At 38.9% G+C, this 280409-nt stretch overlaps 3 protein-coding genes and 1 long non-coding RNA gene across 27 annotated transcripts; 2 read left to right on the top strand and 2 right to left on the bottom strand.

The window, feature by feature from the left end:
• The first annotated feature begins 11268 nt into the window (after window positions 1-11268).
• Window positions 11269-39619, top strand: ZCCHC9 (zinc finger CCHC-type containing 9). 4 transcript variants are annotated; one of them, XM_072992603.2, is made up of 7 exons: window positions 11269-11407; window positions 13148-13524; window positions 17776-17926; window positions 18129-18221; window positions 18911-18979; window positions 20726-20829; window positions 38342-39619. In XM_072992603.2, exons 2-7 carry the CDS (start codon window positions 13174-13176, stop codon window positions 38402-38404), a joined length of 831 nt encoding a protein of 276 aa, XP_072848704.2. In that variant the 5' UTR covers window positions 11269-11407; window positions 13148-13173; the 3' UTR covers window positions 38405-39619. The 4 variants fall into 4 exon arrangements, with proteins under 4 accessions (XP_072848704.2, XP_078242531.1, XP_078242530.1 ...); XM_078386405.1 differs by lacking the exon at window positions 38342-39619 and adding an exon at window positions 21103-21347; XM_078386404.1 differs by lacking the exon at window positions 38342-39619 and adding an exon at window positions 21103-21347 and having other exon boundaries at window positions 20726-20958.
• Window positions 22574-60502, bottom strand: ACOT12 (acyl-CoA thioesterase 12). 3 transcript variants are annotated; one of them, XM_020790267.3, is made up of 15 exons: window positions 60259-60501; window positions 56790-56859; window positions 45503-45563; window positions 43864-43965; window positions 39984-40119; window positions 38142-38298; window positions 34403-34522; window positions 31851-32001; window positions 31276-31331; window positions 29896-29959; window positions 29256-29339; window positions 27160-27293; window positions 26226-26354; window positions 25300-25426; window positions 22574-24528 (listed from the first exon to the last, which is right to left on the bottom strand). In XM_020790267.3, exons 1-15 carry the CDS (start codon window positions 60374-60376, stop codon window positions 24394-24396), a joined length of 1644 nt encoding a protein of 547 aa, XP_020645926.3. In that variant the 5' UTR covers window positions 60377-60501; the 3' UTR covers window positions 22574-24393. The 3 variants fall into 3 exon arrangements, with proteins under 3 accessions (XP_020645926.3, XP_020645927.3, XP_072848702.2); XM_020790268.3 differs by lacking the exon at window positions 29256-29339 and having other exon boundaries at window positions 60259-60502; XM_072992601.2 differs by lacking the exon at window positions 56790-56859 and having other exon boundaries at window positions 60259-60353.
• A 1967-nt stretch (window positions 60503-62469) lies between these two features.
• LOC144587059 (uncharacterized) lies at window positions 62470-66748 on the top strand. The gene is made up of 2 exons (XR_013542225.1): window positions 62470-62592; window positions 66574-66748. It is a non-coding gene; the product is annotated as an uncharacterized LOC144587059 (long non-coding RNA).
• Window positions 66749-77437: 10689 nt separating this feature from the next.
• Window positions 77438-242120, bottom strand: SSBP2 (single stranded DNA binding protein 2). 19 transcript variants are annotated; one of them, XM_072992595.2, is made up of 17 exons: window positions 241928-242120; window positions 182278-182350; window positions 177353-177414; window positions 174780-174864; window positions 130895-130984; window positions 109077-109136; window positions 107716-107782; window positions 105031-105101; window positions 102725-102792; window positions 100338-100386; window positions 99394-99429; window positions 95407-95461; window positions 93183-93253; window positions 92398-92476; window positions 90872-90900; window positions 89230-89328; window positions 77438-84174 (listed from the first exon to the last, which is right to left on the bottom strand). In XM_072992595.2, exons 1-17 carry the CDS (start codon window positions 242002-242004, stop codon window positions 84145-84147), a joined length of 1101 nt encoding a protein of 366 aa, XP_072848696.2. In that variant the 5' UTR covers window positions 242005-242120; the 3' UTR covers window positions 77438-84144. The 19 variants fall into 19 exon arrangements, with proteins under 19 accessions (XP_072848696.2, XP_020645923.3, XP_078242523.1 ...); XM_020790264.3 differs by lacking the exon at window positions 241928-242120 and adding an exon at window positions 241029-241200; XM_078386397.1 differs by lacking the exon at window positions 241928-242120 and adding an exon at window positions 240724-240752.
• Window positions 242121-280409: the final 38289 nt, after the last annotated feature.

Genomic DNA, 280409 nt, shown 5'->3' with positions numbered 1-280409 from the left:
CATTCCCATTACAACAAAGCATGCACTCATGAAAGGCTTATTTCAGATTTTAAAGATTTGAATGGAAATGTGTATAACTAATAAGCATGACTGTATTTCAAGGGAAATCTACAATCAACAGGAAGAATGTAACAAAAACAAATTGGTCGGCAAAAAGTCAAATTATTTCTGGAGGAATTCCATGTATTCCATCTGTTTCAGAGCCCACTAAAAGACATGAACATAACAGAAAATCTTCAAGTTAGGACAAAGGTTAATAACAAGACATTAGCAGAAAAGGTAAAGGAAGAAAGCGGCGGTTAGGGGAAGCTCATCTAAAATGAGGGCATTTGTAAAAAGGAAGACCAAAGGAAAAATCAAGAGGGTCATCTGTTGGAAAAGTGCCTCCGGATTACTCATATAATGGAGGCTCAGCTAGATTATATATCACAAGTCAAGAAGGCCAGTTCAAGCTACAAGAAATCAGTATCATGGCTACCCCAAGTAGAGTGGAGGGAGATATAGAAGGTAAAAAGGAGCTTCCTTCAGAAAAGGGCCTTCATGGATAGGGGTGACTCCCCAAACGCAGGAATACCACTAGATTTTTTTCAAAGTACTTTGGGGTGCCTGCCGCAATCTGCAGTCAAGAAAAAAATAAGGAATTGTTATGAAGCAGTTGGACCACTGGATAACAATGAAGTTAAAGGAGCCCCACAGGATAAACGGAGACTGCAGAGAAGCTCAGACTAATTGTTTCCATCTGTATTTCATCTTAATTCTTTTCATTATCTTTTCACAAGTCACATACCCATGTCTGAACTAATATTTCCAAGGCTGGGAAGAATAAAAAGTTGAGATAAAGAGTGGTAACAAGAGAAGAAGTTCTGTACCTTACTGACTAACCAAAAGAGGATATAATAAGATCCAGATGGTATCCATCCGAGAGTACCTAAACAAATCTAATGTGAAATGCAGGTGTTCTACTAAAATGTGTAAAATGTCCCTATAATTAGCCTCTGTATTAGACAACTTAGCTAATAAAACTAGGAATTGCCCAATAATTACCCAACATCAATCCAGCAAATTACAAGCTAGATAATTTTGTGGTAACTCTATGGTAATTAATTGAGAAGCATGATTAAAGATAAGATTGTCATAAATCCAAAAATGGTAGGCCCCATTGAAAATATACATTCTGAAAAGTTAAGTCTAATCTCTTCCAGAGTTCTACTAAACATGTGGGCAGGAATAATTTTTTAGACATTTACTTGGAATTCCAAAAGTCTTTTGGCAAACATTCCTCAAGAAAGGTCCCTGAGCAAAGATTCCTTAGTAGTCATGGGATAAGAGGAAACATTTTCTTATGAATTGAAAACTCCTGTTCTCATAAAGAACGGGAAGCAAAGAGCAGGAATAAAGGAGTCAGATTTTGCAACAGAGGGAAGAGAACAGTGAGTCCCACTGGAATCTGTATGGGGCTCACTAGTTTTTTTTTTTTTAACTTGCTCATAAATTGTGGAGTTAGGGTAGTGAGGTGGCCAGTAGTAGAGATAAATTCTGTTGCTTAGCACAGTAAATCACCCATTAATCAATTGGGATTTGGTGGATCAACTCCTCTATTAGTTTCATTGATCTAAATGGGCATACTCTAGTTGCTACATACTTTATTATAGTAATTCACAACTAGACTAGGGCTATTTGAATTAATGGAACTTACTGAGAAGTTGATGCACCAAACGACTGACACTATGGGCCTAGTGCAACTTATAGACTAAAAAACAGCCAGGATGCCTCTAGAGTTCTAGATCACTTGTTGGGTTGCATGAGATGTAAGTTGCTGTTACACTCATGTTCTGATGCAGGCTTCCTCTAAGATAGTATTTCCCAAGCTTTTTCATGACCCCCTGCTACCCCCTCCCACAGGTAATGAAAAGGCATTTTAATAGGGCAAAGAAAACACATTAGTGGTTGTTGTGGGTTTTTTGGGCTGTTTGGCCATGTTCTGAAGGTTGTTCTTCCTAACGTTTTGCCAGTCTCTGTGGCCGGCATCTTCAGTCAAATGGCTGATTTAACATACTTTTTTTTCCTGGAAAAGTAATTGTTGACCTTTTATTGGTATTCCACTATCATAAAACACCATAAAGAATTCTGGGAGGTATTATCCGAAAACTAACTTTTCCGGATTCTGCCCAGAATTAACAAAGACATCTGTGAAAACACATTTTCTGTTGCAGGGATGGACAAAGTATGTTTGTGCTTTTTCAACACCACAGTACAAAAACGAGACATAAAGAAACAACTTTTTTTGCTTTAAACATGTTGGGGGCTGTCCATCAAAGCTCAAAAAGAAAGGGGGGGATGTTCAACTATTAGTAGTATGTACCCACTCTATCTTTCTCTCTTTCTTTCTTTGTATTTTTTTTAAAACACTGAATGACATCTCCAGGCCTGGTACAATCTGCAGTGGGCGCTGGAAGGACCAGTAAAGTTGTGGGCCTCTCCTCGGCTGATTGAGGGTTAAGCACCTGAAACAGTAGCAGCTGCCAGCGTCACAGCTGACATTACCAAAGTCACAGTTCTTCTAATGAACTGCCATTTAAAGCTTCTGTAAAGGAGGCACACAAGTAACCTCTACCTCCAACCATTAAAGATATTATTTCATTTACGCAATTGTTCTCACTGCCCTTCCATGTTCCACAGTTTGTTCTACATTCCTGATACATCAGAGCAAAAACACCAAACAGGAAATTGATTTGAGAGCTCTGATTTTAAAAACAAATATTCTTTAGCAGATGGAATTTTTAATTTTGAGCTAACTTAAATAATCAATCAGAGATTTTCCATTAGGAGAAGCACCTCTGTGAAAAACAAACACAAAACCAAGATAAACACATTGTTTAGTTTGACTCCGTCTTTGTGATTACCTAATACAATGGAATTTGTTTTTGCTGTCATGAGGTTAATTTTGGGGAAAAGAACATTTTTGTTTTAGGTAAGGAAAATATATTTTACAGCAAAAAGCACACAAACCCAAGAATCTCTAGTCATTTATATACAGCATATATAGCCATACCTTCACCTCTGGAATCAACAGAACATTTTCCAGAGAAGGTACATGTGTTTGAAGATCTATTTTAGAGATACTTTTAGCATGTAAATAAAAAATATGAGGTACATGAGGTAAACATCATTCAGTTGGATGTAGTGAATAAAGTGACAGACTAGGACTCACAAGACCGGAGTCTGAATCCATGCTCTGCCATGGAAACTCATGGAAAACCCTGTTGGTTTACTGTACCTCAGATCCCATGTAACGGCACATGAGATGTTGCCTGTAGGCTTTAATACGTTTTGCTGCCTGAAGTAGAGAAGCAAATGGCAGCCCCTTCCTCAGTCACCTAATTCTGGGTGGACAAGAGTCAAAAAATTTTTTAATCTCGGCTAATTGTACCAAATGATCCTTCTGCAGCCTGGTATTGGTCTGCAATCACTGAACATGATACTATTTGGAAATTCTAGCGGAGGATGATGGGGATTGTAGTTGGTGGATATCAGGCTGAGGACAGCCTGTACTATATTAAACCAAACCAAAAGAACTCTGACAAAGTGTAACTGAAAGGGATACCGTAGACATACCTCAATATCTACAGCATATTCTCCAGTGGCAGTCATCACTGGATGATCCATCACAGGCCATGGGGTGCCCTCTCAAACAGTTAGGGCGAAGTGCCTTTCTATCCTGCTCCATAAGCTGCACACGTTACGGGTCAGGATGTGGACTCACTTCTCTCTGTTACCATCTCTACACAAGAATTGGAGGTTGTTCATGATTTCGTGTACCTTGGCTCAACGATCTCAGACTCCTAAATGTCGAGCTAGATAAATGCATTGGCAAAGCAGCTACTACGTTCTCTAGACTCACAAAGAGAGAATGGCTTAACAAAAAGCTGACGGCATATACCAAGATCCAGGTCTATAGAGCCTGTGTCCTGAGTACACTCCTGTACTGCAGTGAGTCCCGGACACTTTGTGCACGGCAGGAGAGGAAGTTGAACACATTCCGTAAGTATTGTCTCCAACGCATTTTTGGCATCACCTGGGAAGACAAAGTTCCAAATAGTGTAGTCCTGGAATGAGCTGGAATTAGCATGCATACATTACTGAAACAGCGACGTCTACGTTGGTTTGGGCATGTCGTGAGAATGGCTGACGGCATGATTCCAAAAGATCTCCTGTATGGACAATTAGTGCAGGGAAATTGCCCCAGAGGAAGACCACAGCTGCGATACAAGGATATCTGCAAGCGGGACCTGAAGGCCTTATGAATGGACCTCAACAGATGGGAAACCTTGACGTCTGAGCGTTCAGCCTGGAGGTAGGCAGTGCAGCATAGCCTCTCACAATTTGAAGAGACACTTGTTCAGGAGGCAGAGGCAGAGGCACTCCCAAAACCAGCAAAATCAGAGAGCTGGACAGAGGACAGATTGTATTTGTCTTCAGTGTGGAAGGGATTGTCACTCTTGAATTGGCCTTCTCAGCCACACTAGACACTGTTCCAAGACCTCTACTCAGAGCACATTACCATGGTCTCTTGAGACTGAAGGATGCCTGCTACAAGCTGCCCATGACCTGTGTGAAATATAGATGTCTAAGATGAAGGTGCTGATCAGAACACTCCAAAATATTTTAAGAAGACAAAGTAGCCCTTCAGTAGGCTTTAGAATTTTGAGCTAAAAAGCATTGTTTTACAGTTAAAATACAAACAACGCCAAAAAGTCAGCAATAGCCATCATAAAATAATAATTTTATCAAAGCTCTCAGACTTCTGTCTATAGGAAAGTACTAATGCAAGCAGACGTACCTTTTGCACTGCCTATTATATTCATTGCCATGGGGCTTGAAAGACTAACGCTTGTTAGATTGTGCACTGTGACTACACAGTATTTTAATGCTACAGATAAAATGAAGTAGAATGAAAACTAATCATTTCCCTGAACTCACAAGTATTGTAGTTAAATATGCCAGCATTCATTTTGCAGCTTCTTAAAATCCATTTCAAAATGTCATTCATTGATTTTTTTTTTCTTGCCTATAGTGAATGCATTCTAATTGTGTCAAAATCAAGGCCAATTCTTTTCAGGCAGAAAGGAAGAAATAGCAAAATAAACTGATTCTTTGTGGATATCTCCATCTACTGGTAAAATTCTGTATAGTAGAAAAATAGCATTTTCAGTAAGACAACTAGATGCCATTCATAAGATAATAATAAATTATGTTAGATTAAATCTTTAGATTTTCACTAGACAACAAGTGTCTTTCAGGATATGTTGTATCACATAATGAACAGTGACCAGTGATCCCCAGCCAAGTTTCAAATAGTGCTTTATTGGCCACAAGTGTGTGCTTTGTTATATATAAACAGAGCCCATGTGTCTGTACTTGCAAAGTACTGGGTAAAAGTAAAGTGTTCTTTTCAGGTTCAGACTTGTTCAAAAGGCTTACGCTACTCACTGTTGAGGTCTTGGGACTTGCCTTAGCACAAAGGTGATATGGAAAGTGGCCTGTCGAACTCTCTGACTGAATGCTAGACACTCCTTAGGGAGGCTTGGGCATCACAAATATTAACATGCATAGGGGCACAGAGTGCAGAGGAAATGAACTCTATTGCAATGACAAATCAGTGCTCCAAAACCTCTGCTGCATCATCTCTCAAGTGCTTGAAAAGGGTGATTACAAAGAAAAGAAGCATACCGAGTGTACCAGATGTCTGAAATGAGAGCAAGCCACAGTAGCGATGACAAGGGAAAGGTTGGAATTACCAATTTCAAATGCCTTACATTGGATTCTTGTTTAAGGCAGGCAGGCAGGCAGGCAATATACTTGCATACTGCCCAATTAGTGCCGTACATGACTGGGTAGTTTATAGTCAATAAGAAATTCAAACAAGACAATAACAAATGATCAGTAATGGGATCATCGGATCCAGCCCCTGTCAAGTAGGCACAGTGAGGAATCCAAGTCCCAACCTCTGCCTCTACAGCCAGAGACCTAAACCAGCTAATCTAATTTAGACCCTGAAATCAAAACCTAAACGGTGGTGGGACAGGCGTCATAAATGCAACTTGGCTCAACAGCGGATGCTCTTGAGAGCTTCTGTAAACAGCCTTGTCTTGAGCATCTTGAAAGATGGGAAGCGGGAGCCTGGTGCAGCTCTACTGGGAACCCATTCCATTTGGATGGTGCCACAAGTAGACTCTATTTCTTATGAATGTCTTCTTCAGAAGAAGATAAGGCGACATCCATAAGAGCATGACATGCGAGGATCATTACATGTATTGGAGCCTCAGCTTCACGATCTGTCCTTCCAGTGAGCACTCAGGGTTGATTTCCTTTAGAATGGATAGGTTTGATCTCCTTGCAGTCCAGGGGACTCTCAAGAGTCTCTTCCAGCACCACAATTCAAATCATCAGTTCTTTGGCGGTCAGCTTTCTTTATGTTCCAGGTCTCGCTTCCATACCTCACTACAGGAAAAACCATAGCTTTGACTATGCGGACTTTTGTTGGCAAGGTGATGTCTCTGCTGTTTAAGATGCTGTCGAGGTTTCTCATCGCTTTCATCCCAAGAAGCAGGCATCTTTTAATTTCGTGGCTGCTGTCACCATCTGCAGTGATCATGGAGCCCAAGAAAATAAAGTCTGTCACTTGTACACAGTAAAACCTTGTACACAGAAGTGTACAAGGAAGCTAAGAGCTGTGGATAGTAGTACACATAGTGAACTCAGTGAGTCTAAATCATCCTGAAGGTCAATGGTGTTCCATTATATTGAACTTCACCTCAGAGCTACACTTGACAACATTTTGAACTTCAGACAAAGAGAGGGAATAACTAAACTTAGATGTATATGCATGGAAACTGCAGTTTTGACACGAAGGCAGTTTTGACACAAAGATGTCCTCTCAACATACTGTAAGTGTACTATTATAAAGACTTGTAAAGATTTTCTTTTTCAGGCATGGAATAAAAATAAAACAAAGCACATTGCCAGCACAGAAAGAGCAAAAGAAAAGAAACCCTTTATACTTCTGATTTAATTTAAATGATGGGGAGAGAATACTAACCATAGCCAAACTGATTAGAATATGTCAATTGATACAAAAGGATGAATATTTACTGGACTTTAAACTAATCTGATTGGGAATCTCATGACAGTTCAGAAAAGGTGACAGATGATAAATGAGGCTAAGGCACTACAGTAATGCAAAACATCCTGGCCCTGATCTAATTAGGCATATCTGCTGGATTTCTCGCTTCTGCCAGCATAGGAAACATGCACTTTACAAACCTGCTCCAGATTACGAAACCCTCTGCATCAGTTTCCTGTCACCATGGAGAGTTGCAGAGGAAGAACAGGGAAAGAAAGTCATAATTTTCATAGCATTCAGTGCTTAAGTATACCATTAGAGCTACTGACGTTGTATCTTTTTATGTCAACTACACTAAGCTGGGACTCCTGATCTTTAAGAACCTAGGCTCCAACAACATGATTACTTCTGGCCAACATCTCAGACTATGGCCAGAATCCTGCCAATTTACACCTGAGTAAGGGAAATCATGTAAGCTTTGTTTATAAAAATGCTGCTCATTATCCAGCTGCTGGTTGTTTTCCTGTGCAGTCTGAACCATCTAAATTCACTGAAATCAATAAGTATGGGAATAAGCTGGGTTAGAATGACTAGTAGTTTTTGTGGATGGAATCTGTTACTTAACGTAGTAGTCACTGAGCTTCAAATTAATTACAATGGATTATCAGTGTTCTGCATGAATATATATTCCTGAAACTAAATATATATATATATCTACAGGACTAAATACAAATGTAAAATTCATAAAATACTTTTAAGTGATATCTCTAAAGCTCTTGAAAAAACAGATTTAAATTACATTTTTAGAGATTATCTTTAAAAATGATTTTGCATAATGGAATAAAATGACTCGATCATGTTTAGGCAGAATAGCTTTAATTAAAATGAAGATATTTCCAAAGCTAATCTTTTTATTGCAAACTGCTCCTGCTGTTCTCCTGCTAAAACTGCACTAAGTTGACAAAAGCTGATAAATACATTTATTTTTCAAAGTAAATTACCTGAAATCATACCTAGAAAACCAGTTGAAATGTCGTTCCTACAAAACAATTACAATCCGTCCCACTCACTCTTCACAGTCCAAGATGTTAAAAATGGCAACATCAGAGGCCAAAGGAGTGAACATCAGGAACTGGGCTCTGGAATAAACTTCCTATAGAGATTCGCCAGGCTCCTTCTCTCTGTTTTGAAAAAGTTACTTAAAACCCAGTTGTTTCAAGATGCTTTTTATTAGTGCTAGTTACCTGTGATGTCCCAATGCCATGTTTATTTTTCTAAAAATAGCTTTAGCTAGTGTAGTGGTTAGGTTTGATTTTATTGCTGATAACATGTACCAGCATATTGCACTGTACTGCTTATTATTGTTTGTACGCTTATGTTGTGAACTGCCCAGAGAGCGTTTCGCACTATGGGGTGACATAAATTGAATGAATGAGTGAACAGGCACTTAAATTCAGTCCATTGCTAGCTGGCAAACAATGTGTTTCTGCTGTGATTCTTGGGGTGCATGCACATGCAAATAGTAAGCATGTGTCTGCATGCCACTATGAGTCCCCATCATAGTGGGGACTTGCTCTTTGCCAGCTAGGAACAGGCTGAATGTTACATATTTTCTTATGCTAAGCAACAGTATTTCAGCTGGCATATGCCAGCTTTCCATGTCCACCTCTTTAACAAGGCCTGATTCCCTTGGGGGAGTTGTGGGGAATGGGGTTACTAAACATATAGGTTCAGCTACGAGGCTGTTTCTGTCTTTTGCAAGGAACTGTTACAGCTCATCACTATCATTACTGGACGATATATAAAACATGGCCGAGCACTGCCTACGTTATCAATCTTTGTGGGAGAAAAAGAGATGCTGCCATGTAAGGCCATAATCAGATTATTGCTCTCAGCAGCTCAGTTTGAGGTGGCTAACTTACTGTGTATGTAAATAGGAACTGCATACACAATTATCACATGACCCTACCTCTCACACAACTGTAATTGGGGGGGCATTTTTATCACCTGGCTAGACATAAATGTCCTGGTCAAATTCTTCATACAATACATGAATCTGTATGACAGCACTGTCTGTGGATGTATATGTCACCTCTTTCCACCCTGGCACTGTTTGTACTTCTGCTTGTAGCTTTTGTAGCTCTTGTGTGTTGTTGCATATTGTTGCAAAAGGAGAAACAGAAATTGATAAATTAAAGCACATCTAGTTTTTCATAGGATCAGGGTACAAAACTCAGAAAACAAGTTGTAGAGATTTTTAAAATGCAGAATATTCACATTATGTATAACAAAAAAATACAAAAACATACTCCCTCTAGTGGCAAATTTGCTCTAGGAACATATTTTGAGTTTTCAGCAAGTAGCATACTGGTCCTAAAAATTTGCTTCCATGCCTAAAAGACTGCTGTGTGCTGAATTTTTAACATTATGACATATTTTGTGATGTTTCATGTCACATCACATGAACCATAATTTCTACATTGACAATATGTTTACTAGGAAATAAAACCCCACTGACTAGAGAATAACCCTAAATAAATCTGCACAGTATTAGGTCAGATTCAGACATTTAGAAGACTTACCTTTAAGTAGGCATGCATAGGATCACATTTTTAGTTTTAAATTACTATGCTCCAGGAAGACTGAAGTTTGTGTGATCCCACCTTTAATTTTAACTTCCATAATGTTGCTAAGTAAATCTGTTTCCCAATCTGGAAACAGCCATTTTTGGTTGTACCTATTGTCTCATTAAAACATTTTATCTTGGCTTGATTTTAATCCTGCTGTGACCTATCTATCTCTGGACCTAGTTTTTTGGGCGAAAGTGGCATATGAAGTAAAGAAAAATGAAATAAGTAAATCTATACCATGGTCTGTATCTGAAAAAGCTTCTGGAGAGGTTTTCAGATAAAACAAGTTCAAAAAAGATACAAAAGGAAAAGGAGATTGGGGGAAGAAAAGGAGACAAGACATGATTTATTTAAATATAAAATGAATTAAACCTCGCTATTCCAAAATTTTCAAAATCATTAGTCAGGCCATATCTTTAAGAGGGGCAACACATACTTTTTTGTTTGCTACCTTGTGACCATTTTAAAGAGTGGAGGCCCTTTGCTTCTGCTTTTAAGGCTCCCATTCATCCTTGCTCACACTCATTTTTGTACAGATTTAACAAATAACAGCTGGCTGGATAGCTCAGCAGTTTAGGTAGAGGTTGGGAGTTTGATTCCTCACTGTGCCTCCTGTGAGTACAGCCAGCCTGTGTAGCCTTGGGAAAGGTGCACAGACCAAGGATGGCCCCAGCAGAAGGGAATGCTAAACCACTTCTAAGTACTCTCTACCTGGAAAACTCCAAAAAGGGTCACCCTAAGTCAGATTTGACTTGATGGCACATGATTACTATTTATTAACAAAGGCACACCACACAGATCTTCATTAACCAAAAGAGAGCAAGCTGATTTAGGCAAGGCAAGGCAAAAGGCTCGTGTCATCGTGTGTAGAATACTGTAACTTGCTAGTGACCTTGTTCTACACACACGTGACAGGCCCAGTTAGGGTCTAGAAGCGGGACTTTCCTTTTTGACCAGTGCTTGCCCTGCTGATTTGGGGAATAAAGAAACTATTTCCAGAATGAGAACCTGTTGCCTTCCAAATATTTCGGAAAAGTGGGCTGTAATCCATTCGCTCTGGAGAAACAGGCATAAAAGCCTATGTCACTCCAAACTTCCTTGACCGTCTCTACCACAAGCCTCTTCGTTAGTGTTGCTACAAAAAGCAAACACAGCTTCTTGTTATGTGTCATTAAGTCATTTCTCTCTTACAGAGACCCTGACAGGGTTTTCAATGATAGTTTCCATAGCCATGCAAGAATTTGAACCCAGGTCTTCTAAATCCTATTCTAGCCATTGCACCACTCTGGTTCTCACGACAACATGTACTCTTCTTGACCTTACTTCATGCCTACCCTGGCACTCAAAGGCAATTGAGTTTTCTTTCATTACGACCCAGCTCGCTCGTTTACCGCTGACTCAGGGTAAAGGTAACCTTCTACGCTCGCCCAGGGAGCGGCTAAACCGGCCTGGAAAAACCATAGAGTTTTCGCAGGGCTGCAGCCGGAACGTCTCCTAGAAGACGCTCTGGTATTTGGACTCAGAGAGCGGAAGTAGGTCCTGTTTCCGTTAGTTAGTGATCGGAGAAGGTGGTTCGTCGTCAAGAAGCCGGTAGTAGTAATAGCCGAGGTGCGCGTGTCGGTTTCAGCGCTGGAGGAAAGTTTAGCTTTTGTCGGTAAGAAATAATGGCAGGGAAGTGTCGGAGGGGTAGCCAGGCGGGCTGTGAGAGGGACCGTGGGTTGCCCACGTGTGATCCAGTGGAACAGAGTTGCAGTTGTTACACATCTAGACGCACGGAGTGCTGCTTGCTGTCATAATTAAAACATTTCTTCTCTCTCCAGTCCCCCGTCCCTGGCAAGAGTGAGGGTGGGACGTAACTCTGAGAAAGCAATCGGTGTCTGTGATGGGGAATCGTAGAGAGGCTTCCGGGTACTGCTCGCGTCTAAAGACTACAGCCAAAAATAACACAAGCGGGGTGTGGGGGGGGTGTGCGCCTAAAAATCAATGATTAAAAAAATTAAATTGATTTATATAACGATTTAAATAAAAACCCAATTTTATTTCATAAAAATCTATTTTTATTTAAATTGTCAAAAGATACTATTTTAAAAAAATTAAACCGTTGTTTAAATCAAATCCACACGGAACACAGGTGTTCCTGCATTATCTGAGTTTTATTTTCCTTGGGTGGGAAAATTCGGTGAAAATGTGTTTTATAGGACTTCTACTAATGTGATGGACCTGTGACTGAGTCAGGTGAAGGCCTGGAACAGGGTAATTAAACGATGTTGGTCTTTACTCAAATTGATATATGTGGAGAAATGCAAACCAGTCTTGGGTAGTATTTTCAGTAAACTGTATGCGTGTGATATATTTATAGGCTAACTAGAAATGTCTAAAAAGCATACAGAGACATGCAGAAGTGTGCAAGTTTTCCAAAATACTACTTTTCATCAAGCGAGATGTGAAAAATAAGGGATGAGAGGGAAGAGGAAAGCTGACCCTCTAGTTGCTTCTCTGTTCTTTCAGGATGTAATGGAGGAGGGATGTTGCACCTCATCAGCAGTGTTAGTTTTCACAGAGTTAGTCCATAGTCTCACACATTAGATCCTCTGGTTTGAAGTCTAGAATTTTTCATGCTAACATGGCTGCTGCTGCTTCAGAGGATGTTGTTTAGTTTTTTGGCCTAAACCTCACTCTGACCTGCAATAACATATAATAACAGTGAACTCTGTCCTGCAGCATTTTAGTAAACTAGCCTCAGTTGGCCCCACTCACAGTGTTGGGCCGGTAAACTACTGAGTTAAGAGTTTCTCAATCACTATTTTAGAAAACAGGATTTTCAGTTTTAAAGGGCAACTTTCCAGGGCAAAGACTAGCTTGGTTGGGACTGAATACGTGAAGAGAAAGCATAGCAAGGATAGACATCTAGTAAGGTTAGGCTGAGCTGATTCATCGTGGTTAAATTAATATAACAGCCCTGCAGTCTGTACTGAGCTCAAACAGGTATGGGCTGCATTTCCAATTACTTTCCAGGTTGGTTGGCTTACAAGATGAAGATTAGGAGCACCCAGGATGATGAAGATGATTTTAACTGCTGTTTGTTTTGAAAAATAAGACATAATCAAGTGCAAAAGTGGGAGGGGGTTTGTTATTTTCTCTCATAATATTTTCTCTTACATAAGAAAAAGGCACAAGTTGCCACGAAAATGCTGCTCAGAGTTTTGGCATAGGACAGAAAATCCTAGGTGACATGACTTAATTGAGACACCTATTCCACTTCAGGCCCTTGGTAATTGGGCAAAATGCTCTGATGTTAATCTGAGTGGTCTCATAGTTCCTTGTTTTTTATGCACACACTGCATTAATCAATGTTGAACACGGAAATGGCAGTAACAGAGTAATTGTTTTAAAGTCTTCTAGGACCATTTGGATGAAGTCATGACAAGATGGGCTCGATCTAACGTCACACACAACAAAAAGGCTCTAGATGCAACACCATGGGAAAATATGAAAAAAGAGGCTAGTGGAAGCAATGCAAACCAGAGTTCTTCAAATCGGCTTTCTTTAAAAGTCACCCAAGGGAAGAAAAAAAATAAGAAGAAAAAAGACTATTTGAATGAAGATGTTAATGGTTTTATGGAATATTTGAAACAGAACTCCCAAGTGTTGCATAATGGGCAGGTGACCAACAGCTATGAAGCAAAGGAAGAAATAGCAACGGCCTTGAAAAAAGACAAGCGGCGAGAGGGAAGAAGATTGAAAAGACAGGAAAGAAAGAAGAACATCATGGTAAGATGTTCTGTTGCTTTCCTTTCCTTTATTGTTTTATCATAGAACAAGTCGAGCACTGCTTATGCACAGATTTAAACCAAGTTGAATACGCATATTTCCTTTCATTTTTTATTGGCTTTAAAATCATACAGCAGGTACCATTTACCCAAATGTTTTCTTTCAATATTGTGTTCTCTTACATATAGGGAATGTTTTTTTCCTTGATTTTTTAAAAACAAGTTTGTCTTTTCTGGATTGGGAGTGGTGGTAGTTTATTGCTAACAAAGTCTGTAAAGTATACTAGACAATATTTTGCTTTAAATACTTATTTAATATTAAATTTGTACACCGCCCCATTAGTACAATGCACTACTCTGGGTGGTTTACAGTCAGCTAAAAACAAAATAATTGTAAGTCAAATAAAACATCATAAACAGCTCTCAGACAACAATGCCAAGAGGCAGAAATTGCAAAATAGAATGTGGCACGGGCCTACAAACAAGCAGAGCAGCAGAGGAACACATTAAATAGGGTTGCAAAAAAGGTCTCTCTATACAGCAGTGTTTTCAAGAATCTTTTAAAGGTGGTTCTAGGTTTTTTGGGTCCTTTGGCCGTGTTCCAAAGGCTTTTTCCCCCCTAATATTTCGCCAGTCTCTGTGGGTGGCATCTTCAGAGGACAGGAGTTAGAACTCTGTCTTTGTTCTGGTGTAGGATAGTTGAGTTTTTGTAGCTGTGGGATCAGCTTTTTGTCCTTTTCAGGAGATTGGAGGTGGCGTTCACCCTCGTGCCCCTTGCTTGACCGTCAAGCCTCAGAGCACACGAAGGCAAACACTCCCCTCTTTTATACTGATGCCACCAGGTGATCACTAAATCACCAATACTTCAAGAAGATTCAGGTCCACACTTCAAGGTCTTTTAAATAGAACTTTTGTCTATTGATTACAGAGATTGAAATTGATTCATGAATATCTTCTGTAGGTAAAGGTATTATTAACAGGAACCTTCTAATTGATAGTACACTCCTAAATCTAATCCCACCTCAGAATTCCCCAAACTCCACACTCTAACTACTTCTCCCTCACTCTTCACTCTTACTGACTGTGTTACTCTTACTGACTCCACCTCTTATAGCATCTCTCTCGGCTCCGCCTCTCAGCAACATTAATATGCATGGACCATTACACTACATAACAAAACATGAACCATTGACCTAATAAATGGGGAACATTACATTGGGTGATTGTGGTGATCTGGGTGTTTTTTGTTATGGGTGCATTGTTGTGATTAGGGGGAGAGATGTGATTGTTACTTTGATTGGTGGATGTTGTTAGCTAGTCTTTTGTGTGCAGTGATCACCGGTCCTTGTGGCTGGGTAGAGTTCGTTGACCTTTTGCAGGCTGTATTTTTCAGTGCTGGGTGCCAGGATTTGTTGACTTTTAGACTTCTTTTTGTTGAAGCTCTGCTGGTGTTTGTGGATTTCAGTGGCTTCCCTGTGTAGTCTAATATAATGATTGCTGGTGCTGTCCAGTACTTCTGTGTTTTGAAATAGGATTTCATGTCCAGCTTTTTTCAGGGCATGTTCAGCTACTGCCGATTTTTCCGGTTGTTTTTGTCTGCAGTGCCTTTCATGTTCTTTGATTCTGGTGTGGATGCTGTGTTTTGTGGTCCCAATATATACCTGGCCACAACTGTAACGTATCCAGTATACTCCTGCAGTGGTGAGGGGGTCCCTTTTGTCCTTTGCTGACCATAACATTTGTTGTATTTTTGTGGTGGGCTTGAATACTGTTTGTATGTTGCATTTTTTTTCAAAAGTTTCAAAAGTCTTTTTAATATTGGGAGGGAGGGACCAGGCATAGCTCTACTGGCAGTTGGTTCCAAAGTGTTGGTGCCACAGCAAAGAAGGCTGTATTTTTACTGAATTTTCTTCCAAGGGAGGCCAGGAAATAATTCAGTAAAAATACAAAAGGGACATGATTGAGATGTATACAATTATGCAGGGGATGGATAAAGTGGATAGAAGGAAGCTCTTTTCCCTCTCACACAATACTAGAACCAGGGGATATCCCCCAAATTGTTGGGAGAATGAGAACAGATAAAAGAAAAGATTTATTTACCCAGTGTGTTGTCAGTCTGTGGAACTCCTTGCCACAGGATGTGGTGATGGCATCTGGCCTAGATGCCTTTAAAAGGGGATTGGACAGATTCCTGAAGAAAAAGTCCATCACATGTTGCAAGCCACAATGGGGATGTATAATATCCAGGCTTCAAAGGAAGGTACCTCAAAATGCCAGATGCAGGGGAGGGGTATTAGGTGAGCAGTATCTGGTAATCTTTTGTGCTCACAGATGCATTTGGTGGGGCCCTGTGAGATACAGGAAGCTGGTCTAGATGGACTCTTGGCCTGATCCAGCAGGGCTCTTCTTATGTTCCAAATCATGAGGACTTTATAAGTGATCATCAAAACCCGGAATCTGATGCAACAGGTAACCAGTTTAAGGTGAGCCAAGACTGGAAATGTGGTCAGACTTGCGCATCAGCCACCAGTCTGGCTGCAGCATCCTGGATCCGCTGCAGTCAGGTCAGACTCACATAGAGAGCATTGCAGTACAGTAGTCAATACAGGAGATGACCAGTATATGCACCAAAGTCCTGAGAAATTCCTTGTCCAGAATGGGGCAGAGTTGGGCAGTACGCCTCAGCTGATTAATGACAGCTCTTGACATGGCCACAATCTTGGATTCCCACAATAGAGCTGGGTCCAAAAGCATGCCCAGATTATGAACTTGATACTTGACTGGAAGGACAACGCCATCCAACCTGGAGGTAATTCCCCTCCCCAGCCTGTCAGAGAAGCTCCCCAGGAGCAAAATCTGTGGGGGGGAGTTGGTTCAGATTGAGCCTGTTTAGCCCTGGTCCATTCCAAGACCAATTCCAGAATCTTCTTGAGTATTTGGACAGCATCCACTGCTGAGGTGAAAAGGGAGAGATAAGAGTTGCGTATCATCAACGTACTGATACCTTACTCCAAATCTCCTGATGACCTCCCCCAACATAGATGTTGAACAGCATTGGGGATATTGAAGACCTCTGGGACACCTCACAATTGACAGTTCATCCCCAAGCTGGACTCCCTGAACACAGCTCTCCAGGAAGGACTAGAGCCAGCTCAATGCCAACCCTCTGATCCTCACCTCTGAGAGCCCGTTCAGGTGGATACTGTGGTCAATATCAAAAGCCGCAGAGAGATCAAGGAAGCACCAGCAGGGAGGGTCCTCTATCAGTATCCCTTAAAAGGTCATCATGCAATATGACCAGTGTCATCACAGTACCTTCCTATGGTAAATAGCTATATACAGTATTGCAGAACTCCAAACAAAGAGATCTACCTGAATCACTTGTTCTAGCCAGGAAGGGCAGCAGAGGGGCCGAACACCAAGGGAGGCCTGGAGAGAAAGAACAAGAAACTGGGCCTTCTCGGCAGTGGCCCTCCACCTTTGGAACAGTCTGCCCTCGAGAGATCTGTCTGGCTCCCTCACTGGATGTTTTTAAGAGCCAACTTAATACCTGGCTCTTTAGGCAGGCTTTCCCTCCTGTCACCACTTGATTATTTTTATTTTTTCCCATCTTGAACCATATTACTATTGTTGCTTTCTATTTTATTATACTGTTTTTATTCTATTTTTATTGTTAGGTGCCCAGAGTAGACTTGTGTCTAGATGGGCGGGGTATAAATTTAATAAATAAATAAATTTTGTATTTTGCCATGCTTGGCAGCTGCCATTGTTAATGTCTGTAAGCTGTATAAGTGTGTATTTGCACAACTCTGAACAACATATTTTTCCCTGATCCTATGTGTTAAAAGTGGAGTGATAATTCAGTCAACTTGCAGGTTGTAAGGATTGGCATATGTTATCAGTACATGCAAATAATGTTTGTCGTGTGGTACAGTGGTTAGAACACCAGACAGGAACTTCAGAAATCTGTGTTCATGTCACTGCTGAGTCATATATCTCACTAGGACAGTCACTCTCATTCTAATTCTGACATACCTTAGAGGGTTATTGCTAGGAGAAAATGGAGAAAGGGAACCATGAGTTCAGTGGTGGGGATAAATGTAATGAGTAATCACTGGTCCTAAATCACTGATACTACATTCTGAATACAGTATTCAGCATAGTTAATTTGTGAGTAAAATTAAAGTAGAAATATTGTGTTGAATTCTTCTCTCCCTCTGCTCATTTCATAATTCTCTTTGTATTTCTAAAGGTATGCTTCCACTGCAGAAGGCCAGGACATGGGGTTGCAGACTGTCCAGCTGTACTTAAAAGCCAGGATATGGGAACTGGAATTTGTTACCGTTGTGGCTCTACAGAACATGACATCAGCAAATGCAAAGCAAAAATAGACCCAGCTGTTGGTATGTGTAGTAACTACAACGCTTTGTAGGGAGTACTTGGCAAAAAGGGTTTCATTTTCCTTAACATATTCTAACAGTTCTTGGGTATTAAATATTAAAGCATTTTAGATTACAACAGTGCTGGATATTGTAGCATTTCATGGAATTTTCATTTGGCTCTTTCTATCCTAATGTGAATATTCCATTTGCTCCATACTTTCAGGAGAATTTCCATATGCAAAATGCTTTATTTGTGGTGAGATGGGACATCTCTCAAGGTCATGTCCAGATAACCCTAAAGGACTCTATGCTGATGGTAAGTACAACGGTTCATTAGAAATACTATGATTTTTTAAAAACAATTTCCTAATTGATTTATTTGGGAACACTTTTTTCTCAGGTCACGAATCGCAAAGGAGCATGCTGTGCTATTTATATCACGTGACATTTTGCCTCATCTTTAGATGCTTTCTTAATCTTAGTAGGCACCATTTCCCACAAAATTCCTGACATTTCAGTGGGATCACTATAAAAGCCTTTCAGAACATTTATATTGAATTTTAAGAATGCACAGGTGCAGAAATATACTGCTCAACATTGTTTGTAATGATGGCCACACAAGTTTTATACCATAATTGGAAATTATCTTGTCCTGTCATGATCACGCACAATTTTCACTCTGTATCTCTCTCTGTGTCTCTCTCTCTTTCTCTCTCTCTCTCTCTGAGCCTGTAAAAAACACAGCTGCCAACATATTCAGTATCTGACACAGACTGTAGGCCATGAAAATGTATGACAGTAAATCTATTAGTCTGCTATAGCAAAAGCAACAAAAAACCTTAATCTTACAAAGCTTGTGTTAAGTTATGAAATTCCCATTTGATAGTATTTTTAAAAAAAAAAACACTCCAAGCTGCAAACAAGAATACGTGTTTAACATCAAAGGTACATGCGTAGAATTTGTGTATTCCAAATGCATTAATTCTACATTTTACTCTTTTATAGGAGGTTCTTGTAGGATTTGTGGTTCTGTGGAGCACTTTAAAAAAGATTGTCCTGAAAATCAAAATTCAGGTGAGAGATCCTCATACTTGTCTAGTTATGTACATAACAACCATTGTTTAATAAACAAGCTTTATCAAGTACATGTGAATTATAAACCCAATTAAGCAATCCTTGATTTGCCTCATTGACATTCTTATGTAGTACTTGGTGATATTACACTTTTTTACATAGGTGACTTGTTGGGCATGAGATATTAAATTTACAGATGGCCCAAGTGCAGCTACTGTTGTGTATTGCAGTTGGAGACTATATCTTGTGCAAATTGTATATTGCTGTTTTTGCTAGTGGCAGACTTCAGGATTATTAGCTCTGTAGAAATACCGACTTGAAATTTGCTACCAGCTCACTTTTAACTTAGGCCAAGATCACATGGTGTGCTTTGGTGTTCAATACCAATGCAAATGGGACTTCCTTCTTGTCCCCTGTAGCTCTCTCTGGCATCAAGAGCCATGCCTTAGAGGGATTCTCAGCTCTCTGGAGCAGGTTTCTAGGGTGCACAGAGTGCTCTATGTTGGTGCAAAATTGCTGTGTTTGGTGAAGTATTGGGATCCAGTCGAAGCACACCATTGTATCCAGGCCTCAAGTTCTAATTCATAGTATTTTGTTGGAGATTCAGTTAGATACATTTCTATCAAATCATGAGTGAAATTTTGACAACACAAATACCCTGGCCTAGATCAGCCATTCTCAACAGGGGCCCTGGCACATTTGAAGGGAGCCGCTGACAATTGGAAACAATTATTCACACACAATTATTATATGGTTTGTTATACAATATACAATCTTGATTTGGCCTATATTTCTTTCATGTGTATATGACTGTGGCTATGACCAAAAAAAGGTTGAGAATAGCTGGACTAAATCATGCTAAGCAGTTGGTTTGGGGTATAGTACGTCATTTGGTGCAAGCCTTGCTTTCACATGCAAGGACTGGCCACACCACCCGTCAAGTGATCCTCTTTAGCATCATCCAATCCAGGCTAGGCAGTTCCCAACCTTGGGTCCCCAGATGTTCTTGGACTACAACTCCCAGAGATCCTGGCCAGCACAGCTAGTGATGAAGGCTTCTGGGACATTTAGTTAAAGAATATATAGGGATCCAAGCTTGGGAACTGCTAACCTAGACTGCCCTTCTTTCCATTTAAAGGGGGGAAATCCACCTCTTGTCTTCTCCTACATGCTTTGCCTAAGCTACTTAATAATCTTGAGAAATGGGAAGCTTCCTTGTTACTTGCATTCACCCACAGAGGGGTAGGAAAATAAAATGTTGCCTTGAAGTTTTTTTAAAAAGCCCTCTCAAAGCATTGTTGATGCATTAGCAACAGTTACAAAGAAATGCAAGTCTTCCTTTCCCTCCTTCAGCAACTGAGTAACAAAGAAGCTTTCTCAAGATTGTTCAGTGACTTAGTCAGAGGAACAGCGAGGTAGCCATTTTGGTTCAGTTCACTGATCACACATGCGGGAGTTGAACTAAAGCAGAGCGATCCTGCCTGCACAAACAAACAAAGAAAAAAGCAGTAGCTCTTGGCATGGATCTCAAAAAGGTGCAAGTAGGCATTGATCAGGGCCATATGTGATGCCGTATATGCCATGTGATTGCCAGGAAAGGGGGTGAGCCAGCCTGTCCCCAAAACAGACCAAATGCCCATCTGAGGACAAAGTAAATTTAATTGCTGGATTATGTGGTGTAATTCCTCACTGTTTAGATTTTTATCTGGGACAAAAGAACTTCTATAATTTTCTTTTCTTTCACAGATCGAGTAGTAACTGTTGGCCGATGGTTCAAAGGAATGAGTGCAGATTATCAAGAAATTCCAGTGAGCTCTGAACAAAAAAAATCAAAACCAAAAACACCTAAGGTTGTTAACTTTTGATAATACCTTTCTGGTGTCCTTTATAACAATAATTTTCAACATTTGGTGGAAAAAATATAGTACTAACCTGCAGTACCAAAAATGCCATAGCTTACCTTTTATCTCTTCACCTAGGTCAGTGGTGTCAAACTGTGGCCCTCCAGATGTTCTTGGACTTCAACTCCCAGAAATCCTGGCCAGCAGAGGTGGTGCTGAAGGCTTCTGGGAGCTGTAGGCTAAGAACATCTGGAGGGCCACAGTTTGACACCACTGACCTAGGTGATGATCAGGTAATCATACTCTAACCTTAATGGAAAATGAATTGCAGGAAGACACGTAGCAATAAGTGGCTGTTTGGCAGGATCTCACTAGAAAGCTTTTCTATACAATTACTGGCTTACCAAAAAGCCTGTCTCAGCAACATGTTCTAATGTTGCATGATGATGTACACATATATAAAATGGTGTTACTTACTAAATCAGCTCTTTTTAAAATAAATAAATGCAATGTGTTAACAAGTGAAACCTCAGACTGGGTCTTCTTTTGGCATGACTGTTATGCTTGCAAGTCCACACCACACAAATAGGACCAAGGCAGCCAAACCAAGAATACATACATATGTAGATGAGTATTCAAACAGCAAGTTTGAAAGTTACTGGCCTTTCAACGTGGCAAATATAGTACAAAGGAAATTATTATCAATGGCTTGATTGATATGTCACCTCCATTAATCAATGTAATAAACAATATACATTGTTTTTCAGTTTTTTCATATATATACTGTATTGCGGTGTTATAGTTTGCAGTCTCATTTGCATTGGCTTACATCTCTTACTACGATAGCTGGACGATAACAATTTTACTATTTAAATTACCATTCTTAGAAACTGTACTGCTACAGGTTACAAAACCTATTTTCTATTTCTAATGATTCACTGAATTGCTGCTGTTGTTTCTGGAAGAAGCTTTCTCAGCAATAACAGTTTTTTCTTCTTTTCGGAACAAGAGTGGCAGAAAAGAAGGGCTGATAGTTAGCAAGATATACACCACAGCTTGGGAAAAGGGAAGGGCTGTAGCATTGCTTTCTACACAGATGCTTCCAGGGGCTAGAGGCTAGAGAAACTTTTGTCAGTTAATGCAGAAGGCAAGCTCACAGTACGCGGGTTCAGTATAATGGCTTTGAAGGAACATGCTGCTGTCACCCTTGGTTCTTCTCATCAATTGTGTATAATTGTTTAATGTTCAATTTCATTAAAACTTTATTTCAGTATACTCTGGTTTACTAGATTATGTACACATGTTGTATGAGAGACGGATTTTTTTGTGTCTTTTCTGATTTCCTTTACACCTCTAGAAATACTGTCACAAGTTTTCTCTAATTTTTATATGTTCTAGGATTCATAAACTATTCACTTCTGACCACAAATAATAATACTAATACACTGTAGAAATAGGAGGGATAGCATAGGGTAACCTAGTACCATTGGTGACAATGCATGAAGAAACCTTTTAGCAGACTGTGTTAGTCGGTGTCATTTGCAGTGTCCTGGAAACAGTCTGAAAAAAGGTAAAAAGCACTGGAAGCTATCGGCAAGAAATTCCAACTACTGTTGTGAGATCAAAGTGTTGTTTCTCTGGCTGCAGCAAAATGCAAAATAAGGACTACTGACATCAGAGTACTCTATACTGGCACATTCTTTCCAAACGACCCAAGATTTAATGGAAGAATTGCACAGGAAGGAAAACTGCATCACCGTTTTGTGTTAGATTTATTTAAATTGTTATATTGCTTTTCCCAGATGTTGAATAGCAAAAATGTAATCTTCAAAACAAAAAATAACGTGGATTGTTTTCTGAATTTTAAAACAGGAGAAATTGACCTCAGCTCATATCTATTTCTTTTTTGTAACACAAACATGTCCAATGATGAAGTCAGTTTGAAAACTCTATTAAACTCTCTGTAAAAACAGAATGAACAGGTTTAAAACAAAGAACTATATTAACAATTCTAAAATCATTTTGAATTAATATATTTTGTCCCTATTATGGGCTATGATTTATAATAACAAATGTCTTAAATTTAGCATGTGCATGGTTTCAGGTTAAAGAGTACCATAAAACTAAAGATGGACTCAGTGACTGTACATTAATATTTAGAATACAAGCAGTTAAGCAGAATCATTGGCTGAGATACGAAATGCACCTGCAACGTCCTCTATGGTCCTTGTTTGTCTTGCTTTTTATATTTCAACAGGACTATAAAATACTGTAAAGTGTAAAGGTTCACCAAAAAGGCCTGCCAGATATGTAAGAGGAAAAGTAGGGTGCATAATATTAGAACAAACCTATACATAGACATTTGTACTATGGGTTTGTTATTGCTGCTGAAATGTCTTATTTACAGAATTAAATCCCCAAAATCCTGTTTTAGAAATGATGCCTTCACCAGCATAGAGAGACTGATGGTAATTAAATCACTTCTCCTTCAGTCCCAGGGTTCGCCCAGCTAGACCACAATGAGATTGAGTTGTGGGTGAGCCCCAGAATGGGAGATGGAAATTCTTTATTGAGCAGCAGTCTTCCCTGCAACTGATGTCATCACTTTGATAGGGTGTGTAATTTATGCTACAAGATTTTGGCCTGCATTTTTAAAAACTGTGTGCCAGTGTAAATCTAAATTCTCCATTTAAAAAACTGGATTCTAAGACATTTATAAACACAGATGTGCTTATAAAAAAGTGCAATCCAATGGGAGGGTGCCTCTGGGGAAAACTGAACTCAGATGCTCCCTGCCAGTAGTTGTGAAAGCGCCCATAGGCCATATTGGCCCAACTTGAGGGAGGGTGAAAGTGGGTGCCTAGTAGACGTGTTTTGACCCCCAGACCTACTCCAAATCAGTTTAAGAAGAGGTAGCCAAGCATGTATTTTGGGGATAGGCCATTCCACAGAGAGGTGTCACCAGCAAGCAGCCCGTCTCTTGTTCCTCTTTTACTATTGGACACATGAGGTTTACCCCACTGACTGATCTAAGTGTCTGGGCAAATTCATATGAGTTTGGGCAAGCCATTATTGCCAGTATGCAGTATTTTTCCAGCAACAGGTACTAGAAATCATTTTGGAAAGGAGGCAATCTTGATATACTGGAATCTCTGCTATATATCATCTACCATGTACAGTATGGACAATACAGTTCTAAAATCGTGGAATACCTGCAGCCCTGTACATATTCTGTTCTTACAGACATACTTTTGGCTGCTGAAATGGACCACAAAACAGGCACTTTCTTTATAAAAGAAATGTGTACTTATATCAAGTGATCTTTTTTAAAAAAAAACCTAAACACTTCCATTATGTTAAGACATAATAAGCTGTCTGAGAGCTCTAAAAGAACTTGAAGACATTTTAAAGACTAAACAACCAGGATTCAAAAGAGGCTTGGATGATGTGGCCCACTTTAACAATATTGAGCAGATTCAGATGATAAAAATAAGTCTGCAGTGGATTCACCAGGTTAGTTACATTAGTATTAAAGAACTGTTGGTCATTTTGAAATGTTAAAATGAAGTATTACTAAAGTTGCAGTTCCATCTTCTTGCTCCTGGATTCTAAGAACTTGATGCACTCAGAAGCTGTTTCTTCAGTTGATTTTAATAAGTGAGCAAGATTTGTAGCAAAAGGAGGCACACTTTGGATGAAGTAAGATACCTTTGAAACAGATAAAAGTTGGTTTGAGTCTTTTCCTGAAATAACAAGCATTTAAATCACTGCTGTCTGCCTTATACTGAATATCTTCCTCACATATTACTGTATTTTATCTGGCTTGTCAGAGTCTTGCAAGGTGCTATCGCCTGCTTGCTGAAATCCAGGAATAAGTCATTACTAGAGTACACACACTGAATCAGTGGGGATTTGGTGAGGCAACTTCTCTGTAAGTGTAATTGATTCAAATGGGCCTACTCTAGTTGTGACTTAGTACTGGATTTCAGCCTCTGTACCAGTCTGGCACACTGAGGGAAAATCTCAGGCTAGTGCTTCAGGCACCTAGGTAATGATGTGGCATAGCTCTGAGATCTGATGGATTCTTGCGGGAAATATTTTAATATTTCAACACCCAAATAGCACATGACTGGATAATAACTAATTACAGTACTAGATAAACAAAATGTGACTCATGGTGAGATGGTTGATAGTGCTGTCTTCTCCTATCCAATAGAACATGTACAGTATGAAGCCATTTACAAAAAGTGGATCAGGTTTTTTGTGAAAACCAGCAGGAATTAAAACTAGTCTTCCACTCCATCCCATTTCCTTAAAAGCTGATCACTGAGATACAGCATTATTTTAAAGGGCTGGACGCGGGTATAATTTTACACGCAGTTGTCATAAATCAAGGTTTTCTTTGCATATCACTTTAAGAGGAACAGAAAGAGAGACAAAGCATAAGAAATAATTGTGTTTAATTATAAAGCTGCTTACCAAAGATGAACTGCTGTTGCCATAGACCATGAATCCTGTACAATGGATTTTACTTCTGTAATCATTCCGGTTAGAAGGTGGAACAGCTGTCAAGGCTACTGGCGTCGCTGCTATTCTGTAAGGTTCTCTAGATTTAGTAAGTATAATATTAGCGCCCTTTAACAAAAATTTAAGCTTTATGTTGGTCATAAAACAGTAAATTGTTCAGTGTTTTTGTATAGTCAGAGGGCTTGTTCAAATGGAAATCTCATTTTGATTTAATTTAATCCCTTAATTGTACACTGAGTTAGAGACGGTTGCTACATTTCTTTGCCTAGGAAGTGTTATAGTAAATGGAAGCTACATAGGAAGAAAAGTGGAGACATGCCATTTTTGAGGAGTGGAAGTATTAGGAGAAAAAGTAAAGACATTGTTTGTATCCCACTCTTGCTTTATTTCTCTTTTCTCTGCCCTTGTATGCCTTCTCCAGTAGGACATTCATGCGAGCCAGCTCCCAGAAGCATCCAATTTTCCCTGCCTCTACAAAGGATATGTCTTTAGACTTAACATCCTTCAAGATGGGCAGCAGTGAATTCCTGTTTGGATTCCTCTTTGGAAATAGTTCATAGAGTCTGTGGGCAAGTCAACATTTGCCACAGTTTTGGTGGTTGTGGGATTTTTCTTAGCTAATTGTTTTTTTAGCTGAATTTGTTCACTAGAAAGTGGAACAAAAGAAAAAAGAAGTGTCTTACTATTTCATCAGGATCTATAAAGCTAATACTCTGCTGTGGAGCAAAGAAGTAGGGGAGTTAAGGAGACTCTTAGAAAATTAACCTAGTCACACAACTTGGATTCAACCCGTGCAGCTTTTTAATACAATTTAAGGAGGGTTTTTTTTAATTGTTTGCTATGTAATCAATAATCCTGTTTTACATTTCCATACTTACCCAATCTTGCAAGGTTTTCTCTGGGATACAAGAATTAAAAAATCATCAGGCTTATTTCCATTAACTGATGGGGATGTAATGTGGTATATTTTGTCCTCCTCAGACACACGCTCTAGGACCCTACAGGTTCTGCAAGTAGGTGAGGCAAATATACAAATGAGGTTTAGTACTTGAGGCATCATCGAAAACACCACCAGCTAAAGGATATGTTCTTTGTCATCTGACTTGTGACTGACATGTGCAATTTCTTTCCAAATTACTGCATTTGTGGGGTTTGTTTTCCCTTCTCATGCACATTTCATCCCTGTGCAGCTCCCTTGGTTACTCCCATTTCCCAATCTGAAAAAGATCTGTGGAAGGAGTTACCTTATGACATTTCCAGTGGCCTTTTGCTGACATGTGAGAAGGTGAGGGAGATGCTGCCAGCTGTCACCAAGGTGACTGTAAAAAGACCAGCCACCTAATGGCTATGGTGAGCACAAAAATCCTGAGCTTTTTACCTGTGAGAATTTCTCTAATTTCCCCCCCCCCCCAAAGGGAATGTCTTTGCCATCAGATTGCTTCAGAATTGTTAGAATTCTCATGGGAAAAAAATTTCACACAGTTCCATTACAAATCTAACTTAACTAATCCTGCTTCTCTTAAACTCTGCCTAGCCAGCTGTGTGTCAAAGTCTTTCCACTATATCCCTCATTCTAGTTGCAAATAGATTCCTGCTATTATTTTCAAAGGAGGCAATAATATATTTTATTAACAAAGTTATGTAAGGCTTGTACTATAATCATAACTGTCCCTATGTATGATTTTCCTGCCTTACTGACTATAATCCTTTCTTTGTTTACTGGAGTAGAAACAAACAATACACATAGCTGTGACAACAAGAAGAAAATTCCTGAAAACCAGCAAAGTTTTAAAAATATAAAATTATGCTTACAGATACTGTTTAGCCCAGTGCACATGAAGTGTGAAGTCTGATAAAAGGAAGAAGGCTATTTTTGAAGGTATCCATACTTGCATTTCAGCTTTGATGGAAATAACATCTGTCTCTTTTAAAATGTACATTTTTATCTGGAAAAAAAGGTATTTAAAAACACAAAATCAGGAATTCAGATAAACAAAATTTCAAAGTTCTTTGGTTTTTCAAAAGGAATTCTCAGAAAAATATGGGTTCTTGCCTTTAAAAAAGCACAGGCTACAAAATATTGCAACTGATTCCATTGCTCCCAGCACAAATTTAGTTAATTTTAACGGAGTATAATTTTGTGCTCAGTTTTAGCTACTATAACTTTGTAATTGAGTGATAAAGGAAGTGAGTATAGCAGGGGAATGTTATAGACTAGAAGGGAAACATGAGTATCAATAGAATGCAGTAGATACAGACCAGAGTCCCACTGGTGTTTTGGCAAGATTTCCAAACTTTTCCTTAGCTAACTGACGAGGTACAGGAGCACATGTGTCCAGCCACATAAAGAAGACACACCTCTGGACCTCATCAATTAATTACAATTAGTAGCAGCAAGTTAGGCAAACCTTACACAAACACTAATATGATTGCGGCCATCAACAAAAACACTAAATTTTCATATAGCAATTGTGCCCTGGCTGGAGAGAATATGACTGTAGTAGGAATACTTCTATTAGTGGTAAAAAATTTATATGTTCCTTAAAAATCATCTCCAGTCATAGGACTCTAATGAACCCTTTGAGATTATCTATTGCTTTGTGTTACTCAGCCATCTGGACGATGCGGGTGGGCATGACTGCCACCCTGCCACAGGAAGCCTTCCTGGCCCTGACTTTGTTGTCTTTTGACAAATGTCCTTTCTTTATGTTTATTCTTAAGATAATTTTCTCTTGACTGCTGCTGTTTCCCCCTATTTTTGATCCCTTCTACTTCCATTTATGAATTTACAGAAGTTTGGTTTTAGTTTCTTATACTATTTACTATTTTGATCATATTGCTAATAGAAAAATGTTGAAAATAAACAATTACATTTATTATGTAATTTAAAAAATGTGTATTATGAATTAAAGGCATTCATTTAATGGGGAAAATGTCTTATATAAATACTGCAAACTAACCTATTCATTTTATTGTTTCATTTATGCTCCACACTAGCATTTCTCAATGGAGACTTTGGCAAGTATCCATTGAGAGCTTATCTTCTTGTATAATTCAGTTTACAAGGATGGGAATGTATTTCATGCAGATTCCTTTTTGTGTCGCTTTAATAATCTGGTGAAATAGTTCTCATATTCTGAGCAAATAGGTTGTTCTTTCCATTTACGTCAAATGAAATTGATCAACACTGTGCGTATAAACAATGTACAGCATATCTATGTGTCACATCAGAAAACAAAGTATTTGGATAAATGCATGGATAATTTTAAGGATGGTTCTACTGAAAATGTATCACAACTGAAAATAGAAAGCATGTTTGTATCCAGTGCTAGTACAGCAAGATTTTATTCACTCCAGAGTACTTACTTGCTATTAAGTCTATCTCAAATGACATCCTGTATATAAAAATATTTCAGAAATCTAAAAACTGCCTGAGAACTTTTAAAAACTTGTTGGAATTGCTAGATGGGCTTTGAATGTCAAATTATTAGTACATATCATGTGACTGTATGATGTCATTTTGTTCCTGCAGATTTTGCACTGTATTGCTAGTGGAGTAAAAGAGAAATACACACCCACGTTTATTCTTGTAGAATTATATGGAGGAGTGTACCTATTCATAAAATTCCAGAAGCCTCATAGTACTGTGCTCATGACCCAGGGTTCAATCCAGGTAGTCGGCTCAAGGTAGTTTACTCAGCCTTCTGTCCTTCTGATGTCAATAAAATGAGTATCCAGCTTGCCGGGGGGGGGGGGGGCAATGTGTAGCCTGCATAATTAACCTGTAAACCACCCAGAGAGTGCTTGAAGTGCTATGGGGTGGTATATAAGCAGGTGGCTTTTGATTTCCTTTTGTGTTTTTTTTTTGGGGGGGGGATACGTGCAACTCTTGCACACTCAATACCTACACAGTTTAGAGTGTTGGTTATTTCCCATCCAGGCTTTTCTGTGAGTATGGTCAGTGCTGTAACATTGCTTTTTATTATGTTTGCCTGAAATGTAAATCAAAAGAATAACCAACAAAGGAAAATGTAAGAGTTAAAGTGCAGTAAATCAGAGTTCCAAATATACATTATTTTCTCTATATAAAGAGAATTAAACTATTTCAACAATAAGAGGATTGACTACACCCCTCAGTGATCAAACACATGCTGATTAAAACCAAATGCATCTATGTTTCAGTGACGAATTAAACAAAATCTCTGCACATAAATGAACAATGTAGAAACAGTGGTTTGTGTGTAGAAATGAGGGGGGACTTAGGGAAAAAACCCACAGTAACCTAATGATATGACTGTTGCAGTCCCCTCCTGCATTCTACATACCCTTGTATATTTCTGAGATCTTCACCAGAGGATCATCAACTAGCTAGAGCAAATGTAGGGTATGTGCAGGATTTCAGTTCACCAGCAGAGTCTGTTCCCCAGCAGAAAACTATTGTTGGGTGTAACTTAACATTTTATACTAGGTTTTAGAAATCTGGAGAGCATACTATAAATATTCAAGTGCAGGTTATGTCTGTATCCTTGAAAAGAATGTAAATATTACCTGGTTGCTTTGGTCCCAGAAGTCAGCTGTGTAATTGCCTTCCTTCCTCGAGAAAATGTGTTTTCTGCAATTGATTTTATGTTGAAAAAGACCAAAAGTAAACCAAGGAAACTCTTGGACATAAAAAAAGTCTGTTTGCATATAAATGACCAATGTGTGTGACATTCAGCCTGTTCCACGTAAGTTTGGGGAAATGTTTCTATGAGTTTGGGGGGAGGTGTTCTAGGCAATCAAGTTGGAGGCCATGTGCCAGCAGTGGGCTAGCCATGCCTGCTTTGCGATATGGGCCCCAAGTCTTGCATGCAATAATTCCTATCCTTGCCTAAAATCACATCACCCTTGAGCCCGTATGTTTCCTCCTTGACTTCTCTGTTGATTGGCTCATTTGTACATACAAACTACCTGGTTTTCCCGAAAATAAGACCTAACCTGAAAATAAGCCCCAGTATGATCTTTCAGGGTGCTCATAATATAAGCCTTTCCCCCAAAATATGCCCCAGTTAAGTGTAACCCTGCCATCCACCACTGTGCACCATTGTGCAGCAACCAGAAGATGACATGACTGTATTTGAATAAATATAGATTGTTGTACATGGAAAAAAAATAAAACATCCCCTGAAAATAAGCCCTAAGGTCTTTTTTGGAGCAAAAATTAATACAAGACCCTGTCTTATTTTCGGGGAAACACAGTAAATGCATACATAGGTGCTATAAATGCAATTCATGTAATGCATTATCTCAAACATTTTTATGCAACTTTATGTGTATTTAGAAGTCCTGTTGTCCTGTGAGATTTACTGATAGATAAGCATTACATCATAAGGCAATGAAGCAGGACTTTGGTGTCGTACCTTTTCCCCTGCCAAACCCTTTGTTACATTTCTGCCCCATCCACTGTGAAGCAAAAGAAGAATCCTAATGGTCACAGCAGTTATTGGGAGGCATTGACAAGGGTCTGGAAGAAGGAAAAAGCTGAGTAATATAACAACTGCTCCTTGCTGCAGTGTTATGGAGTAAAACATTCAAATCTAGGCAAGGATCTGGTGGTAACCCTAAATCAAACATTTTTTTTTCTTACAATATTTCTTTAGTAAAGTTGATAAAAATGGAGACAACACAGAGCACAAATATTTGGAAATGGAAAGTTCTGCTACGAAGTCCAGAGACAACCCCAAACCCCTTTCCTAGCAATTCTAATTCCACATGTAGTAGGTTTCTGCACTGGCTAAATCAATGTTGTACTGATTCTGCTTGCAGTCCAAGAGGGCTAAATGTTCTCATGGGCTAAATGTTTTCTGCTGAAGGTTCACAAACCAAACTCAAAAGCTGAGAAATAATGTGGAATTGTAAACATCTCTTGTCTTTGAGGATTATTTCTACCTGGCTAATCGAATCTTCTTGCGCATAATGGCTCCATCGTATCTCCTTAAACCATCCTTCATTGGGAGCAAAGAAAAAAAATTAGCTATCATTTCTGCCCTCTTTTTCTGACAACTTTATTTAAATTAAACCTTTTTAGATTAATATATCTCATTTGCAGAATAACTGACAGATGTGTCCAATTGTTGAACACTATAATGCAAACTTTGATGACAGCAATAATAATATTGGATGCATCTAAGCCATTAAATAAATTGGGTATATTTACAAAGCTGTTTGAAAAGCATAACTTGTGCTGGGATCCCATAGCTGTCACAGGACATTTCAGCTAGAAATGACATGTTCGTTCAGACCTTGTTGGACATGATTTAAATAATCATCTTCGAGATAAAAATTGGATCCAAAATATTTTAAAACCACTGCCTCAGGTAGGAAGAAAATCAAGAATGGGTTGCTAAAATTTTCACTTCCTGTGTTAGTCTCTTTTCCAGCAGTTATACAATTGATGGGTGACAGTATTGCTTAGTTTGCCTCAATGTACAACTATGCCCCTCTAGTTTTGAAAGAAAACTCACCTTTGTTGTGGCTCTCACTCTGGGGACAGTATAAAGCTCACCATGATTATTTATAATATTGAAGATGAGAAAGGCACTGTTAATATGTCGGGCTTGGCCTCTGCCCCATTCCTCACAATTGTAAGCCTCAACACGAACACCAACCTCAATACTGAAAGAAAAGCATTCAATGAATTCAATAGCCATAGTGTCACATATGCAGTACAGAATAAGTACATAGTGGGAAAGCAGACTTGTGAAGAAAGGCTGAGGCAGGTGGAAGAGAAGAAAAGAGTGAGGACAACTTTCACTGTTTATTAGCAGAACACACATATACTGTACACTATAGAGAGATAGAGGGAGAATGAAGACATCTTGAAGACTAGCAGATTCATTTCAATGTGAGTTTTCATGGATTATGATCCACTTTCTCAGACAAAAGAAGTGTAGCATGTAGGCTGCAGGTTTATACACCCAGAAGTTACAGTACAGGCCAAAATCCAACTCCATAGTTATTCCTGCAAAAGGCAAATAGCATAAAGCACAGTAGCTCCTACTGACAACTAATGAGTCCCCACTTGGATTTTTGGGCATACATTTGACTATACAGTATGGTTTTGGGCACAGTCATATAGAACAGTGGTCCCCAACCTTTTTAGCCCTGCAGACCAGCTGAGGAAGGCGGGGCAACCCCCTGAGCATGTGTGAAGGAGCGCTCTCTCACACGCACATGCTCAAAGGGGTGGGGGGCGCTCATACAGGCAGAGGTCTGTCTCCGTGGCCTGGTCCGGCTCAGGCCATGGATCAGCAGCGGGCCACGAATGGGGGGTGGGGTGGGGACCTGTGATATAGATAGAACATGGACATATAGAGAAACTATAAGACTCTGGAAAAACATGGAAACAAATAATTGTGGCTGAAATCTTGTACATCTACTTGGCAGGAAGTCAACATAAATTTGGTGGGAGTTGCTTAAGTGTAGATCTGTTTAGGGGTACATTGTAAGTCTGTAATTTTAATACTATTACTCTTTAATACACATATAACACATCTCTTGAAAAATTGTGTTCAACATTATGGAATGTGATTTAACCTGAGTCTAGAAAGTCGTAAGACCTCACATTGATTTTTCTAACAAATAAATTGCCAAACCAAATGGATCATTTACAATTGGAGGACACAGTCTTGCACTTCCTCCGACTATGGGGAAAGGCCACTTTGCATGAATCCAGACAGACCTTAAACCCACAATTGTACCAAGCAAATATTCTAAATGCATACAAAAGACAGAATTAGGTGCAAATTTCAGTTCCTTCTGAGATTTTTAAAAATACAGGTTGAAATCCAGTAGTAAACTGCAACTAGAGTAACCCAACTGAATCAATATAAATTACAGAGGAGTTCACTTACTAAGTCCCCACTGATTCAATGGCCCACTGTAGTTATTATCATTAGTTTTATCTGTATGCCGCATTTCTCCCAGTGAGGGGCCCAAGGCAGCTCACAGCACAAAACCACAATAAGTTAAATATTAAAAGACAAATTAAATAATATATGAATTAAAACAAAATTAAAAGGTTAAAACATGAAAACATGGAAAAGATTAAAATTAGTTATGTTTTTACCACTGGATTTCAACCAGAAGATTCAAATTAGTTTTCATTAAGTAAGTGTAAAAATACACAGGCAAAGCCTAGCGAATTCTCCGACTTATTTGCCAGAGTTCCCAGAAAGCTAAGATCTCCCCTGGAGAGATGGCACGAGTGATCGACATAGCTTTCCCCCATTTTCTATGCTCATGAGACACAAAGTAAAATTAAAGAAAAAGAAAAGCAAAATGTGCAGATTTCCTAAAGGTTAGCAGAAATTAGGGCTGGTTTTTGTTCTTCAGACTGTACAATACATAATGTTGAAGAATGTACCCAAGGACTAAATCCCATGGGGCACTGAAAGAACTTCCAGAACTTTCTTCCCATCCACTCTCTCCTGCAGACCTCTCTGCTGCCTGAGGATCAGCACAAGATGGTTTCTTCCCACCACTGGACACTGCAGTTCTTTTAACCTTCCAATAGCCATCATTAAATCCTTCCTGAAATATCTAATCACAGCTACCTCTATTGTAGTGTTAATGATTCTAAAATTAGTGTATGTGGTTACAAGCAAAATACTAGTGGTGATGGTAAGATGAACAGACATAAAGACACAACAGAAATGCCAATCAAAATATAATTCGTACAATGTACGCTGATCTAGAAATCCTCCTGTTTTCTGTTATATAGAATGCAATGCATCAAATGTGTCTCAGGATCTCAGACCAAATATATTCTGAATTTTACTTCTTGTATCGCACACCTACCATAAATCTACTAGGTGACTACAATCTATACTTCTGTTATGCCATAAAATAGGGATACATCTGATTTGAAAACTGAATGTTTAACAGTACAGTCATTTTAAAATATACTGTGTTCTTTACATTCTAACTGCAATCTTAGAAGAATAAAATTATAAAATCCAAACATTTTGAACAGCACAGCACAAAGTTGGATATATATCAGAGAAGAGATGTTCACCTTTTCTCAAAAGTATTGTTAACTATAGCATTGAAAACTAGGCGGTCACCAACAGTTGAAGGTCCCCGGAATTTGAACATATCTACGGATTTCAAAGTAGGATGCAGACCACACAGGCGACTGAATTGAAAGAGGAAAAGGGAAAATAAAATAAATTACCATCATGAATTCTCTTTTGCTGTTGTTATTGTTCATATAAATTTGTCTCTGCAGTATTCCTATAAAATAAACATCCTCTATACAAAATAGAAATCCCAAATGTAAAGCTAATTCTGGTTTTAACAACAATTTAGTACTCATTACAGCATCTCTGATAGGAAGCTGAAGTGAAGAGTTTTCACATTGACATCTGCACAGTAACAACAGAAGACAGCCCCTATTCCTTCATTACATAAAACATCATCTTGTTCTATACATTCTATTTTAAACTAGAATTTGTCAATATTACTTTCCTAATAATTTGATGAGGCATATTTATAAAGGGTTCATGAGAACTTCCTAAAGACTGAGACACAGGCATCTTCTAGAGATGTTGACCATACATTGTTATGACTTGGTGATGGTGGAAACAGCTTTCCTGCTGCCTTTGGACTGTCACTGGTAAATGTACAAAATGAGCAAAGAATGGAAGCCTTCCCAGATGTTATACCTTTGCAAGACCATACACAATCACTAAGAGTCTTGTTTGAAGAAAATATTAATATTTTCTATGTTTTTACAGGCTGAAAACATTTCACTCATTGAAGGAAAAACAACATGGGAGTAATGTCTGTTTAATTTACGAAACATAATTAAATAGGAATGGGGGTGTGTGAGGGAATAGCCTTGTGCCAGCTATTTCATTTCTTGTTTCTTTTATTTTATTCTGCTGTATAACTCAGTGGTTTAGGTCTCTGGCCACAAAGCCAGAGGTTGGGAGTTTGACTCTCCACGGTTCATCCCTGGCAGGGAACTGGACTTGATGATACCTAGGGTCCCTTCCAACTCTGCAGTTCTAAGGTGATGATGATGATTTTGCAATAATTCCTTTACTCTTTCCAGTGGAAGAGAGAACAACTATGTCAGGCTACAAGGCTCATATAGTACCTCCCTGTGATGCTCAGTTATGTTTAAATGTATTATTTATAAGGTAATAGCACACGTAAGGTTTTGGAATTCATTGGTTAGGTAAATATGTGATGGGAGGGAGAGAGGTAGGAGCGTGGGCTGTTGGACAGAATAGCTGTGATTGGCTGGAATAAATTAGAGGACTTGAGGGTTGGTTAGGATTTGGAGGAGTTCTGTTGGCCAGAAGGATTGCGGGGTGGTAGCTTTAAAAATAAAAGCGCTGGGAGTTTGATGGGAAGAGAAGGGAAACCAAGAATTAAGAACTGTGCTGAATGAATTTAAAGCCTAGGAGAAAATAACATCCTTTGGACACTTATTTTAATAATCTTATTAAATTAATTCTAACTGAGTGATGTGGAGTTCAATTTCTGGTGGCTGGCAATATGGACAGTGTTATAATGGCCTGAGTGAAGGAGTAAATACACAGACATAGAGACAACTAAAGTTCGGTGAGTGAGGAAGCAGGGAAATCACTGAAGATTATAAAAGAAAACATTTACTCTTGTGGTTATTTACCTAAATAGTCAGGTACGTAGTAAGATGAAGGAAATTTTGACGGTGCCTCTGTGCCTTATTAATTTAGGAAGACAGTTAATTGTAGTTACATCCAAAATCTGCACACTGGAACTGGGATTGGAGTAGAGGACTGACACTGGCATTTTCTTTATATTTATATTTTTCTCTTTATATTATATCACATATATGGTCAGACTCTGCATGGAATGCCACTATGAATAATCCATGGTGTTCTCTTTGTACACGAACCAAGCTTTTTGTGTTTTTTTTTTTGTATAATAACCTCAATAGTCTTTGGCTGAGCTCCTTGAAATAAGATGGATCTTTTGTCCCATGACAGAATTCAGGGGAAATTATACCAACCAGGAGGTTAATGGCATCTGCATAATCACATAATTAAGTCACAAGCTCTTTATTCTTAAAAACAGACATAAAGTATATGCCTTTATTTGAAGAAGAAAAAATCTACATCCTTCTGTCATTATGTTACATGTCATCAAGTCACACCAGAATTATAGCAACCCTAACAGAGATTTTAGGATATGTGAGATACTTAAGGATTGGTTTTATCAGTCCCACCCCACCCCACCCCTAATGAATTTTCAGGCCCAAGTAGGGATTTGAACCCACAGCTGCTGAATCCTATTTCATTGCTCTATTCACTACACCACACTGGTTCTCATTGCTTCTGTAGATTTATTTTAATAGTAAAAAGATTTTGCAAACTTCTCCTGAGAGCTAAGTATTTTTACTCTGGTATTGCAGACCTAAAATTTCTTTCTCATCTTTTTTTAGTTAAGAGATGATAGTGTTTTGGAACATTCTTTATCCTTAGTCCTTAACTCAATTACCCTTTATGATGTACCAGAATTGTTAAGTGTGCACAATTATCTGTTTCTAATTAATTGAATTGTGCATCTTTATAATGCATTCAAATTACTTTGGTTTTTCATTAGGAATAATTTGCTCCTCCTATTTAAATTGCTAAATATCTCATTTGCAATACCCACAATAAAGATACAAGGAGATTAATGTCAAGAAAGGGAGGAGGCAGATGAAGTTTTCAGCCCTTCTACACTACTATGGTTAGCTTTTAAAATAAATACAATTTAATACAAATGTTAAGCCTTACATACTTTCATAAATGTTATTGTGTATCTGAAAGAAGAAATCCCATGCTAGTAGGTTTCTGTGGATGCTAGGACTGATGCTTCTTTATTAGCATTACAAGGTTTTGAAGAAAATACAAATTTGAGGGGGAAAACTATCAAATTCTTCCATTTGTCTTTTGTGCACTGCTTTTTTTATTTTATTTTGCTTCCTTTCTTTTCTTTCTTTTTCTTTTTCTTTTGCAAACCTCATTTTCATTCCTTGCAAGCCTGTGGCCATAGCAACTCTAACTGGTACCTTCAAAGGTCAAATCTAATTGTGAGTTGTTTTACAAAAGCTTCATAGCAAGGTCAGCTACTTGTCAAGCAGAACAGATAGGTCTCTGTCATGGTCTAAACACTGTTTCAACTATATTTTGGTAATTTTAACCTGGAGATTATATTCATCACTTTTATGGGAGAAAAGGAAATATTTGCAGTTTGATGTGTTATTTTCTTGAACTCACCCACACTCCCGTCCCCATTTTGTTGGGCTTGATTTATGAGAGGACTATTTTGGAGCCATTAGATACTGACAAAGAGTGGGTATGCTTACACATAAATGCTGCTCGCTCAGGGTCATGACTGTGTAAAACCTGTGGCAGATTTGCAATTTTAATAAAATGAGCTGTTTATCCAGCAAGAAAGCAAAACCAGTTACTACTGGTATAACGTCAGGTTACAAATCAGAGTTACATGAATAATAAATGGGAATGACAGATCCAGCATCCTGGCCATGAATCAGGTCTACTGGTGTGTGAAGGGAATTCTAATAGAAATGCATGTCTCACACACACTGAGAAAGAGAGATACATGTACCAAGCAACAGGGGGATGATGGAATTCTCTGCGTGATTAAATGACATTAAAGGAGTAGAGAAAAATAAATATCTTACATTCCTCACTAGACCTGTCCAGTAATATGTAACAGTGATGAATGCTGAACAACAACAACAACAATAATAGTACCTGGCTGAAATAGCAGCCACTGTCTCCATCCAAGCCATAATTTGACCACCAAATGTATTTCCTTGATGATTGGCATGAGGAGGCAAGACAAGTTCAATACTCTGCACACGGGTGAGATCTGTGGAAATTGGATCTTTTTCTTGATGACAAACATGATCTAAAATGCATAAATTAAATTATGTTGCCAATGATCTTTGCAGAATCAACAACCCATTCAAAATTACCAACCAGGCTGCAGTTCGTCATCATCTTACCTCTCCTGAAAAAAGGAGGCCTTATCTAGCCTAGTTTGGGAGGGCTGGCTGCTGCAAAGACGATCCTATCATTCCAAGGAGGTGCAGGCAGCACAGGATGTTTCTCATCTGGAGCTAACTGATGGATCCTCCTCCCTGACTATGGCACGCTATAATTCAGGCTATGGAGGTGAGTTGGAATTATTGTGGTATTCATGTAAAAGCTGACTTTCAGAATGTCATTTTGTTTAAATACAACTTCCAGATGTTACAGTCCAAAAATAACTTTTCTAAACTCTGTTTCAAAGTCCATAAAACAACAGCAGAAGGAAAAGAGATGTTTGCAGGAAAGAACAGTTGACCTGAATTAAGTGTTTGGCTTTTGCCCCAGTTACATCTCTTTTATAATCCTAGTGTTCTAGCCTGGACCCATCTGACCGCCTTGTACTTTGAACCTACTTTATCGGCTTGGACAATTTTTATTTAGAAGACAAATTCCACCTTCTCACTTCTTCATGAACTTTGTAGATATTTTGTAGGAAGCAATCTTAGCACAAACTGATTGCATCCTTGCTTTCTTGCAATTTTTCTTTGTTAAGAGCAACTTAGTGCTAGCTGTAGTAGTATATTTTAAAGAGAGGAACACAGAGTTCATAAATTGCATTTCCATGTCATAACATGACATGTATAAGGAACAGGTGCCAATGCCGCAGGTAAAAATGGACTGTTGGATATCACCTGCCTTGATTTCAGCTGGTTCAAGAAAAGTGCTAGAACACACATCTGTTCAGAAGTATTTTTTAAAGAATATGAGTTCAAAACATTTTTCAGTGTAGAAAGGTTAGAGATATATAAAGATAGAGATCTCTCTCTGTATAGAGAGATTAAAAACATACAAAGCTATGCTGATACACTAAAGGAAGGAAGCAAACTAGCATAATACCAGAGAGAGCTAGAGAGAGGGAGACAGTAAGAGAATGCTGACAAGATACAGCCCAAAACTAGCCCAAGACATTTTGCTCTTTGAGACAAAGACATCTCTTCAATTTTACATGCAGAAGTTCAGCAGTCAAACACTGTGATGGGACAGTGTCTTCCACCACAGTCAGTAACAGAACAAGTAATTTTCTTGGACTACAACTCCCAGAACTTCCTAGCTAGCATGTCAGTGGCAGCATGACGTGATAGCAGCAGCATGACTTAGGGAACACAGAGAAGGCTACACAATACTCCCACAGCTCTCCCAATGTATTCCTGCCATGGTGGCCATGTGCTTCTACTTCCTTAGATGACTGCCACAGCTAGTATCAGAGTAGGCCTGATACAAACACAGAAGTACGTGGAAAAGCATACTGAAGTTACTTGGTACACTTAGAGGTATTGTTTTTTTAGGATTTGGTGTGGGATAGCAAACATGTTGCCTGGTAGACATGCACATTGCTTGTCTCCATTTATGATGTACTTCTATAAGGCAATAAACCAAATATTGCAAGTGCCTTAAGTCTCTAGCACTTCCTCTTCTGAAGGAATTTAACCTAGCTAGCACAGTCTCTGGAACTGCTCATCGCGTGGAGAAGTGGAGAGCATGCAGACATATAAATGGTTTTACCATCATCCGTGCCACATGCTTCCATCAGGTTCTTAAGGATGTCTTTGTGATCCAGTCGAACTTTTCTTCTCTCAGCAGCCAGAGTATGTTCTATGAAATCTTGTATGGTAAGAAGTTCTACTGGTTTTAAGTCAACCTAAATAAATTAAGATTTTAAACAATGCTTTTAAAGTGAGACAGAAATTCAACTTTGAAGACTGTGGCAACTTTACAAGGTAAATAAATTTTGTATATAGGCTTCTATTTGCAGTCATAGTAGGTGACCGGTGATGACAGACAGTTGTACATTGGAGGTGTACCAGGAATGGCAGGTAAAAAAAAAAACTGAGAGATGCAGAAGAATGATCATGAATAGAACTGTGAACTCATTGGTTGCTATGATTCCTGACTGGATATATGCTCTTTTGTATATAGATTGTGTGTGTGACGGAGGGGAAAGTTTGAGTTGAATACAGTAAGTGCTGTGCATTAATTAGAGTTAATGCTTTTAGTTAGAACTGATTGTGGCCCATTTTGTGAAAAAGTTGTAAAAGTGTGGTTTGTTGGAATATGTGTCAAAGCAAGCATTAATCTACATGGCGGCGGACAACACTGCCAATTATAGGCCCGTCGCCAACATTTCTTTTCTCAGCAAGGTAGTTGAGAGGGTGGTGGTTGACCAGCTTCAGGCTCTCTTGGATGAAACCGATGCCCTGGATCAGTTTCAGTCAGGTTTCAGGCCACGGCACGGAAACGGCATTGGTCACCCTGCTGGATGACCTACTTAGGGAGGCCGATAGGGGCAAAATGTCCTTGCTCGTCCTCCTTGATATCTCAGCCGCCTTTGATACCGTCAACCACGGTATCCTCCTGGGGAGGCTCTCCAAGTTGGGGATTGGTGGCCTTGCTCTCGCTTGGTTCCGGTCCTTCTTGGAGGGCCGTCCTCAAAGAGTGCAGCTTGGGGAGAATGTATTGGCCCCGTGGTCCCTCAGTTGTGGGGTTCTGCAGGGTTCGATCATCTCCCCAATGCTGTTTAACATCTATATGAGGCCCTTTGGAGGGGTCATCCAGGGATGTAGAACTGGGTTTCATCAGCGTATTAATAACATGAAGCTCCACATCTCCTTTTTTCCCTCTGCAGTGGATGCTGTTCGATGCCTGGGTGTTGCCTGGAGGCCGTTCTGCAATGGATGCAGTCAAATGGACTAAGGTTAAACCCAGACAAGACGGAGGTCCTGCGGGTGGGGGCCTCTGATGTCAGTTGTTTGGGGAACTTGTCTTTTGGGGGAAGGGTGACTCTCACTGCAAAGAATTTGGTTCGTAGTCTGGGGGTCCATCTTGACCGGGTGCTTACCATGGAGACCCAAGTAGCATCCGTGGTTCGGTCTGCCCACTTACATCTTCAGCAGATGTATCCCTATCTAGACATGGGGGCGCTTACCACACTGGTCCATGTGCTCGTAGTATCAAGAATAGACTACTGTAATGCTCTCTACGTGGGGCTTCCTTTGAGACTGATGTGGAAGCTTCAGATGGTCCAGAATAATGCGGCCAGGCTATTAACAGGGGTGAAAAGATTTCACCATATCTCCCCCACTCTGGCGGCCTTACACTGGCTACCTATTCGCTTCCGCATTGATTTCAAGATGTTAACAATTACATATAAAGCCCTTAATGGTTTAGGACCTCAATACCTGGCAGAGCACCTTCTTCCATCCAGTTCTACCCGTATCACCTGCTCCAGGCAGGCCTTCCCTACAACCATTACCTAGCCCATCTCCCCTTTTCTTCTTTTTCTTTTCTCTCCTTCTTCTTCCTCTTCTTCTTCCTCCTCTTTCTTTTTTCCTTTCCCATCTTGGATTAATCTGGATTTTATCTTAGTTTATTTTTTATATTATATGTAAACTGCCCAGAGTAGACCCGTTCTAGGTGGGCAGTATATAAATCTAATAAACAAACAAACAAACAAACAAATATACATACATGTAAAGATCTGACATATTTTAAAAGTTAGAAATAATGAAAACAAAGACTTACAATTACATGATATAGAACCAAGAGCTTGAATGTTATTATTGTATTCTTGAAGGATATTATTGTTTAATTTCTACTTGTCAAGTAACCCTTCCTATTCTTTTGTATTTCTTTAAATAAACCCCTTTTAACTATTTTTAGAAACAGCAACCACAAGACATTATGCCCACACATACTGCTGGTCACTGCTGGGACATATAGTTTATATAGGAACCCCAAAGTAATTAAGGCTGTGTTTTTCATTAAGAGAATTTTTGCCTTTTTAAAAGGAGAGCATAAGATTCCCCCCCCCCCTTAGCTGTGGTAGTGCTTCAGCAGCAGGGTAACAGGAGAAAGTGGCTATTTGCCTAGACTGGTGATGGGGATAATTTATAAAGAGGAGCCCCTGTTCACAGGTTAGATGGCAGCCTCAAACAGAATGCAAGTGCCCCAAAAGTTTGCCATATTCATCATTTGGATGGCAGCACTCACAGTTAGAGAAAGTGGGTGATGGGCACAAACAGGCTTAACAACAGCAGTGTCCAAAATTATTTCCGCATTTTTACATTAATCTACATTAATATGGAATAGAAACAGGTAATTTCCCCGGTAATATATTGGCATATATTTTCTTGAACATTTATATTTATATCAAGCAGTTCAAGAAATGCTGGGAGGCATCTGCAGGGCAGGAAAGGGTTAAATGCCACTCTCCCACCTGCTAGTTCTGACCAACAAATCCCTGCCCTTACACACACTTTACAAGGATAACATGGAGTTGGGAAACTTCTGGATTTGTCTAAAGGGGGGAAATCCAGTATTACATAAGCAGATTTAAGATCATGGAATGGGGCTGAAACTAGTAAATAATGATGATAATGTGCTGTCAAATAAGTTCTGATTTATAGCGACCCTTTTTTCAGGATTTTTCAGGTAGAGAGTATTGAGAAGTGGTTTACCATTCCATTCTTCTGGGGACACCCTGCAGGTTGCCCAAGGCAACACAGACGGGCTCTTCTCCCTGGAACCACAAGTGGGGAATTGAACTCCTAACCTCAGACTGTACAGCCAGATATCTAAACCACTGAGCTATCCAGGCAGCTAAACCACTTCTTAAATATCTCACCTTGAAATCCCTGTTGTTGTTGTTGTTTAGTCGTTAAGTCGTGTCAGACTCTTCGTGACCCCATGGACCAGAGCACACCAGGCCTTCCTGTCTTCCACTGCCTCCTGGAGTTTGGTCAAATTCATGTTGGTAGCTTTGATGACAGAAATCCCTATTATGTCCCTATACGTTGGTTCCAACCTGAAGGCATGTAACAACAACAATAGCTCTTTCTCTTCTTCACCCTCCACTCACTGCCCACAGCTCCCCCCTCCACTCTGGATGTTTCCCCAAGGGTAATTCTGACCCTGTTTTGCTGATAGAAGCTGTCCTGATTTTTTTGGGGGGGGGTTAAAATGAAGAGTATCCTTAGTAATTTATTTTAACAAGATTACAATTTCTGCTGTTCATCTGCAGCAATGGAGAGTCTGAAATGACACTGCTAGTTTTATGCTTATATAACAGAGGCAAAGGTTAACTTGCTAACCGTGAACAATGCTAATAATTATCTGCACGCAAACTGTATGTTTGATGCTGAATAAAGTATTAAGAAAACCCATATTTTTAGCAAGAAATAACCATCAGTGCAGCTAAGTCAGAACCAGGAGGAGTTGTTCTTCCACATTAATCAATCTGGATGCTATAGAAAAAGAGTTTAATACTGAATGTTACAATCTTTTTATTGCCAACAAACAAAATAAAGATACAGGTATTGTAAGCTTTCTGGTAATTTAATAAAACTTAAGAACGTAGCCTCATAAGTTTTTGAATGAATTATTTTACCTTGTTATTCCCAGATGGTTTTGCCACATAGGTAGAGAAAGCCACACTGATCAGTTTTTGAAGCTGAGTAAGAGGATCCTGTGATGTAACCTTCACACCGACCTATGTGTGCAGGTAACAATAACAAGCAGTCACATCATTGAGAACACATTTTTGAAATGATAGCTGTTCCTTCTCTCTACCACGGGGATGGGCAACTTCTGAGGGACTGGATACCATTTTTGCCTTACCCTCTGACCTGTTCCAGACTAGAAAAATGTCTGCCTCTATTAATCCTCTCTTTTCAGGGGCTCTCTCTGGGTCTTTTTCTGTATGTTTCAGATAAATCATCATTAGAAGAGGCAATTCTTTAAGTGTTGATCGTGTATGATTGTCACAGCTACAGATTTTCTCATCTCCTGGAGCTTGCAATTTAGCTTGCTTAGTTTTGCAGCTGATATTCACAGCAGAAAGTCTGATTTTTTTAGTCTTCCTCCTCATGATTCTAGAAAACTACCCGATTTCTGGTCTAATGGGTTTTCTGTGACATATGATTTTAACCCCCCCCCCCCATGTACTGGAATGCTAGAGAGCACTGTATCTATTTTGACAGCATAGGTCATCATGGTTTTTATATGTGCTGTGCCCCCTTTAACTGAGATGTATATGCCTAATCCTCACAAAGCAGGTGTATTTTAAACTGATTTTCTAGACAAGGCTGAAAATGTTTTCATTTTACATATATACTGCTCAAAATATTTTGATGAACTACATAAGACAAAAAACTATGCATTTAAAGCTGAGTTTTTTAAATTGATAAGACGCCTAATGGTCCTAGCATAAGCTTTTCTCATCTATGCAGTTTGCAAATTAGTTTATGATTGTTCATTGGGAGATAAATATAGGCTTCATTTTGTAGCATGGTAAGCGTCCTCTCTCTGGAGGACTGTACTTCCTTCTGAGAAGTAACTATCTCATGTACCTTGATGGTAATGAGATGTGACGAAAGGGATAAAAACTAGTGTGAGAGATTTCACTCCCTATTGGTTATAGTCTCCTATAGTGGAATGGGTTCACACTAGCTTCCAGTGTGTCAATTTCATAGTGTTAGTCCTTGTATACAAAGGCATAAACGGTTCAGGACCCAAACACCAAGAGGACTGCTTTTCTACACAGGATTTAAGCTTAGCTGGGAAGGCTCTGTTTGCTGTGTTCCAAAGCAGAAGCATCTGTAGGGCCTACATATGTGCACAGTCTTCTCAATAGTGGCACCTTGCCTGTAGAACTCCCTTCTATAAGATATTCATTCAGTTGTCTCTTGCGCTTTTTTCACTCAAACACCAAAAGCATATTTATTGGTCTGAAGTTTGGGTATATACTAATGTATATACTAATTTATTGGCAGAGTGGTGGTGCTGCACATTTGTCATCTGTGATTTTAGTTTTTTCCAATTTGTTAAGATACATACAATTTGCTATTTTACTGTGGTTTTTAAAATGTAGGTTATTGGTGGCCTTGGGCTCCTGTGAGGAAGAAGAGGATATGAATCAAATAAATAAATGACAGCAATTATCATAATCATCTACATTTGCTTCATTTGGTGTAGATAACACATACAAGCTTAAAACAAATTAAATCAAACAAAATACAGTTTATTACCTCCATACTTGTAGTGAATGCCCGGTTTACCTTTGCATTAATGCTGATAATCTGTCCAACTCTATTCACAAAACAAACAAACAACAAAGTATTATAATCTTGTTACATAATTCAGAATGTTACAATTTCCAATGTTTTACTGTGCATGATCCAACAACTGGAACATTTACTTTGCTGGCTACTACAGTTTAGTTGGCCATCGAAGCCACAAAGGGAGACTATACCATTGGTAGCATTCTGACTCAATGGAGGAAATGCAAAGTAAGTATGGAAGGGTGTTAGGCACTGTCATGCTACTGAGCAACTATCAGACTGCTTTGGATTTAAAACGCTGGTGAACACAAGGGCGTTTTTTTTCACAGTATAACGTCCACTGCAGCACCAGTACCTGCAAGGCTGTCCATAAGCCTGTCTTATATTGTTTTTTATTTAATTAATTTTGTTTCATGAGACAGCTAGGTGCTAGGCTCTACCCGTGCCTCTCATCCCCCAAATGTGTGGGGAGCCCATGTGAACCCCAAAGCATTCCCAGGAGATAAAGATGGACACCCGCATTTTGCTCTGCAGGAAACTTAGTCATTTGTGTAAAATGGAAGAAAGGACCACCACTACTTTTGTCTCAAAATCTGAGAAGGGTTCAGGAAACGTGCAAAAACTGGGGGGGGGGTGTTAGGCAGATGTAGCCCATTGGCTCAAGGATGTGTGTCACTCCTCAATGATGGAGGGAGGCACAGGACAGATTGACACATTGACAGAGGTTGGGATGCAGAGGAAGAATGGAGAGTAACTATAGGGATGGAAACACTGGCACAGGGGTCAGGAGAGAAGCACAAGGCCAGAGGTGGTAGAGCAGACAGAGAGAGGGGAGAAGAGAGAACAGGGTGTCAATGAGAGAGGCATAGGGAGAGAGAAGTCACGTGTGCACAGGTGCGAGCACACACACACACACACAAACATATATCACCTAAATCATGGAAATATGTAATCTAGTCCCCTGGTGTACATAGCCTGGGTAGGTGGGACTCGTTAGCCTGGGAAGGCAGCCCATCTAGAAGAAGGAAAACTCCGATTCCAAACCTCCACTGCCTTGTGGCTATATCCACTGATGGAAAAGGCTTCAGGAGTTAACCCTGAGGCAAAATCCAGAGGCGGAGTCCCTGAGGCATTTTGTGTCATTCTGGCAACTCCTGCGACATCGCTGGAACCAGTTGTATTAGCTCTTGCCTTTTCATTGGACTATTTCAGTGATGTGGGGGGGGGGGGGGTTGCTGCTTGGGTAACAGCCTATCCTCCATATTATTCTACCCAGGCTTTGTGATCTGGTGAGGACACTCCAGCTTCGCATACAGCGTCAAAGTGCTCCAAATAGAGCATGTTACCATAGTCTCTTGAGACTGAAAGATGCCTATGAAATGGTATACATAATGTTACCATTCACCTTGCAAACTGTCATAACATTACAGAAAACATCTGTCTCCATGAAATGTTAATAGAAGTAGGTTGGCACCTTTTATTACTACTGCATTATGAATTGACATAATTTTCAGAGTATATCTTTTTCAAACGATAGGTCAGCTACATCTACATATATTCTCGGTAGTCTGACAAGTTTTGTTGGTATCCCATTCATAAATCTTGAAGATTCATGCAGATTTATGCTGACAGATGCCAGATCTTTGATTTTTATTGTGCAGTCTACAAACAAGCCCAATTTAATTTGATGGTACCATGGTAAGGATCATGCCAATCTCAAATTACCTTGTTAATTCAGTGGGATCCAACTTCTACAAAGTCCCTTTGAAAAGTGGAGGAAGGTAGAGAGAACTTTCCTGTCCTTGTAAACCAAGGGGCAAGCAGTGGAGGAATCACTCAAAAGGACTGTGCCAATGTATTTTCCCAAGAACCTATATCAGGCCAAAAAAACTAGGAATCCCTGTTCTACTTCTTTAGAAGCCCCTGCTGGGAATACTGAATAGACTGATTGTTTCCCTCATTAATAGGACTTGAAGGACAGAGTGAGTGCCAGGGAGAGATGCAGAGAAGGTAGCAGGTTTGTGTTTAAGCTTAGGAGGGTTTAGTTTTGGATCTTGTTCCCATATTTTGGAACTAAGAGTCACATTTAAGATTAGGAACCTAATTTAGGAATATAACTAGGAACATAATAAGATGCATTGTCAGGTCAGATCAGGATTTTTCCATGCTCGAAGGTGTTAGGGAAAATGGTTTGATTTCACTTGATTCCTGGAGAGATGCTAGAGTTTGAGTGGGAAACCATGCATGCTTTCAAAGCTATTATGTGGCCCTTCCTATATAGGAAGCTTCCACTAGTGATCATTGGTCCTTGTAGCTCATTATTTTTGACACTTGCCCATAGTGGTTCTACAATTCAAGATTTTAAATAGGCATCAATCCAGGCCTACGAGAAAGTGGAAAATGAATCTAGGATCTGCTGTGAGTGAAGTGTGTATTCTATAGCAAGTTATATTCTTTCTCCAAGCCTTGATTATTCTAACCAAGCCAAGAAAACAGTTCTGTTTTTATTTCCCTGGTGTGGTTCAAATCAGATGAATGAGCTCCTCCCATTCTCCAGAACCACAAGCCCCTGAAATCTCACGTAGGCATGTTATCAAGGTATGTCAAAAGTCACTGTGAAATCAGTGATGTCATTTCCATAGTTAACAATATGTTTACATATAGAAAGATTCCATTGCCACTACTGAAGAGTGCTATGAATGCCACCTGGGAATTGGAATTCAAGGAACATAGCTGTGTCACAGACCATTACATTTCCATTTGTAACTGCAGCACTTTAAAAGACTTTTTAAAGTGCAGCAGACTGAGATCTCAGTACAGGTACATGAAGAAAATGCAGATAGAGAGAAAAGAATTTATAGCACAAATACATGCAAAACAGAGAGTGCTCCTGAATTTATACAATGAATGGTTTGTTCTTCAATGTGGACAAAAAAAGTGTTTCTGCCAGACCGCCTGTGGAAATTTCATTATCAGAAGAATCAAAATAGGGACAGATGTACATGTCAGAAAAATGCCACATCAATGTGGATTAAAAGGGTTCTGAACTGACACTTCACAACACACAGCTTTTTCTTTGCTCTAGCGTTAATATTTGATAATATGTATTAAAACAGAAGCCGACACTGCAACTGACACACCAACTCACATTGGTTGCCACTTTAATCCAGTGGAGGCAGTAGTGTAGTGGAGTCCTGGCTCACAGGGTCAAAGACACAAGAATTTATGAATGACAGGGACTATGACAGTGGTTCCAAACCTTGGGTCCCTAGATGTTCTTGGACTAGAATTCCCAGGAATCCTGGACAGCACAGCTAGTGGTGAAGGCTTCTGGGAGTTTTAATCCAATAACATCTGGGAACCCATGGTTGGGAGCCACTAGACTATGCCAGCATCTGTCACATCCCTCAGTTTTTCTCCTGTTTAGCTGCAATTCTCATAGTATCCGGGAGAGAAATGGATTTTCTAGGACAAGTACATTGTATCCAAAGGTAGCTTGCTACTGAATTGGCTATTAAGAGCCATTAACTTTATAAAATTCCTGGTCCTCAATTGCTGATATAGAGCAATCTAGCTGCCTAGATCACACCTGACTAATTACAGATACTATAATGAGAATCTGAATTTCAAAATGTACAATAACACCAGTGGTTGGTGGTGACATCATGCAGAAAAAAACGAGTGGCTGCAGACTTAGGAACAATTAAAAGGGACGTGCCACTTGGTGTTTTTTTTTTTTTTTGCATAATAATAAGTTTTTATTCATACTGTATGTGTTAGAGTTAAAAGCACTGAATTTATGTTGCCCTAAAAAGGAAAACTGTCTTTTAAAATATGCCTCAGGGAAGTGCATTAAAAGTGAAAGGACAATCGGAAAGTGCTCTGTGAAGATTGTTTATGTTATAAAACCAAAACAACTTGCCTGTTTTGGTACAAATGGAACTGATAAGATAGTAGAAATAGTTCATTGAGTTTCGTGCCAGTTTTCATGATGAAAAAAGTAAACAATAAAATGCTTACGTTATGTGAACTGAGACAACAACAGAAAAAACAATGGAAATGCATTTTATGTTGCTGCTTTTTTTATGTTTACAGTGGTGCCCTGAGTTAGGAACATCTCAGTTTATGACCATTTTGAGTTACGATCAGCTCCAGCCACAAAATTTTGCTTCAACTTGTGGTTGGAGCTTCGAGTTACAACCAAAAAAGGCAGGGGGAAAAAGGCAGGGAATTCAAATTGCTAACTGTTGATAGGCAAAGAGGCTGCTTCTTTGTAGCTCTTTTGCCCCAACAGTAAGAGTGAGTGTGATCGGAGGAGGCTTCAGACTGCCTAGTAAGTTAAAGTGCTGCTTTCTGCTTCTTAAAAATTGTTCTGGGTGGGTTTTGCAATGTGCTTTTGGGTTGGGTGGTGGGATTATGTTTCTATGCTGTGATGGGTCTTGGGGGGGGTTGTTTGTCTTTTTGGTTTTTTCCCCCCATTTCCGATGGGTCTTGAGGGATTTGTTTGCTTTTTGGGTTTCTTTTCCCCCATTTCCAATGGGTCTTGGGGGTTTTGCTTGCTTTATGGGGTTTTTCCCCATTCCCGATGGGTCTTGGGGGGTTGCTTGCTTTTTGGGTCCCCCCTCAATTTCCAATGAGTCTTGCGTGGTTTGGTTGCTTTTTGTTTTGCTTTTTTTGCATTTCCAATGGGTCTTGCATGCTTTGCTCACTTTCTGCTTTGCTTTTTTTGCATTTCTGATGGGTCTTGCACGCCTTGCTTGTTTTTTGCTTGGCTTTTTTGCATTTCCAATGGGTCTTGCACGGTTTGTTTACTTTCTGCTTTGCTTTTTTTGCATTTCCAATGGGTCTTGCACGCTTTGCTTGTTTTTCTCCCCCCCCCTTCAGTCAGAACAGATTAATTGCGGTTCCGATGGATCTTGCAGTGGTGTGGTGGGGGTTTTTTTGGTGATTTTTTTTCTTCGGCCAGAACAGATTAATTGCATTTCAATGCATTCCTATAGGAAATGGTGCTTCAATGTATGACCATTTCAAGTTACGAGCCGAGTTCCAGAACCAATTAAGTTCATAAGTCGAGGCACCACTGTACTTGCTAATTAACAAAACAGATGTGGAAACCTGCGCTAACAAATAAGAATAATCATATATTGTACAGAAGAAGCTTTTACAAAAAAGTGTAAAAGAGGGAAAATATGAATGTTATTTTCAATAGTTTGCTTCTTGATAAGCCATTATAAAATAAAAACAAAAGTGCCATTCATTTTCTAAGGCTTTAGCCTCATAATAAATAATTAATAATTCCCTAATTCAGTGTGGTAACAATGAGGAGTATGAACTCATATAATATTCTGCAGTATTTATGAATGAAACATGTAAATGTATTGTACTGCCCAAATGTTTATTTCTTATTTCAAAATATTTCTCTCCTCCCCAAATGCCTTTCTCCTTGAAAAGGACCCAATCTGACTGGGCCTGCTGGAGTTTCCTGACACGTGGATCGGCTGAAGTTTCATGACACTTTCCATCAGTGTGTTACCGTAATCCAGCCGGGAAGTAACTAGGGCATGAGTCATAGTGGTCAGATCAAATCTCTTAAGAAAGGGATGTAGCTGGCACACTAGTTTTAATTGTGCAAATGCACTCCTAGCTATTACTAAAACCTGGGCATCCACGCTCAGGAATGAATCCAGGAGCACCACCGCGCTGTGCACCTGTTTTTTCAATGGGAGTGTAATCCCATCCAGTACTGGCTGCATCCCTATTTCTTGATTTGCCATTCAACCAACCAGGAGCACCTCTGGTGGTTACTCCAAAGGTGGAGGCAACTTTACAGCTCAGCTGACCTAGCTGGATTGTACCCTAGCTGGCTGGTACCCCCAGCTAATAGCTTAGCTAGGGATCTGGACAAGCTGGCATTGCTTATCCATGGGAAAGCTAAAGTTCCACATCATCATGTTTTGGCTAAGTGTAACATCAAAAGGTATATAAATAAGAGATTTCTATCATGTAAAAAGAACATCTCAAAAGATACAGAAGGAAGTGAAAAAGAGACAAGTTTTGTTCTCATGTAGTGAGACAGAGAATGGGACTCACGCCTACCATATGGACTGAATGTGGCAAAGAGATTTCATTGCATCAGATTATGAAGTTTCCTCCCTAGACTTGGCCTGGAAAGGCTGGGTGAGCCTGTGGCATTCACGCCTCGTGGCCCCTGCCTGACTCCCCAAACACAGAGCACATGAAGGCAAACCAATACTCCTTTTCACACGCTGCCACCAGTTGATCACTAAATCAACTTACTTTACTTATGGAAGGATGAAGATGAAGGTCCAAACCTCACTGTTTTTTAAATAAAACAAGTTCATTGATTACAGATGTTTGACAGTTAATCATAAGTATCTTCTTCAGGTTTATTTATCATCAATCACAATCTTCTATTTGATCTTACAGTTACTATTCACTCTTCTGACTAAACACACCTCAGATCTCCCAAATACCACACTCTATCTCCCTCTCCACTCTCTTCTCCCTCTTGACTCTGACTCCCCCACTCTCTGACTCCGCCTCTTTTACATATCTCTCGACTCCGCCTCTCAGTAGCATTAGCCTGCAACATGAATATACATGACTACTTAACATAATAAGGGCGAACCCTACAGAGCCTTTTAGAGAAAATGTTTTCATCTGTGTCAATTACATGCTTTTCACTTTTTATTTTCTTACCATAAGCACTCTGATGCTTTTAAATCTATTTTTAAGAAAGCTTTTGAAGCTTTAAAAGTTATATTGTTTTTTAACTTTTAAATGAATTATAAAGATATATTCTCTGCCTATATAGGCTATGAGCTTGTGTGTTTTAATGTTATTGCATTTTTTATTCAAGCATGACTAAAATTCTTCTCTGTACTCTGCATAGCTATAACAACAAGCTTTGAACCTTTGGACTGCACAGCTGGAAGGAACCCTATGGATCACTGAGTCCAGCTCCTCTCATGAAGGCACAGTGGGAAATTGAACCCCCAACCTCTGTTTCTAACCAGAGACTTAAGCCACCGAGCTATCCAGCAGTAAGCTTACAACTGAGATGCATTTTCTGACTTAAGTATTTGTTCAAAGTTTAAGTTAAGTTTTTATGGATTTTAAAGTATTTTAAGCCTATTATTTTGTACATCTCTATTACTTTTGGATTTAAGCATATGTACCTTCATTTTTCCCTCATAATTGTAAAACTATCTTTGATAATTTTTGGATTTGCTACTTTTAAGCATGGAACCTAGAAATTCTGTAAATAAATGGAACTTGTATAGAATTAACAAGATCTGGAGTGCCTGGAATTCCTGCAACAATGAAGACACAATGGTCCACCCAGAGGAGTTTTACAAACAGTTACTGATTATTTGGTTTCATTCTGGTATTCTAGGCTAATTTGTCAGCTATGACAAATCATACAGTCTGTTCTCTTTGCTCAGGAGGTCTGTAAATCTCTGTAGGACTCCTGTAGGAATCAGTTATTTACATCAGGATCCGTTCACCATCTGCAATTATCTTACAGCCAAAGAATACATCACTTTCAATATGCTGCAATGAATTTTTTTCTACAGTCCAAAGTAAATGTTTGAAAAATGACATACTGTAGTTTGGAAAAGTTACTTTTTTGCCATGTTGGCTATGCAGAGGAGAGATTCTGGGATTTGTAACTGAAAATCAGCTTTTCCAAGCCATGTGATCAGATCTAGGCTAGTTGAGTAGTTAGATTAGGCATCCTTCAGTCTCAAGAGACTATGGTAACATGCTCTGAATAGAGGACTTGGAACAGCATCTAGTGTGGCTGAGAAGGTCAATTCAAGAGTGACAATCCCTTCCACACTGAAGACAAGTACAATCTGTACCCTGTCCAGCTCCCTAATTTTGCTGGTTTCAGGACTGCCTCTTTGTCTCGGCCTACTGGACAAGTACCTTTTCAAAATGGGAGAGGCCATGATTCACTGCCTGCCTCCAGGGTGAATGCTCAGATGTCAAGGTTTCCCATCTGTTGAGGTCCATTCCTAAGGCCTTCAGATCCCGCTTGCAGATGTCCTTGTATTGCAGCTGTGGTCTCCATCTAGGGCGCTTTCCCTGCACTAATTCTCCGTACAGGAGATGTTTTGGAATCTGACCATCAGCCATTCTCATGACATGCTCAAACCAATGTAGACATCGCTGCTTCAGTAATGTACACATGCTAAAAATTCCAGCTCGTTCTAGGACTACTCTGTTTGGAACCTCATCTTGCCAGGTGATACCAAAGAAGCAACACATATAGAATGTGTTCAGCTTCCTCTCCTGCCGTGCGCAAAGGGTCCAGGACTCACTGCAGTACAGGAGTGAACTCAGGACACAGGCTCTATAGACTTGGATCTTGGTATATGCCGTCAACTTCTTATTAAGCCCTATTTTCTTTGTGAGTCTAGAGAACATGGTAGCTGCTTTGCCAATGCATTTATTCAGCTCGACATCGAGGGAGAGAGTGTCAGAGATTGTTGAGCCAAGGTACACAAAGTCATGAACAACCTCCAATTCTTGTATGGAGATGGTAACAGAGGGAGGTGAGTCTGCACCCTGGCCCATGACTTGTGTTTTCTTAAGGCTGATTGTTAATCCAAAGTCTTGGAAGCCCTTGTTAAAATGATTCATGAGTTTTTGGAGGTCTTCAGCAGAGTGGGCAACAACAGCTGCATCACTGGCGAAGAGGAACTCCTGCATGCATTTCAGCTGGACTTTGGTCTTTGCTCTCAATCTAGAGAGATTAAAGAGCTTTCCATTTGATCTAGTCCAGAGATAGGCACCTTCTGTTGCAGTTCCAAAGGCATGATTCAGCATGACAGCAAAAAAGTTCCCGAACAGGGTCGGCATGAGGACACAGCCTTGTTTTACTCCGCTTCAGATGTCAAAGGGATCTGATGTTGAGCCATCAAAAACTACAGTGCCCTTCATTTTCTCATGAAAGGACCTGATGATGTTAAGGAGTTGAGGTGGACGTTCAATCTTTGGAAGTATTTTACAAAGGGTGTCCCTGCTAACCAAATCAAAGGCCTTTGGAAGATCGATGAAGGCCACAAAGAGTGGCTGTTGTTATTCCCTACATTTTTCCTGCAACTATCTGAGGGAAAATACTGTGTCAATGGTGGATCTATTCGCTCAGTATCCACACTGTGATTCTGGATAGAGGGTGAGTAGTAGAGGAGGTTGTTTATGAACAGCTTTAACTCTCTGGCTCTTATCTAGATTGGAGGGCAGTGCTTCTAATGGAGTCCCCTCATCAGGACAAAGGTGGCCTACAAATGACACTAAATATATAAACAAAACAAATTCACAGGAGATTAGCCCCAATTCCCATCAGTAAGGTTGTTTTTTCTTTATAAACATTGCAGGTGCAAAATGGTGCTAAGGTCCTGATCCACTGGATTATATACACATCATATATTAAATGTTACTTGTAATCAGGATTTTGGAGGCAAGCAGGGAACTTATTTTTTTATGAATATTAATATTATATTTGTATGTCATTATAATTATGAAACTGCCCCTGTTCGATTAAGGATGGTGCCAGAGAGACACTATGGATTTATGTACAACAGACCAGCATGACACAAAGTTTATGGACTGAAGCTCATCCCTGGCTCCTTGTATCTGGGAGAAATCCCAGTGTTGGCAGATCCTTCCCATGTCTTTGTGGAAACATCAGTCTGCCAGACATGCATCATGCTGCTTGTGGGCATTGGCGACTCTCTCAGCCCATGAATTGTTGGTAGACAAGAACTGCTTCTACTCTTCAGCTCAGCGAGGAGCAGACAAAAGAATGAGGAAAGATGGAAACAGAGAGGGGGAAAAAAGATACAGAGGGAAGGATAATAATAAGAATGAGAGTGCAAAGAAACCAGTTGGGTGGGAAGAGGGCAAAAGGGAGTAGTAGAGATAAAGATAAGGATGTGGAGAGACCTGTTATGGAGCTGGGGGAAAAAACAGGTATTTTATTGGGTACCAAGAGAAGAAAGGGATATAAATTATCTGGAACCATGAATTAGTTCAGGGATATGGCCTGGTTTATGGAAAACACCCAGGTACCTGGAATAAGGATAGTGAATATATCTAAACGACATCACCGAGCAACAAAATGGCAGATCAAATGTTGTGTCAGCAAGGTTCCCTCTAAGATGCGCAGCTGTGCATGACTCTGCCCCCCCCCGCATAGCATTCCTGCTCCCTCCACACACCCTTACAAGGGCTTGAACTGATAATCTGCAGGGTCCTTTCCAGCTCTACAGTTCAAAGACTACTACTACTACTACTACTACTACTACTACTACTACTACTATCATCATCATCATCATCATCATCATCATCATCATCATCATCATCATCATCATCATCATAGCGCCTAACTGGAAAAAAGCCCAGCTGCATGTAGCTTTAGGTAAATAAATGTTTAGGTAAGTAACCTGAACTCCAGTACACATACTTTCTCCTGTAAATGTTGCCCCAGACCAGTTTTTCACTAACCAATTTACTTCTGGTTTTGCAGCCTATGTGGGAGGAAATGGCCTGAGAACATTTACAAGGGGAAATCTGTAGGACAGGAAGAACTAAGTTTTTGGCTCTCCCATCTATCGTGCAAGAGCAGGGAAGATTAACTTCATAAAACTGTTTGATCTTCCCTGTATTAATAATCAAGACAAACAGTTGAGTGGTTTGCGGGGGGGAGTTAGGGTACATCTCTTTTTTCTGGGAAGTTAAAAGCAAGATCTGTGTCTTGAACTTCTTGCAGATCTCTGAATTCAAATGTATAGTCTTCAAAAGTTGAAGAAATGCAGTATATGACTGTCTAATGGATGAAGACTTTTTAAAGTCAGATCAAACAAGAAAGTGGTAAGAAATGAAACAGCCTAAGTTGCAATGATCAAATGCTCAGAGCAAATGCTTTATTCCATTCTCGAAGTGGCAAAGTTCACTAGGCCTACATAATCTTCTGAAACATTTCCTAGTTTATCCGATCAAACGTAACTACATCTTACTGTAGACTTTATCAAAAATATCTGTGTCTTTTTTGCAGCAAGGTGGATTTATATCAAAACAGATACATTTCAGCAAATGCTATGCTCCAAGAGAAATAACGGCACCATTATTTTCAACATAGTAAGTTCTGGTTAATCACTATTAATTGAAATGCATGAAAAAGAAATCTGAGATTAGGCTTGACAAAATCTGTCAGAAGGAGTACCTGGCAGTTTCTTCAAACTGTATGTCATCCACCGATGCCGTCACACATGGAAGGCCAGCATGTTTTTCAGCTTCAAAATGACAGTTTGCGGGGGGTGGGGGAGGGAGAGAGGACAGTTACAAACATCACACCATTTTCCTTCCCACTTGGCCTTCAACCATGATGGGTTGACTATCTTCTCAAGTCTACTTTTCATACAAAGATTTCCTTGAAGGTGCACAGAATCTTAGTATGTTTTGCTATGTTGTAAACCACTCATGGCAAGTTGAGCTTGTGGGTCTCATGCAGATCCCCCATGTTCTCAACTCGTCTGCCATGCCTGATGCATAGGGAGTACATGATATGGCAAATTGTACCCCCAAATATTGATCAGGAATATCAATGGGGCAATATTAATGTGGGCCGGGGATTTAGAAATAACAATATAACTATTGTGAACAAAGTAGTTGAAAGAGCTTAAATGTAACGTTACAAACAATGTAATGCATAAAAAGAACCCCCCCTTAGGGGGCAGAGGGTAACAAAGGCATAATAATGCTAGGAAAAGCTGAAGGCAACAGGAAAGCAGGAAGATCAAATAAGAGGTGGGTTGACAACAAAGGAAGCTACAACTTTGAATTTCCAACAGTTGAACATGGCTATTGAGGGACATCGCTCATTCATAGGGCTACAGAAGTCAGAGACAACTTGATGGTATATAACAAGAATGGCAGGAACAACAAGTGCATAACAAAGTCACATTTCAAAGATAATATAACAAGAGAGAACTAAGTTACTTTAGTTGGTGTAACAAGTACTTTCATCTAGTTAATTTAAAACATTATTTTTAAAAAGCATTTATAGGAATGTTTCAAGTTTGTGCTAGTTTCTTAACAACTGGATGTTTGTTTCAGAAAAAAATTAACAAAATTAATTTAAAAGCACAGAGTAATATTTTAAACATTGTAGTGATTCGCAACAAGTAATTCCTTTTCAAATACTTTAAGGAATAATGGAAATGTGTTAATTTTTAAAAGTAACTTTCCAAATCCAGGACCTTGACAACTGGTAAACTAACGGTGACTGCAGCTATTCAATTATATACAATAAAACAGAACATCATTGGAATAATTCAATTCTTTTAAAAGAGGGAGGTCTGTTTGCTAGCCATTACTGCTGAAAAAAAGCATTTCTGTTTAACTCTTTGTGCTGAGATGAAATCTGCCAACTTTTCAGGACAAAACTAGTCAGGAAAGGGCACATCTAGATAGGCATATAGCTCACTATTTGGATCGCTTTTTGTGTGATAAACCCTGCTCCTTTTTAGATATACCCTGCTCCTTTTTTGCACCATGCTGGAGCTATAAGTTTTGTGTGTGTGTGTGTTTGTGTGATTTGGACTACTCCTACTTACTATTTTAATTTTTAAATATTTTTGTATAAATGCCGTGCTATTCTAGACAAACAAGACACATTGGCAATGTGTTATGTGTACCATGCTAGGTAGATGCGTTGCTGTTGTGCTATTTAACTTCCTTTATTTAACAACAACAAAGGAAAGTCAACACGGCCCGGCTCAGTGAATGACAGCCATGGGAAAACGCTGGGAAGGGGGCAGGAAGGAGGCATGTCATCAATTTAAAGGGGGACAAATCGGAGCAATCCAAAGACCAGCCTGGGCTCTTCTCGTGGGAGAAAAAAAAATCCATGTGAATGGAAGGATTGATCAACTGAGAGATAAATAGATGGCACTGAAGATAAGACTCTCTTAAGCATGAACCAGATCACTCCAACATCTCCTGTCTGGACCTGGCAAAAATTAATCTATCCCAGGTCTTTGCTTGTGTGCAGAGCAAAAATGCAAGAAGAGAGGTCCTGTAGCCCTGGCCCTCTCCAACTCCCTCTCGGTTTGCTGTCTGATGCATGGAGGGTGGCAGCTTGAAGTAGGAAGCCTCTGTTACCCATGGGGACCCTTCATATGTATTGCAAAAAATTATTTTAAAAAAAGGATTCTAACACTCATGGAGATCCCCCATGGATAAAAGAGACCCTAACTACATCTACAGATTGTTGTCTTCTATGGATCAGGGGGCAACTGGAGATGGGGCGGGGGGGCAGCCCTTCTGGTCTACCTGTTTACATTCTATTAACCTTTTTTTTGTTGATGCTGCAAAGAAACAACTGGGATTCAGAAAATCACTACTTATTTATTGCAAATTGCTCAGAAATCTGCCCCTTTCTCTTGGCTCGCCACTTGAAAACAAAGAAAAGGAAAGCCTTCACGAATACAAAAGGAACACCCTTCTATCCTCAAATGCCCCACTTTCTGCCCACTGGTAAAGAGACCAACAGTGGTGGTATATGGTTCGTACCCCTCTGGAAAGGAGAAAGCACCTGCGGTCCTATATATTGTGCCGCCAAGAGTCCACCCCCAAGTTCAGCGACCTACTGCCAAAGCTGGCCTGAAGCTTCAGCCTTCTGTTATCCTTAAATTAAGTTCTATGACCCACTGAAGGTAGCAATTATGAGATAAACTAATAACTAAATCTTGCAGTGACTGAATGACTTTGTAATCATTGCTGGACTTCAGTTTACAAGTGGACGTTATAATCAAAAGGTGCCCGAGTTTGCTTTTCCCCCTTCCTCCCTCCCAAGTTTTTTTTCCTTTTGTGTCATGTCTTTTAGACAGCTGCAAGAAAGGACTGTTTTATTTCTGATGCTCATAAACCATCCTGGGAGACTTTTTTTTGCAAGAACAGTGGGGTGGGTAAAAAAATAATAATGACAAAGCATTGGAGGTGTGTGAAGGAATAGTAAACTTACCACCTGTTGCCAACCTGTAAATGTTGGTAACAGGTGCTAAGTTTACTATTCCTTCACTGGGTATCTAAGCAGAGTCAAGCGGAGCACATTGATGATGCTGTTTTAACAGCAACATCCAGCTGAAAACTGGTCTACTGCCTGTGTCCTAGATTCAAATCAGTTTTGATCTCCTAAGGGAAGTCCTCTGGGTGACTCATGAAACAAATCTAATACCAGATAAAGCATTGACAATGATTAAAACCAAAACACAAATAAAACATAAAGGCTGGGGGTGCAAAGGACCAAGGAGCTGGATGCTACCCTATGGGTGGCCTGCCTTGCTGCTTGTCGTTAGCAGACAGACTGAAAATCCCACCGACTCTAGCAAAAGTAGGAGGTAGGTGTCGTAAATCCACAAAAGCTTATGCCGAGTCCAACTGGTTTGACTTGAAGACGCCCGGTGGGTGATCTGCACTCTCCTTCCAGACAGCAGAGTCTCAAGTTGTTACTTTCTGGAGTACCAAAGAGGCTACGCTGGCTTGCGAGAGTCGGGTGGTTATCGTTCAAAAAAGTAACTTCGGTGCGCTCCACCTGATGAACTGATACTTGTGTGTGTGGGGGGGGGAGAGGTGTTCCCAGTCAGCCCTACCCACTGGACCCAGTAGAGAGGGAAGGGGCTCGCGCTTACCAGCCAAGCAGGCCGTGGTGTCGATCCATTTGAGGAGCTGCCCGGGGCTCAGCTCCCCGCGATGGTTCGCGTGAGAGGGACAGACGGTCTGGCACATGTGCACCTGCGCGCCCGCCATGGCCTCCGCCCGGAGCGTCGGCGCCCTCCTGCTCGCCGGCTCGCCTGCACTTGCTTGCCACGGCGGCCGGGGAGCCCCCGCCCCTTTCGCCGGGCGAGTCCGCGAGGAGGGTCACGGTCCGCTCGCCGAAGAAGGGCCGCCGGCGCGGAGCCGCCTCCCGCCTTTCCCCCGCCCGGCCCGGCCCAGTGCCGGGCCCGGGGCTGGCTTGGCGCCTCTTTGGGACCCCCGGCGCTGAGCCGGCGGGGCGCGTTCACTTGGGGAGGTGAGGGGAGCGAGGACCGGCTCTCCTGTTCGGCCTCTTTTCTTCCTCTTCTCAAAACTATCTCCGTCTAGTTTTTAAACCTTTCAGGTAGAAAGGCGGCAGCAACCAAAAGCGCAATCATATCGCAAGGTGGAGCCTTCGCTTGCTTCAGTCATACTGAGCAATAAGAACAAACACACCAAACAAACAAACAAGTGCCTAGCCATTTAATTAAAAAGCTTCTTTGTCGCCAAAGATGAGCCCCAGGGAAAATCGATTTTGTGAGCTCGCTATGCTGGTGAGTTCTGTGTCCCAGATTCTTACACAGGGATTCATGAAAAACCAGTGTTTGGATTGCTGAGGTCAGTTGGCAAAAGCTGAATGGGAATGGCTCACCAAGTTGTGTAACAAGACAGTTGTCTCCTCAAAAGGCTGGGTCTGACCTTATTCAGTTTGGACTTTCTGTGTCCCAGCTCAATAAGGGAGTCCTTATCAAATGTTCAATTGTAGAGATAAGATAGGAACAAACTTTTTCAGTGTAGCTTAAGCTGCAGCCTTGTAATACTTTTTCCTGGGAGTGAGTAAATTCTATAGAAAGCTTACTGTTAAGTAGGCATACACAAGGATTCTGCTTTTAAGGGTGCCATCCTGTGTATGATTATACAGCAGTAAGTCCAACTATTGTATAGACCTTATTTTGGGGCAAGTATTTTAGGACTGCAGCTTCAAGGTACCATCAGTTAACCATGGATGCAGCTCCTTAATCTGACATAGATGGCATTTGCTTTGGGGGGAAAAGAAACATAAGCAAAAAACACAGCCAGTTATTTAAGGGAATTTGGGGCAGGGGAGACCCACCAGGAAGCCCCTAGGCAGCAGCTGTTGTTTGCTGGATAGCTTACTTCTGGGTTTATCTAAAATATGAGAGCTGTCAAACAAGGAAGCCATACAAATCAATACTACCAGTTTGTGCGTAGTAAACTGTAATGTAAATAAACACTTTTGAGGAGCAGTCCAGATGGTGTGACTGTCCCTGGAAGAGAAGTACAAGACATATTGTAGTCAAACATACACAGAACACAGTAGCAGAGCAGAATACAGAGAGAGTTAACATTAACTGTGAAACGGATGATAGTTCAGAATGAAATGAAAGATTGTTTCATGAGTAGAATAGTAGTATCCACCATATGTTGTTTTCAAAGTATAATGACCCTATAGATAAACTGGCTATATAATTATTATTCCAAAATTATATCATTCCTTAAGGAAATCCTTCCTTACTAGAGGTACTGCAGATTCTTTAGAATGGTAATCTAATGATATTCCTTTGTGTCTGTCTTAAATATTAAAAGGCACTCCTCAGACAATAATATTATTTCTGTTGGTGGAGTTTCACTTGTGTTCTGCTTATCCACAGTGTCTGGTTCACACTGACCTCTCAAATTAGATTTCCGTACGTGACAATGTCAGCCACAGCAAGTTGCCTATAGGTATATACAGTACAGGTATGTCTCTATGTAATGCATTAGTGGGTCTCAGTTTTTGGACTTCAACTCCAAGAGTTCCAGGGGGCAAGACCAGGGGCTGAGGAGTCTAGAAACTGATGCCACAAGCTATGTTGACAAAAGGTCTGATTCACTATAAGATGGGTTTCTCCATCCTTTTGTTATCCTATGTGATCTACATGAGAGACAGGTGTATATCTTGTATACGATAGAGAACCTTAAAATGTATATGAAATTGCATCGTTCTACTGTGAGTCAACAAATAATGAAAAGTGAGAGGTGATTGTAATGTGGCCCTTTGAAGTGTGATATATTAATATGATATACTGTACATATATTTGACCTACAGGCTTATGCTTAAAAGAAAATAAGAAAGGAAAAGAAAAGGATGGACTGGATGCAATTTGCATTCTGCTGATAGTTCAGTGGGATCCCAGGTACCAGATCTCTCCTCAAGATAAAATGAAGAGGTATGTTTAACAGAGGAGCATTTTCAGAGTCAAAAAAGTTGAGGTGAATAAGCTGACAGGTGGTTTATCCAGAGGTTCCTAATATGACATCTGGTGGTATTAGCCAGGAAGTACAACCTTTTAAATACTAGAGAGGGAAATGGCAACATTCTCATTGTTCAAGTCTAGCAGTTTTAGATTTCAACCTAACAGGAATTTCCATTCCAGATAAAACTGAATTGCACAGCTTCTTCTTCTTCATTTATATCAAAGGGGGGGGGGGAGGCTTATGACCTACCAGAATGTATGGGATGGGTCTAATCTGCCCCCATTTTTTCTGTATATAGTCTCTAAACTCTCTCTAGTGTTCAGATCCCTCATGTAAACAGAACACCTATTGTCTTCGAGATTTTCCCCCCCAAGTCTCTTTTTCTTAACTTTTTTCCTATTCTATGTCTCAGGTACCCTCACTGTTCCTCAAGGCCCTTCTTTCCACCCTCTGTCTCATTTCCTTCAGCTCCTCTTTCATGCGTTAATACTGTCTTTCTCAAAAAAAGAAGAAAAGAAAAAAAGACAAAAGACAAAAGGAAAAAAAGGAAAAAAGGAAAAAAAGGAAAAAGGAAAGGAAAAACAAAAACATCAGGTTCTTCTCTACTTAAATTATTATACATCCTCTTCTCTGGATTCTTGGCCTTTTATAATGTCTCTTACTGTTATCTTAGATTCTAGTTTCTCAGCCCCCTGCCTAGCTTGTATGGTTCCCCTCAGCTTCACTTTTCTTTTATGGCATCTTGATGTACAACTTTCTCATCCACCATCCCTGCACAGACTGTGTACCCAGCAATGGCTAGTGTGATCCTAGTTTAAACTGACTTTCCAATTCTATGTGGATAGCTGAATGCGGTAAAACATTATTATGTTAACAGTGTGATCCCTGAAGCAAGGGGAGTTGGCCTTCTGGTGAGAAGTCTGGAAACCCATGTTCGTGAAAGCTGGCCTAAATAGCTCTAGCTATTGTTTTATCATGATGTACATAAATTATGTGTAGTGGTCGTTATTTTCCCCCCTGCTTTCTTCAGAGTCAACACTTTCTTTCATAGGACTGTTAATAATTCAGCAAGAAACTATCAAATTAAAAAGTTGATATTGTAGCTCTTAAACATTCTATAATTAATCTTCAGTCACCAAATTACGATCCTAATATGGAGTTATGTATGAATTATGTACCTTTTTATCTAGCATGTCCCTTATTATAAATTCTACTTCCGTGGTGAAAGCTCCTCTAAGCTGAGTTTGACTCAGCTTGTGCCCATAGTGTATCTGTTGTTTTCTGGAAGATGAGGAACTGTAAAGCTTTTGGCATCCCAGAGCAATGGAAAAATCTAAATCTGCTCACGTATAAGCCTTCTTGAATTCCCTGGAGCAGTATGTGCTCGGCCTGGATAATGAGATCTTTTAGGCAGCCAAGAAGGATTCTGAATTAGAGACAGAGAGAGCATAGCCTTTCTAGTTACTACTTCAGTTGCTATTTTAAACTTCTCTGCAGTGTATAGTTTCCAGGAAGAAGTCTGTGCACTTGTATTGCAAGGGAAAACTGAGGGGCTATGTCAAGGTTATGGTTATAAATCACAAGGTCTGTGCTTCTTGGTATACGGCTTCTATTTTGGTATATTGGTACAAACAATATATAGATATCAAGGGAAAGGCCATCCAAATGTGATAACATTTTTCCCACTATTAAAACTATTGTTATCATTGTTATCAGGAACCCTTCTCTATTGGAAAAACCTTGAAGTGACAAATATGTAAAATGTGTTATGTGTAAGTTTTGCATTTATAATGTGTGTGCTTTAGCACAGAGGTTGAGAACACCCTCCAGGCATTCTGGTCCACAGCTCATACAAATCCTTTCAATTTGGCTGAGGGGGATAGAAGTGCAAAATACCTGGAGGACAAATATTCCCCACCTTCAGAAATGAAGATTTCTGTCCACCCATTGAAACAGTATATAGTTCTTAAGGAAAATATTAATTTGGTTTCACAGGACAATACTGATTATGTGCTGTCCAATCATTTCCAAACTATAGTGACCCTTTCCAGGGTTTTCTAGGTACAGACTACACAGAAGTGGTTTACGATTCCCTTCATATTCAAATAGTTTTAGAGGTCACCCGGCAAAGGATTATATTATAGGGATGGAAAATTAAGAACATGTAAATTAGCTCACAACCATTTCCTTCACAGAACCAATGAGAAATGCTATCCAACCTGTGCTTGTTTATTCAAGTAAGTCTCATTGAGTAGACAACGGGCATCAAACCCAAGTTATGTAAAGAATTCTTTCAAAGATCCAGACTCTTACAAAATACAGCTGCAGTCCAATCTCTTTCAGTCTGGATTGAGACTGTGGTGCCGATGGCTAGGCAGAGGTGGGTGGGTAACCATTCCATCATGCTCGCTTTATTTACCCAAAAGCATACATAACATGTTCCCCCTTCTCCAGTGCTATTTAAAGTAAATATTTGTTGGGTGTAGAGGCACCATTTTTCTGTAGTAGGTGACCTTTTGGTTTTCCCAAGAGCCTTTTGAAAGAGGTATTATGGACAAACAAAATGGCAGCTACCAGCTTAATTGAGTTTCCATGCCCTGAAATTAGTTCCTGCTCCCAGAACAACAGACAGGACTCCTTCTTGTAACCTGATGGGATCACAGGTTATTAAAATAAACTAAATGCATTAAACCTGAGCAGAATCTTGAAGCTAACCCAATATGTGAAATAATAATATTTTCCACCATCTTTGTACTCTTTTCCATTAATAACAGGGAGCAAGTCTTGTTTCTTGTTCTTCTCTATGCACTCCCTTGCCTGCTTACCCACCTCCTGATCCAATGGCACTTTTATTTGGTGACTAATAAGACTTAGAATCATAGAACAGGAAGGGGCATATCAGGCCACTGAGTCTGACCCCCTGCTCAATGCAGGAATCCAAGTTAAAGTATATGTGCGGAAGGCTTACTTTCTCTTGAATGACTCCAGTGCTGGAGCACTTACTAGCTTCTGAAGTAATTCATTACATTGCCTTATTGTTCTAACAGTTAGAAATTTCACACAGTACTATAAGCAGTTGCAGATCCCAGACATCCCACCATCAGAGCTTGTGTCTGTTCTAGCTGTTGAAAATTGTAAGCTTTTCTTTATATGATATTGTTTTTATCTACATTGTGGTATTTTTTGGTTGTAAGCCATCTAGAGTGGTCCTAACCGACTAGATAGGTGGGACATAAATCAAATAAATAAATAAATAAATAAATAAATAAATAAATAAATAAATAAATAAATAAATAAATAAATAAATAAATAAATAAATAAATAAATAAATAAATAAATAAATAAATGGCAATATTAGGAACAGCATACATATTGTGTCAATATTTAACAGATCCTTAGGTTTTTGGTTAAAACTTATATCTGTTATATAATGGCAGTAAATGTTTTTATAATTTTGACTGTGCCTGGAGTTTTTTTAATTGCCTGGCTTTTAGTGCAGCTTTAGTGAAGGCTTTACAATGCCTGCAGGATTTAGCGAGGTGGGATTCGCCTAAGCAGAAAAGGCAACAATCATGATCGTCTTGGTGGGGGATCTTCCTAGAGCACACAACACAATGGCTAAATGGTCCTGAAGGGGACATAAAAGCTGAAAAACCTTACTGGTAGTCGTTAATAAGGCGGGGGGAAAAGGCGGGAAAGTCCGAGGCAGCCAAACTGAAGGGAAATTGAAAACGGAGTGGAGCCAGTGAACGGTCCGCGTCAGGGAAGGAGAAAGTTCGTAAAGTCCAATCGATCCAAGGTCAAAAGTCCAGAAAAATCAGTCAAAAAGCGAAAATATAAAGAGCTTGAAGCAAGAGGTTCCAAATTGCTAGGCGGAAAAATGGAACTGAGGTTGGGGCGGGTGGAGCATGCGTGGTATAGGCAGCCTTAAACTTGTTACTTTTCTTTTAAAGCTCAAGAATGTTTCGAGAGGACCAACGCTGGTGCTGGGTTAACCCTTTTGTGTGCATTCACAGAAGACCATGATGAAGAACTATAAATATCTTGGAATAACAGAAACAGATAACATCCTGTACACAAAAGTTAAGGAAATTACAGAAAGGGAATATATAAAAATATTGTGGAAAATCTTAAAATTAAAATTAAATGGTAGAAGTACAGTACAATCAAGGCCATAAACACATCAGTAGTTCCAGAAATTAGATACCCAGCTGGAATAAATAGATTGGACCCAAAACAAATTAGAAGAATTGGATTGAAAAATATGAAAATTAATGAACATACATCTCACACTACATCCAAAAAGTGATGTGGACAGATTATATTTACCACCAAAAACAAAACAAACAAAAAAAACCAGAGGCTGTGAATTACTGCAAATACAGCAGGTAGTAGAGGAGGAAAAAAAGAAGTCTGGATGATTATATCAGTAGAAGCAGAGAAAAATTTCTTAAGGTGGTGAAAATTGCAAATATTTTGAAAACAGCAGAAACAATGGGTAGAGGATTGCAAAGGTGGGATTTTCACTCACCTGCCCATCCTTTCTCCATCTAATGAGCCTATTCAGACCAGGGGAAATTGAAACCAACATGGAGCTTATATCAGGGAACTCCAACCAATTCTCCTCACACTGAAGAAGCTACTTGGATGAGTAGTGAAACATTTCAAGCTAATAAGAAAGAAGTCCAGCTGCCATGATTCTACTTCCAAATAACCTCACCTGGATGACTGAGAATCTTCACAGATAAACAGAAACAAAAGTTCAATATAAGAAACAATAATTTGAAAATAAATTAAACAGCTGAAAAAATAAACCACTAAATGGACAACACCTGAGAAATATTGATAGAAAACATGATAATATTTAAATATGGCCATGGCTAAAACTGCGGACCCTTAAGAAAGAAACCAAAGTCTTTATTTTTATTGCACAAGAACAACTCCAAACCAATTTGATGAAAGGTAAGATTCAAGGAATTAGTGCTAATAGCAAATGTCGACTCTGTCAAGAAAAAGATGAAACTGTGTCACACCTCATCTGCAAATGTCCAAAGATTGCACAAACAGATTACAAAATTAGACATGGTAGAGTGGCAAAATTAATGCACTGGTCATTATGCAAAAAATCTGACTTGCCAGCCTCCAAAAACTCGGGAACATCAGGTAGAAAAGGTGTCAGAAAATGTCAAGATCTTGTGGGATTTCTGGATCCAAATTGATAGACACCTTGAACGTAACACACCATACATAGTAATAATGGAACAAATAAATATCTGGATCATTGACACTGCAATTCCAGGGGATGACAGAGTCAAAAATAAAGAACTGGAAAAACTAACAAAGTACAAAGTCCTGGCAATTGAAACATCTTGCTTGTGGATGAAACACACTTCAGTGGTTTCATCATAGTCAATGGGGCTTTGGGAACACTATCAAGAAATTTCACACAGTTGCATATCTCAAAATATCACCATAAAAGCTACAAAAATGGCAATATTAAACAGCATACATACTGTGCTGATATTGAACAGATAATTGTTTTTGGTTAAAACTTGTATGTTATATGATACCAGTGAATGTTTTTATAATTTTGATTGACTGTGCCTGGTGTTTTTGAATAATAATAATAAAAAATAAAAATAAAAAAACACGGTTCTGAGTTTTCTTCATTCAGTTCCTTGTCCTGGGGTTATTTCAGGTCACTTCCTTGTGTTAATCTAGGTCAGAGGTTTCCAACCTTGAGTAACCCAAGTGTTCTTGAACTGCAATTCCCAGAAGCCTTCTCCACTAGCTGTGCTGGCCAAGGTTTTCTGGGAGTTGCAACAAGGGTGGGAAGCATCAATCAAGGTAACTTTTCTTCTGTCTCTTTATTTTCTAGACTCTTTCTTCACTATCAAACTACTGTTAGCTCTGTTAGGAGTCAGCATGAATACTTCCATGAAAACTTACCTTTTCTTCCTAAGTCAGTGTTGCAAATACAGTGATGCCTCGCTTGATGACATTAATTTGTTCCAGTGAAATCACTGCAGAGCGAAAATGTCATAAAGTGAAATAAAAAAGCCCATTGAAATGCATTGAAAACCATTCAATGCATTCCAAAGGGCTGAATACCTGCTCGTCCAGCGAAGATCCTCCATACGACGGCCATTTTCGGGTGCCTGTTTTGCGAAAAATGCCTCCTAAAACCAGCAGGGAGCCATTTTGAGCCACCGGTGGCCATTTTGAAAACCCAACAATCAGCTGTTTTGATCATCGTAATGCGAAGAATCGGGTCCCGAAGCAGGGAACTGATCGTCGCAAAGCAAAAAAACCCAAACCATTAAAACATTGTTTTGCGATCGCAAAAACATCGTCATGAAGTGAATTCGTCGTTATACGGGATAATCGTTAAGCGGGGCACGACTGTATTGTATGGGTAAAAGCATTGAAATATATGTTGATTAGACTATAATATGTAAAAATGTTACAATGTAGACCAATGTGTTACAATATCCCATACATGGCACTCTGCTTCCCTAGTTACCTCCTAAATCGGTTTTCCCAGACTTGGGTACCTCAGCTGTTCTTAGACTGCAACTCCCAAAAACCCTGGGCAGTGCAGCTGGTGGTGAAAGCATCTGGGAATTGCAGTCCAAGAATAGCTGGGTTACCCAAGGTTGGGAACTGCTATCCTAGATCATTAGAACACTCCACAAGCAGTCTGCAGACCCACTGATCTGATGATGTAGAAAAGCCTTACTGATGAAACTGATACGGAAGCAGCTTGCCCCACTGCAACAATTAATAAATTTCAGTTGCATAATGTGCAAATAATGTACAGATTTGGGAAACTGGAATACAGTAACCTTACCTAGATTATGTCTTTGGATCCGTGGCCAGAATGCTTACACTACTCATCCCTGTAATAATGCTCAATAGCCGCACATACTGGTTACTATTTGAGCAGCTTCTGAACCATGGTAAGGATATAGCTTTTAAAGTACAACGTATTTTTGTAAAATGAAACTTTATTCTAAAATGTATCCAAAATTGCAAGACACAACACCATTAAAACAGATAAATACATATTTATGTACAGAGAGCATCAAAACACAAAACAATTGTTAATATAATTTTATACCATTTTAATGAGTTTCCATCAACAAAACTTTACAATTTAAAGAAGACTTTTCAGTTGCAAAACAGTTTTAAAATCATATGTATAAATTATGTCTACTACAACTCCAATATAGGTAAAGTAAAATACAAAAATAACCAATACTGAAATTCAAATACAAAACCCCAAATAATGTTGCACAGGTACATATGTACACTTGATGAATTCATGCAGTTAACATAGTGCAACAAAATTAACTGCTTTAGTTTCGACCTATCACAAAATGGAACAACCATATCTGCAAGCAGAAGAAAATATACTTTTGTAATAAATCATAGTGCATTTAGAAGTTAAACTTTATAAAATGATTGCTGAGTGATTTATTTCTAAAACTCTCCAGTTTGTTCAAACATTCCACTTAATTCTAAATTATACTTCCACTAAATAAAAATTTAGAATAATTCAGAAAGATTTGATGCCAAAACATCTCTGCCTGATCACTTCCTGGTCTTTAGTTTTGATATCAAATCCACTAGCAAGGTATTTTATTAATCACTCCCTTGTTTTCAAAGAAAATGTTTATGATTTTTAAAAAGAGTACAGTAGGTGGAATTCAAAGTTACCTCGCTTCAAAAAAGGACACCAGACTTACGGTTATTATGTGCATGTGAGCTCCCCACAGCACCCACATACATAAACTATATATGGAGAACCATCTTTACACTTAAGGCCTCAAACCCAACTGCCTTGATTGCACAAACACAAGTTATCTGAAAGAAATTTATGGCTTGAATGACATTTCAGACAATTAGGTGGGCAGGTGCAAAGCAGGTTTTTTTTTTTTTTTTTGCTTGTTTGGTAATTTTGCACAAAGTGCAGGTCATATTGTAGAAAATTAATGTTCAAGGAAAATATTTAATATGTTCTAAAATTGTGAAACAGCCATATCTCAGTAAACCAGCAGTATGCATGGTGGTTTTCTTCCCTCGGCTGCCATCTTTCATGTCAGCTGCTGTTTGGGTTCACCGCAATCCAAGTGTGCAGGTTCCACTGGAATTCATGTTTTGTCAAACATCAGAGGAGACTTTGATAAGTGGCATCTAACACAGACTGATATTTCTTTCTTGCAATTATGTTGAAGTACCAAGCATATTCTCAGTGCAATCCTATATTGGTTTACCCCCAAAAACAGTAAACCTCATTTTAGAATAGTGAGATTCATTCCCAAGCAACTGTGCACAGATTGGAGCCTTGGTGTTTCCATTTAAAGACAGTGAAACTCTACATAGATACATAAATAAATAGGATGCATTGATAAACAGTGACAAGATAGGAACCTCCTTAGCAATTGCCATCAATGGATGAACCAGAGGATCAAAAGGGTGAACATGTGTATTAATGGATATATTTAACATATAATGAAATACACAGTGATCCAAAGAGTGTTCTGTATTTTTCTGTACATGAGGTCACTTGGACAAAAACTACTGGGAAAATAGGCCAATTTTTGTATGTACATTTTAATTTTATGGCACTGATAAAAAGAACTGATGGCTATGATGTGAAGCAGAATGAGAAGCTAGCTATCCCCACATTCAATAAAGTAGAAAACTACTACAAAATGGAGGAGGATTTTTGTTGTTGTTACTGAACATATATTAAGAAGCATATGGAAATAAGAATTATAGGTTAGTGCAGTGAAAATTACAAATAATTTTTACTCCATTTACAATACTACTTGTTCTAAATTCTTTTAAACAAGCCATACATAATATATAGGAGCACAAAAACATAATTATAAAAATCAATGAGATTTTAAGCCAGTCTAAGGTAAACAGTGTAATTTTTAAAGGCAATATATTATCTCAAGTTAGAAAGCACCATACACATTTCTGTTGTTTCCTGAATCTCTCAGCTCAATCAGTACACAACAGCGATTTGTCTATGGCAATTTCTTAACTTGAGGGAATATATTTCCAAAAGCTACACTGTTTGTGTTATGACTGTGGAGATAACTAAATGTAAACACTGGGTGCTAAATAATTTGCTCATATGCTTCAGCGTTGCTTGGTGAACTACCATCCACAGTCTAGTCATAAAAACAGGGAAGTGAAGAAATCTCATATGCCTTGTCTGGGACACCTATGGTTCATTTTCCACAGGGCATTTTCCATTTTTAAAAGAAAATACTGATATCTATATATACCAAATGAGTAAAAGAAAGCTATATCCATCTGTTGAAAAGATAATGGAAATTAAAAATTGTGACTTACTGGTGCAGAGATGTTAAAGGTATGTGTAACAAACATGCCATGACAAAATAACTACATTTGTTATTAGTTAGGCTCAGCGTTCACACTATTCTAGTAGTATAGGAGCTGCAGCAAAGATGCCTTCCATGCTACTGGTGAATCTGAAAGGTCTTACACTTTATGAATCTCCTTGTTTTGTACTTCTCACGTAATGTCAGGATGTGGGAAGGACGTGCACCACTGCCTAAGTACTAAGCCCAAGTGCACAGATAAAGAGTTTCATCAGATACTAACAAGTGACAAATGAAAGGCAGCTGTCTGAGTATATTAAGAGAGTAGGAGTGGACACAGATGTAGTTTTAAAGATACAGTTAGAAACAATCTGACAAAATTAGCTCTTTCACCACTAACCTCTTTCAAAGATGTTATTCTTTTTTTAAAGAGTCACCCTTGCTTCTGTTTGTCAGTGATAAAGGTCATTTTGCTAAAGTAAGAGCCTGCAAGCATTTGTATTTGGAAACAAATGCCACAAAAATCATGAGACTTGTTTTTAAATACAGCTTTTTTTAAAGGATCATGCTACATATTGTTTATGTTCAGGTAATAAACATCTGTACTTGTCAGTAATGTATTACCTACAGAACATGATTAAAATCCTTTTATGGAATTAGCCAATTAGCAAGGATCTAAGTTACTTTGCAAGCAGACAACAGTATTTACTACAGGACAGATGAACAGTAGAATGTCTAAGGATTTCATACAACACAGTCAAATTTTTGTGGTAGGAAAACCTTAGGTCATGAAAGAATCTCAATTCAGTTGTGTTCACGTATTGGTGCAAACACAATATTCATCCAGCATATGTGGTACCTGGTTTGGAAGAAGTTCTGGGTGACCATGATTATGTATGAACCCACCAGAGCTCATTTGTGGTTAGTTATCTGGTACAGTAGAGCAGTGGTCTCCAACCTTGGGCCTCCAGATGTTCTTGGACTGCAACTCCCAGAAGCCTTCACCACCACCTCTACTGGCCAGGATTTCTGGGAGCTGAAGTCCAAGAACATCTGGAGGCCCAAGGTTGGGGACCACTGCAGTAGAGGAGCAAGGGTGTTGAAGTTTCAGGCCTGTTAGCCTGGGAACATAATAAAAGAGAGATGCACATATATAATCAAATCTTTATAATTTAAATCTGACTTTGTAAATGAAAAGATGATACCCACTGGAAGTGAGAAATAGCATCTTGATAAGTATGCACATAGCTGCTGGATTTCTGGTAACAGCAGATTGCCTTGCTTCTGAAATTACTCAAGAGATTACTCTTAAGTGATTCTCATTAACAATTCACCATAACAAAGCTTGTGCCAAAACCAGATTCTAATGTGGTTTTGTAGACACATTTAAGAGATTAAATTTTTTAAATGTTTTGTATTCTGAAAAGGACACTTAAAAAAAAATCCCCCTTCCATTGTAACAGAGTATTTGGAGTCAAATACATTACTGTTGTTCTAGGGCTATTAATGCCGTTGTTACCTTTTAACAATTATTTTTACATCAATTTATTATGTTCACTATACTGCTTTCTACTCCACTGTCACTTTTTGATATTTTGACGATGTTTTAATATGCAGTGCAGTTTTCTATTTCTGAGTTCAATGTCACTTACAGTAGTTTTAGGTAAGTGTTAGGCAGGATTGCAACTGTAAGCATTATAGTGTCCCTCAACTTATGATGGCCCAAAGTGTGACCCTTTAAATAGTAGCTAGTGTTCCCTACTAGCATCCGAAACATGCTTTTACAATGACTGCAAATAGAACATATTTATGTCACATGTGACAGCAGCATATTTACAAAAGCAAACAAGACTACGGAGACTGGATAAAGAGAGAGGAGAATGAATATCACAGGGGACAGGAAAGTGGAAATTGGGGAGAAAGAAGAAGGGAGATCCGAGCATAGGTTGGAGGTGGAAAGCTAGAGAAGATTAGAAGGAAGAAATGAAAAAAGTTTATAAAAGCATATACATGTTTAATTTAAATTTATTTTCCTTTATTTTTCACTATTTGCTAATTTTGAGGTATACAGTTTTTCTAGAAGGAAATCCCAGTTTCCACATAGAGCCTCTAGGGCAAATAAGGTTTGACTTACATTGGCTAACTTTCCAATAATCAGGAAATTATTTGTAAATGTCATGGACTGCTGTATTGCGATTTGCTGTATGGAACAATATAAGTAATAAAGATAAATGTTTATTTTTTAAAAGTGACCTGGAAGCAGCTTTCGATAATGTTTTAGTTCTTCCAACATTGTTGTCAAAAATCTAAAAGCACTGTTGTCTCAAAAGGTTTCTGTAGAGTTTTTTTCCTACTTGAAAAGTAATCTTTGTCTAGGTTTGCTGTTTCTTAAATTGCACCAGTTAACTCTGCACTAGCTTCATAAATAGTTAAAATAAAACCGTTAGAAATTGCTTCTATACACACTTAAATAGGAATAAGTCCTATTGAACTAAATGGAACTTACTTCTAAGTTGACCAGCACAGGGTTACTCTGTAATCAGTTGCAAAGCAGCTGATCAGGATCTCTTAATATCAGCAATATCTAATAAATTTAATGGGCTGAAGTGGTATAAGGAATAGTACATCAAAATCTGTTTTATCAATGATTGCTGAAATGGAGAATAGAGAATAAAATGTGAAAACCTTATGCATTCTTCAGAGTTTAACCATGCTAGATGAAAGAACAGGTACTGTACTCTATGTACAAGCCATTACAGCTATATAAAACCACCCATGTTTTGAAACAAAAATTTGACAGTAGTAATATGTGAATATCTTCTTCAAATATTGGGTTGATCATAATTTGTTGATGTATTAGAAACAGACAGAACCTCATTAGATTTCATTGTCTACTTACCTTAAAAAGAAACACTTTCAAGGAAGAAAAGAACAATAGAATAACAATGTTTTTTTTCTTAACAGCAGGCACTATTAAAAGAAGATGCCACAATAAATTACTTTCAAGGGAATATCTGTCACAATAAAAAATAGAACTAATGAAAATTTACCTTATTATCCCTTTTAAGAATTTTTTTTCTAAAGACGTGTTTTCTGAAATAAAGTCTACAGAGAACAATGTGTTATGCCTTACAAAGTATATACCATTATTTAAGGCTATGTTCTGTTTCCGATTTCCAATCTCCTGATAAATATACTAACACATAATAAATTGGGAAGATAATTTTTATGAATAGCTTTTGAGGAGAAAAGATGTCATTTTTTTGCTCTTCAAAAATGTAACTATAATTATAACTACTTTATATCTGGATTTCTATACACATTTTAAATTTAACATATTTTATGCATTTCTAAGTCCATCTGTAGCACCAATTTTTTCTTTGACAATAAACATGCGAAGAAGTATTCCAGAATACACAATAGATAGATTCCTGGGTGATAGCTCTGTTGGATTCTGGGATAATGGATTTTAGCAGCATCATGCTAAAATTGTGTTGAGGCATCTCATACATGAAAAAAAAATTCTGTATGTGGATAATCTTAACAAAGTCAGAGATGTGTCAGAGACAAAAATTTGGGTAGTCAACATGTGGCAGTCCAATGAGGGCAATTCCCATCAACACCAGCCGATGCCAATGGATGGTAGAAGTGCCACCCCAAAAACATATGGAGAACTTCAAGTTGCCCATTTCAGTCTTAAATCCAGAACAGTCAAATGTTTTACTCATACATATCAGGTATTATGTATCTACATAAATGCATTATTTTGATTATCAGCTTCTTACTATCTCTTTCAGTGAGAATCAACTTCCCTATTGACTCTTGTTGATCTCCTCCATAATTCCTAAGCATAGTTTAACTTCAAGATACTCCTAATTTCTCTCTTTCACCCTCTTTGCTATACAAACAATCAAATTTCAAGTCACTGTCTGTTTTGCAAGCACACTGCCATTAGCTCAGCTTTACACTACATAAGATGAAACCCTAGCAGGGTGGTAAATTAATAATATCCATACACGGAAACAATATATTTAATGTATTTTGTAGCACCTGCTTGCAGGTGAGTATAAACCTATTCTATATGCTACAAGGGAAAAGTGTGCACGGTATCAAAAAGAAAAAAACATACCCTTTCGTCACTAGATCACACTCTGACACAGTAATGTGCAAAATGCACAACCATCTTCAACTTTAACACTTCTGCATGGATACTCTCAGGAAAATTGCATACTTCATTCAATAAGCACATTATTGCACAAAACAGTGTGAGATATGAACATAATTTAACTCCAGACTTGAGATGTATATGAATCAAACATCCTATCCATGTTTACTGTGGTAACAGGTATGCAGACTTTACTGCACAAGAAGTAGTGCCCCTGTTGGATTTTAGCCCTTGTGCCATAGTCATATATGTTTCTTTTCAGTGGTAATTGCATTTTTCACTTGTAAATTAATGGGCAATAGACCATGATAAATTTCTTGCAGATAGCTAAATTCCACCTCCATTTTTAAAATGTCTAGCTAGCTACATGTTCTGGGGGATGTCAGGAGAATGCACCCTCTGCACAGAATTTAAACAAAAATATGGCACTGAAATCCTAAAATAGAAACTTCCCAAAAGGTTCAAATATTAAGAAAACGTATATACTATCTCACGAATCTGTTCTTAGACTATCTCTGAGACTCACACCAGCATAATTTCCCCACAACAATTGTGAATGTGTTGAGATCCAACAACTTTCCTCAGTTATAAAATATCATGCCTCCAAATCCTAGATACAGCCATCTTAAGGTAAGATATACCGAATGGTGTATCTTTAATAAATGAAAAGCACATCTGCACACTGTACTAGTACACTGATAAATGAGATATTAAAATGTCAGAAATGAAGATTTGTCAAAATAATAGACTTTCCAGTACTATGCTAACCCTTGGCGTAAAATTGAAAATATTATTCTGATAAACAGAAGGAGGCTGCTAACATGTGTTTTTGAGCCTTCGCTAACCATTATAAATACAACTGAAATTACCAGGGTGTAGAAGTATTACTCGATTGCTGCAAAAACAGCATTGAGTCTCCTGGCACCCTTTAAAGTCTAGCAAATTTTATTTGGTATAAGTTTTGGTGGACTGTAACACACATCAGATGAAAATTAATCTTTAAGGTGCCAGAAGACTCCTTGTTATAGAAGCATTGCATGCTTTGAGAAAGGACTGAATATAGGATAGACTTTTAAAGAATTAAAAGTGCTGGACCAAAAGCTTCACATTTAAAGAAAAGGGTGTAAGAAGAAAGTATGGTCGAGAAGAAGTAGAGAAACCAGAATGGAGGAAAGGATGAGCTAAGAGGGCTGCTGCAGAGGAGAGCTGAGAATGGTCTAGGAATAAAGCAGCCTGAAGAGGTGAGGCATCTGTAAATCCATTTTACTAGGTAGGTTCCACATAGACAATAGCTGATAGTATTATAGCATTTTATTTTTGCATTGAATAGATATAGCAATGGCCATTGATTCAGATACTTTTAAAAGTTTAGACAACTTCATAAAGGATGCCTATCTGCAGCTACTCAACAATGGTATATGAATGGAATATTTTCTACTCAGAAGCTGCATAGTACACATTGAGTTCATCAAAGTTGGCTCTTCTTGCTTGCATGCCTGCAAACAACACAATAGCCCAAGGCAACAATATTAGAAACAGTTCTTTTCTTTCACCTCTCTGGGCTCTTATGTTCTTAGGTTTAAAGAATGTTACAGAATGAGTAACCTGCATGGCCAGTATTAAGGAACTGCACATCCACAACAGTGGATCCTAACTCAAACATACACTTTCTGTTTATAACACCTTGTGGAATGGGACCCTTATGCATGTGAATACTGACTTACATGTCTGATGTGCAGAGAGAGAATTTTCAAAAGTAATGCCCAATTTAATAACCCATTTAGCAAGATTGGCCATGCCTAGTAAGGGCTGGTAGGAGATAATCCAACAAGTTCTTTCCACATGTCACCGCTGTAAAATATCTGATGTCTGTGATTTTAACTTTCAAAGCAAAACATTTACTTTCTGTACTTTTTCCTCACAGAAATGAAGAATAATAACAGACTACAGACATGTATGTGGCCAGAAAGTCTACCAATTTACAAAACATAATCTAAATCTTTATAAAAATGTATATTAAAGGAATTATGCATCTTTACATTTGTCTATGGCAAACTTTTGTTATTATGTGAGAAGATTTCTTACATGTAAATGATAGAGCAAATGCAGATAGTAATTGCTAAGCTTATTACTTATTTTAGTAATTAGAACAAATACAAGGTAAACCAACAAGATGACTTGTACTGCTGAAATGAAAAAACAATTCTGTCTCAGTAGTTATAGTTATATACAGATATACTCTTTAAAAATAAACATAAGATGGCTTAGTTGTGGGAAGACTCCAAGTGCCAAGTCTACAAGCAGTTATGTGCTTTCATGACAACCTGAGTTTTTTGCTTGATGTTGAAGAGATTGCGAATTAGCAAGCATAGCCTAGAATTGAAGCATATTATCAGAAGCCCCTTAGCCCCAGTCTGTGTGGAGGAACTGTAGTGAGCACTAGTTTTTATGTGAACAAAGCTTGGCTAATCTCTACAGAAGGACTCAAAAGTGTTTCATGTGCAGCAGCATGAAAGTGTCCTTTAGTAGTGAAAAGAATGTGACAGTTTGCAGTGGTGCCTCGCTTGACGATTACTTTGTTAGACGAGGAAATCGCTTGATGAAGTTTTTGTGATCACAATGTTTTAATAGGCAAAAATCGCTTAACGACGATCGGTTCCCTGCTTCGGGAACCGATTTTTTGCTTAACGACAATCTTTACAGCTGATTGCTGGGTCTTCAAAATGGCCACCTGCTGTTTAAAATGGCTCCCCGCTGTGTTTTAGGACGGATTCGTCGCTTTACAGGCACCGAAATGGCCGCCCTTCGCTGGACGCTGAGGTATTTCGCCCATTGGAACGCACTGAACCGGCTTTCAATGCATTTCAATGGGCTGTTTCGTTTCACTTGACAAGGATTTCGCTTAGCAGTGATTTGAACAGAACAAATTATCCTCATGAAGCGAGGCACCACTGTATGTTTATGCCGATCTCTATGCACACCTATGTTATCCAGGTTTGCAGTTGCAGTGCCCTGAACTATGACAAAGTGGAAACTGCATTCTATTTATGCTCAAAACACCTGCTTTCTGATATTAAACAAAGGCAAATTGCAGGTTTCTTTTTTAAAAAAGAGAGGTGCTAGTGTACTAAAAATACAATTCATTATTTAACAAGCTCTTGACATTCAAGTCAGACTAGTTTTAAACAGAAGCAGAAATAATGTAATGACTTTTTGTAAATTAATTCAAGATAGTACACTGTTCTGGAAGACTTTACAGCATTAATTCCTATCAAATTGGTATTCTTCCTGTTTAAGTGTTGCATGTCAAACTCCATTGTAAAAACATCTAAGCATTTCTATAAAATAGCAATAAGGAAACAAATTTAAAGGATTTGGAAAAAATCAGTGCAATATTTATTGGCTACATGTGATACCAAAGCAAAAGGAGAAAAATCCCCAACAAAACATAACTTAGCAATTGGTCCCTCTTCAAATTCATAATCTAATTCCTCACTACATCCAATGTACCAGGATATAAATATAGTGGTAACAAACATATTAATGACTTCTAGTCAAAAAGGTTTTATGAAACATGGATTCTATATTGTTATCCATAAGGACACAAAAACACCGAGTTTGATTATAGCCTGATCGAACTAAAGTCATGGCTAAATTAAGACTCATTAATTTCAGCAGGATTTAGAGCAATTTCATGCAACATCATGTCATGGATTGATGCTGGATGAACAAGTCCTGTTGTGCTCAACTACAACTCAGGAGGGCTGGGCTCCCATATCCACTTTGCAGTGTAACTCACTGAATCACCTTGGAGCAGTCACAATATCTCAGCCTGCCTCACATTATTCTTGAGAGGGAGGATAAAGTGGACATAGGAAAAGTAATGCTTGCCATTCTGGGCTCACTGGCAGAAAAGCTGAGATATACATGGAACTATCACAAAGAACTAAATAATAATAATAATAATGTTTTATATAAGTCAATCCTTCACAACTGATTGTAGCCAGAGTGAAACACATACATTTAAACTAGTGTTATTTTAATTTTGTTTTAATAAATTCATTTAGGAAGATTGTTTTCACTATGAATATTCATATTAATAAAGTATCTTCATTCTGTTCATGTTCACTTAGACATTCCTTTTACTGTGATCCAATGGATAAATGTAAAGCAGTGGTTCCCACTGCAACCCCCAGAAACCTCGGCCAGAACAGCTGGTGTTGAAGGCTACTGGAAATGTCCTGGGTTACATCTGGGAATACCTGGGTTACACAAAAGTTGAGAAAACTACTGATATAAAGGAATTTTTAATACGCATGAAGCTAGGTTAGGATAACGGCAGCCAAATGTTTATCTGATAACCTGGGATGAAGAAGGCAAAAATAACAGACCCTCAAATATAAATTTGGCAGTTGCAACCACAAGAAGCAGATGTTTGAAGAAAGTATGTGAAACGTCTGCTGTTGCACAGATCTCTCTTGACTGAGGCATATTATTTAGCAATAATCTTTTAGGAATACAAAAAATATGTCAAAAGAAAATAAGAATAAAATAAAGCAGAGAGCTCACAACATTACGCAACTCTCATTCAGATTACAAAGAACAGTTTTAAGTTCATTTCCGTAGTTTACACAGAGCACACAAAAAGTGATTCTTTCCTCTACCTCTCTATCACTCAGTACCTCAGTATGTACCAGGAAGCTAAAAAAATCTTTATGAAATCATGTTCCAGATTAGAAAACCTAGTTTTATTTAAATATTTATTAATATATTCAAAAGCTAGAATTCACCAAAATTCTAACTAGTTCTCTTTTTGGAGGATTCCTACAGAGGCACAGGCATGGATTCAAGGATTGGTCAGAAGGAAGATGCTATTCTAATCCCTAACCATCCTTTGAAAAAAAAATCCACAAGTCATCAGTTACTGTGTGAATGATTTCTGTATGTTTACATACAGAATACTTTTATCAATGCTTGCAGAAAGGAAAAGAGTTACAACTTAATTGGCCCTAAGCACACATTTCTTTGTCCAGGAACATTGGGGAGGACTTGGCATTAAGGCTTGTATATGACTTTAAGACATCATGTATACATGGGTGTTTTAGAAAGCTAGTAGTAAATCAGTCCTTGGAAATCAATGTCCTATTTTAACTTTGTTTTTTATATTACCAGCCTCTACAAACAACTCATGAGAAAGTACAAAACATCCTAAACAAAAATGTAATTTAGAATGAGTACTGTCTTTAAGTGTTAAGCATACGGCACTCAGTTTTTCTATGTGGCATATTTAATCACAAAAGTGGAAAAATGAGGCACAAAAACAGGCTTTTCACATGCATGAAATGAATTATTTTTAAAAATCAGATTAACAAGTTGTATCCAGTCCTATTTATGGAAGGCTCGTTGAATCAGCAAGCACTCCTGTGAACCAAAGGGAAAAGGAACTGATTTTTTGCAAATTCCAATTTCTCTAGCCTGTTTCAACTCCCACACTGTTCAAGAGGATTACCAGCAGTCTGAAACAGATTTGTTGGGTTAGGTGTATGGGGCTTCTATGAGAACAGAAGCCAGAAGAAATCTCCTTATCTTCCATTCAATTCTGCCCAACTAAACAGCCTTCAGTGACTGAAAGAACAGTACTGGATACAACCAAGTATTACTCACCTGGCTTCAAGTACTCAATTGGGAGAAGTGCATTTCTATTTTACATTTCTAAGAGTCATGGATTTGACTATGCAAAAATATAAGCATATGTGGTTTTGCATATTCTAGCTCCTTTACTTAGTGCTACATAAGTAACAGAATTTTTAAAATTGGTTCTTCTGGTTAAATCTCCGCAAGTAAGATTTCTGCACTACCAACACAATTCAATGAAGATGAATGTTTCTTTTTCTGTTAAAATGAGTGACAAAGAGTGAACATCATTATGCGCTGCTCCTTGTATTCAAATACTCAGTGCTTCTTCAGTCAGAAGCAGACTAGATAGATAACCAAATTTCTCAGTGACCTCAGGTAGACACAGCTCTGTCATCAAAGGCAGCAGTTCCCCAGAATGAAGTATTTGAAAGCCGAATAGTTAATGAAGGCTAATATTACTTCGGAAATACCAGAAAATCATGTTTTGTTTTCAGAAGATACTGCAAAATTAGAAATTAAGCAGGAGCCAATATAAAGTTGTTTACACTTCTCTTCTTGAATCATTACTTGCCATTAAGGAAGTCGCTGTCATACTCTTTCCCCATGAATAGCACCTTTAAATTCCACAGTTGTTTTTGACCACAAGGGATGTGATGCTGCAAGAAATGTAGCTATTATCTCTACATATTTTAGATGAATTTGCAGGAATAGTTGTGGGTGTTTTTTTTTTCCTGCTGCAATAAATTAAACACCTTGCAGTACTTTAAAGACTGACACTTAGTGTGGTGTAAGTTTTCCTAGTCACAATAACTTATGCCACAGTAAGATGTATTGGTCTTTAAGGTGTCATAAAACGATGTGTTTAAATTTAAATGAAGCAATCCTGTCTAACAGAATTACAGATAAGGTGAAATTACAGATTGTGGGGTAAAAGGGGGAGTAATTGTTTAGTAGGGCCAGTGAAGGGAAAATGTTTGCCAGTCTTTAACTTTTCACAGATAGTTGGGTCTTAGGGTGTTAGTGAATCTGGGAGACAATGGCGGACTGTTAGGAAAAGCATGTCTGAGTAGAAGACCCTATAGCTTTTATTAATTACTGTCTGAAATCCTGTATGTTCTGCTGTAATGTAAAGTTATATAAGTAAGTGTCATGGGTATTATGTCCAAGCAACCACCATTGCCCAATTGGACTGTGCAACTGATTTGATGGCTTCCATTGCAGCCATTACGCAGCATGCATAGAGAAGTACTTTGTGAACAGCACTTCGGCCCTGCTGCGCTTTTCACTAATGTTGCCACAGTTTCATGTTCTGCATGCAGAGCTGTGAAACAGGATTTCAGCCACTATACTTATGGAAGATCATATTAAATAAAATTATTTTTTTCCAAAGGCAGAAAGACAAAAACTGCCAATTTTATTGCTGGATGCTACAGCAATCAAACCAGAGCCCAACACAGTAATGTTGTATTTCTCTGCATAGATTAAGAAGTTAAGATGAACCCAGACTTCTCTTGAAAACAAATATTAAAAGATGTGCACTCCAATCCTCAACACATTACCTACTGAATTATAGCTGAACTTACCACCATGCAAGTTTGTTTAGGACTGCAGTATTATGCATCTATGAAGAAAAAAGGGCAAGCAACTCCTCAAAGTTGTTTTATCTCGCTTTTTAAAAAGGCAAAGGACAAGTCTAACTTGCCCAATAAAATTAATGCATTTCTTCTGTTTCTTTAGATAGTGTATTTCAGAATTCACATAGTTACTGGTATTGAACATAACTTTATGAAAGCCCTCTTATAAGCCATTTTATTCCTATCCATTATGGCAGACAATGACAAAAAACAGAATTTATCTGAGATCTTCTTAAAAAAATAACTTACAAAGCAGTGATATACACAGCACAAAACAGTTTAGATGGGGGAAGGAAAGCAGTTCTTTTATAGTTAAAATGTAAACGTGAAAAAAGATGGAATAGAAGTCCCTATTTCTTGTTTCTACTTAAGATGTCATGTGATAATATTTTACAATGTCCTGAAGGTCTATATATGTATGTGCGCATATCTATGTCTCCGTAACACACACATACATACACCTATCCCTACATATACATACACAGATAACTTTGCAGTTCAGACTTGGACAGCTCTGATAACGCCACATAATATAGATGCTGAGATCAGATGAGGACCCATTTTCTTCACAAAACTGGAAAGACGGTTGGAAAAAATGCTGGATCCAGTTGTGGCAGAGATCTTTTCTGTTAAACTGTACACAGGGATGAGTAATTTTTTCTTCTTCTTTAGTAGCTCTCTGGAGAGGGCCAACTCAGTGCAGCCTTCATGAAGAGACTTGGTAAGGGATCACACACTCATTGTCATGCTGGGAGAGTACTGTAAAATAGGAACACGTATTTTAAGAGCAATTTAATCGTTACACTAAGAGCAACTGTAATGGCATGATAGTAACACCCATAGATATTAACCTCTTGAAGGTGATTTAGAGAAAGCCTTAATGGGACTATCTTTAATCTCAGGATAACATCTTAACACTCAGATTTGGTAAAGATGAAAAAAAATTAGGTGTAAATCAATCTGTGGAATGAAACAAACTGTTTTTAAAACACTTTTCCTTTCTAGCTTAATTTGCAAGCAACCCCCTTTCCAGGAAAAATATCCACAGAATAAGAAAAGTAGAAAATTAGTTGACAGCAGTATCAAGACATACAATTCAAATAGTTTTTTCAATATGATTAAATTATCATACTTTTCAAAAAAAATAATATTGTCTATCCCATTTCTAAGTGAACTGTGCTTAATTGTGAGATAAGAAAAGAGTGCTCTTTTAAACACAGAGGATCATATCCAAATTTTAAAATTCTGTCCAGTTTTACCGATTTTTGAATCACCACTTTTAACTGATATGAGTGAAAATATGTGGCAAAAGACTAATACATATATACATTCGCTTTTGTGAATATTTTGATTTTTGGGAAATGAAACTTCAAAGTTTGTCCTGAATTAGGAAAAAACTATTTCTCTGTTCAAAGTAGTAAGTAGGCCAAATTGATTTATGACTTAATAGGTTTCATTAGCTTTTGATTCTAACTGGAATGAAACAATTGACAGAGTGACTGGTAGATCAGCATCTCTTTATTTAGAATATTAAATGGAAATCAAAACATCTAATCCTAACCACTCAAGTCAAAGGATATTGAAGAACATTACTTTGTTCACTTCTGCATAATGTTTATTTGTGATCAAACATGAGAGGACTTTTTTATTTTCATGACTAACATGAAAAAATGTCCTGGGAAGTACTTTCTTTCTATAGATTTAGGTAGCCAATAGCCCTAACATCAGTGGGCGAAAACTGTGGTTTATTGCCATATTGCAAAAACAGCTTAAGCTCATTTTTATATGTCAATTTAACTTGTCGGGATGATGGCCTTCATACTTATGCCATATTTGTGGCCAAGAGAGCAGAAAACAATTGTGATAGATTACACAATATGACTGATTAAATACAGAAAATTATCACATAAGCAATGTGAAACATGTATGAAAATGTAAAAATAATTTTTTTGCTCTTCAGACAAAATCTATAGATTTTATTTTTATGAATCCCCATATTTTGGCCACATAATGGGATATTTCCTTCTCTACCTGTTGTACAATATTTCTCAGCAGGCTAGAACGCCACATCTCTATAAAAGCAATATTTCCAGGGCAAAAAATCACCCATCTCTATTGCATATCGTTATCAGCATTCATGATTTTTTCATATCCCATTTTCAAGTTATAGAAAGTTGCTAGAGAATAAATGTCTACTTAAAAATTATTCTAAAATGTTTTGATGAGAAAATGGCATTACTATTACGTAACAGCAATATTACACAAATAACAAAGATACAACACATACATAGCTAGCATGTACAAAAGCAGCAAATACAACAAGGTTGTTGTGGTGTCTTAAAATAATTTTATTTTAATTTGCAATTAAATGAGGACAGGAAGAAACATGAAAAAGCTAATTATCCAAAGTGATTATTATAGCATCCTACTGAAGTATAACTATTAAATAGTTAAAGAAAAGAATATATACACATTTTAATTAGACCATTTTATTATATTAAACTACTTTGGGAGAAAGGTTTGCTGAAAAGTGGAATAAAAGTGAAGAAATAATATTAATGCACTTATTGTAGTTAAATTCTATTATAAACCACATTTTTATATTTAGTTTTCGCCATGGAACTCAAGCATTACAACAATTATGTATTGCCGAGTGAATTCTGACATATGGCAAACCTTCCAAGTATAATGTACTCAGAAATGGTTTACCAGATGCCCCTTCCTTGTCATTCTGGGATTGTGCAGCTCATCCTGCACAGGGGGGCAGGACACATAATCCCTCAACCATACACACACTGGGTAATCTTGGCTGACCCTTCATAGGCCAGTATCCAATGTAATGCTAGCAGAAGGAAAATTCCTAATCATGCAGTTGGCCTGGATTAAAATATTGCACACCAGGTTACTGAATTGCTTGCTTACTCATTTGGTACAATAAAATTGTTATCCAATATTAATTTTGATTGTGAGTAAAAGTTTTTTTCTAGCAGAATGATATCACTAGATATAGGCCATAAGGATCCTAGATAATTTCTCGTCCAATGCAACAGTTATAGTGATGTGGCTGTAGTGGTGGATAAAAACTGAACTGAGGGTTTGAGTACCAGTGTGTGCGCTATAGTTCAGAGGTGTGGGACTAACACTGAAACTTTCTTACCATCTGGCATATTCTGAAGGGTGTTTTAAATGCATAGCAACTACAACAAAGAGGCTACATGATGCAAAGCTAGGTCTCCAATCAAGGCATCACCTAAAAAACCACTAGTGGGGACCCTTACTTGCTTCATATATTCCTTCACCAGAAACACAAAGCAGTGAACTTTGTGAAGGTAGTTTTGCTTACTTCTGTCTTCCTTTATCAGGATGCTGCATAGAAAAAGTTGGTAATACTGTGTTACCTCTGACCACGATCTCTTTGCAGCACCAGTTCACTTCACTGGTGCATGATGAAAGGGGGTGAGCCTAAAGAGGGGGCAGCAGTGGAGGTTTTGCTATGTGGATTTGGCCTGACATAGCTAGTGGTTTCCCTATCTCTTATACAGAAGATTAGCCTGAACTTGAAAGAAGATTTCATAATATTTTATTTCTATACTGGTGATGGTTTAGTTACTAGCAAATTTTGAAGAATATACTGTAATGAAAATTTGCTCATCCAGGTAATGTGCCCAAGCCACCACTGGTCAGAGCTAGGGAAAACCCATACTGGATCAGAACCGCCTGCAGTTTAGGGGACATAAATGATCTAATTATTCTTATTTTGTTGCAAATGTAAATAAAATATATTGAAATTACATCATCAAATATCTTATTGCTAGTCTCAATCACAGCAGAACCATTGACTTGGTGGGCTTTATTGAATTGTTGATTTATCATTCAACAATTGATTTAATGGGTGTTTTCACTAATTAATACTAGAAATAGGATACTTGCCAACACAGTTGGCTTAAGTACTGTATTATGGCTGAGGAAGAAGTCAAAATACGGTTGATTATTTCATACAACATGGTGGTGGGCTTATGGGATGCATTCTATAGATTTAAAACATATGCTCTTTAAAAGTCTGAAAACATTATAAATACAGAAAAGTGATTACACTGAATGAAGGTGGAATTTGCTGAGAAGACATACAGACAATAATCAGAAAAGTGATACATTTGTTTTACCAGTTACATATACAAACATGTATTTGGAGCCTTGCAAGTGGAAAACTTTTCTGGGAAAGATGATTCATAACAGGTGTGTTATAAATAAGGAAAGGGTTCCCTCCTTTTCTTTTCCGGTTTCAATCATCCCTATACAAGCAGGTCTTTAAAAGCCATCACATGCATAACTGCATTCAAGTTTGCAAGTACAGTGGGATCTTGACTTGCGAACTTAATCCGTATTGGAAGGCGGTTCTCAAGTCAAAAGGTTTGCAGGTCAAATCCGCATTTCCCATAGGAATGCATTGAAAACCATTTGATCCATATCTGCTCTTTTCCATCCATAGAAACTAATGGGAAGCTGCTATTCCGCCTTCGACCACTAGAGGGAGATATTTTGTTTCTTTTTTTCTTAGGTCAAGAAAGGTTCAGGGAAGGCAGGGAAAATACAGTCCAGGCAGTACCAGGCAGTCTGAAGACTGTCTCCCAATCCACTCTCTAAATGCTGGGAGGAGTGAGGAAGCAGACAGGCACCCTTTTCACTGGGCAACAGTTAACTGAAAGTTCAAATTTCGCACTTTCCCTGCCTCCCACGTGGGTTTTTTTCAGTTCGTAACTCAAATCAAAGTACGCAAGTCAAGTCAATATTTTCCTATGAGAGCGGTTCGTAAGTCAAAATGTTCGTAACTTGGGCCGTTCGTAAGTCAAGCCCCCACTGTAATAACTAGTTTGATCTGTAAGCACAAATCGTGGGGCACTCATAAGCCTTAATCAAGCATGAAGAGAATCCTGGACTATGAACTCTCAACGGGCCTAGCCCACCCCCATTGTCATTTCACACATGAAATCACCAGAAGGTCTGAAAAGGAGAATTTTCTGGTCATGTGGAGGCACTCCATGTGAGCAAAAACCTTGGAAAAACAGGATTCTTGCTTGCCTGGAGAACGTCCACATGAGTAGGAACCTCTGCTCTTCAGATTCATTGGTAAATTCATGTGTAAATTGATGACATTTGTGCAGTGGAAAAAAGAATGATTTTCAGCTCAATCTTATGCATGGCTATTCAGAAGCAATTCCCACTATGTTTATTGGGGTTACATATGCAAGCACATATGATATGTCTTCTATAATTACAAATACAGACAATATTATGAAGCATACTGAAGTGCTGCAAAGATGGCAACTGTCAATTGTATTATGATAAATAACAATGGGAAAATCCAGATGAGGTCAAAAATATCAAAATTAATGCATATATCTTAAGTTCCTTTCAGAAACGAGAACATAAGAACGTAAGAACAGCCTGGCTAGATCAGGCCAAGGGCCATCTAGTCCAGCTTCCTGTATGTCACAGTGACCCCACCAGGTGCCTCTGGAAACACACGGGACAACTAGATACCTGTCTCCTGATACCCCTCCCCTACATCTGGCATTTTGAAGTACCTTCCTTTTAAGCCCGGAGATTATACATTCCCATCATGGCTTGCAACCTGCAATGGACTTTTCCTCCAGAAATCTGGAATCCCGAACTTATTAGGTATTATGTAGATAGAATTTAACAATATTGTATACTGTATGTGATATAGTACAGTATTAGGTTGGGAATTGTACTTTTGAATGGAACTTTGTTCATATCTTGCAGCAACCAAAAATTAAAACATGCTGTACTTACACTTTCACTCTGAAAAGGATTTAGAAAGTTTCCCCCCATTTCACCATCATCTCGAGGGGTCCCCGGCTGATTACTCATGCTCATATTACTGGGAGAGTTCTACAGTATTTGAAGAGAACAGGAGAGAGTCACTACTGTGTGCTTAAATTAATCTGTAAATGTTTCAGAACAATCTGTAACTTGTAAATCGGAAATGATGGTATGCAGCATTGCCTGAGCAATTCACTGGGATCCAACTACTCAAGTACAAATCTACATCTCAGTTACTACGCATAAAGAATTCTAATCTTGAAGGGGGTTTCTTTTCCTCGCTGTTTTAAAATAATTGGGAAGAACAGAGTCAGAAATTGTTGCCAGTACAAAGCCAATCATCAAGTGCTTGCCAGCATCTCTTAGTCTATCTGATTACCCTACTGTATAATCTGTTTTCCTGGACATCTCTTACATGAGAAGAGAGGCTGACCAAAGGAGCATTTACGTTGAAGTGTGGGTCTTCCTGCAGTGCTGACACTGCAAACTCTAGCGACTCATTGAACAAACTGCTTCTGTAACTTTGGAAAATTTCAGTAATAGTTTGTGAAATGATGGCCAAAATCCTGTTGCTATTCTGTGTGCACATGGGGAAAATAAGCTAAAGTCTTAGAGGCAATTTGCTGTTCATTAATGAAATACTTGCTGCATTTGTGGGCAGGTACTTAGGAATGAGCAATAGGAATCTGGCCAGTATACTGACGGTAATAGAGGAGGTATACAAGATAACAAGGAAAGATAACTTTTCAGATATTACAAGCCCTTAGACATATAGTGTGTGACAGCCTCTCTTTGAATTGCCAACACTTAATAGATATAGTTTAAACCAGTTAGATAATGGTACATCAACCACAAAATAGAACTAAGGATTAGCATCATACTATATTTGTGGCTATCAATAAACAAATGTCTTCAACAGACGTTAAGAATTATCAAGATTTTGTTTAAACTCTAATATAGGGGTTGGAAGCATGAAACCTGTGAACTGAATGAGAACCACCCCCCAACATTTTTGCAATATTCTTAGATTCCCCCAGTCCCCCAAGTTTGTTATCCCCCCCCCCCACCGAAGAATCCATTTTACTCAAAAGGTCCCCTTGTGGGTATAGAGGCAATTTTTCCATGTTACAAGGGACCTTCAGCATCCCTGGGCACCTCCATACACCTTAAAAACATATAAAAATTAAAAATGCTGGTCACTAAAGGGTTCAAGGTTTTATTCCCCACTTATGCTATTTTTTAAAGCTAAGCCCGTTTTTCAGTTAACAAAAGTCCTTTGTGGCCACTTTTACAGTACACAGCTACTGCATATATTTTTAATATGCTATTAAAAATTGAACATGAAAACTACCCCCTTTTGTCCCAAAGGGACAAAACTACCCCCTTTTGTCCCAAACCCTTGCTTTTGGCAAATCTGAAAATTGTTCTTGGCTTCACTGAGGTCACCTACCTCTGCTCTAATAATTTGATGATTTGCTTGCACAATGCCCTCAAGGTGTTATTACCCTAATAGTAACTACTTGATTTATTTGTAATAACTTTTTTTAAAACTTAAAAATAATAAATTTGCTTACAGAAAAAATACTGGGCTTGAAATAAAATGGATACTTACTTTGGAGATACTATCCATGTCTCCTGAGCCTTAAATGAAAAATGAATATTTAGGTTAATTTTTAATTCCATCAGTTTGGGATCAAGATTTTCAAAAACCTAGAACAGGAACTATTATCCTAGTTTTACAGGTTTTTACTTGCTTATATTACTGTTTTCAATTGTATCTGATGTATCTTCTGACAGCTACCTGGAAAATGAAATCTAAAATAAATGTTATTTTTATTAATGATAATTAATGTAAAATAAACCAATATGCCTATACCAGTCCAGAACAATTCCTGGAATTACTTGCACTGGACAGAATATGTCAACTAAAACTGGATGCTTCAATTTCTTCAGACTCTAGTGTCACAATAAAGCTTACTAATTCTTTAATTTGAACAATCTATATTCATGTTTCTGCCGTTAGCCCTGCTGTTTGTATTCATATTGCACTGATACTCTACAAACCACAATGGTTTGAACCTTGATTCGTTTTGGAATTCTGTTGAAATGTATCTTCCTAGTTGTTAAATTTTTGGCTTCTGGATGCCATATTTTGCTGGCATGTATGACTTTTGTGCTCCCGTGTTTTATCAGAACAAAAAGTACTGTATGACCTCCTCATCTTTCATTCTGTAGACTTCTTACTCCACAGACACACAGAATTACTCTGCTGGTGGTGCCTCTTTTTAAAATCCCATTCAAGGAAAACATATTTTTACTTTGTAATTTTACAGAGGGTTTTTTTTTTTTTTTTGGCCTTTTTTGGGCTTGTTACAGCTTTTCTCTGTGGCAAATTATTCATACATTTAGATTTGAAAAATTGGAAAAAGGGGCTTCCACAAATGAAAAATTCAACATGTTCTCTGATAGCAAAACGAGGGTGGAAAACCCTTCGAGTTTTCCTATCATATCAGCTTTCAGGTGTATGTATTTTTAAAAAGTCCCAATCCTCTAATTTTCTACACTGAAGAATAAACCATGCTTGATTCTTCTAAAATTATTCATGATCATATATCTCAGAGGCAGGTGATGTCAGTATTCATTACTTCAAAGAGAGGTACTAGAGCTTCTACAAACTTCCAAAGTACAAATTTCTTGCTTGTAAAGAATCCACAGAACCTCTGCGTGTTCTGTCCTGACACTCCACAGAGCCTTGTTCTTTCCTGTAAAGCAAATGAAGCTTCATAGTCAAAGTCTTATTGTTTATCGTAGCAAACTGCACTGGAACAGGACCACTGAATCAATGGACCTTATGGAGGAGTTGAGTCATCACTCAATGCACCTGCTCTAGTGTAATTTACTACAATAAGCAATAGGATTTTGGCCCATATATAAAACAGTTATCTGAATAAACAAAATATATTCTTCTTACATCCTTCAGAATTTTGCTAGCAACCTGTGAATCCAAGTTTGAAGTTAACTCTTTGGACTGCAGAGTACAATTTGAAAATGCAATGGTAACAATTCAAACTAGGTTTTCTGAACTTCACAAGTTCCTCAGCCCATGATTAAACAAATGACAAAGTACAGTATCCTTACCTAATGATCCATTCATATGATGTGAATCCATTCCACCCAATCCACCCATAGGACCATCAGATCCTGGCCCCATTGGAAACTGCAAGAAGTGAAAATGCATCATACTACAAGCATACCAGTAAGTAGTTTACAACATGTAATAAAATATATTAAAATAAACTGTACTTTAGAATTTGTAAAATCAGAACAGGAACAATAATATTGTTTTAGAATACTGTTGCCAAAATTACTATTGTTACAATAATTATCTTAGGAAATGTGAGAAAGGGCTAGAAAATTGCCTAAATAATACCTGCTGATATTTTTGTTACAATCATTGTATCAAAAGATAGCCACTGTGAACACTTCTATGCTAGTAAAAATTTAGGGACTTAATGAAATATGCAGCATTAGTTGTATAATTCTTGTTCTTTTACATGAAGAACGATGAGGAGAGAGCAGAATTTGAAACACTACTTTTAAAAAAAAGTTCTATACTGCTGGTTGCTTTCCCCTCCTTTAGAAACAGAGTAACTTGTTATTGTTACTCATTGAAAGAGTGACTCTTAATTACTTGCTACATTTGGCCTAAATAGCTAACAATTTTGCAAAACGACTCTCCAAAAGCAATGTTTTAGGAGTCAAAATATAAGCAGCATGTAATCATTATGAAAAATCCCCTACAACCTGTATTCCCATTAAGGTAACTATTTTATCCTAAAATAATGTGTTAAGATACATGTTGTCTTAGTGATTAGGTACAAGCTATACAGTTTAAATATATATTACTTATTTAAGATATTTACATTAGGTCTGTTGGGTCCAGGAGGTACTGCATTCATTAATGTGTACATGTTGTCTCCAGAGTTGGTTGAATCTGAAACAAGTATTTTTCAAAGATGAAGTATTTTCAGTGGAAAAAAAATCAATGAATACACTGAAATTTTATTCAAAGACACTTTCAGACATTGCCAATAATACAATAGAAGGACTAATTCTACAACTGCTTTCAGAAGAGACTTGTACATTATTGTTAACATTCAGTAAATCAATCGTAAGAGGTTTTGTTTATAATCATCTCTTGGCCAAAGTGTGAATGACAACAAGAATTTGTCTGGGGATTTGATGCCACAGTTAAAAGGAAAACTGGAGAACTACTGCACAGGCACCAGCAACATTTTATCACAGAAGGTAACTGAACAGAGTAAAATCAAGATTTCATACTGATTTCATAAATGGTTGTGGTTAAGCTCTTCCCTTACATTTGTGCAAGACGTAATAAAAAGATGAAGAATGATTTGGGCTTCAAAACAGAAAAATTCAAGAGGCGTTATTAGTTAAAAAGAATTTGGTAGTGGACCACAGAAAATAGGTTTGGCCTTCTAGTGTGCTCTAATTATTTGTATCTCTTGCTCTCTTTTAGTAGAGGTTTTAGAACTTTCAAGTGTAGATACAGTGACAAAAGATAGGGTGCAACCAGATGGCTTAAAGATTCTCATCTTATTGCATTGGAAAGGATCGCTATGGGGGCCGTGATCTTAAAATGACACTTCAATCTACCAGGAAATTGCTCCAGCATGGCCCCCAAAAGTAGAAGTCCTACAGCTGAATCAAAATGGTCTGCCTTGGGCACAGATCAGAGTCAGGCTGGAACATATTGCCATGTGTGGTCAACCAGGATACAGATCACATTGGGCCACTCTACAACTGGTGTGAATTGCAATCTATTTTCCATGTGATGACAGCCTTAGTTGACAACACTGAAATCCTGGATTACTCCTTTGAATTAATGACAACATCGATCATGGTCAAAACACAAGCATGTGGCCTCCCTTCAGATATTCTGAAAATGTAAGAACAAGAGTATAATGGAGGAGAGATCAAAATCAACTGCATGAGGTACAATCCCCTCCTTTATTCTTGTCTCAACATGGTGTGCATTACTCTTTAGTGGAAAAGGAGATGTGTTTAATTTTCTCTGGCCTGAATCATGTTGGTTATTTACATATGCATAAATAGTTCATTGCCACTAAATAACAAGGCATCAGTTGCATCACTCAATGTGTGACTGTTGCATGACTGCTGCATGACTTATATTACACATCAATACCTCATTAGTTAGCAGCAATTTGCCACCCTGATTTATGCAATCAGACTTACACATGTGTAAATCACCAAGAAGATTCTGGCCTATTATTTTCAGTTATTCAAAAAGTTGTTCTGACCAATTTTCATATCAACTTGTAGCCATTTAAATGTCTGTAGAAAACTCCAACTGCATGCATTTCTGTGTGCCATTTCCCTCACCATATACATTCTTTTTTTTTTTTGCAAGCAATATTTTCATAATTTATCCTATTCCATATGATTTTTTTAACATTTAAGAATTTGGAGAAGCACAAAAATGGGAACTGCATTTTGGTTAATGCGTTTATACTGGAAGTACCGTACAAATCAGGTTAATTTGTATTTAAAAAGGAAATCAGATTATCCAGACTATTACCTATTTCTAACTAAAGGTTGTAAATTCTGATCTCCCTTGTCTTCAAATGATAAATGAGAAAACACCAAATCAATTTTTTGCCTCTCCAAATAGTTGAGCTTTTATTTGATAATTTCCAAGATGCTTTGAGCATTTTTCTTCTTGGCTTATATTAAATGAGATTTTCTGTGGCAGTAAAGTGACAGCCAAGTAACCTTTGTGAAGTTACTAGAAAACAGATACCCAGGTTGAGAGAATAGTTAATCAAACTGTAACATGCTGCCATAATTAACAAAATACATGCAATATCCATGTAAAGACAGGACATCCCAAAGCTAATATCTTAGATAAAAATGGAAATTATTCAAAACACTGAAATGATTGTTAAAATACTAAGTAAATCAAATTCATCTTATTAGGAAAATATGTTTATTTTGTCTATCTTTTTGTGCATTTGCATTTTTGTTGTGTAACAATGTTTAGTGAAGTCAGGTGTTTCAGCATTACTACTTCATATTGCTTTTTCACCTCTACTTAAAATTGGCTACCTGCTGGACTAGGCATGATGGGTGTTCCTGGTGGCCCCCCACCTCCCGGTGGACCCTAAAAAAAGAGAAGAGAACCAATAATTCATACAAACACAATGCAAAATGCAGAATAAAATAAATTCAAAAGACAGAAGTTATACAAAAATAGGATGCTCCTTGCAACATTTGTTCTTTGTATGGTCTTCTATGCATTTATGTTGATAGATCTGTACCTGTGCAAAGCTAACCCTTTTGGATACTCAAAACTGAGAGATTTTGACTGTTGGTTCTCTTTCCCCTCTATAGTGAACACTCCAGTGCCTCTTCCCTCAGTTTATATAGGTCACTGTCATTTCACTCCAGGTGCCAAAGAGGTGAGGAGGCTGGGTCATGTGAATGCACAGAGTACCAGCCAAACAACAAACATTACAAGAAACAACTCATTTTTTTTCATCATGGTTTCTATGCATCCACACTGATGGATGAAGACTAGTGAGCTTAATAACGGCACAAAGTGAACCTGGCAGGTGGGCAGGCACCTCGTACTATAGCAGCATAGCGGTCAGGCAGCCTTGCTGAAGGAAGTGTCCTTCTGGAGCTTAGTGTCCAAACAGTAGCACTGTAAAAAGGTTGATGACTGTAACCCTGTGGCAGCTATGCATGATTCCAGTATGGAGACCCCTGGCAAAAATAGCATTGAGTGGCAACAGCCCTTGTGGAATAGCTTCTAAGATTTTCAAAAATTGTAGAGTCCTTTGAAACTCAGCGGACCTTTGCATGTAAAAGATCAACTCCTTTTGTACACTGACCATGCAAAGAGTCTTCGGCAATAGTGTCAAAAGACATAAACAAAACAAACCCATAGGCAGCATGATGCCATGCACCAAAGCAGGGAACCGATCGTCATAAAGCGGAAAACCCCATAGGAATCATCGTTTTGCGATCGCAATAGCGATAGCAAAAAACTCATCATAAAGTGGACTCGTCGTCAAGGGGGTAATCATCAAGCGGGGCACCACTATACTGGGAATTGATGGCTGCTTTTATCCTTCCAAGATTGCATCAAGACATCTCCTTCCTAATTCTGCTATGATACAGCACAGTGGAGGTTTCCTACTAATCCTAGAAGTGAATGCAATGATGCTTTATTGACCCCACATTCAAAATACTGTATCCTGTTGAGAAGAGGAGGGTAGAGTAGCTCATGTACATCCTATCAACCCTACTCAGCAGCTTCACCAACTGGTTCAATTACCCTGGCACATGAACTGCAATAAGGAAGGAGCTGTGATAGATCTGCTAATGGCAGACACAGTGCCAGATTTACTAGCTTTCTGGATCTGCTGCCCCCTCTTTGTTTATATACCACACATGGTAGAATTGTTGGAGCTGACTTGCACTATGGAACCAGTAAATATTGTATGGTAAGTTTTGCAAGTCATTAATACTACCGTAAGTTCTAGGAAGTTTGTGATGTTTTGCCTTTCTCTAAGACCAGTGACACTGGATGTGGTGTTGCCTTCATTGTACTGACTGAGTCCATCAGCACAGCAGGACCCCTAACAGTACTAAGTAGCATTCATTTAGAACTGAAGGTCAAGTTGAGACGAGATCTTATAAGTAATCTGGCAAAGCAAAGCACCATGGATGCTGTGAGACTGAGTAATTTTAGAACATGGAGCATTTTCCCCATAGAATGGTCTATAACATCCTTCAACAGAGCTACTATAGTCTGAACTCGGGTCTTGGTGGACTGCAGCCTCCCCCCTAGGAAAGTCTTGAGTAGGGCACAGATGTGATTTTTCCTGAGGCACAAATCATTGAAACATCTGAGCCATTGGCCACAATCAGATGATCTTCTTTAAAAGCAAAGTTGACTATTCCATGTCTTCTGAGAAATGTCATGACTAGCACCATAGTCTTGATGAAGACCTTCAAGGCTGCTGAGAGGCTAAATGGTATTGAAAACAGTCCTCTACTAGAGAAAACCTAAGGTATTTCCAATGGGATTTGTTGTTGTTTAGTCATTAAGTCGTGTCTGACTCTTCGTGACCCCATGGACCAGAGCAGTGGAAGACAGGCCCTCCTGTCTTCCACTGCCTCCCAGAGTTTGATCAAATTCATGTTGGTAGCTTCAATGACACTGTCCAACCATCTTGTCCTCTGTCATCCCCTTCTCCTCTTGCCTTCACACTTTCCCAACATCAGGGTTTTTTCCAGGGAGTCTTCTCATGAGATGGCCAAAGTATTGGAGCCTCAGCTTCAGGATCTGTCCTTCCAGTGAGCACTCAGGGTTGATTTCCTTCAAAATGGATAGATTTGTTCTCCTTGCAGTCCAGGGGACTCTCAAGAGTCTCCTCCAGCACCACAATTCAAAAGCATCAATTCTTCAGTGGTCAGCCCACTTCCCTACATTGCTACTGGAAAAACCATAGCTTTGACTATGTGGAGCTTTGTTGGCAAGGTGATGTCTCTGCTTTTTAAGATGCTGTCTGGGCTTGTCATCACTTTCCTCCCAAGAAATAGGAGTCTTTTGATTTCGTGGCTGCTGTCACCATCTGCAGTGTTCATAGAGCTCAAGAAAGTAAAATCTGTCACTGCCTCAATATCTTCCCCTTCTGTTTGCCAGGAGGTGATGGGACCAGTGGCCATGATCGTTTTTTTGATGTTGAGCTTCAGACAATTTTTTTGCGCTTTCCTCTTTCACCCTCACTAAGAGGTTCTATAATTCCTCCTCACTTTCTGCCATCAGAGTGGTATCATCTACATATTGGAGGTTGTTGATATTTCTTCCGGCAATCTTAATTCCGGTTTGGGATTCACCCAGTCCAGCCTTTTGCATGATGTATTCTGCATATAAGTTAAATAAGCAGGGAGACAATATACAGCCTTCTCGTATTCCTTTCCCAATGTTGAACCAATCAGTTGTTCCATATCCAGTTCTAACTGTTGCGTCCTGTTCCCCATATAGATTTCTCGATAGACAGATAAGGTGTTCCAATGGGATACTTCCAATGGGATGGACGTATGGAAATGTGAAACTAGCCATTTTTCAAGTCTATTGTCATGAACCAATCATCTTTCCTCAGGAGGGGAAGAAGATCACTCACAGCCGTGTAAAGATTGGCAGTAGAGTAGCAGAAGACAAAATAAAAGGTAATATTGATGGTAAACTGGGGATCCTGTGTGGCACATGCAAATTCAACCATATGAGAAACTGTAGCGATCTATACTGATACTATGATGTACAGTATGATGTGAACAGCAAAGGTATTAAGTCAGAAGCAGGCAAAGCAGATTCAGAACTGAGGTAAATTTGCTGAGGCCTGCTTAGGCATGTGCAGTGGAGCTACAGGGTATGCTGCAAAGTGCTCTGCACAGGTACAAGACGTCTACATGGGACCCACAGGGACCACAAAATACAAGAATTATTCTGTTGATTACAAAGGAGATTCTATCACTAATGTGCTTTGAGATTAAACTTATTTTGTCTAATTCATGCGAAGTTTTTTTGTCTAATTCATTCTAAGTGGGGAAAATAAAGAGTTCTAAAGGGGAGGAAAAGGGAAGAAAGTGTAGCAAATAGGTAATTAACTCAAAAGTAAAATATTCCACAGCACTGTATTTGTGATTGTGCTGTTACATGCTTTTTGAGCCTTTCAGTGCGGTTTCTAAAATTCAAGGCAATTATTTTGCCTCTTGAAACAGCTGATTTTACTTCTTCGTAATTGAGGACTATGCATTGTATCAGTTAGACAGCATATGCTAAAGTAAAATCCAGCATTCAGGGCAATTTTGGCCAGACTGTTAAGTATTCTACTAATGAACATCAACATACGTAGTACAGATATATGGCAGACACAAAGGAGATCAAATGCTCACTTTTCAATTAATACACATGGGTTTTCGTCAACATCTGGACAACTAGTTCTTTGCCTAAATAAAATCCAACACTTGTGCTAATGAGTTTGCACACACATATGTGCATACACAAACTGGCATACTCACGACATAATTCCCAGGTGACGCAGAAGAATATGGTATCTAAAGGGGAAAAAAGAACAAACTAAGCTTTTTTAAAAAAGGAAGCACTGATTTTCACCTTAACTTTTAATTTTTAAACCAGTTTCCAAAAAGAAGAGAACAATGAAATCAATGAACCATGAAATCCATGGCTGAAATCCAATAGAGTAGGCTCACTGAATCAGTAGGGAGCTGGTGAGTAAACAGCTGTGTGAATTCCATTGATTTAACAGACCTACTCTGGTCAGAAGTTACTACTGGATATCACCCAATAAACATCATTTAACTGTACTCATAATTCCCACTAATTAAATCATGTTATAAGAAGTCTGAAGAGTAGCTCATTATTGATTTTCCATGTTAGCAGTTGTCTTCTGGCAACAACATTTTCAATTATGAATACTATATATGGTAAATTAGCACAATTAAGAATGAAACAATATTAAAACACTATTAAGTGTTCACAATAATAGAAAGTATTTTAGTCCACATTTATAAATAAAACAACAAAGGCAGAGCACTGAATCAAGAGCAACCCAACAACTGGGTATCAAAAAAGTTAATACAATGGACACGGCAGCATGACAACTGGGAAAAAACAACAACCATTCCTAGATAATTTCAGCTAAAAGACAATAGGCAATTATATTACCTCAGTAGCCAACTCTCTGAAACATGAAGGACTTTATTGGATGTCCCAGGGCAAGGAAGTTAAAAAAAAATTGAACCCTTAGTTATTGTAATGAGAGGAACAAAGAACTATGGGCATCCTCTGAAAAGGTTCTAGATTGTAACCACCTTCAAGAACTTTGGAAGGCAGAAAACACAGCATTCCTGAACCAGAAGGCATTCATGTTGATAAAGTTATAAAGTGAGGAATGCATTATGTGCTTTTATTATTCTTGTTTTACACTATAACATATACTCACGGAATTGGCATTTGTCGGGTTTGGCCAAGGTCTACCACCTCCTGGTCCCCTAAAATGTAGAAAATCACACAATAACTGAGTCTGAGTCAGCTTTGACTTTTGACTGAATATTTTTCTCTCTCTAAGTAAGAAGAGAAGAGTACTTGATTTCAGGTAACTGTTTTGTATGATAATACCAATTAATAATGAAATTATTTAAAATATAATATTTTGTATAGCACAGGAGCAATACCATCATCAGTGGCAGATTGCCACTCATTAAAGACTTCTTTTTTGAACTTCAAAGTATGACAGCTTACACATAATGAGATGAAACTGTGTGAACCCTGGAATTTAAAATATAAGTCTTTAAGCAGCTGAAATCCCTCTGTGATAATGACATCATTCCTGATGGGCAGGCAGAAATGGCCAATGGGATTTTGGGTGATGTCTTACTGCACCTGATGTAAAAAGACTTGTCTTTCCAAAACTACACACAACAAGCTTGTTAGTTGCTAATATGTCACAAGACCATGCCTTTTCACTACTGTATACTGGCTGTCCTTACTAGTTTCCTGTCAGCAGAACTGGTTAGAATCACAGAATCATAGAATAGCAGAGCTAGAAGGGACTCAGAGGGTCATGTAGTCCAAACCCCTACCAAAGCAAGAGATCCACAGCTAAAGCATCCCTGTCAGATAGCTATTGGACTTCTGTTTTAAAACTTTCAGTGAATTTAACCCCCACTCCCCAATCTTCCAAGACAGTTTATTCCACTGTCAGATAGCTGCTCTTACTGCCAGGAAGTTTTTTTTTCCTTCCATGTTTAGACAATATCTCATTTCTTGTAATATGAATCCATTGTTTCCAACCCTTTTGGAAATGCAGAATATAAGCTTGCTCCACCTTTCACATGACAGCCCTTCAAATAGTGAAAGATGGCTATGGCATCAACTCTTCGCTTCCTCATTTCCAAACTAACAGCTCTTTCAAATATTCTTCACAGGGCTTGGTTTCCAAATCTTTTACTATCTGGACCACTCTGATTTGAACACATTCCATCTTATTGATATTTTTCTTAAACTGTAATGCCCAGGTTTGGTAAAGTGAAAATGAAAGGCAAATAATTTATTTCAATTGTTTATTAAGGAGTAACTGATGACCTTGGGTAGCTAAGTTGCTTAGGTTCCTTCAGTGGCATTCTACACAGAGATATCTGGCTCCACAAGAAACCTTTTAATAACTGACATCTACGCACAGAGTTGTGAAATGCTTATCTTTCTCTGCCATAGGCTAATGAAACTATGTACAGAAAGGGGAGAGACTGTACCTCCTCACATCATCATCTTTTTTTTAAACAACTGCATCTCTAGTAGTGAGACCAATTTTCTTCTTGAAAAACATTTAGATAATGGAAAATCAAGCAAGAAGAATTTCTAAGGGGATGGGGAATAAAAGCACTTTAATACCTACCTACATGAGGATAGAAAAGGTCTTCTTAGTGGTTGCCACAACACTCTGAAATACTCTGCACAGAGTATCTCCCTTTCAATTTTCAGAAAGCTAGTCAAAACAGAGCTCTATAAACAAACCTTTAAGAACACCCTTCCCCTGCTGTAGATACTGTATTGTTTCAACCAAATTTAATTTTAAAACTTGAAATTCTGCTCAGCAGTTGCCATTTTTAAAAAAATAGTTATTTGCTATATGTGTTTTTTATTACTCCTTTCTTGAGGTGGGGTTTTTTGGGAGATTTTCTATGTGGATGTGAACCACACAAAGTAGTGGATTTGCATTAGATGGATGTGGCGTCCACCCTCGTGCCCCTTTGCTTGACCTTCAAGCCTCTGAGCACACAAAGGCCAACACTCTCTTCTTTTACACTTGCTGCCACCAGGTGATCTCTAAATCACCATTACTTCATAAAGGTTCAGGTCCACACTTCAATTTCTTTTAAATAAAACTTCAGTTTATTAATTACTGTACATAGATTGATTCATGAATATCTTCAGTAGTTAATCATTCCTCAGAATTTCCCCAGACTACATACTCTATTACTCTGTCTGGCTTTTCTCTCCTGCCTGACTCTTACATTTCTCTAACTGACTTTAACTAAATCTGACTCTGATTCTCTGACTCCACTTCTTATAGCATCTCTCTTGGCTCCGCCTCTCAGCAACATGAATATTCATAAACCATTACATCATACAACAAGAACCATAGATCTAATAAATGGAGAACGCTACAAGGGACAGTATAGAAATGCAATAAACAAATAAATAAATTTGATCAAAGACATCTACCACACATGTACACATTGATACATCTTACTGCAATTAGATTTTAACAACAACAAAAAGATAACTATCCTTACTATAAATCTTCTAGTGGCATACCATATTACTTACATGTTCATTCCAGGCATCCCAGGACCACCTAAAGCATTCAGTGGCGGCCTCATTGCACCTCCATAGTTCTGCAATGATAACCAAGGGTCAGACTACCACAAAACAAAAAAACAAAACCAAAGAGGAGGGGGGAAAGAAAGGACAGCAGGTTAATGACTTCCCTAACACATCTGCTGATTGGATAGGCCAGTGCTATACTGTACATCTTCAGGATTTTAGTGGCTTTGATTTGGAAAATAATTATTATTCCTATACTATCATTAATTTAAAGAAAACTATTTAGTATTTCCTAATACTTGTGTTATTTTATCAATGGAAGTGTAGTAAGCATTCTTAACAAATACTCACTCCACTTATTTCATTTAGGCTAGTACCGTTGTCAGGAAGGACCAGATTTAATGTCCATCAGATAAAAGCTGATTCGATATTCTAAAAACATTTAAGAACTTTCAGTTCGTTTGTTTTTTTAAGATGTCTTACTCAGCATTAACTTTTAGTAATGTTTACAGCATGTGGTTATATTAGTTATTATGATTGCTATGTCTATTTAAGAAGCCGATTACAGAAATTAACAGGAAAAGTATTCAGGAGATAGAATCTTCTAAAAGATGTCCCCCAATGAATCTACTCAACAAACCTGTATTCTATAGTTTATGCTCCAACTACACAAGCACACAAACAATTTGACAGTATGATATGGTCCTGGGGCCTGTTATATAATACTGAGATCTCCCAGAAATATATAAAATTAATTTGCTTCTGTAATTTTCAGGTTGAAATTAATCTTTATCAACAATAGCCACAAAACCCCACGGCACTATAATGTTAAACTGTAGTCAAAACTACATAAAACTGTTTAAAAGTATTGTTCTAAAGAACTTTACTGTAACAACGTATGAAGCATTTTAAAGTGCTATCTGTCTAGCAATGCTGTTCTATAGCTTCTGTCTCAAAAAGGCTTGTATTCTGAGGGGCCCACCCAGGTTCCTTTGAATGGAATTTATGATCATTCAGTAATGGAGCTTTGTGGATTATTTTCTCGGTGTAAGAACACCATGTTTTTACTAATGATAACCAAGTGACAAAGTTCATGACTACTGCCATTTATAAATAGTGGTTGAATAGTGTATGAGAGAGCGAGCAATTCATCAAAAGCTACTCAATGCACCTGTAGTTAATTCAAGGATAAATTTAGTTAGTTATTTTTGACAGACTATCGCTAAAATTATTTTTTCTGCATAAAGGTCATTTTATTATCCATTTCTTTACTACAGTTTAACAGTTTCAAAAACAAGAGGCTAAATCCAGTATTAGTCCCAACAAGACATATTAAAATCAGTTTATTTGTGGAACTTGAAAGTAGAGCATTTAAAAAATAATTGATTCTTTCACATATGTTTAATAAAGCCAAATGTATAAAAGGTAAAGGCCATCTGAAAAAGTTTCCTACTAAAATGATTCAGGACGACAAGGCAGCTAAGAACATAAAATTTGAAAAGGCCCTGAAAAATGGTGAACAAACAGCCAGGAATAATCCAACTGTTTCTTCTTTCTAAAATATATTTTGCATTTGTTTCCGAAATAGCTAATACAGTTCAACTCAATGTTAGGTTAAAACGAAATGCTCTTTCCATGTGTAACTTTAGTTAGTGTGCAACTTTACTTGACATTTTATAATGCTTTCTTTGTTTTACAAAGAAATAATGTTTCACACTGCTGTTTCTTAAACTGTGTTCTGGAAACACTGCAGCTTGTCCCAAGTTCTTTGTACTCCACAATATTGGCTCCTATATATGGCAATTCACTTACAGAATTGGTGAAGTCCTATTGCTTAGTATAATAAAGTACAACTACAGTAAGCCACATTGAATCAATGGGGTCTGGTGAGTAAATGCCTCCTTAACTTCAATTGATTCATTGGATCTAGTTGCATCTTATACTAAACAACGGGATTTCAATCATTATGGAATCAAAGATCCATGTACAGAAGCAGTATTACTTCCATATAGTTGATGTGGATAACTGTAAAAAAAGGTCATCTTCATATCCTATTTCTAAGTGTCTAGACTAGAGGCATCTTTCTGGCCACTGCTGAAAACAGAATACTGAACAATATAGACCTTGGTCTAATCAACCGAAGGGTAATTCCAGGACATGGCAAGCACATTCTGTGTGAAGTAATACCTTTATATGCAACAATTACAATGGTGCGTAACTTTACCATATGACTATACATTCTTATATACTTAAGAAAAATGAAAATTCCACTAAATGTGAACATGTGAATTGCCAAACAAGCATTATACCTGAGGTCCTAACGGAACCATTCCTCTGGGAGGAGTCATTCTCTGCATTGGTCCACCCATATTTGGATGACCTGAAAAGACACAAGGCATTTTAGGGCCACCACTCTGAATCAATTGATCAGATGAACTTACTGAAGTTTGGTTGTTCTGGGTTTTTTGGGCTCTTTGACCGTGTTCTGAAGGTTGTTCTTCCTGATGTTTCGCTAGTCTCTGTGGCTGGAGTTCCTATTCCAGAACAACCTTCAGAACACGGCCAAAGAGCCCGAAAAACCCACAACAACCATTAGATCCCGGTCGTGAAAGCCTTCGCGAATTACTGAAGTTTGTTTATGAGCAGAGTGATAATTTCAATCAGATAGGACAGTGGTTCTTAACCTTTTTGAAAGAAACGCCCCCTTGAGCCATTGAGGAAGTTATCATCGCCCCCCCTCCCCACGGTGATTATATCTTATTTATTTATTTATTTATTTATTTATTTATTTATTTATTTATTTATTTATTTATTTATTTATTTATTTAAGACACTTAAATCCAATGACCCCTGAAAACAAAATTAAATTCCAAGAAAATGAAATGCCCCCCCCAAAAGTAACATGTAATGATTTAGTTGCAAGTGAATTTTAAGACGCAAAAAGAAATATAAAAAGGGCATGAAAACAAATGCAGGAACTAAAAATTTCAAGACAAAAAGTCTGAAACTAAATTAAGATTGGAGGAAAATATATATCCATGCACATTGTAAAAAGGTTGCAGCCATCTTCACAGGTTTGGCTTGCTCCAGCGCCCCCCTACCGCCCCCCTTCTGCTCCAGCGCCCCCATGCTGCCCCTTTTCATTCTACCGCCCCCCTGAAAAATGAAATCGCCCCCTGGGGGGCATTATCGCCCACATTAAGAACCACTGAGATAGGAGACTGCTCACAGCTATTAATTTTTAACGATATTTTAAAAAAGAAATACATGGCAGGTGAGGTGCTATTATAGATAAGTTATTTCTTTATTCTTACACAGATGAGAATACTTCTAAGATTGTGATTGCCACAACGACACTTGCAAGCATTACTGAAAAAGAATGCCCCTCTTATTTAGAACATTAGCTTAATAAATATGTAAAAGAAATAAACAAATTAATAAAATTCATCCTGAGCAACCTATTTATTGTACACAAATCAGGAAGTGTATCCTTCTTTTTGCATCTGAGTAAACAATAAAGTAAGATTCTAAGCCACTTCTTTGGGAGATAACAGTGCTACACAATATTCACTCATTATACAATAAGTCTGCAAATATTTCTTTAACTTGGTGACAGTGCTATATAATACATTAAACTATAGGATATGCTTACGTTTATTCAGAATGATTACAGAAAAGTAACTAATAAACTCTAATGACTGCTGAACACAGCACTACATTCTCTGTATGTTATGGTTCTCAAGATGCACCCCAAGTAACACTAACTTACAAAAGGAACATGATGTGAAGTATGCAAGGCAGGCTTATCCAACCTGCGGCCCGAGGGCCGCATGCGGCCCAGGTCAGCTCATAATGCGGCCCAGTGCAATTTTTTATTTTTAAAGAAATTCCAAGTTTCAAGATACACTGCCGGCACTTGCGGCCGGAGCATGTCACAACAGTAGAGGGAGAGAGAGGGAAGGAAGGAAGGAAGGAAGGAGTGGGGGGGAGGGGACAGGGGGGCTGTGTGACTGAACTGCACCATCCCCGTTAATAGGTGGACCCCCTCCCGGCCCCATAAAGCTGCCGGAGTCGAAGCTGGCAGCCTCTTCTGTCTGAGATCGCAGCTGCCGGTAAGCATGCTTGGAGCGAGGCTGCGGAGGACGGCTAGGGCTGCCCCCCCATGCGGCCCAAACCAAATGTATGTGCGGCCCAAACCAAATTTTCATCTTCTAATGTGGCCCAGGGAAGGTGAAAGGTTGGACACCACTGATGTAAGGAATCTGAAACACCAAGGCCTTGCAAACAAAGGCCAATACCCGATTACAGTAATGTGGAACAGGTGGGTAATCACACAAATCTCACCCCCATTCTGTCAGCTCCCCATTGTGAGATTAACTGCATGGCCCATCTCCCAGCCAGTGCAAGAACAGGTACCCAAAGAGACCCTAATGGAGGACATGGACTGCCTTTCCACTGCAGGTTTCTACAATAGGATACTGCCTAAAATTTTTAATTCCGCTCAGTTTTGATAAGATACATATAACTGTCTGCAAACAGTTGTCATGATGCAAATTAGACAACAAACCAAATTATCAAAACTCAAGAGTAAGTCACAGTAGTTGCCTATTTTATATTGAGATGTGATTGCGTTAAACAGTTTCTCTCTTTCATCATCTGCTCATATAACATGCATAAGAAAAATTGCAGAAACGTCCCACCTGCTGTCCCATAGAGACACCCAATACACCCTCTAATTTTCAGCTCTGTTGGGCAGGGCTCTACCTCTCTCTCATGAGACTTCACCCCTGCGTTCCATTGAACCTAACATGATCGCTGTGCGGGGGAGGAAGAGAGCTATGCACAGGGAGGCACAGATTCAAACATGCATGCGGGGCATACAGGCAACTTTGGTGACATCCATTTTTTCCCATTCATCCAAAGACCTGACTGCACTGACAAGTCAAAGCATTATATCTGAAGTGGCATCTTTCATCTACTGACAATACTGTTACCTTGTTGCCGTGTTGGATCCATTCCACTAGGCAATAATGGCTGACTTCCTGGGACACCTCCAAGTGCCTAGAAAGAAAAACACCAACAGGAAAAGTCATATTTTTTTTTGCTGAGAAAAATGTCAACAGCATTTTAACTGAATAAGAAAGGATGTTTATTTTGCAATATATGCTACCAACTGTAAAATAAAAACAGCAAATGCAATCCCATGAAAAGTTTCACAGCGAAGCGTATGCAGTCTGAATTGATAAATCTCTAAATTCTTTTCCTTACATTTTTAGGGAGATGGGCTCAGATTTTCCTTAGATATTCAAAGAATCGATAATGACTTCAAAGTATGCCTGACTTTTGGATTAACATTGCCCACACAATTATTTGATGTTAATAAATACACATTACTACAAAAGTCCTATACGAAGTTGAGTGGATATACAGAACTGCTGGATACTTCAGTGGTTTAGGTATCTGGACACACAGCCAGAGGCTGGGAGTTCAATTCCCCACTGTATCTGCCACCGGGTCCTTTCCAGCTCTGCAGGTCACATATATATGTATTTAACCATGATGTTTTTAAAAAAAACTTACATAAAATAATGTAATAAATACAATAAATGTACCTGTATTAATCAATTATTTTAAACTGACCAAATATTTTTAGTTTTTAAAATACCATACACCACCTCTATTTGAAAAATGCTTCATACATTTGCTTCATGACAAGACAAAACAAGTGTCAGGGACCATTATATGAGATTACTAAGGGCAAAGGTGCTAAAGCTCCCTGATAACAATTGTGTAGCTTTTCGAATGCTAAGGGAGGCTTATTATATTTGGTCCCTGCAAACTGATAAACTATAAAGCATGGACGCTGTATGACTCTAACCCTTACAGATGGCACTGCAGCTAAAGGATGGCATTACTGATGTTGTCTGTTTACAATACATTTATTGGTTGTTGTGGGTTTTTCGGGCTCTTTGGCCATGTTCTGAAGGTTGTTCTTCCTGACGTTTTGCCAGTCTCTGTGGCCGGCATCTTCAGAGGACAGCACGGAGTGTGAAACGTCAGGAAGAACAACCTTCAGATCCTGGCCGTGAAAGCCTTCGCGAATACAATACATTTATTATTTATTTATTTTATCCTTCCTTTCTGCTTGAAAAGGACCCAAGGCAGCTTGCAACAATGAAAGACAATATTTGAAGCGGAAAACAGAGTTTGTAATAGAGTTTATTTCACATCAAACAGCTGCATTATTTTAATAGTTTGTATAAATTATTGCACCCAAAATAAACTTCTGCTTTCAATGCTGAGTGTTCTTTTGCTTGCCATTTAATCTGCATTTCACTAGGGAAAACATTGTTACCTGGTTGGGTATCCTTAAAGGTGGCCGTGGGCCTCCGGGATATCGGGGGGACATGAAAGGCTAACAAAAGAGATAACAGCATTAAGAATGTGCATACAAGCATTTTTAATAAACTGTTTGTAAGACTTGTGTGTTAACACTTCCACTAACAAAAATAGCACATTGTCTGAGCTGCACCAAATGTCCTTATACAGTACTTCTGTTTAACTTATAAAGACTGGTTACTATTGAAAACCAGAGACATTCTGCGGCCACTAAGCACCAGCATATCCTACCCCAGAAAAATAAGACACTCCCCACTTCAGTGATGTGTAACTATCTCCCAATTAAAATTAGAAATCAAAGAACGGCAACATTCCAGATGTTATGCTCAGCCATTCACTCTAGCTTAATAAAACACAATATGAATATGCAGTGTGCTAGGCCATCACATGGAAAGGGAACTTTGTGCATGTGCTCGCAGGAATTGGGAATGAGCTTACAACTGGTGTTGCAATATATAACACAGTCGCTATGCACAGTGGGCTGCATTCTTTTAAAATGAAGGGGGTTGGTTGGTATAAAACCTCAGGGTAACAAGCACCAAGGTATGTGGGTACAAATCTAGGGTACAAAGCAGTACAAAGCAGTGAAAATTGGTCTATTAGGGAAGCCTTGCTCTTTATGAGTGAATGAGTGTGAGGGTGGAGTGGGGAAATCAAGTATCAGAGTGAATGATTGCCTGCTTCTTTGTATATGAATTTCTGAGAGAGAAGGCCTGTGTAGCGATACCAATTTTTGCCCCGGCATTCCTCATTATTGACTGTCATGCGTTCTGTCTCTTTAGTCAAGGATCATCAACAGCTACCATCAGATAAATTTGAGATAAAATTTATCAAGAATATATAAAAGATTTGTGACTTGCTCCTCATGCTCCCCACTGCTTAGCACATAATTGAGAATATCAGCAGAGATTGATTAGTTGCCAACTAGAAGTGACTAAGTGTTATAGCTTTTGCCTTCCACATACGTAACAAAGCAACAAGATTTCAGCCATGATCTAAAACACTACGTTATCAAAAGAACTAAATCACTAATGTAACCAATTTCAAAGGTTTAAATAGAGTCTCACTGTTGTCAGACTCTCATCTTTGTACAGTAGACCTTCACTGACAGATTACAGTGGTGCCTCGCTGTAATCTTTTTGCCATCGCAAGAGCGATCGCTTTGCGATGGCCCCTATGGGGAAAATTCACTTTGCGATGATCGCGGGGGAGCGCTCCCCCACGATCATCGCAAAGGCCTCGCCGGTCAGCTGTTCCAAAAAAACAGGCTTTGGGCTGCTCATGGGGAAGCACTTCTTTGGGAGCAGCCCAAAGGCTCGCTTTTTGGAACAGCTGACCGGCGGGGCCTTTGCGATGATCGTGGGGGAGCGCTTCTCCGTGAGCAGCCCAGAGGCCCGCCCATCAGCTGTTCCAAAAGGCGGGTGTTTGGGCTGCTCCTGGAGAAGTGCTTCTCAGAAGCAGCCCAAACGCCCGCCCGTCAGCTGTTCCAAAAGGCGGGCATTTCGGCTGCTCCCGGAGAAGCGCTTCTCCGGAGCAGCCCAAACGCCCGCCCGTCAGCTGTTCCCAAACACCCGCCTGGAACAGCTGACAGGCGGGTGTTTGGGCTGCTCAATAACAAGTAAGCAAGTCCAAAGAGGCCATGGCTAACAGTTTGCACATGCTTCATTAACTGAGGGAACAGTTTCTTCAGGATATATCTAACTAGTTCCCCAAATCAATTCTGTTGCCTCTACATTGAGACTTGTCAGACTACAGTGGTGCCTCGCATTACGACGTTAATTCATTCCAGCGAAATGGCTGTAGAAAAATGTCGTAATGAGAAATTAAAAAGCCCATAGAAATGCATTAAAACCCGATTAATGCATTCCTAGGGGCTTGAAACTCACCATCCAGCAAAGATCCTCCATAGGGTGGCCATTTTTGCTGCCTGTGCAGTGAGGAATCTGTCCCAGGAAAGAGTGGGGAGCCATTTTGTTTACTCGGTGGTCATTTTGAAACCGCCGATCAGCTGTTTTAAAATCGTCGTTTTGCGAGAATCGGTTCCTGAAGCAGGGAACCGATCATCACAAAGCAAAATTCCCCCACTGAAACAATCGTAAAGTGATTACTTTTGCGATCACAAAAAGTTTGTTATAATGCAGTTTCGTCGTTAAACAGGGCGCCTGTCTTGCGAGGCACCACTGTACATAGTAGTTATGGAAATTTAGAGTGCCCTGTATTTTGGCAGGATGACCAAAAGTTCTTGAGATTCCTAATTTCTCCATATAATTCAGCCAAACCACTACAGACCTGAAAACATAAACATCCCATTCTTTTACTATCTTTTACCCCCATGTCAGCACATGCTGTCTCGGAAACAGTTTTAAAAAATCCAATGCAGTCCCTTTGTTGTATTTTGGGTATCTCTTCATATCCAACAAAAGGACCATCTCATTTAGAGGGACTGGTAGTTACCAAACTAGCCTTTAATTCTGTTTCATTTAATTTCACATTATTCATTAGGGCACACAATCTCATGAATTCTTTTTCTCTCACCTGGAATTCCATTTTTCCCTCTGTTTCTGGTTTACCTAGTTTGAGTCATTACTTTACTTCCCACATTTCCATTTTAACTGCTGGTTCTGGTGTGGTGTCTACCCACATTGTTTGATTATCTACCCCTTTACCTCTTACTTTTGGGTTTTCCAGTCCAGCCTGAGAGCTGTAACTGCTGTTGCATTTCCCTACTTCCTTCCTTTTCCCATATATTTGAGGAAAAACTCAGAAATTACAGACATTTATTATCATTTCTTTTTCTTCCACATTTTCAGCGACGCCCAAATCTTTCACTTCACAGGATTATTCTGAATTTAGAGTTACTATTATCCAGTGCCTGTAAATTATCACTTTTCCCTTTTAACTATATTCTACAGTAAAATAATTCATCCACACATTTGCAACAGATATTATGGAGTTCACTCTTCATTTGTTTCTCTTTCAGCATAACACCCTCTTCCAGCTATGTGCCTTCCCTCTTCCCAAATACCAGCCCCTGGCCCACCCCAAAACAAGTCCAAGAGAAAACAGCATCTCATTTTGGACATTTTGGCAAAATAGAAGAGTGCCAATCATCCAAAACGAGATGCTGTTTTCTCTTGGACCTTCACTACTCAAATAGGTCACTGAAGATGGCAAGAAGTACTGCTCTACTGAAGGAAGCATTCTTCCAAAATCTACTGCCAGATCAACAGCAGTGAGTATGTGTTGGTGGCTGTGATCAATGGGATGGAAGTATCTACCTAGTTAAGTGAAACCCCACCCTCCACCACTGTGCAGCAACCAGAAAATGACATGGCTGTATTTGAATAGATGTACAGTTGTGTTCAAAATTATTCAACCCCCACTGAAATTGAATGTTTTGGCCATTTTGACATTGATTTTGATCATTCAGTCATCTTGCTTACATTTACATGAAAGAGGCACTTGTAGGTCAGAGAAATATAACCTTAAGTTTATAATGAAATAACCACAAATGTCTTTTCTGTGCTCACATCATTATTAGTTTTTATTCAACCCCCAAGTGACATTCAATCTTAGTACTTAGTACAACATCCTTTTACAGTTATAACAGCTTTTAAACGTGAAGCATAGCTTGACACAAGTGTCTTGCAGCGATCTACGGGTATCTTCGCCCATTCTTCATGGGCAAAAGCCTCCAGTTCAGTCAAATTCTTAGGCTTGCGCACTGCAACTGCTTTCTTTAAGTCCCACCAGAGGTTCTCAATCGGATTTAAGTCTGGTGACTGCGATGGCCACTCCAAAATGTTCCAGCCTTTCCTCTGCAACCATGCTCTAGTGGACTTGGAGGTATGCTTGGGATCATTGTCCTGTTGAAAGGTCCAATGTCTCCCAAGCCTCAGGTGTGTGACGGACTGCATCACATTTTCATCCAATATCTCCTGGTACTGAAGAAAATTCATGGTACCTTGTACACGCTGAAGCTTCCTTGTACCTGCAGAAGCAAAACAGCCCCAAAGCATTATTGACCCTCCGCCATGCTTCACAGTAGGCAAGGTGTTCTTTTCGTCATATGCCTTGTTCTTCCTTCTCCAAACATAGCGTTGATCCATGGGCCCAAACAGTTCTAATTTTGTTTCATCAGTCCACAGAACACTATTCCACAACTTTTGTGGTTTGCCCACATGACTTTTGGCATACTGCAGTCGACTCTTCTTATTCTTGGGGGTTCTGGCATGGAGACCTTCATTACGCAGTGTGCGCCTTATTGTCTGAGCTGAAACTTCTATACCCACATCTGACAAATCTTTTTTCAGTTCCTCAGCAGTCACACAGGGACTTTTCACCACTCTACGCTTTAGGTAGCGCACGGCAGTCGAAGTCAGCATCTTCTTTCTTCCACGACCAGGTAGCATTTCAATAGTGCCCTTTGCCTGGAATTTGTGAATGATGCTTCCGATGGTGTCTCTTGGTATGTTTAACTTCTTTGCAATCTTCTTATAGCCATTGCCCTTCCTGTGAAGACAAATCACCTCTTCTCTTGTCTTCCTGGACCATTCTCTTGACTTCACCATGTTTGTAACCACACCAGTAAATGTCTAGAAGGAGCTGAGTATCACAGTCATTTTAAAGCTGCCTAATTGGTGCTTATTATGCTTGATTGGTGCTCGGTGACATCCACAGGTGTTTTCAATACCTGATCGAAAACACCTGAATGAACCTCTCTTCTTCAGAGTGGTAGTCTTTAAGGGGTTGAATAATTGTGGCAATGAAGAAACCACAAAAGAAACATTTACTACTGTATTACATAAACAATTGATGTTATTTTAGTTGCATTTGGTTCTTTAAAACGTCCTTGTAGGATTTCATTCTGAATACAATTCCAAATGTACACTATAGTCCCTAAACCCCTTTACAGCATTGGGGGTTGAATAATTTTGAACACAACTGTAGATTGTTGTACATGAAAGAAATAAAATATCCCCTGAAAATAAGACCTAATGTGTTTTTTGGAGCAAAAATTACTATAAGACCCTGTCTTGTTTTCGGGGAAACATGGTACAAGAGGTTAAAACAAAATCCAGATTAAATCCAACTGTTAGTTCCAAATAGAGTGAATCCACTAAATGAATAGTAATTATGTCAACACTTATATAAGCCCAATTGCTTCAGTGGGTCTACTCCCACTGGGGCTCACAATTGGACTGAGTCCTAAATCTAGAATGTGAACTATATTAGATATCAGTAAGAGCTGCAGTAGGAAGGCAAGGAAGATTAAAGAAATTTGAACCTGTTTTATTTAAAAATTAGTTGTTAACCACATATAAACAAATTAATACACTGACAGAGAAAAAATGTTTCAGAGTATTTACTGTATGAATTTATATTCCTATAGAAATCATAATATAGTCTTATTTGTAAATTACAGTTTCACTTTGGTGTCCATTTTAGAAAAAAAATACATAAAAAAAGAATAATATGCTGATTTCATGTTCTTGAATCTTGTTTCCCTTCCAGTGAAAATGAAAGCAGGAGAGGGGTTACCAATCTCACATTTTGCTCAAATGTCTTGGGGAGAATATCTATGCTATACATCATCATAAAACAAAATGTTATGATACCATTGTTTTGGATAGAGCAACATAAAACATTCTAGATCACAGCCTAAGCACACATGTTAAACAATTATCTCTCCTAAGAAAACAAATTATCAGGTTTCGTCTTGGAACAAGAAGCACTGCAGTTTGTGCAGGCATACAGACATTCCAAGAACATTATTAAAAATCATTTGATTAGTAAAATAATGACAAGACAGCAGGAAGTGAGAAATGCTATGAGGGCAATCAAGCGGTAAAAAGCAACAGGATTCTGAAAATTGTGAGCCATGAAGGAAATAAATCACTACATAGCTCCATAAGAAATGTATCAATTTTCAGTCATGGGATAAAACCAGGACTGTCGAAAGCATGGTTTCCCAGATGGTATTGGTCTGCAGCTCCCATTAGTCCTAGTTAGAAAACTGATGGAAAGAGCTGACAGGAGTTTGACTTCTGGAAACAGTGGTATAGGAAGACCAGGGCTTGCAGGGTTAAATCCTTGGAACTTTCTGAGCAACAGACGTTATGACATCATCCACAGCCACTTTGTTTTTGTCTTTCCTCTGAGTGTAACTTAAATGCACACTGTAACTTAAATGCACAGAGGGATTTTCCTAAGAGCCATGCATTACTGCAACCTGTTCCTGTTGTAATCTGAAATATATGAGAGTCAGCTATGGAGGCTGTTATGGGGAGCACTTGCTCTTTCAAATACACCATTATACTACTACAACTCCACCATTATCTGAAAAGGCACATACTCTGCACTTTTGGAACAGACTAATGAAAAGGAAATCGAACGACAATATATGAGACTCATGTTTTAAAAATAGGGAAATCAGATAGAGAAACTGAATTTGTAAATATGAAGAATAAGATAGCAATAATCATGGATCAGGGAATTAAAGTATTCTGTTAAATACAGTGGTAACTCGCTTGACAATTACCTTGTTAGACGAGGCAATCGCTTGACGATGAAGTTTTTGCCTATTAAAACAATGTTTTAGTAGGCAAAAATCACTTAACGATGATTGGTTCCCTGCTTCGGGAACCAATTTTTCGCTAAACGATGATTTTAAAACAGATGATTTGCGGCTCTCAAAATGGCCACCCACTGTTTAAAATGGCTCCCCGTTGTGTTTTAGGATGGATTCCTCGCTTTACAGACACCGAAAATGGCCGCCCTATGGAGGATCTTCGCTGGACACTGAGGTATTTAGCCCATTGGAACATACTGAACTGGTTTTCAATGCATTTCAATGGGCTTTTTCATTTCATTTGACAAGGATTTTTGACAAGGAATTGCTTAACAGCGATTTGAACGGAACGAATTTTCCTCGTCAGCCAAGGCACCACTGTATACACTTGAGCTTTCAATTACTCATTAAACCGGGAATAAGAAAATGTATTCTCGAAGGCTGGTTGTTGTAGTTTTTTTGGGCTGTTTGGCCGTGTTCTGCAGGTTTTTTTCTTCGTAATGTTCCACCAGTCTCTGTGGCTGCCATCTTCAGAGGACAGGAGTTAGAACTCTGTCCATAAGAAAATTGTTTTATTCATAATGCTCTTCTACTAAAAATAGCACTCCAACAATGTGTCATGAACAGGGCTTGAAAATTTTTTATGTCTCACTAGTCAGTCAAAAATTTTAGTCAGCATGACCGGACTATAACCTTGCAATTTATGTTTAAACTTAAATTTAAATTCAAACTAGGCACTTTCTACTTTCTAACAATGCGCACAAACCCAAAAGAAATATACCCTCAGACTTGAGTTGCTTTATTACCTGCGTGCCTGTGGGGTCATGAAGCTTGTACAGTGGTGCCTCACTTAGCGATGTTAATCGGTGCAGCGAAAATTGCTGCACGATTTTAAAATGCCCATAGAAACGCATTAAAACTATAAGCTTAAAAACTAACCTTATGCGAAAATCCTCCATTGTGGTGGCCATTTTCGGTGCCTTTAAAGCAACGCAAAACAGCGGGCGGCCATTTTGTTTACCCGGCAGCCATTTTGGAACCGGCAATCAGCTAGCCAAAAATGGGGGCTTTGCGATGATCGCAGGGAAGCGATCATCGCAAAGCGAAAATTCCCCATAGGGGCCATCACAAAGCGATCGCTCTTGCGATGGCAAAAAGTCCATCGCAAAGCGATTTCATCGCTATACGGAGCGATTGCTATGCGAGGCACCACTGTATTTTGAATGCCTTTCTTTTGAATGTCTCCAGCAAAAATAAAACTGAAAGCAAAAGCACTCGGCCTCTTAAGTAGGCAGGTCTTTCGGTTGAAATTGGGAGCAGGGAATCTCCATAGTTTCCAGCATGTACTCTACATTCTTCTGCAGAGCTATAGCTCTATGTGCCGCTCAAACTCTCTTCTCACGAGAAGAGGGCTGTTTTTTCTTTTGCAATGGGAAGGGGGAGGGGAGGACCGCAGGATCAGAGAGAGAGAGAGAGAGAGAGACGGACTGAGGGTAAGGAGGCAAGGACGGAGGGAGCTGTAGCTCGTCAAGCAGCATTTTTCACTCGTCATAGACGAGTGGATTTTTCAAGCCCTGGTCATGAAAATATTCCCAAGATCATACTAAAGGATACAAATACTAGTTTTAGTTTAGTGATTCCACAACCTTAGGGGCTTAATGGTTGATTTTTGACTAACTGTTGGAAGAAATCTTATTATAAAGTGAACTTTATATTCCTAAAATGGAAAAACTAAGTATCACAGTAACAAAACAAAAGGGGGGAAAAGAGAAGAGAATAATGTACTAGAAAAGCATTAAAAGTATACACCATTACTGCTATACCTCAGCATTGCTGATACATATGGTTGGATCAAAGGGCCAAAATTTGTGAACTCATGTATCTGCTGCCTGAAAATATTAAATAAAAATTGGTGTATTCACCAGAACTGGCCACTAGAGGGAGCGAGAAACCATGCTATGTATCTGTGTGCATTGTCTGCAGTTAAGTCAAACCAACTTATAGTGACCCTAACAGGGCTTTCAAGGTAAGTGAGTTATTTAAGGTTTTATCAGTTTCTCTCCTCCAGTAAGTTTTCATGGCTACGTAGGGAGAACCCAGTTCTCCAGAGTCCTAGTCCATGACTACACCACACTGGGAATCCCATGCTATGCATAGAGTTCACTATAATCCACGGTTTTCAGCATCCACGGGGGGAAGGGCTTGGAATTGATCACTGCAGATACCATGGTCCCATTACATTAGGAGTCAAGCCCTACAAATTTGAAAGTGAGACAACATGTTTGCAAAATCACTGGTTTTTGAACTTCATTAGTAATTGTTTCAAATTAGAAACCACAGAATTTGGAATTGCTCCAATTGCTGAAATTATTATGGGGGAGAGGATGACCTAAACTCACGTGCATAGCTTTTAATCTGTACTTTGCCATTTTTGTACTTTCTGTACTTTTGAGGTTGCTTCTTGATAGAAAACCAACTTCATTAAGGTATGTTTTTCTTTGCTACTTATCCAGAAGTGGAATATCTAGCTTATTAAACAACCGTTTTATCTATGACAATTTGCTTGCCCCACAATAATACTGCAGTCTTATTCCCTAAAATTAGAAGCGGATGGAATATATACTATGGAGGAAAAGATGTGAGTAATTCATAAGATTCAGCCAACTGCTGAAAAATAGTATTTGCAAGCTTGGTTATACATGCACATATGATCCATTGAGTGAGACTTTTCACTCAAAGGAATTTTGGTTTAAATATCTCTGCACAAAGAAAATGAGCAGGTCTAATAGGAATTATATCTCAGTACAAAAATAACTATTATTGTCTGTATTTTGCTTTGGTATGAGTGGGTATGCAGTAAAAACAAGACGTTACAAATTGGGAGGCATTTAACTTCTCCATACTCTATCAGAATTCTGTTCTGGATACCACACTTTAAGAAGGATGCCAACAAACTGAAGCAAGTTCAGAGGAGAGCAACAAGGATGATCAGGGGAATGGAAACCAAGCCCTAATGGAAAAGACTGAAAGAACTGGGCATGTTTAGCTTTGAGAAAAGAAGACTGAAGAGAGATATGAAAGTACAGTACTTTTCAAGTACTTGAAAGATAGCCATACAGAGGAGGGGCAGGATCTGTTCTTCAATCATCCCTGAACTCAAGACACAGGAAGCCAGTTTTAGGCTGAATATGAGAGAAAACTTTTTAACTGTTAGAGCAGTATGCCAATCAAACTAATTGCCTCGAGAAGTGGTGAGTGCTCCAATACTGGAAGCATTAAAAAGAAAACTGGGCAATCATCTTTCAGATTTGCTTTGATGTGGATTCCTGCACTGAGCAAGGAGTAGGACTCGATGGCCTCATAGGCCTCTTCCAATTCAATTAATTATGTGATTCTAATAGTAACACTAACAGACCGAGATCTCTGACACAAATCTTCTAAAACTGCTGTCTTCTTTACAAAGAAAATCTTTTCAGTCTCAGCATGCATGAATTGCTTTTCATTTCTTCTGCTACACAACTCCCTATTGCTTGACCTAATCCACCTTTCAGGCACCTTTTGAGTTAATTCCATATATATCATCCACTGAGCTGTCTTGTCGAATTAAATTATAAAGATACTTTCTGCATGATCTGTTTTATAAAACTCCATGAAATAGCAATTAATGAAGTTTGTACTGTTTTTCTCTGAGAGCAGAAAGTTGTTGTGAATTTGCTGATTTAGACAAGACAATACAAAACCTGGAGTTAGATCTGCCCAGATTTCTTTGACATTTTCCTAATAGAAGCGCTCATGTTGAAATTGGCAAGGGTCTGCAGTGAAACTGCTAATGTAAGATAGAAAATTGTATAGGTAAAACAATCCAAGAATTTAGTTGATCTTTCTTCCTTATTATTGCTGCATGAGAGTGCAGGAATACCCTGTTTCCCTGAAAATAAGACCTAACCTGAAAATAAGCCCTAGTATGATTTTTCAGGATATTTGTAATATAAGCCCTACCCCAAAAATAAGCCCTAGTTAAGTGAAACCCCATCTCCACCATTGTGCATCATTGTGCAGCAACCAGAAGATGTCAAGGCTGTATTTGAATAAATATAGACTGTTGTATATGAAAAAAATAAAAAATTCCCTGAAAATAAACCCTACTGCATTTTTGGAGCAAAAATTAATATAAGACCCTGTCTTATTTTCGGGGAAACACGGTAGATATTGTGCAACAAATCAAATCAGCATTCAATAAGACAAGTCAAAAGTGGAGGCACTCCAAACAAACCAACAATGTAATTTTAAAACTGTACCTGTCTTTCTCCACTGTTTTTCTTTCACATAATATGGATGATTTTGACCTTGGTTTCTAGTGACACTCTATGCTAACTCCAACCTCTCCCTTTTTTAAAAAAAAAACTGCAAAAGGGCATCTCGTAGAGCTTTTGGTCTGATATAGCTTTTCTTCCTCACTCTGCCTAACTGAAGGAAAGGATTTGGAAATTGGAACACAGCTTTCTAGTCTGCATTCTGCAGAGCTGGCATGGCAACATTAGTTCACCCAAGAGGTTAACAGGTGTATATGCTTCTCCGTTGTACATTTTGTACCTATTTACACTTTTGCTTCACAATTTCATGAAGTCCAAAAGAGCTCAAAATATTTTTACAGAGGGACTGCAGTCACATCCAACCTGTTCTGTCTTTTCCTAGTATCCACACTACAGAGCATGTGCTCATCTTCTGGAATTCTGCAGCACTGGGTAATTCTACATGATGGAAGTTTCTGTTGGAATTTGTATGTAAAATATGTATATTTAAACTCCAGTTTTATAAAGCCAGGAAATTAAATTCTTCAAAATTCCTCCAGTTTCTGTACTCACAATTTAAAACACCCCACAAGAAATGGCCTGATACCGCTGGATAATATTGTGCCCGTGTTGCCAGTACGAAAAAAGGATGCCAAGCTTTACCTAGTAAAGGGCAGCCTGAATGTTGACGACACCCATGGCAGCCGTCAGAATGGTCTGCAGGATACCCTCTTCTGTTCACTACCATTTACACTGGTTGAAAAACAATCTTGACAATTGTTTGGTGTTTGGTTAGAAGTGGTAAACTGATGAAAAAGGAATCAGCTTCTGGGATTTTTCTTTGCATGGTGTCATTTTGTGAATGGGTATGAGCAGAAGAGGGTTTTTTTTTTAAAAGAACTGAATTAGCAAAAAACCTGAATATGTAATTTCAAAAAATGCTGGAATATGGCTGAGTTCATAATGAGCATAGTTCTTATATTTACTACATATTTTTTCCCCAGCTACAGTTGCTGTTTTGGTGTTTCAACATATAATAGAAATGCCTACAATTCTCTCACACTGCCTCTCCACACAGCTTGTTTAAAAATAAACTCTCTCTGCCAAAACACGTCTCATAACTAAAAACTGGAATAATTTCATACAGCAATAACATTCAACACTACTTCCAAAATACTTTGGGCCATTGTTTTTATCTCCATCAAATCATCTCACACTATACTACTATTACTACCAACCCACAGAAATCCACAGAACAAACAAATGGAAATCCATTAGCCTTCTAATACAAACTTGTCAATTACATTACTTTTTAATTTTTGATTAAAATTACTACAACATACAAACACAAAAGAAAATTACACATAAATATAATTCAAAATAACATATCCAAAATTAGTGCACCCATCACCCAGACTAGTAGAGATATAAGTATTTCCTCCAAAGTTTTGATTATGATGGCCCATAACCTTTCCAAATAATATTATCTCTTGTTTGGGTAGTTGGTCTTCACTTTTTAATAATTTCAACAAACTTATACTCTTTTAACAATCCCTTTTAAATTTTTATATCCCATGTCAACTTATCATTAACTACTATTTCCCAAAATTTATTATGCCATTCAGTTAATTGAAACATATACTTCTAATATAAAATTGTGAATTGCATTACTAAGCAGCTATATATTTGTCTTTTCTAGTTCTCCATTATCATTTCCTTTCTGATGACTAAAATACTTCTTTTCCCCTTCTCCTTCTCCAATAGAATAGAATATGAAATCTGGGCTTTACACCATTCATTATAATCCCCCACAACAACAAAAAGAATAAAAATAGACCCCGCATTGGACCACCAAAAGGACATATTCTTAAGTAGTATAGAAAATACATACTGCATTTCCAGAAAAAAAGTGTTCTTAGAATTATACTCATGCTAGCCACAATCCAATATCAGGTTAGTGATATCCTGTCTCTGTGCAATCTGAGTGTCTGTTTGCATGACAATTATTCAATAAACCACAGCAAACAGGAACAACATTTGTAAACTGTTTAATGTTGTTTTCTGCAAATGTTGGGTTCCATAATATTAGGATATTTCATTCTATTAGCAAAATTACTTCAGAGTCACATTGCACATTAGTTATCTTCTTTACATTTCAATGTTGTTTTCTAAATTTTCTGAGTGTGGGGTTAAAAGAAAGCTCTCTAATTAAGTAAGATGAGTTAGGATGATACAGTATGCACACCTGAGGAAAAATAAAATGACCTTGCTAATTCTGAAATGACAATGGCCTAGTCAAACAAATACCTCTCTTCTAAAATGTCTCCATCTTGTAAGAAAGGTAGCTACTAGTACCATCCGCCTAAGGTAAATTAAAGTAAAACATTTAAGGAGAGGTTTAAACCAAAAAATCTGTCATTGAAATCTGTGGTAAAATTATTAATATACATTGTTGCAACTTGCCTTTTCATGAAATCACCCACACCCACAAAATTGTACTATTTCAGTAATAATAATATTGCAATAGTGTTTTTATGTTCAATATGCTTCAGGTTAAAAAAAAATCCAGATTGCCTTATGATGTGTTTATTCCTCCTTTAACATGTAACGAATAGATCCATATATGGATGGCTGCTGAGTAGCAGGTCTTCTTTAATGAATTTACAGCACATTAAGAGCAGTCCTATAAGTTCAGCAAGGTCAGATCTGTTCCAATGGAACCACATCAAATAAATGGTTAAGAGAACGTGAAGACAATGCTGTGACCACTAGATGGCACAATAATCTTAACATACTTCATGTATCTTCCCATATAAGCCTTTTACATAAGAACAGAGTATCAAATCTGGCTTTGAAAGTCATTGTCAACATATATCTCTTATAAGTACCGTACACTACTATAATAGTAACTATAGCTAGTCAATATATCACAGTAACCATTGCTGGTAATTATCACTGATAATTTGTCAAATTATAATTTTTAAATAAGCATTCACAGCAAGGCATCAAGACACTGGTAAGCAAAACAGATAAGCCAACGCTGATACTTTCTAATCCCCATCCCCCAACTTATATATTAATGTTCACTAATCACAAACATCTGTTTAGCCAACAGGCAGTTATGCTTAAAGATGAACTTCCATTCAAGAACAATATTTTCCTCTCAGAACATAAACTGTTTTGTAGCAAGAGAGAAATACTTATGAACTGGATCTAAAGCATGCTGCCCAGGAACTTTCCAGTTCCCTCTCCTACTAGCAGGATCACTACAGTATTCCATTTCATGGCCCTCTAGAATATCACTACAAAAGCCGTATGGATTATCACCATTAATAAATAACAGTAAATATTAGTAAATATCGTCTTCTCTCTTCCACATGTGTGCACAGCCACAAACATGCATGCAGCAAACAAAGGGAATGAACAATAACTTTAACAGATTTGGGCATTAAGAAAGACAAAAAGCAACCATCAACCTAGGAATACTCTTTCTGCATTCTTATGAATTATCGATCCATTTTAAACACAACCTTAAACTTGTTACTTTTCTATTCAAAGCTCGAGAATATTCCAAGAGGTCCAGCGCAGGCGCTGACTTAACCCTTTTGTGTGCATTCACAGAGGCCACGCTGAAGAATATACATTTCTGTAAACACAAAAAGAATGAACACCACAAAGCAGGGAAGTGTTACTCAGAAGCATTTTCCAATCAGTATTGATTTGGCTATATTCAATTTCTACTGTAACTGTTTCCAGGTGCTACACATAATTTTATGTTCTTCTTCACCAACACTAAGTATCAGTTTTTGCAAGAAGGATCTTTAAGTATATACAGTATTTTGTTCAAAAGAAACTCCTCTTTCAGCAGTTCCTCAACGCAAGATGTTGATAATTCACCCAAGCACAAGATATTGCTACATCCAAAGTCTCTACTCCTTGGAATTACTTCTGTTAATATGGTCATGTGCTACCGTGCAGTAGCTGCCAATAAGGTTCCATACTAGAAGCACTGAAACAGCCCCTGTGACACCCGATACAATTATATCTGTAATAGACAAAAGCACATGTACCCGTCAGGGAACAGTGCATCCACTATGCAAGTAAGTAGGTGGTGAATCATGCAGCATCTCACTCCTGGAGAGAAATGGAGAGAGGGCTCTTCACAGGGAGATTTTTCTATGCAAGATTTTTTCCCCCCAAAGAGATCACAGAGGAAGTATCAAGGGATTTCTCAGAAGCCTTGCGGGCATTTTTTTAAAAGAAGAAATAACAAGCTGCGTTGGTTTATCATAGTTTCTGCCCAGAACAGCATCTCTTCTGTGTAAGGTTCGCCTGGAAAGGATGGAAGAAACACTGAGCTATGTGGAATTGCCATAGTTCCTGTGCAGAATAGCATTCTTCTTGTTCAGGATTTAGCTGGGAAGGGCAGAAGACATGCCAAACTTTGCAAGATTGTTGCAATTCCCTAAAAAAAAATAGCTTATTTCATGGACAAGATTTAGCTGGAAAGGACAGAAGAATACTTATACCGTAATTCTTATACAGAGAATGGCATCTTTCCTGTTCAGAAGTCACTGAAAAGAGCACTAAGTTGTGCAGAATTTGGCTGTTTCCTGTGCAAAACAACTGGTGGGGAAGAAAGTAAAAAGCAAAACAAGACTGGGATCTTGTTTATATGGGAAGCTGGAAAATCTTAATTGGAAGTCTCAGTGGGGAACCTTGGCATGGAGGGACTTGGAAAATTATGGAGAAAGAGAAATTTTGTGAGTACAGTACTCATCATACTGCTACAACTAAGTACTCAGAACCAAATGTTACTGTTTCATTGCAAGGTCCCACAAGAACAGTGAACACTAACTGATGAATACTTTTAAAATTGATTGTCATAAGAGCCAAATGATGAGTTTTCTTTTATATCTGAGCAAAGCTAAACAAAAATACATAAGTAGTTTACCCTAATTCTGCCTTATGCTAGTGACCTCTGTCATATTTTCTACTTATTCTTCTTCTTAATAAAACCATCTTACACTGTCATGTATGCTTATTCTGAAGTAATTTCCACTGTTTTAATGGAGCTTTCTGGCTCTTATGTCTAGGACTGCATTTTTAAAAGTCCAGCTCCTTTAGAAAAACAGTGAATACGCATGTGCTCATTATATTACTATCGATACAAGCTGATAGGTGCACACATGAAGTTTCCTTTTCCAAATCAAATCATTTCAATTTGTATCACTTCATACCAATATAGAAAATACCAGTACTCCCTGCCAGCTGCATACATCTCACAAACAGCAGGTTCCAAACGCCAGTGAACTGCCAAATCCAGGAGATAGTGCAGCCACGTGGCAAAATCATGCACTGGTACATTGGTTAAACAGATTACTTATTGAGAACCACCGTAAAACCTCCATGTGCATCTGCAGGGGATAACTATAGTGGTTCCATTGGAAGAATGGGGCTCAGCATTTCCACCTCAATACTAGCTGTTCACAGGAGTATGCCACACAAATGGTGAAGTTACTGAAGTGATATTCATCTACTCTGTTGACTGTAGGAACAAGAAGTGGCTTTTAGGTGACAGAGGAAGTAAAGAAATGTGGAAACCAGTTCCAATACCTTTTTCTGTGTGAATCCCTCAGCTGTTCACATACCAATATACAGCACTGTGGACTAGAGGTGAGGGTGTTCGTATATGAATATGACTACCCCCCCCACAGGTGGAAATAACGATGGTCCGGCCCAAACAACACATGCATCTAGTTCCTAATTCTTGAGAACACTAGCTACCAACATTCTTACTGCTTCATGTCCAGTGCTTCTTATTGCATGAACATCTGAACTATGGCAACAACTACTTATTCTAAAGTATACTTGTGAAAACAAACCCTTTCTCCAAAGACAATGAATGCATAGTTGTATGGCCTAACAGGCATCCAGATCAATATAGTGAGAGCAGTAGAAGGGAACATATTTGGGTAAAAAATCTTTGTATATTACAAGATGACAAGTTTCTACTAGATTCAGTCTTTTCCAGAACATTAAATGTCTTGCAATACTTAATTTGAAATTGTCAGTAGGAAAAAATTGTAGAATTGAACTTGGAGATTGAATCAGAACTAGTGTGAAAAAAAGATTGTTCAAGAAGAGAATCTGAAGTCTTATTTTCACACAAAATAACCATTTTTTAAAACAGCAGGAAACAAATTAGACACTGAAACAAATATGGCACTGATAGCTACAAAGAGTGTAGGGAGAAGAAACTGATAATCATAAACAGATTTTAGAAGTAGTTCCACTGCTACATGAGCTTCTTCAAAATTTAAGAAATGAGTTACAGGGGCACTGGAAAAAAGCACTAAACTAACAGACCTAAAATCAATCAAATTCTCAACATCAATGGCTAAAATAGAAAGGATAGCAAATACAGCAACACAAGTGGGCTGAAAACATGAAATAACAAAATTTGTCTAAGTAAGGAAGGAAGCAAATGGCAGAAGGAGAAGGTTAGAATAAGATTTCATGGGATCCCAGAAAAAGAAGAGTGATCTAATATCTCTGTTTTTCTGGTGCAATGGATAAATAATTGGTACACAGACTTGAAACTTACTAATAAAACACCAAAAGAGTGCACAGAACATAAGGATGTCTGTGCAAATCCAACATGCTTTTGAAAGAGAATAGAGATAAACAAATTGACACAAAAAGAAAAGTAATTATTTTGAAATGCGCTGCTTTGGAAAAGTTTAATAAATGAAAAAATTAAGCCCCTTTACTGAATCCCTACAAGGAGAAGGCTTAAAATATAAATGGGGCTTTCTATTCAAGCTGCAATGGAAAAAATATACATAACATAGAAAAGGAACCCCAGGAAAAGACATAGCTGAAAATGCACAATGAACATTAATAGACACTCTAAACTAATCTGAAATCATTTTATATGTATATTCTAAGATGTGAAATGTGTTCTACAATAAAGTTCCCTTGTTAAACGAGTAGCAACAATAATTTAAAAAGTGGCTAAGAAGTGAGGGCGTGATACAATGTATTCAGAATATAACATACCTCCTACAATTTCCCCTACTGGATGGAAATCTAAAATGGCAAACCGCAGGGTAGTCAATATAAGACAACCTGCTCTGAAGGGTGGTTTTCGGTTATCAACATTACTGTTATTACTGTTACTTGATTTTTCTGAGAATATCTGGATAATTTATAAGCTTTAACACTGAGGTGAAAAATAAGGTGAAATACAAAAATGAGACAGAAAAATGAAAAAGAGAGAGTAATCGAAATAACATGTTGGTAAAAACTAAATGAGAAATGCAATCTGAATTATTTCATACAATGTAAATGGATTAGGAACACTGGTCAAATGAAGCAGGGTATTTGAGCCTTATGCAAGAATAAATATAAGGGAGATCTAGAGTTGCTGACCAATATAAACAACATATACCACAGCATCATAGCTGATATTGTGTTGGGCGATTATCCAGAGCAAAGGAGTGGCCGTACCAGTATTAACAAATAAAATTAAATAAATACCCAGTTCAATCTGAGGAAATATTAGAAGATAATCAATGCCAATTCATACTCACAAACGGAAGCACAGAAGATATACATGTAACTGTAAACTCATATTATGCCCCTAATAAAAATCTGAAAGAATTTATGGACAAATTACTGTGCAAAACTCAATTGTTTGCAAAAGGAATGATAATTCTAGGAGAAGACACAAATGCAATGTTTGACAGAAATAAAGATAAAACTTCACAAAAAATGACTAAGATAATTGCTTAAAAACATACTTTCATAAATATATGGCGTCAGCAATATCAAACATTAAAAGATTTTGCATTCTTTTCACAATGGCACACAACATACTCTATTTCTAGCTCATTCAAATATCCAGAAACATAAACTTAACATAGAAATTGGATCCTGATCAGTTTCAGTCCACATGCCAATTTGTATGGAATGGTCCTGAGGACCACCAACACTGAAAACATTTATATCGAGGCTTAATTCAACTATGTTGTTTAGACAAGAATTCAGGGAAAATATCAAAGCCACAATTCAAAATTTCTATAAGGAAAATGCAACTCCCACCACCATCAGCTTTGTTATGGGGTACATTAACAACTATCTTTAGAAACACACGTCTTCAAGAATGATGACTGAAGAAATTAAAAGATCAATACAATAATGTTCTATTAGAGAGCACTGTCCAGACGCCAGCACAGCATAAACAAAAAGAAAACCTAAAGATATGGGAACTAGTCCAGAAAAAAAAACACTGGATTTAGAGTGTTAGAAATTGATAACCAGGCATGGTTTATTTTAAAAAAATATTATGAATATGGCAACAAAAATTGAACATTACTAGCCAGAGCCCTGTCAAAAAAAAAAATAAAATAAAGCAAGACGTGTAATATCTGTAATAATTATCAAAGGAGGCAACACAGAGACACTTTGTCAAATTCTAAGCATGGAATTTCATAAATTCTATACTAAGCTATGCATTTCAGGCATCAATGCCAAGGGTGATGTTATACAGTTTATTAATTCCCTACCAACTCAACAAATTAAATAGAGTTGTAAGGCAGTCCTAGAAGCTCCAATAATAGAGAAGGAAATCAATCAGGCCATAAGGAACATTAAGGAAAATCACCGGGCTATGTGTGTCCCAGAATAATTTTACAAGAAATTATAAGAAATTATAATATTATTATAATTATCTGATTAACCTGTTTGATATATTATTAGGAGGAGATATTTCAGATAACTGGAACCAAACAAGAATAATAGCAATACCCAAACTGGGGGGGGGGTGTCCCATAAAATTGGAATCATATTGCCCACCTGCACTCTTTAACCAGGACAAGAAACTATTCATCATGGCCTCAAGAACAAATGCATACATAACAGCTATATTAATGGAAATCAAGCAGGCTTTATACCAGGAAGAAATATAGCATACTCTCCTAGGTGTACGTTAAATGTAATATATGGTGAGGAATACATAAGCAAAAGAAAATATGAGTATCACTTGAAGGCATTTGACAAACTGGAATGGACATATTTATTCCAGTTACTAAATGGGGGGAAGGGGAAGGATCCAGCTTGCAATTCATAAGCATTTTGAAACAACAACAACTATATATAAATTCACAGCGTGATCACAATTGGTCCAAGTGCTCACCTTCACCTACTTGCCATTTCCTCTATCATCTGGTATTCATTTGCAGAGGTGCATTTGACATGCAGGACTCTGAGTCAATACAGCATGCCCCCCTGATTACATCCCTGTAGAGCCTTTTTATAAACAACAGGGATACTGACTAGCTTTGTGATCTCAAATTTTATTTTTCCTTTTCTCCACCTTTTATAAACTTAGTGACATTGTTGCGATTTAGTCTGTATATTTGCAGTTGAATGCCGACATTTGTGTATGGACTTTGAGTGGTTTTCTTTCTCCTGTTCATTTTGGTTTCTTTTTACTTGTTTGGTGCATTCACATCACTGCCAAAGTTCATGAAAGCTTCCACCTATTTCTCTTTTGCTTGCATACTCTGGGCTTGAAGTGGGTAGATAATTCTGATGGCACTGTGTACCCCCTCAAAGTCACAACTATCAGGAATGGCTCTACTTATATTTATTTATATAATGGATACCCTTCCCCCCCCCCAACAATAAATTCCGTGCAGCAGGGTGAGGGAATGATACATTCAGAACATGGATCTAAATTATTGAAGGCTTTGTAAATTTATGTAAAAACTTATATGAATCTATAGGTTTCATCATACATAGATTTAAAATTGTCTGCATTTCAAACATACTTATCACTGAAGTTATTGAAATTGATATATTCAACAATGCATCCTAACAACATTGTTGCTAAATGCTTGTTGCACATAGTAAATCGTATGTTTTAGTGGAATTTTTCTGAGGAACATGTAATAAAATCTGAAAAAAAAATCCAGTGTATTCAAATTTAAATACAAATAGAAAATTCATTTCTAACCATGTTGGAAAAAGCACATACTGTAATACCAATTCCACAACTTCATAATCTTTTGCTCAAAAACCAGCAACAACATAAAGCATAACAGTAATTCTCCCTTCTAGCCATCAAGAAGATTCACTAAATGAAATGCTTCCTTTACCCTGCATGTATTTAGAACATGCCAGTACCTTTAACCAGAAAAGGTAACACTTCCCCACTAAATTCTCCTTCTGTCTCACCTTCCAGCAAATAAAAGTATACCATGACAATTCTATCCCTAGTTTATAGATTTTAACTTAGCAGGATTAGAATTTCACCTTCGCTTTTCGATTAGGGAAGGAAACCCTTGCACAAAGGAGTACTGCTTCTACAACTGTTTTTATGCCTATGTTTTACAACTGAGAAAAACGAACTGAGATGAACAATCAAATTCACATAGCTTCCTCCTTAAGCATCCTGAAGTGGCTTCTTTTGCTCTTTCTTGCACAATACATTTATTCTACTGGTTTTCCACAACACTGCTAATCCACGAGGTACTAGGATAATAATGCAGTATCAGGAAGATCAAATGTATTGAGAAGTCAAAGCTCCCTGTATTACAGGAGAAAACGTAACCTTAGTGATGACAGTCTTAGTCTGAGTGTTAGATGCGCACCTAAAATTCTGTGACAGATCATTTCAAACATTCACCAATTCACAATTTTCAACTGCTGACACAAAACAGCATTAGTTTGTTTTTTACTTACCAAGAGTCCCCTAATCTACTTCCCCACACCCATCATGTTTAAACACTATGAATTTTGTACAATATAGAATCTGATGTGGTAGCCTTCTGTGGCAGTGCCAAATAATGCTACTGTCCCAATTCTAAGTCCTAAAATTCCTATAATCATAATTTTTCTGAATACCTGAAAAAAACCCGGTGGTACAGGACCTACTGGCATGCCATCTCCTGGGGGAATGTTTCCTAGCACTGGACTGGGAGCTGCTGCAGCGCTCTGAAAAGAACAAAGGAAAAATAAACCTTTGTCATTGCACAATAGGCATAAAACCAAAGACTACTTTGACCACAGTGTGGCATGGCAGAAAGTAACACTCTTCTCTAGCACATGTTCCATAATTTCCTCCATTTTAAATCATCAATGCTTATTTTAAAAACTACGCACGCACATATGCATCAGTGAAATAGCTGAATTAAGTATATCTTGGCTGTGTTAAGATTTTGGAAGGCAAAACTATGGATCAAGAATCTTAATATTCATTTAGTTTAAGTGAAGACAACTTCAGTTATGTGTTTATAAATGGTTCTACAACAGCTAAGGCTAAATGTATCTTATGCTCAGGAAAAGAACATGAGTCAGTCAAAGGAACAAATATTCAAGGAGATACATTATGGGAAAGTACCACAGTTAAGTACACTTAAAGACTAAGCTAGACATAATGTGCAAGATCATAGTTGGATCTCTTATATCCCTTTCTATCTTTGCCTTATGGGACTAATGCCCACACAATGTCTTTCTCCTGTTCTGTGACTAACAGGAGCTTTGGGGGATGGGGAGGTTAGTCAGAGGAGGGTTAAGCACATCTTTGCAGCACTATCTCTACACCATCTCAGAAGCCAATAGGCTGGTTTTAGATAAGGGGAAAGGGACGAGACTGTGAAAGATCCAGATATAAATCACATCACACATCACATCTAGTTTGACTCTAAACCCTTCAGACACAGAGGCAAGCAAGAAGATATAATAATCTTTCTGAACTGATTTCATGCTGAATTCCTGTAAAATAGGGACTGGGGAGGAGTTAATGTAACATTTTGCAAGGGTGGCCAGACAGAAAGGGAAAACAGACCCCCTTCCATTTTCAGGTTGTTTTGCTATGTTTTAAGATAAGAACACCATGCTTGCCATGCAGAGTAAGCATGGCTCCTTTATTCTTAGCAAAATAAAAAATAAAAAATTAAAAATTAAAAAATCTGGTAATGCCCAGTCAGCAAAAGTTTTAAAACAAGATTACTTACAAACAAATTAATGTTATGGAGTTATGTTTCTCTCACACTTTGGGGGGGGGAATAAAGATTTTGAACCACCACCTCCGCCGAAATTAGATTTCCTAAGTAATAGAGATTAGACATCCTTTAAACTCGATAACCAATAGATATAACTCCTGAAGAATAAGTGAAGAACCACTGAAAAATTAAAGCCAAATTACTGATGCTTTTAAACACTTTCTCTAAATTTACGTTTCGAAAAGAACATTTGATCATTCTGTCAGACTGAAGCAAGGCAAAAACGTTTCACACTACAATCCTATGAGCATAGAATTTAAGATTTACTTTCATTTTATTAACAAGTTGCTAATATCGGCCCTATGGAACACAACTTGTGTTAATGTATCTGGCCACTGGATGTCACTTTTGCACCCAGTATACGGAATTGCATTGTCAATTAAATTTTAATACTTCTAGTACAAAGACCAGGTTAAGGAAGTGAACAGTCTAATTCTCAGGAAAACAAGATTTGATTAGGCTGGCGATGCCTTTATTCTTCAGAAAGATAAAGAAAAAACCAAGAATCTCAACAACAACAAAATCATTTAGTATAAGAATTTCCTAAGCACTTTTCCAGATGAGGACAGATACCTACTGGACATGTATTTAATGGCTGAACTACAAACTGTCTACCAATTAAAGCTCTGATGTGTTGTGAGTTTGTTACAGTACCATGTCAGGCAATGCAAGACATACAAAGCTGAGTACAATGCTGTAATTCTTATATTTTTAAATAAATACTGTTTGATGAATGCATTGTTGTCCACTGTCTAAAAACAAAACGCAAAACCCTCTCAATGTTGAACTTTGTAAAACAGAGAGTAATAGAAACAGGAATACCCCAAAAATCTGAAGAACAGGGTTCCAGTACCACCCTGTTGGCCAGATTTTACTCAGATTTTAGATTTGTCACTCAATGCCTATTTAGACTACTGGCCTTGGGTTGTTTTTTTTCCTTTTTAGTAAGTCTCTAAACCTTACAGAACCAGATGAACTTTGCAACAGATGCAGCCACTGTTTTGATCAACTGTTTTTCAAGAAATGAAACTTCAGTATAATTAGTCAATGAACTAAGCCATTCATGCCGCCTTGAATCCATTCATTGGGAGAAAGGTAGGGTATAAATAAGGTTATTAAAATAAAAACAGACCCGTATGTTGACAAGTTCATGCACATTTACACACTAATCTCCTCTCAGTTCATGGATACATGTTGCAGCTGTGGGAAAGTCTGCTCGTTGTTTTGCAGACAACTGAAACCTATTTACAGAGCTTCCTACAAACAGTGCATAGAAAGCCATGAAGCCACAGGAATGAATGCTAACTGGGAGACTGTGAGGGCTGAAGTATAAAACAGAATCCTATCCAAGCTCTAATATTATGCATATGAACAGACTTCTAAAAGATGACACTGACATTGCATTTTATTGTTCAGAATACAGGTGCTACTCTGAGGAACGAAACAGTTGGGAAGAACCAAAGAAAGATGCAAAGGGACAGAATAATTTTTTAAAAGAAACCATCACCATCATTATTAAACTTATTGGGCTTATGCCTGCTGTTAATTTTAAATTTCTGGAAAAAGATTTCAAATAATGACAAGGAAATAGTACTGTTCATTTTGAAGAACTAAATCTACATATATTTCTCTTTAGAATATGGCATGGCTCTTTGAAATGGGTACTAAATATATTCTAAGGGACCAGCATTCCTGCCTTCGGGGGAGTCTTCATCATCTGCTGTCCCTCAGGCACTGAGTGAGAGACCGTGTGGCTGTGCTGCTGCCAGTTGCCAGCCTTCCTGGGGGAGTTTGGCTTGGACTCCCTTGGTCTTGCAGGACTGGGCCCTTGCTGCCTCTGGCTGCCCCACCCCCTCCTCAACATCAGCCACCTGGCTGGGGGGGAGAGATGGGGCTTTAGAAGGGGTTTTTAATTTGATTACGTACGTAGAGACCCACAGTGGATCTGAGGGAACAGGAAGGGGGGAGGGCGTTGGCGGGGGGGCAGCCATTGAGGTGGTGCTGCGTAGGGGAAGGAATGGCAGTGGGGATAGAACATGCCCACGTAGGAGAAGAGAGGTTAGATATCTTACATCTATCCCCTCTTCTAATTCTACCCCCAACCAGATGGTATCAGGTGACCAGATCAGCAAACCCTTGAGTCACACAGTGCTGTTGATGAATGCCAGGTCAGTACAAAATAAGACTGCCCTCATCTGTGATGTAATTCTGGATGAGGATGCTGACCTGGCGTGCATTACTGAGACCTGGGTGGGAGAGGTGGGTGGTGTCCCCCTCTCCTGGCTGTGTCTGCCTGAGTACTCGGTCCAGCACCAATGTCGCTTGGAGGGTCGGGGAGGGGGAGTTGCTATAGTCTATAGGAGTTCTATCTCCTTGACCAGGTTTCTTATCCCTTTGAGATAGGCCCCTTGAGGGCCTGTATTGTGTTGAGCTTACGAGACAGATTGGGGATTCTGTTGGTGTACCTCCCACCCTGCTGTGTACCACCAGTCTCCCTGCCTGAGCTGACGGAGATAGTCTCAGACCTGGTGTTGAGGACTCACAGGCTGTTGGTGCTGGGGGACTTCAACATCCATGCCGGGGCTGCCTTGACTGGGGTGGCTCAGGATTTCATGGCTACCATAACAACCACGGGGCTGTCTCAATGTGTCATCGGCCAGACAAATGAAAAGGGCCATACCTTGGACCTGGTTTTCTCAATGGGACTGGAAGATGGTGGTTTGGATGTGGAGGGGCTAGTTGTGACTCCATTGTCATGGTCGGACCACTTCCTGGTCAAGTTTAGTCTATTAAGTCTGCAAGGGTGGGGGAGCTATTAAGATGATCCGCCCTCAAAGACTAATGGATCCGGATGGTTTCCTGAATGCTCTGGGGGGATTATCCATCTGATATGACCGGCACTACTGTTGAAACTCAGGTCACCCTATGGAATAGGGAGATGACCCGGGCTGTTGACATGATTGCGCCTAAGCACCCTCTCCCTGCACGCAGAGCCCAGGCAGCTCCTTGGTATACTTCTGAACTGTGGGCAATGAAGCAAGAGGGGAGATGGCTGGAGCGCAGGTGGAGGAAATCCTGCTGGGAGTCTGATCGAACACTACTTAGAGTCCATGATCGGGCCTATTTTGTGGCAATATGGCTGGTGAAACAGCAGTATTTCTCTAGCTGTATTGCTTCCTCAGAATGTCGTTCAGCAGAGCTGTTTCAGGTGGTCCGGGATCTTCTTCAACCAGGAAATCCGGTGGCGGTCCCAGACTGCTCATCAGCTCGCTGTGATGAGTTTGCCATTCATTTTGAGGGAAAAATCATTCAGATTCACAGTGGGTTGGACTCCACCATTACTGTAGAATCAGAGGATGTGTCCAGTGTGCCGTGCTTAGGTCAAGTATTAATGAATGAGTTTCAATTGTTGAGACATGAGGATGTGGACAGGGTGCTTGGATCTGTCCATTCTACCATCCACTCCACTTGACCCTTGCCCATATTGGCGAACTGGAAGATCTGCCGGGGGGCGGGGTTCGCACCTGGGTCCAAGAGGCCGTGAACGCCTCTTTGAGAGAGGAGTGGTCCCTACCACCTTGAAAGAGGTGGTAATTTGGCCACTCCTGAAAAAGCCTAACCTGGACCCAAGGCTGGTGGTTAACTACCGACCAGTGGCGAACATTCCTTATTTGGGCAAAGTATTGGAGTGGGCTGTGGATGGGCAAATCCAGACGCTGCTGAATGAAACGGATTTTCTGGATCCATTTCAATCGGGTTTTAGACTGAGTTTTGGTATGGAGACTGCTTTGATACTGTTGATACTCCTGGACCTCTCAGCGGCTTTCAACACCATCGACCATGGTGTCCTTCTGGATAGGCTGGCTGGATTGGGAGTTGGGGGCACCGCTTTATGGTGGTTATGCTTCTTCCTGGTTGACCGTGCCCAAAGTGAGGTGCTGGGGGACAGTTGCTCTGTCCCATGGTGGTTATGTCATGGAGTTCCACAGAGCTTAATACTGTCCCCCATGCTGTTTAACATCTACATCAGGGGTCTCAAACTGTGGCCCTCCAGATGTTCTTAGCCTACAGCTCCCAGAAGCCTTCAGCACCACCTCCGCTGGCCAGGATTTCTGGGAGTTGAAGTCCAAGAACATCTGGAGGGCCACAGTTTGAGACCCCTGATCTACATGGAACTGCTGGGAGAGGTCATCAGGAGGTTTGGGCTGAGGCATCAGCAATATGCTGACGACACTCACCTCTACCTCTCGTTTTCCACCAGTCCAGATGAGGCGGTTTCTGTGCTGAACCCATGTCTAGACCTGATAATGGATGGGATGAGGGTTAATAAATTGAAACTCAATCCAGACAAGACAGAAGTGCTGTTAGTGGGGACAGGCTGGAGAGCCATTTCCCTGCCCTGAATGGGGTTACACTCCCCCTAAGGGACAGGGTCTGCAGCCTGGGGGTGCTCCTGGACCCCATTCTAGCTCTGGAAGCCCAGGGGTGCCTTCCTTCAGCTGTGGAAATTATACCAGCTACGGCCCTACTTGGACGAGCGGAGTCTCATTGCAGTTACACACACACTGGTAACATCTCGTATAGATTACTGCAATGCACTCTATGTGAGCTGCCTTTGAAGACAATCTGATGACTGCAACTGGTCCAGAATTGAGCTGCACAGCTGGTGAGTGGTGGGGCCACTAGGGGACACATCAAGCCGATTCTGTTTAAATTACATTGGCTACCAGTTGCTGCCCAGGCCCAATTCAAAGTGCTTGTTTTGACATATAAATCCCTCAACGGCTTGGGCCCTGGATACCTGAAGGAACGCCTCTTCCCATATGAACCTACCCGGCAGTTAAGATCTAGCCAGGGGGCCCTTTAGAAAGAGCCGTCCCTCAAGGAGTTAAGAAGGATGGCTTGTAGACTAAGGGCCTTTTCGGCAGCTGCCCCCAGACTATGGAACGCCATCCCAATTGGGATTTGTCTGGCACCAACGCTGATGACATGGCACCAGGTCAAAACCTTCCTGTTCCAGAGGCTTTTAATTGAAATAATATCAACTGTGGGTCCTGATGGCAATTTTTAAGAGTATATATTTTAATTGTATTTTATTTGTTTTATCTTTTTTACTGTATTTTAATTGTTGTAAGTCACCCAGAGACCTTTGGGTAGTGTGGGTGGCATATAAGTTAAATACTGTAAATAAATACGTTACTTGAAGGGCTACACTTCCCCATATGGTCCCCTCCCCAGTCTCTGAGATCTTCAGGGAAAGGCCTTATTTTGGCACCACCTGGTGAGGATTTCAGAGAGGTCATTTCCAGTGGGTCCTCTCTGCCTCATCAGGCTAGCTTCCCCCTCCCCCCTTACAGTGGTTTTGCCAGCAGATCAAAACCTTCCTTTTCAAGTTAGCCAATAACCTCTGAATTCATTTGCAGGACTGTAGTTTTAATGTAATGCAGCATATTTTTAACCAGGCGTTTGAATTCATCTTTAAATTTGTTTTGATTTATTTGCGGTAATGTTTTGTAGTGTAGCTAGAGGGATTTTTTTAAAGCCTAAAATTTAATTCTATCCCATAACCACACATGTTCAGTGTGATAAATAGTTCTTTCTCCCCTTTAAAAGGGAAGGACCAATATTTTTTGAGGACCAATATTTCAGCCCCTACAACCTGGATTCTTTCCAAATAAAACAAAAGTAGGTGGGGCCAGCCATTCTATTTCAAAATAAGCTACATTGGTCTTTTCAATATACATGAGCTATTTGAAATTTGGGGATGTTCAGAGTCACCTATTTCTGAGTAGGGGTGGTAAAATTGTTTGACCTTTTAAAAATCATAACTCAAAAACCATTTGCCCAATCTCCCCCCATTCTGGGGCACTGCAAGTGCAAATTGTCTGCTACAACTGTACCAGATTTGATGCTGATCTGAAGCTGAGTTACAAAGTTACTTTTTTATATGTTTCTAGAATACCCTCATAGAATGTTGTTTTACTGTGCTAGCAGAAAATCAATTCTCTTTGGTTTTTGGCTCCCACTATCAGAATTCCACGGGGGGGGGGGGGCTCAGAGAAAATTCTGGGAGTGGGAATCTTAAAAATCTGGAATTCCCATCATTATCCCTGATCCTTCTCCCACCATCACCATGTGGGTGAAGCCAGGTGTGCTGTTAGTTGCAGTCTGTAAAAGCCAGCTGACAGGTGTTCCTCCTCCCTTTCTCAGGGGGTACAGGGGAAAGAATAAAGGCTAATTCCCAGTTAAAAGTGCTGGGTTAGACAGTTCCATCCAAAGCTTCTGCCAGAAGCCCAATGATGTCAGAAGAAATATCCATGTTCCATCATAACATCTGGTTTGTGAAGAGCTGTAGGTCAAGGAATCTCCCATACACACCTAACACTACTTCTCCTGTAATGTTCTAATCTAAAGAATCTGATAAAGACCAACATGTGCATGCAATGGACATATCTAGTTTAATGTAAAATCTTTAGCGTTACAACAATACTGTTCAGCATTACAAGAATAGTTCACACACTCCTTATGTCCCATGCAGTCACAGGAGTCTGAAAGGTTTCATTTATGTTTTAGACCAGTGTTCCCAAACTTGAGTCCCCAGATGTTCTTAGACTACAACTCCCAGAAATCCTGGCAAGAACACTTAATGGTGAAGGCTTCTGGAAGTTTTAGTCCAAGAACATTTCGGGATCTAAGGTTGGGAAACACTGTTTTAGACTATGTCTGGCCATGTCATGGACAAATTGAAGTAAATTTTAAGTATTGTTAGTTTAAATAAGTCAAACTGAATTCATAGTGTAAAGAAGTGGTTCATTTCTATAATGCTAAACCATGGTGGCAATTGAGTATTTTTTTTTAGATTGAGAATTTAAATTAAATTCTGATTAAAATTACAGTTCTAGAAAAGTTATGTGATTACTACTTTCCAGGGCTACACATTTGCTTGATTAGGTAGAGGAACTGGTGAGATACAATTTCTGTAATTGCGACTGCCTATGCTACAGTTTATGAGAAATTTACCAAGCAATGGATTCAGCCAAATGATCTGCTAACAACCATGTGGTATTTGACCATACATAATGTTTTCTTGAAGATATTTCATAATTTTTCACCTTTGACCACATGAGTAGTATCCTTTGTACAAAAGTATCCACACGTTAATACAAAATTGAATGATACCACTAATTAGTTTAATCTGTTGCTTTCTTTGGGAAAACAGCACATTGTTTGACAGGTGTCACCCTCAGCAATGGTGTCAAGCTCAGCAATGGTGACAAGAAAGGATTATTTTCCAACACATTCTCACAGTTACTGATGCCTGAAAAAATGACCAGATGTTTGTGCTGAGTCTTTCATAAAAGCACGTTTCAAAAAGTGGTCTTCAGACTCAAATTAAAAGATTCAAAGGAAGGCCTTTGCCTAACAAGATTGCAAGAGATATTGTAATCCACACAACCATAGCTGGAATGGGAAACCTTCACTTCTGAACTGAGTTTGCAGCATTTTGAAACTGGCTTTTAATGAAGAAGCCTGGCATGTACATCTGGCCATAGTTTCAGGAACTTTATGTTTTTTCTGTACCAGCCAGCCTGAGAAAGACCTGTGTGGGGCCCAAGCACCCCCCTTATGCTTGCAATTTCTTAGTGGTTTTTAGAAAGTACTGCTCACCTGTGCCTTCTTTTAGAGTCTGTTCAACTAAAACGGAATCTTAAGATAAAAAAATTAACTTTATAAAACCTTGAGATGTTTTAAATGTTCACATTTTATGTTTCACACAGAAAATCAGATCATTTTTAAAGTAAGACTTTTGCAATGGATTACTAATGCTTTTTAAATACTTGCTTTAAAAATCAACTGCAATAACATTTCTGAAGTAGCGAATAAATGGTAGTTAATGTATTACCAGTCACTACATTATTTTGCAAAAGAACTATTGTTACACCACTTTTACCTCAAACAATAAAGTTATAGGTAATGTCACTTGTAACCCATTACTTCCAATCTCTGCAAACAACAACAACATTTAATTGTAAGCCTTAATGTCAGATCAGAAGTTCTAAAGCTTTACCCTGTCCTCAGTATAAGGCTTCCTGACATGTGAACTCTAAGGAATCAGAAAAGTCTGCATATCTGCCCCACAGCAGACATTCTTCCCTGTATAGCAGAGTACTCCTACATTTTATTCTAGTGTAAGGAATTTTTATATTCTCTGCCTATGTACTTAAAAGACTACATAATCTTTAATCAAAACATTCTCAAGCTGCAGCAGGATTTTTCAACAAAGATGTCACCTTCTTACTATCTCTGCTCAGAGACTCAAATTGTACAACTATGTAATTCCAGGTGAAAGGTAAGCCACTTCTAAAAAGGAATGAAGCAATACATTTTCAATAGTTTACTGTGCTTTCCTCTTCAATATGCCTGTTAAATGTCCTTTCACCCAGGCCCATTGAACAGTGCACATGTCTTAAATAGTGCTTTACTGGCTTATAGTTTGCCATGATCAGAGAGCAATAATTTAATTTATTCATGAAGTATGGAAATAGCATTGTCAGGAAGACTCAACAAAGCAAAAGAAAAAAGCAAATCATGCTGCTTATATACTGCCCCATAGCGCTTCAAGTACTCTCTGGGCAGTTTACAAGTTAATTATGCAGGCTACACATTGCCCCCCCCCTCGAGCTGGATACTTATTTTACCGACCTCAGAAGGATAGAAGGCTGAGTCAACCTTGAGCCTGGGATTGAACCCTGGGTCGTGAGCAGTTTTGGCTGCAGTACAGCAGTTTAACCACTATGCTACGAGGCTTGAAGCCTAATGCACTTGGTTTAGTTATTATAAACTGGTATTTTCTCTATATATAATGAAATAATGATAAGCCAAAGAAGATATCAGTGTAATGGTTATTTATTCAAAATATTTTTACTCTGCTTTTCTCCCAATAACTATATAAATAAAAACTCATGCAGAAACAAGAATCAAACAAACCTCCCAAACCACATATCATGCCTAACAGCATCAGGAATTTAACCTATCATTTAGCAGGAAATCAATTATTTGCTTTATGCTGTTTAACATAAGCTTAATTACTTCAATTAACAAATGTAATTAAGTTAATTAATAATATTAAAATTATTATAATCCATGATTTCATGATGGACCAAGAACGGCTGATATTAATCTAGAAGACCTATGGTGCTTTAGAATCTTGCTACCTAAGGGGATTCTATTTTCTGCCATAGTGACCACTTCAGTTTAATTGCAATAGATGTTTGCCGAAGTGTAAATGGTACAGTAAGTAAATGCTTCAAGTCAGACTATGTGCTAATTTTCATTCTAAGAAACAAACTGTTTGGAGTAGACCATATGAAAGAGTAGCAAGATAGTGCTACAAGATTACAGAGTTGATTTTTGCACTTGATTAGAGTTTGGGCAAAATCAATTTGAAACCATTCAACAGTATCTATGTGTAATAGGCAAACAGTCAGGATTCATCTTATATTTTCATCTAAAGGAACAAGAGTATTATTTATTTCCTCAGTGATCTGTTTGAAATATCTTCCATGTAGTGTAAAGGCCATTCACATTTTATTTGGAAACTCTCAACTATAATGCATTTACTGTGCTTTAGATAAATTCTTCATGTTGTTAGATTCCTGATGCTGTTAGTTGGTGGTGGGAAGAGAACTGGTTATCGGAATAGAAAGTCTTGCTTCTGCTATGACTTGCTCAGCCAAACTAGAACTAAGATCTCATTTAAACAAGCAAGAACCCACAAGCAATTAAGGCTCCCTTGTGTGCTCCTTCTTCTCTTGAAGGTTGCGGGAACCACTAGGTGAAAAAACGAAGCTTGGATGTGAAAGCATACGTCTAAAGTATGCACAGGAACAATCCTCTTATAATTATGTATACTGTCTTAAATACCAACCTCAGAGTATGTACCTAATATTTTGACTAGGTTAAGTCCTGCCTTTAAAAGCACTTCACTTTTTTCATAACAGCAAATATGTCATTCATATTTCCCCTCTGTAATCCATAGTTTCCATTGCAAAAAATCTGTCTCTGGGGAAAAATACTGAACAAATGCCCCCTTTTCTGAATTTTTCTAGATTTTCCCCGCTGGTTCTTCATAACCCAACTAACACCATAAGGGATGTGCTCCTATTGCTTTCCCCAACAGTTATGACAAGGGAGGACAACGTTCCTGAATATTCTCTCCATTAACAACCAAGTTTCTGGGTCTGAATACCAAATCCAAGTCCAAGTCTGTGGTACCAAGTTCTGAGTCCCAAGCCCCAAGTCCAAGTCCCTATTAAAAACAAGCTTTTTCCCCTTGAAAAAAAAGGGAGCGGTGGATGACTTCTGAGTTGAGTCTGAGTCATTGGGGAAAAAAACCTTGAGTCGGGTTGCTGGTGTAAGTTAAGTCTCACTTGAAAGCAAGTTTCATGATTCGAGTCCCCATCCCTGCAAACAACCGGATTCTTGGTGTCTTAAAACGTGTAGAGACAAGACATAACACGTCACGATGTAACTTTGGGAATGTTTTCATTAACTAATATTTTTCTTACAGAAGCTAAAGCTGTTTTTATAGAAACAGGGTGACAGTCTTTTAATATTACTTCTTTGTGCAAAGCAGTGAGCCAAAGCATTCAACTTTTACTGAAATATCACCCAAGTCAAATTCACATAGCAAAATTCATTGTACAGTTATGAGCCTTCTGTAATGGGGAAAAGTGAACTTAGGATCACAACTTGAAAGTATTATACTTTCAGTTTTCACAATATAGATATATTACAGACACCCAGTGTTAAAGTTTTAAGAGTTAAGTATTATTGAAGTAATACATAACCCTGTATCCTCTTAATTCTTTTAAAGTCAAGGCGGTTGCTATCTACATACAGTACTTGAAAGCACCATCCTCACTGCACTATTCTCTTCTAAGCTACATCTTTACATCATAGATGCTAAAGAACCTGAATGTAACTTACAACATTTGTACTGAAGTCATTGTAAGTACACCCTTTGATACTTTATGGAGCTATTTGGCAACTGCTAGCTATTTATCAGAACAAGCTAATATTCTATTTGACACATTTTGGTAGAAATTTTCAGTATTAATGGTTAATTATAAATAACCTATTTGTTAAGCGATTAAACTGAATTTAGACTTACATTCTGCATTATTCATGGGAAGCATTACACATTTATTTACAAATTTATAATCTAAAGAAGTGGGAAGACAAGTTATTTTTACCACAAGAAAGGGTGATCCGTTATAGCAGAGTTATCAAGCCTCTTGGCAACAGGGAGGTGAAGTTCATCATCTGGCAGAAGCTCTTTTACTGCTTAATAGTTCTTTAATATAATTATTTAAAACTTTCTATTACTAGTACATCTATACAGAGTTAAATAGATGGAAAAGTCATAGATTGCGTATAAAGACAACTTACTGCCCATCTGTATACTTTAAGTTGGACTGAGGACTGGAGGCAAGCAAATGCTGCCCCCCATTTTCAAAAAAAGGGGGGGGAGAAGAGCTAAGCAACTACTGACCACCCCTTGAAATTGATACCAGGAAAAGAACTACAGCAACAATTTAAACAGCTGGTACATGAAAGCAAAGGGCAATGTAATTTCTAAGAGCCAGCACAGGTTTCTCAAAAACAAGTCATGCCAAACTAAGCGAATCTCTCTTTTTTAAAGGGCCACAAGCTTGGTAAATGATGTGAACATACTGTACAGTGGGGTCTTGACTTAAGAATGGCTTGAGTTAAGAACATTTTGACTTAAGAACCACTCTCATAGGAAAATATTGACTTGACTTACATACTTAGATTTGAGTTAAGAACTGAAAAAAAACCCACGTGGGAGGCAGGGAAAGTGCAAAATATGAACTTTCAGTTAACTGTTGGCCAGTGAAAAGGGTGCCTGTCTGCTTCCTCACTCCTCCCAGCATTTAGAGAGTGGATTGGGAGACAGTCTTCGGACTGCCTGGTACTGTACTGCCTGGACTGTATTTTCCCTGCCTCCCCTGAACCTTTCTTGAACTAAGAAAAAAAAGAAACAAAATATCCCCCTCTAGTGGTCGAAGGTGGAATAGCAGCTTCCCATTAGTTTCTATGGACGGAAAAGAGCAGATACGGATCAAATAGTTTTCAATGCATTCCTATGGGAAATGCAGATTTGACCTGAGAACTTCTTGACTTGAGAACTGCCTTCCAATACGGATTAAGTTCTCAAGTCAAGACCCCACTGTATCTTGATTTTAGCAAGGCTTTGGCCAAGGTTTCCCATGATATTCTTGTGGCCAGGCTGATCAGTTGTGGACTACACAATACTAGTGTTAGAAGGGTTTGTAGCTGATAGACAAAACATCTACTCAGAATTGTTTACTAATGCTTCCTTGACATCTTGGAGAAAAGTGACAAGTAGGATACCATAGGGTTCTGTTTTAGGCCCTGTGTTGTTTAAACTTTTTATAGATGACTTGAATGATGGTGCGGGCAGGACACTCATCAAACTGACACCAAACTTGGAGACACAACCAATAATTCAGAAGACAGAATCAGAATTCAAGAGAACTGTGACAGATCGGAGTACTGGGCCAAAGAAACAAAATCAGTGCTAAAAGAAAAAAAATATACTGTGCAATTGAGATATAGGAATATAGGATGGGAAACAGCTGGCTTAGTAGCTAGATGTCTTAGTGGACCACAAACTAAATAGTGTGACATGACAGCAAAAGTAAGTCAATGCTATATTATAATGCATTTACAAAGATATAGGATCCAGATCAAGGGATGTTATAGTACTTCTTTATTCTTCTTTGGCCAGAATTCACCTGGAATATTGAGTCCAGTTCTGGACACTGTAGTTTATGAAGGATATTATGAAGTTGAAACATGTCTGCACCAGAATGACAAAAGATCTTGAAACCAAGCCTTATGAAAAAAAAAGTTAAGGAAATTGGACATGTTCAGCCCAGAAAAAAGGAACAAGTGACATGATGGCCATCTTGAAATATTTGAAGGACTATCCCATGAAAAATGAAGCAGGCTTGCTTTCTTTAGGTCCAAGGGGTAGGACTCAAAGTAACACATACAAAGTACAAGGGAGGTGATTTTGACTAAAATGCAAGAACTTATTGGCAGAAAGATCTCTTGGAGTGCCAAACAGACTGGCTCTGGAGGTGGTGAATTCTCCTTCAGTGGACATTTTTAAGCAGAGGTTGGATGGTCACCAGTCAATACAGTGAACCCTTGACTTACAGACTTTTCGAGGTACAAACTTTTCGAGGTACAGACTTCTCTGGCTGCAAAATTTAGGTTCGACTTGCAGCCAGAGAATCGACCTACAGACAAGAAAAAAACAAAAATGGAACAAAAACGGCCGTTACGGGATTAATCGGGTTTCAATGCATTGCAGGTCAATGGAGACTCGACCTACAGACTTTTCGACCTGCAGCCACCGTTCCAATACGGATTAATTCAGTAAGTAGAGGGTCCACTGTATTGCTTTAAATACGGATATACTGTACTGACAGGCAGCCGGATTTGAACCCAGCATATTAACATCCGTTGGCATTACTAAATTTATTCACCATTCTGTTTTTCAGAAATAAAATACTGATGTGAAACTATATATCCTCAAGAAGTGAAACTTTTAAACCTCTAAAATCTCAGAATTAAGCTGTGCAATTCAGAAAGTAGAGTGAGCTAACTGCCTTCCCTGCTACCTCAGAATGAGAATATACAGGTCCTATCTGCAAAGGTATGAGGAGGTGGAAGGAGTAATATTTACAATACATAAAAGCAATGTCAGCCCTAGGGGTTTCACATCTTCTTGCCAATTGATGCTACTGCCAGGGAGTTAGTTGCCTGTCATATCTTCTAATGTTTGTGTAGTACCCATATAGGTGCCCTATGTATGTCCTTTAATAGTATGAATGTTTTCCCATTATACCAGACACAATGAATTTCTCTAAAGAGTAGGTGGATGTCCACTGAGGAGAAATATGCCATTATGACTAACATCACTACCCTCTGTACGCCATGACACCCTCTGAAAATGGCAGTTTGGGCTGAGGTTCTCCAAGAAGTTTGTTTATAAGAACTTTGTTTCATTCACTCAAGTTACTTCCAAATTATGGCAACCCTGGGTTTTTTTAAGTATCTGAGAAAATTAATGAATATTTCCCACTGCTACCCGCCCTGCCCCCCAACTGGGTTTCTATGACAAAGGAAGGATTTCAACTTAAGTCTTCTGAATCCTAATTGGACACTCTATAAACTATACCAGATCAGTTTTTAATAAATAAATAAAAAACTCATAAGTCAGAATTGACTTGTACCAGCACCTGATGATCATATCCCTGCAAAGAGAAAATCTAATTTTCACAGCAGCTAAGATGTGCTGTCCCTGTCCCTCTACCATCCAGACAGGGTCAGTTAGGAAAGAAAGTACCAGCTAAGCATTTCTCATACTATCAAAGTATATTCTAAAATCATAGTTATAAGATTGAAGTGAATGTGTCTGTACATTATACATATCTAAGACTTAAAAAATATTTTAAAGATAAAAAGATTTCACATTAGGCAACTAAATGAAGAAACTTGAAGCCAAAATAGAAATGAACTTCAGAAACTTTTGTGACATTCACATTCTGACATCTAAAATTTAATTTTCACAAAAGTCTGCCTGTATGTATTTTCATGAGGAGGAAGCCAATGCAATCATTATTAAAGGCTTCATATTAAACTTCATATTTTTCACTGACATTCCCTAATGGCATGTTTCCCTTATAATTTAAGCATAAGAAGATGCATAGAGAGTTTGCCTATTAACTATTAGAGCTACATTAAAAAGTAAAATTCCAACTCTTGTTTCATCAGCATCCTTTACGTACTCAGGGTAAAAACAATTATCACAGGAGACTGTTAACAACAGCATGTACATACTTTGAGAATGACTGGACTAATTTGTTAGGTTGCCAAACCAATGGCATACATTTTAACTTACAAAAAATATCAGGGTAATTCAGAAAGGTTCACAAGCTTAGCTCCATAATATATGCATTGCTATTAATGCCTCTGTGAAAATCCCTGCATTTAATGTAGCAAGCTGGTAAAAAAAAACCCTAGCTGCTTACAAAAAATAAGTTTGATACATATGATCTTAAAGCATGAAACCATCCCTTGAAATACAAGACCTTTTAAAAAAGCTTTTAAAGCTGAGCAACCTAGGCATGATTCATGTAGAATAATTTCATTTTTAAAAAACTTCACTAGCAGTTTTTAAAGGTTCACTGAGGAGAAAGCACAATCTACATACATCCATGACTACATGCACCAACATTATGATATTGATACGGTGCTGGCCTGGCTGTGACCCTTTCTACACAAGCCAAAACATGGGAAAATGAAGATTCTGGTCCATGTAAAGAACTTTAACTGATTGATGAGTCTCTCCTCTTGAGAACTGTCAGTAGTAAAGCCATGACTAAGAGAGTGAGGCTGCTTGGTCTCTTTTCTTCCACATCTAGCTCACCTGGATCCCAAATAATCAAATAGGTCTACTCTTGCACACACAAAAAAATAGTACAGAAACACAGGGGAGCTGTGCCAGACATATGTAACTACTCCCAGTTAGTTGGTGTAACTGAGTCAATTTAGTTCTGTATCTCACACTGTAACATTAGAATCAGGTTCAGGCAGGAACCATGACAGAAATATACCTCACTTATGACATACAGGCTTAATGTTTTTGAGCATGTTACATGCAAAGATGGGGCAGTTGCCTTTTTTTCTTTGATTGCAGCTGCCTGTGCCCTCTGGAGGTGTTCTGTTCTTTTGGTGTCAGCTTCTGGGTTTTGCAATACTTAAGTGAAGTTTTGCGAGGTCGGGACTCCCCACTCTTGGTGTTCGTGCAAGAGGATCTTGGAATATAAGCCACAGGTCTTTCTCACAATTTTGCAGGTGGTGTGCAAAATTCTTGGAGAATTCTGGGAGTTGGAGCCACAAACAAACAAACAAAGAAAAACAAAAGGCACAACCTATGGAAGCATTACACCCCATTCCCCACATTTGACTAGATCTCACAGGAACACTCTGAAAGTGACTCTTTTTTTTAAGCATTATAGTATTCTGAGTCAATTATCACTTGACTGCACAAATCAACCTGCACTAATTCAAGAACTGCACTGTGCTGATATTTTTAAAAATGTCAGCAGAGAGAGGATGATGCATGAAGCAGTGTAGACAGTAAATTTTTTTCCCCAGGGAGGTTCCCTTCCCACTTATTTTCACAGTAGTGCTTCACACTCCTCAAGTAGCCACAAACACCTCTCTGACACCTTTTAATCCATTAAACTTAGCCACCACACCTTATTGCCACTAGCAAAGAAATTAGACTGAATGTACAGTCATCCCCCAAGTCTCTACCAAATATTTTAGGGTTGTACGTATTTCCTGTTCTGCCCCAGTCAGAGCCAACTTTCCCCAGACTGATATCTTTCTATATTCAGGTGAAAATACATTTTACTTAATCTGTCTGCAACTTCTCATAACACATAGCCTTGTATGATGTTGGTATATTGTTTTCTGTTTGTAGCCTGCTTAATATCCTCTTGCATTGCATATAAAATAAATGAGTGTTTGGTTCAAACAAACAAAAGGGATTTTATTAAGATAAAGGAGGTAAATCAGATAGAGGAAACAACAGGGTTTGGAGTCTATTATATAAAGTTTAAAATAACTATAAAATATAATGTATTCTTTCTGCATTTTAGGTTCAAAATAAATTCTTTACAGACTCTATAACTTTCTGGCTTCACACATACTAGGCTTTCAAGACAGGCTTTTTTTCCTAACAGACTGTACAACAGACTACTTATCCTGACTGACTCTAGAACAGACTTCTGTCTAACAAAACCTGAAACTTTAGACTTAGACTAAAGTCTAGGTCTAAAGTTTAGACCTGGACTAAGATCTCTTAACAGATTCCCAGACCAACCTCCTGTAAACTACATTCCAGTCACACCAACCAATTCGTCCATCCTGCATGTAGAATTTCATTATTCAACTGCCAACCACACTAGCTCATGTATATGCACTATTCAGACATTCAAAACTATTCAACATAGAAAGCAGGCACTGTTATTTTATAAATACATACATAGACAGAAGTTTAGACTGGTGGAATTGCCACAGAGAGGACCAGCAGTATTTACATCAACAGAACCCACTAGCCCAAATCTTCTTGCTAAATATGCTGGCAAAATATAAATGGCTTAACTTATGGAGGCAAATTTCTAAATTTAGAAAGATTTTGTAAGTTTTTCCATGGTTCTTAAACTCTCAAAACAAATTATAATAAAAACAAGTTCTGTGAATGAATTGGATGGATGGATGGATGGATGGATGGATGGATGGATGGATGGATGGATGACTTTATCATGGTCAAAGACCAGCAAGAACAGAACAATATAAAATAAATACATATAATTGCAATGTCATAAAAGTAGGTAGAATTATACATTCTTCCATTAAAAACATGATAAATCAAAACCTTTCAAATTCATATCATAATCAGCTAAGCTGACTCTATATCTTTAAAATAAGTGAAAACTCAGCCAGTGTTATGTTATAAAATCATTATATTGTCCATTTTAAATCACAGCCTGAACAACTATTGCTGCAGCGCAGAATTTGGCCATTTGCCTTGTAATATTAAGGGGTATTGTCAGAGTAGCAACTGTACATAATGCTCCTCTGATCTCCCAGGAGATTTATAGATAATAGGAAGTAAAAGCCCCATATGTAAATCCCAATAGCAAGTACAATACAGTATAAGAGAACATGCCCAACTGTTTCGACTTTGTCACTATTACAAGGGCAGATACAATATGATGGAGGTAAACCTCAAAATCTTCCCTCCAGAAGCTTAGAAGTTAATTAGAGATATAGGGTTTTCGGAATTTTTTCTGATGTTCAACATGGAAAAAGTTTGTTTCAACCTTACCCTCAGAAAAAGATAATTTATAAAAAAGAGGAATAGAATACAATGTAACACCTGTTTTTGTAGTTCCCTTTACAAATCGTGCAGTGCTCTTTTGTAGTGCCTTTTTCAGAAACACAGTTCAGTATGCAAAATTTAGTTAATAAAACATGTTTGACATGCCTAGGCATACATAATTATAGTTTAGCTGAACAATTGCGAATTTGCAAATCTTATTTAATTTAAAGTTGAAAACAGAAGAACCCATCTACAGTATAAGAAATGAAGTCAGTAAGTATTCTGAACTTAATTTCCTTTCCAGTATTAGGCAGATGCAGAAAAACACTCTTTTTCAGTTTTTTTAAAAGGCTGAAAAATAGTATGGGGAAATTAAGATTCAGTGAACTCATTCGTTCTCATTGGAATTCTATCTCATTGGTCTGATTTTCTGAGTTATCCTTCATTTTTGTAATTTCCATGAATGTCTAAGGACTGAAGATTTTGTCAAGAGTGAGACAAGCTACTTTCCCCTCTCCCATTTCAGTTTATCTCTGGTTTGATATTTTCAAACATGGACCAGTTTATGTTGCATGCCATAACAATTGGAGGTATCTGAGGTAGATGAGAAGGATAGGAGTTCAGATGCTGTATTATGTGAAGACCTTGCCTCGCCTCACTGTTGCTGAGGGAAATATGCCTGGCAAAATCCCAGAACACATTCCTGGAACAAATGTGAGATGTTGTTCTGTATTCTGCAACAATAGTTCATTTCCAAAATAAAGTCCAGTCGGTGAGAAAGATAGTCATGTATTTATCACCAGTGGAAGAGAACATGCTTTGCATGCAATAGCTACAGTACCAGGTCAATCCCTGATATCTCAATGTAGGGATGGAAATATTCCTGGCTGAAATCATGGAGAGTTACTGACAGCCAGTACTGACAATACTATGCTAACTGAATGAATTGAAAGTCTAAGCGGGTAAAAGGTAACATCTTATGTTCTAAAACAGAATGCTGTAGAATATTTTAGATTTTTCAGTTTGTTGAAAACTTCAACACAGTTGAAAAACTCCTTTTCTTATTTCTTTCATGCTTCTTTATCAACAGTGTTTACTTTCTGCTTCCTTTCTAAATGAAATTAACTCTGAAATTAAGAGATTAAAGAAAAACTTTTCACTATTAGCTCTCTCTCATCAACACAGCCTCTCTCATCTTGGTTTTCTCTTCCCTTCTCCATAACGCAGTCTTCTCTATATGACACTCATGGCAATGCTGGTGCAATCCACGTTCAAGATTAAGAACAAAGGTTTAAATTATGAGTCAGTAAGCAATTTTGTTGTTTTTTTTATAAAGAAAATAACAACAAATAAAATATTAATCTGTTCTGTAGTTTCAGACAAAGAATACAGTTTAATGCTAATTTATATGAAAAGTCTTAATAAACAGTATCATTGTTTTGAAACAAAAAGGCAGCATAATACAGGTTAGTGTGCTGGAAGAGAATTCAAGATGCATGGATTCAAATCTCCACTCAGCCATAAAACATGAGTGACCTTGGGCCAATCATATTCTCTTAGTTGTAATGGAAAAATGGAGAGCAGGAGGAACAAAGTATGATTCCTTAAACTTCTTGGGAAGAAAATAGAAGAAGTGAATAAATAATAAATACATATCCAGGGCTTGGGCCCTGGATACCTGAAGGACCGCCTCCTTCCATATGAACCTACCCGGTAGTTAAGATCTAACCAAGGGGCCCTTTTGAAACAGCCATCCCTTAAGGAGATAAGAGGGGGGGCTTGTAGAGAAAGGGCCTTTTCGGCAGCTGCCCCAAGACTATGGAATGCCCTCCTGACTGAGATTCGTCTGGCGCCGACGCTGATGACATTTCGGCGCCAGGTCAAAACCTTCCTGTTCCAAATGGCTTTTAACTGAAATAATATCAGCTGTAGGTCTGATGGCAATTTTTAGAATATATATTTTAATTGCATTTTAATTATTTTGCCCTTTTATTTTGCCTTTTTATTGTATTTTAAATGCTGTAAGCCGCCCAGAGACCTTCGGGTAGTGTGGGCGGCATATAAGTTAAATAAATAAATAAATAAATAAATAAATAAATAAATAAATAAATAAATAAATAAATAAATAAATAAGTAAATAAGTAAATAAGTAAATAAGTAAATAAATAAATAAATAAATAAATAAATAAAACATATATGAACCACTAATATACTCTCTTCATCTATGCATGCCACTTCAGTGCAATAACCACTACCACATTCTTGCACTAGGCTTGGTGTTGGTATTTAAATGTGTAAACAAGAACTTCTCTTAGATTATGCCTATCATCAACTGCGGCAAGCAGCCAGTTTTCTACACTGCTGTTATAATTTTGCTTCAACTAAGGGATGACTCCATTCTATTTCTTTAAAAGTAAAGGTTTTTGGTGAAAAGATTTACGATTTTTGTAAAAAAAAATGTTTGGGAAAAGTTGATTTACTTTACAGACATCCCACATACAACTGTCAATCAACTCCAGTCACTTACGATGGAAACCAGTATAAATTCATAAGCAAAATATATAGACAGTAAGAAATAACTACGATACACTTTTCATTTAGTGTACAATCAATGCAATCACTGTGGCCTGAATCCAATTGAAAATCCCAGCCAGAACATATTTTTAAAAATGAATGAGATCTGTGTAAATATCAACTCATCATTAACGAACTGAGTCAATGTGTCATTCTAGTTGGGTCTAGTAACTGGATTTACATTGTTTTTTGTGTAAAACACTTTGAAATTTTAATGACATAAACAACCAACTCCTTATGTACAAATTTTAAAAAAATAGTTGCAGTAGTCAAAAGATCACTGTAGCATCCATAAAACTTGACAATTTCTGCATGAAAGATACACAATTCAGTAATCCTCATTGTTTTAGCTTGTGAAATCAGTTTTGCTCTTATTAATTTTCTTTATTAGTGATACATGATTTTCAGAAAAACTTGCTAATTTTCAAACACAATATAGCCTTGCACTAAAAACAGTTTTAACATTTATAATTAGCTAGGCAAATTGTAACTGTCATGTTAACACAACCTATTCTGTTAAAAAAAATCCTTGTCAACAATATGGGCAGTTTTACTTACCTGCAAAACTTGTCTTTGCCTTCATAAAGAATAAACAGTTCTCTTAAGGTACTGACTGAAACCATTCCTTTGTCAAGTTAAAGCACCTTGGCCTGACGACTGGAAAAAATTCCTCCCACCTTCTCTTTTAATCTTGGCTGACAGCCTAACATAACAAGCTAGGTTCTGAGGTCAACCAAGGAAAATTAAAATGTTGGCCTTGAAGTGGTATCTCCCTTATTGATGGGAAAGGGTAATAAAAAATAAGGCATAATATTTAATTACTCTACACTGTAGAGGAAGATACAAATGTGAACAAAAATCTGAACCTAAAAGATATGAACATGTAAAAAAAAATTAAAGAACTAATTTCACAATGTGTTTTATACATTGTATATGTGATGGAACAGGCAAATGTTTTGCAAATGCTGCTGTTTTCTGTTCTAATTGTTGATTTTGGCTAAGTCTACAGTTATAACAGGAAATAAAAATTGCATTAGTCAGGAAGGAAGCTAATGAGATTTCCCCTCTCTCAAATACCATTAGATATTTCATGAAGAAAGGGGAAGCACATTAGTACAGTATAGCAATGACGATGGGACAGAAGGAAAGCAGAAGATAATCCTGCCATTTGATTTAAATGATGAAAACTTGTTTCAGTGATGGCAGCTACCCTATGATTACATGGTCCCTTTCACCCTTTACTTGGCAACTGTGCTTTATATATTATTATGCTCTAGTAATACAGCCTACAGAAGAGTACTACAAAGTTGAATTCTGATTAATCTTCTATATTATTTTAAACTATTATAGTTTAAATACAAAGTACTTACAAGAACCATAATTTTCTTAATTGAAATGGGGCTTTCGAAGATTGTGGAAGTGAATAACTTTCCTTCATTGTCATTAACAGTTTGTTTTATAAACATAAAAAAATGAATTTGCTAATTGCTTTATCTATATAGCAAGTTACGTCCTCTCACTGTATCTCACTATCACTGCTCATACCATCCTCACATGATTTTCAGATATAATTGCTTCCTGGCTAGAATTACTGCATCGCAACACAGTGGAATTGTAACATGATCACTTTTTTTAAAAAAAATGCTTTAATGAAGCATTGGAGTAATCTCAAGCTGCAAACTCTAAATACCATGTTTACCACTTTAATATAATGATAAGTTCTTGTAAAGTGCATGCTTACAATAATTATGCATGTGAGTTGTCTACTTAGGCATAGATCCCAAAAAACACTAATAGAATGGAAAACTACTAGCTCAGTTATATTGGATCCATTCATTTATTATTTATAGAAGGAAGTAGGAGAATTATTTCTTCAATGCAGATGAAATTATGTTAAAAAATGATTACAAAAATTCCAGAGATATGTAATATTGGCTATTTCTCAAAAACTGGAGGTAAGCTTTAATAAGTATGGGATCCAGAAAACACCTTACAAGTGTTAACAGAAAGGTGTTCTGAAGAGATGGGAGTCTTAACAGCACAGAGGAGGAAACAAATGGGAAGATGGAGTAAAGGCATTACTGTATACAGAAAGAGCTGTAGATAGACACAGAGAGTCAATGGAGCTGCCATAAGAAATGATGAACTCAACTTGACACAAAATCATTTTGTGTCACCTCTAGGAGTTAAGTGGGACAATCTGCTCCTGAGCTACCTAAGCATCCCACTGCCATGGATAACCTGTTTCTTTGTCTGATATGACATTACTACTGTTTCAAGCTGAAGGAAGAACTGGGCAATCTGCTGGCCACATACCTGCCACCTGTACCAGAAACTGTCTTCTGAAAAGTGTTATATACAAAGCCCCGAGGAGGAAAAGTATGGAACTTGGGGTTTTTTTGGGGGGGGGGGGGTGTGGCAAGACAAGCAGGCAGGTTCAAATTAATTTTGCCAACTTGAACATATATGCATACATTTGTTTATGCAATGGATTCATAAATAACCTATTTTATTCTATTTAATATTTCTAACATAGGTATCACTATCATAAATACAGCTCAACAGTAAAAATGATTTAGGCGTATCAGTAGTAGCTGCTATGAATAAAATATTACAAAACTGGTGAACACATGAAATTAATATACTAAATAAAGGGAAAATATTGAACACTTTCAAATGAATGAAAATATGGGTATATGGTTTCTTAACAGACACACAGACGAGCACAATATCTTAATAGAAAAAGCTCTATGCATGTCATCTAGAGATGTACAATCTTGAATCTGCTCCATACCTGCATCTGCAAATGTTACAGGCTAAATGTTGCAATGTGTCAACTTCAAAAGGATGCAGATGTTTTTTGATATTCAATAGGATACAACTCCGTGTTATTGTAATTCTTGAGACCGGGGGCCAAACACTAAGGTGCACATAGCATGGATTTTTGGCATGGATTTAGAAAGGATTTGACAGAGTGCTCTTTTATCCACCATCTCTTGGATACTAAGTGCCAGTACATATGCAGTATAGGGTACCACAGAAGTTAAGAGTTTGAAGCCCCAAACAGTACTAAATTAGCCTAGTCTTGTTATGCTAGCAGCATCCATTCAGAGTAAGGAAGAAAATCAATTTTGGGATCAGAAAGGTCCTCTGAATTAACTGGAGGCCTTATGAAGCCAGCGTTCCTATTCAGGCCCTACATACCTGTCCTCAGTGAAGGAACTGTGCTGTGAAAGCTGGCAGGTTTTTGTCTTAGTTATACTTGGTTAGCACAAAAGGATATTACCAATGATAAGACCATTTCTATATTTTTGCTCTATAAGCCAGTAGCCCCCAACCTTTTCTGAATCGTGGACCAGTTGGCAGGTGGGGTCCGCATGGAGAGGGCACTCATGTGCATGTGTGGAGGGACAAGGCACTTTCACAGAGAGGTGGGGCGTGCTTACACGCGCATGCGGAGGGAAGGGGTGCACTCATGGAGGGGCATGCTCACATGCATGCACGGAGGGGCGGGGCATCCATGCATGCGGGTGGCGGGCTGTGCATGAGGGGTGCGTGGGGGGTGAGTGCAGGGGGGCAGGAGATCTGTCTCCGTGGCCCGGTCCTGCCATGGCCACAGACTGGCACTGGGCCGCAGAACGGGGGTTGGGGACCCCTGCTATAAGCAATAGCTGCAATAAATATTTCTGCATCACCTCTGGCCTCAGTGCATGTTGAGTGTTTAAGATGGCTCTTGTTGACAAGACCTCAGTATTCAGAAAACACTATTCTTATTCATTTCAACAGAGGGTGCCAGTTTGTTCACACAAAGAAACATGGGATTGTATCTTTCCATACAGATAACTGGAGCAACCTGCAAGTACAAGGGAGGCCTATGTGCACTGGAACACATTAGACAATGCACCAGGATGAAAGATTCTAACACTTTTTAAAACTGCATAGCATGAATTTGATAGGTAATCAGTCATTCTTTCTATTTGCTATCGCGTCTTGTTTTCTTTCAAGTGTTGAAGATTTAGGAATTTTGCCTCTTTCATGTATGGTTTTCATCCACATAAATTTTACACAGGAGAAGTAACAAAACATGTATAAATGAGTGCACTGAGAGACAAAGGGACTGCACCTGAAATAAAACCCCTAATAGGATAGGTCAAAAGAGGCCCTCTCTGTTTTCTCAAGTTACCAGCAACCATATTAGTTATATGAGCGTATGCTTGCATAATACAAGAGAGGTTGGGTTTTTTTGCTGATCACTTCAATTAACTCTATTGTCACCCTGGCAACTATATTTGTGGAACCCACAGCAACATATTTACACCATTGCTTTCAAAACGTTTGAGTTACAGAAAGATCATGTAAACATGAATTAGTAAAGCATAACTTTTATTATTTAAATAATTTTCTCTTAATGTGAGGAAACTAAGTTACAGAATCTCTGGGGGAAAATAATACTGGACATATATTGATTATTAGATTTACCATCTCCTATATCAACTGTGTGTTTAAAAAACATGACACCATTCAACTTCCTAGAAAAATCCTAGAAACACACAAGTTTAGCCTAGTGTTCATGCAAGGTGCCGTTTAAGGCCTAAGCAATTCAATATGCTTATTCAAAAGTAAGTTTCCCACTTTTAATAGGACATACATTTATTAGGATTGCAGCCTTCATTAATTCACTATGCATGCATAACATTACTTACACTTTTAACAGGATTTTCAGAGCGCACAGGATTAAGACAGATTAGTATTTCCAAGGGTGTCTGTACTGCATCTCAACTGCTTCATATAGCATGAAGAACAACAAACTGCTGGATAGCTCAGTGGTTTAGGCACCTAGAGACTGAGAGCTCAATTCCTCACTGTGCCTCCTTGACAGGAGCTGGACTCAGTGATTCATAGAGTCCCTTCCAGCTCAGCAGTTCTATTATTATTAAAAAATATCTGGCACAGTCAATCAAAATTATAAAAACTTTGAATAGTATTATATAACAGATACAAGTTTTAACCAAAAAAAACTTGTATCTGTTAAGTATCTGTTAAATATCTATGTACTGTCAACTGAGAATCTTCACAGATATATCAATGTAATACAGTGGTGCCTCACTTAATGGGCACCCTGTTTAACGACGAAATCGCAGAGCGACGAAAATTTTGCGATCGCTTTTGTGATCGCTTTGCGATGTTCCCTATGTGGAAAATTGTTTTGCGATGATCGGTACCCTGTATCGTTTACCAATCATCGCAAAGCAATGATTTTTTAACAGCTGATTGGCGGTTCCCAAATGGCCGCCGGGTTAAAAAAATGGCCGCCCGCTGTTTTCTGGGACGTCCTCACTTACCGGGCAGTGAAAATGGCTGCTGTATGTAGGATTTTCGCTTTAAAGTGAGTTTTAAGCCCATAGGAACGCATTGAAGGGGTTTCAATGCATTCCTATGGGCTTTTTAATATTGCATAGCGACAAAATCGCTTTGTAGCGATTTTTGCTGCACGGATTATCGTCGCTATGCGACGCACCACCGTATATGTGCTGTTCCTAATATTGCAGTTGTGCAGGGTGTTTTTTTTTGTAGCTCTGATGTTATTTCTGAAATCTGCAACTGCTTATAATAAAGCCCCAACCATGACAGCGACCATCGAAGTGTGTTTCTTCCACAAGTGAGATATTTCAGTTGCTGGATCTCTGTATTTTGTTAGCATCTCCTGGAATTGCAATGTCTGTTATTCAGACATTTCTACATTCTATTACTACTTTTGGTGTGTTATGCGCAAGATGTCTATCAGCTTGGATCCAGAAATCCTGCAAGATCTTGACTTCGTCATTTTCTGAGAACTTTTCTATCTGATGTTCCCATGGGTTTTTGGAGGCTGGCAAGATTTTTTGGTTTTGGTTTTGTTTTGTTTTTTGCATAATCACCATGCACTAATTTTGCCACTCTATCATGTCTAATATTGTGTTCTGTTTGTGCAATCTTTGGACATTCACAGCTGAGGTGTGACACTTTCATCTCTTTTTTTTGGCAGAGTCAGCATTTGCTGTTAGCACTAATTTCATGAATCTTAGCTTTCATCACATTGGAATGCCTGCTATTGTGCAGCAAAACTCAAGCCTTCGGTTTCTCTCTTAACGGTCCCCATTTTTAGCCATGTCTCCTCCTCCTCCTCATAATCATTATCATCATTTCGGTAGATTACTTCATTGTTTGATATTCTTAAAAACCTCCAAATAACTTAATAAAACAAAACACAGTGGCCCAAATCCTGCTACTTATACATGCAAGTGAAACATGAACAGTGTAAAACTGGGAGGCAAAATGTTTCCATTTAAGAAATTTACACCATTTACGTTATACTAGCATAAAACCCCAACATGATTTTGATCTATGGATCACTGGAAATGATCAAAGGTGAGCCAATCTAACCATGTATTCCAGGTTATAGGTTCCTTTTCTGTAGAATTAGTAAGTCTTAACAGACAAAACTCAACCACTGATTTTGATTTCAAAAGAGAAAAACTTCACACAAATAAGCAATGATGCCTAAGGTTCTTTAGAATTTATTGTGACCCAGATTCAGCAATCAGCTATACAAATTCTGTTCACACAATGGGATTTTCCTGGTGTGTCTGCACACTACAACTCAAAGTACGCACACAGAATACCATCAAAGGTACCTAAATGAACTCTCTGAAATGCCATATTATTAGGTTAAGTGGAATTCCAGCAGCAGAATTGAAATCAACGGACAAGTGAAGATATCTTTCCATTTTCACAAGATGACTTTAGGCCCAAATCATCATATTTCTCTGATACTTTTTCAACTAAGAGGCTTTGGGTTGAAAACATCCACAAAAAAAGAATTCTATCACCAGATACACAGAAATTCCAATTTTAAGGAAGTACTATGTTCCCCTGAAAATAAGACCTAACCTGAAAATAAGCCCTAATATGATTTTTCAGGATGCCCGTAATATAAGCCCTACCCCCAAAATAAGCTCCAGTTAAGTGAAACCCCGCCCTCCACCACTGTACAGCAACCAGAAGATGATGACCTGACTGTATTTGAATAAATATACATGGAAAAAAAAACATCCCCTGAAAATAAGCCCTAATGCGTTTTTGGAGCAAAAATTAATATAAGACTCTGTCATATTTTCAAGGAAACACGGTATATCCACCTTCATTCTTTTTTATTCTAAAGCAAAAGAAATGACTGTGTTTTAAATAATTCATTTTTATTAAGTTGAGGCTCATCAACTGGAAGTGTTTCCTGACAATGTATTTGATTCCTGATTGACACACATCCGATCACAGTCTTACAAGTCAAGACTGTGAAATAGCTAAGGAGTGAACACCAAGTCATGTAAATATTCATTCATCTTGTGCACAAGAAGGAAAAACAGCAAAATCTTTTCCTTTACCTGGGAGAGAATACTGTATTTTCTGTCCATCTTGATATGAAGATTCCCACTTGTGACAATTATTCTACAAGAAACACAAAACTGCACAAAACTACAATAACTGTTGCATTGTTTAATATATATTTTTTAAAAAATTAGAAGCATAGAATGGGCTGTTTGTTTAAACAATCACTAGCTCTATTTTTGCAGATAAGATTTTGTGCAAATTGCAAAGAATTTGAAAATGAGGAATCTTGTCATATTATGCTGGACGCAAAATGTCTAGGAGACTTGAAAATTTCTTATTGAGGTGTCCTGTGAGAACACCCTAAATCTGCAAGAACAAGAAACCTATCGAGTATTCAGCATATTTCTAGTGTGAACAGAAGAAGGGTAATTAAGTTATGACTTACATTCACTCCTAAGTGATTGATAACTATGTGATGTCAAGTCAATGCCGACTCCCAATAATCATTTCCAGAGTTTTCTAGACACAGAATACTCAGAAGGGATTTACCATTCCCTTCTTCTGCAGGTGCTCAGTGACCGTGTAGCTTGCCTAAGGCCAGATAGGGGGCTCTTCTCCTACAAGGCAAAGCAGGGAATCAAACGCCCAACGCAGAGCAAAGTGCTCTAACTCACTAAGCTGTCCAGCCAAGACAAGCAATTGCCTATAGCTATTTTAAGAGCCTGATCCTCAGTGTGGTGCAGTGAACAGAGCGATGGCCTATGACTCAGGAGTCCTGGGTTCAAATCCCCATTCAGCCATGGAAATACAGTGGGGTCGTGGAACTGGCAAAATCACCCCTTACATATCTCAATTTCTTTGAAAGCCCTATTGGGGTCAATTTAAGTCAGTCCCAACTTGAAGCACATTACAACAACAACAATTTTAAGAGCCACATCTGGCTTGAAGTTGCCATTACCTGTGATGATCCATGTCAATTCAAATGTATTTAATTAATTAATTAGTTTGTTTGTTTAAATTTATATCCCACATATTTAATGCACAAGTCACTATCTGGGCAGCTTCCAGGAAATAACAAAAATATACAGCAGTTTTAAAAATGAACATATAAAAACAATAAACCCTTTGGTAAACAAGGGGTTGGCATAAACTCACTACAAAATTAATATTACAAATGGATGAGGTTTGTAAAGGATTTTGTAAAAAGCCAGGCTTTAATTTCCTTTTGGAAGTTCAGGGGGGTGGAGACCAACCGCACCTTCACAGGGAGGGAGTTCCAGAGTGGGGTGGCCACTACCAAGAAAGTCCAGTTTCTCATTGACAATTTCTGGGCCCCTCTCCAAGTGGTCACCTATAGCATCAAATATTGGCAGGTACAGGTGGAAATGGGAGGATGACCTTAGGAAGAGGTGCTCTGACAGGCAGTGGGGTCCTAAACCATAAAGGGCTTTATAAGTTAACACCAATATCTTGAATGTGCCCCGGAAGCATACCAGTGGAGGCAGGCCAGGATAGGGAAAATATGATCAAAGTTAGATGTATCAGTGGCCAACCTGGCTGCCACATTTTGCACTTGCTCCAGCCTCTGAACTACCTTCAATAGCAGCTCCACACAGAGAGCATTGCAATAGTTGATCCTTGAGATTAACAACGAGTGAACCAGTGTTATTAGGGGCTTCCTGTTGAGAAAGGGGATGGAGATGTAGCATCTGCCTTCAGATGGCAAAAGGTAGATTTGGCCACAACCACGACCTATTTCTTCATTGAGAGGGCCAGGTCCAAAAGCACACTCCTTCAGGGGAAGTGCGACCCCATCAAGATCAGGCAACACCCCCCCCCAAATGGAAAATGTAGACCAGGGATCTCAAACATGCGGCCCGGGGGCCATTTGCGGGCCCCCCAGATGAGTTTGTGGCCCTCGCTTTGCCTGCCCCCCCAAAGCGCCCACACATCCTCTGCTGTCAAGAGTAAAAAAAAAGCCTTGCCTCGCTCGCCGGCTCTCTCCCAAGACAGCACCTCTTGCACCCTCCATCCAGAACTGCAGCCTGCCAGCCAACCCACCTGTCTGTCAGCTGAGGAAACTCCTGGGCGGCTTCCTCGGGCTCTTGCTCCACTTGGCGGAAAATGTGATGCGGCCCAGTCTCACCCAGACTCTGCCTCTAGAGGCCCCCAGGTAAATTGAGTTTAAAACCCCTGATGTAGACCCTATAGGTTAATAATGGGACTTCCAAACTGAATATAAAGATAACAATCCTACAACAGTTTGTATTTTACCTCTTGGACTCCTAGAAAAAGCCACAATGTTTATTTTCCAGTGTAAAGATCTCTAGTAGCAAGGACAGATTCCAGTGATCAGTGAACCTGTCCTTCTTGGGGTCTTTTACCACTAGAAAACATGGACTGCTTCTGGGATATGAAAAGAGAAGAATAAGCAGCAACTTGTTTATACGGAGCTGTAAATTGACCTGGGCTGAAACACTGCCTCAGCATATTTATGTTCATGTCTGGCAAGAACTAAGATAATTACTTCCATCTCTGAAGCTCCATGCTAATTAGGAGATGAAATGATGATTTTAAGGACTATGTATATTAGTTTAAACAAAAAAAGAGTAGAGTTTCAAAAGAGAGCTTTGGTGAAGATGAGATAATATTAAATTTCAACAAGCAGCAGCATGTTACTTTGTCAGAATGGAAAGAAAAACGAGTCTTGCAAAGAAATAATGCTGACAATATACAATATATCACCAGGCACAAGATATTTTTCTTAGGAGAAAAAGGAGCATGCAGCACCTTTAGGACTATTGACTTCCAGTGTTCTGTTCCATGCAGAGAGTTGTTTACAAATCTCTATTGCTTATAGCAAGCGAGCACACACACGCATGTACACACACAAACACACACACACACAAGAAACTAGCTGGAGCAAATTATTCGTTGTTGGTTTATAACATTAAAAAACAAAAAAATGGCATCACACCAACTCTGAGAAACATCCTTATTTATACCATATTCCAGTGTTTCAGAACTAGACAGTTTAATGTACATGTTATATCAGGTCTGCATTAATACTAATTTCTTTTTTCCTCTGTGTATGTTTCATCCTTAGCACTGTTTATACTGTTAGCACTGATCAGAAAAAACCCCACAACAGTATAGTGTGAGCATTAGAGTGCCGGCTTTGAAACAAGGAGAGACAAGTTTAAATCTCATTTGACTGCAAAGCTTACTTGGTTTCCTTGTTTATAGTTTCAGAAGAGGTAGTGATGTGAGTCTGTGCTAGCATATCAGGCCAAAACAAAGAAACATAAAATAGAAAAAAGTTGTGGAACCTTGTCCACAAAAGCTCACATTAAAATATAGCAGTTAAATCTTAAAAGTTCCACAACATTTTTGTTTTCTTTATTTTTTATCTTTATTTTGTTTTGGTTCCTTTGGGCTCTTATGGAAATGTTATCGAGATTAATGGGGAAAGAGAAACCATGTTAAAGGTTGCACACACACTGGTGTCATATAAGTAAATAAATAATGTCATTTGGTCATGCATAGAGGCTTCTGGTGATAGTCCCTTCTGATCACTGTTATCTTTTGCTTGGTTCCTTCAGAAGGCAAAAAGGCCCATAGATCCATGACAGTACCGTAAGAAATCTACCACAAGAGACACATTGCCATCTGAGTTCGAAAGGGAAATGTAGGGAAAGTGAGGTCAAGTTGCAGGAACCACAAATAAATATTATGAGGTATTGTTCCCTTCTGAGATACAGATTAAATATTTTATTATTTTTAGCAAATATTCTAGTTTAAGTTTCTCTGGTATGACTTTTCATCACAGTACATGTGTTAATCATTTCATGTACACTGGGACATCTAAGCTAGTATCCAATTACAGTTTGTTAATGAGCACATTTAAAATAAGTAAAATGTACTGAGATACTATGGCTGAAATCCAGACATAAGTCACAACTACGGTAGGCCCCTGAACTCAATGGGGATTTGGTGAGTCAATTCCTCCATAACTTCCTTTGAATCAACAGGTTTATTTTAGTCAAAACTTACTACCGAGTTTCCACTTATAAGTTTTGATCCTGCTTTACTCAGATATGTTTGTTTTCTTATACATCTCTCTCTCTCTCTCGTCTTTTCCCTGGACCTCCTTGTTTCTTATGTTTGCAGATAGCTCTGCAAAGCTATCTAATTTGCCTTTTATATATATATAAATTATATATATATGTACACAACACACACATACACAAACACAGAGAGAATTTCCCGAAATGCGATATTTACCCAGGAACTGGTAGAGAATAATTATTAAAGAAAAACATAAAGAAATGTTCCTTTTGTAGAGAACAGTTGGACAAAATTGTAAATTTTGCCTTCTATATCTGGTTCCACAAGGGCTAGAAATGTATCTCTCTTTAAAAACGAAAGCTGGGGAGCCAAGCTAGACGACATTCCAAATAGCACTGAGCAGCAGGGAGGATGGCAAGTCTTTGGGTCTGAGTCACTGATCCCAAGTCCCAAGTCCAAGTCTTTGGTACCAAGCCCCAAGCTGAAGACACTGTTAAAAATGTTTTTTTTTCCCCAGAAAAAAGGGAGGGGTGGCGTTCCTAGTCGCAAGTCGAATCTGAGTCATGGGGAGGGGGGTCCAAGTCGAGTTGCCAATGTGACTTGAGTCTGACTTGACAGCAAGTCTTGCGAATTCAATCCCCATCTCTACTGAGTAGCAAGTATGAATCTGTGCAAAACCAAGAAAACTGGGTAACATGCCAACCTTATCTACAAGAGTGTATATTTTCCAAAAAAAGAGTTTTTTATTAATAAATAGAAAGATTACAGTATGGAACAGAATACCAGTGCTATCTAAAGTTTAAAAAAAATCCAAAGAAAAGCAAAATATAGTGGAGAAAAGCCAATTTTTCAGAAAGGATATGAATAAACACCATCTAGTCTTAAACAAAATACTGCAAAGATCTTAAAATTTATTGTTTGAAAACAGATTACAAAATATTGAAAATGTTCAAAGTATGGCTTCCCATGCACATTTTAATAACCAACACAAAAGGAGCATCAATTAAAAATATAGAAGGCACTGAGAAAAACTGTACCTCAGTATTAGTCCCTATGAGGTTCTCAGGGCCAACCTATTCTTTGTGTCATTATAGCTGAAATCATGTTAGTGTTCCTGAGATGTGGTTCTCAGACTGAAAAATGTCATGCTTTAAATTGTTTCGCTCCATGCCTAACTGGAAGGCTTAATTAAAAATAACTTAAAATTTGAAAGCTGAGAAATAAGAAAGTTCTGATGTCACTACTGAGACAATTCCAGCAGTTAATGAATTCCCTAATCCAGTGATGGGTTAATCAAAACGTATTGTTTGGTCCTTACAGGCGGGAACATTTCTTCATGTTTAGCTTCCTCTTACACTTCATATTGCCCGATAAGGTGCAGCTCAGAATTCTTCTTTATATGTAGGGGACATAAGGACTCCATCTAGGAGCCAAACCTTCTTATTGTCAGCAGCAACCCTGCTGCCCTAAAATGCTCTTCCAAAAAGCCACCTCTTCACTGCTGTCTTTATATTATTAAACTTTTAAGATTTTAGATTACCTTTGCTAATTCTCAGTTAAGATATATCAATAGATTATTACTACCCCTTAATAATAATTGTGTGATGTCAAATCCATTATTGAGACTCATTTCAGGGTTTTCTAGGTAGAGTACTCAGATGTGATTTACCATTCCCTTCTTCTGGGGGCATCCTGGGACTGCACAGTTTGCACCACACAATACAGGCTGGTTCTTCTCCTGGGAGACACAGTGGGGAATTGAACTTCCAACCTCTTCAAAGCCAGATACCTAATTCACTGAACTATCCTACCTTTTTTTTTAAAGGTTATTGTTTTGTTTAATCTTCTGTGTTGACTGTGCTTTTTAAAATCATTTTGCTGATTGTGTTACTTTTAGTTTTAACCTTTCAGTGAACCACAATATAAAATGTATTATTTATACAAATACTGGCAAGAGAGTAACCTCGACATGAAGTCTCAAGAAAACTATATTCCAATAGCTCTGTACTCTGTAAACCTTGCTCTTCAATTTTTAATTCTTATTTTATGATGATGATGAATGAACTGCTACCTCACCACAAAAACACTCTGTCCTTCTAACTCATTAGTGTATGCCTAGTATTATTGTAAAGTTCAGAGAACCTATGACTACTCAGTTAAAGAACTAGAAATGTTCTTGTCCAAAAGCTGTTCGATAATAGTAACTAAAGTGTAATATTTGGAAATATTTAAGAGTTTAATAACTGTAATGTTGAATTCATACATCACTCACTACTCTAAGTGGTCTTTTAATCTTGTCCAGTGCCTCATCCCAATATCAGGTAGACACAAAGCCCTAGGAAATATTATCAGGGTTTTTGTAGTTATATTCTGCATGAAGCAGGGATTTGGATTAGATAACTCCTAAGGTATCTCCCAACTCTGTGACTGTTTCCTTTATCATCATCACCACCATCATCATCTTAGAGGTTTAACAGTAGCAAAGACATGTATCAGAGAACTTGCAATTAATTTTTTTTAAAGAAAGATGTTAGCAGCTTGAGGGTTAGAAAGGAGGAGATAGGAAGCAGCAAATGTTTAACTCTTTAGGAGAGTCAATAGCTAGTGAGAGATAGCCAATGAAAGGAAACACTACAGGTTGCTCTTGCTTCCAAAATGACCCAATCGAGGATCCATGCAGATGGGTATAAAACAGGTGATATTCTGGAAGATTTTTCCAATTAAAGTACATGGTGCTCAGTTTCCATAATAAAGCACAAGCAATTTCAAGTCATCATCTCAAGACTTCTCTTAGCAGAATACATTCTATCCATTTACACCACTCTCCAGTCAGTTAGCAGGAGGTGTTTACAGGCTACATGGAAAAGACAGTGCATTTTTACCAACATTATAGGTGGCATATACTGTGACTGTAACAAATAAACAAACAAATAAAATCAATAATTTTTAAAATTTTAAATCAAAAATACATTGGCCACAAAACTTAAAAATATACAGCCCAATGAATTAAAAGAGAGTTCACAGCACATCTCTATGCACATGGTAAGCTTAGCTTCCTACCTTATCAGATATGCCATTGACAGAGATGTAATTCACTGAATTAACTCTATACATTTCCCAGGTCAGCTGCCCTCTACTTTCTGAAAGCCCCACTGGTTCAACTGTCTGCTTTAAGTACAAATTCAATTTTTTTTCAAGAACAATTTTACTTTCTTTCAACTTATAACTAAAACTTTGTCATACCTAAAAAGTCCAGATATGAAGAAATCGCAACCAAAATGTTAATGGCTTCTTCAAAAATGAAAGACAGAGGACTATGCAAATTTGGTACAGTGGGGTCTTGACTTAAGAACGGCTTGAGTTAAGAACATTTTGACTTAAGAACCACTCTCATAGGAAAATATTGACTTGACTTAAGTACTTAAATTTGAGTTAAGAACTGAAAAAAAACCCACGTGGGAGGCAGGGAAAGTGCAAAAAGTGAACTTTCAGTTAACTGTTGGGCAGTGAAAAGGGTGCCTGTCTGCTTCCTCACTCCTCCCAGTGTTTAGAGAGTGGATTGGGAGACAGTCTTCGGACTGTCTGGTACTGTACTGCCTGGACTGTATTTTCCCTGCCTTCCCTTAACCTTTCTTGACCTAAGAAAAAAGAAACAAAATATCCCCCTCTAGTGGTCGAAGACGGAATAGCAGCTTCCCATTAGTTTCTATGGACAGAAAAGGGCAGATACGGATCAAATGGTTTTCAATGCATTCCTATGGGAAATGCAGATTTGACTTGAGAACTTTTTGACTTGAGAACCGCCTTCCAATACGGATTAAGTTCTCAAGTCAAGACCCCACTGTATTAGAGTAAATGATAACTCAATATGAGAGATGAAACAACTTTTCCTAACACAATTTATGAGGAATCTGATCATCACTGCACACGATCTTAAAATATCACTAGCTGGAAGTGGGCACACTCAAGTATGCCTGTGCGTACTGTATTAGAAATATTTTGCTACTCAAAACTGAAACAATGATTTGCCTTCTATGTAACATTCTGCTAGCAATTCAGTTACATTTCACACACCTTTATACTGTACCAGTAAACAAAGAAGCAACGGACTATTATGTAAGCTAGCATGCATGTGTGGGTAGAATGCAGTAATGTATTTGAGGGATCATAAAAATTTACCACCTTTGATTGTTTAATTAGATATTCACCAAATGACCATTACCTGACAATTTCCTGTTTATTTCAAGACCGTGATTATAGGTAAAATAGAAACATGTCTGTCTTTGTAAGCTTTGTATTTGTTACAGCCCACTATTGCTTAATTCAGTTATAAAAGATCAGAGCAGTTATGCAGCAGCAAATATGGTAGCATAAGCGCCTGAGAAAGAATATGTTCCACATCACATTAAGAACATGGCAAGTTACAGTTCACTAGCTTGGGGAAAATGTTAAAGCTAAGTGAAAGCTAAACTGCAAGAGAACAACATTCTCACATGGGCAACCATCTCAAAACTATCTAGCAGATCCACTGTTCAGACATAATCCTGGTAAATTCCTTCTTATATTATTCTGAGGGGTTAGGTTATTCATTTTCTTTCTGGAGCATGTTTGTTATCTGGGGGAACAATCTCTTACAGAATGACTTCACAGCATAGTCATCTTCTTCACTGCGTATGTGGTGGCCCTGTGCTTTGATGCGAGATTGTTTTGCTTCTTATACTTAGGAAGACTCAAATTAGTTGCCTCATGACTTGAGGAGGCTGTTGCTGTGACATGAGGTTTCACAACCTCAGGGAAAAAGACTTTATACACAGAGTGCCATAGATCACTAGGTGTAATTAAAGCAGGAGGAGGCTGAGTAGGAGGGGGAATGTGTGTGTAACAATTGACCAGAGGCATGTCATGCAACAGGAACTTATCTTTTGAATCTTTCAGTCTTCCCTGTGTTGGCTAACTAGTGGAGCCCACGTGATTTTAAACACAAAAAAAGTATCTTCGTAGAGCATTAATGGGCTGCAACAACTATAATTTAGTGGTGCCCTCTAATTATTCTTCTCCTAAACTGATTTTATATTAAACTTTATGCTAGTTCAGAGTGATTTCGTATTATTCTTATACTTTTTTTCTTGTTTTTTATGAATTAATTTTATTTGTACTACTACTGATCTTGACATATGTTTTGAGGTTATTATTACATTTGCATTTTGTTAATGCACAAATTTAGGCCTTTGTCAGTATGCAATATAAAACTGCCATACATTGTAATAAATGCTTTCAAGTTTCCTGACCAATAAAAGTTGTGTTTGAACTACAAATGTTGCTCATTTTTGGTTTTTAGTATGGCATTTGCCTGATCCTTCTTAGTATTTATATATTCACTGTTGTTAGCTTTAATACTGTCTTTTAATGATGTAAGCTGCCTTGGCTCTTCTTTAAGGAGAAAAAAGGGATAAAAATATTTTAAATAAATATAGCTTTGGAGTAGGCCCTGATCCAAAATGTAGGTGTCTGTAGACATGGGTACATGGGCTGGAACTCTCAGGATTTTGCCCGGGAATTTTTTTGGAGAATTCTGGGATTTGACATAAAATACAAAAACAAATGGCGCATCCTTACTTCACTTTGTTCGCTGTCCCCAATGTTTGCCAAAGGTAAAATGGTGCACTACAGGCAGGATTGCAGCATCAGCTGGCCTGTCACTGCTGTCTTCTCTTTTCTGATGTAATGCCAGCATACATAACTTCAGTCATCATCAGAGATTATTTAGGAGCATTCTTGGGCAATAAACCCCAGATTGACACACCCAGTTACATCATGGTGTAAAGAAAAATATTTCATTTAGAAAATAACAACTATTACTTAGATCCCCAGTAGATTCAACGTTTTACATACCGGTCTATATTATTGACAAATAGCCTTTCAGTCTCCTAGACATACATGCAGTAGAACAAACATGATAAAAACAAGAAAAAATGTACACACCTTCAGAACAGCATGCACAACACTGGGGGAAGAGCACACATAAAAAATAAAAGGCTAAACTCAAATAATAACTCTTGTTATATTAAGCTTCCAATTTAAGAATGAAGTTTGCAGTACTAAACACAGCTGCATAGGGATCACAGGTGGATTAGATCTTTATATCCACAGAGTTTATAACCAGCACAGGTTTCACAAAAGGAAATGTGGGCTGATTGAGCTAAAAACTCTTGGCCTCTCCTCCCAAACAGATAATTGGCACTAAACCAGCTGTGTGGCATCAATGTGTAACTCCCTGTGCCCTCCGACATTTACTGACTGATTGATTTGACACATACCCCTTCTCCCAACAAAGAGACCTAAGGTGGCTTACAAATCATTAAAAAATTAAGATACTAAAATTGTTTAAAATGAAATAAATTATTATTTTAAACAAACAACACATTGTAAAATAAACCCCCAAATCAAGAGCATTTAGAACAACTTGGAAGCACATTTAAAAAGACGAGGAACACAATCCCCCCATTAAAGTGCCTTCCCTAGCAATCAAGTACTACAGTGGCAAATGAAAACACTTTTATATTTGATACTAATGTGAAAACTCTTTCTGTTATTTCAGAAGACAGAAAGATAGCTGGTGCAATTCAAAATACATGAACAATATTAAACAGAGAACTGCTGAATAATTAGAACAAGGAGTACTGACAACATTTTTAGGTCCCAGAAGAGTATATTTCGAAACCAAGCAACTGGAAATGAATACAGGATTAATTCCATGCTTCATCTAATACAATGGAATAAATATGTTGATTCTAACACACTTAGAGACAATGAATCTAAACACATGGCAGGTCAGGATTAAAAACTAAGGTACAGTGTCAAAAGAAGAAGTTTTTGCAGTGGATAATCAGAAATCAAATGCCCCTGATGTGCACAGTACTATATTCTAGATACATATTCTAGAATATTCTAGATAAATGTGGAAAAAATTAAAGATTGCTTTTCTTGCAAGGGAAACTGAAATGTTGACACGTATACAGTATTATTGTTTTAGAAAATTCCCTCATAGCTATTGAAATCAGAGGGAATTACAGGATCTTTTAAAACTAGAACTTTCAGATATACTAACCAAGACATGGTTCGTGCAAACATTCACTTAAAAGAAAGGAATTTTGAGACCCAGGGATCTTTTTTACTTCCTTTCACATTCTTCCTGGCTGCTGAATGTAAGAGAAGACAGAGGACTTCACTGAACTCAGGGAGAGGAAGTAATATGCAGCACTTGCAGGTATATATAAGAATTAGGAAGGAGTGAAATCTTCCACATAGGGCTACATCCCTGCTGAAGTAACAGAACTCCAAGTTCCAGTGCACAGCCTTCGTAAGCCAGGGAAATGCATAGTAATGAAAGACATGCTAATAAGAATTGGTTCATGTTTCATTCAGACTATAAATATATAAACACAACTTGCAGAAGGATGCATCTTGCTTTCAAAAAAGCACTGACTTCATTTTGTGTAATATACTCATATTTTGCTATATGTTTATGTTAATTTCTAAGTAGATACAGATTTTTAATTTCCTATGATTAAAACCATTATATCATAACTTAAATGTGGTAGGAGATATAATTACTCAGGACTTTCACCTTCATATAATGCGAAGAAATGAACAGGGTGAACACAGAATTAAGTATCAGGTGCACAGACAAGTACTGTATACTGGATATGCAGGTTGGGAAAATAAATGTACCCAAATACACGACGGGACCTGCATATTTAAATAAGAAAGACAATCCTGAGAACATACTAGATAAAATGACACATCAGCTCGCAGATATAAGCTGGTTGCAACAGGCTAACACAGTCATTTGTAGCATTATTATTATTGAAAAAGTTTACCTTCTAGACAAATTACCATCATGAATACATGAAGACTGAATGGTGGGTCAATGTGAGAGGACAACCCTAGGATCTACTGGCATCCTGACTTGCAAAAGCAGCATGTTTGATCACTCCCACTTGGTGTGGCAGCAGCTAAACAAATCACAGACTTTTGTACATGGTTCATCCTCTTATGTGAATCCAGTGCAAAACTGCCTCTCTGGTTTATGACTCCCTCAACAAAGCAGAACAAAACATAGAACAAACCATGAATTCAATCCAAATTAAAACAGAGTGACAGCTCCACTTGGTTTGTCATGATACAATAAACAAACCACACAGCAAAAGTTTAAGTGGAATGATCAAGGAACATACACAAGTGCAGTGCCTATTTATGATAAGTCTCGTTTTCCGTGACTCCAGATTTACTATTTCATGTGAACATGATCTATAAGTAAACTCTAAACTTTAGGTCCAAATACTTGAATCTTGTTAATTCTGGTAGGAAAAAGATTTAACACATACAGTATATAACACTTCAACACAGATGTATTTCACTTCTTTGTTTATACTGATAATGTTCTATAGATTTTTCAATAGCAATTCAACCCTTTTTAATGTAAATTCATCCATAAATACTGTGCGCAAATCTTTATTTTAAATTGTAATACTGAATCCTATGTAACTACAGCTTGCCAATTTTGTTATGCTATGTTGTCTCGTTTAATTTTAAAAAACGCTGAAGATGTTCATCTTTAGCCCTGATCGAAATATAACTTAAACATATAGACATTCATTTTAATCCTTTGAGATATTGAATATGTTCTATGTTTAGAAATGGCTGAAACCTTTGGACAGATATATTGCTTCTTCATCCCACAATGTAGTGGCCATGCTAACTGTGGGATACTAGGAGTTCAAAAAGTACATTTCCATCTCTTTACTTTATGAAACTGTATCCCGTAAGCAGACCACAAACTAGAACACTATTAAATATTATTTCTTTAAATAAAACCCACTCTGTAAAGCTATCTTGAACTTCTCACTGCCTAGGGATGGTGCAACAGAAATTAGACTTTCGTATTAATATGTAAAAGGTAACCTTCTAAAATTTCCTGCCACTCAAAACATTTGTTAAACATTAATTGTCTGGGTGGAATAGGGAAGCCCATAACAATTTATAATTTAAAGATTTCCTAGATGTTTTTCTACATCAGAGGAAGAGTCCAGATTAGGGCACTCTATTCCATAATATGTTAACAGACAACACATGTTGCTTTTGTTTTTCATATGACTTCTTGCTTCCAAGACAGCCCTAGATATGCTTCTTTTCTTACAACAATACATTTGTGACACATTTGTACTATCTGATTAGAATTCAGACCATAAAACCATCTGGTTATCCCCAACCCCAGCATGTTAAAAAACAGAGAGATGCCTTTGCAGCCATCCAAGAGTTCCTTTAAGTGTTTTAAATTCCATTGCTTTAAATTGCTAAGTTCTTAAGGCATTCTTCATGCTAACACAAGACCAGAAATGCCTAAAATAGAAAATATTTTCAAGGTGCATATGTTTAGCTACATCATGCCCATTATACTCTAACAAATAAGAAACAAATAAGTAACAAATGTAAACAGGTTAAGAGAATAGAGCATACCACAGGACTGACAAGTTATAATTATCAAACCCAATAGCTTTAAATTTGCTGACTTGTATTTAAAATTAAAACTAAAAGAACAAGTGCTGAAGTCCATAATCCAACAAAAACTGCAACCCACGTAATATATAAAAAGCTCATTAGACCCAAAATGCCATTAATGGAGAAAACTGCATTCTGGAAGAGCATGACCACTTCATGAAACACATGCTTGTCTTCCAGAGAGCCAACTACATAGTAGACACCTTCAAAAGACAGCACTATGAAGCTAACACGGGTGGGGGAAGAAAATTGCAGGGAATATAAGGCACAGAAAAAATAGTCCTGTGAATTGTTCTTAATTTATACAATCAATCAGCTATTTTATAGAACAAATCACCCAGCTGTAAATGCATAACCAAGCACTTGAAATAACACCAGCACTTAGATTAAAAAAATTTGCTTGCAACCACACTTACTAAACATACATTCACACAATCAATATCTTTTTCTTTAAGAATGTATTTTAACCATCATGAACCTTAACCAAAGAGAGAGAGAGAGAGAAGGAAAAAGAAACAAAGAAAACCAGCTCTTACAAGCCAGAAAATTACATTATTTATTGAGAATTTCTTGTCAGTAACATACAAGGGAATTATGCAAGGATGGCTTTCCCTGTTTCAAAACAATTGATGTTTAAATTCCTGGCTAGCAATGCCAATCCATTTCCAAACACTTGCATAGGTAAGCTATGAACCTTTCTATAGATGTTTTTCTTATACTTTATACTGCCCTTTGACTTGGTTTTCTCCAAACTATTTTCTCCCACTAGTCAGCATAATTGCAAGATAACATTTCATAGTCTTAGATAACTTTGCCCTTCCCTATACTGTATACACTATCCTCCTTTACTTACAAATTCTCCTTATTCTTCTCTAGCAATGACACACATATTCAATTTAGAAAGATCTGACATCCCTGGCATTATCCGGGACCCTGTTGCCTTGAAGTCTCTTAAGGCTGAACCCTTACTAATTTACATAAAGCAAACCCTTTCACTGCTTAATCTTCATTCCCTTGGTCTTATTTATCATAAGAGCATACAAAACTTGGCAGCCAGAATCTCTCCCAAACACTGGAAAAGGTATTGAATTGTAGCACACCTGTGAGCAGGCAAGATTTAGTCAATAAGCATAAAACTTACATAGTCATGAAAGGCTTTAGCTTCACTCGAGTGTTCACATGTTTCACGTCTTTCTGGAGCTGCACAGTAGAGATCCCAAAACACACTAAGAACAAAAAAGTACATTGCAACCTGTATTTTAGATGTATCTGTACGATGCAAAACATCCTCACAAAATATAATGGATTATGGCTACTGCAGTACGTATTGCTTCAGACTAAGGTTTGTGCAATCAGTATTCTTTTATAACAAACTGCTGGAGTTCTGTATACTTCCTATACACAAGTACAATATACGGTATGAATGCAATGAAAATAACTAAACTAACCTTACTGCTATATAAATTAGACTGCAGGCCACTTACTTGTTTTAACTTAGTATTGTGTTATTGTGCTATGTGAATATTCAAAGATTCTTTGGTATGATTTAAGGACAACACCAAATCCAAGTGCTGAAACACAACAACATCTCCATGCTGCTTTTAAATTAAATTAAATTAAAGCAACCACTCGATAAGCATATACACAAACCAGAGCTGTTTAACACAATTGATATGGGTAGTGCTTTGACACCAGAATGAGCTTAACATGTTTTGTAAAACTCTTTAACAATTTCAGTCTGGAACTGTAAAATACAACAATTCTCCTCCGTGGCTTACATAAAACCAACGGATATACCTGCTAGGCAAGTTCAGTCTTCAGACAGTCATGTACTTCAGCCATGAAGTATGCAATTATCAGTTCTCTCTGTGCTCTCTCTCTCTCCCCTCTTTCACACAACCACTTCATATCCTACAACTTTTCCTACATCCCTAATATGTTAAAAGAAAAGAAACTGTTATCTAATCATGATTAAGAAAATATACAATCTTTCCATATATAGTTCTCTTCAATCACAGCATCATTATGACTACAAGAATAAACTTTGCTTCTGCAACCCTACTGACTGAACCAGGGCACTGGGAATAACCACCATTTTGATGTAGAGAATGATAATACAATGGTGCCTCGCTTGCTGATCGCTCTGTTGAGCGATGAAATCGCTTAGCGATGGGGTTTTGGCCATCGCCAGAGCGATCACTTAGCAATGGCCCCTATGGGGGGGGGGGGAAATCGCTTTGTGATGATCGCGGGGAAGCGATCACTGCAAAGCCATTTTCGGCCAGCTGACCAGCGGCTTCAAAATGGCCGCTGGAAAACAAAATGGCCACCCGCTGTGTTGCCTCGCTTTAGAGGCACCGAAAATAGCCGCCACATTGGAGGATTTTCACTTACGGTTAGTTCGGAAGCCCATAGGAATGCATTAAACAAGTTTTAATGCATTTCTATGGGCTTTTAAAAATCGCTTAGCGACGTTTTTTCCGGAACGGATTAACGTCGCTAAGCGAGGCACCACTGTATACTTTGAAAGTAAAAGTAAGTAAATGTGAATAGTAGCCATGTACAGGCTCAGCCAACCATCCCTGAAGCACAACATTCAAAAACGATAGAAAGGAAGGATATTGCTGTAAGAAATATCATTAGAAAACTTGTGCTGGTAGGGATGCTGATGCTAGGACTCTTCTTTCTGCCCCATCACCTGCCATTCTCTGGGTGACCAGAGGTGGATGGGGCTTGGCTGTGATATTTTGTCCAAAGGTCCAGCCCTAGCTGTACCTCAGTTTAAAACACAGAAAGAGAGAATGCTGGTGGAACATGACTTCAATCAAACTTTGATGTGTTTCACGTTTTAGGTAAGGCTTCTTTTTGAAAAAGATGGTTATCTACAGCAAGGTCACATGTACAAATGAATGTGTTTGTCTTATGCTTTCTTCTGTTTTGGTCACGTGATATATTAAAAAAACATGTACATATAATTTTATAGTCTTTATTAAGCAAAGAAAAATGCAAAACTAAAACAATAGATTCTAATTAGAGAAAAACAACTTTCATGTTGTGATCAAGTACCTTGTGAGTAGCTAGTTTTATCAGGATTGGGTCATGCCCTCAAGTTATAAAAAGATTCTATAGTGGTAATCAGAGACGCTCTGATGCATACTCTTTGCTCCTGCACACAGCTTCCTCATTCATGTCAACAACAGCTGTCCCACAGTGGGATGTGCTTACACAGTTATTCCCCCATTTCTCCTTTCTTAAATATTTATGCTTCTGTGGACACATGAAGCATCCATGCACATGAGGAGCTACCCAAGTGGGATGGCTGTTTTGTGTGTGTTTAATCTGAAATAAAAGAAATGTCAAACCTGGTTATGATGTCAGTCATTCCTTGAGACCTCATAATGAATAGCCAGTGGTCAGATGAATATAGATTTCAATGTACATGTCAATTTCAATAGGTGGGGGTGGGTTGGGAGAAAAAGGCAAAGAGAAAGACTCCGTATTTGAAAATCTGAATTATCAGCCTTTCCTAAAAAGAAACTAAGGGAGACCAACTGAAGCAATAACTTTGCAACTTAATTATACTGTCCATATCCACTTTTCTTCCACTGATTTGCAACAGCACCTGGTTACATCTGACAATCATCAGATGTTTTAACAGGCTTAACATTATAATAAGAAGTAAAACAAATATCTTTGAAATCAGGGAACACTTACCACCACCAAGAGTGTAAAAATCCAGGGGGTTCACCCAATGTGATGTTTTTTTCCCATCTTATCTAAAATAAGCATAAATAAAGTTAAGGCATTTTACTCATCTAGGTAAACAATATTAAAATCTGCAAAAATTCCGAAAGAATCTACAATAATATCTGTTAGTCTTTCTCATAATTTCTTCCTGTTGCATTACTACAGGGGTGGGCAATTAATTTCTATAAGGGGGCCACATGAAAAATCTGAACTGTATGCGGGGGCCCAACTAACTTTACTTAAAAATAAAATGAAACAGTGATGTTATGATTGTTTTTATTTTAAACTTGTTCACAAATACTAAATAAGCTTTTTGTGGTATGTTAAAGATAAGCAACGGATCAACTTTAGACAAAAGGCTATAAATGGTTTTGATGTCCAAAACTGTCTGCGGGCCGGACAGGAGCGGCTCGCGGGCCATATGTGGCCCTCGGGCTGCACTTTGCCCAGGTCTGCATTACTAGGAGACTTTAATTAGTTCAGATTATAAGAACAAGAAATGAACTCTATTAGATTAGATCAAAAGGTTAATCTAACCTAGCAATCTGTTGTAAGAGAGCCATGACAGCTAACCACAGTGTAACTGAATTACAGAGTTACAGCTGTCATCACTCTGTCCTATAGAATTCTGTGATTTGTAATTTGTGGACATGCTACAAATTCTTTGCTGTATGTAATTCAGGGGAATTCATAAGATACCTATGTACAAAGGTTCATAGCACCTACCTAAAATCAATGCTAAATACAGTGGTGCCTCGCTTAATGGGCGCCCCGTTTAACGGCGAGTCCGCATAGCGACAAATTTTTTGCCATCGTTTTTGCGATCGCATTGCGATGTTTCTAATGGGAAAAAATTGCTTTGTGATGATTGGTAAGCTGTTCGTTTACCGATTTTCACATAACATGATTTCCCAACAGCTGATCGGTGGTTCCAAAATGGCCACCGGGTAAAATAAATGGCTGTCCGCTGTGTTTTCGTCCAGATTCCTCACTTACCGGGCAGCGAAAATGGCGGCCGTATGGAGGATTTTCGCATAAAGGTGAGTTTTTTGCCCATAGGAACGCATTAAACGGGTTTTAATGCATTCCTATGGGCTTTTTTATTTCGCATAGCGAATCCGTATAGCGACGATTTTGGCTGCACGGATTATCGTCGCTATGCGGGGCACCACTGTATGTCTTTTACTCCCAGGTCTCACTCATGTTATTTTGTCACCTAAGGCAAAAAGTCGCACCAGTACTGTTTCACGTACAGAAAGCTCAATCCTTCAACCTCTTGTTACCAGTTCCTGCTGGCATCTACTGCCCGAAGCAGCTGCCTCATTCTGCCTTATGACAAGGCCTAATTTGTATAATCTCTCTTTTATTTATTTATTTAAAATATTTTTAACCTGCCTTTCTCCTAAAAAGGACCCAAGGCAGCTTACATAATTAAAAACACAGTATTAAAAACTAAAAATTGTCATCATCATCTTAGAACTGTAGAGCTGGAAGGGATCCTATGGATCATCAAATCCAAGGAGGCGCAGTGGGGAATCAAACTCCTAATCAGATGCCTAAGCCACTGAGCTATCCAGCAATTCATATTAGAACAGAGTCACTTCACTGGGAGAAAAGCAGAATATAAATGCAATGAATGAACAAATGAATTAAAGGAAGGAAGAATCAAGGTCTCTAGCAACAAAATATAAATCACCCTGTTTATTGTCTCCTAGACAGTCAGTCGCTAAGGAAAAGTCTGCCTGAAGAGAAAGGTCTTTGCCTGCTTGTTCACAAGAAGGACAGCAAAAAGAGGGGCAGCCTGGCCTCCTGTGGGAGGGAGTGCCAGAGCCTCGGAGCATTATTAATGAGCACTGCAGGATCACTTTGATCTCTGCATTCTCCCTTCATGCTAAGCCCCGCGGGGCTTAGTAAAAGGAGGCGGAAAGGGATCAAAGCTATCCCACGAATGCATGATCGTTTTGATCCCTTTCCCCCTTATACAGCCATGGGATTGCTTTGAGCCTTTCTCTCTGCCTTTGCTAAGCCCCATGAGACTTAGTAAGCAGAGGGGAAAGCAACGATCAAAGCCACCCTGCAGCGCTTTGATCCCTGCTTTCCTTTTGCTAAAGCTTAACAAGTGGAGGGGAAAACAGGGATCAAAGCCCTGCAGGATCACTTTGATCCTTGCTTTCCCCTCCAGTCTTGTTTTTTTTTTCCTCCTCAGCTTACTTCCATGTATAAGACGACCCTCAAATTTTAGGGTCAAAAGATTTTAGTCAAAAGATTTTAGACAAAAGTATAGTCTTATGCATGGAAAAATACAGTATGTATCTGGCTGCAGAGCCAGAGTGTGGGAGTTCAGTTCCCCACTGTGTAACCCACAAAAGCCAGTTTGTGTGGCCTTGGGCAAGCTATATAGTTCAAGGGTAACCCAAAAAGAAGGGAATAGTAAACCATTCCTGAGTACTCATTACTTGAGAAATCCTGAAAGGAGTCATCACAAGTCAGGTATGTTTATTAATAATAACTCTGTGACTTGACAGCATACAATTACTGTATTATTAATAAAGATATCACCTGCCTTTGCTTTTCTACAAGTTTGTTTGGTTTCTTTTCTGGCATTGTTGTGAAGTAGTCTTGTGTTCTACTTCAAATAACAACTTCATTTTTTTAAAGGCGTACACAATATGTCTTCCCCTTACAAAAAACATTTTTCTTAGTTTATGTTTATTCTCAAGAACACATTCATACCTAAACACTATGGGGACCTAACCACTATGGGGATTTTTCTCAGATTATACTGAAAGACAGACATATACAAAAGTTGTACCACTCCCCAATGCAAGTGACAACACCTATTCTGAGAGTGGGGAGAGCCTTTATGACATCAGATAATACTGGAGATATACTAACAAGTGTTTGATTACTCTGGGCAATGGGGATTTTATGCGCTGAGGGATGGCTTTTTCCAAAATGTTTAAATCAGATTATCGGTGGGAGATATAAGGAAATGGCCGGCCACCCTACCAGATGGTGCAATTGTTCATCTGGAGAAAAAGTCAAAGGGGGGGGAGTACAGGCCTCAGACCTCTGGGAAGTTGCCTACCTCCAATATAAAATGAGAAAAGTCAACATGTCTCTCTTCTTAAAAGCCTATCTACTAATTTTATTATAATAATTACAGTGGTGTCTCGACTTACAAACTTAATTGGTTCTGGAACTCCAGTCATAACTCGAAATGGTCGTAAGTTGAAGCACCATTTCTCATAGGAATGCACTGAAATGCAATTAATCCATTCCAACCGAAGGGGAAAAAATCAGACAAAAAACTACAGCACTGCAAGACCCATCAGAAACGTGATTAATCCATTCCAGCCGAAGGGGGGGGGGAAAGAAAAGCAAACAAACAGTGCAAGACCTTTTGGAAATGCAAAAAAAGCAAAGCAAAAAGCAAATAAACCATGCAAGACCCTTCGGAAATGCAAAAAAAGCAAAGCAGAAAGCAAACAAACCATGCAAGACCCTTCAGAAATGCAAAAAAAAAAAAAAAAAAAGCAAAACAGAAAGCAAACAAACCATGCAAGACCTTTCGGAAATGCAAAAAGAGCAAAGCAGAAAGCAAACAAACCATGCAAGACCCATCAAAAATGGGGAAAAAAAACTCAACAAGCAAACAAACCCTGCAAGACCAATTGGAAATGGGGGGGGGGGGATGACCAAAAAACAAACAAACCTGCAAAACCCACTGGAAATGGGGAAAAACCCCCAAAAAACAAGCAAACCCTTCAAGACCCATCACAGCTTAGAAACATAATCCCACCACCCAGCCAAAACCCACGCTGCAAAACCCACCCAGAACAGTTTTTAAAAAGGAGAAAGCAGCACATTACCAGGCAGTCCGAAGCCGCCTCTGATCGCACACTCTCTAACTGCTGGGGTGAAAGATCTACAAAGAAGCAGCCTCTTCACCACCAATTAGCAATTTGAATTCCCTGCCTTTTTTTTTCCCTTGCCTTTTTCTGGTTGTAACTCGAAGCTCCGGTCGCAAGTAGAAGTAAAATATTGTGGCCGGAGCTGGTCGTAACTCTAAATGGTCATATGTCGGGACATTTGTAAGTCAAGGAACCACTATAGTTTATTTGTTTCATAATTTGTAAGTACATTATGCTTGAGTTACTTTTATATAACCACACGTAACAAGTATAACTTGACTCTACAGAATGAGACGTGACCCAAGAAAGGAAGCACAAACTAGCAACTACAATAAAAAGTTGTAGAAAATATTGTGGCTGCTATAATATGCAATTCCTTTTGTCCCTGTCCATCAGCTTTAAATAAAAGGTCATCAAGACATTTCTGCCAGCCGTAACATGGTTTCTAAGGTATATGAGATGTTCAAGGAGTGGTTTACTAATATCCCCCTCCCCTGTGATATTCCATGATTGAGTAGAGATCTGAACCTGGGTCTCCTGAATCCCAGTTCAACACTATCCATCATACCACATCAGCAAAGAAACATTGACGATATAGTGATGCATCGCAAGACAAATGCCTCACACAACAAAAAACTCGCAAGATGAAAGCGTTTTGCGATTTTTTTGTGACTCGCAATATGAATTTTTCTATGGCCGTGCTTCAAAAAATGAATCCCCCCCCCTTTTTTTGTTTTAAATCGCACAAACGGTAGTACCATGTTTCGCAAGACAAAATTTTCGCAATACGACACGACTCGCGGAACGAATTAATTTTGTCTTGCGGGGCATCACTGTATAGCAATTTCATGTTATGGAACAAGTAATGGTTGGTAATTCCCATCATTATTGTTTGAAATATAAACTTAACTCCTTTTTAACATGTGTAAACATGGGTATCTACAATGTTGAAAGACATAAAAATCATAGGAAACGTACCTCTGATAAAAATGTCTGCGCAGATTTCTGTGCTCCTACATGGAGCAGATATTCATATACATATAGTGCTAACCTGAAAACAGAAACAAAATCACTATTGAAACAAAAGTAATTGTCTAATTTTTATATGGTATGCAGACTGAAGCACTAAATAAGAGAAGGAAATATTCTAAAATGGAATACATTCTGTTTCATCCAGACCCCCAACTTGCATATATGTGAAGAAAAATTATGTTAAAGCTAAAAATGCTCTTCTACATAACCTGAGTCCATCAATAGTTTATTATATTGGACATATGCCAAGCTGGATATCAATTCAGTTATATTAGTCTATATTTATACACACAAGCACTGCTTACAGTAAACAATACAACATGTCTATAATTACAGCACTAGTGAACACTGCAGAACAACAGCCCTGAACATGAAAACTCATGCACTCTAAGTACTTTTCTGTGGTTTTGCTTCTAACATTAACAATCCAGAGTTATGAAGTATAAATGAACATTTGCAGTGAGCATGATGAGACTAAATCTAGTCAAGACAAATCTGTTAAATAAGAGTAGCAGGAGAGAGAGAGAGAGAGAGAAATCAAAATACACTGTGAACAAAATTCACTCACACAATCAGACACCCTTTTCTATTTCAACTCCATGGTTCTCTTGGATCAATGTTAGACCAGTCAGAAAAAAAGATATGACGACTCAGAGGCTCACTTCCAATACAACAACAAACATCGTTTGATGTTACAAGGATAAATTGTTACAAAACTAAAACTCACTTGTGAAGAAGGACCAATTCTTGTTTATTCTCAACAAGTTTCCTGTTTCATCTGAACTGCACATGATATGGCTGCTAAAAGCCAGTTTTAGCAAAATAGCAAGTCAAGATCCTGGAATATTATCTAGGTGTGAATTGTTAATACCATACAGCAGTGGTCTCTAACCTTTTCCCAACTGTGGACTGGTTGGGGGGGCGTGGCACTCTTGCGGGGGTGTGGCATGCCTGCAGGGGGGCAGAGTGCACATGCTTATACAAGTCACTCTCTTCCATATACAGTGGCGCCTCGCTTAACGATTGCCCCACATTATGACAAAATCGCTGTTCGACGATCTTTTTGCGATCGCAATTACTATCGCAAAACGATGATCTAAATAGGGTTTTTTTGCTTTGCGATGATCAGTTCCCTGCTTCGGGAACCGATTCTTCACAAAATGATGTTTTTTTAAACAGCTGATTGGCAGTTTCAAAATGGCTGCCGGGTGCTTAAAATGGCTCCCTGCTGTGTTTAGGGACAGATTCCTCGCTATAAAGGCAGCGAAAATAGCCGTCGTATGGAGCAGTGGTTCTTAACCTTTGTTACTCGGATGCTTTTGAACTGCAACTCCCAGAAACCCCAGTCAGGACAGCTGGTGGTGAAGGCTTCTGGGAGTTGCAGTCCAAAACTCCTGAGTAACCCAAGGTTAAGAACCACTGGTATGGAGGATCTTCGCTGGACGGTGAGGTTTTACCCCACTGGAACACACTGAACAGGTTTTAATGCGTTTCAGTGGGATTTTTATTTTCGTTTTACGATGTTTTTGCTTAATGGCAATTTTCCTGGAACGGATTATCGTCATTAAGCGAGGCACCACTGTACTGAAAAAAGAGAAAACTGTGCTTTAACATAAATCAGAAATGAAAGCTTTAATACACTACTGACATACAACGTACTGCACTCCAGCCTTATCCGAATCCATTTCCAAACTGTCACTTTTCAATCCAGCAGCAGGGCTACTTTTGGGGCCAGGCTGAAGCAATTTCTTCAGATAGAAGGGTCACTTTAAGGGAGATCGCTTTCAGCAAAGCAACCCTTTCCAATGTGATTGGACATGTGTCTTTCCTGCCATCTAATCACACCCTAAGGCTCATGCCACCTATTGTCCATAATAACAAACTATAATTTATTGTTACATCAGAATCAGGCCAGTATACAGTATAGTATACATATGATCTCTATATGTTCTCATATTTTTGTTACGCTATTAGATTTATACTGGCCTGGTTCTGATATAACAATAAATCATGGTTTGTTGTTACAGGCTGGAAATGGCATGAGCCTTAGGAATATGCTTTCTGAGTATGTTGTTTAGCTGGCTGGACAGCTCAGTGGTTTAGTTATCTTGCTATGGAGCCACAGGCTGGGAGTTTGATTCCCCACTATACCTCCTAGAACAGCCAACCTGTGTAGCCATGGCAAACTGCACAATCCCAGGATGCTCTCAGAAGTAGGGAATGGAAAATCATTTCTGAGTATTCTTTACCTAGAAAACATTGGAAAGGGTTGCTATAAGCTGGAATCAACCTGACAGCATGGAATTGTTATACAGTACCGTATTATATGTCCTCACAGAAGTTAAATTCCATTTATTTCTAATTATGCACACAATTCAAATTATAATGATCTGTAAGTATTGTTAAATAAAGCAAAGATATTTGTGTCTGAATGGTAATGAGAGGTCTTCTGGATCTAGCTACAGGCATAGATTTGTCACATATATGGAAAGGTGCACAATGTCTTTCTCTTATGCAATTAATGTTCCTCTAACAGCTGCATAAGAGGAATAAGTCAAGTACTTCCCCATCTGGAAATACATAAAACAACCTGGCAATTTTTACATGAGGTTCTTCCATTTTTATATTTTAAAAAAGGCAAGAAAATTTAGGTCTATGTGATGAAATAGAATTTTTATGCTAATGCAGCATAAAGAACTGCAACATTTAACATACGTACCAGTTCAAGCATGTACATAGTGTAAACACTAGTAAGCCAATTAATCAAAACTAGAAACGCTTTTTTAAAAGAAAAATCAGCATGCATCAATGGCCTGATAAAATTTCTGATAACATTTCATGTTATCATGATAAAATTTCATGTTATCAGAGTTCCAGTCCCAAAAGCTATGGTACAGCTTATCTCATTCTTACTCCCTCCCCATTCATTGCAAATGGGACTAATCTTTGAGAGAGTAGTTCATTTGCTTGTCCAATTTGTGATTCTGAATGATCATTTGACTTCAAGATACATAATAAAATACTCTGTTGGGAATATGTTTTAAAATAATGTAAATAAGAACTAGAAACCACTTATAGGAGTAATTTGGGATACAGCGTACTTGCCTGTCACTGTCGATACCCAGGCAACCAGCAAGAGACACAAGGTATTATTAACAACAAATAAAAAGATATCCTGAAATCCTGTTTGCACAGTTTATGCCATCTATGGCTGATATTGTGAGCTGGGACAATTTTTTTTTTTTTTTTGGAAATTAAACTATTTCCTGAAATTGCAACCACCAATAAAGTAATTAATAACTTCCTCCAGTCATGTGCTCCCAAGTTTCCCAATGATTAAAGGGATTATATGGGAGTAAGAAATATTTAATTTCAGTGAAATCGTTCAGGCTGATGACAGTTATGCATCATAAATTACATGAACAGGATTGTAACCAAAGTAGAAAAACTAAGCAGTCTTTCTACTGATTTTTATAGCAGTGAGATGAACCTGGGTGGAACACGCCTGCAGGATAGAAGACAACAGATTTCCAGTCTTGGAAAAGTTAAGGAGAGCCGCCTCTACTGTCAAGAATGTCTAACGTTTCCATGTTGAAACCTACATACAGTAGTTCCATACAGCAATAAAACAGAACTAAAACTAGTAAAGTTAAATGTACAGACTTATAAATGTAATGAGGTCCATTTATGGGAGAAAGTTGAGATAAAAATCAAATACATAAAAAAAGAGAATAAATGAAGTTATTAAATATATGCAAAAGTACATTTTCCTCATATATGACACTAAAATAAAATCTGCTAAAAATCTTAGTTAGACCAAGTATAGACTTCCGGAGCAAAATGAATGCATTACAAAATACATACCAGTTAAGTAGCAAAGTCCACTATCTCAATTTTAACAGCATATCCATCTTATTTGTATAAACTAACTTTTTATAGGACATTTATAAACATAACACTCTTTTCCTCTAGTACTTCAGAACTGCTGGGTGATGCAACTATTTAAAGTTCATAATTAGTTTTTTTGGATATGCAACCACGGAAGTCTTGCTAAGTTTGTGTGTTTCTTTTTTTATGCTGCAGGTTTTACTTTTCTTTTCACAGAACAATGAGACACATTTTCAAAATGAAGCAGGGCAAAGGCTAATAGTTTTCTCAAAAGAACAAGCTGGTCATCACAAACACTCTTCTCCAACAACACAAGGGGTGACTCTACACATGGACATCACCACATGGGCAATACCGAAATCAGATTTATTATGTTCTCTGCAGCCAAAGATGGAGAAGCTGTATACAGTCAGCAAAAACAAGACCTGTAGGTGATTGTGGCTCTGATCATCAGCTTCATATAGCAAAACTCGAGTTTAAACTGAAGAAAGTAGGAAAAACCACTCAGCTAGTCAGGTTTAAGCTAAACCACATACCTTATGAATACACAGTGGAAGTGAAGAACAGATTTAAGGAACTAGATATGGCGGACAGAGTGCCTGAAGAACTAAGGGAAAAACTAGAGATCTGTTCAAGAAAATTGGAGATATTAAAGGGACATTTTGTGCAAAGATGGACATGATAAAGGACAAAAAATGGTAGGGACCTCACAGAAGCAGAAGACATCAAGAAGAGGTGGCAAGAATATACAGAGGAACTATACCGGAAAGATTTGGATGTCCCGGACAACACAGACAGTGTGGCTGCTGACCGTAAGCCAGACATCCTGGAGAGTGAAGTCAAGTGGGCCTCAGAAAGCATGGCTAACAGCAAGGCCAGTGGAGGTGATGGCATTCCAGTCGAACTATTTAAAATCTTAAAATATGATATTGTTAAGGTGCTACTCAGTATGCCAGCAAGTGTGGAAAACTCAGCAGTGGCCAGAGGATTGGAAAAGAGCAGTCTACATCCCAATCCCAAAGAAGGGCAGTGCCAAAGAATGCTCCAACTACTGAACAATTGCACTCATTTCACACACTAGCAAGGTTATGCTCAAAATCCTACAACGTAGGCTTCAGCAGTATGTGGACCAAGAACTCCCAGAGGTACAAGCTGGATTTCGAAGGGCCAGAGGAACTTCCAAGGCCATGGACCGGGCCCAAGGGTTGGGGACCCCTGCTGTAGACAATCTTGACATTGGTAGTTTCAACATTCAGGCTGCCCTTTGCTATGTAAAATTTCACATAATTTTTCCTGTGCAGCAATATCAGGCAGCTTCCTGGCATTTTGAATTGTAGATACAATCTCACACATCCAGAAACTGGAAGCTTTTTGAAGAACTGAATTTCCTGGCTTTTTAAAACAAAATTTAAGTACAGTATACATACACTACACACAAATTCTAAAAGAAACTTCCCTCATGTAAAATTATCCAGTTCTTCAAGATCCTAGATGATGAGCACATGATCTGTACTATGGTTGCTGGGAGAGGACAGAAGCAAGAACAGCTGGGGTGACCGCAGTCCCTCTGTGCCAAAATATTGCCAAAACTGGCACAGAAAAAGAGCAGACTGTCTGCTAGAGTTTCAACATTATAATTTTGTTGTTTGGGCTGCCCCCATTTGTATAATTGTTTTGCAGAATGCTGATTTGCTCTGCTAGACAAAAATAAATATACAACTTGCAGATTTATGTCACTTCATATATTTTGGATAATTTCATACTTGAAAAAACACTCACAGATGTAAGCAAGCATCCTTCAGTCAGTAAATCTACTACTTTACTTCAGATCTCCAAATGGTGTCCTAACATTCTATGACACCTTGCAGCCTTGAACTCACTATCGATGGCTGGAATTCTACTGCACATTTATTCTGGTGTAATTCAACTGGTGTATATTTCAAAAGCAACTTGACATGTAGGCATTTGCTATTTCACACCAAGTCATGTAAATGCCTATGCTAAATTCTTAACTTGTGGGAATCTGGCACTGAAATTTTTGCTAGGAGACACTGCTTGCAGGCATCATTAACAGGATTCTGGCCATTCTATCTCAAAATCAAATGCAACCTTTCTTTTATTCCACTTACAAGCATGTCACAGCTAACATCTCCCTTACATTCAAGCCAAAAATAGCAGGGTTCTGGCTTACAGTATCTCCAGCTACTTCCATTTACCTGCATTTGGTTGGGCACTTTTCTGAGATTTCACAATAAAAAGTGTTAGGCCACTTATTATGAAATTACTTCAAGCAGTCATTCTAGCCACCTTTCCTGCCCAAACTCCAGACTAATTCCTAGCAATCAATAGTCAGCAATCCCAAATCAATATGATTGCAGCATTGTCACTTTTTAATTTTTGATACCATACATCAGGGGTGGGCAATTCATTTCTATAGGGGGCCACATGAAAAATCTGAACTGTGTTCGGGGGCTGAACAAACTTTACTTAAAAATAAAATGAAACAGTGATGTTATGATTGTTTTTATTTTAAACTTGTTAATCTTCACAAATGCTAAAGAGGTTTTTTTGCAGTATGTTAAAGATAAGCAACTGATCAACTTTAGACAGAAAGCTATAAATGGTTTTGATGTCCGGCGGGCTGGACAGGAGCAGCTCGCGGGCCGTATGTGGCTCTCAGGCCACCCTTTGCCCAGGTCTGCCATACATGCTCTCATTGGTCATTATTTCTAATTCCAATCAAGAGTAGATCCACTGAATCAACTGCTGAATAGTAAATCAACACTAATATAGATCTCACTGAGTCAATGGGTCTATTCCAGTTATGACAAGCAGCAGGATACCAGCCATTGTAATATCTACACACTATCTTTTGAAAAGGGTCAGTCCTCAAATGCAGCCCTTTAATTTCTTGACTCATATCCCAGTATACTTGAGAATATTTGGAGTGTCAGTGCATATTCTCTCATGTATGCTTAGCATAACATGTCCAGGGAGTTAAAGAGGTGCAGGTGAGAAAAAAAGAACCCTCCCCTGTTCTTGTTTGTATGTTCTTCTGCCTTGTCCAGTTCCCTGCCCCCTTGCACAATATTAGGAGGGTGGGGAGAAAACTCATAAAGGACAGAATTCTACTGCTGCTTGCCCAAGATTTGCATAACTTGCCACAACTAATTACTCCTAATTGATGAGGCACACAACCAAGTCACAACCTGGCACCTCATCAAACAGCTACAATTCATGATGGCAAGTTATGCAAACATTAAGTGATCACCAACAGGACTCTAGCCAGCATGAAAAATAAAAAGGATGTTCCTTCCTGGGTATGTCTCTAGGGACTGGTTGGTAGAGGAATTACTGTACTATCTATATTTACCAAGGACTCAAAGTCATTGCTGGCTGAAACACAGAAGTCTCATACCTCTCCACCTTTCTTTGCCATGATATCAAACAAATACTATGTGTACACTGACCTTTATCATTTGCAATCCCAGCATCACCAGTGGGACTACAAGAAGTGACCTGTTTCATGTTTGGAGCAGATAGAGTACAAAATGCTCCCACACAATCTCCAGTTTGCCATAGCAAGAGATCACTCCATTGAAATCAAGGGGTGATTATGCTTGCGTAACTGGACAGAGAAGAGCCTCTGTGCAAATTCCATAAGAGCGAACTACTTCTGCTGACTGTTTTGTAACCACTAGAAATGAAGAGGACACATGTCAGTACATATAACTATGAGCTACTGTACTTAATGACAGCAGGATAGCTAGTCTTTACTGGGCAACCACTATAAAGGATCTTTGCACTTTGGGGAATTTTTTAAATCTTTTAACAAATACGTCTTCCTCGCTGAAATAATTTTCAAAGCAGTGGCTACATCAGTTTGTTTCACCATTTGTAAAATAAACAAAGTGCAGTGACAACTTTAAGACTAAGTGATTTATTGTTGTGTGAGCTTTCATGGATTACAACCCACTTCCTCTTGTCTCAGTAGCTGCTGCATATATATTCATTAGTGGCTGCAAAACTGGCACTCCTCCAGTTGCCAACTCAATCACTGAAACTGATCAGAGAAACTGAACAGAGGGTTGGCTGGAAGTGTGAATGAAAGAGACGACATGGATATTGCTACAACTCCACTCCATTTATTTAATCCTATTTAGGAAATGGCTTAATGAGATGAGGGAACAAGAGGCAGACACTGTGCAGAGAATGCAGTGCTTTTCCATGCACATTATTTTCCTCCGCTACATATATGAAAGACTTTGAGAAGAGCCATAAAAATATTTAAGACACATTATCCAGCTTATGTGTTCACTCCTCTCTCCCATTCATTTCTTCTATGTTACTTTATGTAGCATGACAAAGACAGCAGCAAGCAGATGTATCTGGTCATACCAGCATGCCATTCTAATCCATACAGCTCACCAGATTCCCCACCTGTCCTTCTCCCACCATCCTGGCCACTGACATGCATACAATATACGGAGTGCTAGGGGAAGAGGTGGTGGTCTTTGTGGGTGGTTTTATTTTATTTTTTCCCATTGCAGTTACAGTCTGCCTTTCCTCCAATGAACTCAGAGTAACGTACATGGTTCTTCTTCCTCCCACTTTATCCTCAAAACAAATATGTAAGGCAGGTCAGGATGAGAGATTATAACTGTCCCAAGATTGATCTGAGCACTTCATAACTCAGTAGGAGCAGAAGCTAGATCAAGAATTGCCCAAGTTCTTGGCACTCTAAGCCACTATACCAGTAGTTCCCAACCTTGGGTAACCCAGGTGTACTTGGACTGCAATTTGCAGAAACCTTCACCACCAACTGTGCTGGCCAGAGTTTCTGGGAGTTGCAGTCCACGAATACCTGGATTACCCAAGGATGGGAATCACTGCACTATACAGTGCTATAGCTGCTCTTGTGTGAAGGATGCTGCCTTTTTGATTGGGCTGTCTGCTGAACAAACAGACTGGCAGATTACTCCTTCTCAAACTGACTTGTAAAATGGATAAGATTATTTACGCATTATTAATTTCATAATTATTTCTTCCCCATGGGAGAAACAGTGGCCTTCTGATATCTGTCACAAAAAAGAGTGCCCTCTTACAGCTGTGCAATTAAGCAGGAAGGTGATTTCCTTCTTTGTTCTTAGGGGGATGACCTGTCAAAACCTACAATGCAGAGAAAAGAGTAGCATTGACAGAAGTCAGGGAGGACAGTCCCAATTTCCTGCTGGGGGACTTTTTAGGCTGCTCGGGATTAAAGTGTACTGCTTCTGATTTACGGGATGACTTGGATAATTTCTCTGTTTTAGCATTAGTGGCTTGATAATTTTTTTTAAAAAACCGATGCAAATACATAGAGAAACCCGTGTCTATAACTTTTTTGCTTGTCCTCAAAAGTGAGGGGAAAAACTCATTGGGAATAAAATCTATCACACTTCATTAAAAAGACTGCCAACCATTGCAAGATTCTTTTAAGAAAACAAAAAAGCAGGATTTTTTCATGAATAGCAACATTAGCAAAAAAGAAAAAAAGAGTGGTCTTGTTCACAAATTGCATTTTGTGTAAAGTCATGTACAAGGATTTTAATAAAATAAAGTTTTAGAATTGTTAAATATAAGTTATCCACACACCCCAAAAAAACCCTTCTTTTCTGCAAAACAAAAAAATTCCCAAGTGAAAAAAACATTTGTAATCTCAGCTAGTGGCAAGAAAAATATTTACATTTCCCCTTCTCACTTTATAGGAATAAATAAGTGAAGATTTACATCCCCTGAGAGATATAAGAAAGGAGAAAAAAAAGAAGGGTAAGCCCATGGAAACCTCTGAAGGCAGGAGCAGAAAGCCAACCTGTATAGGGATTTAAAGAGTGCTGTCATATGCTCAGATCAACTAGCATATCTGGCAACAAAATGCTGGATAGAGATGAAGGGATCAAGGCAACGTTAGTGAAGGACAGACTTCAATGAATACAGAAAGCAATGGAAAATATGACCACTACAAGGAGTCTCTGATATACATCCAAATAAGCACCAGGATTTCCCTGATCTTCTTTTCTGAGACTATTTCTTAATGCTGTGGAAACTGTTCCCAATTTAGAGACAAACTTTCACTTCTCAGAAGTAATTTGTTCAAGAAATACAAGACTTAAATTTCCTATCTTATCACCCCCTTTTTAATTAGAAATAATACAAGAAGAGAATAAGCCAGTATTCCCTCAGTTAATGTTAAAAGACAAAGGATTCCCTGCTCCTTTCATGAATCACTATTAAAATCTTATATAAATAATCATGATCATTTGTTTTTAAGCATACACTGGAAAGAGTTAGAAGTTATTTTTATGCTTTTAATACATGGCTGAGGTAGAAGGTTGTAAAGTAAAGGAAACAAGAACATATTCTGAAAGAAAGGATACAGCTTTAATAAGTTTGTATTATTCTTTATTCTTACAAAGGCAACTGTTGAACTAAGGAGCAAAGCCATGCAGCCCAATTGTATCTAGAGTTTTGCAAAAAATATATTGTCTGACCGGTAAGCCTTAAGCAATTGTGCACAGAAGACCACATTTCCCTTATGACAATTGTGATACCAAAATATATTGAAATGGCATGCAAAAAGATCAACCTGAAATGTCAAGTGATAAACTCAATTAGTAATTTTGAAGTTTCATCCAACACCACGTGAAAGTTTCCTTTAGCACTTACAATGCTGTTTCCAGACCCAGAAACAGATAAAAATAGAGGTGTGGTGGTGTTCAAACCAGCAAGTGTCTGGATATCCATTTCTGGTTTTGATTGTTTTGATCTGGAGGAGATTTGGGGAGCCTAAATCTTCCCCCATGCAAAAAGTACACAACAAACACTGAGTAAAGGCTCAGAAGAATTTGTAAAAAATGAAGAGAGAAACATCCAAGGGGTGGTAGTGGTAGTAGTAGTAGTAGTAGTAGTAGTAGTAGTAGTAGTAGTAGTAGTAGTAGTAGTAGTAGTAGTAGTAATAATAATAATAATAATAATAATAATAATAATAATAATAATAATAATAATAATAATAATAATAATACCGTATTTCCCGGCGTATAAGACGACTGGGAGTATAAAACGACACTCCCCTCCCCCAACATTTCCACTCAAAATACAGAGTTTGTATATTTCTGAAGGGAAATGGTGGGAGTTTAGAAAGATAAAAGAGCGACACCAAAGAGTGATGCAATTTACTTTCATCAGCCATACAGGATTCAACGAAGGCAGTCATCTATGCCACCTTGAGCGTATTAAAGGAGAGGCGGGGCACAAAGGTAACCAACTTTTTGAAGGCCTGTTCCATAGCCCTACAAGCGACAGGCCCTTTCGGGGCAGGCCAGGCTCTGCTGCAGTGCCGGTGGCGGCTGCCTGGGGCTCTGCCCGAGCCCGCCCTGGAAGTTCATGGCTGGCGACGAGGCCCAAGGAGAGCGAGGAGGAGGGGAAGTGGCCGGGTGGGCGGCGGCAGCGGAAGAGGGCGAGGAGGAGGGGAAGCGGCTGGGCGGGCTGTGGCAGTGGAGGAGGAGGAGGGCAAGGAGGAGGGGAAGCGGACAGGCAGGCGGCGGCAGCGGAGGGGGAGGAGGAGGGGAAGCGGCTCTCCGGCGGCGGGCTGGTGAGCGGGCAGCTGGCTCAGCAGCGTGGGGCTGCAGGCAGCCCGGCAGCGGGCTCTGGCTGCTCAGGCATGGCCGGCTCTGCTTCCCTCCCTCCGTCCGGACCGACTGCCTGCCTGCCTGATCGCCTGCCTTCCTTCCTGGCCGGCATGGCCCCGCGTCACTCAACGGCAGCGGCTCCTTCTGAAGTGCACCCAGCGTATAAGACGACCGCCCCCACTTGTAGGCATGTTTTTCAGGAGGAAAAAGGGGCCTTATTCGCCGGCAATACAGTAACAACAACAACAACAACAACAACAACAACAACAACAACAACAACAACAACAACAACAACAACAACAACAACGTGTACTATTATGTCAATTCTCCATTGTGGCATTTTCTAGGCAGAGAGTACTCAAAAATGGTTTGCCATTCCCTTCTTCTTGGGCAGTGATGGCAGCTCTTTATTGGGCGTGAGTGCCCAAACTGAAAAAAACAAAACAGAAAAAAAACCAGCAGGCAGTGGAGGAAGTGGTGGCAGAGGGGGGAATCCCAGGCACTGAGGTGCCTCAAGACCCCACTCCAGATACACTGCTAGCGCCAGCTGCTCTGGATCTTGACTCGCCGCCTGTCGGGGCACTGGCACTGCGCCTACAGCTGCCTCCTCAGGCTGCGGGGGGGAAGTAGCAAACTGGCGACCTAGGGTTCTGCATGCCAGCTGTGGCATGTGTGCCACAGGTTCGCCATCGCTGTTCTAGGGGCATTCTGGGACCCTGCAGCTTGTCCAAGGCCACACAAGCCAGCTTTTCTGGGATGTACAGTGGGGAACACTTCATGCATTGGTGCCTTGTTGTGGCGAACGGGCTTAATTCAGAAAACCTATGAGCTATGCCGTGAAGGGACGCCCAAGACGGACAGGTCATAGTGGAGAGTTCTGACTAAACATGATCCACCTGGAGCAGGAACTGGTAAGCCACTCCAGTACTGTATCATTGCCAAGAAAACTCCATGGATAGAAACAAAAAGCTAAAAGATATGACACTCAAACATGAGCCTCAGGTCGGAAGGTATCCAACATGCTACTGAGGAAGAGCGGAGGACAAAGACAAGTAGCTCCAGAGGTAATGAAGTGGTTGGGCCAAATCCAAAAGTACGGTCAGCTGCGGACGCGCCTGGAAGGGAAAGGAAAGTCCGATGCTGCAAAGAAAAATACTGCACAGCAACCAGGAACGTAAGATCTATGAAACTTGGTAAGCTGGATGTGGTCGAACAGGCGATGACAAGAATAAACATTGACATCCTGGGCGTCAGTGAATTAAAATAGACGGGAATGGGTGAATTCCATATGACGATTATCATATCTACTATTGTGGGCAAGAATCCCGTAGAAGAAATGGAGTAGCCCTCATAGTCAACAAAAGAGTGGGGAAAGCTATACTGAGATGCAATCTCAAAAATGACAGAATGATTTCAATACAAATCCAAGGCAGACCTTTCAACATCACAGTAATCCAAGTTTATGCAACAACCACTAATGCTGAAGAGGCTGAAGTTGAACAATTCTGTGAAGACTTACAACACCTTCTAGAACTGACACCAAAGAAAGATGTTATTCTCATTATAGGAGACTGGAATGCTAAAGTAGGGAGTCAAGAGATAAAAGGAACAACAGGCATATTCGGCCTTGGAGTTCAAAACGAGGCAGGGCAAAGGCTAATAGACTTTTGTCAAGAGAACAAGCTGATCATCACAAACACTCTTCTCCAACAACACAGGAGGCGACTCTACACATGGAAATCACCAGATGGGCAATATCGAAATGAGATTGATTATATTCTCTGCAGCCAAAGATGGAGAAGCTCTATATAGTCAGCAAAAACAAGATCCGGAGCTGATTGTGGCTCTGATCATCAGCTTCTTATAGCAAAACTCAAGCTTAAACTGAAGAAAGTAGAAAAAACCACAGGTCTATTCAGATATAATCTATACCAAATCCCTTATGAATACATAGTGGAAGTGAAGAACAGATGTAAGGAACTAGATTTGGTGGACAGAGTGCCTGAAGAACCATGGATGGAGGCTTGTAACATTGTACAGGAGGCTGCAACAAAAACCATCCCAAAGTAAAGGAAATGCAAGAAAGCAAAGTGGCTGTCCAATGAGGCCTTAGAAATAGCAGAGAAGAGAAGGGAAACAAAATGCAAGGGAGAGAGGGAAAGTTACAGAAAATTGAATGGAGACTTCCAAAGAATAGCAAGGAGAGACAAGAGGGCCTTCTTAAATGAACAGTGCAAAGAAACAGAGGAAAAGAACAGAAAGGGAAAAACCAGAGATCTGTTCAAGAAAATTGGCGGTATTAAAGGAACATTTTGTGCAAAGATGGGCATGATCAGGGACAAAAATGTAGGGACCTAACAGAAGCAGGAGACATCAAGAAGAGGTGGCAAGAATACACAGAGGAATTATACCAGAAAGATCCGGATGTCCCGGACAACCCAGATAGTGTGGTTGCTGACCTTGAGCCAGACATCATGGAGAGTGAAGTCAAGTGGGCCTTAGAAAGCCTGTCTAACAACAAGGCCAGTGGAGGTGATGGCATTCTAGTTGAACTTTTTAAAATCTTAAAAGATGATGCTGTTAAGGTGCTACATTCAATATGCCAGCAAGTTTGAAAAACTCAACAGTGGCCAGAGGATTGGAAAAGATCAGTCTACATCCCAATCCCAAAGAAAGGCCAGTGGAGGTGATGCATTCTTGAAGCTGAGGCTCCAATACTTTGGCCATCTCATGAGAAGACTCCCTGAAAAGTACCCTGATGTTGGGAACATGTGAAGGCAAGAGGAGAAGAGGACAAAGGAGGATGAGATGGTTGGGCAGTGTCATCGAAACTACCAACATGAATTTAACCAAACTCTGAGAGGCAGTGGAAGACAGGAGGGCCTGGCGTGCTCTGGTCTATGGGGTCACGAAGAGTCGGACATGGCTTAAGGACTAACAACAGTGGGGAGTTGAACTCCCAACCTCTGGCAACACAGCCAGATTCCTTACTCACTGAGCTATTCAGTTAGCAGGCAGGGGGCACAACAGGAGCACTGAAAAATAGCTTAGGTTCTGTATCCAGCCCTTAAGCAACACTCAGCCCACGCCTGCTATCAAAAAAATATTTGCAAAGCATTCAGATAGTTCAATCACTGCCTCTTAGAACCAAATCCTTTTACAGTGGTGCCTCGCTTAACGATTTTAATTGGTTCCAAAAAAATCGTCGCTATGGGAAAACATCGCTAAGCGAAACGCGGTTTCCCATTGAAATGCATTGAAAACCGGATAATCCATTCCAATGGGAACGGATTGCCATCCTTAAGCAAAAATCGCCATAGGAAACATTGCTAAGCGAAACACGGTTCCCCAATTGAAATGCATTGAAACCTATTCAATGCATCTCAGTGGGGGGAAAAAATTACAACAAATTTAAAAAGAGTCGAAACAAAGTCAAATTAGTTTAACAAAGGGTTTATTAAGTGCACTTATGATTTCAAGCATTCTAAACATTTTTTAAACATTTTAAACATATAAAAAACAGCCAACATGAGGCTGTCAAAACCATCGTTAAGCGAAACAGGGGGACCCAAACTGTCATTGCTATGCGAAGCATGGTCCCAAACATCAATATGCAAAAATCGCCTATAGGGAACATCGTTAAGGGGAGCGCAAGATCGCTCCGAAAAAGTCGTCGCTAAGTGAATTCGTCATTAAACGAAGCGCTCGTTAAGCAAGGCACCACTGTATTTGTATGGAGTACAAGCCTAGAGAAATATTATGAAGCTAGATTATGATATTACTACTTGCAGGAAAACAGAATCTTCAGCATACTATAGCAAAGACTATTTTGATGGTCCAGTAAAGATATTATCCAACCCTGCTTTCTGATTTTGCGGTTGTGTTCACTTCAAAAGGCTATTACATGAATATTGTACTCTGCATAAAAATATTATAGCTATGGAATGCAGAAGCATAAACTTCACACGTTATAAATATTGCACTTTCAAAGTGTAATTACTAACTTAGCACCAAATATAATTATAAGAATGTATTCCTTTCAGGACAAAGTATATTCCTCTTTAGAAACTCCTGCCATTTTATTTATTTTGCTAATCTATGTGATACAAACACCAGATTTGTCAAAAATTTGGTAGTATAATGCAAATATTCTGACAGATGCTTTAAAAAAACTGAAGTCTGTTTTTAAACTTCTGTCTTTTAAAAGTATTGCAAACCTTTCCTTGCAGTTTTTAATTGGAGATTAATGTGGAAATGAAACAGAATAGAGTTGTTAGTGAACACATACAAAATGGCACAAACTAGTAATCACATGATACAGTTCTCCTCAATCACTCTCTGCAAGACTTTCGCAGTAGTCTTTTGTTTCCAAAATAGCTGGGAAAGGACAGTGCACTAGGACTAGAGTTGCCCCTTTTATTTTAAGACTGCACCATTTTTAACATTAAAGTAATCACTCTGTAAGAAAAACCTGTACATTCCACGACATACGAAGCATACAAATTATTCAGAGTTGTGTAATGCATAACATCAGCCCTCCACACATGCAAGTATAGGTGTGAATATGCTGAAGTGAATTTGGTAAAGATAAAGCCATGTATATTGATGTACAACATTAGCCAGTTAAAGTATCTACTGGCCTCTTCAATTTGAAAAAAGCAGGATATACCACCCAAAGCACTATGGGGCGGTATATAAGCAGCAAACCCCTCACATCAACTTTAATTTTTCCCCCCTGCACAGCATGAGAGTAAAGGTGCTGTTATAGATTATGAACACTGCCAATCTCAAGAGTCTTAGCAACTGTCCAACTTACTTTTGGAACTGCCCCAAACTAAACCATGTAAACAGAAAGAAAATCATTCCATCTAGTTTTGCTGTAAAGTGAAACAGGTTTTCAAGATATGTACCCCATATACAGTTTGCTGAGATGCTTGTTCCCCTAAATTTCATAGAAATGAGAGATCAATTTAACAAAATGTAAGATTTGTCACCTGGACACACTATGTGTAGGATTCCTAATAAAAGTTCTAGATTTAGAGAGAAGAGCTGAACATCATTTCTAGATGTATTTGTCCATGGGGAAAAACATGCAGATGTAGGAATGGCATAAAGTACAGTGGACCCTCAACTTACAGATGGCTCGACTTACAGACTTTTCGAGTTACAGACTTCTCTGGCCGCAAAATTTAGGTTCGACTTGCAGCCTGAGAATCGACCTAGAGACCAGAAAAAAAACAAAATGGAACAAAAATGGAACAAAAACAGCCAGTTACGGGATTAATCGGTTTTCAATGCATTGTAGGTCAATGGAGACTCAACCTACAGACTTTTTTCTCGACCTGCAGCCACTGTTCCAATACGGATTAATTCCGTAAGTAGAGGGTCCACTGTATGCAGCTTCTTCTCTGGAGCAAATATGGTTACTACATATTCTGAATCAGCAATATCAGTAGCTACTCCAGGCAACACAAAGCTTTTCTGAAGCATAAACTAATCCAGAAACACCATTCGTAGTAGAAACCACAGCCACATCACCATTTCAATACCCAGAAAGGAATGATAGCCCAGTGAAGAATGAATGAAAGAAAAGTAGAAGCTATTCAAAAAAAGCTATTTTTGCATACAAAAGGATTTAATAAAAAAGGTGCACTTTATAAATTCAGATACTAAAAAAATGTGAAGACAAAAATAATTTAGCCTACATTTTCATTTAGTAACTCAAAGAGGTATTTAGCTGGCTTGCTTGCTCACTGAGTTGGACTACCTGGCAGTAGAGCTTAGAGTTTGATTCCCCACTGTACCTAACAGGAAAAGAGCCAGTCTTTGTTACCTTGGGAAAGCTGCACAGTCCTAGAGCAGTACCACAAGAAAGGATTGGTAAACCACTTCTGAGTACTCTGTTCCTAGGAAGTCCTGGCAAGGGCCACTAAAACCGACTTGATGACACATTACTGCTATTACTCATTATCAATGACATAAAGCTGCAATATTTTACGACAGTATAAACAGAAAATGTTAATTATCAAATATGTTAACTAGTCCACTAAAATTCTAATACTGCCATCTTAGAATCATAAATTTTGCAAGTGTTTGGTAAAAGGGCCCAAATTTTAAGTGAGATTTATGCTTCAAAATTAGAACTTAAAATATTTTAGATTGATTAATTGTTGAAACATTCTAAACATCAGCAGTAACAACCTCAAATATGAAATCTCATAAGCAGCCAAATTAATCAGCACTGTATGACATGTGTGCAACAAAATCTGACATCAAACACTTTTATATTCCAAATAAAAGTCAAATATGGGAGCTCATAAGCTTTTGAAAAGGTTTCTTTGGCAACTTATCAGAGGCCCTAAGTCAAAAATGCGAGGCAAGCTTTCTTCAAAAGAAAAGTTGTCCATTACTACAGATCACCTTCCAAAATGTTCATCTATCGGAGAGGGCTGTGCATGCTCGACTGACAAAAGACTGTGTTGAACATCTGAAAACCACTTAGGTCAACTAATTTTGGTTTGTCTTTCTGGCCATTCAGTATGTTGCTGCCAAGAAATATTTTCCACAAAAGATAGTATAAGACCCTTCTTGTGCTGATTCAGCAGCTGTCAGTAATAAGCCCCTCGCTTACTAGTCAGAGGTTAGACTACCAGCCTAACTTTTGCTAAAAACTCAGAGAGGTGTTTGAATGTCTCTTTAGAAATAGGCTTGTCTGATTCACCTAAAATTCTACCAAGCACTGAACAAGATGTGTTAACAAACTGATTGGAGGGCCTCAAAAATATTTCCTGGTGTTCTTTTGTTCACTTGACACATTTTCCTTCTAATAAATAGTGCTCTGGTTGATCTGCCCTATCGGGAATTCCATGAACCTGTGGCTTCTTCTGCTCTTAATCCATTCTATCTGATCCTTTTCCAGTTTATGAGATTAATCTAGCCAAATCAGCTGAAGAAACAAACTTGAAATCCCGTTAACAGGTGACAACTGACTGGAAAGCTCAGCTCAGTGGAAGTCCGCAGCCACTCAAATGTTACCTTCTAACACAGAAAGTAAGAGATGTGTATGATTTCAACCTGCCTATGGACTTGAATACTGCTTTCCATCAAAGGATGTTGGTGGTAAAATAAATGTATGAATAAGAGCTCTGTACAATATTTGCAAAAATGTGTTGTTATCCAGAAATGTGCCATTCAGATTTGTTGTTATTATTTCAACTCCCAGAATTCTCCAATGATTTATCAGGCAGAGTTCTGTGAATTCTGTAACAAAGACTCACAATTACAGACACCTACATTTTGCAAACCTGGAGAAAAATCTTGTCTTGGAGGCTGCATAGCTTAGCTCCAGCCTAGTTGTGATAAAACAAAGCACTGTGCCAGCTTCCTTTCTTGAGCAACAGGAAATAGTCCTAGATTAAGTTGTGCAGCTTCCAAGGCAAGGGGATTGCTTCAGCTGAGCAAAACGTAGGCGAGTTTTTGACCTGGAACTCCTAGAACTCCGAGAAATTCTTGTGGAATTTTGGGAGCTAATTGTTCGAAATGTTTGAATAGTGTATCCCTAATTTTTTATTTATTTTTCAAGAGAAATTGTATTTGGACACCTCTTTATGCACAAGGGTTCCATTTATTTGCATGACTGCCTAGTCCTCAAAGTAGGCCACAGAGGAAAGAGCAAGAGGAGCTTTAATATCCTTAATCTCAGTTCAAGCTGAAGGTAATATCCAGTAAAGGGACAAGTCTGATAGTGAGTAAACACAGAGAGTCCATATAATTAGCAAATACTTAGAATTAATTCTTTGTATTACTATTGTTATCTCTGTGGATAGGATCCTAAAGTTGCAGATCTTCATCTGGTCTTCTTTGAAGTCCCTAATGGAGAGAGTAGGGTAATTATTCCCTGATGCTGATGCCTTACTTGATTTTAATGCTAGGATAAGCCAGGATATACAGGGGTTTATTAAAAAGGCATAGTGTCACTTGAAAGCACCATGGCATTTCACCTGGAACTCTCCGGATAATGGCATGTTTCAAATGCTTTTACAGTATTTCATTTATAGCAGTCCATGATTCCACCCCATACAAGAGAGGAATACATGCTGCCATACAACACACATTCTCAAGGTTAATTTAAAGTTTTTATTACATGTTACACTTTTCATCTGAAGAATTATGTAGGGGTTGTGTTATTTTGTATTTTTGGACTGAAACTCCAGATCTCTATACAACCTAAGGAGTGTTGATACTACAATTCCGAGCATCCTTCACATTCAGGAGGGTCTGCCTCCACTGGTCAATCAGCCATCACCATCTGCTCTCATCTGACTGATCAGCAGGGCAGACCTCCTGGGCATAGATTATGGGAGTTGTAATTTTACTCCCCATTCGGCTGTATAGAGGGCATATCTCAAAGAATTATGACTCTTAAGAAGACCCACAATGCCCAGCTAGCATTATGGCAGATTCCTTATTTTAAAAGTAGAAACAGGCAGAGGAGGCAGTAATGAAGATAAGCTGGCTCACAGACTTGTAGTTCTGGGCTATGCCTCCCAGAATTCTGCCTAGGGAATTCTTGTAGAATTCTTTGAGTTGCAGTCCAAAAATATGAAAGAGCATCTTCAGGAAGCTACTCTTTATCATCTCTATTTTAAGTTTTATTGCATTTAAACCTTTTATTTTTATTGGTTTTAAACCTTAATTAATTTAACCAAATACCAGGTAAATTTGTCAACATGCTCCACATCTTCACTTTTTGCTTGCTTTTTATTTATAATTATGAACCAGGTTTCTCAATGTTTACTTTCAGACATTCACTAGGTAATGTCTTAAAAAAATTAACTTTTTAAGACCATCTAAAATGTCAGAGAGGACTCCCTGGAAAAGACCTTAATGTTGGGAAAGTGTGAAGGCAAGAGGAGAAGGGGACGACAGAGGATGAGATGGTTGGACAGTGTCACCGAAGCAACCAACATGAATCTGACCCAACTCCGGGAGGCAGTGGAAGATAGGAGGGCCTGGCGCGCTCTGGTCCATGGGGTCACGAAGAGTCGGACACGACTAAACGAATGAAAATGTCAACAAATATACAGTACTGTATTGTCTGACTATAAGCTGTTTTTGATAACCCCATAACTGAAAAATATAGTGTAATTTGAATGATTTGAATCATTAAGAACTTTTCTAAAAGTATTTTTAGCATTGTTATAATCATCTTCATAGCTGAATGATCTCTGTCATCTGATCTTCAAGCTTCACAAGCAGCTTCTTTCGCCAGTACAGCCTATCAGTTATGACTATCTACTGCAGTGTTTCCCAACATGGGGGGGGGTCACAAAAGTGTTTTCTGGGTGTCCCCTTGTGAGGGTTCGGGTTCAGGCTCCAGTTTTTCTTCAAATAAATTGACAGACTTCTTCAGTTTAGAAATCGGTGTAACATTTATTGGATTGTTTAACAAATAACCTGTATCAACAAAGGTATTCCAACTGTTTCCTCCCTCTAACAACTGGTTAGATGGGCGCGTCCACTCCTCAACTTTAAAGGGGTTGCACCCCTCAGTGTTCCAGGGTCCTGGCCAGTCCACTGTAAAGTCCAAAGTTCAATAATTGTCCTATCTCCCCTTCCAGTAAGAGGACTGTGTCTTCGTCCCGGTCAACTGTCCAGACCTGGTCTCTCTCGTGAGGGGAAATCCTCTGGCCATAGTCTTCCGAGGGACCCCTCCACTGTAGCTCCATCATCCATCATTCTAATCTTTCTCTCCTGTCTCTCCACCTTTTCCTTCTCTTCCCTTAACTTTCTCCTCCATTCCTTTGTCTCTCACTCTCCCTAAGAGGGTGTAGGGGTACTCTCACTTCTCCTCCCTGCATCCGCCTCTTCCTTTGGGACTCTTAGTTTTTCTACCTTCCCCGTCCATGGATCTTCGAACCAGATCCACTCCAACCATCAAGCAAGTTCTTGTCCCCCCTTTTTATATTTACAAGCCCCGCCTCTACCTCTATCTGGGGCTCTCATTCCACTTCCGCCAAAACATTCCTGCTTTCTTTAACAGTCATTCCTTTCAACTTTTCTTCTACGATCCCGGGTCTGTTCCAAGTGGTCTTATCTTCCTGGGAGGGGGAATAGGTGGCATTTGCACTTCCTTGTCAGCAGACAGCGTAAGGGATGGCACTCCTGTGAGAGGAATCTTGCTCTCATCATCAGTCTTACACCCCTTATATGGGTTGCAGCCTTTATTAAATAATTTATCCCCTGTCTTTTCATACAGAGATATTAAAGTTAGCATGCAGGTGTAAGTATGAAAACCAGGCCTTTTGCAGGAAAGAAAGAAGCCTCTACTTTCTGGAAACGGATGAGTTTACCCCATTAAAAATACTTTTTTTTGTAAATGTGGGAGGGGTGTCACAGGCTACTTAGCTACTATTAAAAGGGGGTCGCGACTTGAAAAGATTTTTGTTTCCAACAGATGTATCAGTTTGCCATGCTAGATTTTATCAAAGATTTTCTCATAATCTGTAAAGCAAACATATATCTTCTTGTTTATATTACAGCATCTCTCGCCAAATAAGTACTTACAGGATAATGCTTTTCTGATTCCAGATCCTCTTCTGAATCCAAACTGTACTTCTCTTGGCCCTTCTGCGCATTTCTACTGTCCTGCAGCCACTGCAACCTTTGGCATTTTTGCTTTTGCGGTGGGGGATTTAATACAGGTCAGTCTCAGCCAAATTTCAGGAATGATTCCTCTTCTGCATATCTGGCTGAAGAAATTCACTAAAATACCTACAGAAGTAGCCGTACTGCTTTGCTGCTTGTCTGCCTAGCTTCTTACTCAGACAACAATCTGCTAATTAACAGCTTGCTAATCACTCCTGTATTGACAAATCATTGTTACTTTGTTGTCTTTATCCCCTGCTATACATGAACTTCTATATTGTAGAATAAATATACAGACATATATTTGTAGTTTCTGTGTTGGAAGAAATGGATTTTGATCCACAAAAGCTCACACTGAAATAAATTTGTTAAGTCTCTAAAGTGCTGCAATATTTTGCTTTTTTTCCTATTTACTTTTGCCAGCATAGCAAAACACTAATTTGTCACATTCTGTTAGCTTTATACTTCTGTAAAAACTTGAATCCAAGATTTTTGTTAGCTATCTTGCATTTTAGACTTGGATTTTTGTATTTCCAGTCCATTATCAATATTTTGTTGATCCATTAAGTTTAAACAGTAATTTTTTACGTTCATTTCACATTGTGATTTTACCCTTGATATCAAGGTTGGATTATTATTAGCCATCAGTAGTAGCTCTTGTCATTTCTTGAATATGCTTCTGACCCCACTAATCTTTTGTCACATCTACTAATGCAAAGCGCAAGTAATTGCAGCATTTCCTACTTGACTGCCATTGGTGGGCTATAAAAAGCAAAATGGTAATGCCAGATCAATCCAGGAACCAAACACTGTAGTATTAGAACAAAGCAGACTCATATTCAAAGCCCAGCTCACTGATGAATGTACTGGCCAAAATCCTGTCACCTAACACAGTAAATTGCACTATGGTAGGCCCAATGAATCAATGAATATTTGGGGAATCAACTATTCTGTTAGCTCCATTGATTCAAATGGGATTAATGTAATTGCGATTTACTATAACATGTTGCATTTAGAGTAGGCCCATTTGAATCAATGCAGCTCACAGAAGAGTTGACTCACCAAATCCCCACTGATTCATTGGGCCTACTCTAATGTAATTTATTATGATAAGTAACAAGATTTTGGCTACTAAGTACAGATGGAGAGTCTCTCTTTTTAGACCTTAGTCTCCCATGACAGACCAGCGTCATCATTAATATGCAGCCAGTTATTTTTTCTTTAATATCTGATTGCCTATCATCAATGTTGTAATCTGTTTTGCAAATAAACCCATCATCCTTACTGTAGAAAAAATGCAGGTTTAACCTTTCTGAAGTATATGCTTCAGATGAATGCACAGTAACAAAATTTATCTTTGGTTTGTCACTTGCTGATTCACGCTACGTTTGTCAAACTGCTCTGAATATAAAATACAGGTTGTTAGATTCCAGAAGGTTAGCTATGCAGCTGTTTTTTAGCAGGAGCAATAGGATCTTGTGGTACTTCAAAGAATCAAAGCACTACACTTTACCTTAGTGTTATTTTGGCATATACTTATCTCCTCCTTTCAAACCTTATATAACATTCCTTCTTTGGCTCCTTCTCTGCAACATATTCTTGTGGCACCTTGAACTCTTAACAAATTCTATTTGACATAAGCTTTAGTGGTCTGCAGCCCACTTCCCCATGCCAAATGAAACTTGTTCGACTTTCAAGTGCCCCAAGAGTCATTGGTTTTCCTACAACAGGTGAACATCACTAATTCCTTGGAAATTTCATGTTGTGTAGTCTCTAAAACAGACCAAAATATACCAAAAGAATACAGCTAAACAATAATAATAATTAGAAAACAGGTATCAGAAGATCAGTCCTCATTTTTATATATTACTCAATATCTCACTTTTGTGAACAAATTAATTTGAAAAACACTAAATTCGAAGGGATACTAGAGCTATCTTTGATCACTCTAATCCTTGGTAATCTTTCTGATATTTAATAATCTTTCTGATACACCACTACACAATTATCAGTTATAATTGAGTAACATGCTGTTATATATTAGGTCTAACACAAACATCAGAATGAGACACATATCTCTGAATATCTGAAAGGCTGTGCTTATCACCCTGATTATCTGAGGAACTGAATGACCTACTTAGCCAAAACTGTACTTCAGGCACACAAAGTAAATATCAAATGTTAATTTCTTATTCTGTGAAGTAAATATCACTAAGTTTTTAACTTGACTTAACCTTAAGACTTCACTCTTAACAGGAACTATGGGTCAAACTATACTATCCAATAGATGTTTCTCAATTCAATGTATCCTTTTAAAAAAAAGACTGCTATGTGACGAATCTTGATAAAGCCTAACACCAATATCATCCTTCCCAGGATAAAGAGCTGTTTCTGGGGAAGATTTGCAGAGTAAAGAATTAGCTTGGGCCCACATACACCATAGTCCATACCATATTTAGAGTCTTAGAACTGCAGAGATGACCCAATGGATCATCAAGTCCAGCCCATTGGGATCCAATGGATCCTCAACTCCAGTTCACTGAGTCTAACCCCAGAGCTATTTAGATTCTCTCATGACTGCAACTTAAAATACAAATAAGCACGTTGAATAACATTACACAAACACACACACACAATTTCCAATACTCTCCTTTCTGGGGTGTGGTTACAAGAATGGGAATGGTCATATAAGGTCCAAGGTTGTGTATGTGCTGCTCCAAACCACAACTGTAAATGGTGCTGTATCAGACTTGCATTTATCCACTGCCCTGCTCATCAGACATGACTATGACTTCCATGCATGTAGATGGGTGGGCTGGCACAGAAATTTACAAACAATATGTTCTTACCCTATCACCCTGCTTGGTAGAGCTGACAACCTAATACACTGTGTTTTTCTGTGGGCAACAGAGGACAGGAGGACCCTTAACCTGAACAGAGGTCACTTGCTATTTAGGAAGGTAGTCTGCAATTAGCCCTTTGGAGGGAGAAGTTTGGGGATCTCATTTGTAAGGCTGCACTATAGACACAGAGGACTCAAATTACAGTACTGTTGAAAATATAAAAAAGAAAACAGTAAATTTCCATGCACTTTGTATCTTTCCCTGCTATATGCTAAGAATTCTGTTCCATGATACAATACACTCTAAAATGGTCAAGACTTTCATAAATTAAGGTCATATTAATTGTCAAACACTGTGTCCCGTTTCTCTCTCTCTCTCTCTCTCTCACACACACACACACACACACACACACACACACACACACACACACACACACCACACACACACACACACCGGTGGCCTACTGATACTCTTGGTTACATGGCAAGGAGGTTATATTTCATTGCTGCTCCAGTTATTTCTCTCCCTAGGGCTTCCAGGGATACAACAAATAATATCACAAGGGCTGATCTTGTCAGATCTCATAAGCAGAACAAAGCAAAAGTTGGCCTGGTCAATACCTATGTAAAAGACTTCTAAAAGAAATTTTAGAAAAATGTGGGTTATTCTGCACACACAACTACTCCATGTCAAAATGAAAAGCTCCTTCCATTCACCTTTTGAGTTTGCTGTCTCTAACGTTCAAAATTGTTCAGCATCTGAAGTGAATCAATAATTCACTCTTTCTTTGTTCATATACCACATCCTTGTCAAAATCAGTTCCCCAACAACAAAAACACCAGTAGTATTTAGCAGTAATTACAACAAACAATAGTAAGCAGCAGCAGCAGCAGCAGCAGCAGCAGCAGCAGCAGCAGCAGCAGCAACAACAACAACAACAACAACAACAACAACAACAACAACAACAACAATAATAATGTACTGTTAAGTCAAGTCTGATGTAAGACATCCTTCCCAGGACTTTCTTGGTATAAAGTAATAAAAAAAAGTTTTACCAATCGTCATATTTTCCTTTTTTTAAAAATTATTTCCTTCCCTTGGCTTAATGATATCAGTGTATAGTATATTTAGTTGCATTGCATTGCCTTCTCATCTGTTTTGTTCTTTTCTACTTATTTTTTCAGGTTTTAGCAATAAAATGCTAAACTTAGAAAAGAAAAATGGCCTCCAGGGCTATTTGGATACAGAAACACATGAGAAGTGTAACTTTACACACACACACACACACACACACACACACACACACACACACACACACACACACACACACACACACACACACACACACACACACACACACACACACACACACACACACACACACACACAGAGGGGGGGTAAATGTGCAGATGTGAGGGTTCAACTGTAAGATCTTTTCTCCAATAATTAATTAATTAATTAATTAATTAATTAATTAATTTTAGAACTGAAATAAGCAATGGTCCTGAACTTGTGAGCATTCCTTGTCTCCTTCCTCCAATGGGTCAAGAAGGGGTTTCCAACCATTAAATACAAAAGGGTTGCTATAACTAGTGTTCCAGGGTCCTGGTAACTCAGGTGACGTCCATCCCTTCAGGGTCTTCCCCGCCAACACAGGTAACAAGGGCATGGTCTCGTCTTCATTGGGATTTTCCCACTGGGTACCTCTCTTGGGGCCCACAGTCTCCCAGTCTGTTCTCACTCTGCCAGCCTCCTCATCTTCTGTGTTCTCCACTCAATTCTTTCTCTCCTTTCCCTTTCTACTACTTTCTTCTCACTCAACTTTCTCCTCCACTCTCTTGCTTCAGCCTCTCCCCAATAAGAGGGTCAAGGGGGTATCACTCGGCTAAGCCAAGCTCCCTTCACAATTCTTAGACAGAAAGCATACCGAGTGGGTGGGTGAGTGGGAATAGGAAACTACAGCAGAGTTTGGCCTAGCTAAGTCTCAAAGTCTTCCAATGCAGTACATTTAAGTTTTGCAAGGTGTCTGTAGGGAAGGTGAAACTCCCAGAATGAAGAATTATGATACAGTGGTGCCTCGTATAACGAGTGCACCGTTGAATGATGAATCCGCATTGCGATGCGGATTTCTCCATCGCTAATGCAAGGGCACGCTCGCATTACGATGGGGGAACAGCTGTTCTGCGGCTCCAAAATGGCCGCCGGAACACACAAAAAATGGGTGCCGGTACACCCAAGATGGCCGCCGGAACAAAAAAAAATGGCCGCTGGTACACCCAAGATGGCCGCCGGAACAAAAAAATGGCCACCAGAACACCCAAGATGGCCGCCGGAACAAAAAAATGGCCGCTAGTACACCCAAGATGGCCGCCGGAACAAAAAATGGCCACCAGAACACCCAAGATGGCCGCCGGAACAAAAAAATGGCCACTGGTACACCCAAGATGGCCGCCAGAACACAAAAAATGGGCACCGGTACACCCAAAATGGCCGCCGGTACACCCAAGAGGGCCGCCGGAACAAGGGAAAACATCGGAGAACGGTGAGTTTTGGGCCCATTTGGAACGCATTAAACTTTGTTTAACGCGTTCCAATTGGGGTTTTTGATCCGTTTTACGATGTTTTCCCATAGCGAAGGTACTGGTACAGTGTTCTGTTGTCTGAAAGGTGCTTCTTCCCTCTCTCATTTGCTGTCCCTTCCCCCCCCAAAAGGTGCTTGTCTTGGCTGAAAATGTGCTTTTCCAGGTGTTCTGTTGAAAAGGTGTCTGTTCCCTCCTTCCCTCCCTCCCTCCTTTCCTTTTTTAAAAACCTAACTCATTGTAGGTTACCTGTAAAGGAAAAAAAGAAAAAAGTCTGCCCCTAGTGGTAGGAACAGATTAACCAATTTTGCATTAGTTCCTATGGGAACTAATGATTCGAGTTACAAACTGCTGCTCAACTTAAGAACCAGAAACAGCCAGAATGGATTAAATGGTTTTCAATGCATTCCTATGGGAAATGCTGATTCGACTTACAAACTTTTCGACTTACAAACTTCCTTCCGGAACGGATTAAGTTCATAAGTAGAGGGTCCACTGTATTAAATCCTCAATCCCTTATTTTCACATACGTAGTGCAGGACACTTCAAGAAGAATCCTTATGAATGGTTAATACAGAGAAGCCCATAATAATGAGCAACAAGTTCTCCTTAAATGCGACCTCTTCTGGTTGCAAACAAATACAACAACTACAATTCAAGGTCCACTACACACTAGTTTAAATCATGTTATCATTTCTGTGAACATGTTCATGCAGAAAGAATACAAGTATAGAATTTTGAAACCAAGAGTTAAAACTGGTAACTGGGACTAAGCAATGAGACCCTGGGGAGAAACCATTTTGAGTCTGTTTTAGAAAGGTGTGATAAAAATAAAGTAAAATAAATGCTGGCAAGCAAGGTCCTTTTACTTCAGATTGGTTACCAAGGAAGTGATTTAAGTGGGATGTTTTATCTTTTTAATCTGTTTTTAAATAGTTAATGCAGTTATTATTCAGCTGCTTTAATATAAAATACATTTAATTATTTTTTAAATATTGGAATTTATTCTATTTTTAGCTGTCAAGGTCAAGCATCTGACACTCAAACAATATCCTCAAAGTAAAGTTGTATATATAAAGTTGTAACATTCTTTGAAGTTTAAGTCAGTGAGGTCCGATATTACAGTATTCCCTGTTAGGGCTAATCTCAGCATGAGATCATACAACCTTATCAACCATATCAAAGTTCATCTGGGTATCAAGGTGTACATTATTTAGTTGTTTAAATGTTCCATCTCTCTTCAGAGGATAAGACATTGTTTCGCTCATGGTGAAGTCTTTCTCTAGCCATCCACATCTTATTCTACTTTTCCCAGGTAAAAAAATGATTTCAGCAACATTATCTTGCCTGGTTTTACAAGTTTGCTTCTATGTTTTTTTATATACAAAAATTAAAAATGTGAAAACAAAATCTGAAAACATGTAACCATTGGGAAGTTACAGGTACAAATTTTCACCTTATGAAAATCCATTCTTACAGCTTGTGAAAAACTGCAGGCACAATTGTTTAAATCCTATAGAAGTTATCCAAAATTCTTGGAATTATGGAACAGAGCAGACAGAAATATTTCAAAACAAACTTAAGTTGCAGGCAAAAACTGAAGTTATATTTCAATCCACAATGCAGGAGCACAAGAGTATAGTAAAAGTATGTTTAGAGAATCAAATAGACCAAAGATGTTTTCATTACATTCTTAAAATGCCGGAGTTTATAATCTTAAAAAGACACAATCAAAAAGCAGAGTGAATCTCTAAGAAAATATTACATTTCTAAAAATGTTATAATTGAGTATTATCACTTTGATCAATTGTTGAGCCTTTAGCATATTGTGCAGACAGAAAATATTAAGTTCTTGCAGTATCTTTAACCAGTTGTTCAGTCAGTTAGCATGATCCCTACATGTCATATGGTCAATATGTCATTTTGGTGAGTTCAGTAAGACACACTGATATATCACCAAATATGTTTTGGCTTGGGTGCAATCTGACTGTAACTATGTGCAAATGCTCTTCTCATGTGTTCATTAAATAAAGTTAAATTAAGACAATTGAATGTATGTTGCAAAATAACTCAATGCAATTTAATAAACTGATGTTCGGAGACTCCATTCACATTGATCCCATGTCTAATTAATTGTTGTGACGGCTGTGATGATGTCACCTGCCTGTCACTGCTATGGCTGGAGTTTATCTACCTATGGCAGGACAGGAGGTGGGACTTCAGTGGGTGGAGTTAATGTATATAAGGGGGGAGTGAATGTGGTGAGTAGAGAATTGGGAGATGGGAAGATTGGGATGAGATAGGGTTCGGTTAGGAACTTGGTTAGGGTGTTAGGGCCTGTTTATTCATGTTATGAGGTACTGTGCTAGTGTAGGTCTGAATGAGAGAGTGATTGAGGGGGATACTTTATCACATTGATTGCCTTATTTAGTTTCCACAGTGATTTACTATTATTTATGTTTTCTCAATAAACAATCCTTTTTATTTTGAAATCCATACCATTGTCTGATGAGTCAGATCAATAAGTGTGGTTGGTGGCAGCGTGAATAAAGTGTGAATGAGAGTGACGTGACCATTGTGACGTGAAAGCAGGATGTCACAATAAAATTGGTGTCCAGCATGTGGGATGAGACTTGTCCAGTAAAGCCTTGGCCAAAGTGACCAGAGCAAAAGGATTTCAGTTAGGGTCACCTGAAGTGTAAAGCGTGGGTAACTCTCTAGAATTTGACTCAAGGGGAGCAAATTTAGTGGAGAGGCGCTTAAGCTTCAGAGTGGAAGAACTGATATATGAGCTCAGTGGTGTCCATTTTGTGAGGGAGAGTAGCCCAAGAGCAGAGGCTGTGGTGATTTGGTCAATGTGTCCAGAGTTAGGAGAACTCTGTGGGACACAGACCAAGGGCAGCAAAGCTGGGGGATCTCCATTTTAATCAGCAGAACCTAAGTGTGTGGGTAGAGCTGTATTAAAATTAAAGTGGTGCCAAAGGCAGATTAATAAAGTATCCTTAATTTGGCAAGAGGCCCAGCAGAAGGGGAAGAAGAAGATGCCAGAGAAGCGTAGTTACAGTTACTAGTCCAGTTAGATCAGCTGGAATACACTGCTAATAAATATCAGACCTCTCTCTCTCTCTATCCTCTTTTTGTGCTTAAAAGCACAAACCTTTGTCTGAGGGGTCTGTGTGCCCCAGTGATGACCTTCTTTCTTTCCCTCTTTTCCCCATTATTCCCTCCCTCCCTCCTTTCCTGCCCCTTTTTTAACCTAAGTCATCTTAGGTTAAAAGAAGAAAAATTCTCCCCCTAGTGGTAGAGGATGGATTAACCAGCTTTGCATTAGATCCTATTGGAACGAATGCTTCGACTTGCAACTGGTGCTTCTAGACACAACCAAAAACCAGCTAGAACGGATTAATCGTGTTTCGATGCATTTCAATGGGAAATGCTGCTTCGACTTACAACCATTTCAATTTACAACCATCTTCTGGAACAGATTAAATTGGTAAATCGAGGCACCGCTGTACTTTGCATAGTTACAGTAAATGGCAACACCTCCTCCAGCCTAATCCCCAAATAAAAATGTTGCTCATTTCATGAAGGGGAGGAACACCTCCGGCAGAAATCACAGTACTGCACAAAAGCATTTTTAGGGCCTTGTTGGCACAAGAAGTTAATTTTCTAGATAGCATTACTTGTAGCAAGTTGCTCCCAAGTTCTATTGCAGCTCCACAGGCAAAAGAATATGACTCTGCCCTGGCATAGGGGGCAAAACTGACTTCATGATAAAGTCACCAGCATTAAGAGAGAAACAGCTGAACTTACAGTCTCAAACATAATGATAAGCAATTAAAGCTGTGCCATTGTGAAGGAAAGAGAGACCAAAAAGAAAAAGAACAGAGTGAGCCATCCCCTCAGTTAGAGACGTTGGAGCAAGAGAAAGAAAAGGAAAGAAGGAAGATACTGTAATAGTGAGTGAGGAATTGAGTGTGGAAGAAGAGGAAGGAAAGGAATCAAAGGGGAAGGAAGAAAAAGATTGAAATCTGTTTGGTGGAAGAAGGAGAAGGAAAAGGGGAGGAGGAATTAATTTTGCCTGTGTGGAAAGAGGATACAGGAGATCAAAGTGGGAGGAGACAGTTTAGTATAGAAAGGGGAGAGAGAATGAAATAGGAGAGGAATAGAGAGAGAGAAAGGTGAACACAGATATGAAAGAGTGTGTGGGTTATTAGAAGATTTCCCTAATTTGAAGGTAGGAGGACTACTGCCTGACCCTGACCTATCAAAGGAAAAGGGAACATCAACAGAGGCACTAAAATGGACGGTTGTGGTCTTTCCATGGGGACCAGGTCACTCGAGGAAGGTGATCTGACCAGACCAATCCTTCAGCCAACCACCACCAGAGGGAGATTGGGCCAAACACCCTTATTGTGGGACAATATGCATGGTTCAGAGTGCTCCAATGAGGAAACCCACTGACCAGGAACATTTTGGGCCAGCCCCTCAAAGAACCTTGCCAATTTGCAGACAAGAGTTTTTGCCTTCACACTATGGAGAGTTACCAGATCTCAGCTGTTTCGAACCCATAGAAATTGTTGTAGAATCACCAAATGTTAAATCAAATAAATCTGTTAATATTTCAAAGGAGACTCAGTTGTCATTTCCCACCAAAAGAAAGGAACTGCTCCAAATCTCTAACGAACCCAATCACAGCCATTCTGTTGTGGTGTGCCAGAGAAGGTACACCATGTAGACACATTCCTAAATGCTTCCACTGCCACACTCACCTGCAGCCTTGTCATAACACTTCTGCAATTTCAGGGAATCTGTGGTTTCAAACTGTTGCACCTTCTCTTCTATGCATTGCATTTAAGATTTGGCATTTATGGAAGCATAAATCCACCTGTACTTCAAGCACAAAGTAACCAAGAATTCGAACTGAATACTAATGCATCTAAGTAACCAAAAAAGTATCACCCATCATAGCAAGACAGCACCTTGCCAAACGTGCATGGCTTGTTCTCTTAAGAAACATGAGACACCTATATAGTCTTAGATGCAGAAGTCTATTAAAATATTCATATGGGAAACTAAGATTCAAATCCATGCACACGTAGAAAAATCAAAATGCAGCCTTGAGCACACGTATTTCTCTCAGACTAACATCTTACATGGATAGAGAGAGGCTGAACTCCTATTTAAAGCTTATTTGAAGAAGGACAGGGCAGTACTGCTTTAAAAGGTCACCAAAATGCTCACCTTGCTCCTGTAAACCTCTGTACAGTATTAAATGGAGACTTACCAGTGTCAGCAGCTCTTTGAATATAAATTTTATACCTTTCTGGAAGAAACTTTCCCCAAAATGTGTTATTTTACTCTAGAAACAACTGCTAATTTCAAACTGATTGAGAATGATAACACAATTTTAAAATTAAGTGCTAAATCCAATAGTTGATCCCCAATACAGCAGACCCATAGAACAAACTGAATTTAATATTCATGTAGCTGCCATTGATTCCGTTGGTCTGGAAGGGAAAAAAAATACTCACAAAACTCTTTGTTTTGTGTAGTTAGGCTGTTTTGATACGACTAAATCCCTTGATGAAGGTTTTTAAAGTCTTTTGCAACTTTTGGCACCGGCCAAGACCCCATCCAAGGGGTCTGTAATTTGTGCAAAATGTCTGCAGTGCCCTTTCCCATTCAGAAGCAAAGCACGGAGACACTGAGCACAACTATACAAAAATAGCACTTGCACCCATCTAGTGATTCAAATGTTATTTTTCAAAAGCAGAAGTCACCCGTTTTCACAATTCATGTGATTCAGTAGTTTATACCAGTTTTACACAATCCTGTGTAAAAATTAACTGTTTTGCATTAAAAAGACAAATTTCACCAGTGCAAGAATTTGTTTAGCCTATATTTCTAGGCAACAAATTCACTACCCTAACAGCATACATGTTTAATTTTCTTGTCTTCAGTAGGAATATGAAGTGCTGCAGATTTTCAAGATGCACTATATTTAATAATTTAATCATCTATAGACAATAAAGTTGACTTCAGAGATAGGATACAATATTAGAAATGCATGCCTATTTTAATCAGTTTTAAATTATTCTATTTAAAAATTATAAATAGAATATCCATAGACACAATTTTATATTGCACTTATACCCTACTTTTAATTTTTGTGAAATAACTTATAAAATAATTACCACATAAACATATAATGAATATAAATAATATATATTGTATTTCTAAAATTATACATCATGCATTTTCTGCATCTGATCTGTTGCAACATGAACAACTGAGCTACATGCCATAGATTACACAATAGCCCAGTTTACCTATTAAGCAACAATTCACCAAATGTTAGAGTCATAGAGGAAAGTGGGGGAAAATGAAAACTTCATTATTTTTAAATGAAATGGGGTCAAGACTGAAATGTTTCTCATCAAACTTTTTTTTTTGCTGCTTTAAAGTTAGAGCATATTTTATATTCCATGTTGTATGTATATGTGTGTGAGAGAGAAACACAATTTAAAAATACAAATATTTATGCTATAGGCATCAGTAAACTCAAGGAAACCTACATATGAGTAGACCAAGCATTGCGCTGTTAATTTTACTCAAACAAGTGACAAATATGTCCAATTTTATATTATAGCCAGAACTCTCCAAGGCTGAATCCTAAGAGACCTATGTACATCCTTGTCTACTTCTGCATCATGAGCCAAAATATTAAACCAACGTTAACAGCTGATCTGAAGTTGATTTGGGAACAGTGGAAAACTATTATTGCTCTTGACAAGGAAACAAAGCAGTCTCTGTAATTTTTATTTAGAAAAATGTTATAATGAATAGGGGATTCAAACCAGTCAGAGCAGTAGGTTGTGCAAATTCAGGACAACAGAAATAGCTGGAATGTACCGCATCAAGGCATGTTAGCAGGTCTCAAGGAGAGCACTTCACAATGCCACAGGAAGGTTGTCGATTGAACTCAGATTATGTTGGTTTTAAAAAATCAAGTAGGGCTTTATAAACTTTGCAATAGTTCCCTTGTAGAACTAAAAACTAAAGCCTGAAAGCTCAAGATATATTCATAAAACTTTTACATAATAATTATAGATTATGAACCTCTTTGGGGAATATTTTTGAAGGCTTGAGAAATAAGCTCTAGTATCATAACTAACACATCTGAGTGCAGATTCTTTCTTTCTACTATTCTGAGTTTTAATCAGTTTAGTGGTCCATTTAAGATCTCACTCTGATTTCTAACTGCCATTTTTTCTCCTAAAATGACAGACTGAAGCACTTGCAAAATATGTATGATATTTTCACATTCTAGAATTTCAGATATATTTAGCTAGCCTGAAAAAGAAAGATGAGAGTGTCTAGGGGGGCGGAGCATAAATTGAATAATTAATTAATTAATTAATAACTGAAAGTAACAGGAATTTGCAAAGAGTCAAGCCACCATTATACAGTTTTAGGTAAAGATTTCTGACCTAACTTTACTTCGAGAATAGTTTTTTGCACTTAACAGTATCATCCTTCATTTTCTATTCTATCTCACCAACCACCGTTACTGCTACTTCATCTCTTTTCCCACCGTATACTCTTACTTTTTACAGTTTACCAATACCATGTTAATAAAACACCTTTGTTTCTCTTTTATGTAGCATCAATTTGTTGCCCAAATTGTTTTTAAAAGTCTAATTTGCGCAGAAAGGCTCAGGTTCCTTTTTTGGTAGGAACAGTTTTTTCAAAGCATCCAAACAAAGCACTTGACATAAAATTTATAAATCATCATAGTCATATTAGATTTTTGTTATTACTAACGTTATAAGATAATGGAAAGGAAATGGTGGTCATGTCAGTTCTAACATACAATTATTTCTGGTAGAAGTCATTGGAGAATCAAATACACTAAAACAATAGTGCAATGGGGAATTCTGAAGTGCAGGCACTGATCGTGACAGCCGCTGTAGCCATATACCCAAGGAGAATCCAATCTCCTGATTTTCTATTATTTATACCAGAGGTCGTCAACCCCCGGGGTCTATGGCCTGAGCCAGACCAGGCAGCGAAGACAGACCTCCCACCCCCCCTGCATGCACTCTGCTCCCCACAGTTGCTTTGTGTATGTGCATGCATGTCAACGCCAGCGCTCCCCACCCCTTCACGTATGTGCCCAAGTGCCCATCCGAAGGGCGCACAGGCAGGCATGTAGCTGCCCCTGAATACGCGCGAAGGGGTGGGGAAGCGCTCGTGCTGACGCTGGTGGGCGGGCGCTCCCACACCCCTTTGCGCATGTGCCTGAGAGAGAGAGCGCACATCTGTGCGCACCGCGGGGGGCCGCCTTCCTTGGAGGCTCAGCCAGTCTATGGTCCCAAAAAGGTTGGGGACAGCTGATTTATACTAAAAGCAACTACACTCTAACATAATAAAGACATCTGAAATAAAGTTCACAGGGCATGACTGCAATCCAGAGCATGGACAGTTACTTTTAAGAATTAATATAATGACACAAGGAAGCTGTCTATAACAAAGGAATCATAGCATGATGTTCTAAAACCAAAAACATGATTCTACCATTAATTAGTCATGGATTGCTTCCACATGTCAATTATACCTATTCTTCAAAAAAGTATGCTTCCAGCTCTGTTCAGTCATATACACAGGCACCTGGGAGTAAACTCTCCTTAACTCAATATTTTCTTCCTGACTACATAGGATCAATTTCTAAAACATACTGAGTTATAACTCAAGATAGGGACTCCTTTACTTCTGTCAACAGCCACCTTTCCTAGAGAGGAATCGGTTTCAGACTGTACATCAGCAGAGGTGGGGAGCTAAACCGGTAACAAAATGACAGAGTCAAAAAATGGGCAAGTTACTTATTTTCTTTGTCTCTTCTTTCTGCCACACAATCCTCTTGCCTCTTAATCCAGTAGGCTGCTGACAAGTGGGTGGAGAGAGAGAAATTGTTTGTCAGAGGTCTGCAATACTTATTTGCAGGAACTCACATTAAATTAGAACAACATACATCCCTCTACATTGGACCACAAGTTGCCCAACCATACTTGTAATTAGCCAGTGGAAATGAAAACCTTTAGTTTTTAATTTGAAATGCAAGGAATCTTGCACAGCAGCACTACCACTTAAATTGCCAGCATGAAGTAAGAACGTCATCAAAGAAAAAGAAATTTCTGCTTGATTATTTTCTGTCTTACTTCCTCTGTACTGATTTGTGATAAATTAACAGTGAGGTGTGCAAGCCTAATCACTGCTTTCTTCACTTGCCCTATGAATTACGCTGGTGTTGACATACATTGTCATCACTGTATCTCTGAAAAGAAGTTCCAGAGCTACATTATGCGCCCACACTACTGCACCATTTAACTGATTTGAATACAAGTTTTGAACATCAATTAATCAATTCTAGAACCATTACCAAAAAAGCAGCAATGTCCATGTGTTTTATTTCAAAGCACATACAATATTCAGCATGCATTCTGTTTGCTTCGATAGGCGATGAGAAAAGCAGACAATTTCAGCTAGGTTTTTCTGGCGATTTCATTAAATTCATGTGAAAGCCTCTCTCATATTACTACAGGGGCATTTGAACTGGCAATTTACTGCTGGTTCACTGCTGGATGCACTCTTCCAGCTGTATACTTCACACTTGAGCAGCAGTAGGTAGGCATTAAACTGCTGCTGTATGATCAAGCCTTACTTTACTATTTCCCATAGTAAGCTTGAAAAACTGTGGCCAGGATCCAAAGTAATGCTTTGGATTACCCAAGAAATGTATACTAAGAGTAACTGAAAACTTTTTTTTTAATAGCAGCAGCCCCCTTTCACCATCCTGGACACTGTGATGAAACTGCCCTGCCACTTTCTGGTCCACTCAATGGTATTACGTATGCATATGTCTTCCATGTCCTGCAAAGCACCCTGAACTACAGTGGTGCCCCACATGACAATGATAATCCGTTCCACTGAAATCGCTGTTTAGCGAAATCATCGTCTAGCAAAAACTGTTTTCCCATTGGAATGCACTGAAACCCATTAAATGCATTCCAATGGGCAAAAATTGTCGTCGTTTTGCGAAGATTGCCCATAGGGCAGCCATTTTGCAAAGCGCTGATCAGCTGTTAAAATGGCTGTCCTGCAAAGCATCGGTCCGAAAACATAGGGAAGCCAGTTTGCAAAGCTGCCAATCAGCTGTAAAAATCATTGTCTTGTGAAAAAAACAGTCCACGTAGCACGGACCAAATCATCGTCCTGCGAAAATCGCCCATTGGAACCAGTTTTGCGAATCGCTATAGTGACTGCAAAACCTCATCGTCATGCGGATTCGTCGTTTTGAGGTTGTCATCTAGCGAGGTACCACTGTACTAGCTTAAAAGTGTGAGCTGTAACACTGTATCCCTTTTATCTTCCCAGCCTGCAGTGCTGCCACCATGTTTGCCCCACTGTCTGTGACAAACAGGCCTTACCTTTCTGCAGACTTGCTGATGCAACACGGCCCCATCATAGCCACATTGAAGAGGGCCCACATGTATCTTGCCCTTTTGTGTTGCTCCACGCCTGGTGCCTCCCCCTTCCACCAGTGTCTTATTCCAGGAGAAAGAAGCATGTTTGGCATTCTGGCTGTTTCAGATGTCACTTGTAAAATGTATCACCTGTGCCCTGACCAACTACTGCTGTACCAGTTGCCTCATACCATGTTATAAATCTGGTGCCACCCTGTGACTAAGGGTCATTCCTGGACAGTTGTTGGTAATGATGTGCCAGTTCTGTCACAAACCAAGTGTTCTCCACCAGAAATAATGGTTGGCCACCCAGAGCTATTATTTCCCAAAGGCAATGAGTAATCCTGGCATTGTTACATTTGCAGAAGGCCTTTTCTTGCACCCCTCCAAGCTCCTCAAGGGTAGTCTGGAACTTATTTTTCTGATGTGGATTTGGCATTTGCTGCCTCCCACCTCTTGCTGTTTGCCCATCTCCCTGCTTCCATGGGCTCGTGGCTCAACCACTGCCCTCTGATGACTTTTACCTTTCACAATGAGGAACCCCCTTCCCCCACAGCACCCACTTCATGTGCCAGCAACAATGTCCTGTGCTGAATCTTCAGATGGCTAAGCATGCTACTACTCATATTGGAAAAGAGACCAAAGTCCTGCTCTCACTTGAGCACCTTTTTTTGCAGTACATGCACTCAGACATGTGAGCATCTGCTGCACCGTTGAAAGTGCTTCCAGATTATTAATTTCTTGAGAGCAACAGTTTTGGTGACATGTTCCTTTTTATTATGATTATGATTATGATTATGATTATGATTATGATTATGATTATGATTATGATTATTTCAAAACAAAAACAGATACTAAAATACAAAATACTTACTATACAATTACGAGCCACCATATACCCCATACCCACGGGACACTTTGGAACAATACTTTTAATAAGAACCTCCTTTCCAAAATTGTATTGATTGTTGTTTAGCTTTCCCCTTTCCTTTCACTAATACAAATTCAACAAATCTACCCCCAATAGCATAAAAATATTTGAACTTATTTCCCCTTTTTTCATCTTAAGTTCAGTAGTCAATTTATCATTTAATGCAATGCCCCATACTTCATTATATCAACCTTCTAATACCATTTTTATCTTTCCAGAATCTAGCTATTAATATTCTAGCACTTGTCATAAAATTGGAAATCAATTCCTTTGAACAATAATCAAGTTCTATCTTATCAAAAATTGACAACGAAGCAATTTTAGAATTGAATGCAATATCTTTTCCAAATATAACACATATTTCCTTAAAAATCAGTTTCTAAAATTTCCGAATCCATTTACACTCCCACCACATATGATAATACGTGCCGATTTCTTCATCACATTTCCAACAAGCCTTAGAATAGTCTGAATTTATTATATTCAATTTCACCAGAGTCATATACCACCTTAAATTAATTTTAATTTTTCCTTTACTCTTACTGACATTAATCTTAAAACTCTCATCCTCCAAATTTTTATCCAATCCTCTGGTTAAATTTCTGTCTTTAAATCATTTTCCCAAATAGATTTCAAACCTTCTATTCCTGTCTCTTTTTCCTCTTGTTCTAAAATTAGCTTATAAATTCTACTTACTACTCCCTTCATCAAAGCATCTTTCTGCATGTCTTCATGTGATGATAGAAATCGTTTGTATATAGTACATTCTCTACATTTGCCGTTAGTTTTCAACCATTCATTTGTCCAACTATCTAACTGGATATGATTATACCATGATAATTTATTAGTTTGAAATTTAACTATAAACTGATCCTTCGATCTCATTTTAATTATCCAATTCTTCAACCTGGCAACTTTTTTGTCCTTAAACATATCAGCTAACTCCTTCAGGTTTGCTGGGAAATTTTCTTTTTCGGTCACTAATTTTAATGGTGAAGTAAAGGGACAAAACTTTTTATTTCTGTTCCAGATATTTAACATGTTTCTTTAAAAAAGGTTGTTCACCTGAATTATTGTGTTTCTTTTTATTAGATTAAACAAATATTTTTGAATATTCCAATTTATTTCTGAGGATCCCATATACCACCAAATAAACTTTCCTTTGTTGTATATAATATATCCAATAAATCTTAACTGATTGGCTATATAGTATTTTTTTTAATATTAGAAATACATAAACCTCAAATTTTTGAGCCTTATACCAATACCTTTTATTTATTCTAGATGTTTTTACCATGCTTACAAAATCCATTAATTAATCCCTACCAATAATTAAAATCTTCTTCTATTTGTATTGGAAGCATCCTGGATAAAAAAGTAATTTTTGGTAATATTTTCATTTTGATCATGGTGATTCTCCCAAACCACAATAATTTCAATTTAGAATACTCCTGCAATTTATCTTCAATATCGCCTTTTAATTTATTAAAATTTTGCTCCTTTAATTTTTGAGTCATTTTAACTATATTGATACCAAAATATTTAATACAACTACACATTTTAAAACCATATTTATTTACAAATGTTTCTTGTTCATTTTAATTATAATTAAAAATCAATATTTGTGTTTTTGTCAGTTAATAGTTAATCCTGTTATTTCCCCAAATTTTTCTAAATGATTTTTAATATTATTCGTACGTTCTAATGGGTATTTAATGGTCAATAATGAGTCATCAGCAAATAAATTAATTTTAATTGTATCATTTCTTCCTAAGCCTTTAATTATTTCATCATTTCTTATTGCATTAGCTAACACTTCTATAACCATACAAAACAATATTGGTGAAATATTGTCTTGTACCTCGGCCTACAAAACTCCACTCTGTTAAACAATCATTAAATATTACTTCTGAAGTATTATCTGATTACAATTGGTCTATAGCCCCTACAAATCTTCTACCAAATCCCCAACCCTTTATAAGCAGCTTTATTGTTGGCCATTCCACACAATCAAAGGCCTTATATATGTCTAGTGATAAAACAGTTGCCTTTGGTTTTTTTCCTCGTCCACCTCATATATAATATTAAAAACTCACCTAGTTAAATTATCCATTTGTCTTCCCTTTATAAAACCACATTGATCCTCTTTAATATAATTTCCTATAAATCTGTTTAGTTTATTTGCTAGTATAGCAGCAAAAATCTTGGCATTTTGATTTATTTGAGATATAGGCCTATAAGATCCCGGAACTGTTAGATCCTTGTTGGGTTTTGGGATAAGAATCATTAATGAGTATTTCCAAGAAGGTGGCATTGTCTCTTCTTCCAATATTATAAAACATTTTCAGCTTAGGTATCAAAATGGAACTAAAATGTTTATAATATTCTGGACCCAATCCATCAGGGCCTGGTGTTTTACCATTTCTCAGTTTATTAATAACTTCAACAATTTCTTCTTCTTTCATCTCTTCTTCTAATATCACATTCCAATAATTTAATTTTTAAATTCTCATTTATATAATTTTCTATATTCTCTTTTAGTATGTTATTTCCTTTATAATTTCTAAAAAAATTCTTGAAAAATCTTCAATTTATCTTTCATTATATTTCACCTCTTACCTATTCTATCTTTAATTACCCCAATTGTGTTTTTTAATCTTCTATATTTGCATATTCTAGTTAAAAAATTTGATTTTTTTATTGCTAAATTCAAAAAAATGCCTCTTTACATACATCAAATCCCTCTGGATGTTATCTCTACATTTTCTAGTTCCTTTCTCTTTGCCTGAATTTCTACCAATAACCTTCTATCTCTTTCTTCAGTTCTTCCTCTAGCAAGCATAAACTTAGCCTTTTGCTATCTAATCTAAAGGACTAGCAGGGACTCCGAATACTAGAATCATTACTACAGATATTTGGAACTATCAAATTCAAATTCAGATATATTCAGAACCTGCATTATTTGGTGAATTCTAAATAATTTCAAATCTAATTGCACATTCCTATTTCTACCTCACCTCCAAGAGTTAAAACTAAGTTTATATGTGGAACAATTGGGGCTCCTGTTTCACCGGCTGTTAAGTCTCACTGGGAAAACTTTCTTTGTGCCTTGGGTTTTGCCCAAAATGGACAGTTTACTGCAAATATTGCTAGTTTTTTCATTCATGAGAAGGTCATATAGTGTGTCCTTATAGTTTTCCTTTCTTAATCACTGCTATGGTCTACAGGATGACAGAAGTCATTTATGCTCCAAAGAAATGGGAACAGTAGTAGTAGAAGTAGCAGCAGTAGCAGCAGCAGAAGTAGATGATCAGTGGAGTAACTGAGAAGTTAAGTGAAAATGTTCACCCTAATTTTCCTAAATGCACCATATTGCCATGTCACAATGGTACTGATTTAGGGTTATAATAGTAATAATAACAGAAAGCCCTTGACAATTCACCAGAAGACTACAAAATGATGGGGAAATCTAGCAACCAGAGAATACAAGATTCAATCACAAGAGACATAAATGGTTGACAGAATGAAAACAAACAGAACAGGTATCAAATAATTTTTGAGTTGTTTCCCTGGGGAACTTTTTAAAATAGAACCTGTAGTATCCTGTGATCCTGTTTACTATAAGCCACCTTGGATCCTTTGGGAGAAGGGCTGCATATAAACATTTTAAATAAATGAATGAATACACATCCACCTACAGACTTACATAGGTTCAAACACTTAATTCCAGAAACTCTCAGTGAAATGTCCTTCATCAAAGGTTATGCAAATCCACTATTTTCTGTGTCTTTTATGACTCTGATATATTTCTTTGTTTGTTTCTATATTAAAATAAACTGATATTTTAAAAAATCTAATTCAAATCCCATGCAACACTCTTAGTACAGAAATTATACAGGTCATAGAAGCTCATGTTCATCTACAACCATGTATAAGACAAACTAAATTTATGTGCAAATTTCTACCCAGTCCTTTTTTCACAAATAGTATGTTACACTTTTAAATTGTCCCTCTACTTTAAGTAGCTAGAGTAGTCACTTTAAGAAATGGGAATTCAGAAGACTGAACACTAGATTTATATACATTTCTTTGTAATATGATAGATACTGTGGTTTAAGACACTGACTCCTTGCTAGAAAATTAATGGGGAGTTTAGTAAGCAGCAAAGATTATCTCCCAGAGGGACAGGATAGTGAACACATTAACAGTGAATATAAACCCTAGAGTATTGTATATACAGAACTCTTTTCCTATTCCAATTAATTTATTCTACTTCAGTGAAATTAATTCCTCATTTAAATCAGTTTTTCGGGGTTAGGAGATGGGGGAAAAGGTTCTGTGGAAGAACCAGAGTCACAGTGACAAGGTAGCGCATTTTACTGGAAACTCATGCTTCAACACAACTCTTCAGGGCTGCCCAACATAACGTACATCCCATCAGAAAGACTAATGTTTTCAAACAAATCTACCTGTACAACTGACCGGAGATATGGTTTTTGAATATTTCATATCAGATGAATGTATATTTAATATTCTGAAACCACAGAGAACCTAGTTGTATAATATACACTTTAAACTAGTTATATCAAGAGCAATGGAGAACTCCTCCCCCCAGATGCAATTAGTAAAGGGAGGCAATTTCATCCATAATTATTCCCCTTCTTATTTTTAATAGGGTCACGATGTAATACGCCTGTGCCACTCCACTAGTTTGTGAAATACAAGCGCCTATATGTTCCATGACAATCAACAAATTCCACTTGCCAGACATATATCTTACTTTTCTACTATTCCTTTCAGGTATCAGAAAGACAGAACAGAGATGTTCCAGCTACACAGGGTTTACATTGAAATACCCCCCCCCCCGGTTGTTGGACTACAAATCCCATTAAGGCTCATCTCTATTTCTCCTTGCTCGGACTGATAGAAGTTGCAGTTCAATCTTGATAGCCGCAACTTATGCACTCCTACTTTACAGAAATATTTTCCTTTGATGTGTGCTTGACACAAACACTCAAAACATTTCTTCTCCAAATGCCATCTTGATTACAATCGATTCAATCCACTCAGGCTGAACAGTACCCCACTACTGACTATGAGGGGGAAAATGATGGCCACCAGTTCCCAAAGTAAGCTTTTGGCAATTGCTAACTGTAAGAGATTCCAAGTTTGAAACTAACCTACAAAGAAATGCTATGCATTCCCCTCTCTTTCATGGCTGTTTATAAGCCTCACAGGCTCAGCTGAATTTCCATGCACAGTGGCCATTACACAAAGACCAAGGAAGCTGCTTCCAAGGTCATTCCAATTTTATTTCAATTAATGTGTTCAAAATTGGAATGCAAGTTACTGAAGCAGTTGTCTTGGAGGAAAATCTAGCAGAGGATGAAAAGCCCAGATACAGAAAAATATAAACAGATGCTACTTTGCAAGTAGTTTTCTTTCTTTCAAGGATTCCAAAAAAGCTTTTGAGAGATCAACCATAAGAATTTGATGCACGTTAGATGGATCTAAGAAATAAGAAGAGTGCGATTTAAACACAGTTATAAAATGGATACCTAATTTGCTACTAATTTAATCGCTGTATCTTTTGATTTTTCTTTAAAAGAGAACTGGGTTACATTACAGAAAACAAGCAGTCGGTAATTAAACTGAAACCAATGTTTAAGCCAGGCCACAAAGGAAATCTTCCTGAACTTGAATCTGAACAACTGTTGAGAGAGATCAAAATCCCCCCACCTCTGTATCTCACTTCCAGTCCTAAGAAAAAGCACCAATAACTGGAAAATTTTAAATCATCTTTGAAGGCATGGCTTTTTAGGCAGGCTTTTCCGGAATTGACATCTGAATAATGTGCTGCACCCTCCAGTGTTTATTTCTGTTCCGCCATCTTACCTCTTAACTATTTATGTCTATGTTGCTTTTATATTACTGTGTATGTTCCCTTTCTGTTTCTTTGATTTTGTTTAATTTTGAGTTTTTATCCACCAGTGTGGTTGTAATTTGATGAGGTCTTTATTTTGTGTCTTTTTTTATTGTAAACTGCCCAAAAAGGCCTTGTAGCCAGATGGGTGGTATAGAAGTCAAACAAACAGACAGACAGACAGACAGACAGACAGACAGACAAATAAATTTACTATACCTTCCATTTATCTTTTTAGAATTTGTGCACAAGGACGTACTTTTTGCCACAGCTTCCCTTTTTTGTTGTTGCTCTTGTTAATTCCCCATCATCATTCCATTAAGGTAAACTATGCGCAGTAGCACTTCCAAACATCCAGCTAATGCACAATTTTTCTTAGCACATTAAGGTGCATGCACTCATACCAACATTCCTTTTGTTAAATGGGAAAGTTCTCACTTGCCCATTTCCTGCTCAACTTAAATAAAAATCCAAGTATACACACATGCATCCTTCCACTTTTAAAGCATTAAGAGTCTTCTGGGGATAATAAGGAAGAAGGTAAATAGCTTCTGCATAGAGACTCTGGTAGGATTACCAATGTTAATTGTTTTTCATTCTAAGAAATAAGTAACAGTGACTATGTCTCCTTAAATGAGCACAACCAAGCTACACTAAAATTAGAATGGATAACTTTTATCAATACGGGAAATATAGCTGTACTTCAGATGAAGCTCTGCACACAATTAAGCCTCTTGCCTCCATCTCCCATTTCCGAACATCCTTTTTTCAAAAAGGTGAATTAATATGGGCACATGCTGAAATTTTATGCTTTTGTGTTTACAGAGGGAAAAATGCCCATGAGGGTTTGCATCAACACATAACCTAACTTGTTAAGCAATTTCCATTATATAAAAAGAAACATGTATTTTCCACCAGAATGGTGGAGTGTGAACAAATTTCTGAGTATGTTAACATACAGAACCACTCAAATATATCCTACCTAAATGGGCAAAAATGGGTGGGGCCAAGATATGTTAGCAAGAGGGACCAAGATCAACTAAATAAGTTTTCCATACAGAAATTAGATGAAAGGTGGAAAAGAACATGGAGCATAAATATGAAATACAGATCTAGTGATCTGTCATGAACCTGCCTTCAATAAATTACATTTATTCCTTTTCACATAAATAAGTTTAATTGTGTCATCCAAGGCAACTGGAGTGCAAAGTCTCAGCACACAGGTAGAGAAAGATTAGCTGCTGCCTCCCCAGTATTTACATTTCTGAAAATAGATGTTTTTGCAGAAATTTACCTGAGGGACCAGAGGCCACATGTGCCAAAATTGGATGTTTCCCATTAGTTGCTGCTTAAGAAACAGGGCCATGAAGGGGAGAACACAGCATAGATATACATGTGGAGGATGGGAAGCTGACTTACAGAGTAGCAGTAGCAGTTTCACCTAAGAAAGGGTAGGTATACGTTGAGTGTTTCAAGCAATACAGTGTGCACCAGCACACTGGCATCCAAGCTTTGAGCTAGGAAATGTACAGATCTGAAAAGCAGCCTACCAGCCTGACAGTGAATAATGTATAAGAGAATGGGCATATTTTATAAAATAAGCACATGTTCAGTTATGATTTCTATCTCTATTAATTTTCCATTTGTTTCTTTCCTAGATTCTCCTTCCTTTTTAAGGGTCAAATTCAAATATGTGTAGCGGATTTTCTGACCAATATTAATTTTTTAAACATTAAATATACATATATAAATTTCACATACAGAAATCAGTGCTGCGTCAATTGTGTCTATATTTTCCCATATGAACTAGAAACTAAAGTGGTTGAGGTGTCACAAACGAAATGAACTTTGCCGTTCTGAACCGAAACCACACTGGAACAACTTCAGTTAGCAATTGTTGTAACCAAATTATAAGGTGCAATGGTTCACTCCCTTTTGCCACCATGGATGTCAACGGCTGAGGAGAAGAAATGAGACTGAAGTAGCAAAACCTGGAAAGAATAATCTTGGCATTACTAGCATGAAAAATACTATAAATGTTAAAAACAAAGGCAAACAAGCCAGTATGTGTTTGTTTACTTAAACAAAAGCACACATTGCCATATCGGCACAAAGCAAATTCCAGAATCCATGCTGAGATGCTACCTTTATTAGGCCGATCAAAAAGACAGTAAAAAGTACACAATCTTGAGGCTATTACATCATCGAACAGGATGTTAAACATGAGCAGGGTATTGGGAATGGAAAACAGGGGCCTGGGTTGCAAATCATTGTTGTCTCCATCTTGTCTCACCATATAATGAAGACAGGATGCTGCAAAGAAATGGGTGTCACCGCATGACACAATGGTGTGAGATTCTACAACAGGTAGCCACAGACTTACTGGGAGCTGTAAAGTTAGAAACTTTTGATCCTCCATCTTAATTGAGTCATGGATTACAATGTAAATTTAAAGAGTAATCATACTAACAGAAACACATTCTCACCCTGTGGTTCATACTGCAAGACACACTCATTTTAATGTAGTGAGGCAATTTACCATTTAGGAGGGTTTTTTAAAATTCTACTGCAGAGCTGGTTTTGTGGGGAAAGCAGCTGTGAAAATAGGAAAGAGAAAATTTCAAAGTGCAGCTGCAATTAGGATATAATCTACTGTTCTTTTACCATGAGATATACGATAGATTGCTTTCCTTTAAGATTAATGTATAGGTATTCCAAAAATACTGTCAGATTTGTCCCATTTTTAACCTCAGAAACAGCTAATGAACAATTAGATTCTGGTATTTCTGGCTGATATCAGGAGTTGAGAACCTATTATAACAATGATATTCTGACTTTGGTAACATTAAATCTCACTTTTTCATTATAATATTACACTTCCGATAAATGACTTTTTCATGCATTCTTAATAGTACTGTGTTTCCACACAACAAAGCAATTTTGAGTCTCTTCCCACAATTGCACATGTGAACATGGGATAGATTATTGGAGAGCCAATTTTAACTTGAATGTACATGTCAACCATTGCAAACTTCATCGATGAATACAGAAAATGTAAATTGACTTAGTCAACACTTGTGGAAATCGTATAATAGTTCCTAGAGCCTTGGAGGACATGAAACTGATATTGACACATACTGCCTTTAAAGCACACAAAACTTTCACCTGGGCTTGTTTTATATGCTGCTAGTTGTAGAGGGCAAGAGGAGAAGGGGACGACAGAGGACAAGATGGTTGGACAGTGTCATCAAAGCTATCAACATGAATTTGACCAAACTCTGGGAGGCAGTGGAAGACAGGAGGGCCTGGCATTCTCTGGTCCATGGGGTCATGAAGAGTCGGACATGGCTTAACGACTAAACAACAAGTTGTTTCCATTTTGAACTTAGATGCACTTATCTGTCCATAAAATTGTAGAGCGTTATTATTTATTGACTTTAGGCTCATAAAGCTGGCTGAATAGCTCAGTGGTTTAGGTATCTGCAGAGTCAGAAATTAGGAGTTCCATTCCCCACTGTGCCTTCTGTGAGTAGAACCAGCCTGTGTGGTCTTGGGCAAGCTGCTGAGTCCCAGGACACCCCCAGAAGAAGGGAATGGTAAACCACTTCTGAGTATTCTGCATCTGGAAAACCCTTAAAAGGGTAGTCATAAATCAGAATTAACTTGATGGCACATGATTATTATTTATTACAGGCTCCATAACTTTGACTTAAACTTTGTAATGTATCTGAAAAACTAACCAGCCCAATTCTAGCAATGTTTACTCGTATACATAATTTCCTATCATTCACATCAGTTATACTGTATTCAAGAAATGCATTTCTTTTCTCTGTTTTTTCTGCCTATCTTCTTTTTTATGTAATCAAAATGTAAGAAACAAAACAATGGGCAAAATCCTGTTGCTTGGTGTAGTAAATTGCACTAGAGTAGACCCACTAAATCAATGACTATCTAATGAATCTAGTCTTCAGTAAGTTTCACTGATTCAAATGATCCTACTCTGACTTACTTTGAATTAATGGAACTTATTCAGGAGTAGGCCTCCTCTAGTGCAATTTACTACATCGAGCCACAGGATTTTGACCAACAAAATAAAATAAATTATTTTCAAAACTGTAATCTCTAGAACTAAGCCTGTTGTCCAAATTACAATTAAGCATACTCATTTCCAAAAAGGAATACCTTTACAAAAGTTTGCATGGGAGACAGGAAGGGAATAGTATTACTCCTGATGTGTTCTAAGAATGGGAACCAGGATTGAAAGAAAGTGTCTACAGTATTTCCAATTTTTTAAGAGTTCTAACCTGGGCAGTCAAATTTGTTCAGCAAAGTCATCTGACAAATCATAAGCCAAGACATCATACGCTACATCACCTAATTTTTCATTTAAAGGCAATCAACAATCTTGCAACAAGGAAAAAAAAACCCACACCCACCAATATTGTAGTTTTTTTAAGAGATGAGTTAGCAGATAAGAAGTCTAAATTTTGGGTTGTTATGCCCCTTGAAAATATCTATTTAAAAAAGTACTTGTGGACAGACACTCCAAATATGAAGTATTGTTACAGTTCCTCCAGTATTTAGCTTGACTGTCAAAGATGCCTGACTTCCAAAACATTAGTCTTTAGCAGGGCAGGCGGTAATCAACTTTCTTTCAATGTATTAGAATCCCATTTTAAAACAGCACTTTGATTCCCTTTGATTTAGGCAAAGCATTGAACAACAGTTAGAAATAGTGATCATAATCTAGCGATCCTCTTGTGTAAAAGCAATTCTTCTATGCGTGTACACAGCAACTGGAGTTGTCTCATTTTCTTGTATGATTCATAGATTCGCTACTGTATATACATAGCATACCTCTGTCTCCTCCACACAATCGACAACTCATTGGCAGCACTACAGGCTTCCTCGATCTACCTCTTTGAGTGGGCAGCCACCAGAGAGGCAGAGAAGGGAAGCACGCTGCTGCTGGCGAGTGGGCAATTGTACAGAGGAAGTGGGGGAGGGAAAGTGCACTGCTGCTCGTGAACATGAGATCATGTAGGGAAGGCAGGGAGGGAAGAAAGCAGCGCCCCAAAATACCTGTGGGGGCACCAAACTGGGCCAAATTGCAGTCCATGTCCATCTCTACTCAGGACCCTGGTTTCTTGGCTGTGCTCATTAAATAAAATAATAAAGTATAATTCACATTCTAATGTCTATGGTGAAAGACTGTATGAGAGCTACAGTGGTACCTCATCTTAAGAACTCAGTCCATATTGGGACTACGTTCTTAAGTCGAAGCACCATTTCCCATAGGAATGCATTGAAAACCATTTAATCCGTATCTGCTGTTTTTCGTTCTTAAGTTGAGGCACTGTTCTTAAGTCGAAGCATTAGTTTCCATAGGAACAAATGCAAAGCCGGTTAATCTGTATCTACCACTAGGGGGCAATTTTTTCTTCTTCTTCTGACCTAAGGTGAACTTAGGTCAAAAAGGGGCAGGAAAGTTTTTTTCTCTTTTTTGGTTCTTAAGTTGAGGCTCCATTCTCAAGTCAAAGCAACTTTTTGCGAACGGAGCCATTCTTAACTCGAATCGTTCTTATGTAGGGACATTCTCAAGTCAAGGTACCACTGTATTTCAAACTCTGGATGTTATTTAAAGATTACTACAGGAGTTTCAAAAAATGTTTACCAGAATACAATCAGAGATAACATAAACAGAATTCTAGATCTCCTTCATGGCAAAAGTATCATGCTACATTATATGAGTATATACCTTAACAAACTCTGTTCCTATTGCATATTATTAATCTCCAAACTACAAACAGTAACACTTTGCCATTATATAAGGCGATGCATATTGTGGAACTGTTACCAAGTTACAGATGCAGGAGATGTGGAAACTGGTGGAAGAAACTTCAATCATTTAAGACATGCAATGACACTATCTTACTGGCAGAAAGATGCAATGACTTGAAACAACTGCTATGGAAAGAGAAAGAAGACAGTGCCAAAGTAGGGCTGCACTTGAACATCAAGATGACAAAAATCATGACTACAGAAAAGCTACACAACTTTAATGTTGACAATAAAGAAACTGAAACAGTTAAGAGATTTTGTATACCTTGGTTCACTCATTAATCTTGATGCAGACTGCAGCCAAGAAATCATAAGACTGAGACTTGGAAGAGCAGCAATGAAGGAATTAGAAAAGATCATCAAGTGTAAGGATGTGTCACTGGAGAACAAGACCATCCAAACTCTTGTGAAAACTGGACAGTTAAGAAAGCTGACAGGGAAAAACATTGATTCGTTTGAAATGGGGTGCTGGAGGAGAACTTTGTCAATATCCCAGACCGCCAGAAAGATGAACAAGTGAATCCTAGATGAAAAGAAGTCTGGACTATCTCTGGATGGAAAAATGTTGAAACTGAGGCTGTCCTAGTTTGGCCACATCATGAGAAGGCAGGATCCTCTGGAAAAGACAATAACGCTGGGAAAGCTGGTAGACAGCAGGAAAAGGAAGCTACAAGGTTGAGTCTGCAGTAGGTAAACAAGGCTGTTGAGGAGAGGACATTTTGGAGGTTGCTCATTCACATGGTCACCATAGGTCAGAAGCAACTTGAGGGCACATAACAACTACTACTACTACCAAATTTATCACTACATTGCACTTCTTAGAACTTCAGTCAGTTCAAAACACAGCCTCCAAGGCTGTTAACTTAGACTGCCCCTACAGAATAGCTTTACCATTTCTTGATCTGCCTTTGAGAACGAGTGCTAGTGCACACTTTTAATATCTCTTTGCAAATAAGAGCTGTGTACCCTAACAACTTATTTATTTATTTATTTATTTGATTTTTACCCCGCCCCTCTAGACCATGTCAACTGCCATCTCCCACATGGTTCTGTCCAGATTTGAATAAGAAACCTTTCTGCTAACATTTCCTTTTCAACGGTTAGTCAGATCACATTCACATAAAAGTGACTTTACAACTTTGCACACCAACTATGAACTGCACTTCTTCTGGCACTGACTATTCTTTCTGATGTAAAGCGTTGTTTCTTTTTGGCATTTAAAAGAAAGATGGGGTAGTTTTAATCAGTCTTTTAATGCTGCTGTTTTATTCTGAAACTACTTCTCACTTTGTTTTATTATATACCTTAAATCTATACTAACAAATACCTAGGGTGCTTTTATTTTATTTTTGAAACACAAAAGATGAGGAACAGAAGTGCTTAAACAAAGAGAGCTACTTTGGATATGTTAAAATTATCTACTGACTCTTGTATTAAATTGAGAGGCCAGCTAGATGGGAGTTTATCCTGCTCTGTAGCTCACTGCTGGAAATATTTGGATCACTCTAAAAACCATGAGCTTCACAACATTTTTGTTGGAGAGTTCCAATCCATCCTTAATGGGAATCAATCAATTCCAGATCTAAGGTTGGAGCCTACAGTTAACTTGGAGCAATTAAGATTGGTTCAAATAAACAGAGTTTTCTTCATATGTGATTGCCTAGACTGCTCCAGTGTGGTATTGGGTGTGTTTGTGTTCTTCCTACACATCACTTCCATTCACATGGAAATCACCCCTGCGGTCCCTGTAGCTGTAATTTAGTGGGTGCAGTCTGGCTGTGACAGTAGTTGGCACTCTCTGTCCTATTTTGGAGTGAAAGGGGACATTTTCGTTTCGTTTTTTAATTTAAAAAAATACTTTTTTACTATTATACTGCATCACTTCACTGTGGAGTATAGGGATGAAGATGATATCCTGGCTTTATGTCTTCCCCTTCAAACACATTTATTGCCTGCCAGTTTTGCAAAGTTGACGCTGCTAGGCATCTGTCAATGGAGACTATATAGCACAATAGCAGAGTAGGCAGTAATCATTTTTGTTTTTTAAGGACAAATATATATTTTGGAAACCAAGAGAGCCACTTAGGTTCACTTAGGGTTCTTAAGCAACGAAACACTGCAGTGCTGTGCCACTTACAAAAATTATTTTTAAAACAAAAAAAAGGAGAAAAGGAGAAACAGCTGGATTATGGCATTTGGTACTCCCCACTTTGTGTGCACAAAAACCCAGCATTAATGCCCAACCACAAGCAAATGGAACAAAGCTGTTTCTCCGATTGCTGATAACTCTTGTAAAAGAGCAGGCAAGAGGCAGGGAATAAGAAGCAGAGGGGCAAACTAAGACCAAACAGGCCAAAATAGAGCAATCTAACACTAATATGTGGTTAACTAGATCGCAACTACAGTATGGGGGCCACAGGGGTGATTCCCATGTGAACGGAAGAAGCGATTTCATCAAGCTCCACTATACCAAACCATTTTAAAGTGAGCAAGACTTGATTGCTCCCTGTCACTAATGTAGCCGCACCCTGCAAGGTCAAACTGTCAAACCTGTTCTCAGTTTTTTGCATTTAGCAAATAGTTTCTCTGCTATAGCCAAAAATCATCCGGCTATAGCAGAAAGAGAATTATAAGCACATTCTGCTCCATTCAATTCTGTCTCTTCTGGAGCTGTTTTCATATAAGCTCAACAAAATAGCTTTAAAAACTTTCAAGAACTTTAAGAACTCTTCATCCCATTTTACTTTTTGTCTTGTGTCATTTAGATCGGAAGCCTGAGGCAGGAAATGCTTTGTTTGCTATTGATTTTACATAAGCCAGTGCTGAAGTCTCTTTAGCTGAAAGGGATGGGATGCAAACTAAAAATAAATACATAGTAAGAGCACATCTTCAACTTCATCAATTCTATTCCAAATGCCTTTAAATTAATTTCTACAATGCATTATAGCATCTACAACACTGGGGAAACAATTTCTTGTACATTACTTCCATCTTCCATTCCCCTAAATCTAAATAATTCCACTCAGTTGACATAACATGCAAGTTTTGTCTTGTCACAATAAAGGAAGCTGAGTACAGTGGGGTCTCTACTTAAGAATGTCCCTACTTAAGAACAATCCAACTTAAGAACAGCTCCATTTGCTAAATTTTGCTTCTACTTGAGAACAGAAATCCAAGATAAGAACAGGAAAAAAAACCTTTCCTGCTCTTTTTTTAACCTTAGGTCATCTTAGGTTAAAAAAAATTCTCCCCCTAGTGGCAGAGTCCGTATTAACCAGCTTTGCATTAGTTCCTATGGGAACTAATGCTTCAATGTACGAACGCACCTCTACATAACAAAAAAACAGCCAGAACGGATTAATTGGTTTTCAGTCCATTCCTATGGGAAATTTTGCTTCAACTTAAGAACGTTTCAACTTAAGAACACCATTCCAAAACTGATTAAGTTCTTAAGTAAAGGTTCCACTGTAGTTTCTATGGAACGGAAAAGAGCAGATATGGATTAAATGGTTTTCAATGCATTCCTATGGGAAATGCAGATTCAACATAAGAACTTTTCAACTTGAGAACCACCTTCCAATACAGATTAAGTTCTTAAGTAGAGACCCCACTGTAAAGTAAACCCCAGGTATATTACATGGTCCACAACTCATGAGACACCTGCTTGCTTCTGACCAAGCGATTTTACCAGTATTCTGACTGTGTGGTATCCAGCTCGTGTACACACCTTCCTCCTTTAAAGCATTCTGCCAGTGCAGTAAGGATCATTCTCATAGATGATATGCTTTAAAGAGAACTTGTCTTTGTGGTATAGATTTAAATAAGTTGAGTACCTGCATTTACTTTTATATTTACGCTGTTCTTTACTATATGGATCTCAAGTTTCACAGTGTTCTTTGAGAAAAGCATTCAGAGCCAAACTAAACACACTCTCTCCAAACCCACAACCATTAAAAGAGAAATGTAGAGAGCACAAGAAGGAGAAATCCCAAAAGCTAGAGACAAGCAGCCCCTCTCTCACATCCAGCATAAATTATAAATCCTCTGAGCAATCACATCATTCTGTGTTCTCTACAATGTCATAATGAGACAGAAAAGCAGAAATAACACGAGTTGTCTTTTTTTCTATTTTCTTTTTCTATGAGGTATATTTTAAAGAGTCAGAAAAATGTTTAATCTTTATTACAACAGAAAAAAACAGGCATTTCCAAAAAAATGAGTTTTCAAAGTCATACTTGCATGTTATGATAGTCCATTATCACAACATGTTTTGACTCTTTCTCAGAATCTCATCCCACAATCATCTTGTCACAAGGTGTCAATGTAAACTCATATATTCTAGGAAGATGGGATTTCATTGTGAATTCATCTGTTTAAAATATTTTAACATTATCTATGCAACCTGAAGCTCAAGCTAGCTTATATAAAAATACTAATAGAAAGATATTTGAAACTAGCATTGCAGTACAGTCAAACACAGGAAAATTTTTAGAGAATCCCCCAATATTAATTTTTTGCTTCTAAATAGTAGTCAGGAAACAATTCAAAGCGCAGTTGCTTGCGAGTAAACTACCGCAACATAAAATTAGATTTACTTCTAAGGAAACTTGCTTAGGACTGTATAATCAGTCATTGTAACACTAGATCAACACAAATGTATATACTCCATTTAGGTATTAACTTAAGCATGCCCAACTGGACTGCAGTATCTACATACTGTACTGTGTTATACACAGGGTGAAAGTAGTTACATTAAAACATTTAAATAAAAAATAGATAAAATCTTAATTCTTCCAGGGTTTTCCTTCTACCGAGAAAATCTATTCAAATGTAACTTTCTATTTTCAGTAAGGATGATTTTTAAACCCCATTATGTCTGCAGTGGTTTGGGCCATTGTTAGTTTATTAAAAGGTCAGAAAATTGTTTCTTCCCTCTCCTCAACAGTATTCATTTTATTATGACAAAAACTGTTCTCAATAGAACTATATCCCGAGGGCCAAAACTGTACTGTGATGGAAAAATATTGCAAGAAAATAATGTTCCGAATTTTTTACTTTATGGGTTTCCTGAAGAAAAAGTCACATGGGTAACAACACAATACTTTTGATAAACAATTACTCAATGTAACAATATATCACTGTCTATAAAGTGGTATCTAACAAAATCAAGCATCTAATAATTTCCCCATAATTCCAAACAATACTTTTACCCATCACAAGCAGAATCTGTTTCATTATTTTTAAATGCTGCATAGACCAAGAAAACTCTAAAAGAGCAACACAGATTATTTGCTGCAAAACGAAAGGAATGGAGAGAGGAATGTATTTAGATCAAATAGCACCATCTAGCAGTTCCCCTAACTTAACTTCAAAAGGTACTTATTACTAGGTGATAATTCAATGGTGCTGCTTTGGATTCTACTACAAAACAGGCATTCATATAGCAACCTATTTTATGGCATGTCTTTGTCCAGTACCAGGAAGAAAATATAGAGCAACATCACATTTCAGTCAAATGCACACAAAAATAACCAAAACTGACATAGTTCAACACAAAATTCTACAAAAGACCTTATTTTATATTTTTCCCTAACAAGCTTCTTTGCAAAACTTTATGCTGAAGTTTAAATTCCCCAAAGTTTGCAGCACAAAAAAGCATAGTTCATAAATATACAGTTGCATAACTTTGGCCAAGATTCTGTTAGGCACAGAAGAGGGCAACAAGTTTATACATGCTTTGTTTTACATGGTTCACTAATTTAAGTTTTAAACAGTCATCAATTTCTGTTTCAAGTTTTAGTAACTACTGTACTGTTTTCTGTACTTTCCTATGCATCAGCATATGAGATACAGAGAATTGACAAATGACTTTAAGTTCCTGGCCTGCTTCTTTGTCTTTCAAACCAGGAAGTAACTCTTCTCTTAAAACTGCTATAGCAAGAAAAATCCTTAGGTGAAGATTCAAAGCAAGCTGCCACAAATGAAACTTCTGAATCATGCTTAGTCTATTCATTTGCATGTTGAGTAAAACTGCAAGTTATGTACAATGACATTTTACAAGACCATACACACTCAAAACATATCTTCAGTTTCAGGCACCTCACCTTGGAAGGTGACTACAGCCTCTAGAAAGGGAAGAAAAGTAGGCAACAAATGTGTCTGTCTCAATAAGTATTTTTTGCCATCACAAACCAAACCATTCTTCTTAATAAACAGCCCTCTGTTTCAGCGAGATAAAAAGAGAAATGTGAAAAGCCTGACAAATTCAAAATTATCAAATTAATGTTATAAAACAAAAGCATCAAAAATTACCCTCGTGTTTTTGTTTATTTTTAGTTTACTAACACTGCTTTCCTACCAATCCCTTGTGAAAAATCATCATGTAGTCATGGAAAGTATAAGATGAGAGCACAGGACCGTTTGTATAACCGAGTTAACTATGCTGTGCACTAGGTAAATATTGACTTTAAAAGTACTTATTTTCTAAAAGTTGTTGGTAATCTCTATAACAGGTGACTCAAGGTACTGCAACAGATACAAGGCACCCAGGCTTCCATAGGTGGGGTGAATCTATATTCCTCAGCATTATAAACTGGTTGAGCACTGAGTAGAAGCCAGCTGGCACTTTTTCTCTACATGCTCTCTGTTCAAAAAAGGTTAACTCCCTTTCAGCTCCAACTTTAACCTCTCCTTAACAGAGTTTTGCATTTCACTTGAAACAACCTGAGTTTACCTTTCTTCCCAGACCACCACCAGCCCTTTCTACACACACAAGACTAGGAAAGAGGGAGGCTGCAAAAATACTTGGCGGTCGCTCCCCCGCCCCTCACCCCATGGAGTACGAGAGTGCCCGCAACCTAGGCCAGGGATGTGCCCGGAGGAGGAGGAGGAGGGAGAGGAGAGGAGAGGGAGGAAGGAGGGAGGGAAGGAGGAGGGAGAGACCAGGTCCCGACTGAAGGGCGGAAAGAGAAGCAGAGAGAGTTGAGTGTCGAGGAGTTAGCCGGCAAGGCAAGGACGCTGCTGCTGCTGCTTCTCCCTCCCTCTTCCTCCCTCCCTCCCTCCCTCGCGGAAGCTCCACAACCGGAGCACACCGTGCAGGCAAGGCTCTTTTGTTACCAAAGTTACTCCAGCACCATCTCCTCCGCCCTCCCGACCGGTACCATGACCCCGGGGGAGGTGGGAGGAAAGCAGGCGGCAAAAGAAAGGGTAACCAAAACAAAAACAAGAGGGAAATACTCCCCGAGCCGAAACGTTTAATCCTACCCTGTGTGGAGTCTCCTCCACACAGTCTGTTTTTGAACCACTTTCTCCTCGCCAGAGCGGACCGAGGTGCAACCTTCCGCCGCCACCACCGTCCGGGGTAGGGGAGGCGACCAGGGGTGTGCGTGTGTGTTGTTGAGCCACGTCGTGTCCTCCCCCTCCTTCTCCCCCCTCCCCAAAGAAAACACAACGCGAAAAAGAGCGCCCGACACCCCAGCCCCACCCCCCCCTTCGGAATGGGGCTCTGTTACCCCCGGATGGTGCCTGAACCAGAGGGTGTCGCGTACTTCACTTTTGCCACACAGGCAGGCAGGCGCGCGCACCCTCCTCCCGACAGACACCCCGACTTGTGGCGTTTCTTCGGGGGGCCCCACTTCCCCCCCCCCCCGCGCTGCTCTCTCTTGCTCTCTCGCTCTCTTCCGCCTCTTCTTTTCCCGCGCCGGGGTTGTGCTCCGCGAGCTCGTGCGAGGGCGCCCCCCTCCCCTCCCCTCCCCTCCCATGCACCAGAAGCGGTAAAGTTACTTTGTGCGGGGCGTCTGCGCGCCCACCTCCCCGCCCAGTCAGCCTGTGCGGTCCGGCGGGCTGTACTCACTTCTCCCTGGCCTGGCTGTCGGACGGGACGCTGCTGTTGCTCTTGCCTTTGCCGTACATGCCTGCAGAGAGCTCCGACTGTCACGCACCTGTCAACCCATCACAGCCTCCCCAGGAACAGCCCAGTCACCATGGAAACGCCGCCACACACACATGTCATTGGCCCGCTGCGCCTTCAGACACACCTCCCGCGCGGTGATGGACAGGCTGAGACCAGGACAGGCTGCTCCCTCCTCCTCTTCGCTCTGGCTCCCTCCCCCCACCAGCCTCCGGCTCCTCCTCCCCCTCCCGCTCTCCCTTCCCCGACGCAAGGGGGAATTAGAAACGGTTCTAGAAGGATTTTAAACAACTGGCTGTTCTGTGCACTTGCCTTCCCGCCCTCTGCCGCTGCCAGAGACGGAGACTGCCGAGGAGAGATGGAAACTGCGGACTGGATTTTCCAGCCAGCACAAACACCGGGCGAGTCAGGCTTTTTTCCCTATGCATGGCGTGGGCTGGGTTGCGTTCTTCACCGTTCACCCCGCAACCCGCTTAGCCAGCAAGATACTGGTTTTCGACCGTCTCTCTCTCTTCCCCCCCCTCCGTGTTTACTCAGCCAAGAAACATTACCAGCCGTTCGTAACTGCCAAACTAAGTCTCAGCCTCTTGCTTATCAACAGCTCCTGAACACCAACTATCTCCCACAGCACGCACGCACACACACACACACTCTACCCGTAAGGTAGAGGTGTACTTCAGAGGTCCTCAGCCCCTAAGTTAAGCAGCACAAACATCTATCTCCCCACAGCAACGATGCTTCTTTGACGATGGTCGCTGTGTAGCCAAGCGACTGCAGCCAGCACAGTTGCTGACAAACCCCAACTTTTCACACAACCAGGTAAAAATAAACCTTGGGTCAACCTGCTGCGATAGTGACAAGGGATATGGCCCCTCAGGCTGGGACCTTCCTCGCCATGCAAGCAATGTCGGGCTTCCATCTTGGTTGGCAATGGTCCCTACTCAGTGGATCTGGCCGTTTCTCCTTTCTAAAAATAATTTTTTAAAAAACAAAACATCCTCTGAGCCGCTCTCTCTCTCTTTGGGGAGTTGTATTGCATCATATCTCTTTTGAATTCCAGTGAGCCCTGGCATCATGGAAGCAAAAAGCACTGAGAGTGCTTCCAGAGGATTTATTTTACTGTGCAGTTCTCCTGCCTCCTTCATGGAATTTTACTGGGGGTCTAAGCAATATTATCTTCTATTTATAAACCTTCCCGTTCTTTTACCCACTCCTTTGTCTTTTTTTCCCCTTACCACAGAAAATTCATTAAGGAGGGAAAGGTGGAAGGAACAGCCTTTGGTTAGGAGTGCTAAGAGGAGCCATCCGTTTGAAAGCACCCTGACTTTCTGTAATGAGTGAGGTTTGGATGGGCCAGAACATTTTCCCACATGCTCACAAATTTTCTCTTGCATGTTTCAAAAAGATGATGCACGGATCAGTACATCTTGAGTTGCAGAGCCTCCTAAATTGGGGAAGGGGCTCTCACACTTCCCCACTCTTGGCTATGTTTGTGAGGGCTGGTAGGAGTTTTGAGTCCCATCAAGCGGACTGCACTCTGCCCACCCTGTCCACATTACGCTGATATGGAAGACTTATTTCTGCGTTTTCACATTCCACATTCATTACTAATTGTACCAAAAAGATCCAGAACATTGTTGTGTCATATTACTATACAATTCCAATTCAAATTTATGTTGACCCATGTAATAACTTTTGATAGCTGGGATTATAACAAGGTACACTGAAATTGGGGGAGCTTTTTGGTCCTTATGCAGTGAAGTGCTTCTTATACTTTTGAACAGTTGTCATGCCTTAATTGTAAAAGAGATTCTGACTGTGCCCCCTTGGCTGTAAATTTATAACGCATCAGTGGGTTGTGGAAATTTTAGTACAAAAGAGTAGTTCATGCACAACTAAAATCAACTCTCTCTGGGTTTGAGAAATCAAATTGTGGAAAAAAATGAGTTTATGCCTGACTTTGACATATGTTTTATAGTGTAACCAGCATGCACAAGCAGAATACAGTGAACTTCTGGTATCAGAATTCAAATAATAAGGACCCTCTATCAGCTATCTATTTTTGCGACATACTGGAAAACTTTCAAAGGTAACAGAACCATAATTTTCACAGAATAGAAAGCAAGGATATTTATGAGGTGTAAGTAAAAGTAAACCTGTGGAATCTACATATAAAAAGGATCTGACCCAGGAAATTACTGTCCCCCTGGCCTATGCTCTGCCTTGGTTAAAGTTGTAGGAAGGCTAGAATTGTAGAAATGTGGAACAAACAGATAGGAGTAATCTGATAGATTTGTACAGTGCTTTCAAAAAAGCTTTTGGCAAAGTCACTGGAAAACTCATAAGAACACTTAGGACTGATGGACTATGACAAAGGTCCTCTCATGGTCTGGTAACTGATTTAGAAAAACAGGAAGTATAGGGGAGGAATTAATAAATAGTTTTCACAATGAAAGGAAGTAAGGAATAGTGTCCCTTAAGGATATATACGGGAACTAGTCCTATTTTAAATTTCAAAATGATATAAAGAGAGGGCCAGCAGTGAACTAGCCATGTTTGCAGACAATATTAAATTATTCAGGATGATGAAAACCTAAACAGACTGTTATGGGTTCCAAACTACCTCTTCAATCTAGCTTTACAGGCAATAGAACAGCAGATAAGATTCAATGTTAGTAAGTATGAACGATTGTTCAAAATTATGTACATTGGGTCAGAGGATCATAACTTCATACACTGATGAGGTTTGAATTTATTAAAACTATCTAGGGAAGAGGTACTGAGCATATAATGGAACAGTTAATACAAAAAGTCTGTGATGAACAAATTCAGCATTAGGAATTATTAGTGAAGGCATTGAAAATAAAAAAGTATTAAAATACCATTAGGTTGCTGTATAGTTTTGCCACAGTTACAGTAGTGGGTACAATTTGAGTCACCTCTATAAAGCTCTCATAGAAATTTAAAGAAAAGACTAACTAAAATTATCAGCAGGTTGCAGTGTCTTCCCTATACAGTGGGGTCTCGACTTACGAACGGCTCGACATGCGAACATTTCGACTTACGAACCGCTCTCACAGGAATATATGGACTCGACTTACGAACTTAGATTCGAGTTACGAACTCTTTTTTTCCTTTTTTTTAAAGCTAAGTCATCTTAGGTTAAAAGAAAAAAAGAAAAAAAATTCCCCTCTAGTGGCAGAAGGCGGAATAGCAGCTTCCCATTAGTTTCTATGGACGAAAAGAGCAGATATGGATTAAATGGTTTTCAATGCATTCCTATGGGAAATGCAGATTCGACTTAAGAACTTTTCGACCTGAGAACTGCCTTCCAATACGGATTAAGTTTGTAAGTCGAAACCCCACTGTAGAAGGCTAAAGAGATTGGGCGTTTTCTTTTTTTCCTGTTAAGGAAAGAATATGGTACCAGTGCAAAAAATATTAGAATGCACGGGTGCTTTTCTTCTATTATTTGGAGGAAAGCACAAACTTGAGGACTTTTAATTTAGTGCATGGAGGCATGATTGACATGTATAAAACTAAGCATATGTCAATTAGTGGCTACTGATCATCTGACTATATGCTACTTTCTGGTTCAGAGGCTAGTATGCCTCTGACTTTATATAACTGCAACTGCCATTGAGTCCTACTTGTGGCTTCCTCGAGGCATCTAGTTATCTGCTGAGAGTGGTTTGGGCAAGTCTTTAGTCTGATCCAGCATTGATGTTATGGTCTTAAATAAAACTATTGGCAGCTGTAACTATATGCATAATTAACCTATAGAATGTGCTGTGGTCTGGAATGACTACTAGTTCAAAACATATCTAAAGATGATTAGATAGACCCTTGGAAGATAGGATGATTAATGACTATTAAGTGAGATAACAAAAGTGACATTTCAATTTTCAGATGCAACACAGTTTTAATTACCAGAGGTGTGTGTATCAGTCGTGTTTATGTTGTAGGTTCAATTGACTAGTCAGGCTAATACAGTGGTGCCTCGCACAACGAACGCCCCGTAGAGCGATGAATTCGCTCTACAGGGACGTTTTTTCGATCGCTAATGCGATCGTAGAGCGACGGCCCCAATGGGCGAAAATCGCAGAGCGAAGGTCGGTAAGCGGTTCGCTTACCGACCTTGGCTTTGCGACCCGCCGATCAGCTGTTCCGTGGCTACAAAATGGCTGCCGGAAGCCCCAAAATGGCTGTGTGCAGCGTTTTCGCGCCCTCGTTAAGCAAGGGGAGGGCGTGAAAATGGTTTCGAGCCATAGGGAAGCATCGCTGAGCCGTGGGTATTCAGCCCAATTGGAACGCATTAAACATGTTTAATGCATTCCAATGGTTTTTACTGCCCCATTCAACGATGCTTTCACACAGCGATGGTTAATCCGGAACGGATTAACCTCGCTGTGTGAGGCACCACTGTATTGCAGTTTAATCTCACTAGTTTCCCAAGGGCCTAGAGTGCTGCTGAAGGCTATGGTTTGATATCCACACCCACAATAAAGGTAAAGGTTCCCCTTGACATTTAGTCCAGTCATGTCCAACTGTAGGAGGCAGTTCTCATCCCCATTTCCAAGCCGTAGAGCCAGCGTTTGTCCAAAGACCGTTTCCGTGGTCATGTGGCCAACGTGACTAGACACGGAACACTGTTACCTCCTCACCATGGTGGTACCTATTTCTCTACTCGCATTTGCTTGCTTTCAAACTGCTAGGTTGGCAGGAGCTGGGAAAAGCAACAGAATCTCGCTCCGTCACATGGATTTGATCTTACGACTGTTGGTCTTCCGATCTTGTAGCACACAGGCTTCTGCAGTTTAACCAGCAGCGCCACCACGTCCCTCCCACACCCACAATACACACTCTTATATTCTTATACTGGTGTTTATGCAGACATTTTTTTCTTACAAGAACCATCAATGGACATGAACAGATTCTCCAAGGAAAAAGAACTCTCAGCAGTGAGGTGGGGCTCTCTTTGCATTTGGACACATTCACATTGAATTTTGACACAACCACTATGGTTTAATGCTGCACAGATTGACAGTTACTCCCAACCTAGAAAGGCATCTCCTAGCCAAACAGGTAATGTATACATTACTGAAACAGTGACGTCTACGTTGGCTTGGGCAATGTATTTGAAGAAGCACTTGTTCAGCAGGTCGAGGCAAAGAGGCAGTCTCGAAACCAGCAAAATCAGGGAGCAGGACAGGGGACAGATTGTATTTGTCTTCAGTGTGGAAGAAATTGTCACAATTGGCCTTCTCAGCCACACTAGATGCTGTTCCAAGACCTCTATTCAGAGCATGTTACTATAGTCTCTTGAGACTGAAGAATGTCTACTTTTAAAACGCCGAGCTAGATTACTACCATTAGGTAAAATGGAGATTGCTGTCTCATGCCAGTGCAGTCCTTAATGTGAATTAAGAAATGGAAAGTTCTTTTCCTTTGCCCCAGGCAGCAAACTCTCTTACCATACTCTCTTGAGACTGAAGGTTGCCTACAAGAAGAAGCCAAACAAGTTAGAAGCCAGTATGTGAGGCTGCAGTAAACCCCAACAGAAAAAACATACTTAGGAAACTGTCTAGATTAGACTGGGGTGCACACCCATAAAAAATAAGAACTTTGTCTCTGCTATTCTACAACAGAATATGCTAGTGCCATATGGTATAAACCTGCTCATGCCAAATAAGTGGATGTAGTTCTTAATGAATCATGCAGGATTATTACTAGCTTCCTAAAATTTACCTCCATTGAAAAAGTCTATTTGGCTGACATTGGCTCTCCAGAAGTACATCAAGAGATGCTAGTGAATGTTGAACAAAAAAAAGGTAACACAGCACCAAACCCATCCACTTAATGGACACCAACCCCCTAAATGATGGCTAAAATTCAAGTAGATTTTTGGCACACATCTCTAAATATCAAACCAGAAGGGGCTAGGCTAAACCTATGGAAAACAAAAACAACACATATTGCCGGATGGATCAATGCTGAAGAGTGTCTCCCGCCAGGAGAAGATACCAGCTGGACCATCTGGAGCCCTTCATGGATTGCTGCCTTGTCATGGCGAAGGGGCTTGAGTAACTCAGAGATGCTATGGGCTATGCCGTGCAGGGACACCCAAGACGGACAGAACATAGTGGAGAGTTCCGACTAAACGCAATCCACCTGGAGTAGGAAATGGCAATGTCACTCCAGTATCTTTGCCAAGAAAGCCCCATGATCAGAAACAAAAGGCTAAAAGATATGACGCTGGAAGATGGGCCCCTCAGGTCGAAAGGCGTCCAACATGCTACTGAGGAAGAGCGGAGGACAAGTACAAGTAGCTCCAGAGCTAATGAAATGGTTGTGCCAAAGCCGAAAGGACACACAGCTGTGGACGTGCCTAGAAGTGAAAGGAAAGTCCAATGCTGTAAAGAAAAATACTGCATAGGAACCTGGAATGTAAGATCTATGAACCTTGGGAAGCTGGAGGTGGTCAAACAGGAGATGGCAAGAATAAACATCGACATCCTGGGCATCAGTGAACTAAAATGGACAGGAATGGGCGAATTCAGCTCAGATGATTATCATATTTACTATTTTGGCAAGAACCCCGTAGAAGGAATGGAGTAGCCTTCATAGTCAACAAAAGAGTGGGAAAAGCTGTAATAGGATACAATCTCAAAAATGATAGAATGATGTCAATACGAATCCAAGGCAGACCTTTCAACATCACAATAATCCAAGTTTATGCACCAACCACCATTGCTGAGGAGACTGAAATTGAACAATTTTATGAAGATTTATAACACCTTCTAGAACTGACACCAAAGAAAGATGTTCTTCTCATTATAGGGGATAGGAATGCTAAAGTAGGGAATCAAGAGATAAAAGGAACAACAGGGAAGTTTGGCCTTGGAGTTCAGAACGAAGCAAGACAAAGGCTAATAGACTTTTGTCAAGAGAACAAGCTGGTCATCACAAACACTCTTTTCCAACAACACAAGAGGCGACTCTATACATGGAAATCACCATATGGGCAATATCGAAATCAGATTGATTATATTCTCTGCAGCCAAAAATGGAGAAGCTCTATACAGTCAGCAAAAACAAGACCTGGAGCTGACTACGGCTCTGATCATCAGCTTCTCATAGCAAAGCTCAAGCTTAAACTGAAGAGATTGGGAAAAACCACTGGGCTAGTCAGGTATAATCTAAACCAAAGCCCTTATGAATACACAGTGGAAGTGAAGAACAGATTTAAGGAACTCGATTTGGTGGACAGAGTGCCTGAAGAACTTTGGATAGAGGCTCGTAACATTGTACAGGAGGCAGCAACAAAAACCATCCCAAAGAAAAGGAAATGCAAGAAAGCAAGGTGACTGTCCAACGAGGCCTTAGAAATAGCAGAGAGGAGAAGGGAAATAAAATGCAAGGGAGATCAGGAAAGCTACAGAAAATTGACTGCAGACTTCCAAAGAATAGCAAGGAGAGACAAGAGGGCCTTCTTAAATGAACAATGCAAAGAAATAGAGGAAAATAACAGAAAAAGAAAAACCAGAGATCTGTTCAGGAAAATTGGAGATATTAGAGGAACATTTTGTGCAAAGATGAACATGATAAAGGACAAAAATGGGAGGGACCTAACAGAAGCAGAAGACATCAAGAAGAAGTGGCAAGAATACACAGAGGAATTATATCAGAAAGATTTGGATATCCCGGACAACCCAGACAATGTAGTTGCTGACCTTGAGCCAGACATCCTGGAGAGTGAAGCCAAGTGGGCCTTAGAAAGCCTGGCTAACAACAAGGCCAGTGGAGGTGCTGACATTCTAGTTGAACTTTTTAAAATCTTAAAAGATGATGCTGTTAGGGTGCTACATTCAATATGCCAGTAAGTTTGAAAAACTCAACAGTGGCCAGAGGATTGGAAAAGATCAGTCTACATCCCAATCCCAAAGAAAGGCAGTGCCAAAGAATGCTCCAACTACCGTACAATTGCACTCATTTCACAAGCTAGCAAGGTTGTGCTCAAAATCCTCCAAGGTAGGCTTCAGCAATATGTGGACTGAGAACTCCCAGAAGTACAAGCTGGATTCCGAAGGGGCAGAGGAACTAGAGACCAAATTGCTAACATGTGCTGGATTATGGAGAAAGCCAGAGAGCTCCAGAAAAATATCTACTTCTGTTTCATTGACTATGCAAAAGCCTTTGACTGTGTGGACCACAGCAAACTATGGCAAGTCCTTAAAGAAATAGGAGTGCCTGACCACCTTGTCTATATCCTGAGAAACCTATATGTGGGACAGGAAGCAACAGTTAGAACTGGATATGGAACAACTGATTGGTTCAAAATTGGGAAAGGAGTACAACAAGGCTGTATATTGTCCCCCAGCTTATTTAACTTATATGCAGAATACATCATGCAGAAGGCTGGACTGGAGGAATCTGAAGCAGGAATCAAGTTTGCTGGAAGAAATATCAACAACCTCCGATATGCAGATGATACCACTCTGATGGCAGAAAGTGAGGAGGAAGTAAAGAACCTTGTAATGAGGTTGAAAGTAAAAGACACCTGCTTCTTGGGAGGAAAGCGATGACAAACCTTGACAGCATCTTAAAAAGCAGAAAGACTTTTGCCAACAAAAGTCCGAATAGTCAAAACTATGGTTTTTCCTGTCATGATGTATGGAAATGAGAGCTGGACCATAAAGAAAGCAGACCGCCGAAGAATTGATGCCTTTGAATTGTGGTTCTGGAGGAGGCTCTTGAGAGTCCCCTGGACTGCAAGGAGAACAAACCTATCAATTCTAAAGGAAATCAACCCTGAGTGTTCACTGGAAGGACAGATCCTGAAGCTGAGGCTCCAGTACTTTGGCCATCTCATGAGAAGAGAAGACTCCTTGGAAAAGACCTTGATGTTATGAAAGTGTGACGGCAAGAGGAGAAGGGGACGACAGAGGATGAGATGGCTGGACAGTGTCTGCGAAGCAACCAACATGAACTTTACACAACTATGGGAGGCAGTGGAAGATAGGAGGGCCTGGCGTGCTCTGGTCCATGGGGTCACGAAGAGATGGACACGACTAAATGACTAAACGAACGAATGAACGGACCATCTGGAAGTAATTTAATAGACTTTGAGGTGAAGTAGGAAGGTCAAATAATAATAAAGTAAAATTGGGACTATTTGCATACAAGACTAATTTTCTGTGACTGTGGAGAAATTCAGTCAACGCAGCACTTATGTGCATGCAATGTATGCCCCATCACGTGTACAAGAGAAAATCTAGGAAATGGCCAAGATAATGCTGTTGAAGTAGCCTGCTTCCAGTTAAAAATAGTCAAATTGTTTTAACATTTTATTTTGTTTTTAATCTTATCTATATTTCATATATATCCATAATTTTAAATTGTGCAGTGCTCTGATATGAAGAAAGAAAGAAAGAAAGAAAGAAAGAAAGAAAGAAAGAAAGAAAGAAAGAAAGAAAGAAAGAAAGAATAGTAAAACCAATTATTGTAATGACAACAACCACAACTAGGAAAACAGAGTCAGTACTGTACCTTGAAATTGCTTGTACTACCTAGAACAGACAAAACAGAAATGGCAGGGCAAGGCAATGCTCCTTCTGGAACTGAGGTGCAAGGTTGACATGGAACCAGTGAAGTAAAATACAAAAGTCTGACCTGTCTATCCAGCAAATTAAATAAACATGGACAATGATATGAAGACTTCTAAAGGATTTTGGATTGCAATCTACCTGTTCATGTCCTGGCCAAACTTAGCCTCAGCCTCAGTGAAATGGATCTTATTTGGAACATTTTTCAAACTTTTCAGTTAACAGTTTGATGTAGCAATTTAAGCACACAAAAACATTGCATCACATTTTTTTTTAGAGTCCTCTAATTAAGTTGTTCATTGTGGTTACATTTATCACTGAAGGAAATAACCATGAGTTTCCATTTTGTCTATAAATGCCTAGTGATCAGACTGAATGAATCTGGCCAGGTGGCTCATGCTCTTCTCTACAGATATAGTATATTGGAAACTGACAGTAGGATTTGAGAGGAAATAAAGAATGCAAGAGGAAATTTCTGTGGGTCGTAACACAACATGGGAAGCTGTACTAATAATTTAATAAGTGGTGAGTAAAAGACCTTAGAAAGAGCAGGAAACAAATGTTCTTTATTGCTGGTCTCTCTTCGTGAGCAAAGAGGTGTTAACAAACACTGGCTTAGTTGCATTTGCCCATTGACATTGCCATTTAATGGAGGCCAAGAGGGAATTGTGTAAATAATTGCCTTGGGACTCTAACATTCCCCTCTAACTTTACCCCTTCTGTGTCGTAACACATTTTTGGTTCATTTTTCTCAAGTGACACTAGTTAAAATCCAATAGTAAGTAGAACAGATCCATTAAGTCTGTGGGGATTTGATGAGTCAACATCTATGTAAGCTCCATTGATTCGATGGGCTTACTCTAGTTGCAACTTATTGCTGCTAATTTCAGCTATGACATTTGAATGAAATTGGCTGCTTTGGACTAGAATTCCTATGTCTTTGTTACACTTTATTAAGGCCTTCTCAAATATATGATGTTTAACCACAAAGGTGCTACTGAGGTTTTTGAACAATACTTTTGGAGAAGTAGAAGTTAATGTGGACCGAGAACTCCCAGAAGTACAAGCTGGATTCCGAAGAGGCAGAGGAACTCGAGACCAAATTGCTAACTTGCGCTGGATTATGGAGAAAGCCAGAGAGTTCCAGAAAAATATCTACTTCTGCTTCATTGACTATGCGAAAGCCTTTGACTGTGTGGACCACAGCAAACTATGGCAAGTTCTTAAAGAAATGGGAGTGCCTGACCACTTTATCTGTCTCCTGAGAAACCTATATGTGGGACAGGAAGCAACAGTTAGAACTGGTCATGGAACAACTGAGTGGTTCAAAATTGGGAAAGGAGTACGGCAAGGCTGTATATTGTCCCCCAGCTTATTTAACTTATATGCAGAATACATCATGCGGAAGGCTGGACTGGAGGAATCCCAAGCCGGAATTAAGATTGCCGGAAGAAATATCAACAACCTCCGATATGCAGATGATACCACTCTGATGGCAGAAAGTGAGGAGGAATTAAAGAACCTTGTAATGAGAGTGAAAGAGGAGAGTGCAAAAAACGGTCTGAAACTCAACATCAAAAAAACTAAGATCATGGCCACTGGTCCCATCACCTCCTGGGAAATAGAAGGGGAAGATATGGAGGCAGTGTCAGATTTTATCTTCCTGGGCTCCATGATCACTGCAGATGGAGACAGCAGCCCTGAAATTAAAAGGCGCCTTCTTCTTGGGAGGAAAGCGATGACAAATCTGGACAGCATCTTGAAAAGCAGAGACATCACCTTGCCAACAAAAGTCCGAATAGTCAAAGCTATGGTTTTTCCTGTCGTGATGTATGGAAGTGAGAGCTGGACCATAAAGAAAGCAGACCGCCGAAGAATTGATGCCTTTGAATTGTGGTGCTGGAGGAGGCTCTTGAGAATCCCCTGGACTGCAAGGAGAACAAACCTATCAGTTCTAAAGGAAATCAACCCGGAGTGCTCACTGGAAGGACAGATCCTGAAGCTGAGGCTCCAGTACTTTGGCCATCTAATGAGAAGAAAAGACTCCCTGGAAAAGACCCTGATGTTGGGAAAGTGTGATGGCAAGAGGAGAAGGGGACGACCGAGGATGAGATGGCTGGACAGTGTCTGCGAAGCAACCAACATGAACCTGACACAACTCCGGGAGGCAGTAGAAGACAGGAGGGCCTGGCGTGCTCTGGTCCATGGGGTCACGAAGAGTCGGACACAACTAAACGACTAAACACACACACACAGAAGTTAATACTCTTGTAACAAATTGTGTGAAATACCTTAGTTGTACTTTATATGTTGAATGCATTTCACTATTACTAAATGAAGACATTTCTGTATCTTAACTTGTTCCTATTCACTGTCTCAATACTAGCTCCCTTACTTATTTTATTCCAGATTTGAGATCTCAGCACTGATTTTTCCCTCAAGGGGAAAGAAGTAGAATGGTACAAAACATTCAGAAGAAAACTCCGAAAGGCTCATGAAGGTTCACATACCATTCCACTTCAGTGAGCCTGAACTAGTTTATGGTTCTACAACTGTAGCTAAACTTTCTGAGATTCAATGTGCTGCAGTTTGGAAAATCATAAAAACGAGCGATATATTCAGAGAAGCTTGTGCTACATGGACAGTATATTCAGATTTTTTTAAACTGTTTTTATTTATTAAAACTGAGTGAAATAAAACCATAGAAACATATGTTTCCCAACAATGTTTATTTTGCAAAAGCTTTACAAATTAGGCTTTTATTATGCCATTGCGTGCTTCAAAATTTTTTAGAAGAGCAGACATCACTCCTTTTCACTTAATTCGTAGTGTTTTTGCTTTTTCTACCACCACCACACACAACACACAGTCATTCCTTAATGAACCAGAATAACTGCACAGTGCATTTTGATTGGTAGCACAGGGGTTCTCTCTGCAAAAGCACACTTTGTAACCTTTGGAACAAAATACGTAGCACGACTCTAGTATCTGTGCAGTTCAATCCCAGTTTAATCAGAAGCAATGTCACAGCTAGGCAATGATCAATGCTGTTTCTAGAGAGTTGCAGAAGGTCTTTAGATCATCGTGTGTATTACTTCAGCTGTGAAACATGCAACTAACATTTTACTTCTCTGCCTTCAACTGCTATTCCATGTTCTGAAGCAGCTTCTATACTTCTAGAGCAGTATTTCCCAACTTTTTCAAGTCGCAACCCCATTTAAGTAACCTGCAATTCCACCACTGTGTTTGCATAAAAAGGCATTTTAATGCGGTAAAGAAAACACATTGAAACAAATTTTTCAGAATATAATTCTGCCCTTATATATTAATATTAATGTAATAATAATTAATTATGGTGTGTATGTGTAAATCTGCCTCTATCTGATAAAATTTGAGAAGGAAAAATGCCAATACACTTTGAGTTTCATTTACTTTTTTTGGGTGTGGAAATGATTCTCCCTTCATGACCTTCCCTCGGTGAGGGGCCCCTCGCTCTCAAACCTAAATAAACAGCTCCCTCGTGGGCCCCGTCCTATACCCACTCCCTCCCTGGTTTTCCTCCCTCATCTTTTTGCATCTCTTGCCTTCCTCCACCCTGCTCCATTCCCCCTCCCTTCACTGCCTTGCCATTGCTGTACCCAGAAGAGCTGGAGACTCAGGCAGAACGAAAGGCACCACTGCCACAGCGGCAACAATCCTGCTGCCATCTTGAGTGTCAGTGTTTCCAGCGTGCACTGCACACTCGCCTGATTCAGGTTGATGCTTCGATCTAAAGGTCTGACACCAGTCTTCCAAACGTGGATGTGGAGGAGCAGGCAGAAATGAGCAAGAGCAGCTCTTTCACAGGGGACAGAGTGATGTACGTGCATAAAAGGAAAATCCACCCAAAGGGGTACATAAGTAACTAAGAACCCTAAGTTGCCTGCAATTCCAGTTCAAACTGAAATTATCTATCTGTGGGCCAAGAGGATTAAAATAAAACAGCATTGTAGATACCATATTTAATATAATAAATATAAAAATAATTGCAACTAAAAATAACCATGGTGATTCCCCCTGGAAACACTTCACAACCCTTTTGGGGGTTCTGACCACTCAGATTGAGAACTCATGTTTTAGAGGGCGTAGTACCACTGGTCAAATCAATGTAAAATTAGATTGCATTCAACAAGGATTCTTTTACTAGCAGTTCTGCTCCACCAGTACATATTTATTTGTGGGGGGAAATCCCTCACAAGTCAGCAGCACTTACCCTCCTGCAAACCATAAGTTGCAATCAATTGCACACTTGCTTAGGAACAAGTCCAAACAAATGTAGTGGAATTTATTTCCAATTCCAGTTTCCAATTGGATAGAAACAGCTGTAAATTGCATGCTTTTTAAAAAAATCTTCAGAAGTATCTGAAACAAATTTACATTTATTAATTAAGTAGTTACAACCTGTGGGTCAGAGAGAAGTATGCTTAAATAATAATTTATCTAACATTTTTCACCATATAATCTATTACTATTATTCAAAAATATCAGGCACAGTCAACCAAAATTACAAAAACATGGACTGGTATTATATAACAGATACAAGTTTTAACCAGAAACCTAAGTATCTGTTAAATATTGCAGCAATATGCATGCTATTCCTAATATTGCCATTTATTTGGAGCTCTGATGGTGTTATTTCTGAGATCTGCAGCTGCTTATAATACTGTGTTAAATTCTATGGTGCTGTTTCCAAAGCCCCAATGATGATGGGGGTCACTGAATTGTATTTCATCTACAAGCGAGGTGTTGCAATTGCCAGATCTTTGTACAGTATATTACAAAAGTGAGTACACCCCCTCATAGTTCATAAATATTTTAGTATATCTTTTCTTGTGACAACACTGAAGAAATGACACTTGGCTACAATGTAAAGCAGTGGGTATACAGCTTGTATAACAGTTTAAATGTGCTGTCACCTCAGAATAATGCAACACACAGCCATTAACGTCTAAACCTCTAACAACAAAAGTGAGTACACCCCTAAGTGACAATGTCCAAATTCTGCACAAAGTGTCAATATTTGGTGTGGCCACCATTATTTTGCAGCACTGCCTTAACCCTCTTGGACATAGAGTTAACCAGAGCTTCGCAGGTTGCCCCTGGAATCCTCCATGACGACATCACAGAGCTGGTGGATGTTAGAGAACTTGCACACCTCCACCTTCCATTTCACGATGCCCCACAGATGCTCAATAGGGTTTAGGTCTGGAGACATGCTTGGCCAGTCCATCACCTTTACCCTCAGCTTCTTTAGCAAGGCAGTGGTCATTTTGGAGGTGTGTTTGGGGTCGTTATCATGTTGGAATAATGCCCTGTGGCCCAGTCTCCAAAGGGAGGGGATCATGCTCTGTTTCAGTATGTCACAGTACTGTTGCAACCAGGAGCTTGTCTCCTGGAATAACAAGTCAGTTTTAACACCAATAACCTTGACACAAGAGAGAGTTCAAATGGTTGCTATGCAGAGAACGACCAGGACTTTTTAAAACATTGGTTGCACAAGAGAATGAGAGGAGAAATGTGTGGAAATGGGTAGTTCATGACCTATTAGAAGAAGGGATGGGATTACAAAGGAATACAAATTTTATTGGAGTGGGAATCACAGAAGGGATAGAATGTACAACAGGATGGGTCTATACACAGTAATTGTGGAAATACATTGTTACATTGTTGTATTGTTCTGACAGGAAAGCAATTTATTATCTTGCAAAGAGGTTACAAAGTTGGGTGAAAAGGAGACTTCCAAGGTGACAGGAAAAAGGTATTGTGCAGTGAGACTGTCCAGGTTCCAGAGTTCAATTTGTATAAGATTGGTCCTGGTATTCGCCTGGGGGAAGAGAGAGAGAGAAAACCCAGCCATCCTGCTGGTGGAAGGAGTGACCGCTGCTGTGTCTGTTTGCTTCTCCAATCTAGATTGGAAAGCAAGATAACCTGCCCTGGTGAAGGAAACCTGGCCAGCCTTATTCCTTTACAGAGACTCTTTGAGGGAACAAAAAACATGTACCTACTGTATATGTATTCTGTGTGATCTGATCAAATGTATGTTCTTCTTGTGTGTGCTTTTGCGTACATAGTCCCTTCAGTACATGTTGGCATTCACGGTTCCCTCAATGAACTGTAGTTCCCCACTGCCAGCAGCACCCAATGCAGCCCCAGACCATGACACTCCCTCCACCATGCTTGACTGTAGGCATGACACACTTGTTTTTGTACTCCTCACCTGGTTGCCGCCACACACGCTTGACACCATCTGAACCAAATAAGTTTACCTTGGTATCACTGGACCACAGGACATGGTTCCAGAAATCCATGTCCTTAGTCTGCTTGTCTGCAGCAAACCATATGCGGGCTTTCTTGTGCATCATCTTTAGAAGAGGCTTCCTTCTGAGACAACAGCCCTGCAGACCAATTTGATGCAGTGTGCAGCCTATGGTCTGAACACTGACAGGCTGACCCCACCCCCCACCGACCTACCCCTTCAACCTCTGCAGCAATGCTGGCAGCACTCATATGTCTTATTTCCCAAAGACAGCCTCTGGATATGACGCTGAGCACAGTCACTCAACTTCTTTGGTTGAACCTGGTGAGGCCTGTTCTGAGTGGAACCTGTCCTGTTAAACCACTCTATGATCTTGGCCACCATGCTGCTGCTCAGTTTCAGGGAATCTTCTTATAGCCTGCCCTAGGCCATCTTTATTTAGTGCAACAATTCATTTTTTCAGATCCTCAGACAGTTCATTACCATGAGGTGTCATGTGGAACTTCCAGTGACCAGTCTGAGAGAGTGAAAGTGATAACACCTGCTCCCCCTTCACACCTGAGATTTGTGACACTAACGGGTCTCATGACACCAGAGAGGAAAAACGGCTACTTGGGCCCAATTTGGACACTGTCACTTAGGGGTGTACTCAGTTTTGTTACCAGCAATTTAGACATTCATGGCTTTGTGTTGCGTTATTTTGAGGGGACAGCACATTTACACTGTTATACAAGCTGTATATTCACTGCTTTACATTATGGCCAAGTGTCATTTCTTCAGTGTTGTCACATAAAAAGGTATACTAAAATATTTAAGAAATGTGAGGGGATGTACTCACTTCTGTAATATACTGTATTTTGTTAATTTTTCCAATTCTCTATCTTCAGCTCTGGCATCCCCTGGAATTGCAATGTCAATGATCCAGATATTTCTTCCTTCTATTACTACTGTGTCTGGTGTGTTATGTTCAAGGTGTCTATCAGTTTAGATCTAGAAATCCCACAAGATCTTGACTTCATCATTTTCTGACACATTCTCTGCCTGATCTTTCCATTTATTTATTTGTTTGTCTGTCTGTCTGTCTGTCCATATACTTACTTACTTACTTACTTACTTACTTACTTACTTACTTACTTACTTACTTACTTACTTACTTACTTACTTACTTACTTACTTACTTACTTACTTACTTACTTACTTACTTACTTACTTACTTACTTACTTATTGAGGCTGGCATAATATTTCTTGCATAATGACTAGTGCACTAATTTTGCCACTCGATCATGTCTAATTTTGTAATCTGTGCAGTCTTTGGACATTCACAGTTTCCTCTTTTTCTTGGTCGAGTCTGCATTTGCTGTTAGTACTAATTCCTTGAATCTTAGCTTTCATCAAATTAGTTTGGAGTGCTTGTTCTGATACATCAAAAACCAAGCCTTCGGTTTCTTTCTTAATGGTCCCCAGTTTTAGTCCTGCTCATGTCGAATTATTATCATGTTTTCCATCAATATTTCTCAAATGTTGTTCATATAGTGATTTGTTTTTCTAACTGTTTAGTTTATGTTCAAATTGTTGGTTCTTATATTGAACATTTGTTTCTGTTGTTTTCAATATATTCTCTATTTTCACTGTCTTAAGTAATTTTTCTCTACTTGTACCAATATAATCATGTAGACTTCTTTTTGCTCCTCTACTACCTGCTGTATTTGTGATAATTCATGGCCTCCAATTTTCTGAGGTAAATATAATCTGTCCACATCACTTTTTAGATGTCGTGTATGATGCACATTCATTGATTTCCATGTTTTTTTTATCCATTCTTCTAATTCATTTTGGGTCCAATCTATGATTCCACCTGGGTATGTAATTACTGGAATTGCCCATGTGTTTGTGGCTTTGATTGTATTTCCACTGTTTAATTTTGATTTTAAGATTTTCCACAGTCTTTTTGTGTATTCTCTTTCTGTAAGTTCTTTAACATTTATGTGCAAGATGCTATGTGCTTCTAGTATTCCAAAGTATTCATAATTTTCATCATTTGATAGTGATTTTATAATAACACAATTTTAAGACTCTATTTCATCTAGTTTTTGGATCTTGCCATATTGTATAGAGCAGCATATTTGTCAATTTCAATTTTTGTTTGCATATCTTCACTAAATATTTGCATTGTGTTTAGCAGTGGAACATTGGACATATTTTCCAAAAACAGCCCTGCAAGTAAGACTGGAACCACTGTCTACCTGTTCACAAAAGCAATTCTGGCACTGCAAGACAAGGAGACCAGACACCCTTCATGTCTCTCTGGACAAGAGTTGTCCATCAGATTGACCAAAGCAATTTTAACACAAGATTCTAGCCTAAATCCAGCTTTAAATGGGTCTCTGTAATCCCTTGAACAGATCCTGGTCTACCACTGCCCTTTTAGCTTTTTGCCCCAAATCAGGTATTTGCAATTGGACAGTCATTCTTATCATCATCCAAGTCCAGTGAGGATTTCTTGAGAAGTGGTATTGTAGTTGCTTCCTTCAAGGTGCCTGGGACTTTTCCTCTCTCAGGGCAAGATCATCTGCTCTAGATCCACCAGATCTTTGGCAAGATATTTAAAAAAACAGGATAAGCAACAGGACTGGATACAAGATTGGACCCACTGAAAAATTCAGCCATTGAGTCAACCCTACCACCTTTTAAAATATCTAATGTTTAATGTATAATTAAAAATTAAATTATATAATAGTTTAATTACTGTTTTTATTTTATGATGTTTATATGTTGATTTTATTTTACCTATAGTATTGTGTAATTGTCTGATTATGTTGTGAACTGTCCAGAGTAGCCTCAGCTAGATGGCCAGTATGCAAAATAAAAATTTTAGCACATGCATATACATGCCACATGCACACTTTTTTCTATTCAGGGAAAACTGAGTGGTTCAAGATGTTTTTCTTCCCCAAGGCAAAGGACAAGATTCCCCTCACCACCCCATTGCTGGCACCACAACTCCAGATAGAGAAGCTAACCAGACATATCAAGACTAGTGAAGGGACAGATATTATCCAGCATTGCAGCTAATGGCCGCAGGCTAACTTAGGAAGTGCAAAATAGGTCACCTGGTGCATATAGTTCTGATCTGCAAGACACTGCTGCCAATCCCTGTTCACCAGCAGCTGGACTTCAGTTTCAAGTTTCACAGATTTGAATATGAATCAGGCCATACAAGAAGGTCCTGAGGATCTTCACTGGCATCAAAGGGGCACCACAGAATCATAAGGATTTGTTCAACCACTGTTGGCAAAATGGAACTGGGTAGGAGCATGTATTAAACATGTATTAGATTAGAACTTAAAAACCTGTGACTCTTCAGACGTTCATGAACAGCTACTCCCATCAGTTCCTATTAGCTACTCTGGTTGGCGAAGACAGGAGTGCCTCGCGTGCTCTGGTCCATGGGATCACAAAGAGTTGGACACGACTTAACGACTAAACAACAACAACAACTCTGGTCGGCACTGATGTTACTGGGAATCTAACATTTGGACTCCCTCTACCTTATACTACAAGCAACGTTCCCTCTAATTTTCTGCCAACACTGTGCAGGGACCCTGCCCTGCACGCATGAGGTTCCAGCCACAACCATAACCAAATGGGCAGCAACATTGGGTGTGGATGTGCAGTGCTGCATGGCCAAGCACCCTTGCAACTTAGAGGGAACACTGACTACAAGCGAATGTGATTACATGCAATAAATACTAGAGTATTATAGACTCTAATCCTAGTTATACTTACTTGGGAGTAGAGCCATTAGAAATTAGTAAGGCTTACATATATAGATTGCTTTTATGATTACTTGATAGCCTTCTACCTACAGTAATACAAAATCAAATATGGGAAATTTTGTTCTTTTGGACTACATATCCAATAATCCTCAAACCAACACAGCATTGGCCTTGTTAGCTGGAGTATTCTGCACATTAGAATTCAAAAAAGTAGCTTTTCCCATCTGTGGACAAAAGGTTCTGCTACATCATGAAAAGGAAAGGAAAGAATTAAATAAATATGGATAAGACTGATACAGGATGACTTTCAATAACCTTAGCAGACTCATATAATAGATGAGGCATGTTGTTAGTTTTGTTTTTGGGGCAAGTCCAAGTGTGGCTGGATTCCCAAATGAAGCTGCTTATGATTGGATGCAAGAATGGGGTTGTCTAGGTGTATCAGAATGTAGCATTTGGCTTGTACTCAGTAATATACTATTACAAGGATAACTAATCTCCTTACTGTGCCTACAATTTTTAAAATCTATTAATCTATGTTTACATAAAAGATTCTGAAACAAGTAGCAGCATTTGAAGTGGAAAAATAAATGGCCAAAGCAACCGTACAGTGACAGATTTGAAAAACTTTGATTCCTTTTTGTAGATTAAATGCTGGATGTTTTTCTGTTCCCCAGGTGGCATTTTACCATTAAATGTCCATACTAAATATTAAAGATGAATAAAATGGTTCTTGCTTTGCTCATATTTACTTAGCACGTATCAGTGAATTAAATAATATCCCAGTGGCAAGCCATATCAGTCATGCTGAACCAACATGTTCAAACATAGTGTGGCTCTGTGTGGCTCTTTTTTGTCCTTCTTGATGTAACAGAAGTTTCAATAAGCTGTGAGAATAAACATGAGGTCATTTCTGCCTGTTTTATGAATTCACAATCCAAATTAATCATCCTTCTATGCCAGAGGATAGTTACTATACTAGGGCTCTGTGACTGTTAATAATATTAATAATCATTTACCATCAAATCCATTTTGGCTGATGGCGATCCTTTTTGAGTTTTTTTAAGGTAGAGAGTACTCAGAAGTGGTTTACCATTCTTTTCTTCTGGCGACTCCCTGGGACTCTTGATTCAAGATTATTAATCAGAACAATCAGATTCCCACAACATAGGTTTGTTTTGCAGGTGAAGATACCACATTTCCTCTTGTTTTCAACTCCTGTTGATGTTCATGTTCAGCTTTTGAGCCTAAATATACATCAGAGAAGATCCATTATTTTCCCTCCTGTTGTTGCTCTTTAATATGAAAAGCAGTGGTATGAGGACTAGTGTGGAGATGGATGGTGAGGAAGAGGGAAAGGGTCCGCTTGAGTAGGACAGCCATACCATTAGGCCATGTGAGGCAACTGCCTCAGACAACAGATGAGGTAGAACAGTTGCGGCAGCTTCCTAGCTATGCCTCCTAAACTCTCTAGCTGTTTTTCAATAGAACTTTGTATACTCCAAAACATGTCCAGGGCATTCATCTAGCTGTGTTATCTTCAGTTACAGTGGAAAATTAGGGTGGCCACATGTCTTCTTGTAGGGAGAACAGTCCTCCATTTCAAGGGATGCCAGAGGACAATCCTTCCCTGGACGGCTCTACTGTCCAAGACTAGTTGAAAAATTAAAAATTCACAAGGAGGGAGATCAAATACAGTGGTGCCCCGCTTGACGATTACCTCATTGTACGACGAATCCGCTGTACAATGAGGTTTTTGCAATCACTATTGTGATCGCAAAACGATGTGTCCATGGGGATAATCCACTTTATGATGATCGGTTCCCTGCTTCGGGAACCGATTTTTCGCTTAATGATGATCAAAACAGCTGATCATCGGGTTTCCAAAATGGCCACCCGCTGTGCAAAATGGCTCCCCACTGTGTTAGGGATGGATTATTCGCTCTACATGGAGCAGAAAATGGCTGCCCTATGGAGGATCTTCGCTTTACGATGAGGTATTTCAGCCATTAGAACGCATTAACTGGTTTCTAATGCATTCTAATGGGCTTTTTAACTTTAGCTTGATGACGATTTTGCTCTACAGCAATTTCGCTAGAACAGATTAACGTCGTCAAGTGAGGCACTACTGTAACGTGAAGTTGCTCATTGACAGGAACCAGTACCTGGACAGCAGACTCAGCACTTAGCGTACACATCACATGGATACACTCTTCTCCACTTTGATGACATGCATGTAATTCTGTTTCAATTATTTAAAAAGCATTTTTCATCTGTCCATATAAACTGGCACATATTTAATGCAGATCAGCATCATCTTTTGAACTTATCGGTGATGTATGTCCACTTTTTAGGTAACGGGTAAGCGGCCACCTTACAGAGGACCCAATCCTGTGTTGTCTGCTTCAAAACATAGATTGGAAAGGAGGCATCATCTCATCCTTTGCCTTGGGCAGTAAAATGTCTTGGCCTGGCTCTGTTGCTTACTTTTCCCCCCCTGTATTTTTTCCCCTGAAAAATTCCTTTCTTGCTTTTCTGAGCAATTTTAAAATGTATTTGTTTTATCTAAAGGTTTTTATTCTTGCTCTGCAGTCCAAAAGGCTCTCAGAGCAACTTATAAAGGCTAATATGAAGATAGCCCCTACACTTAGGTTTGCAATTTAATGACATAACTCAAAAGGAAGAGGGGAAAGAAAGAAGCAAACATAAGCATGGGTACTTAGCTCATTCTACATCTGCGTGATCTCCTGGTTAGAGCGCTGGACTAGAATTCAGAAGAACTGGATTTAAATCCCCACTCAGCTGTGAAGTTTCTTTCTGATCTTGGGTCAGTCACACACTGTCAGCCTGAACTGTAGGAATAAAAAAGGGGTTGTGGTGGTGATAAAATAGCGAGAACGGTGTTGTATGCCTCTTTCAAATAATTGGTGGAAAGATGGGAAAATTAATGAATTAATTAAAACTGCAGTAGATGAAATACAAAAATCCATCAACCAAGCAATCTCCCACACCAATCCTCCACTTCTAATCCCCATCACAAGAACAAACTCAGAGCTGTCCTTTTTGTACAGCTAAATTGTAACCCATAACATCTATAATACAGTAACTGGAGATCCTGTAGCTGTAGCCTTGGGACTGTAGCACTGCATCAAAACAATTCACCATAGTGGTGGGATCATCATAGATTTAGCTTTGTCTTCTGGGATTAGTCTAACTCTCCTTGTGTATATTAAATTCTAAGTGATGGTTGCAAATTTCTGTGTAAGTGTATGGAAAGAAAAGTTCAGCATTGAGAGAAGAAATCTGTGATGAGTGGTAATTGTGTTGAATGAAAAACAAAGGCATATGATGCCATTATGCACCTAATCTTTACTTTTGTAGATCTCTTTTAGGTGGGTGCAACCTGCATCTGTCCGAATGCCATTGGATTGCCACTGGATATGCTTGTTAATACTTGTAGGAACTGCCTACCCTTGATGAATAGTATTCCATCTAGATCCCACTTTCCTTCCATAAAACTTCAGGTCTTATTTGGGAAAAAAGAAAAATTCACCCTAGAAATTAGAATGAGACTTTGTGTATTGTTGTTACTTGTAGTAATCCTCACTGCTTGGTTTGATTACCTAAATATAGTACATAGAAACACGACAGCTATATTTTCTTTAAAACAGTTCTGGATGTAATTGAGCCTTGATCTCCTTTTGGGGAAGTGGCCTGAAATGCTACCGTCTCCCACCTGCCCTTGTCCTAAAGAATAGAATGAGGTTTCAGGAAGGAATCATTTTACCCACATGATGCTGCACCAAAACTTGTATCCAAAATACAGCCAACCAAATACACTTGAAGCACACAACCTCCTCTTCATGAGCACATACATATACAGGCACAGTTTTGCTGTGTGAGATGAACAATACAAAATACTTTTTAATGTACATAGTATTTTAGGACACATTTGCAAAGCACATTCCTGTTTTATTGGAGCTAGAGTAAAGAATTAAATTTTGGTTCTCTGCTTGTTTGTGTTTTTAGTGTGATGACTGCCTAGGAATTTAATGTGCTTTCCTCATAATAAAAGAATCTCTAGCATACTATTGGGCAATGAAGTATTTCAGTACTTGCCTGTAGGCTTATTCATTTTGAAGTCTAGTCACTCTTCTGCTCAGCTAACAACATTGTTTACCAGAAAAGGTTCAGCAAAAACTGTTGGTAAAATTACTCAGTGGTCAGTCATGTTTCTTGAAATTAATGTTCAGACTGAGCATGCTGCTGCCGTGGGAACATTCTAGCAAAATGTTGCAGAAAATATTGCTTTACACAGGTATCCCAGAACATTTTAATAAACAAATGTCACACTACTCTGTATTTTTGTTAATTCATGAAATAATTTAAATCAACTCTGTTTCTTTCTTTAAAATATTTTTACCCCGCCTTTCTCCTTAAAAATGACCCAAGGCATTTTACCTCATTAAAAGACAGTATTTAAAGCTAGCAACAGTAAGTATACGAATACTTAAAAGGACCAAGCAAATGCCATACAAAAAATGGTAAACAAAAGCAACACCAAACACATTCAAAGCAATAAGGTAAAACAATCCATTTAAAAACTTCACTCAGGCAACCAGTAAGGGAAACCTTGCCTGAAGAGAAAGATCTTTGCCTGCTTGTGGAAGGGCAGCAAAAATGGGGGCAGCCTGGCTTCCTGTGGGAGGGAGTTCCAAAGTCTGGGAGCAGCAACAAAGAAGGCTATCTCCTGTGTCCACGCCAAATGTACCAGTGCTGTGTAACCAGGAAAAAGGCAAAGTGGCCCTCCAGTAACAAAATAAAACTGCCTCATAGCAAACAACCATTCATTATTGAAGAATTTATTGTTAGCAAATTTCATTGTTGCTGTGAATATTTGTGACTATCCCTTTCCTCTGCAGAAACCACATGTTCATTGTCATGGATCAGAGTACTGAGTAGGCTGTAGATTAGAAATTATTATTCAGATCCAGAGCAGTGACTGGATGAAGAAACTGTAGTGAAATTGGGTTAATTGTGTATGAAATGTGCAACAAGTATTCAAATCTACATAATATCTGGCCTCTTTGATGGGGAATATAATACACAATTAGTTTAACAACAAATAATATGCATCTAGCGTGTAACAAGGACTAAATTCTGCATTATAAGTATTGTACACTGAGTCCTTCAGAGAAATGTCCTGCACATGAAATAGCATTGCACAGGAAGTGAGAAACAGCCATAAGAAGCCAGCTACTTGGATACTATTATATAAACAGTTAAATCTTTAAGGACTGTGTGATACAGGAATATTGTGTAATTTTTTCTTGCTTGGGAAGCTCATTTTCCTGTTTAGTTAAAGCAAAAGTGACCTTCATCTGCAAACCAAAATATAACCTTTAAAAAAATTAAAAGAAAAAAAGAAAAAAATCAGCATGAAAGTCCAGGTATTCGTGATGAAGAGCAGAATTTGTCCAAAATTTATAGAGCTGTTCTATCATAGCTTCATTAACCGTAATGGCTGAAAGAGGTGATCTAATTAAGTGCAAAACTTGCCATGGTTTTCCTTAAGGTGACTCTTGTTTCATTCATCTGACAATATTGAATAGATTATCCACCTAAGATTTCTTTCAACCTTAGTTTTTATTTCTGTCCTTTTATATTACTCTTTATGCTGTAACACCATAGAGAACTCTTGTGGGTTTTTTTTCCAGACGTCAATTCAATTTTCTATGAAGTGGGGAGCACTTTATTTAGTCTCTAATTTCTGAGGGTAGCATTCGTAAAGTTTTGCAGCACAATAATAAGGCAGAGTACAATTAAAACAATTTTGTTGGAGCCAAATAAATTAAAACGTATTAGGGAGACACAGTCACCTCAAGGTTTGACCTGGAAAGGATTGGGCCCCTATTTGAATGTTTTTGAAATGTTAAAAGCTGCTTGTGCAACACTCAACTCTGAGCTTCTACTGCTCTGGCCACTGTATGATCCTGCCCCACAAAGGCCCAGCAGGTGGCTTGCAATTCTGAAAAAGGCAGTCATGGTCACTCCCAGAAGGCAGTGGAAGTAATTCTCCTGCTACTACAAAGCTTATGTGTCCCATTGGTCCTAGTTGTGTCATGTCTGTTGGAGAAGAAACTTCTCCAGAAACTTCCAGTTCCCTCCCAGGGCCCTTGAAAAAAATCTTTAATCACATGTATGAGCTCTGGCCCTCTTCACAAAATATTTCATTGATATGATTATTTTCTAACCTTTGACAGAATACTACCCAAGCACAGCTCTGACATGTGTGCATCCAGCTGATTGGATCAGAGCCAAAGGAGTTTTATATATAAAATAGGACTTACAACAGATATCAAGACACCATTTAAAAAAATGTTCACATGACACTCTAAAATGGGATGGAAAGGTTTCAACATATTATTACACCTTATCATTCAGTGTGTATTTTAGAACTTGGAAATTAGTTTTTCAAAATAGTTACTTGTGATTCATGGCTTTGCTCAATAAGAAAGGTTGACATAGCATCCTATTGCTAGTCCAGACTCAGAGTAGACCAGTTGAACCAATTGCTGAATAATAAGTCAACCCTTACATAAATCCTATGTGTGTTTGCCCCAATCATCCTTATAGCTGCACAAGAGTGCATCCATGTTATTAAGCAACAGAACAAATTAACATTCTACAGTACAATTCTAAAAATAGGGCCAGAAAAAAAATATGACTTTGAAAGTATGCTTCAGATGAGCACCACATTTGGCACATTTGTAGCAAACAGTTTTCTCTTGCTCAGTGCAAAGTTTGGGGAAGTTTGGACAAAGGGGATTTGTGTTGTGATATTTAAAAGTAAAACTGTTCCCCTATTCAGATATAGGTAACCCCAAACAACCCCAGATTTAAAATAGATCAGATAAATTGAAAAGACCAGTCTTGCTTATTTTGAAAGAGAATGGTTTGCCCCACTCATGTTTTCCATTTGGAAAGAATCCAGGCTGCAGGAACTGAAATACTGATCCTCAAAAAAAGCCTTTAAAATGAAAGAAAGCTTTGTTGTTCTTGTTGTTTAGTTAAGTCGTGTCCAACTCTTTGTTACCCCATGGGCCAGAGTATGCCAGGCCCTCCTGTCTTCCACTGCCTCCCGGAGTTTGGTCAAATTCATGTTGGTAGCTTCAATGACACTGTCCAACCATCTCGTCCTCTGACGTCCTCTTCTCCTATTGCATTCACATTTTCCCAATATCAGGGTCTTTTCCAGGGAGTCTTCTCTTCTCATGAGATTGCCAAAGTATTGGAGCCTCAGCTTCAGGATCTGTCCCTCCAGTGAGCACTCAGGGTTGATTTCCTTCAAAATGGATAGGTTTGTTATCTTTGCAGTCCAGGGGACTCTCAAGAGCTTCAGCCAACACCACAATTCAAAAGCATCATTCTTGGGTGGTCAGCCTTCTTTATGGTCCAGCTCTCACTTCCATACAACACTACAGGAAAAAGCACAGCTTTGACAATGCGGATCTTTGTCAGCAAGGTGATGTCTCTGCTTTTTAAGATGCTGTCTAGGTTTGTCATCGCTTTCCTCCCAAGAAGCAGGAGTATTTTAATTTTGTGGCTGCTGTCATCATCTGCAGTGATCATGGAGCCCAAGAAAGTAAAATCTGTCACTGCCTCCATATCTTCCCCTTCTATTTCCCTGGAGGTGATGGGACCAGTGGCCATGATTTTAGGGGTTTTTTTTATGTTAACCATTTTTTGTGCTGTCCTCTTTCACCCTCATTAAGAGCTTCTTTAATTCGTCCCCACTTTCTGCCACCAGAGTTGTATCATCTGCATATTGGAGGTTGTTGATATTTCTTCCGGAAATCCTAATTCCGGCTTGGGATTCCTCCAGTCCAGTCTTTCGCGTGATGTATTCTGCATATACCGTATTTTTCGCTCCATAAGACGCACCTTTCCATAAGACACACCAATTTTTTAGGAGAAGAAAACAGGAAAATATAATCTGTTTTCTTCACTCCATAAGAGACACAGACTTTCAACCCCCCTGTTTTGTGGGGAAAAAGTATGTCTTATGGTGCGAAAAAAACGGTAAGTTAAATCACCAGGGAGAAAATATACAGCCTTGTGGTACTCCTTTCCCAATTTTGAACCAATCAGTTGTTCCATATCCATTTCTAACTGTTGCATATAGATTTCTCAGGAGATAGATAAGGTGGTCAGGCAGTCCCATATCTTTCTTTTGCCATAGTTTGCTGTGGTTCACACAATCAAAGGCTTTTGATTGTCAATGAAGCAAAAGTAAATGTTTTTCTAGATCTCTCTGACTTTCTCCATAATCCAGCACATGTTAACAATTTGGTCTCTAGTTCCTCTGCCTCTTCAAAATCCAGCTTATACTTCTGGGATTTCTCAGTCCACATACTGCTGAAGCCTACCTTGTAGGATTTTGAGCATAACCTTTTTAGCGTGTATTCTTGCCACCGCTTCTTGATGTCTTCTGCTTCTGTTAGGTCCCTACCATTTTTGTCCTTTATCATGTCCATCTTTGCACAAAATGTTCCTTTAATATCTCCTATTTTCTTGAACAGATCTCCTGTTTTTCCCTTTCTGTTTTTCCCCCCTCTATTTCTTTGCACTGTTCATTAAATAAGGCCCTCTTGTCCCTCCTTGCTATTCTTTGGAAGTCTGCATTCAATTTTCTGTAACTTTCCCTATCTCCCTTGCATTTTGTTTCCCTTCTCTTCACTGATATTTGTAAGGCCTCTTTGGAAAGCCACTTTGCTTTCCTGCATTTCCTTTTCTTTGGGATGGGTCTCATTGCTGCCTCATGTACAATTATACAAGCCTCCATCCATGGTTCTTCAGGCATATGTCCACCAAATCTTGTTCCTTAAAACTGTTCTTCACTTCCACTGTGTATTCATAAGGGATTTGGTTCAGATTATACCTGACTAGCCCAGTGGTTTTTCCTACTCTCTTCAGTTTAAGATTGAATTTTGCTATAAGAAGTTGATGATCAGAGCCACAATCAGCTCCAGGTCTTGTTTTTGCTGACTGTATAGAGCTTCTCCATCTTTGGCTGCAGAGAACATAATGATCTGATTTCGGTATTGCCCATCTGGTGATGTCCATGTGTAGAGTTGCCTCTTGTGTTGTTGGAGAAGAGTGTTTGTGATGACCAGCTTGTTCTCTTGACAAAACTTGATTAGCCTTTGCCCTGCTTCGTTTTGAACTCCAAGGCCAAACTTACCTGTTGTTCCTTTTATCTTTTGACTCCCTACTTTAGCATTCCAGTCCCCTATAAGAACATCTTTCTTTGCTGTCAGTTCTAGAAGGTGTTGTAAGTCTTCATAGAATTGGTCAATTTCAGCCTCTTCAGCATTGGTGGTTGGTGCATAAACCTGGATTACTGTGATATTGAAAGGTCTGAGTTGGATTCATATTGACATAAATCTATCATTTTTTGAGATTATATCCCAGTACAGCTTTTCCCACTCTTTTGTTGACTATGAGGGCTACTCCATTTTGTCTACAGGATTCTTGCCCACAATAGTAGATATGATAATCGTCTGAATATAATTTGACAATTCCCGTCCATTTTATCCAGGATATCAATGTTTATTCTAGCCATCTCCTGTTTGACCACCTCCAGCTTCCCAAGGTTCATAGATCTTACATTCCAGGTTCCTATGCAGTATTTTTCTTTGCAGCATAGGACTTTCCTTTCACTTCCAGGCGCATCCACAGCTGAGCGTCCTTTCGGCTTTGACCCAACCACTTCATTAGCTCTGGAGCTACTTGTACTTGTCCTCCGCTCTTCCTCAGTAGCATGTTGGTGAACGCCTTCCGACCTGAGGGGCTCATCTTCCAGAGTCATATCTGTGACAAACCCAGACCTACTGGGATCTGCCACACGTTAACTAAGCTGCCACCAACCATTCCCTATAAGAAGTCACACAGACCAGGGATGGATTTTCAACAAATAAAAGAATAAGGTTTATTTAAAACAACACACAGGGAAAATAAAATGATCAAGTGAATAAGATATAGTAACGTGGCTTAGTCTCATTCATACATGCACACAGTTTGGTTCACACAGAACACTTAACTTGAAGCACAGACCCTGAACCTATCAGTTCTGGCTAACCATACAGACACCTGAACCTATCAGGTTGGTACTGACTGACACACAGTAGTACCCTGTCTGACACACAGACTCCCACTCAAGCTTCTTCTCTCAGCTTTTCTCCAGCTTCTCCCGCTTCTCAACTTCTCCACACACGCTCCATATATATATACAGTACAGCCCCTCCTCCTGATGTCCCGCCTTCCACTCCCCATAGGATGGAACTTTCCCTCCAAACCCATGACAGACAGGTAACATCAGTGCTGTATGTAACACCTCCCCTCTTTATAAGTTGTTTTGTAGGGGGAAAGCTAAGGTGCTTTTCACCAAAAAAACAACCTGGATAAAACACACAAAAACAGTTATACATACAATATCATACTTACTTATACTTACACTCTAAGTTAACCATATCAATTAGGCATTTAAACATTTACCATATACATTACATCAAGTTACCTTTATTCATACAAACCAAGTTCAAAAAAAACAGGTACATTTAACCTTTTGTCATCAATATATATACATAGTCCATGTTTCTTTCGCCGTCTTCATTCTTCAGGTCTTCTTGACAAGGCGTCCGCAACACAGTTCACTGACCCTCTGACCACCTTCACTTCAAAGTCATAGTCCTGCAGATTTAAAGCCCACCTCATAAGTTTACTATTGTGGGATTTCATTGTCTTTAACCATTGCAGTGGTGAATGGTCAGTGCACAGAATAAAATGTCTTCCCCAGATGTAAGGCTTGGCCTTCTGGATCGCGTAGACTATGGCCAGACACTCCTTCTCCACGGTTGCCAAATGTCTCTCACCTTTCTGGAGTTTCCTACTCAGGTAGGACACTGGATGCTGGTCACCATTCTCATCCTCCTGGCAAAGAACTGCTCCTACCCCGCTGTCAGACTCATCGGTGTAGATGATGAACTCCCGGTCGAAGTCTGGAGCACGCAGCACTGGATAGTTGATTAGCGCCTGCTTCAACCTCTGGAACGCCTCCTCACAGTCGCTGGTCCACGGGATGCGGTCATCAGCCTTCTTCCTCGTCAGATCGGTCAGCGGAGCCGCAATCTCGCTAAACCTCGGGATGAACTTTCTGTAGTAGCCCACCAACCCAAGAAATGATTTGACTTTTTTCTTGGTGTTGGGTCTGGGCCAATCACGAACAGCTTCTATTTTGGCCTCCAGGGGTTTTATCACTCCTCCCCCTACCATGTGACCCAAGTATTTTATTTCTGGGCTACCCAGCTGACACTTGCTGGCCTTTACTGTTAGCCCTGCTGCACTTAACCTCTGCAGCACTAACTCCAGGTGTATCATGTGATCTTCCCAGGTATTACTGAAGATCCCTATGTCGTCAATGTAGGCCACTGTAAAGTCACTGAGCCCTGCCAAGGTCTGGTCCATCAGCCTTTGGAATGTGGCTGGTGCATTTCTGAGACCAAAGCTCAGGACTCGAAACTCATAGAGACCAAAAGGGCTGCAAAAGGCGGTCTTTTCTTGCTCCCTGGGATCAATTCTTAATTGCCAATATCCCTTTACCAGGTCCAATGATGAGATGAACCGACAACCCCCTATGGTTTCAATCAGGTTGTCTAGCCTGGGCATTGGGTAGGCATCAGGAGTGGTTACGTGGTTTAATTTCCTGTAATCAACACAAAACCTAATGCTCCCATCAGGCTTGTCCACTAGGACTATCGGAGAGGACCAAGGACTAGAAGAGGGGACGATTATGTTCTCCCTAAGCATCTCGTCCAGCTCCTTCCGCACCTTGTCCCTATAGGGTCCCGTTACTCGGTATGGGGATACTGCCTGCGGGGGTGCATCCCCTGTGTGGATCCGATGCATCACTCCCTTCACTATCCCCGGCTTGTTGGAAAACACCTGTTGATATTTAATGAGCAGCATTTTCAGTTCTTGCTGCTGGTCTTGGGTGAGTGCAGGACTGATCTTTACCTCCTCTGGGTTGTATTTTACTTCCCCTCTACCCTCCCAGAAGGGTAATTCAGCTTCCTCACTCTCAGCTGCTTTTATCGCAAATAAAACCCTCTGTTCCCCTCTGTAGTAGGGTTTTAGGGCATTCACATGAACCACCCTCCTTGCTTGGTTCTCCTCCTGCTCTATAAGGTAGTTCAGGTCTGACATCTTGGAAATGACCCTATATGGTCCTGCCCATTTGAGCTGCAGTTTGTTCTCTCTGCAGGGCCTAAGCCAAAGCACTTCCTCCCCTGGGTCAAAGTGCCTCTCTCTAGCTTTGTGGTCATACCATGTTTTCTGTCTGACCTTCTGAGCTTGCAGGTTTTCTGCTGCCAGTTCTAGGTTTCTCTTTAGGTCATTCATCAAGGTGTCTATGTATGTCACAACGTCTTGTGGGTCATCCTGGGTGATCTGCTCCCAATTTTGTTTGATCAAATCAAGGGGCCCTTTCACCCTTCTCCCAAATAAAAGTTCAAATGGACTGAACCCGGTACTGGCTTGTGGCACTGATCGATACGCAAACAAAAGGGATTGCAGCTTCTGGTCCCAATTGTTTGGATTCTCTGCCAAGTAAGCCCTAATCATGCGCATTAGAGTCCCATTGAACTTCTCAGTTAACCCATTACTTTCAGGGTGATAGGCAGTGGTTTCCTTGTGTTTAATTCCACAGATTTGCCATAACCGTTTCATGAGCTTCGATGTAAACGATGCGCCCAAATCTGTGATTATTTCTGAGGCAAATCCCATCCTGGACATATACCCCACCAAGGCATCTGCCACTGTGTTAGTTTCAATGTTAGTCAAGGGTATGGCTTCAGGGTACCTCGTGGCATGGTCCACAATGGTGAGAATGAACCTGTTCCCCCTCTTTGTGGCCTTGGGCAAAGGTCCCACAATATCCACCCCTATGCATTTGAACGGAGTGTCAATCACAGGCAAAGGGCACAACTTTGCTTTGGTCCTGTCGCGGCTATTCCCCTGCCTTTGACACACATCACATTGTTTACAGAACTCCCTGATCTGCTTCCCTATGTCAGGCCAGTAAAAATTCTGTGTGATTCTTTGCTGTGTTTTGTTCACCCCTAAGTGCGCAGCAAACATGTCAGAGTGCCCCCTTTGTAAGATCATGGGGCGATACTTTTCAGGTACCACCAGCTGACTTCTGATCCCATCTCCCCCTTTTGAGATATTCCTCAGGGTCTCTCTATACAAAATCCCCTTTTTCTCTAGAAATCTCACTGGGGTTTCAGGTGCTAGCTGGGCGTCAGTCACCTGTTCAAAACACTTTTGGAGAGTGGCGTCTGCCTTTTGCTCTTGTCCAAATCTGCTGTCTGTGGTTAAGGTTTCCACCACAGCTTCTGAACTCCCCTCTGCTTCCGTCTCTGGCTCATCATTACCCCCCTGAACTGTCCCCGTGGTGGCTTGTGAACGTGTAATCACTAGCACCCGTTTCACATGTTCAGCCAGGTCATTTCCCACGAGCACGGCTGCTGGCAGAGTCGATGAAATCGCTAGCCGCCAAACTCCCCTCCAGCCTTGAAAGTTCACAGGTACCTCCGCTACTGGCAGTGAGATCACCTGCCCCTCAATCCCTGCCACCTTCATGCTCTCATTTGGGATTACATACTCCCTAGGAATAATATCTGGATGGCACAGGGTCACCTGGGAACAAGTGTCCCGCAGCCCCCAATACTGATGGTCAAGTATTCCTACGTCCACCCCTGCTGTTTCAAACAACTGAGAATCTGTTCTCACCAGTAAGCAGCGCCTGACCTCCACAAGAGGACCATTTTCCTCAGCCTGATCAGCAGATGTAGCTGTTCCAGATTGAGTAGCCATGGCAACAGGCTCCCTCAGTGACAATGAGCCTTGCTCTTTCTGGACACAGAACACAGCTTTTGGCTTGGTTCCACTCGACTCCTGAGGCACAATTCCTTTTAGCTGCTTTAATTTCTCACACTCTGAGATTAGATGGCCCTTTCCCTGACAGAAATAACATTTTCTGCTATATTTTGAGTCTTTCTCATCTTGTTTTGGTTTTCCCTCCAAAATCTGAGGTCTTGGTTTCATGTCTGAGGGCTTCCCTTCACCATGGGCCCCTCCCCCTTGCTGGCTTTTCCCTGGTCCCTGAGAGTACTTGCTGTAGGTTTCTTTAGGTTTCCCCATCGCTTTCCCCTCACCCAAGGGCTTTCTTATTTGGGAAATAAAATCTGCGATCTCGGCTGCTTCTGCCACAGATTTCGGTTTCCTTTCCCTCACCTGGAATTTCAGTTCCCCATGCAGGACTGAATAGAACTGTTCCAGCGCTATCAAGTCTTTGAGCTGCTGAAAGGTCTCTGTCCCCTCCTGAGATAGCCATTTCTCTAGCAGCCTCACCAATTGGGCCCCCACTTGGGTAAAAGTCTGCTCTGGTTTCTTGGTGATTGACCTGAATCTTTGCCTCAGCTGTTCCGCATTTATCCCATGTCTTGCAAACACCAGTTTTTTAAACTCTGCAAAATCTTTCATCAGTTCCTGTGGCATCTCTGAATAAACTTCAGCAAGGCTGCCACTGATTAAAGATCGCATAATGGTCATCTTCTCAGTTTCCCTCACTGAGAAGTCCACAAACGCTCTTTCCACTAGGGAAAAGAACACCTCAGGACAATCTCCCTTGTGGTACACAGGGAATTTCTTCAGGTCAGCTTTAGACAATTGGCCTCCCTCAGAATCCCTATTGTTATTATTGTTCTGGTTCATCATTTCCAATTTTCTTAATTCAAACGCCATTTTCTCTCTCTCCAATCTTTCTGCTCTTTCCATTCTCTCTATTTCAAATTGCCTTTGTTTCTCTCTTTCCCTTTCCTCCATTTCCCTCACCCTCAGTTCATGCTGTTGGGCTATGAGCAATTTTCTGAGTTCTGGGTTCTGTTCTCCCGTGCTGTCACCTTGCACTGAGCCAAATTCATCCTCAGAACCTTGGTCAACCTGGGGGTCTTTCACTTCACCCATTTCTGCCATTTGGCTTCGAGTCAAGGGCATAATCCCCCCCCCAGAACAGGCTGCTTTCAAAAGTCAAGCCTCAAAATAAAGCGACCACTTTTTTTTTTCTTTTGCCTCAGAACCAGCTTTCTCTATAGATTGCTGCTGTCCTTCAGCACTAACTTGCAACAGTTGCGAGCCAGCCGGAGTCCACCCCCCTCTGCTGGGCCTCGCAGCAGGCAGGCTAAATCACTTCTACTTTACAGTTTTGCCTCAGCGTTTTCCCGCCAAAACAGGCTGCCTCAGAGCTCCCTAATCTAGCCCCCAATCTGAGGTTACACGTTCTTCTACTAGCTTACCCCCCCGTGAGGTAAGCCTAGAAGATTACCTACGCGCTCTCAGATTGTCCCTGACTAGACCCCCCTTGCTCTGGGCACACTTGCCAAGGCTTTGCTGGACCACTGGACAACCGGACCAGTCGTATCCCACCGCTGCCACCAATCAATGTGACAAACCCAGACCTACTGGGATCTGCCACACGTTAACTAAGCTGCCACCAACCATTCCCTATAAGAAGTCACACAGACCAGGGATGGATTTTCAACAAATAAAAGAATAAGGTTTATTTAAAACAACACACAGGGAAAATAAAATGATCAAGTGAATAAGATATAGTAACGTGGCTTAGTCTCATTCATACATGCACACAGTTTGGTTCACACAGAACACTTAACTTGAAGCACAGACCCTGAACCTATCAGTTCTGGCTAACCATACAGACACCTGAACCTATCAGGTTGGTACTGACTGACACACAGTAGTACCCTGTCTGACACACAGACTCCCACTCAAGCTTCTTCTCTCAGCTTTTCTCCAGCTTCTCCCGCTTCTCAACTTCTCCACACACGCTCCACATATATATACAGTACAGCCCCTCCTCCTGATGTCCCGCCTTCCACTCCCCATAGGATGGAACTTTCCCTCCAAACCCATGACAGACAGGTAACATCAGTGCTGTATGTAACAATATCTTTTAGCTTTTTGTTTTTGTTCATGGAGTTTTCTTGGCAAAGATACTGGACTGGCTTGCCCGTTTCTGCTCGAGGTGGATCATGTTTATTCAGAACTCTCCACTATGACCTGTCCATCTTGGCTGTCCCTGCACGGCATAGCCTATAGCTTCTTTGAATTACTCAAGCCCCTTGGCCATGACAAGGCAGCAATCCGTGAAGGAGGATTTTGTTATAAAATGAACATTCATGATAGAGACTTGTCAGCAGGAGTTTTGCAAAATGAAATATTGTGCATATTTGTAGGCAACGGGGGGAGATATTTGGAAAGAAAGGTCGCAGAAACAGACTGAAAATACAGATTTTTTTAAAAAAAAGATAAAAAAGAAGCTTTGCTTTAAAGAAAAGAATGGAGTGACAGTCCTCTAGAAATGAGTATATAGCATACCCTTGTATCCGTGGGGGGTAGTTTTGAACCACCACCACTCACAGATGCCTAGAGAACTTGTTGAAAAACATCCCTGACAATTGCTTTTTGTATGGGTGAGAATAATGAAAAAGGAGTCAGATTCTAGAATTTTCCTCTGCTTAGTGTCTCTGTGAATATGAGTGAAGGGTATCCTTTAGACCAGCGATTCCCCAGCTTGGGTAACCCAGGTGTTCTTGGACTGCAACTCCCAGAAGCCTTCACCATTAGCTGTGTTGGTTGGGTTTATGAGAGTTACTATCCAAGAACATCTGGGTTACCCATGGTTGGGAACCACCGTATCTATATCATACTTTCATTACTGCACTGTCCCCAAATTTCCTGGATTCGTCATATCTACTTATGTCTTTGTCACATTTCCCTTTAGGTTTTATCTTTTCTCCATTTTTTCACTTTTATGCTATAACTGTTAATAGATGTGTGCCACCCAATTTTCAGTAAGTAATATTCTGATGGCAATTCTGCATGGATGGTGGTATAGTACTTGAGCTTCTCCACCTTACCTGGTGGAAACAATAAATGTGAAACTTTAATATTTTGAAACACTGAGCCCCTCTTTCATTACAAAGCATCTATGCCCCTTAACACAAAACATTATAGCAAAAGAAAGAAAAGACAACAGATAGTGACAGCTGATGTCTGGTGATCTTACAAGACATTATTTGGAATAGATGGAAGAAAAGAATAGGTAACTGGTTTCTGTATGAAAACAAAATAGATGAAAGTGACTTTGAACTGTGGAGGGGTGGAGAGGTGACCAGTGGAAACATCACATCACAAGCATGCACGCGCGCGCGCGCGCGCACACACACACACACACACACACACACACACACACTACACACACACACACTACAGAACAACTTGAATCAAAATGGCACTGTGATCTGTATGAGTAGATTGTGCACTGCTACAAACTGGACCAATGTGGAACCAAAAACACACCACTGGCAGGTGGTGGTATAACACCCCTTCCCCAAAATATGTATTTTTGTTCTGGATTGACATTGTTGACACCAGTTTCAGTCTAGTATTATGAGGACAGAGGAAAAAATATCCGTAAGAAAGGAAAGTTGAACAAATGCTTTGTATTAGTGATCTCTGTGTTAGCTTTGCACATGTAGTAGTAAAGCAGTTATTAAAAACAATTATAGTAAAGGCTACCTACTTTGGTGAACCTTTGAATCAAACTAATGACTTTTAAATTGTAACTTACCAAGTTGTTGTACTGTAAGGGCTATACTGAAGCAGTAGCAAGCTAGTCCTATACATGGTGTTGCCATATACTGAATCTGCATGAGTTTTGCTTTTATCTATGGCCCACGGCTACTCAAAAGGCTATGAGTGTGGACAGATGTCAAAAGCCAATCCAGTGTTGAGTTCAATAGTAAGCAGTATGCGCCAATACAGCCAGTTCAAGGGATCAAGCTCAATGGTCATACAAAACTGGCCTATAGTGATTTTATTAATCCACTTCAGATCACAAAGATCATACTCTTGCTTTTAGTGATATCCATGGCTTCACCGCACAATAGTGGACTAAAAGAAATGCACATAATTTATGGGGAAGTCTGAATAAGGCTTGAGATAAAGTCATGCAAAACTGCTTAAATTCTCCCCTCCCCAGTACTGTCTTTACAGGCAAAATAATTCATTCTAAGACAACTTGATGTGAACCTTCTTTGCTTTCCCAAACTTTAACCAAATCCAGACTTCTGCATGGACTGAAAAACTTGGCTTAACCCTAACTGAATAGCTAAAGAATCTTATGTATGTCGTATTTTTTTTCCTAGTGAGGCCCAGCATAGAAATACCAAAATACTGAACAGAAACTTTCTCTTCTTGTCCAACTGCATCAGAACCAAAAAAAAATTAAAAAGAAAACATTGATGATACAAATGTTATTTATTCTCAAATGGCTTCCAATCTATTCTGTTGTGCAAGTGTGTTTGAATAAATCAAGTAATATCTGACTTAATTTAGACCCATAGATGTACATAAATTGAAATCTAGAAGTCAGACAAATACAGTAGATTTTTTAAAAAATATATTAAATTATAGAATTAGTGGACAATGACACTGGAAATACACTTCTCCCTTCAACAAACACTGAGGTCAGGGGCATCAGACCCCCATGTAGTTCAAAATCTGTGTATAACTCTTATGCTCCTCCAAATGTAACTCCAAAGCATAAACAGTTGATTCACACATGCACACAGACACACACAGAGACACACGTCCCTCCTCTGACCCCTGTCAGCCTCCTGGCATTTCCCAGCACCTTCCTCAGGTGCCAGAGTGGGGGTTGGCCAGGCTGCGGACCATCGAATCAGGGGCTGCTGCAGCACCAACAGGGGCTTTGGTAAGTTTGAAACCCACCTTTCTCAGGCCAGTTCCTGGGCAGGAATAGCAGCACAATATTTATTGAATATTTATTTACTGAAAAAAATCTGTGTATTGTATAACCAATGGATTCATGCAATTCAAGGGAGAAGTTTAATAACTGTAAATTGCTTTAGGCTTTAAAGTAAAACTTTTCCTAATCTGATGCCCTTCAGACATATTGAACTACGACTCCCATCATCCTTGACTGGCATTACCAAATATATGGCAGTCATATTCCAAAACACCTGGAAGGCACCCAACTGGTGCACACTGTTACCGTACAGACCTAAGATCCACTGTATAAAGGTCTATATGGCTCTTCAGGAATATGTTCATGCGTCAGACTTGACATTTAATCCTCAATGAATTCAGTGGGGCTCCTCCGTAAGGTTGTCATATCACCTGTTCTGTCTCCCGTCACACCTTCCTCTCATATACTGTACTAGTATCAAAACTCTTTTTGCCTTGTCACTTGACTATTTGGGTAATAGTCTCTTTAAATCACCATAGGAATAAATTAATTTATTTAATCATCTTTACTTATTCCTTCTCTTCTTTCTTCACTGCCACCACCCTTTAATTGCCCCTATGTGTGTGTATATCTGCCCCTTTCTCTCAGGTCCTTATAACACCCATCACAGCCGGCCCTCAGGTATTAAACTCAGCACTGTTCTGTTCAAATAGAATAGGATTTTATTAAAATAACAA

Source organism: Pogona vitticeps, chromosome 2 (genome assembly GCF_051106095.1).
Source record: "Pogona vitticeps strain Pit_001003342236 chromosome 2, PviZW2.1, whole genome shotgun sequence".
In the NCBI taxonomy this organism is placed as follows: domain Eukaryota; kingdom Metazoa; phylum Chordata; class Lepidosauria; order Squamata; family Agamidae; genus Pogona; species Pogona vitticeps.
Note: the sequence above shows the minus strand (reverse complement) of the source record. Positions and strands in the feature narration are given on the sequence as shown.

Coding starts and splice junctions, on each gene's coding strand:
- SSBP2 (XM_072992593.2), bottom strand. CDS start 242,004: ATGGAAGCCCGACATTGCTTGCATGGCGAGGAAGGTCCCAGCCTGAGG. Junction 109,137..130,894: donor TACCACCGGGTTTTTTTCAG/GTATTCAGAAAA, acceptor CTCTTTTGTTAG/CCTTTCATGTCCCCCCGATA. Junction 105,102..107,715: donor GGATCCAACACGGCAACAAG/GTAACAGTATTG, acceptor GTGTCTTTTCAG/GTCATCCAAATATGGGTGGA.
- ZCCHC9 (XM_072992603.2), top strand. CDS start 13,174: ATGACAAGATGGGCTCGATCTAACGTCACACACAACAAAAAGGCTCTA. Junction 18,222..18,910: donor TAAAGGACTCTATGCTGATG/GTAAGTACAACG, acceptor ACTCTTTTATAG/GAGGTTCTTGTAGGATTTGT. Junction 18,980..20,725: donor TCCTGAAAATCAAAATTCAG/GTGAGAGATCCT, acceptor TTTCTTTCACAG/ATCGAGTAGTAACTGTTGGC.
- ACOT12 (XM_020790267.3), bottom strand. CDS start 60,376: ATGGCGGGCGCGCAGGTGCACATGTGCCAGACCGTCTGTCCCTCTCAC. Junction 40,120..43,863: donor AACCATCTGGGAATAACAAG/GTAAAATAATTC, acceptor TAATTTATTTAG/GTTGACTTAAAACCAGTAGA. Junction 29,340..29,895: donor TCTGGGACCAAAGCAACCAG/GTAATATTTACA, acceptor TTTACATTTCAG/GCAAACATAATAAAAAGCAA.